Source organism: Gouania willdenowi, chromosome 7, assembly GCF_900634775.1.
Source record: "Gouania willdenowi chromosome 7, fGouWil2.1, whole genome shotgun sequence".
NCBI classification, from domain to species: domain Eukaryota; kingdom Metazoa; phylum Chordata; class Actinopteri; order Blenniiformes; family Gobiesocidae; genus Gouania; species Gouania willdenowi.
In genome coordinates this window covers 27,852,899-28,141,256 of record NC_041050.1, presented here as the reverse complement: position 1 = coordinate 28,141,256, position 288,358 = coordinate 27,852,899, and the positions used below count along the sequence as shown (strand labels likewise).

The window sequence follows — 288,358 nt, the reverse complement described above, 5'->3', positions numbered from 1 at the left end:
TTCGGCTTCCTTCACCAAAATTTGGGCACAACAGCGGTTTTCCCCCACTAACGGAGCTCCATCCTGCGCTGCTGATGTTTTCCAGATTTGCTTAATACACAGTGATGTTACCACTACAGCTAACGTTAGCATGTATATTAGTTGTAGTATCTGGCTGCCAGCTGCAGTTTGAGCACAAACCAGGAAGCAGCGAGAAACGCTTGATGTTGTCCTGCCTTGCCTTGCAGGGGTACTAGGACCCTCGTTTGCTGTGTTGCGCCTCCATCTTGGGCAAAAGTCAAGTACTGCGACTAGTCAACAGCACATGGATAGAGACGCAAGACAACACTAAAGTTGACTAGTCGACTAGTCTGTTCAACCCCTAGTCTACGGCGACAATTTTACATGGAACCATATACCAGGCTGAAAGGGATCCTTTAGTTTGTTTTTACAAATGTGGCCTAAAACCTTTGACATGTCCTTATTAGAATACATATGCCTAACAAAATGCATTATTTTGCACCATATTTGTTTTATTTACTTTTAAAACTGGGAGTACTTTACCCTGTGCGCCGCCATGTTCAAATGACGTCCTTGATGACACCAATCGCCCCTTTCAGCCCATTAAGTTTTATATGAGGTGAAGCATTCATGATCATTTAGCAGCTTTTTCAACCAAAATGACAACTTGTGCTGCTTTGGGTTGCTCTAAAACAGGGGTTCTCAACTTGTCTCACCCACATTTTGCCTCGCTCATCAAATCGCGACCCACTTTTTCTTTTTTAGAATTCAAACAACCAAATTTAGTTTTTTTCAAAGATAGCTGTTGAAAACACGCAAATATAATCTTTTTTAAAACACAAATCTATATATTTTACTGTGCAACATGCTTTTCACAGCATGCCTGTCAAAAGAAAAGTTCCTTTCAAAATAAAAGACAAGTGCAACATGACATACATTAAGTGTTCATTTATTTATTTTTGGCCAGCATTCCGCGACCCACTCAGTACAGGCATGCAACCCACTTTTGGGTCCAGACCCACCAGTTGAGAATCACTGCTCTAAAAATCAGTAAAAGTTAAAAAAGTCGATGTAAACCTCTTTTGTTTACCGAAATTTGATCAACTACTGTAAATCTGTGCTAGAAAAAATCTTTGACCGCAGGGGGCGACAGTTCCAACTCTGCTGTTTCGTAGACCGCATGAAGAAGAGAAGAAGAGCAAAAAATCAATACTTAAACCATTAAAACATACCTTCAACCATTTCTGACAGATTCAACTTAGGTCGGCATTAAGGAGCAGCAGTTCATCCTGGTTGCCTGTATTTACACGCACGGAGCTCTTCTTCTCTGCCTCCTGTTCTAGTTCTAGACACTTTTGGTACCTCCAGTAGAACAGCAAACTGAGAGCGGAGAGTTCTGCCTTGATGATAGGTAACAGTTCTTTAACATATACAGAAGCTTGATCATGTAGAGCTTTGTTTGCTAACAGGAGGAATTTAAACTATATTCTAGATTTTAGACTAAGTCAATAAAGGGAAGTTAATATTGGAGAAATATGCTCCATTTGTACCTGTTAGTATTTGGGCTGCAGCATTCTGAATTAACTGGGGACTTTTTGTGAGTTACTGAGACATCCTGACAGTAGATAGTTACAATAATCTAGTCTAGATGTAACAAATGCATGGATTAGTTTTCCAGCATCACCATCGGCCAAGATATTCCTGATTTTAGAGATATTACGGAAGTGGAAGAAGGCTGTCTTTGTGATTTGCTTAATATGATAGATAACGAATAAGTCAGTATTAAAGATAACGCCAAAGTTTTTTACTGTGGTGCTAAGTGACAGAGTAATGGCATCCAAAGATACTATTCGCCCTGATAATTTCTCTCTGAGGTGTTTTGGACCAAAAAAACTTTATCCTGGCTAAGAAGGAGAAAGTTACAGCTCATCTAGGATGTGATGTCTTTAAGACAAGCCTGGAGTTTTAATAACTGATGAGTTTCATCTGATTTTCATTGACAAATAGAGCTGCTAGCATCAGCATAGCAATCGAAATTTATATCACGTTCTTTTATAATGTTACCGAGTTAACTCTGGCATGTGCCGAGGAGAGATTATTAACCTGAACAAAGTGGGTTTTGTCTGAAAAGTAGGATTTAAATCAATTTAGTGCTGTTTCTTTAATCCCAAAAACACTTTCCAGTCTTTTTTCTTCCAGCAATAAGTGATGATCCACTGTATCGAAGGCTGCACTGAGATCTCAGAGTACCAGAACTGAGACCAACCCTCTGTCTGAGGCTAAGAGCTCTGAAAGCTTTTATATAAATTGTTCCTATGTAGATGATTGCAATTATTTTTTTCAAGAATTTTGGAAACAAAAGGGAGATTGGGTATTGGCCTACAATTGGACAAATCACTTAGATCGAGAGTAAGTTTTTTTAAGGAGAGGTTTGATTACAGCGGTTTTAAAAGCCTGTGGCACATAACCTTGTTACTAGAGATGTAATAATCCAGTTCATCCCATTAGTGCTGCAAAGATCCAAAATACAGGTTGTTGGTTTAGAAGCACTAACTATTGAGGTCAGTTCAAATAGACCAATTGAAGTGAAACTTTGTAAATAAAAGCTACATGTTGGGGTTATTTCAGGAGCTGCTTTGTTTTAAGAAATTATTGAGCACTCCTGCAGGGGGGACATTAGCTTTGTTTGTAATTGTTAGAATTTTATCAGTAAAGAAGTTGATGAAGTCGTCACTGCTCAGGTTGACAGGAATAGAGGGTTCAACAGAGCTGTGGCTTTTGGTGAGACTGGCTACAGTGTTGAATAGAAACTGAGGATTATTTTTGTTCTCCTCTATTAAAATTGAGTAATAGGAAGTTCTAGCTTTGCACAGAGATTTTTTTTTATTCTTTATTTATTAGGTAACATACTCATTCTCCAGGCAATATGAACTTCTACCATGTTTAATGAAGAGAGCCATTTCCTCCCCAATTTTCGCGACGCCTGTTTTAAAAGACACAATTCAGAATTATACCAGGGAGCGACCTTTTTATGACATAACATCTTATTTTTAAGTGGAGCAACAGCATCCAGAGCTGTGTGCAGTGACAGCATTGCACTATTGACAAGATCATCTATTTTCTCTGTCGTAAGACATTGATAGCTACTCTCTGTTGAAATATCATATGGATCAGAGGTAAGCAGTGATGGAACTAAATCTTTAAATCTAGCCCCAGCTTTTTCAGACAGTGATCTACTATAGTGTTCTCTTCTCTCAGAGTTTGAGCAGGCTGATATTCTGAATTCAAAGGATAACAAAAAATGATCAGAAAGAATAAGATTTTGAGGATATATTGTCAGGTGAATAATAACTAGACCATATATTAGAGTTAAGATAATAAGTTGGTTTGTTTACATTTTGTTTAAAGCCAATTGAATCTATTAATGTGGTAAATAATCTATTTAAGCTGTTGTTTTTATCATCAACGTGAACGTTAAAGTCACCCATAGCTTTTCAGTGCTTAGCACCAGATCAGTGAGAAAGTCAGCAAATTCAGAGAGAAATTCTGAATATAGACAAGCTGGACGATAAACTATAACCAGTAGGATGGGTTTTTCTATTTTATTTTTTTTTCGGGCCACCTTATTCTGAGGCAGAGACACTTGTTTATGAACATAGAGTTTAGTTCTTCTCAGTATGTTTTGTCTGCTTCCAAGTCTCTGACCCAAAAACGGAGAACTGATTTTACATTTGTCTGAATTTAGTCTTTATACTAATGTTCTGGTTCTTCCAGATTGGTCTTAGTGTGACAAATAGTAATCAAATGGTAATCATGGTACCATGATCGGGATCACTGATCCAGATAACCAGAGGTGAAAGTAATGGGTTACAAGTACTCACGTTACTTTAATTGAATTGCTTTTATGGGTAGTTGTAATTATTTGAGTATACTTTGAAATCAGTAATTTTACTCTTGACACTGATTGTCGCAAATTTGCAATCGAACCTCTTCCGCTCCAAATGCAGCCATAATAGCGTCTGTATTTCTCCACTGCCAGTTGATGCATTACCAATACATAACTAGGAACCTTTTGCGAGCAATAGTTTCTCATACAGTAGGATCGGTCGGAGGGGACACAACATCCTGTTCCGTTTGGCGATGCTGTACTCGTGCTGCACCCGCATTTTCGGAGCGCAAAGTTGGATAAATTGTCAGATAAAAAAATATGTACTGTCTTATTGTGTACTTGTATTGCAGACATTAGGAGGTAGAGTACCTATAGCAAATGTTTTTGAAGATATTTGACGATTTTGGTTCGTCGCTAATTCGCTACATTCGGCCACAATGGCTTTGTTCCTTCATACTGGCTGCAAATATCTGTATGTATAAATAATATGAAAATAAAAATAATAACATTAAATAATAATACAAAAATAACAAAAATAAAATAAACATTAAAAATAATATAAATAGCTTTCAACACACATGCATTTTCTTTAGAAACTGCCATTCTATCTATAATCATTACAGAAATAACATGGTGAGTTATAAATGTAATTACTGTTCATTATTTTTCTGTAAAACTAAAAATGAACGCAGCATCATTCTATGGAAAGCGAGCAGGAGGACATCGGACCAGGGCTCCACCTCTGGATAGTGAAGACAGCTGTCTCAGTGACAGTGGGGGACAGTGATGAGGAATACTGTACAATTTCTTTTGAAATTGTACAACTCTTTATTTTTTATTTTTTACTTAAAAACTCCATTTTGCTGATATTCAAGAAAACTAGTTCTGGTTTACAGTTCCAGTGACAGGAATACTGTACAATCCTAAACCAGGTGAGTAAATAATTAGTTTGTGCAAAGTTTCAGCTTGTTTGTGCCATTTATGAATGTAACTATGTGTACAAGTGATTTATTTTTTCTATTCCAGGTGATTAGAGCAGTAGTAGCAGCAGTGAGTGTACTAATGACAGAAGCAGCAGTGATGAAGATGCTGATGGACCGCCTTATGCGCCTCTTCAGACACTTCTTTGATGCTGAACTTTTGGACAAGATTGTGGCACAAAGCAATCTGTACTGCACACAACAGAATCCAAATTGTGCCCTCAAATTAGATCGGACTGAATTGGAGCAGTTTCTTGGCACTGTAGTGTATATGAGCATTTTTCATTTACCTCGGTCAAGGATCATTTCAGTGACAACATGGCACCCAACAACAACGACAGGCTTTTCAAAATCAGGTTAGTTATTGACTCACTTCTCCCCAAATTCCAGGCTCTTCCTCAAGACCAAATGTTGTGTGTTGATGAGCCAATGGTTCCATTCAAAGGCAGACCAGCCTTGAAACAGTACATCCCAAAAAACATTTTTGCCCGACTGTGTACAATTATGCAAAGTGCAACATTCATCTGTGCCTCAACAAAAGCAACAACTGCTTTTGGAAATTCCACAAGTGAGTTGAAGTGACTGAAAATAACTTTGTTACATCAATAAAATAATGAGATGGGTACAGGAGCATTTTTACCATTTTTTTTTTTTTTTTTTTACCATAAATGCCTGTTATTTGCTTCATACCTAAATGTATTTCTATTTTATGTGTTATACTCAAATTAATACTCTCAACTTAATTTAGCATCTACTTTAAAGCAAAAAAAATTAATAATTGGAAATAAATTCAGGCGTCAAGGTTTTAAGTATGATTTAATAGAAGTTAAGTAAAATTTTTGGCATTATTTGATTTTTTAAAAAAGAATTGTACAATTTGACAAACCTTTTATTTTATACAGATGCCTTTGTGGAAAATGAATTAAGTTCCAATCATTTAAGATTTGGTGTTTTCTTTTTTAAGTTTATACACGAGATGCGTACTGTATGCAAGGGAACCGTGGCAAGATTTTTTTTTATGCCAAAAATAATCATAGGGGGTGAAAGTAACTAGTAACTTTTATTTTGAGTACTATTTAATGAGCTACTTTTTACTTGCACTTGAGTATTTTATGTATGAATTACTTGTACTTAACTACAATTTCAATCAAGTAACAGTACTTCTACTTGAGTTGGATATATCAGTACTCTTTACACATTTGCAGATAACTGCCAATATCTGGAAAAGAGGATATTTGTTACTTGATTAATTTCTCACACAATACTCTTAGAATAAATGTGGTGCTCAAACAGTTGTCTGGCTTCAATAGTGGCTTCTCATTGTAGATGTGGCGGAGGAGTAGATACTGTTAGAAATGTGCTTAGGTCAGCACATTTAATTAATGTTCACCTCTTTCAGACATTTGTCCGATGCTCTTAATGAGACCCTGTTTTGGCTAAATGGCCAAAGCCTTTATTTCCCGGGTGTGCTGTAGAACAGGTTTGTACACGACTATAGTATTTCACAAATTTATGTGGGTGAAATTACACTGGTGTTTCATTAAGCCTGTCCACCGCCTCCATCAATCATCGCATCATCACGGTCTATCCAGTCATGCGGTTTGAGCTTGTTGTACACACACATACACAATAACATACTCCATAAGTCATCTCTACATGTTTATGGAAGCACTTGGATCAATAGACAGTCGGCCCCTGGCCATCAGGAATCAATATCATTGCACATAGTGAGGACGCGAGGCCAGAACAAAGTTGCACCACAGAGAGTCATACACAGGGCATGCACAGACGGTAGAACACACAACATACACACGTACAGTATGCACACATACTGCTGCCTCAACCAGGGAATTGCTTTTGCAGTGATAAGGAATCCATTTGGAGCAACTTCGATAAAGACATTTATTATAGGAAAACTGCAAAGAACAGCTGCATCACTGCCATGTGTCCATAAAAAAACAATGAAAACATGTTTTTGTGCACAAACAGATTATGGAAAAAGTAACCTACAAAGCCCAGCACAGGGCCTCTAACACCCAATGTAACTTCCTGTTATCCATCTGAACTCAGGTGTTCAAACATCTTCTTAGTGCTGAAGTCCCTCAATGAGATTCCACAATGGCACAGACAGAGCGCTAAAAGCTGCACACCTTTGTAGAGCAGGGTGTGCCTTCAGCTTCCTCTCAGCTCGTAAGACAGATGGTCGGATGGCGCTGGTCTTTTAATAATCCCAAAAGTCAGGACACGCACTCACGGTGAGGCGTCGTTCCAGTTTTACGGCCCCCGTCTGTGGAACAGTTTGCCGGAGAACCTCAGTGCTTCGGAGAACGTTCATATTTTTAAGAACAGGCTCAAGACCCACCTTTACAATCTAGCTTTTCACTAATTATTTATTCATTTTAGAATTGTTATCTTCTATGTTTTTATTGTTTTCTTTTGTGGTTTTTATAGTTTTGGATTGTTGTCTTTTATGTTATTTATATCGTTTAAGGATTGTTATCTTTTATGTTGTTTTTATAGTTTTCTGAATGTTATATTTGATGTTGTTTTTATAGTTTCAGGATTGTGTTCTTTTATGTTGTTCTTATAGTTTTAGGATTGTTCTTTTATGATGTTTTTATAGTCGTGTTGTGTTTTAAAATTACTATCCCAGTGTTTCCTAGGAGGGAGCCCTCTATACTAAGGGCTGTGATGGGCCGTGGCCCTCAGTGTTGATGAATAGTATGTCACGTCCAGAAGGTTATGTTAAGTTATGTTTAGTTTTTTGTGTTTGTTTTGTCATCCACTTCCTGTTTTATTTTGATACTCATCTCTTCCCTCTCATTTCAGATCCTGACTTCCTCCCTTTGTGTGATTTTCCTCCAGTGTGATTGTTAACGCCGCCCCTGATTAGTTCCACCTGTGTTCCCCTACCTCATGTATAAATAGTCTGTGTCTCCCTTTGTCTTGTGCCAGTTCGTCTTGTGTGCAGCCAGAGAACCAGCGTTTGTTCCATGTTTCAGGTTTCATGATCTTCATCAGGTCAGGTTGTGTATTCCTTTGATACTTTGCTTCATTTTGCCATAGTTGTGCCTAATATTATTTGATACTTTGTCCTTGCCTTTGTTACGGCTGTTTTTCCTCTGTGAGAGTGATTTTACGTTGTTACCTTGTTTATTAAAAGATTCTTTATTTGAACTTTGACTCCTGAGTTGTGCATTTGGGTTCTAGTCCATGCTCCAGCGTGACATAGTAGGGGTGAGTATTGGCAAAGATGTTGCAATACAGTACGTATCACTATACTTGGGTCACGATGTGATATTATCACAATATCTTATCTTATATTCTACCCAGTTAATATAAAACTGAAACGTAGAGATGAAAAACCAAGTTGCTGTATATGTTCATCAGAAGATATTGATCATTCAGAGGACAAATTTAATCAAAACGATTTGCTTCAAAACATCCTATTTATTATTAGTGTTTTTGCACATTTTCACTGAAAAAAAGAAAATGCAGTGTTACACACTGCCATCATAAAATAAAGTGCAACAAATTTCTTTTTACTGAAACTACTGTGTAGAAGTCTCAAAGTAACCATGACAACATAATGACGGCATTGTAACAACTGTAAGTGAGAACATTAAAGATAAATTACCCTGAGCTACTGATAATGCACAAAAATAAGAATAAAATAATTTCTCCTATTGTGTCAGTATATTGCAGGCATTACACACTACCATCATAAAATCAAGTGCATCAAGTAACCATTGCAACACATTGAAAGCATTGTAAGCACTGAAATATTGCACAAATACACAAGAATATTGATATTTCTAAATCAGTAATTGTACTTAAGTAAGTTTGAAAAGAAGTAAAGTAATTAGTTACATTTCTACACCCAACCATTACTGAGTAAATTATTATTTTTAGTTTTACGATGATCAACAGACATTGCAAAAATACAAAAAATGAACTGACCAGACAACTTCCAAATGCATCACATCACAACGACCGATTAAACGTAATGTACAGCGCCAAAACAGCATTGAATGCTGGTTATTTTCTCAGTTTTAGAGTTCATAAATGTATCTATCCTGAAAATTTGTTTATTTTATTTAAAAAAAGAATTGTGAATTTTGACATGCATTTGTGGAAAATAAATTAAGTTCCAATTGTGCAAGATTTGGTCTTTTCCTTTTATAGTTTATGCATGAGATGTTTACTTTACGGGAACTTTGGCAAGATTTATGACCAAAAATAAACATGGGGGGTTAAAGTAACTAGTAACTTTTACTTTGAGTGCTATTTAATTGAGCTACTTTTTACTTGTACTTGAGTATTTTATGTATGACTCACTTGTACTTACGCACAATTTCAACCAAGTAACAGTACTTCTACTTGAGTAGTGTAACACATGTGACCTAGAGGCCAACTTCCTGCCATGGTTTTATTGTGACGAGCCCGCGCTACACCTTTAAAGTCCCTGGCTCCTCCCCCTTCACTCTTGTTTGCTCCACTGAATGGTGTGATGGCTGCTCTCACTGTGGCGTCTGCATGGTCGGCTTACTGATTGAAAATCACCACTGAAACAAAACCTTCATAAGAAATACCTGGATGAACATCTTCTCCTATAAACTAGACATCTCTCCACTCACCGGTGAGTCGTTTCACATTGTACTTCAATGTGTTTCATTAAGTATTTGGCGGATTTGTGGTGTACCAGACTCCATTGAAATTCCTGCAAAATTAAGCCACCATTATCTGCGGAACACACATGGTCAGTCTGACCATTTGCACTTTTATTTAAGTAATCTTTTTATTTTTTAATTTATAATCAAAGCCGAATTGTTAAATGAATAGTATTATAGTAAAATAATACTTCGCTTTTTGTAGTTTTGATTGATTTTGACCATTTCTGTTACTTTTTGAAAGAAATGCCCATTCGGCTATGTGGTCTTGAATAGACTTTGACCTACTAAATGAGATGATCTGTTGTGCTACAACAATGATTTATTTGAAGAATCTATTTAAAACATGCATGTTTAATTTATATGATGTGACTTAGCTTTACAGCTAATGATGTTGATTTAAAAGTGCACTTTATTCCCTTTGATCTCTGAATATATAGAATGAAGCTTCAATTTGATTTACCTTGATATGGATTTTTCTGCTATGATTTATAGCATTTATTTATAACTGTTTATTTATTTAACAATGACACATTGTTTAAATGTGTTAAGGTGAATGTATTTTCTGTTTTAAAATATACTTAAGTTAATTCATTTTTGACTGATTGTTGTTGGCCTTGTTTTTATGTTAGTCCTGGATCACCTACCACTCTCGACCACTAGATGGCGAGCCACCACCCAACCACCGCTGCACCGCGGTAGGAATATTTGATCTTTTTGTTTCCTCGGACACTCGGACCTATTACGTGGAATATACCCTGGGGACCTTTTCTGTTTTGTGTTTTTTCCCCCAATGCGAATGAACTTTGCGAAACCCTTCGCTTTCCAACTTGGCGAAATCAAACAAACTGAACTGAACTCACCAAAGGAAATGAACCTTGAACTGAACTTTGACTACAAGTTTTGAAGGAAGAAAATATTGTCTTTGTTTTGTAATTGTATTTTGTTTGTTTGTTTATTGCCTATACCTGATTATTAACAACTAAATAATATATATCAATATAAATTCACTCCATATATCTTTACTATATATAATATCTTTAATATACATATACTAAAACGAAATCCTTGTGTCTGTGTCCAATTATTCACACACCTTGGCTCTACAGCCGAACCTATTTCTGTTGACCTTTTTCGCAGTCAGTTCCTGAGTCCTAGTGTGTTATTTATTTGTTACAGTAGGATATATCAGTACTTACACCTCTGCAGGTACGTCATGTCCTGTGACATGTAATTGCGGAAAAAGTGTTTCCATTGAGCTTTTGCGATACATTTCAATATTAAAGTGTGAAATTCCTCCTCATTAAAAACGTAAAAACTTCAAACTTTTTGGCGAAATTTGAGTGTGTTTTCACAATTCAGGTGTTACCATTGAAAGTTTTTATTGCGTTATTTAGATTTTGTTCATTTCTAAAGGAAATGGAAACGCAGCAATTTGCTTACTACAAAATGTATCTTCTTAAAAGACTTCTGAATATTGTGAAGTACTGTAATCTGTTTTTAACGTACATATGAATTAATATGCTAAGTAATAATAGTTGAAGAACTTTCCGTCAAAAGTTAATGCTTTCCTTTACTGTGTACTGTGCTGCACACTTTTCTGCAACCTTTTAGATAAGTCCTTAAAAAGAACCCAAACAGCTACTGTTGGATGTGTCATACTAGTTTTTTTTTTTTTTTTTTGAAATGCAGAATAAATAGTGATCATGCATCAGAATAAAAATTTTAAAAAAAAAACAAAAAGAAAAAAACATGATGTGTTTTTGTCACACTTAAACATGACATTATGTTTCTCTAATTCATTTCAATAGCAATATAGTACAAGCTTACAAATAGTGTGTACATGTTTGTGTGTGAGGTTTTGTCCAAAAGAGTAAGACAGACATTGTATGGCACAGTATTCATGGAGGTTTGGAGGTCAAGCCATCGGGATGTGCTGTAATTGTGGTTGACATTTTAATTAAAATGTTTGGAGAGGGTTTTTGAGGGGTTACAGCCTACGGGGTCTGGACTGATCCGACTGTCAGTGGAACTCAACTAGACGGATGTGTGTGTCTGAGTAAAGGAATAATTATTTTACATGTCTTTGCTACAACTCCCTAATATTATAGCTACAAGTGACTAGTAACTAAAAGTCCATATTGATGCTAATTGGTTTATAATTGCTGTGGTTGGCACCACTATATATATATATATATATATATATATATATTTTAACTAATTCATTGTGTAATTAATTAGGATTTTGCACAACTAGTCAATTCAATAAAGGCATCTTGGAAAGTCAGTGTGTTTTTAGGTTTAGATATTAATGTAGAAAAACAAAAATAAACAAAGAAAAAGTATTAGAAAAGAGTAAAAAGTCAATAACATTAGAGAAATCAAGGGTTTTTAGCTTACATTTTAAATTGTTCACATTTGGTCCAGACATTTTGTTGGAATTTAATTTTTTTTTTTTGCATTTTGAAGTTATTAATTTAGCTCTTTCCATTTCGGCCCGCAGGAGAAAGTAAAAATGACAGAGAGAACCTGAATCCTTATCTTGGCTCCTCCAAATCTGAAAGTTCAATGAAAATCCACAAAACAGACAGGCGATCACAGTTTTCCTGTGCATTTATCACATGGCTGCAGTCATTTTCAGTTACAAACTGTGGAAGAACCAAAATCCTGCTACTTTTCATGATTAATTCCTCAAGATTCCTCTAATTGCATCAAAATTGGTCACAAAATAAAGGAATTGAAAAGTGAAGATAATGCAGGGAATGCTATCTGACATCTATTGGTTGTATGTTTTAGGTGCTTTGCATACTAAATATATCAAATATACATCAAAGTAAAAACTAGGGTGCAATAATGTCAAATTATTTTTTTCCCACCTAGAAAATACATGGTCTGCATTTGGATCCTGAATGAAAATAAGTTTAACACCCCTGGCTTAAGGAATCAGTTAAAACTGTAATAAAATGTTTATTTCAATGAAATAATAACTAAATAAGGTAGCAACACTTTGAAAACACGCACAAGACTTTTAAAACATCACTAAAGTTAAGTTTTACAAAATTTTGAAGCCAATGAAACATCCCTTGTCTTTAGTTTGATGAGTTCCTTACTCTTATACACTTCAAGGCCCAGTGTAATCTGGGGTTCTTGTTAAAATTGGCTTTTTTTCCCTCCTTGTGTATGCTTCAAAGCACATTATCTGTTCACAGTGCTTCAGGGGACTTGATTTAGATTGCAGCTGCATTATCCAACACGGTGCAAACTTTAGTTGAACAATCTGCGGCTGTGTTTTGCCTGTTCAGCGCTTCTCTGTGTAGCAATAACAGATCAGTAGAAGTGATGCACTGCCATACCAGGGATCTCACACGAGAGAATATCAAGGATAGATGCATGGATACCAACATGTGCACGCACGCACACAGGGGCACACACACACTGGTTATCTGGCAGGTTGCTGCAGGGTTATAGATGGACACAGAGGGCTTTGGCTTATCTGAAATAGGGAGTGATGATGGGGCTGAGACTCATGATTGGTTATCCCATTTAGACCAATGCTTGTGATTGGTTGTCCTCCTGGAAGGGCCCCCATCATGCATCACATCACTTCATCTGTTCCTCCAGGTCTGCTCAAGTAGGACCGATCCATCTCTCTCTCCATCCTGCTCTCCTCTGCCTCTCACTTTACTTATCGTCTGCTTTCCTTCCATCTTTTCTTTCATCTCATTGCCCTGAATGCATCTCGGCCCTTCTCTTGCTTTATATATCTATCTCATCAGCATCCTATAGCTGCATGTACCCATCCCTTTCTCATTTGCACCCTTGTTACTTTTCTCTCCTCCTCACACCCACTTTGTAGCACCGATCATCTTTCACCCATAGCCTCCATTTCCTTCCAGGTTTCCAGTCTTTTTCATCACTGATATTCCTCTTTCTAGCCTTGTGCAGCTCATTTTCAAACTGTATGCTGATATAGTGAGTCGATGAATATGTGGCTACATTAATCAGCCATGATGTTTCCTGCGAAGGCCACAGCAGGGTTAAAAGAGGTGGAAATACTATTTATCCTTAGACACGCTGCAAAGGCTGGGGAAAAAAAGGCCAGAAATGGTTATTCTTACCTCCACCAACAAGGCAATGTTTGCACCAGAATGTATTTGTTTGTATGCTTGTCTGTTTGCAGGACTAAGTCAATAGTACTTAACACAGTGGATGTCAAACTGAGGCGTGCGTCCCCGAGTCATCACATTATGGAAGAGGGGGGTGGGGGATGGCTATAATTAAGCATGAAAAATTGTTAAAAAAAAAAAAGTTTTAATCATTTGCGTTTAAAAAACTTTTTTATCACTGTTTTAAAATACGTGATTGCTTATTTTATGTAATTTTTTGAGTTCTCAAGAAGAAGAATCACAATTTGGACCTTTTTCAATAAAGGTAAAATTTTTTTATCCATTTTGTTGAAATGTTGACGTGATAAGGGGGTGCTTGAAACATTTTTATCCTTGAAATAACAGAAAAAGTGTGGGAACCACTACACATTTTAACCAAAGATAGATTTTATGCAATGAAAGATTTCTTTAAATTCAGCACTGGGATCTGGATTAAGATACTGATTCTGTATCAGTTTCAAAAATGGAAAAATCCCTGTTTCTCGTAATTGACAGATTTTTAAGAGATTTTATTCAGTCATTGGTTCGTCCCTTCACCCTTCTCATCTATATATTTGACATTTGTCTTGTTTTAAAAAAGTTTTATTTGACTATTTTCAACATTCATCCATCTTCTTCTGCTTATCCGTTGTCGGGTCACGGGGGCGGCATCCTTAGCAGGGAGGCCCAGACTTCCCTCTCCCCGGCCACTTCTTCCAGCTCTTCCGGGGGATCCCTAAGCGTTCCTAGGCCAACCGAGAGACATAGTCCCTCCGTGTCCATGGGTTTTCCTTGAGGGGCCCTTCCGGAAGGACGAGCCCCGTATGCCTACTTCTCAATCTGAAATCCCTGAATGCTTAGAATGAATTAAAAACATGAAGTCTTTCTTCATCTCTTTTGTACTTCACAGTGCTTTCATTTCACCTTGAGTCGCTCCCAGCAGGAGACTCAGTGGGGAGTGCACTGGTGTGTGTGTGTACGTGTGGTTTGTTGCTTCACCCTCATGTTTTTTCCACCTGCCTCTGTTCGTGAGTGCCCATCAGTCTTTGAGTCAATCATGTATCAAGGGTCTATTCATCTCCTCCTTCCTCGCTCCTCCTCTGCTTCTCCCTCCAACCCCATCTTCATCTCGTTCCTTTCCTTTGACTTTCTTGTGCTAGTGTTCCTTCACAGATCCGTCTCTCTCTTTCTGTGGTTGTCTGTCCACCTGCTCTATCCGCCACTACACAATCACTCAGTGTCGGAAGAAAAGAGGCATTCCTTCTTTTCCATTAGTGACCTCATTATTTAACAAACTTTACAACCCTCTTTTTTCTGTTACAGTTTCTCCTGGGAGAGTTTTTTTTATCATAAGCAATAGATCACGAGCTCAAAAATAATGAAGGGCATCTTTTGAAGTGTGCCATGATTGGTTATCGCTTCTGTGGTGTTTTATGCAGATTCTGGTAGCATTTGTGATGGGGATAAATAAGAAAAAGATAAAGCTTTTTTAAGGTCAGTTTCATGGTTTGTGCGTGTGTGCGCGTTTGCGTGTGTGCGCGTGTGTGCGTGTGCGCGCTTGCGTGCGGGTGGTAAGTCTTCCCTGAGGACTTCAGCCTTCTGTCACCTTGCCAATCATATTAGGTAAGGGTGTTCTGATAACCTTATCTTAGTCTGAGCTCTGCGTAGCCATAGGACCCCCCTCTAAAACAGACACACACATGCAAGCACACACACAGAGGTAGACACACTTTTTTCACAAAGCAAATGAAAGATGCTCGAGAACAGATACAGATCAATGCTGGTAAATCAAGGACACGCACTATGCTGCTTCTCTCATTCTCTCTGTGGCTCTTATCTATAATGGAAAAGCCATACATTTACAGCTCCTTGCCTGCCATATGGTCACGCTCAATCACAATGTAAAATACTGCTGCAAAGTGTCGGTGCAAGAAAAAGCTTTGATACAAAGGTTTAGGCGTTCAACTTGAAAATAATTGACCCTGCCCACAATAGGTTACATACAAGAGAAGAAGTGGAGGATTGCAGTAATAATGCCACGTCAGAGGACAGTTTTCTTCAAAATACGTCAATATGTCAACCACTTTTGTGTGATTTACAGATTCTGAAAATCCTATGTTTGGATTTAAGTTGGCAGTAGTGTGGTTTCACCGCAAAAGAACTGCAGTGGCCCGTTGTTGTTAAGAATCTCAACTATGGAACAACTGAGTCTCATAAAGATCGTGAAAATGACTCAAAATGAACTTGGATTATTTTTTCTTATGTGGTAACATGATATCCTCATCTTTTGCAGGGCACGATAATAATTAGTGTTGAGCAGCAAGTAATGTTTTTAGAGTTCTGCGCCTCACAAAAGATGCAGCACTTCCGGGTGGGGATTGCAAAGCACTGCATTTTTAGTTATTTATTTGAATTAGGACCTATGTCCTGTGTCAGCTAACAGTGTCAACATAAATATGCCGGATTTAGCACAATAGCTACATTTAATCCATTGTCCTAAGGCAGGTAAATGTGATATTATATACAGTTGAACAATAACATTTAACATACAGTTAAGCAACATGGCACAATGAGACCAATATTAAACTGATTGACGACAGAGAACACAATACCACATATACTATTTACAATAAAAAAAACAACAGTCAGGAGTTAAAGCTGCAGTTCGTAGAATCCTTTCTCCGCTCTGTTTTTAAACTGAAACTGAAACTTACCCTCCCTTACGGGTATCTTTTGTTCATGCTCTTAGTGGCTTTTTTTGTCAATAGAGACTAGTGCCAAATGTATGGATTTTATCTTGTGTTATTGGAGATTTTTGTGGTGTTTTAGAGACTGACATGAATGCATGTATTAATCTATAGTTACTGCCTTGAACAACGGCTGCTGCCATCAGCTCTTACCCGCCAGAAAGCTCACAAAGACAGCTATGATCTCAGCTGCCAGCCACTCAGAGCAGAATGACAACCATCACTCCGCATCCAGACTGTGAAATAAATTCACCTTAAATAAGCTTCTCTTAGGTTTACACGTGATTTATCCCGTCTGTTCTCACTCTCCTTCTGACAACACGTGGGGCAGACCCTGCACAGTCACGGGGATCCGCGAAGACGCATAACGGTGCGTTCCCCCGCAGTATGTTTGTGCCTTTAAACTGTTGATTCTCCTTCACGGTCTGCCTTTTTCCTCTTGCTTTGCCGTGTAACTGTTGTGTCTAGACTTCTGCTGTAACGTCCATCATTACACTATTACTACTGATGATACGTGAACGCGACTGACTTTAGTTGAGCAGCCAATAGTAACGCTCAAAGCAGTTAATGGAGCACATGTGTTTGTAGAAAGGATTTCTAAACTTCATTTACAGGGCCAGGAGAAGGAGAAGAGATTCACTGTCCACTCAGAACACTTTGGATTACAATACGCTGAAAGACGATTCAGGATTTTTGACCAAAATATGACAAAAAAACTTACATACTGCAGCTTTAAAGAAGTCCAAGAAAAAAGTACAATATTATCTATGGGTGCTTGACTGCTTTGTTTTTAACCATTATTTGAAAATTGCATTAAAGGTTGGGTAATTGCCACAGTTTCTGATGTTTTCTGGAAGTGTATTTCATTAGTTTGTGCCTCTAATAGACACCACTGATTGGCTAAAATTAGTCCGGTGCCTTTGTACTACACAGTCTCCTCTAGTTAAGGCTCTGGTCCTTATTCCAGTATTAGTTTTTTCTTTTTTTTTTTCACATATAAAATCTATTAAAGGTGGAGGGGCAAGCTCATTAAAAACTTTAAAAATTAAGCATGCATCCAGGAACATCTGATAACTTTCCAAATCAAATTTGTTGTACTTAGTTTATTGGAATATGATTCGTAGAGGCTTCTTGTTAAGAGTTTACATAGTTACTTACTTGGAGACTTAAGAGGTTTCAAAGTGATCTCAGTTTGTCTGGGACAATGTTACGTGACAATAGGTTATATGACTAAATATCATTGAGTGCATATCTGTCAGATAAAGCTTTATGTCAGTTATCGCCTTAACAATAACCCTAATCCTAACCGTAACGCAAATCCTGAAATAAGTGTTGCGTTAAGACGCAATGGCATAAAACATATCTTCCTACTGAAACACACTGTGTCTGAAAGTCGCGCCGCACAGCACAAAAAGAATGCGGTGTTCGTGGTGCCACGTACAAATAGTGAAACTTTTATTTTCGTGACAGGGTGACGTTTACCTGTGAGATTGTGTTAACAGGAAAATATTGGGTAAACACTGGATGTCAACTTTGGAAGAATTGGATGAAGATGATGTATAATTTAACAGTATACTGGACTCTTAAGAAATAATCGTGCTCTGAAGAAAAAGAAAGGAAACATTAATATACAAAACAAGGGGAAGAATTTTTTTTATTTGCTTGATTAATGCATTAAAGCGTTTTCAACAGGCACAAAAAACTACTTATTCTACTTATTATATGTTGTGGAGTTGCTGGTCAGATGGACGCAAAGTTTCAGTACGAATCTGCTGGTCTGGACAGATTATAGTTGCTTATATAGACGTGGTTGAGACCCCCCTGTTTAAATGAAGATTTTGAGTGTTTAATGTGGAGAGGCGAGTGCACAGAAGCACAAAATGACATGGCATTGTTCCATTGCTGCGTAAATTGCGCAGCTGATCAGCTGATTCTGGCCTGACGCTCCTTGCCATCAACGCAACACAAGAGTTTGACTGTCAAAACATGGAGATGCAGACACAGGAGTGCACTGGAGTGGTGAGTCAGGAGCAACATTCATGGACCTCCGTGCACAGCGACTCTCTGCACCACAGCGGACACACACCTGAGGTGTTCAGCTGTTTTTCTCCCTAACACACACTTTACTCTGCATTTTCTGGATTCAGTGACTGTTAATATTGCCTATTGTTTGATTTGAATTATTTTCTTATACTAGAAAGGTTAATTGGAGCCTTTTTTTATTTTTTTTAATCTCCGCTGTGTGTTGTGTCAGCATTCAGTGCAGCGATGATCTGTGTGTGAGTTTGCACCTGCCTGTGGGTCGTACTATTTTCAGCGCAGAAAACAGTCACCGCAAACAATTCCAGATTTGATGAATTACACTGCGCCCACTGCATTCATTTATTTGCATTTCCTCCTCCCATTTTTTTGCTCCCCTTAATAGATCCGCCTACATTCATCAGAGGGAAATGCACTAAATGGATTGTAGGCGCATTGTGGTCCAGATTCCCTGGGATTTGTACCGCTTATCGCGTGGAGTGACGTTTGCACACTTTTTAATACCCAAAACTTTCAGTGAAACCGCCCCTATATGTGTCTTCTATAAGTTTGGAGTATGAACAGAATGCGACCCTGAAGTGACCGGCATGCGCAAAATAGGTCTACGCAGGCACTCACTGTGTACACAAAAGTAAATATGGAGGCATCTTGTCTCGACATTTCTGTGGCATTGATTATATGTATAATATAATAAATAAATTTCTCCCCCTCCCCGCCACCTCTTCTGGGATGCAGAATTATGACTTTTTATAATTTTGATGACAACAGTCCCACTGCAAAATATCAGATACGTATCAAATTTAGCACCACATATGAAAGTGGCCCTGGTCGGATTTGAAAAAATCTTAATTGTACTGTCCACATAGACATGGAAGAGTCCGATAAAAAATGCAGCCGGTCTGTGATCAGGATTTTAAGGTCACTCTGACCAAAAGAAACGACCAGCACTTTGAGCACAGGTCACTGTTCACATCTAAAAATATGAAAAGAGTGGTTCTGGAAATAATCTTTACTTTAAAGAGGATGAATGAAGATAATTGTACCACTGATGGTAATATGGATATTTTGTAAAGCTTTTAGAAATGACAGTATGGTATTTTCACAAACAGATTTGCACATTGCTTAGTTTAGGGTCATACGAGATGAGTAAATATGAAACTATCTTATTAAATAAGGAGATTGCTATGAAACACTTTGACCCTAATATTAATTTGATTGCTGTTCAACCTGAAAAAACACAATAAATGTTTTATTATCAGAGCATGAGATTCATATTATCATGGTGGGATTTTAGATCTGGTATTTCATAAAAAATTATTCATTCTGACTGACTCAATAAAGACTATACCATCCTAGTTTTATGTGTCTTTTCTGATTTATCAGACATGTATTAAATAAACATGACCTCTCACTTAAAAGCCTCCATGGCAGATCTCGCTTCTTTCATAAAGTTGTCTAATTATTAAACTGATCAAGTTTTCATGTCACCTCAATCTGCAGCAGTGGAGAACAGCCTTTGAACATATCTAACATTTAAAATAATCAGAAATATTTTCATGTATTTGTTGTTTTGTACAGGTTTTGGTGTCCTTTTCCCGTATAGGTGTATGTTTGCATACTAAATGTATAAGATATTATCCTGCATGTAATGTACATTGAAATTTGTAGTTGTGCAATGTTTAAAATATAAATGAATCAACCAATCCAAATATGGCCACGGGATTCCTCCTGTGGTTGTAATCCTTTCTTTGGGTGAGAAAGAATAGTTTATTGCTACATAAATACTCCTGTTGTAGGTTATCGAGGTTTCCGTGAATTTGCATTATGATGAGCCATAAAAGGAGCCCATTTTGAGGCTTTGTGCTTTCATCTTGTGATGCATTTGTTAAATATTCATGGTTTTTCCTTCACAGAGCATGTCTGCATTTTTTGAAATATAAAACAAACTTTCTAAAACAGAAGGTTGACTAAAACTCACTTCACATGGGATTGCAAATTATTTAAAGATCATCCCAAATGTGTTTTGCTCATCTCCCCGCTATATGCTCTAATCATGCAGTTTTTCACCTAATACCACGTTAGAATCTTAAAGCGCTCACTTTAATGTTCACAGGAGAAAAAAAGGGGGATAAGGCAGAGGAGGAGAGTGGGCGGGGCCTGGGCGGAGGTTAATCAAAAAGCATCTGAGAGCTGGCTGGGTTTGACTCATAGGATGGCTGAGATCAGACAGAATGGTAGATTGCAGATTTTTACCCTCAGCTCTTCAGATTGCTTTGCTTTTGCTCATCTTTTTCATTCTTCCAATCATTGGCTTTTTTGTCCTTGCGTGCCACTGTTGCCCGTCTCTTTCTCACTTTTTGATTTCCTCTTTCTCATGCATACACCAGGCTTCACTAACACTTCTCCCTCTCACTGACACTCTGTCTAGTCTCACCCTCTCCCTCTCCGATTCACACTCCCTCTCTTCTTACCCATTACTTTAGCCACAAAAAGTCTTTGCTTCAGCAGTCCGCTCCTTCTGTTCTGTACTGTCTTTATATGGCTGTGTCATATTTGATGAGGCAGGTAGGGGGTGGAGGGATGGGGCTAATATCTGTCCCCAGGTTTCTCTCTTGGCTTATTCTTTCCCTCCTATTTATGGAAGTGTGTGTGTTTGTGTGTGAGCAGTGGAAGATGCATGTGCTGCTGTACCTGAGGCGATGCTGATCCATCAGACACATACACAATCTCAGGGTATTCCCATTTTCTACTATCTCATAGCCTCCAAACTCAAGGAAACATATTTAAAGGTTGTGGCTTGCAGGTGTGCCAGTTCTTACAATTTGCTTTTCGATAAAAACATACAATCAGCTCGAAAGAATGTGGAGCTAACTTACTGACACAAACACAATCTAATTTGCTGCACCGACACAGCCCACACAGCCCAATGCAGTATTAGAATGTGAATATAAGGGATGATTAGATGGAAAAACGTTGGAGTAATTAACACTTAAGCAAGAAATTATTTTTAAAAAAGGCATGACGGTGTTTCATAACCACACGTGCCTTCATGCATAAATAGCATACGTTTAGTTTTCAACCCACACAAAGACTTGCATATGTAAACAAATGCTTAATGACAAAACTCTGACGTACTTATATAAAAAACACGTTTTTGTTTGAAAAACTAAAAATAAATAACACATTTTGATTGGAATTCATTTCTTTTAAGCCTTATGTTTGTGTTGGAGGTTAAGTTCAACTTGTGGTTCTGGTTCTGGTTCCTGAAGGCTCTTTGAAAACTGAGCCATGGGAACATGTTTATTTTTTCTCATTACTCAGAAGATTTTAAAGACCAACTCTTTAACACATTTGAACAAACATTTCTAAATAACTTTAATGATAGTTGTTAAGGAGCATTTTGTGATTTGATTTAATTAGCCGTGAAATAATTTGGGTTATTCATTAAAAACTCTTGCATGAGTACTTTTTTGTTGTCTCTAACTTCGAGCTGGCTCGTGATGTGGGTGCTGATGCCGGGCATATAAATGTAGGGACGTAATAAATATGTGAAATAGGTGTGATGGTTACTATAATAAAGGTGCATTCACACCAGTTTAGTCCCAGACTCGGTCCAAATGAGCGGAGGACAGGTGATAACTTTATCACCATGGCTTGGCTCGGTTTGCGTTCAGAGTGCAACTTGTGATCCGCTGCAAACAGTCTCTGGTGCAGTTACAGTAAGTGAGCTAACCTACTGGAGTAGAGACTTCCCTAGGCAGAAAAACAGAAACCCGAAGAAGGGGCTCTCAACTATGGGTCAAAGCGAGCACTTAAGACTGTGCAGAAACTTCTGCTGGCTTTCCTTACCACCCACAATCCTGTGCGCTTTACATCATCGCCAATACTTCCTGTGCTTGATCATCTGAGAGAGCGGTTGCGTTCAGGGCACTCCTAGCTGCTCTAGTCTTTGATTGGAAACGCTCCGAGACAGACAGAAACAATTCACCTGTTAGATCCGCCCTAGACTTTGTTTACATGTTCTCACCGACCAAACAAGGTGGACTATCAGAGCAAATGGATCCTAGAGCGTTATAAATGCTAAAGGATCAGTTGGTGTGAACGCAACCTAAGACTAACTTGGTTTCATGAGCTGTAGGTGTTCTGAACCAAAGGAGGCCAAAGCTCCTGCTACATGACGTAGATCTATATTACTAAAGGTGTGCAGAGGAGCTCAAAGGCAAGTTAATCCTCATGTTATGAGCACTTGTTTGAATGAGGCATTAATAGGTCTGATAAGTAACTAACAGACAGCAACAAACGCAAAGGACATGAAATGCCAAGAAGAGTGAGTCGGTAATTGGTAAGGGCAATGTTTAAGAAAATGCAAGTCAGCAAATAGAAATCAAGCTCTTACTGAAACTGCTAATGTTACAGTGAAATATGTATAAAAGCAGACATTTGAATTATTGGCCTTGAATGTAATGTAACTTGCTGCTGTTTGAATTATTGGCCTTGAATGTAATGTAACTTGTGATTAATGAAGCTTACTCCAGAAGTGCTACATCAATTTAATGCAGACACTCCATTATACAAAGGGACATGGTTTGACTCTTGCTGCAAACTATGTATTGGAAACTGAAGGGTTGATTGTGATAGCCTAAGTGCTTCTACAGTAACAGTTGAAGATGAAAATTTGTGCATTCACAGATTCCCTCATTTGCTCCTGAGACAGCGGAGCTAATTAGCTGTCAAAGCTGGACAAAGATACAGGGGTACACTGTGGAGTAATTATATGCACTCATGAATGCTCATACAAACACATGCACACCCCTTTACACCCACATTCAATCTCTAAAGCCATGTGTGGATGGTGACACTTAAGAGTCAATAAGCCAATGGCTTAGTTTTATCTCTTATCTTGCATCTCTCCCCAACTCTCCTTTATATCGATTGCTTCCTAATTATACACTTTATCTTAAGCTGGAATTATCCACTATAACGCTGCCAGCAAACCAAAAACCTCCTGACTTAATGCTTTTAAAAGCTTATACTCTTTGAAAACTCACAACTAAATGTTTCATTTATAAAGGCATTTAGCTGACAGTGTGCATTGTGGGAGAAGTGAAGTTATGACACTTAAAAGCCTGGTCATTGGGTTAAAATTATCTTCTCCTTTACAGTCACTAAATGATGGTGGAAAAAAACATTCACATTCAAAACATAAGGTTTGATTTCAAAAAATTAAATAAGAAATTACAGAGCGTGCAAATATTGAGACCCTTTTAAAGGTTATTTACAGTGTGGTCAGACCTTGCCTGGCAATTTCTGCAAATTATTTTTCTTCATCCAATCTTATCACCTCTTTAATACATGTGTTTGGAATGAATTTGAGGCACACTAGGCATGAAACCTAAAAAGAAAAACAACTCTTCTAAGTCTTCAAACAAGCGTGCCCTTGATTCTTCTGTTAAGCTCTGATGTAGTCCTCCTACCTTCATTTATGTTAAACAAGTGACTTACAGGAACTTCTGTGCAGTTTATCTTACAAAAGCGAGCTTCTCTAAAATACATATCTTGGCCACTCTCAGAAGTGTCCCTTAACATGGAAAGTACAACTCTATTGATACATGTACCTGTAGGCATTTATCACCTCACAATGTCATAAATGAAGTTGTAAATTAAATTGTTAATTGTTAAGAGTTAAAAACAGGGCCAAAAGTTAACGGGACAGTTTTTTGTTGTGTTTTTTTTTTTTTTATTATTACTTGAACACTTTTTTGTTACGTGACTTTTAACACAATCTTACACTGTCATATGACTTTAGGCACTAATTATTCACCTTGCAGATTCTAACACAAACACTGTTTTGTACTTATATTTTATTATATTGTAATTGATGATTCTTGGTTTGTGTAAAACCTGCCATATTTATTTGGTAGGTATGTTTCTTATTTGAAAAACAAAAGGCATTAGTTTGTGAATAATGTTTTAGACTTTCAAAACACACTGAGTTTGTTTGTGAATCGCTGGGCATGAGTAAAACATGTTTTGTGTGTTTGTGATATTTTAACTCCATTAACCTGCAGACAATCCTTCCTGTTTTTGACAATACAGAGCACACGTAGAATGTGGCAGACATACAATAGGGAGTAGTTCATGTTATGTTCAGTTAGAGCCAGAGCTTAATTTGGGCCGGATGTGCGCCGTAACGGGCGATTGTCCATGCTTCTTTAACGCTAATTCATAATTCTTCTATTAAACATTTAGGTTAATTAGTTGTTTGTGTTCACGTGATATTATTCGCCCATTTAGTTAGCAAAAGGTGCTTTAAATTCTGTGACATTTTTGTCTCTCTCTTACTGCCAGAACAACACGCAGTTGTGTTCTGGGACCTGATGATTTACAGATTAAGCACTGGTTAGAGCTCCAAACCACACTCAGAATTGAAAACCAGATTTTTTTTCCCCATTGTGCTTCTGATGTCACAGAACGCCTTAACACTGGAGTCAATTATACTTAGAGCACCAGACCGGCTTCACCAATGACAGGTTGCTATACCATAACAAGGCTAAAGCAGAGACACATCAAGGTTACGTACAAGTTAGCACTTCATCATGGGTAAATACCCAGCTCTCCCCTTGTACAAATTAATCTGACCCAGTTAAGATAGCAAAAAAGTGACTGTAAATACTGTACATTCGTTTATGGGAGCCATACATAAAAACACTAAAGGAAATGGAAAATAAACATTAGGCAATACCAAAAAGCTGATCTTAAAATCTACATCAAACCCAATTTCTTTCCTTCCTTTTTCTTCATTTAGGTAGATTTTACAGGCTGCCAAAAGAAACCAGTGTGAAATGGCAAAGGAAGACAGAGAGAAAGGAGCAGTATATAGAGAATAGTCAGATGGAAAATCAGAAGGACAAAAAGAGATATGGATGATTAGAGAAAAAGGGGAACAAGAACAGAGCTGGAGACAGGGAGGTGTGTGGAGTGAAACTGTGACATTTGGTGACCAGGGGCTATTTGTGGTGACATTTTCACACCTCTGCTCATCTCTAATGCCAGGACAATGTGCTTTAGCTCATTTGTCACCCGCCCTCCTAACAAGCTTGTTACCACTTCTGCTGCAGCTTCTGCTGCTTTCTAAAGTGTGTGTTTGTGTGCACAGATTTCACTTAAATACCTTTTTCCCCCATTGGACTAAAAATGCTATTTTACTTTCTGCAAAATTTAGTTTTATTTTATGGTAATTCTCAGCCTCTAAAAAAAAAAGGAAAAAAAAAGCAATTTAGCAACTCTTCCCATATGTTAGAAAACTTACCAACCCATAAACTGAGAATAATGATCACAAAAGGGTTTGTAAATCTTAATGGCATGTCTTTATCACCTACTTACATTTGAAGTGAATCCTTAAAGTATAATTGTTAGACTAATTAAATAACTGTGAAGAATAGAATTTAGCTTCAACTTTCTGGGTAATATTGGATATCCACTGCATACAAGAGATATGCATACACTTATATATTTTGGGAGCTTACTGAAGTCAAATAAATAATTACATGTTCTGTCTATAGCTGGCAAGTCATGGATTTACAAATTGTAAAAAGTTGAAAGTCAGGCACAAGTCAGGGTACACCCTTGACATCCTTCTGGTTTTAAACCACTTGTCATTAGCATGAAAAGAAGTAACTTTGCATGCTCTAGCTAAACCTTTGTCATAATGTCACATGCTGAACTTAAACTAGCCAAGTGTAAACTAAGGGTGCTTAAACATTTAGTCCCGGCTCAGTCCGAATCGGCAGAGGACAGGTGATACTTTTATCATCTTGGTTTGGATCGGTTTGTGTTCAGAGCGCAACTTCTGATTTGCACCAAAATGCCTCTGGTGCAGTTGCATGAGCTAACCACTTGAGGGCGACGTAACTTGAGTAGAGACTTCTCTCGGCAGAAAAAAACAGAAACCCAAAGAACAAGCTCTCAACAATGGGTTAAAGTGAACACCTTAATTTCTTCTTTCAAAACATTCAACAATGGAGCAGCAACATGTTGCTGTGCTTTTGGTGGTTTTAAAGCCTTGTTTTCGAACGTCAATGGCTCTTCTGATCACCCATAATGCCGTGCGCTCTACGTCATCAACGATACTTCCTGTGTTTGATCCGCTCCGAGAGCAGTTATGTTCATGGCGCTCCTAATTGCTCTAGACTTTGATTTGAAACGCTTCCAGACCATCAAACGTTGGCATGGGTTTAGACTGTCGTGAGACAGGTTAGTTTTACCCTACTGATGATGTGTTGTTGCAATAGTAATCCTTCCAGGAAACAGTTTGTTTCCTGGAAACTCCGGCTTGTTTGGTCAGGTATGAGCACTCAGACAAACTCTGGGGCAAAGTAGAGAAGCGGACTCTAGTATGGATGCAAAGCGGGCCTCGACACGATGGAAAACAAACTCTAGAGGGATTTGTTTGCGGTTTGAACACAAACACTCTGGTTTAGAACAAGAAACAAAACTTACAGAGAGCACATTGTGGTTAGAAAAAGGTACTGCTAAAAGCACATAATGAGAAAACAATGAGTAAGACTGTATTGAAACCTGTGGCTTGTTTGCTTTGTTCTGATTCAAACACCAAATGGATACATTTGGTGCATTTAAGTTGTTTATGTTGAACAGGGCAACAGCCTGAGGGGTATTCCAGAAAGCGGGTTATGTTCATGAGTATGTTCGGGCTCAAATGAGGGAAACTGTATCCCATTCCTGAAAGTGAGTTCTAAGTATGTCACCATGGTAACATTCTCTGTGAACTAAACCTGCTCGCTGGTAGGTTTTGTCTAAGAAACCATGGGTTTCTACCTGGTTCAGTCCACCTGAACACTGCTTCTCAAGGAACACTTTAATTTACCTTGACAATTTTCGCTGACCACACATTAGTAACATCACACATGCATGCTCACATCGTTACGACTGTTGTGCTGCTTTACGTTTTATTGCAAACTGTAGTTTTCTTTACAACATTGTGGATGCAGAGCATTTAGGGAAAGGCTTTATATGCTGAGCAATCAGAAAGGTTGCTCTGCATTACAATGCCTGCTGACGTCTTTAGCGAAGTTCCCTGAATACAAACCTGTGGCCAATGTAATGAGGGAAATGTCAATGGAAAGAAATACATATTTAAGGCTCGGGTTAGGAAGCATGCTTGGGAGCTTTTGGTCGAGGGTTCGAATCTCATTTCAGTCATCTATTTTAAGACGTCTTTTTTGGACGTCTAGACGACTCTGGTGACTACATTACATTAACTCATTGGCTGCCAAGCATTTTAGAGCATTTTCACTGATCTTTTAAGACCCACAGAATATTTTGTATGATGACTATGTAAAATCGGATTCTGAAAGAATAGACTTTACTAAAAATGTCTCTAGCTTGTTTCGTTCTTCTGTAATCAGCAGGTGAATATAGGTAGATTTCACACAAAATGCCAGTTTCTGACCAAAAAGCTGAGAAAACAGGCTTTTTGTGAAAAAAAAAAAAAAAAACCTGTCAAGCAGAACAGTGACTTTGAGGCTAATGTTGTTTGGTTTAGTGACATCTCAGACATCTGAACATTGGTTTCCTTCTATAAAACAACAAAAACAACACTGGGACAAGGCTTTTCATGGCAAAATCATTACTATTTTACAAATATATAACAATGTGCAATGACAATTTTTACATTTGACAAAAATATATTAACTTATTTACAGGTATGTACTGTATGTGTATCGTGTGTGTGTGTGTATGTTCGCCCCTGCCCTGGGTGGTTCAGCTTGTGACTGTGGAGCACTCTTCTGGGCACGGCAGGCCCTGCAGTGCAGTCACTGGGGAGATGCGGCGTCATGGGGCGCGCCGGGTCTTGCCGCTTGGTCTTGGTCGCTGATTGTCTTCTCTCACGATTGTGACGCTCTCGGTGGTCGACTTGGGTCAACGCATGCTATGCCCGGGTGTGAGCTGCTCGGGCTTCGCCATCCTCTCTTGCTGCGTCACCCTCTCCCTCCTCAACTCTTCCTCTTCTTCTCGGCTACATATACCCATCGCGGCTAATCTCTCATCCAAAGCTGCAGTGCTGCCACCTAAAGGGCACCAGTTTGTCACTACACCACAATACAAGTCCAATATCCATGGGAGAACTCTGCCACATCCTAGCAACCCCCATTGAAAAACACAATTGACGTACATAGACGTCATTGGCAGTGAATGTTTAGTATTTGAAATGACGTATACGTATGTCAAAGGCAGTCAATGAGTTAAATATCTATATAAATGATGCAACGTCGAGTGGCTGTACACTTCCCCAACTTACTGGGGCCAATTGAAAGTGGAACACTCCTTGAATACACCTTTTAAATTATAATCATATTGTGAGTGAAGTCATCCTTTAGTATCTCCGAAAGTTGACCATTTAAACTGTAAGTACAAGTGGAGCTGTCTATGAAAAGTGCTGTAAACGTATGACCCGAGAAGAAGCAATCAGTCTTCTGAGTGCGGCTGCCCCGGCTCCACAGACATTATTCATATTATTCCCCGATCACTGGAGCGATGAATTAATCAAAAAGCGCAACTTATCACGGGCGATTTAAGCGACTATAGTTGCTGAAGTGGCGTTCTTTGTGTGAACGCACCATTAGAACAGGCTCATATTCCACAAACACCTGCTTATTTAAAGGTTCCAGAGTCCCTATGGTTCCCAACCCAAGTCCATAGGGACTTGGGTTGGGAAGCGGAGGGTTGTTGGCTCAAGTCCCAATGCGAACAAAATACGGAAAATAACCAGCAGCCAAGAAGCACCAACAGTGTGTGCGGCTATAGATGTTTTTGACTATCCCAGTGTTACATAAATAAACTAACAGCATCACAAACAAGCTGCGCATGGAATTGTGGCATCAGATTTTCTTGTAAGTTTGACAAATACAAAATGTATTTGACAAACTTGGAAGAACATTTTAATTAAATGATCCACATTATTCTCGGAAAATGTGTAAAATTATCAAAAAGTAGTGACAGTGACACAGCATTTAACATGTCTAACTCTGTTTCACTGGTTGTTTTTGTCACCATCTCAAACATCCTTCTTTAAAGTTGTGTACTATAGTTTTAATAACTATATGCCTGAATGTGGATACACAGTTTAATATACACGATTTTGTTTGGTGAGAGCAAACTTGAGTCTGAGTCCTGCCTCATCACTCACAGGGATTTTGTTTTTCAACATTTTGATCAGACTGCTCAGTGATGATGATGATGATGATGATGATGATGGACTGTGAAAGGTAGCGAGGCGTAGTGTGTAAACTGATGAAATTTCTCTTCATAACATTTCATGTTAGGGCACGACACCTCTCATTAATTTGACCTACTCCTGTCTAAGCTAGTTCAAGAGTTATAGCAAAAATACACGGCTTGACGTTTACAGACTCTGCATTATCCATGTGTGCCCATGAAGTACTAAAAGCAACAGAAAGTGGATACTTTTTTCCTTGCCAGGCATAAGCATTGAAAATCTCTTGTTATGGTTCTTCTACAAAGCAGTAATTGTTGACATTATTCTTGAGGAAGGACTACAAAAGTAAGAATGTGTAACAATCTGCAGCACTGGACTTTTTAGGGTTTTAGAGCTTAACTTTCAGCAATTCAGAAACAACTTAAGGCTGTAAGTAGTGACCACAAGAGGCTCCTGTGAATTAGAGCACTGGATCAAAACATGATGATACTGACATAAGTGCAACTATGTTTAAATATTTGAGATAATTAACTCACTGATATATTAACGCAGTACACACTTGAAAACATTTATTTTGTTACTTAGGGTTTAGGTTATACAAGTAATTACAATTGCATCAATCTGAAGACTATTGGTATTTCAATCATACAATGTAGAAGGCCACTTGGTTGAATTCGTTACATTTTGTCTGCAACTTTGACAAAACTGAATCTTGGCTACCAAGTCTTTTTTTGTGTCCTGTTGACAAACCCTTTTAACCACAGACACACGTGAATTGCTGCAAAAGTTTGATATTGTGAATGCTGGTTTCCCTGAAAAAGAAGCAAGTGGTCCCAAAATGGATGGATTGACAGATGATTTCAACAACCTTACTATTTAGAAATATTTCTACCCAAATCATTTCAGTAATTTTGTATTTACAACTAAATACATCCCTTTTAAGAGAGGATAATCTGACTAAAACTTATAGGTCAAGTATGGAAGTCAGCTAGCTTGAGTCAGCAGAATTTAGTCTATGTTTTTTCAACACTGACTCAGCAGCAATGAGCCACATTTGGGTTAGTGGAATCATCTTACTTGTAATTCCAATTTCAATATGATGATGAGAATTATTAACTTGGGCGATTTCACTTAATGGTTACCTATTAGCACATACAGTACATGTGGTTGATTGATTTCACCACTTTATGATGGGGTGGATTCCATCATTTGCATTTCAGTCTCTTTAGTATCCCTAATTCAATACTGCAGCCTTAAACAATACACACACCTGCACACGCCAAACGAATGCAACATAATGCAGACTATTGAGTGTCAGGGGATATTTCCTTGTGCTTGATAATATATGAAAGCAGAATATGAAATTGTGTGAGATTTTATTTATCCATTCTGTAAATCAAAACAAAGATTAAAATACAGACAGAATATGTTTGATAATGATACTCTTTGTTACAGCTTGAATTTCTCCTCCAAAGGCTTTTTGTTGCCTCCTTCATCACATTCTTGATATTGTTGGATTACATGTTATCCATCAGAGCCTATTGCATTGCCTCATCCTCATCATTGATCCTCATGCCATTAATTCTCTGGCTTGCTAATAGAGACACAACCTCATTGAAGGAATCAGAGACCAAGCTTTGCAATTACTCAAATAGATTTTAAGCTAAAGGCATTTTATTTGGAACAGAATGTAACCATTACATTCATGTCATATTATAAGTTATAAAATGATATCATTCAGATAATACAGATTTTCTTTTTCAACCATTTGGGTAGTACTGTGTAGTAGCGGTTTGCACATCTGATTCATAGCAAGAAGATATTGGATTCAAGCCCTGCCGAGGGACATTTGCCTTCTTTCTGTGTGGAGTTTGCATGTTCATTTGTGTCCATACAGCTTGATATCAGTGCTGTAATAATATAATAATCCACTGTTGATCAACTGTGCCCCTGTATTAACATTGTTTTGGATAAAAGCCTCTAAAAAATGAAACGTTATTATGTCCAACCCAACAGTTTCTAATCATTTAGATTCACTGTACTAAACTTTACACCAATCTGACTGAAGCACTAAGTATTCTTTCAATACCAGTTTATTTACCTGAGACCAGCAGAAACTGAAAATGTTAGATCAAAAATTAAAGTGGCTTTAGCATCATAAAAAGGTTGTGTTTAGCCTTAGAATGTTCCCTTACAGTTTAAGTACAAAAACTAGCAATAATGTTCAACATAAACACAAAAAAACCTTCCAAAATAAATAATTGAAAGGAATCTGAATAATATTCAGAATAAATTTTGACGAAGTCTGCTTTACAAAAACTGCAATAAAACAACCCTAAATGATGTGCATATAAAGCACAAAACAGCTGCTCCAAAATTAAAACAGTAATTTTTCAGCCTTAGCACAGTAATGTAAAGTAAGCTGTGCGTATTCCAGGTGCACATTCTGCTGTTGAAAAGGCTTATGATAATAAATGTGGTAAAACAAATTCACAACATTTTTCTCAGCTACACAATGCTAAACATATCAGGCTAACGATCTGCTGTTAGCAGTGACTCAGCAGCAGCGACAGGCTGCTTATTTACAACAACATACCATGCAATAGTTTGGCTAATCTGTCCCTGGATAACAGTCACAGTCCGTTAAAATCCATACGTTGTTGTTTTGGTGCAGAGGCTTCCCTCATGTCCACCAACGCAGCGTTAGCTTAGTTTCACCGATGCATCTTTTGGGGACATATGAGGCAAGTAATACGCGTATTTCCACAATGAGAAGCACGTCCTGCTCTCGCATTGACCCACCATGATTGGCGCACGTGATGTAAACAGAAACACACTGACAATGCTTCTTCTTCTGTTTTACTGTGTTTGGCACGGCGTCCCACAAAAAAATGTTGCGCCACTGTAAACAGGAAGTACACTGCAGCTAGCAAAGTAATGAACAAATGCGCCATATTGTAACGGTAACAACGTTATTTCTTCAAAAAAATATTGCGTTACAGTACGAGTTACTGTCAAAAGTAACGATTGGGCGGTAACGCATTACAAGTAACGCGTTCCCGCCCAACACTGGTTGACCCCCTGCTGCAGAGAAAAGGAATTTAAGTTGGGTTTCTAATAACACAAAAACCAGTCATGCAAAGTTTAATTTCATTTTATTTGCTCTTTTATGATGTAATGTAGAATATACATTCACATAAAGTTTTTATAGTCTTGACTTCAAAAATAGTTCTGAGGTGTGTTTTCTTGGCGCAGTCTTGAATATTGTTCGTAGAGCTTCTCATTACAACAGAGGAGACAGGTTAAACCCCTGTTATTGTGAATTTTTATTTTCTCTCTTTTCACGGTCCACAGAAAAAGAAAGGATATTCTTGTACAACTAGTTATTTTTTTGGTAACACTTTACTTGAAGTTTTATACATAAGGCTGACATTATGCTGTCATTATCTGTCATCAGCATGAATAAGGTGTTGTAAAGGCTGTCATTAAGCGTTGTTCGCTAAATAATGACACCTTTGGAGCTATGTTGGCATTTTTTGAGTTAGATGGATGGATCTAGTTGGTAGGGTTAGGGTTAGGGTCAAGGGCAGGGTTGTGGTCAATTATAATTGTAATCGCGTAACTAATAATGAATTAAAATGATGGCGTAATTATAACTGTAATGTAATTTTAAAAATCTGTTGCTGTCGTAATCATAATGAAATTGTAATTGAGGTTTGATAATTGGCTTTGTAATGGTAATTGCCATGAAAATTCTATAAAATTGTCAATTATAATTTAACGCAAAACTGTTGAATCATGTTACAGTTCTTTGTACAGTTCTACACATACTGTATGTTGTTAACAATTATTAAAATATGTTTCATATCAAGCTTTCACACATTTTGCCATTTTTATTTATTTATTTTTTTTTTTTTTTTTTTTTTTTTTTTTTTTTTTTTTTTTTTTTTTTTTACCTTGTCTGCACATGCTGTCGAAGGTTAACACTACAAGAAGTGCAATCTTTTAACAGCAATGCATATTTTATTATTGCAATTAAATAAATTTATTTATTTCATTGCATAATTGTGACCATCACCAGCCCTCCCTAGGGAAGGGTAAGAAATACTTTATTAAAGGGAGGATGTAAAAAAAGAGAGGGCAGTGTTTACACCAAGGTGAGGGGTTGGAGGGGGGTGGGGAAGTTAACAGGGAAGAGGGATACAAGATAGGATATGGAATGAGTGGGGAATAGTTGTTAGGTTCCAAGTGATGCGATGTGAAATTGTGGTTGTGTATATTGTGCAGTTTGGTGACCAGTGTGCAGTTTAGGAATAATAGTGGTGGCTGTGAACAGAGGAAGAGGTGAGTGGAAATTCCATAAAACAGGTATTTGGGAACAAGGTGTCTAAGGTTGAGCCCAGTATGAGTGTTATCCCACAGCCCAAGGCCAGTGCATACATGACAAATGTATTTCCAAGAACCGCCACTGCAAAACCCACGAGCCGTCCCCGGGCCCGAAGAAGCAGTCAGGCCAGCAGCGAGAGCGGGCAGCCTAAGGGCCCCCGGCGACCACCCCACGGCCAAGCAGCCCCCCGCACGCCCCCAAGGTCCCAAGCCGAGAGGCAGCCATCGCCCCCCCCATACACACCCGAGAAAGCCCCAAGGAGCCAAGGACCCAGCGCACCACGCCACCGATCCCACCCCCAACCCCCAGACCCCCCACCCCACCGACCCCCCCCCCACACACACCCCCGCGCCCAACCCCCCGAGGGGAGGGCCCAGAGAACTCCCTGCCCGAGGCCCCAGCGGAGGAACCGAAGCCCACGCCCAGCAGACGACCAGAGCCGCGCCGAACGGGCAGCCGGCGGGCACCCGCCGGCGAGCCCAGAGCCAGCAGGGGCCCGACCCCAGGCCAGAAGGACCCGGAATGGATGCAGCACCAGGAGCAGCCCGCCCAGGGAGGACGACCACACCCCAAGCCGCATAAGGCACCAGGGGGCCGCTGGGAGTCCCCCCGCCGGCCCCCAGGCACCCCAACCTAGCCCCCCATGGCGCCCCAGATCACCCCCCGCTGATGCCGCCCGCGCCACGAGCTTCAGTTTTTTTTAAAGCCAGGGCCCCCCCCCAAGGGCCAAGCCAGACCGCCCCGCCGGGATGTGGCCCCCTGTTCGGGCCCCGACACCCTGCCTCACGGGGCACTGCCCAAGCAGGGGCCGTACCAGTAGGTACGCAAGGGCGCGGCACGCAATTTTTAAAAAAATTGAAATCGAGGGGTATACTGACAGAAAAATGGGTTAGATGTCCACAGCAAAAATATTAAAACCAATAGGAAATAAATTAGATGATATATATTTGATTTTAGTGTATTTTACATCTGATTTAGAAACTATCATAACGCTGCATTCACAGCGGATGCCTCACAAAATGTTCATGCAACCAGATTACATACAATGTCAATGGATAGACGGTCCGATTCGAGCGTTATGAACGTTGGCTGTGCAAATTTTCGTCATATTCGCACATTCGCTCGAGTGGAAAATATTGAACTCCTGCGACTGTTTCGCATGACGAAAGCCAGTCAGAGTCTTTGTTGACGATGACGTAAGGCCGTCAACAAAGACACCGGTCTGTTCACCCATTCAACCATGGAGTAGAAGCTGTGTGTGACCACCTGGAGCTGTATGACACGGTCTTTATAAGACTCACAGAGTTGGATGTGTCGCTGGTGGGCGGTGCTTCGCTTCAAATGCGCATATGAAATGAATGGGGAAATTTTTTGATCTTGCGAAATCCAGCGCCGCAGAAGACGCATTCGGTGTGAACGCAGCATAAGAGATGCTAACAGAAAGCTAACACAAGAAGAAGGTTAACTTTTATTAGGTTATTTAATTCAGGCTCAGTAATTGTGATTAATTTAATTAATTGAGAAAGTAATTGTATTTGATTTTCAGAGGATAAAAATATAATTGTAATTTCATTGTAATTGGAAAAAATGCTGGTCATTGTAATCGTAATGGAAATATGTAATTGACGCTAACCCTGGTTAGGTGTTTGGGGAATGAACGACACTTAATGACAGCCTTCATGACACCTTATTCATGCTAATGACAGGTGTTATGTCAAAAATAATGACACCATAATGTCAGCCTTTATTTATAAAACTTAAAGTGTTACCATTTTGTTAGTCAATTTTCAGTGAAAAAAGCTGAATTGAATCCATGCATTATTTGGATATTTTGAGAAACTGTCATAAACAGACATTACTTTGGAAATGTTCTGCTTCATTAGGCCACGAGATGAAGCATTTCAGCCTCTGCATGTACTTTACATGTGAAGAAAATCATGCTTAATGTGTTATAGCAAATTAGATCAGCTTGAATGACTGTTTGAGGTTATGATTGAAACAAGCTGACAGGCTGTGCTGCCAGTAGAGCTGCAACACACCAGATTGTTGCTGCACTGGTCTCTAAATTTATAATATTGTCCTCAAGGCAGATATATCCCATGGGTCAAACCCTGCTTTTGTTTTGATTCTTTTACCTCTTCTCAGTTTTCTCCCCCACCCAACCGACAGCTGATGCTTTGGTAAACAACCTTAAAAAGTTCACTCTTGCTGTGCGATATCAGTGATTGAATGGAACGGCTTCTCTAGGGCTGCCCTGCTCCTCAGGGCTGATGAAGATAACAAGACAAAAGGCTTGTGTGTGTGTGTGTGTGTGTGTGAGAGAGAGAGAGAGCGTACGTGTGTGCGCTCACACAAATGTGTGTGATTAAGTGAGTGGTTGACTCTGAAAGGGAATGAGATGATGAATGAGTGACCTTGCCTAAAGAGCTACATGTCCCTCTAGTACAGCTTGATGGAGATGCTGCCAACTCCTGCAGTGTTTGTGTGTTTGAAATCCTGCGCATGTGCCTGAGTGTATTGTTCGTGTATCTTTCTTTTTGAACCCTTAACAGATCGTGAGTGTATTTTTTGCATCTATGAGTGCTCGTCATACATACAGTTGAGAGCAGTTTAACCACCAGGGAGAGGAAAACACAAACATGTAGCACAGTGACTTTCTAAAAATACTCAGTTTATTTCCAAAAGCTTTTCCAAACCAGTGGGAGAGGCGAAATGAAAACATTGGCTTATCTCCTGAATAAGTGGGCTATCTGTGTTGCAGAGTGCAATATTGCAACCATGGTGTGTGGTTCATGCACGGCTGTGTGTTGTGCACACAATCAGTGCTAACAACTGATTTGAGACACCTTTCTCCCCGACTGGGTGTGCAGATGCCAGCTAAAGAAACAAAGCTTTATTGCTTCATCGAAATGTCAGTGCACAGCATGCATTGTGTGCATGTGTGTGGGACACTCAGTATGATTTCAGGGAGATTTGATAGCTTTTTAATTCATCATTGTTGGCCTTACTTTTTAGATGCAGCTCATCAGAAACCCCAGTCCTCTCATGTTTTATTTATTATTTACTCACAATGACTTGTTATCAGGGTGACTGTTGGCGCAGTGTGTGCATGTGTCAAAAAGTGGCCTTTTTTTTTTAAATGCCACACAACAGGTAAAATTCATCACCATTTATGCAACAAATCTATTAGCAAGTGCCACATTGGTCATGTTACTACTGTTACGGTACAATAACCCCCTGCAGAGAAATGGGGAGGTACGTTATTTTCTGCTTTGGCACAGGTGAAGTCCCTGATTGGAGCTGAGTGGGCTGATTGGAGGCAGCTGGTGACTGTGGATGAACACTAGAAAGCTGGCATCTTAATTTATGTTGCTGCACACTGAAGGCTGTTGTTTATGCTCTCCATTGTGATATTTAGAAACAATAGCCAATCACGCTTGCTCTGGTTCCTTCACTGTACCAGTGCCAGAAACAAATACATAATAATAATAATAATGATGATAATAATAATAATAATAATAATAATAATAATAATAATAATAATAATAATAATGATAGGAACTATATCTGATGGTTACTCTTAAGCTCTGGGAAAGAGATGATGATGCACATCTTAAAAATAATGACATTCAAATTTCCGTGAGGTGTCACATGGGACACAGAGAGATGGCAGGAAGCAGGAGTAAAAAATGTGATTTTAATGAAAACTCAAAATGAAAAAACATCGACAAACAAAATCCATCAATCCATTTTCTGACCTCCTTGCTCCTTTTTTCGGGGTCGCAGGTTATGCTGGTGCCTATCTCCAGCTCTCATTGGGCATTAGGTGGGGGTACACCCTGTACAGGACACCAGTCCATCGCAGGGCAATCACAATAATCAGTTTTCCATAGACCATACATGGGCAACTGGTGGCCCTCGGTCTAATTTTTTGCGTCCCTAAAGATAAACACACAACAACTGAAAAATATACAAAATTAACATCCAAAACACACAAAATTGTAAAAAATGCAACCAAAGAAAGTTCCCCATCCGTATCGTAGACCGACCAGGAGAGAAGCCATGCCCAGACAGAGAAAATGTGCCACTAAAGACTTTGGGTAGTGCAGGGAAGGTAAACAGTGGATGAGGAACACCCAAGTGGTAACAAGAGGGAGGAGTCACACACTCTCACACATATACTCTCCCAGCAACCTGGACACAAGGGCACCTACGTCAGGATGCTGCTCATAGACTTCAGCTCTGCCTTCAATACCATCATTCTCCAACAGCTGATCAACAAGCTGCAAACGCTGGGCTTTAACACTCCACTCTGCAACTGGATTTTGGATTTCCTCATTGAAAGACCACAGACAGTCAGAATAGGCAATAGGACATCACACTGAGCACCGGCTCCCCCCCATGCTGTGTGCTTTGTCCGCTTCTATTCACCCTGCTGACACATGACTGCACTACTATACCCAACTCCAACCACATCATTAAGTTTGCAGATTATACAATCATGGTGGGACTCATCACCAACAATGATTAGAGGCACTACAGAGAGGAGGTGGGTGAACTGGCCACATGGTGCAAAACCAGTAACCTATCCTTAAATGTGGAGAAAACCAAGGAGGTGATTATTGACTTCAGGAAACACCACAGTGAACACTCCCCACTGACCACCAGTGGTGCTACTGTGGAGAAAGTCAGCAGCATCAAATTTCTGGTAGTGCACCTCACTGATGACCTGACCTGGCCCACCAACACCAAAGCTATCACTGAGAAGGCCCAGCAGCGCCTTCACTTCCTGCGGAGACTGAGGAAAGTGAACACACCTCTTTCCATCATGTCCACATTCTACAGAGGAGCCATAGAAAGTATCCTGACATACTGCATCACAGCCTGGTTTGGAAACTGCACAGTCTCGGACCGGAAGTTCCTGCAAAGATTGTAAGGACTGCTGTAAAGCCTAACCGATCTTCATTTTTTACTTTGAATTATTGAATTGATTAGAATCATTTCTTGTTGATGTTTTTTTGGTTTGATCTGCAGTGTGCCGCGTCATGCTCTGGCTGCTGTCCAGGGTGCTGAATCGGGTGACAGCAGTACTACTCAGAGCGTTGTTGTGGCTTGTTGTCTGCTGCCCATAGACTGACGGGCCGCACATCTGGTGGAGGGCGGTTGGGGGTTGGGTGGCAAGGGGATCTGTGTGTACTATGAAATTGAATCCTGGCGGCGCCACTGATTTGCACTCTATAAATTAGTGATGTCCCAATACAAGTTTTTCACTTCCGATATGATACCGATATTACAGCCATGCGTAATAGCCAATACTAATATTGAGCAGATACGATATCAGCACGAATGATACATACTTATTAATACTTATTTTGTAGTGTGGATTGTTAGAACAGGCTTGATCAAGTGATGTTACTCAAACAGAGCAACGATAGGTTACTATGTTGAGTGTGAACCACAGTCACCTATGGATTGAAGTGCTGGAGTGGAAAATTTTTGTCTCATTGAACAACAACGTAAATCACAAACTCGACTAAAACATGATTAGAACAACTAAATCACAAAGATTTCCTTGCTTGATGTTGATTAATATAAATACAGACTGACTTTTTGAGATTTGAGATGTCATTAAAGTTACAGCATGTATATCTTCTGATCATTGTTAAGGATAATTCACCAAGCATTGATAGTTCACCAATATCATACGTGAGCTGGGATCAGCCTGTTGTGAAACAGGTTATAGCTTTACTCTGCTGATAATGTGTTGATGCGATACTTATCTTTCTATAGTTTCTTTCCAGGCCGAGAGGTTGGAACCCAGACAAGTTCAACTCAGTTGACCCGTAGGTTTAACAGTGGTGTACGTAGTTGCTTCAGTCAAAGCATTAAAGCTACAATATGTAGAATCGTGAGACTTTTATGGAATCAACCATGCTCCCCCCTCCCCTCTGTTTTGAATTCACCGGCATCCTCGTGAACGTGCACAACTGTGGAGCTCTTGACAAATGTAGGGACACTATCTTATGTTATTGGAGAGTTTTCCACCCGAATATGTTTCAGCCTTTAGACTGTTGCTACTCCATGTCGGTCTTCCTTTTTATGCTTGCTTTGCTGTGACTTTTTCTGTCCTCCATTGCACCTTACTATAAGATAGGATGTGAACGTGCATTGACTTTAGTCACAATAGTCAGGCAAACAATAGTAATGTCCCAAAACACCTCATGGACCACTCTGATTGGCTGAAAGGTCGCATCATGCTCCTGGACTACTAATGCTCAAATACAGAGTCAAGAGAAGGTACAGAGATCCAGAGTCCTGTAAAAACACTAGAATTAAAATATGCTCATATATGATTGTGGATTTTTGACAAATGAAACAAAAAAAAAACAGTGGCTTGCATACTGCAGCTTTAAGGAAGCGATTGGAACTTGTATTAACATATCGTTACATACTGTATCCTAAACATATCTTTTGCATGTCCACATGGACATTAATATGATATTTACAGTAGGGAACTTTTGTTGTTTTGTTTTTCACAGTAAAAGGACAATATGTACCTTTTACTGTGATGATGGTTGTCTTGCTTTCTAGTTCTACAATGACACAAAATGTTTTAGCACAGATAGAAAAAAAAAAATATGATGATAAAGGAATGTATGTATGAATGAAAAATATTCTGACGAGTAGGAAAAAGCTGAGTGCTGCTAAGCCCCATGGCCCCAGGAACAGTGAACAAGCACAAGCCATGTGGTGACAGCTCTGAAATATTTTGTCATAAGAGAAGTTTAAAAAGATGCCGAGGTTGAACCCAAGGGGACCACAGTGAGCAGGGCCTTGTGCTGTAGAAAACCACCCACTGTGTGTTAAAGCCTGACAACAGCTGTCTCAACAGGAGGTAAACCATGGGCATGAAAACCTGGAGACATTCTTGTTTGAGGAAAGAAAAGCACACACTGTTGGTTAACAGCCTACAGTTTGGGAAAGATGCGAGAGAGAAATGAAAAGGCTGGGAGTTCATCACAGTAGAGTCCATATGTGACTTCAAGTAGTGCAGTCTTTTTGTAATGAGATGCCCTATAGCCAGACTACAGGAATTCTAGAGTATACTGTTCTTTATGCAAATAATACTGAGTCACTTAAATCAATTCAGAGCTAAAAGCCGAATGTGAACCCACCCGCTTTCACTGTCTTATAATATATGTATACTCTTTGACACTTGTGGATGTATCACACTGACTCTGTCTTCATCACTCATGAAACTAATTGGATGAAGGAATATTAATCGAAAAAGACATTTTTATCTCGTTAATCATTTTGCTCTGTTTTAAAAGGGAATGTGCTTGTCATTCCAGACAAATGAATTTCATATTTTTAGTCACAACACTGATGTGCTCTGGTCTTTGCTAAATGCTAACTTAAAAATAATTGTCACGTAGGGAAAACATTGCCAAAGTTATCTTCATGAATAGGGCTGATAAGTGAAAATACTCCCACATACTGACTGGCAAAGACCAACTTTGGTTGAAGACAGGCCAGGAAATGAAACCACAATGGCCACGTTTACATGGGAGCTTTAGTTCCCCTTTAATTCAGAATACAAGTTAAATCCGAATTCAGTGGCTGATTTATTCCAATTTTAATTCTGAATTAAAAAAATTCTCGATCTCGGAAATGCTTAATTCCACTTTAAATTATTTTTGGTCGTTTTACGCATGCTCATCTTGTCGCATTGACGCACTGGTGACAAGATAATCCAAGATAGCCACCCGGACTATTTGTTTAATAAGAACCCATGAATATATAGGTATGATGAAAAGAGTGGATGGACAGAAGCATAAACATGCAGACATTCACACAGACACAGATTTATTACACACACATGGACATCAGCAAACGAAACAGGTTTTACTAATGACGTGTACGTCTTCCAAGACTGATCTCTCAACTCAACATACTGTAGAGTGGAGGCAGACTGGCCTTTGCATTAACCGCTTTGATTGGCCAAAGTAGGTTTTCTATCTCCCTTCTCCTGTACTCTATCTCGTTCTCTTCGTCAGGTGACGAAAGTGAAACCGTATGTTATTGTCGAGCTTCTGCTTCAAAACTACAATCAAAATAAAAGTGAAAACAGTTCTTGTTATGTGGTCTTCTATGTTTTAACCGGAAAGAAAAGGTTTGTTGTGTGAGTTTTCCCGATAGATTTGATACGTCACTTCCACACCCTGTCCAATCAGAATCCTTACCAACCCCCAGAATTGAATAAAGCCGAAAAAACTGTTTTTTATGAAAACCTCAATTCGGAATTACTTTTTCCATGTTAACATGGAGCAGAACACTTTTATTCCAAATAATTAATTTGTGGCCAATGTGTCTTTGTTTTTCAATGACAAGGTTTATGAGACAATTAATGGAAAATAATACAAAGTTGAAATCTGTGATTGGCACGCTCAGTCGTGTGTGTGCTTGCATGTATGTGACTAGGTGTGACCAGACAGGTTGTAATTATTGTGTCAGAGTAATTGTGAATAAAGTCCTTGAGGCACTTGTGTGTGTGTGGAAACTATAGAGTTGCTAACAAAGTATTAAGGGATGAATATGCAAGTGGAGGTCTGCCCTTATGGCTGCCTCAGTCGGAGATAAGCCATTAATAGACCTGTTACGGGAGGTCAGTGAGGTTTTCCACACACGCAGACCACATTACATGCTAGAGGCTGCACATTACCCACAGCTTACAGAGGTCTATAGGTTAATACCATGAAATAGAGAGTCGAAATTAGAAGCAGCTCACTGGCTACACACTAATGTTGTAACCCCTGTAGCGTGTGGTAATTACTTAATGCACTTTACTAGTTATGGTCATTGTGTCAACTAGAGGAATGGAAGGAACCTAAATAGCTGTAGTGGATGGGAGTTGAGAACAGTATGACTTCAGGTTTAATGGTTAATAATGGTAGTAAATGAGCAGAGTTGGACTGAAATCACATTTCTGGACTTTCACACAAATGGAAGTGTGCAATTATTGAGTAACAGGTCTAATACAGACAAGATAAGAGGAGTGATGGCTTTACTCTCAGTACAAAAAAAAAATCTCTTCAAGGCAAAGTAAATTGCTGCAGCCTTGTTTTGTCATGAGCTCTTGTTAAATGGTATGATACTGACTTATCCAACATATTGTTATTCAAGCCCGAAGTGATGTATAACTTAATTATCGACCTATTAAACTTCTTGTTCTCTGCTGACGTCACAGTTTTCAATCCCAGAGAGATATATCTTCTATAAATGTTATGTTACCTGTATCATAAGCTCTGATTAGTGTTGTTGAAGTGTATTTAAGTCAAAACTATTGGCCTCCAAAGTCATGCATTATTATGGGAATGATTGACAGGTATCTAACATTTTTTATCAAACAGCATTATGCCATTAGAAAGGAACTATCCATGTCGAGTGGAAATATGTAAGAAGAAGAAAACCGAGGAGGTGACACTGTCCGAGACATAAGTTTGCAGGGGCAAAAGTTAACGTAGGATCTTGCTTGAAAATTCTATTATGAAAAATAAAAATAAACAAAGCTGTGTGACGCTGGACATTCTACAAAGTTATTATTATTATTTCTTTTTTTGAAAAATAACATGACCAAAATAAATGTGAGGACAAAAGAAAGATTATCATCAAGATTGTAGTTGTAAAGATGTTAAAAATCTTTTCTTTTTTTTTTTTTTTTTTTTTTTTTAAATAAAAAATGTTTTGTGAGGTATTTTGACTGTTTTTCTCTCTCTTTCTTGTGTTTGATAGCTGATCTCTCTCTCCTTTTTTCTTTTTAACATTGATACCAATAGTCCTTGCTAAAACTATGCTAAAATGAATATTTTGGGTAATACTGCTGAGTCAGTTCACACATGGACTGTGAAGAATGCACCTTATTTTGTGATCACTGGACATACACGTACAGTTTGATAATTTAAAAGCACGGGGGACGGGTGACCCAGTGTGCGCCAGCCGGTGTCCGGCGCCAGGCGGAAGGCGTGTCAGTGGAGGAGTCCGGGTCTTGGCGGCATCTTTATAGCCCCCTCAGAAGCAGTTTAAACTTTTTGCTTGCCTCGGCAAGCCATGACCAGGAGTTGAAAAGGCGAAAAAATATTAGCAAAAACCTTAGCCCAATGAGTATATTCGAGCATTCTCCAGGTCACATGACCTGGCCAAAGGTCTCTCCAAACTTACATGGCCGGGATTTCAAGAGGGAAGCCCCGCTCTGAGAATTGATACTGTCAAGCGCTGTATACTGGCCTGAGGAATCATTTAAAATAACTGATATGGGTCAACTCTAGGTCAAAAAGTCCACGTGTGCCTTAAAGAACATTCATGCAGGAGAGAAAGGCTGACTTCACGTTGTCAAATGTCCCTTATATACTTGGTTGATGGTGCAGTATGTGTCTAAATAGGGCTGTATGAGTGTGCGTGTAATTAACATCAAGGTTGAGCTTGTGAAATTTATTGTAGGAAATTAAAAGATGTTAATTTCCTCCTTTGGAGCCAATATGGGAGCATTGTTAAATTACATTGGGCCTGGTGTTTGAGCTTGAAGTTTTTATGATGAGTTATATTATGACACGCTAAACTCATCAAACACTAAGGGTGGGAGGCAAAACAATAAAATTAAGCTATAAGCAATTATTACTGCTCGTCATCAGTGTTAACAACCCCAGCATTCGTTTTCTATCTTTATAAATTAGCTCTGAAAGGATATTATGAGGAAATTATGATCAAGGAAATCACATCAATTGTAATTATGTGTGCGTATACCAAACAGCTCAAAGCTGTGACAGCTGGGTTTTTTCATATATGTGTTTGATTCATTGCTTTAATATATTTATTTTTTTCTCACACAATATATACAGCTCCTTAGACTTTGTAGTATTTAAGGATTTTGTGCATGTATGCGCATGCAACCAACACATGCATGTACATATACAGTCAATTGTTCTACAAAATGCAATTTCACATTCTAACAGTCTCTAATAAAAGACTAAAACTAGCAGCTGCTCTATTATTGAAGTGTGTTTTGCATGGATTAATGCACCTAATTGGCTATACTTCAAAGATTATACATTAAAACCTCTAACCGTAGAACTATGCTACAGATATATAATTACGTGAGGAATATAAAATTGGTGTAACTGAATATTTCCTTGTTGCACTACAATCAGGAACTAGTTCACGGCTGACTTTAGAGTGGTGTGCTTTAACAAATCGACCACAGCACCGTCTTAATTTCTATAATTGGATCCCCGTAAAGTAACAATCAAGAGAAATGGTCTGTAATATACACTTGCCAAGCTCAGTGTGTCCAATGGCCTGTATTCCTCTGAGACTTTATTAGGTTCCCCATATACGCAGTCAGTGTTGAATGTTCCTCCTGGTAGTAACAAATAGGTTGTAATCAACTCCTGGTCATCTGTAGGGGACTGGTTTGGCACAAGATTACAGAAATTGGTTAGATTGCACCTTCTCTTTATGTCAAGGTTATGAACAGCCTGCAGGAAATGATCCAAACAGTATCATGTGGAGCATCTATCTCTATGTGTGTGCCTGTGTTATGGGTGTTTTACATCGTTTGCCCACTATATATACATGTTTTCTGGGTTTCACTAAAATATATGTTAAGGACCTTGGTACCAGCATTGGTGCGCAGCACACACAGAAAAATATGGCTTTTATTTTTATGTCAGTCACTGCCGTGACAGCTGCACTGCACTCAGTGACACGTTGCTCGTGTTGTCGTCTGTGTTCACATGTGTCAGTGTGTATGTGAACATGGTATGGGATTGATAGCACGAGTAAAACATACAGCATAATGGCACAAACCATAGGTCTTGGTATAAGAAAGGTTTACTGTCATGTGAGATCACTCTATTCATTTCCCATCCGTCTTTTGCTGGATGATGACAGGATGTGGCTGTCTGCACACTGTTGGCTGATGGAGAAAAGAAACAGGAGATTGACACAAGAAGAAAGACTCAGAGACCATTCCTATAAGTGAACTGTGGCGCAGGAAATTTGGCCAATGTATCTTTAACAAAGGCAACTATTTTAATCTGGTTTAATATCCATGTTTTCTCTGTGGCGCAGTTCAGTGTACTGTACACTTGTGTATCAGGTGTGCTGTGTGTGTGCTGGATACACTACAGTACAGTATGTGTCCGGCTTTGGATTTCCCTGGGGAGGTTTGTCCTTGCTGGTTGAGGACTTTCCCAGGGGAGCATGTATTTCACAGCGTGGCTATTCCTGATGGATGGAGCTCTGTGGGAGAGAAGCTGGCTTCACATTTCAGGGGAGTGGAGACACTTATTGAAACTCTCACACACTGTTTGCTTGAGGGGTTTCATTACTTCAGTGCAATCTGCAGTGCAGTTTGTAAATGTTCTACGCACGGTAGCTTAGTGGTTTGCATATCTGCCTCACAGCAAGAAGGTCCTGGGTTCAAGCCCTGCGGTGGATACTTGGGTCCTTTCTGTGTGGAGTTTACATGTTCTCCCAATGCTGCGTGTGTTTCCTCTGGGTACTCTGACTTCCTCCCACATCCAAAAACATGACTGTTAGGTTGATTGAAGTCTTTAAATAGAGTGAATGTGAGTGGATGTCTGTGTGTTGCCCTGTGATGGACTGGTGCCCTGTCCAGGGTGTACCCCTGCCGAACAAGCTGGAGATAGGCACCAGCAGACCCAATGACCCTGAAAGAAGGTGCAAGCAGGTCAGAAAATGGATAGTAAATTCACACCGGACTCGGTCTGAATGGACGGAATGCAGGTGATCATTTTATCACCTTGGTTTGGCTCAGTTTGCATGTTGAGCGCTTCTGGTGCAGTTGCGTGAGATAACCACTTGAGGGTGGCATTACTTGAGTAGAGACTTCTTTAGGCAGAAAAACAGAAACCCTAAGAAGAAGCTTTCAACAATGAGTCAAAGCGAGCGATTTCAGCAAGCAGAAACTTCTGCCTTCTCCAAATGTTTTTCCTCAACATTCAACAATGGAGCAGCAACATGTAGCCGTGCCACTCGCTATGCTAACTGCTGCTACTTGCTACATTAACTGCTGCTACTTGCTACATTCACTGCTGCTACTCGTTACGCTAATTGCTCAGGTTTAGCTTCACTTATTGGCTTGAAAGCTCTTTTAATCCAACTGTTTTTAGCCATTTCTACAGTCTTCCAAGCTGACAAGACACAATTTTTGCTGAAAATCACAGTTAGATGTAGCGTGGGCATGGCCTTACTTCTCCCTCGCTTCCTCACTTGTGCTCATGCTAAATGCTGGCGAGTGCTAATATTAGTTCATGCTAATTCTGGCTAGCGCAGATGCTAATTTGTGTTATGTTAATGCTTGTTAATGCAAAATGCTAGTTAACACTGACGTTTACTTATACTAGAGCTATTGCTGGTTAATGCTGATGATGGCTAATGTTAATGCTGGGTAACGCTAGTGCTAGTTCAGGCTAAATGCTCATGTATGCTTGTGCTAATAGTAGCTAATACTAGTTCTGGCTGGTGCTGATTTTGACCTGTATTAATGCTAGCTAATGCAAAATGCTATTTAATGCTGATGCTAATGTTAATCAATGCTAGCGCTGGTAAATGTTAAAGCTAGATAAAACTAGCTAATGCTGGTTGGCGCTAATGCTGGTTAATGCGGACACTGGCTAATGGTAATGTTATGCTAATGTTAAATGCTGGTTATGGTAATGTTGGTTAATGCTAATTCGTGCTAATGCTAGCACTGGCTGGTGTGGTGCAACGTGGGCCGGCGCCTGCGTCCTTGTTCGCATTTCTTTGGAAATGCAAATATTGTAGTTGTAAATACATGCATGCTTACACCTCTGTGGGGGATGCAAACCCAAGTCTGTGCGTCCAAGTCAAACCCACTTTGACAGACGGAAAAAGAAGAAATAAAACTGTCATCTCTGTCAACATCCCCATGCTGGGGGAAGTTTTACAAAAGTATCCCATTAAATTGCAGGACTGATCCAAGGGTTCTTGCTGGTTTGTCTTTCCGCCAGAAAATACCTTTCGCCGGAAAGAATTTACAATCTGCTAAGAGGGAGTCGGTTGAGGCCCTGGTAAGACAAAGAGGTAAATCGGCTCTCCTTAACCGCAAAACTCAGAGCATTAATAGTTTAATCTTTCTGCACAAGTTTCTTTATCACGCCTCTGTCGATGACACTATCAGGCTTATACCATAAAGCTATGCTACTACATCCAAGACCATGGAGTTCTTAGGGATCAGAAGGCAACTTATGCGGGCCTCCTTAACTCTTTAAAAAAATAAATAAAAAGGAAACCACATTAGAGAAATTATTCGAGTAGTTGAGAAGTAGGTAGAGAGTAGGGAACCGTTCCCTGCTTGGTCATCTCAAATTGCCATGCATGTCAGTCCACAGGGTCGCTCATTCAGAGGCAGCACCAACTGGCCTGGTCTGCCCAGTGCCCCCCATTGGCTCAGACATTCTATTGGTACTCAGCAGCATGCTGTCTGCTAGCTAAATCAACATTAAAACGTACAATCCCGTTGGCCGTTCTTCAATTTTTCTGAGCTACCTTCCTGTTGCTATATTGCCCGTCAACATTCCTGCCATATGCGGCTTCTCCATCAAAGGACTCATAGCTGGTGTCAATTCCATCTGCGCTGCACAGATCCCTCCACCAACAGCTGTTGGAAAAAATGTATGTAATGGAACAAATATTTGTCAATTTTAATTTCTGGAATTCATTCTGTTTTCTGTCTTTCATCCATGACCCGCTTCCGGAAATGCAGATCTCCAACCAGTAACAAGAACCTCTCTTGCACAGAGGAGGGGAGTACAGGTGTCGTGCTCCGTTTGCTTCTCACTTTTGCCTACTCTGCCAAGCATGGGGGCTTCAGTCGGAACACTATATTGCCCACTCCTTCCACTTCAGAGCTGCAGCAACAGCAGCTTCTATAGCCCCGTGGTTACGCCCAAGGCAATGATCATCTTCTGCTTACAAACGTCGCCTACGACCTGAGGCCAAAGTCATCTCAAAAAGCCCCTTGTAGCTATCTGTCTACGTTCTCCAAACTAGGATCCGGTGTCTATTATTAGATCATAGCCAGCTACTCTAGTTAAACTAGATATAAATTATTTATTAATCATTCATTTATCTATTTATATTCTATTCTATTTATAAATGAGTTGGTACTTATTCATTATACATATATTTATTTTCAGTTATGTTTCTACTGGCTCCTATGGCGTATTTGGGGGTCATACTAACCACTCTCCCGTCTCCATTATTGGATCATAGCTAGCTTCTCTAGGTAAAATTGTTATTAGTCATTATCTATATATTTATTGTCAGTTATGTTTCTACTGGCTCTTCCATGCAAGCACACAAAAGACAATCTGTCATTATGGCGTTTTTTGGGGGTCATGCTGACCACTCTCACTTCCATGCAGGCGCGTGAAAGGCAGGCATGGCGTTGACGTTGGGGGTCATGCTGACCACTCTCACTTCCACGCAGGCACGTGAAAGGCATGGCGTTGAGGTTGGGGGTCATGCTGATCGCGCTTTCTGTATATGCCTTTCTATGTAGCTCAGGAAGCCCCCTTCGCTTCTGGATTTCCGCGCAGCTGCTGGAATGGCAGAGAGTACCCATAACAGAGCCTTACTTCCAAATCTAAAATGCATGCTAAATAAAGCTATTTGACTAATGTGATCCTGACTGAAATGACAGCTGTTGAATATATTATGATTTTTAACACCACTTAAGGCAGTCATTGTCAGTTTTGCTTACGTTCCATGTTGCATTGTTAGACAGGGTGTGTCTTATACAATGTGATCACCAATCCCCACAATTATGTCCAATCACGTAAGAAAATATTACACTAAACATCAAGTCAGTCAGATCCCTGATGTGTTCGAAGAAAGAGGCAGTAAATCGTTTTGTTCTGCAATATGTTGGTGGAGCACAAACAAAAGTCATCGCTTTGCAGGCATTAAACGCGTCGGAGAATGGCAGAGAATTTAAAAAAAAAAAGTAAATATCAAACTAATGATTTTTTTCATCTATTTGTGAGAATGCAAGTAGAGTAATTATGTGTGCTTGTCAAGTGTCACTGAGGAATATAGAGAAGAGTTTATAGCTAATCATAAATGTGTAAACTGATCTGTTTTTGGCAGCTAATAATCAGACACAGAACCAAAATAACCATTATTTATTCATCAATAATAATTAAACAACCTCTTATTCTATGTTTAATATTCTCTGCACTGAAAACATTTAAAATGTCATGGAAATTATCCTTATCTTGATAAACTAGTGTGAACGTTTTCTCTATTATTATGAAATAATTCAAAGGCAATTACCTGGAGTTGCCTTTGCAACTACCGGTAGCAACCATAGTTTGATGTGTCCAAGGTTGTTTTTAATAGAAGTTCCCCCCCTCCTCCTTTTCAACAGGTGTGAGGTGCATCTAAACCAAACAGCTTTTTGATAACGGGGTCCTTTGAGAAAGGGGCTCACAGTGGAGGGTGGATAGCCAGGGGAGGTTTGGTAATGGATGAATGAATGGCAGGAGAAGATGTGATTTTTAAAATATGAACCAGCAGGGAAGGTAAGACAATCTAGTAGACGATGGAAAAGAGGACAATGTCAAAGGCAGTATGGTAAATAATAGAGAAAGTTTGTTGAGTCAATATCTGTTCTCCCCCATGGCGAAAGAAGTTCTACCGAGTCCTTGAAACTGTTGGTGTCTCTGTTGCTGCTTTTTCTTAACACTGAAACTCAAAGAAAAAAAGTATGCATGAGAGAAATGGTAACTGAAGCAAATTAGGCGGATGACATTTTATCTTATTTTTAAAAAATGATAGCAAAAAAATAGAACTTAAGATGTCAAAATTTTCCAAAAAGATTTATGAAGTATTTGCAATAAAAAATAGATATCCTGTCAATAAATTAATGACTTTTTCACTTTTATTTATTTATTCCTACCAAAGATGAAGAATAGAATAGTTGTTATCAGTAGTTGATAACCAATTCTAAAGTGGAGTGAAACTACATTTGCGATCACTAATTTCAAAATAAAGGCATTGTATGTTTCCCTTGTGCCAAAATTGGTTTCTTTCACCCAAAAGACATGCATTGTAAAGTCCCATTGCCCAGGTTAGTTTAAAACAATGGGTTTGCTTTGTCCCAATGGCTTATAATCTTCCCTCCTCACCTTTTATTTATTTATATATTATAACTGAAGCTCTGTTGACTTGAAATAAAATTAAAAAGAACATTGTTGTGTCATTCCCACATACATCATGTGAGTTTGGTATTACTTTAGTTCAGTGATTCTCAAACATTTTCTGTTGCGCCCCCTTTGAAAAACACATTTTCAGGGCCTCCCATCACAACAAAAATGTAACAAAATTAGTGAAAATATGTGATTATTTTTCTCATAAAAATAACAAAATGTGCAATCACATTTCAGAACAATTATAATAGTAAAGGGAAAACATTTTTTTTCCACGCTTAGTGCTTAGCAAGGCATTCAATGACAATGACAAATGATCTTTAAAATATACTGTACATAAGCATATATTTACAGTATTTAAGCCTTTGATTATATAAAAACAACAATTGAAGGAATTAATACTCCCTTTCTTTCCAGATTGATATTGGGCTATATTTTGACAGCGATAATGTGCTTTTATCAACAAAACTCCAAATTAATCTAGACTGTACAAAATAAGACTGCGAAAATGCAATGATGGCTTGTTCAAAGCAAGGCAGCAATACTTTTCTGAAATTATTGCCAAAAATGTCAACAACTCTCACACGTTGTTTTCTGTAATTGAAAAGCTCACAACCCCCCCAGACCAGATAGCCCTTGAATTACTGTCAGCTGGAAAATGCAATGAATTTGCTGTATATTTCAATGAAAAAATACAATCAATAAGGTCAAACATCAGAACAAACCAGCAAAATCACAAAAAGCTTGAACAGCTTCAACCACTGGGGGATGAGTCAACTACAATGTTAGAGTTTATTACAGAGAACCCAAAAACAATAGAGGAGACTGTTCAACAGCTGAATCCATCAACGTGTTGCCTTGACACAATACCCTCAAACTTCTTTAAAACTGTCAATTGTCACTAATTTGTGTCTGATAATTAACTGATCATTCCAATCAGGCACCGTACCAAAATCCCTGAAAGTAGCTGCTGTGAAACCTCTGTTAAAAAAAAAAGAGAACACTGGATGCCTCTATACTGGCTAACTACAGACCAATCAGCAACCTTCCATTCATGGCCAAGATCATTGAGAAGGTGGTCTTCAACCAACTGAGTCAATTCTTAACATTCAAGAAAATATTTGATAAATTTCAGTCAGGTTTTTGTTCTCATCACAGCACAGAAACTGCTCTGATCAAAGTGATCAATGACATAAGGTTGAACACTGATTCAGGAAAAGTATCTGTTCTCATTCTATTGGATCTAAGTGCTGCATTTGACCCTGTAGATCATACAATTTTGTTGCACAGATTGCAAATATGGGTTGGACTAAATGGAAAAGTAATGCAATGGTTTAAGTCATACTTGGAGGAGTGAAGTTATTTTGTAAGCATTGGAAACTTTGAATCTGACAGATTACCAACGTCCTGTGCGGTTCCTCAGGGCTCTGTTTTTGGTCCCCTTCTGTTTAGCCTTTATATGCTTCCTTTAGGACAAATTTTACAGAAGTTGATTATCAGAGCTACGCAGATGACACACAACTATATCTATCGCTGAACCCAGATGACTATGGTCCCATTGAGGTGTTGTGTGACTGCTTAGAAAAAGTAAACTGCTGGATGAGTGAAAACTTCCTTCAACTAAACCATGACAAGATGGAGGTGATTGTCTTTGGTAGCAAGGAAAAAAGGGCTGCTGTCAGCAATTATCTTGAGTCTCTTTAAAAGATCTTAAAGATCTTTAAAAGCTAAAGACCAAGTCAAAAACCTTGGTGTTCTGATTGACTCAGATCTTACATTCAGCAGTCAGATCAAATCTATCACAAAAACAGCTTCTACCACCTAAAGAACATCTCCAGAGTGAAAGATTTAATGACTCAGAAAGATCAGGAGAAACTGGTCCATGCTTTTATCTCCAGCAGACTGGACTATTGTAATGTCTTCTGACAGGAATCCCCCAAAAGAGCATCAAACAGCTACAGCTGGTTCAGAACGCTGCAGCTCAGGTCTTAACCATAACAAAGAGGTCAGAGCACATTACTCCAGATTTAAAGTCTTTACACTGGCTCCCAGTCAGCCTCAGAATACACTTTAAAGTTCTGCTGCTGGTGCATAAATCTGTGAATGGGTTTGGTCCAGAATACATCAGTGATATGTTAGTCAGGTATGAACCCAGCAGGTCTCTCAGATCTATGGACACAGGTCAGATAGTGGAGACCAGAGCTCACAGTAAACATGGTGATGCTGCATTTAGTTGTTATGCTGCAAAGAAGTGGAACAAACTGCCAGCAGAGCTGAAGTCAGCATCCAATGTGAACATTTTTAAATCAAAGTTAAAGGCACTATTTTTCTCTACTGCGTATGATTGAGAGAGAGAGATTTGTTGATGTAATGTGTTTGTTGATGATTTTAATTGATTTTACTGATGATTTTAAATGTTCTTATTGATTTTAAGCTGTTGAATGTTTTATCATGTAAAGCACATTGAGTTGCCTTGTGTATGAAATGCACTATACAAATACATTTGTCATGCCTTGCCTAGCCTTTTAAACTTAAACTCAAAACACGTTGTCTGGCGGTGCTGCTTCTGTTGTGGTTCTTTCTGGCCTGGGGTCCGGTCCGTGCTGGCTCTGGGCCTCGCTGGCTGCCATTTGGCACGGCTCTGGCCGTCTACTTGGCATGGTCCATTGCTCCTCCGCTAGCATCCCGGGTGGGGGGCTCTCTGGACCCTCCCCTTGTGGGGTGGGTGAAGGGCTTTGGTGTTGGGGCTCGGGCTCGGTGGATGGGTGAGCTGGGTCCTCGGCTCCCTGGGGCTTTCTTGGGTGTGTATGTGGGAGACAGTAGCTGCCTCTCGGCTGCTCGGTCGTTGGGGGTGGCCTGGGGCTCCACTCTTTCTGGTGGACTGGCTGCGTCTTCGGGCCTGGGGCTGCGCTTGGGTTCGCAGAAGCGGTTCTCGCACAAACACTGGTCATGGATGCACTATAAAATCGTACTGGGCTGAACCTTAGACACGTTGATCCCAAATACCAGTTTTAGGTATAACCACTCGCTCCTTCCCTCTGTTCACGGCCACCACCATTATACTTAAGCTCCACACTTGCCACCAGACTGGCTTAATGGATTACACAACACAATAAGAACAACTATAAAATCACATCTCTCTCCCATTCTCACGTTAAAGCAGTCATCTCTTCTCTACCCTTTCCATTTCCTACCCTGACTCCCTCTTCCTTGTTCCCTTCCCCCTCACATAGGTGTAACACTGCCCTCTCTTTTTATATCCTCCCTATAATAAAGTGTTCATGGTGATGGTCACAATTATGCAATAAAATAAATTCATTTATTTAATTGCAATAACAAAACATGCATTGCTGTTTTTAGAAGATTGCGCTTCTTCTAGTGTTGACCTTTAACAGTATGTGCAGACAAAGTAGAAAAAAAATAATGAAAATAACTCAAAACACATGCAAGACTAGATGAAAATGTGGTGAAAATGTCTTTAACTTTCCATTTTGTTGGCACGTCTGCCTCTGTATCGTATGAGCATGTTCATACTTAATACTTAATAGCTGCTGCAAGAAAAGGAAAAAGGTCAACTTGCATTCCTGTGAGAAAATACAGGCTGGCATGTATCTCCTGCCAACATTTGACAGGAAAAAACTTTTCAAATATCTTCAATTTCATCTATTATTATATGCTATGTCTATTAAGGTGCCTTTTACATTAGATCGGGTAGTGTTAATAGTCTTGACTGACCATAAATAAATAATCTCTCACCTACAAAACACAATTGATTGCTGAGATTTAATCAAAGATTAAACATTCTTGTAAATCACTTATTTTATTAATGTATTCACTGCTAATTATAAAGGTTGAGTTACTCACAATTGGTCCTCTTGTGTGTGTGTGTGTGTGTGTGTGTGTGTGAAAGAAAACAAGAGAACAAACTAAAGCTCTTGTGGCATCTCTTCTGCAGTCCTGTTAGTGCTATTTTGAAAAGGTTGGCTGTTCTCTTTCACTGGGAGCCAGAAGCCTCGCTGCCCTCCAGGGAAAATTATGCAACCTCTTTGTTCTGACTTGATTAAATACATTTTTTTTTTTTCAGCAACACCCTGTTCTTGCTTCTTTGCACTGTTTAATGCTTCGAACAGTCTCTCAAACATGCACGCACACACACACACACACACACACAGGCTTGCATGCACACAAACAGAAGGGAGCTGAAGCGATGAAGTAAAACTTGAGGCTTAACTGCCGATCCAGCTAGCTGAACTTTTTGCTCTATCAACACTTCTGCTGAGATTAAATAAAGAGCTGCTCCTTCGTCGACTTTTCTCATTTCCTTCTCTTCTCTAACATTTTCATTCTCCCATCCCACCCTACGCTCCCATCCTACCTATTCTCTATACTACTGCTTGTGTGTCTCTTCATGTGCATTCAGGATTATCATTTAACTGTGTTTCTGTTTGTGTGTATGTGCATGCATGAGACCGTACATGCCTACTTATTCACCTGCTTATTCACAGAGGTGAAAATAATGGATAACGAGTACTCACGTTACTGTAATTGAGTAGCTTTTATGGGTACTGATTTAGTTTATTTCTAAAGCAGTAATTTTACTTGTACTTTTACATTTCTACACCCAACCGTTACTGAGTAAATTATAATTTTTTTTGTTTTAAAATGATCAACGGACATTTTGAAAAAAATATACTAAATGAGTAAAACAATATTTATACAAAAAACAATATTTATACAAAAAGTACACAAAACAACAACAGAAATGCACAAAAATGTACAAAAAGGCCCCCAAAACACACAAAATGACTCCAAAAAAGACATACATTACAGAAAAACACACAAAACAACAACAAAAATATGAAAATGACTCAAAATACACAAATCTAAATATTTATGCAAAAAATACACAAAATGACAACAGAAATGCGCAAAACTACATAAAAAAGATACAAAAATAGACAAAATAACTCCAGAATCACACTACAATGCCAATAAAAAACAATTCTACAAAAATGCACAAAAAGATAGACAGATTCACAAATACACATAATGACTACAAAAAACATACATACACCAAACAAAAGAAACATAAAAATGAGTAAAAAACAAACACATTTATCATGAGCATGTCCCATATAATTAAACCAGGGAAATCCCAGACTATTTTACATTGCACCCACAAATAGATCCCTTTATAACGCTACAGAGTACAGAGTATGTACACCTCTTTGTACATCCAACCTTCAAACACATACTCATTTGGCCATAATTGACAACTCTGCTTAAGCCCCCACATGAATGCATACTTCCAACGGGCACTGTACTAGTATAATAAAATATTGTATGTTTGCTTTGTGTTATACTTAGACCATTTACCCTGTGTTCTGTCTATAATGAGCAGGAATGAGCTTTACCTTGTAATGAGCGTGACTTGTGTGCAAGTAAAATGGCCATAATTGACAACTCTACTGAAGCCCCCACTATATGAATACATACTTCCGACGGGCACTGTACTGTACTAGTTTTATTTTAAAGAAGAATTGTACATTTTGACAAACCTTTTAACTTATACAGATGCCTTTGTGGAAAATAAATTAAGTTCCACTGTGCAAGATGTCGTCTCTTTCTTTTTGAGTTTATACATGAGATGTTTACCGTAAGGGAACCGTGGCAGGATTTATTACCAAAAATACACGTGAGGGTGAAAAGTACATTTTTTAAATGTTATTTTGATGACATGCTTTGGTTTTAGACTGGCATGGATTGTTTGTGTTTTATTTGCTGAGTTTTGCTCTTTAAATAGAAAAAATTGGTCTTATTTACGTTATTTTATATTTACTTGATTCGAAAAGGCTATACCCAGAGTATATGCAAAGAATACTCAGTTATTCAAATAAAAGCATGGTTATTCTTTAAACTGCATTGCTATTATTTTTTTTAGCATTTTTTTTCCTTTTTCCAAAAATATTGTTTTGTGTTATCATGAACCCAGTATCGTATATCGTCCTGTCTTGTGAACTTGAAATAATCATCCCATCCCTGTTATTTAACTGTTCGGGGTCAAGCTTGCTAAAGGACAACACAAACATACCGTAGCTTTAAAGTTTGAGGTGATAATTTGCAGACACTCTAAATCTAATATTTTATATTTCATTCATGTGTTATTGAAATAAGGGTTCACTTTGAAGTCAATTTGAAGTCATATGGAACTAAAAACAATTCTGAGAAAAAAAAAAAAACTCAACTCTCTCCATTCCTGCTTGTAAAAACTACATAAAAAGGATTTTGGTAAGGAACAAAAATTGAGAGCAATTAATTTACAAGTGAATTTACGAGTTATAAGAGTGCGAACAAAAAAATAAAAGAATTTATAACATAAAAAAAATTAGATGATTAAGATTTTTCTTTCCTTGTAATAATTAGATGTCATTCACAATAAAATGAAAATGATTTTCTTGGGTCTGAGGCTATTTCCTCTCATTACTGTAGTCGGTAAACTGTTTATTGACAGACAAAAGCTAGCAAGAAGAATCAGGTCAGAGTGCTGTCATCTTTGCTTCTCCAATCATTCTCCTTCTTTTGTCTGAGCCCACTCCTCTTTAATAAAGACCTCTGTCTGAGCTGCTTTTGGGGAGGGTGAAAGTCTGTGGGCTCACGGTAAGCACAGGGAGGATTTCCTGTTCTCTTTCAGTCAAGCTGCAGGGTTATGTAGGGTTATAGGGGTATTAGGGAGGGAAGAAAAAGACTTGGCGGCCCCGCAGTTCACATCACAGAATACTGGCAGAAATCAGAGAAGAGAAAAGAAAGACATTAGGTTGCAAATTACCACATCATGTCAGCAGAGAAAAATATGTTATATCCTGGAGTTTTCCATTATTATTAAATAAAAGAAGAAAAAACCCAAAGAACAATACATGAGAACAGTCTTTTAGGATAATGCAAGCTTTTAATAAATTGAAACCGATATTTGGTAGGAATAATGCTTCAAATGGATTAAATACTTATTCAATCAAGATTATCAGCTTATTCTAACAGAAGCTATTGTTTTCCAAAACAGTGACACTGACACGGTGATGTTTGTAAACTGAACATCGGATGGGAATTGTGTGTTTGTCCCTTTGACCTGCACATCACTCTATAACAGAGATGGGCCAGTTTTATCACAGTCGGAGCCACAAAAATGTGATCGTCTGATCCCAGGGCTACATTCATGTCAGCTTTAAAAAATAATGACCAATCTGAGCATCAGTATTGGAAAGAACAAAGAGTTTGTTTTTGGAGTCATTTTGTATATTGTATGTATTCTCATTCAGGGCTTTAAATGAACTTTTTAGATCACCAGCCAGCATGGCTAGTAGATTCTTAAGGTTAACATCCAACCAAATTTTCCAATTTTTTTTCACAGAATAGATTTAAGCGTTCATATTTCTTTAAATAGTTTTTTTTTTTTATTTTAGTTTATTGCAGAAATACATTAAAATCGTAAAAATGTAAACATTTAATTTAAAAACAATGTTGTAACAATGCCTAAAAGGTGCAATATGGAACTTTGGGTGTGCCGGAGAAGTGAACCTTTTATAAAGTATATTCTCATAATTTGAATTAGATTTTTTTTTTCACAAACAAAAGAAAAGTACAGAACAAACACTCAATTGTCCAATTCTTCAGCTGAAAGGGTGTAGGTTGAAGTAGAGTTTATACACTCCTACCCCATCGCAACAAAACAAAACAAGGTTCTTTACATAATATCACACAAAAGTATTTAACTTATATTACTATTTTCACACTATACATTCAATGTATATTCTGCACAAGTTTTATATATACAGTTTATACATTCACATCAAACATATATACATACATGTACATAATAATATTATACTATTTCATATTTACTACACAAATTTCATTAATTCAATTTAGAGTGGCAATATATAAATTAACAATTTTTTTTTACTATGTTTAATTATTAATATATTTTATACCATTATATACATATATATTATTGTTGTCCTAGGTAAAATTGTTGCTCTTCTTTCTTATACTTCCTAACAATATATGATTTAAAAAATGTTTTAAACTGGTTTATGTTGGTGCTTTGTTTTATTTAATCCTTTAGGCAGTTCCATAACTTAAATTATATTTCCCTTCTCTCTCTAAAAATATTTTCTGCAAAACTTTTGCTTTGTAAATCATTTGGATTAAATAAACAAATTAACTCAAATGAAAATTGGATCCCTGGAACACTGTTTGAAGTTAGAAAAAAATAGAAGTACTAAGAATTCCATGTACAGTAGATATTTTTTTTTTTTTTTACTAACATGAATGCTCTTCAAATGTAAACAAATCTCGCTCCCCACAAACTGTTTAGTGCACATTTTAAAGGTGAACAAATGGTTGAATACCAGCCACTCACGACCGACATCCATTTAGTATTAAAACTCTTCAATTTCTTCTTCTTTTCAGATCCTCTTTCATCTTCATTTTCTCCTGTACACAAAAACCCTCAAAGTTTTTGGCGGGAAACAGCCCAATCTGGCAACAATGACTCGTCATATCTTTCTGCAGCCCGTCAATTCAAACAGAAGCAGTGGTATCTGTTTCGTTCTTCACCAGCCAAAATGGCTAAGGCTGCAATGTTACTCACCAAAGTCAATTTTTACCCGCATTTGGCGGGTGCTAATTTAAAGCCCTGTTCTCATTACCTCCGCCAATTAGATAAATTATCTGTCTGTCATTTATCTGTTTAGATAAACGTTTAATTGGTAAATGGACTTGATAACCACGGAGTTCGTTCCAAAGTACTTGACAGTATCAGCTCATTCACCCACCAATGGGACAGAGCTGCCATGCAAGGAACTCGTCAACCATTGGGAGCAACTCAGAGTTCAGTTACAGGTATAGGTAGGGCCCTATAAAATGCACGTTAATGAAATCGCGGACGGAATCATGGAATCGACCAATGAAAACAAATTCTACTGTTGAACGTGGAAATGGACAGAATCGGCATGAAACACCGTCACCGTGAGGAAAAGATTGTTTTTTTATGGGGAAATGTTTCTGGGGACTGCTCAGTAGATGCACCGCCCACCCCCCTCCCCCCTCCCGTCCTGGCTGCTTCAAACACCTCCTAAACCACCCAAAATACCGTCTAAACTACCAAAAAACTACGCAAATCATCAATGACTCCCAAATACAGAACCGACCAGTGCCCGCTTAACTTTGCTGTGCCTGTGACGCTTTGTCCGTTTCTAGTGTAGCGCAGCAGCGCTTCGTGAAAACAGGAGCAGCTTTAATCAGCTTCACCTGCTCAGAGTGTTTGATCAACGTCTCATCAGAGCGACAGAAGATCCGTGAGAAAATTGGCGTGTTGTTGTGGATGAGACTATCAATGCCAGGGATTGTAGAGTCTGAAACATCGTAGGTTAATGATAATTTCTAATGATGTAAAATATTCCTGCCCCTCGCGGTGAAATAACTGATTTTGTTTAATCATTATGGTCTGGAATGATGTCATCAGGATAATTTAAATAACATTAATTTAAATTAAGTTGATCAAAACTTAATAAAAAAACCTGCTCAGATTCAGTAAACCATTGATCCCTGAGGGGAAATTGGGTGACATTAATACGGCTCTCATACATCTTTATATCACAGATAAATAATTAAAAAGGAGCAGTCAAAATAATCCATGTCAGTACAACTACTACTACTTTTTAATTGTGTCTTACTTTATTTTTGACATACATTTTTGTTTAATTTATGTTTTTTTTTTTTAATTAGTATTTATTTTGTTTCCTCATAGGTGTTAAAAACTAATATTTTCTGAAAAAACTGATTAACATTTCTAAAAAAAAAAACTGAATTTTCAAAAATGAATGTGGAAAACACGTAATTTGGAAAAAAAATAAAACTCATTTTATAGGGCCCTATATAGGGATCTAACCCCCAACCTCTCGCTCAGGAGGCGATTCCTCTACCAAAGATAGACCTTAAGCCATGGAAGATTCCATTACATTTTGAAGGGGATCCAGATCAATATACTAATTCAGGTTCATTTTCAAAAATCAAAAAATCCTTATCTCTCATCATTAATGAAATATAGATAACTCATGTCTCAGTTTGTAATTGAGAGATCTTTAAGAGATTTGACTCAGTTATGTTGGTTTGGTTCCACAATTACACCACCAAGTTATATTGAGATCCAGATTTTTGCATTTCATTGGGTAAATTTGGGGTGCCCATACATTTGGACCTACTATATTTTTATTAATGACCATATAAATGTATTTAAAGTGTGAATGATCATGGCACCATGATCAGGATCACCGCTCCAGATTACTGCCAATATCTGGCAAAGAGGATATTTGGTGCTTGGCAGAGGTTTGCTCTCTGACTGCTCTTGTTTTGTGCATTTTGTTTGGAGGCAGCACAAAATTAGACCGAGGCTCTGCACAAAGAAGTCAAGGGAGGATAGTAGTCAAGAGATGACTATTCTTTGGCCCACTAGTCATCTCATGCTGAACCTCCATTTCCTGTGGAATGATTGCTTTGCATCAGGAGCTCACTTTCACCTGTAAATGGTGCAATATTTGCTTTAGAATTACTATTTGTAATAGATTTAAGTGTGAGAAGCAACTCATTCTTTTGTCTCTCATAGTATTTGAACAAGATTATTGTCTTGTGATATAGGAATTTTACATTTGTTGCAGATAAATCAATGATATCAAGTTAACCTATAATTCAAAGCCTGTTTCACATGCATTCTCACTTGTACTATAACTCCTGTGAAAAATAAAAACTGTGAAATTAACCAATTCTGTTATGAAGCAAACCCTCGAGGACTTCTGCATCCGACTTTGGAAGCCTCTGGTTGAGCAAATAGTATTCTTTCACTTCGGCCGGATAAGTTTAGTATCCTCGAGCTGGCAATTTGCCAAACAGAAAAATGCAAAGGAATCCTTTACAGAACTTCCCAATGGGTTGAGCAGCCATGTGTAAAAAGAGCTGTGTTTCCTCCAGACCTCATGCTTCCCAGCAGGACTGCAGAGTAATCTGTGCACTCGGCCCCGCCGTGAACCCAGTTCTATCCATGAAGCCCAAAGAACCACCTTACTTTACAAGCTCCATTGCCCTTAGTGTTTTTTACATCCCTATTTACTTCAAACATGGATACAGAGAAAAAGGTATAAAATAGAATGCATTGGTTGAAGTGCTTTTACTATAGAAGGGAAAACATTTTGGCTGCACCCAAGTAGCAATGTTTGCACCTGTGTTACTACAGAAAGACTTTTATATTGCATTCGCAGACATCCTTTGTCTTTGTAGCCTCAGGGGAGATACAGACCTCTGTCTTGAACTGCAAAATAGACGTTATGTTATAAATATAAAAATAGAACTAAACATTGGCATTTTCTGTCTTTTGAGGTACTTGTGTGCAAGCGTTTCCTTTTTACTTCCACACAAGTCACGCTCATTACAAGGTAAAGCTCATTCCTGCTCATTATGGACAGAACACAGGGTTAATGGCCAAAGTATAACACAAAGCAAATCTGCAATATTTTATTATACTTGTGCCCGTTGGAAGTATGTATTCATATAGTGAGGGCTTAAGTAGAGTTGTCAATTATGGCCAAATGAGTATGTGTTTGAAGGTTAGATGTACAAAGAGGTGTACATACTCTGTACTCTGTAGTGTTATAAAGGGGTATATTTTTGGGTGCAAAATGAAATAGTGTGTGTAATCTCCCTGGTTTAATTCAATGTGACATGCGCATGATAAATGTGTTTGTTTTTTTACTCATTTTTATATATTTTTTGTGTGGTGTATTTTTCTGTAAATTATGTTTTTGGAGTCATTATGTGTATTTTTGTATCTTTCTGTTGTCTTTTTGTGCATTTTTCTATAATTATTGTTTTTGTTGACATTGTAGTGTAATTCTGGAGTCATTGCGTGTATTTTTGTATCTTTTTTGGTGTAGTTTTGTGCATTTCTGTTGTCATTTTGTGTATTTTTTGTATAAATATTTAGTTTTGTGTATTTTGAGTCATTTTCATATTTTTGTTGTTGTTTGGTGTATTTTTTGTAATGTATGTTTTTTGGAGTCATTTTATGTGTTTTTGGAGCCTTTTTGTATATTTTGGTGCATTTCTGTTGTTGTTTTGTGTTCTTTTTGTATAAATATTGTTTTGTTTTATTTTACTCAGTTAGTATATATTTATTATAAATACCTTATGTGTGGTGATGGCGTGTTTTGAGGTGTGTGTGTGTGTGAGAGACTCGTACTGGTTGCCATGTGGGATTCTCTTCATCTCCTCCATGGGTTCTTTCTCACACACACTCACGCACATCAGCCGTGTGCATGCACATATTCCGTCACAGGTTGTTGAGAGAGAAATACCACAAAAGATAAACATTTTGCAACACCAATTAAGTCGTAAATCTCTCTCTAAACAACTCTGTGTGCATTCAGCATGTACATCCAAGGTGCGCATTTGGTTATATAGCACATGGTGAAAATATCAGCGTTTATAATGCCGTATCTGCAGAGAAATTTTAATTTTTGCCGTACGCTTTCAACACAGCTGTGGCCATTTCCCGCCAATAACTTCTGGGTCCCGTCATAACTTCCGGGTCCCGTCCGTAAGGTCTAAACAGCGAACGGTCAAACAAACATGAAAATAAATGTTTTGAAACGTAATCACCAAATAAGGAACAATCAAAAAGTATGTTTCCTTAAAAGAGAAGTCCGTTACTTGGTTAGCTGCAGTGTACTTCCTGTTTACAGTGGCGCTACATATTTTTGCGGAATGCTCTTCCAACTGCCGTAAAACAGAAGAAGACGAAGAATTGTCAGCGGGTCTCTGTTTACTATAACGTGCGCTAATCATGGCGAGCAATGGAAATACTTCCATTATTTTACCACGCTGCCTCCAAAGATACATGCATCAGCAAACCTCTAGTCTAAACTTATCCTGCATTGGTGGACACACTGGACATTAGGCAAGCCCCTCCAACGAAAGCACAGCGGCTACATTTTAACCGGACTGTTAGCCAGGGTCACATCAGCAAAGCTATTGCATGGTATGTTGTTGTAAAATATGCAGCCTGTCGCTACTGTGGAGTCACCGGCTTTCAGGCAGCTCGTTAGCCTGATACCATGTCCTATGCATTGCATTGTGTAGCTCAGAAAAAGGCTGTGAATTTTTTTTCCTCCATATTTAATTTTTATAAGCATGTGCTACAGCAGAATCTGCACTTGGAATACGCACAGCTTACTTTACATATGTAAAGGTGCAACTCTTAAGTTGTGCAAAGGTTGAAAAATTGCTGAGTTTTAATTTTGGAGCAGCTGTTTTGTGCTTTATATGCACATGATTTATGGTTGTTTTATAGCAGTTTTTGCAAAGCATGTTAATGTTAATTCAGATTGCTTTCATTTTTTTATTTTAGAGAGCTTTTTGTGTTTATGTTTTTCCTAGTTTTTGTACTGTAAGTTTCTGATGGTATCAGGTAAATTAACCCGCGTTGAAAAAATATTTTGTGTTTTAGTCAGATTGGTGTTTGGAAAGTCTAATACTGAGTTTAATACTGTGAATGCAAATGATTAGAAACTGTACGGTTGGATACAATACAATTTCATTTAGCTGAGGCTTTTATCTAAAGAAATGTTAATACAGGAGCAGTTGGGGTACATTGGATTCAAACCACTGACCCTCTGATTACAAGCCAGCATCCTTACCACTATTTCTCCACCGCAGAGTTGATCAACAGTGTATTATTTTCTGATACAGCACTGATATCAAGCTGTACGGACACAAATGACCAAAACATATACATTCTTTAATTCTAAGTAACTTAAAAGTTAAAACTCGTTCATTTTTTGGTGTAAGTAATCAAAATAGTAACTGAGTTACTTTGTGAAGGAAGTAACTAGTAACGTGGAGGAAGAAACTGATGAACAATCTAGCAGATCTGACCCGGATGCTTCAAAACTTTCTCCCAGATGGTATCAGACCCTAATTGAAATACAACCACCTAATATAAATTTTGAACATAATGAAGGCAACATAAATACACACCTACGACCAGCTATGACCACACAAAACCACCCTGAAACCTCACCTGCACGGTTTCCCAATCGTTCTTGTTGTGTTTACCTCCCTAAAACCTCTTTTCAAATGATAAGTACCCCCATCACTGAATTCGTACCCCTTGTTTTATTTACAACAGACATGCTGCCATCTTGGATTCACCGATTTAACTAAAAAAAACTTGGTATACCTCTGTTAAGACAGGGCAACTTAAAAAGTCATATTTTCTTTCCCTCCTACTTCAATATTTGGCTAATAAGTTCAGATCAGATGTGTTATTCCTGGAGAGAAGTAGTTGTTTCAGAAGTTTCACTTCACTCTAAACTTTTACTGACTTCAGCTGAAAATTTTATTTTGGTATCAGACATCTTCAAGTCAATTGATCTTTAGCGATTCTAAGGTTAGGATTAAGGTTGTGAAGCAGTTGCCATTTTGGGGAAAAAAAGTATATGTATTTATAGCTGCTGAGATGTAGTTTAAGTGTATAATATAACTGAATGGTTATTCAGTTGTTATTAACATGTTGTGATTATGTACCGTAAGTCATCTCAGCACTTTGTGTTTGCAACTTTTTTCAGTGGGTCCATCACAAATTTTGAATATAATACTAACCTGTTTGTAATACTGTGTAATCCTATATTTCTTTCTAAAAAGTTTGAAGTTTATACAAGTAAAAATAATTTCCATTTACAGTTCCCAATGTTGAAGGGTAGGAAGAAAATATTTCACCAGGTTATTTCACTCTAAATGTCTCCGGCAAAGTAAAACTTTTCCTGCCTGCCATTTAGTAATAAATGACACAATAAGATGATCAATGCTGCTACTTTATCATGCTGTCATTATTTCACACAGTTTGAGATACCTACACTTCAACATCCCTACTGTGAAACTTTGACGTCCTTGCACTGTTTCATTTAGTGCCTAAAGACATGAGGCAACACAAGACAGCAATGGGGTTTGAAAAGAGAAGTGTAAGACCAAGTGGAAAATGGTGTAAGATGAGAGTGTGGGATGGTAGTGGGGGGGGGGGGGGGAGTTGTGCGGTGTAGCGCATTGATTTAAAAGTGGTAACTAATTGACGTACAGGCATGGTTGAGGATAGATGTAAATAGCTTTGTTGTTCAAATGCACACTCGTTTATTTTGCATGAAGGCTTACTGTATATTTCCCTCCAAAGGTTTGGACATACACTCACAGACACACAAACACACAAATGCAAGGACAGCATGAATAATTTAGTGCTAATGGACACATAAATAATCGCCTCATTTGCATCAAGGTAATTGATTCGCAGGAAGAGTTTGCCCCTCCGCCTCATTTCTATGTACTCACACACCTCTCTCCTCCTCCTCCTCTCTTTTCTTCCTTACCGCTTCCTCCTCTTCTCAGCCCTTCTCCTCATCAGTCCCACATTCTGTCCATCCGTAAACTGCTTTCCCCCTAGGGCATTTGTGTGTTCCATTACTGCTCACCCTACCCATGACAGCTACTATTAACCTTGGAGGTGTGCGTGTGCATGTGATTGTCGAAGTATGTGTGTATGAGAGCGAGGCAGAGAGGGCGAGCGATTGAAACAGTGTTCATTTGTTTTTTTGTGCGCAAGGGGATAGGAGTCTACGTGTGCACAAGAGGAAGAAACAGATTACATTAGTTCACGCTCGCTTGTTTGGAGATACCTTTGCATGCAATTGTGCTTTCTTTTGTCCATTGAGCTTGTGTGCCCATGTAAACAGGTGAAATGTAATAAACCAGCCAAAGGCAATGAAACTGATGCTGTGCAAGAAAAAGATGAGGTCATGGACAACAACGCTCCTATCACCAGTCACTGTGTTCAGCATTAACAAATAGCTCTGGAGGTTGGTTTGTTTTCTCCTTTCATGACTACATTAACTCAGTCTTCTTGTTCTCTTTTCTCTCTTTTCTTGCTCCCTTTCATCCCTCCCCTTAAACTAACTCACTATTGTGATGATGATGTCTCCTACTTGTTTCATTTTGGCTTAGAAAGGTGATGCAGCAAAGGCTAATGTACGCAGAGGTGTAAAGAATACTGATATATCCTACTCAAGTAGAAGTACATTTTTGAATGTGGGTGACAACATAATAGGTAGAAACCCAAACCTGAACCAAAGAAAGTCGCTGGGCGTTGATCAGAAATGACCAAGAACATATGAATTACGTTCAATGTGAAAAGACCATGAAACCAAAATAAATTTAAAAAAATCACAAAAAATAATAATTTACTCAGTAATGTAACGGTTGGGTGTGGAAATGTAACAAATTACTTTAATTCTTTTAAAACATACTTAAGGTCAAGTAAAATTACTGATTGAGAAATATATTTTAAAAAGTACAAATATTACAGTAACATATTTCTAATATGTTACTTTCACGTGTGTGCGTGCGTGCGTGCGTGCGTACGTGTGGGTGTGTGTGTGTGTGTGTGGTGGGGGGTTGTGGTGACAGAGACGATCCTTGGGGAAAGCAGATATAATAATGCATGTTTGAATATTATTCTGATGCTGTATCTGGGAGGAGGCGTTTAAGCTCTGATGAGACTCACTAATAGTAACACACATTTTCTCTACTAGGCCAGTGTATAAAGCATTACAGTATGTAGAAACCATACTAAAAGTGTGCTTGCAGCAAAAATCTGAAAATTTCCGATTTATAAAACCGGGCGGAGCACACCTGCATGCACTCTTCCCTTTATGAATCACAGTCCAGCTACAAGTTTGCGCAGGTGAACTCACCTCAAATCCCGCCCTTGAGTCGACACACCCACATTCTACCACAAATGGTCGATGCAAAGGAGCTGAATGGTTTTTGCATCTAAACAAGCTGCTGACCAGTTACCCTGGTTGCTGTCCACTAGGCGTGGTAAAACATTTTTTAAAAAAAATTCGAAAATGATCAGGATTTTATTATTGATGATTATGAATCGATCGTTCCCAAAGATTGATTATTCACATTTTTGTAATTATAATACTAAAAGAGGTGAATCCTCTTAATTTGGATATTTTTATTACACTATACAATATTGAAGGCACTGTGAGCTTGTACTTAGAAGAGAAGTCAAATAATTCAGCAGCTGACTGATGATAAATGGAAGATCAATAATAAGCAACAATCAAAAATCAAATCGATAGTCGTTGATAATGGAAAATCGGTTTGTAATCGAATCAGGACTATAATAGTCTGAATCGGGAAATTAGACTGATTACCCACCCCTACTGTCCACCACTCAAAGAGGATGTGATTTAGCTGCCTGAATTTAATTCCCGCAGAGAAGGGTTTATCTCTTTAGTCTAAGTCTCTAATGTCCTTGGTTATTCAGCTTTTTAATGGGGTTTCTGATTCTAAAGGCTTAAAATGTAAGTGAACAAAATGTGACGAGGGGTTGGTGGAGGCATTTTGAGGTGTTGCCGTTATTCTAATTCTGTTCATTAGCTTGAGTATTCCATCTGGTTAGGATTAATTATGTTGAAAGGAGGAAAGATAGATAGATAAAAAGGCGGAAATTAGGGTATCACAGCAGCTGCTGACAAGTATTAATAAACACAGAAGAATGGCTTACAAGGTTGTTTAACAGATATACTCGTGTTTGTGTTTAATGCTCTATATAACATGGGGTTTTGCGCTATTGTCATTGTGTGACCTAATTATATGCATAATAGTGTAAAAATTAGTTTATGCTTAGACCTCTGATCCTCTAATTCTGTTGGCTGGAACCACACAGGGTTGCTTTCTTCCCTTCAACACGCCACAAAAGCTGTAGTTTCAGAGAAGCTCCTATCAAGTTGTATAATGAGCATAAATTGGGCTCTACCTATCAAATCCATATGCGTAATATAAGGAGAATAACCCAGTAATATTGTATGGATATCAAGTGTTCTCTTGCTCTGCTCGTGCAGGGGTGCTCACAGTCATAACCTGGCTGGGGGGCTAAAAGGGGAGGAAGGAGAAGAAAAGCTGGAGACCTAGCAAGCCTTTTTTCAACATTTAATAGCTACATTTGACTATCTGGAATTACCGTTATATAGATATCAACAACATAAATACAGTTCGATATATCTGCATTCAGTTTGGACTAGTCACAATGACTGTTAGAGATATCTGTAACTTAGTTTCAACTTGTTAAAACTGAGTTACAGGTTTCTGCAATGACCTCACGAAAACCACCCTTTGCCTCGTCAAGCATCTTAAATGCCACTTGCAGATATCTGTAACTGAGTTTTGACTTGTCGAAACTCTGTTTAAATATATCTGTAATTACATTGTAACTAGTCAGAATTGTCTCCATGACTGCTCATGCAAAGCTTCTCATTGGATACCGACCCAAATGACCCGGAGGAGAGAAGAGAAAATGTGATTTTAGCAGTGTTCTCAGCAGAAGAAAATGGCTGCCTTGTCGTTGACAGCAAACTGTCTGAAGTCCTTGATGACAGCTCCTGTCTTGCACAACCTGCTGAGTTAAAAACCCTGTTGAAGAGTATAACTCCGGATTCAGCAGGCTGCTCCGACATGAAGCATAATAGTGTTAAAGTAGCAGCACCGCCAGCCCCTCCTCCTACTTGTCATAACTTCTGTCACAATTACAAAGATCTGCAATATCAATGTTCCTAGTCAAAACTCTTGTTCACGATATCTGTAATTACATTTGGACTAGTCATAATTAAAGTTAAAGAAATTTTGAATTTGAGATATCTCTGACCACAATACATTTAAAGATATCTCTAACTCAATAATTATGGTTGGACATCGTTTGGATTTTAACAATTCTGATTCCGATTCCAATTCTCAATTTTGATTCCTGTTCTAAATGATTCTCGATTCCGATTCTTTGAGTTGTGCAGTTAAACAGGTCACAGATTTCACAGGAGATTTTTTTTTCATTAGAAAAAGCCTTTACACACGCTATTATTATTAATTCACTTAGTTGATACAGTTTAATTTGGTTGCTGTAGTGTAACTAGGGTATTCAATTACAAAGGTCCCCAACTGTAACTGTAAAACTGAGACTTGCTGAAATAACGCTACAAACACTGCAGTCGCTACAGTCGCATTCTCAAAGCACCTTAAACAAACCCCGTGTAAACAAACAGAGCAACTGCGGAAACAAACCAGTATTATTAGGAATTGAAAAAAAGAATCGAATATCAAACATCTTCATAACAGTTCCTATTTGGAACCGGTTCTCAGTGCCCAACCCTATCAATAATCAATATCTGCAACTAAATCATGACTATCTGTAAATCTAGATATCTACAAGTAGTGCTGTTAAGAGATTTAAAAAATTGTGCGATTAATCAATCATGCTCTGTAATTTAATAATCTAATGAATCTCTTTTTTTAATTGCACATAATTGCTGAGAATTGTGACTTCAGGTATTTTCAATTAAATTACATTATTGTGGCGGATCAAAACATTGATAAATAACAAAGTGGCTTTATAAAGTCATTTGTTCTTTGTTTTTAACAGATGCAGGCGTAGCCATTTACATTCCTCTGTATTTGAGACTAGTCCTGAGGGTTAAAATACAAGTGAAATAATGCCATATGCAGTGCTATAAGTTAGCACATGATAAACAGTAAGAACACTTTTCTGACACCGAACTTGTTGCTTTATCTCTCCTTCAGATAAAAATATCTATCAAGTGAGTTTGTTCATTTGTCAGTCACGGCATGCAGCATGTAGCAGTTAGCACTGTCCGAGTGTCCATGCTAGCTGTCCGTGCTAGCCGCTACATTGAGGTGGTAGTGAAGGCTGCAAAGCTCCGGTGATAAATCATACTCTTTCTTGCGCAATTTGCACACAACTAGGCTTGTGTTTTCCATCCGGTGTTTCTAATTGCCAAAATTACTGTGCATCAGTATTATTGGGTATACCGGGAACTCTTCAAATAAGAAAGGTTCCGCGCTGTTTGGAGTGCTAAAAAAATGCGCTTTAATTTTTCCTGTAATTAATTAATCGCAATTAACATGTTAAAGTGACAGCCCTATCTACAAGTTAATTCTGACTAGCCATAATTCCAGTTCAAAATATCTATAACATCATTTTGACTAGTTAAAACATGATTAAATATATCCACAAATGCCATTAAATATATCTGTAATGGAAGGGAGCTGAAAATATCTTGATTTGGAATCCAATTCAGAATTGTAGATATCTCTAAATGGAGTAACGGATAGTCATAATTTAGTTGCAGATATCCAGATCTCACATTGTACCTATCCATAACTGAATTAAAGATATCTGTAATGACAAATTCCATACACATCAATGGGGGAAAGTGACGTAATTTGTTCTAGGAGGAATTACGTTGAGGATATCTGAAATTACAATTGTGGGAAAAATTTCCTTGAAGATATCCAAAATGTTCATTTTTACTAGGAGTAATTAAATTGTGCATATCTGTTTTACATATTCAAACTAACCATTAAATGTTAAAGGTCTTGCCATAGGAGAATAGCAGAACAGAGGGAGTGGCAGGCAGGAACATGCAGTCAGAAGTCAAGTTATATGTTGTCACCACCAGGGCCACAGGTGACCCACATTAGGCTGGAGCTCCAATCAAGCCTCGCAAAGAGATAGGTAGAGGGTTCCATGGGCCGTCACACCTACTTATCGTGATCTCCCATTGCAGATCAGAACATGTAAATAGTGTTGCTTTGCCTACGTTGCAACATAGTATGGGATTCAAATTTCCAGTTTACTGATTAAAATGAGAACAAAAACACAGAAAAACAAGAGCACTCAGAGAGCGCAAAACCTCCACCAAGTTCCAAATATAGATATTGTCAGTTATCTGGATCAGTGATCTTGATTACGGTCACGATCATCACACTTTAAAAGCATGTTAGAAATTGTCAAAATCCATTAAGTACCTTTGAAGTATTTCTGCAAAAACAAAAAACTAAACAAAACAAAAACTAACAAATAAATAAAAGCTACCTCCTTGTCGAAGAAACAATTCCCAGTAATCATCAACTTTAAAAGCAGAACCAAACGCCTCTAACGTTTACTGCAACTTAAAAAAAAAACGTCTCCTCAGCCTGAATGGGATGCTCTCATTCCTTCTTTTATTATTAATCTTGTTTTACTGTGGAACCATCCCATGTGACAATTGGCTTTGTCTAATAAGGTTTTTATTTAGTGCATCCTTGTGTTGACTTTTAGTCATGAGTGCTGGCAGGTGATATTTAAATGGTATTCTTCATTCATCATCGGTATTATTACAGGATTGTTCTTAGTCACCTCTAGCTCAAATGATAATGAAATAAGATCAGATCAAAAAAAAAAAACACTTTTGCTGCCACAACACGCAGGGAAAAAAGGGAGAGCCTCCATTTCTTAGTTTTCTGCTTTTCTTGTGCTGATTGCGTGATTGGCCTGAAGGTCTAGTTAAAGATAGAGATGGAGATGGCAAACACATGAAAATTAGATTATGCTGATTAGATGCTGCACTTAATATTCTCAGCGTTATGAAGAAATCCTCTGACTGACACTTTTACTCACTTCACTTTGGTTAGAGGAAGATGGTAGTAAGTGTTAAAACAGAACAATAAATTCAAAAAGGGACATGCTCTGCCTTTATTTACTCTGTATTTCAGCACAGAGACAGAATACTTACAAATATGGACCATCAGTGCAGTAGTTATCCAAGTTATCCTACTGTCAAAATTCATGGGGGTGGGGGTTTGCCGGGTGTTGATTGTGGCAGAGCAGGAAGAAATTTGATGGGTCTGGGTGTGTTGCTTTCTAAAGCTATTTATGTTATTGTTTAAGTAGTTTGTGTTTTCGAAAATAACACTGATGTAATTTGATTTACATTTTTATATTTTCTAATATTGACTTTCGTTTTAATTTAAAAGGTGGAGTCCACAATCCAGTTCAGAAGCACTTTCAGTTTTATTAGGTGAAATGGCCCTTCTATTGTGAGAATAGTCAATATGTTATGTATTCAGAAAAAAGAATGAAGAAATCAGACCAATGCAGCTGCTGCAATTCTGTCAAAACTCTTATCAATCACTGCCATTCTGTTCCAATCAGATAGATCCCGAGAAGCACAAACCATGCTAGCTTCCCAACATTATGATGGACTACACCATCAAGAACATTTAGAATTTTTGAATATAATAATATTTTCATTTGTAAACAGAGCTCAGTCTGTGGACCTAAGACACAGAATCAGATCTGCATCAGCACATAAATCTCCCGTACATAGCCTTTCGTAAGTTACTGAAAAAGCCGTACAGGCTGTTTGACACACAAAATGGTCTACTATAAAGCTAAAAGCTGTTAATATGGACATAACCACTCAGAATGTGAGAGCCCTGTGTCGTTCTATTTATGGTACTCACTAATATGGATTGTGCGCTGTTGGACAGTAACATCCCAATGAGTGATGACCAGTGAGCTAATCGACTAATGGTGGCACAAGCAAGGCCTAATTACTTTGTTCATTCAAAGTGACACTTCGCTACATTATGTCCTTCCTCACAATAACCTGGCTAAGCAAAAGCAAAAGTGTGAGCTGACGGTGGTTATGCATGTATATAAAAGCAAATAAAGAAATTATTATTATTTTTTTTTTTTTTTGTCAATTACTCCATACATTAGTCTAGTCTTTTTCCCTTCACAAATACATGGAAATAATTGTAATCAATAAGCTACAGCTTGTCATTTCAGTAATAATAGAACAACTCGGGGCACTCCTTATGGATAGTATAGACATGGAACACACTCTCCAGGGGAAATATACTTGCATTAATTCAAAGTAACTGTCAGAAAAGATGATCAATTATAGATATAACTGAAGGGTATACTTATATCTGGTTATGGTACATCATAACCACATTGCTCTAGTGTAGTTTTCCTTTTCTTTCCTAGAACTTTTTATATTACATGGCACTATATTTCATCAACTCTAGTTTATATCCAGCCAATTGTGCTACAGTTATGCCCCTGGACAACGAACGGTTGTCATCATCCAGGGTCGGTGGGTAGTTTTTATGATTATGTTTAATGTTTTTGTTTGTTGGAATTAGTTTTGTATTTTGTTTTAAATGAAATGATCAGTTGGTTCTTGAGTGGTTCTTCATCACGTTCCTTCTGGTCTTGCAGTCTGCGGGCCATAGGTTGAAGCTCTATTCTGGTCTTCTTTCAGTTGGGGTTTTATTCTATTTCTGTTAGTCATAGTAGTTTCTCTAGCTTTCTTTCTAGCTTAGTTCTTTTGTTTATGTGTCAGTATGTTTGTGTGAGATTGTGTCAGAGTTTGGATAGTTCCTCTCATCTCTCCACAGGTGCACCTATTTTCCTGATGACCTTTCTTGCACATTTAGAGTGTGGCGAAGCACTGAGTGGATGCTGCTGCATTGTCTTTATTACCCTCATGTCTGTCATTGTCATTGTTTCCAGTTTAAATGTTGTTGTATGGACTCTTGATTTGCACTATACTCTTTTTTATTTAACCTTTATTTAACCAGGAGAGTCTCATTGAGTTTAACAATCAGTCCTGGAAATAATTGAGTTTAAGGGATTTTCTCAAGGGCCCACGATAATGGCCCGCAGTGGATTCGAACTGGTGACCTCCCCTGTTACAAGCTTGCTTGCTTAAAAGGGCAATCCTTTAAGCTCCACCCCCTTCCCCCATGCTCCCATTGGGGCACTGTCCATAGCTATGCCTCATAACACAAATGCCCGAAGAAAAATAAACAATTACCTGTTCAATAGAAAAACAACAACCTCTGCATCACTTTTCAGGCCCTTCAGATGCCAAATACTGTATATGCTCAAAATTCCTTCCTCTGATTATTTTTTGTTCAATCGAACTGAATGACAAGGATTGGTGAGAGTTATTATAGGATTCCAGCTGCAATAGAGGTTTGATTCATTTCATTCCTTTTTCTGAATATATAATGTTTTGACTACTTACAGGATGAAAGGACCATTTCTAGTAAAAAGTATTTCTGAACAGGATTCCGTACTGCACCTTTAACCATTAGGCTACCACTTCCTAAAGGTGCTTTCACAATGAATGCTACTTCAGCAGCTTTGACGACTAGATTACATTCAAAATCAATGTAAATGACGCAACGTCAAGCGATCTCCCTTCAGGTGTCACTACTCACGCAAACTCAGATCACACGATTGAGTCGCTGGCAGTCGCTAAAATTTTTCAAGCAAATTTGAATGATGCTGTGTTGCGACATTCAATTGGCAATGAATTTCTCCCTACATCACTGCCCTGGTTGTCACATTGATTAAGCGATGAAGCGAGCAAAAAGCGCAACTATGTTAAAGCAACTCATCACGGGCGATTTAACGCAACTATAATCGCTAAAGTACGTTTGATGTGAAGTTTGGTGTGAACGCACCATTAGTTTGTAGTTTGCAGTTATTTTGTACTGTACTATGTTATACATTACAGGTGCCAGCTAAATCTATCTTATTTATAAGCGGTAACCAATTTATTTACCGTAGTATTTTTGTAAACATTCACTAAACCTGTTCAAGCTAATACATGAGCTTGAACAATGTCACAAACTTGCAGTAGAATCTTTTTCATTCATTTTCTACTCTGAGAATTGTAGATTAAAGCTGCATAAACTTGTCTTGTTAATACTGCATATGTTACACATGCATCAACGGTATCAAGTCACAAAAATGTAATTTGATCGGTACACCTAAACCTTGTCTTTTTTTTTTGTCTTATGAACAGCTTTAACTCTTTATAGCAGTGATTCAAAAAGCTACTGGAGATTCACAGACCAAATCTAGTTTAAAAAGCACTGACACAGCAAGCAAAGGGACTGACATTGTTTCCATTCAAGTTTATAAATGGTGGTCTAAATATCTCAAGGTGTCAACATTACTAATCTCATTTGAGGACGGAATAACTGAAGAGGAGATTGCAAATTTTCACATCTATTGTCTAAAATGAAGTATCAAACCTGAGTTCTATACATATTTGTCCTGTTTAAATGACTTCATAAAATACTAACTGTGCATTTCAAGCGGATGTCTGCAGCTCGTTTGTGTGTGCATGTCACCGCAACTGCCAACCATGAATTAATGAATCAAGTTGAAAATGTCAAAGCAGGTCCCAGATCGCTCTGCGGAGGTGAAGCCGTAAAGCTCTGTCAGCACCAGGCAACTAAATGATGGTAAGAGGCCTTGCTCACAAACAATTGCTCACGCACACACACACGCACACGCACACACACACGGCTATTTCTCTTGTTAGAAAAAAGGTCAATCTTGTCGCTTTCCTCGCTTTGGTGGGTGGTCAAATGTCTGCCTGCTCTCCACCAGCCCTCCATGAGAGTATGTGTGCATGAACGTTGGTACATCATTATCACATACACTTTTAACATTGCTTTACAATACTCTCCTTCTCCCACATTGTCAATGTGTTACATTTTCACAAATTCAGCTTCGATCAGTTCTAAAATTCTATTTGATGCAGGAGACCTATTCATTTTTGTGAATCCTAGGGTGGAAGGAAAAAGATTCATCACAATAATGGTGGAAAGACATAGAAGATCTTTGCACATTGCTATTTTTTCTTCTTCTTCTTTTTGTATTATCAGGGCCTTGTCTTCTTTCTTTGCCTTTCATCATCCTCTTCTCTGCGTTTGCTGGCATAAACAGTACAATATCAAGAGCATTCAAGATCCTAAACATCACCAACTACTGCATTTGTTTGGGAGAATTAGAATAAGACACAACACCACGTGGAGGAACCAAGCCAAATAAGTGTTTCATGATGTAACCAATAAAAGATGGATTCAAAACATCTTTTTCTGCTTTGTTGTGTTATTCATCATTTTTATCTTCTATATCACATGATGTAACTGTATATCCATCTAAGTATGAAGTGGAATTACATGATGTAACACAGCATCATACATGTGAAGTGTAGGGTTATCTATATTCACGCGAGTATAAATTCTAGATCCTTGTTACGCAACCTCCAGGATGCAAGTCTTTTTAGAGGAGGATGCTGCAACATATACACTATAAAATGACAACAAAAAAAGTGTAAGACATGTCCTCTCAACACTTTGAATTATACTGAAAGGTTATTATGGATTTTTGACCAAATGACGCAAAAAAAGAAAGAAAAAAAACTTAGATACTGCAGCTTTAAGACTTAATGGAAATCTCACATTTATTCCCACAAGTCAAGCACAAGGCCAACTAAGACCAGTGATTATGTCTGTAAAATAATTTGAACAACCTGATCAAATCTATATTATTAATAAACTGTATTTTTTCATCAGAAGCTTGTAACAATATGTTAACTTCTCATCATGATAATTAATAAATATTGTAGAGTTAGAGCAATGGTCAGTGCTTCACACTGCATTGTACTTTCATTGTTGTAACTTTGACTGCAGAGGTCAAAGTAATGGATTACAAGTTCTCACGTTACTGTAATTGAGTTGCTTTTATGGGTACTTTTTTATTTAGTATATTTCTAAATCAGTGATTTCACTTGTACGTGTTGAAAATAGTTAAATAATTCATTACATTTTTACACCCAACCATTACTGAGTAAATTATTATTTTTTGTTTTAAAATGATCATTGGACATTGTGAAACTATAAAAAATGAAATGACCAGGCAACAATCAAATGTATCACATCATAGCCGACCAACCAGATTAAACGTAATGCACTGCGCCAAAACAGCATTGAGGTTATTTTCTCAGTTTTGGAGCTCATAAATGTATCTATACTGAGCCTGATATTAATATCTACTGTATATTGACATGAATTCATTGGTGTTGTTTTATCGAAAAAAGAATTGTACATTTTGACAAACCTTTTATTTTATACAGATGCCTTTGTGGAAAATAAATTAGGTTCCTATTGGGCCAGATTTGGTCTCTTCCTTTTTAAGTTTATACATGAGATGTTTACTGTATCCAAGGGAACCATGGCAAGATTTATTACCAAAAGGTAATGGTGGGGGGTAAAGGTAACTAGTAACTTTTACTTTGAGTACTATTTATTTGAGATGCTTTTTACTTGGTTTTGGGTATTTTATGTATGACTTACTTGATACATGTCATGATATATAGAAACCTGTAGAAGGTTTTAGCAAGAACCGCATCCAAGTCAAGTGACATAAGAATGATTAAAAGGTAATGACTCCCTTTCTCCGTAATCCTTATTTCAAGGTTCTTAAATCAGAACACTGCCAAACTTGGGTCATAACAGAGAAAATACTACATGTTCAAAGGGTTTATTAACACATATAAAGTTCAAACTGTTATATATCAACACACCGAGAAATATTAAAATGTATGAGAATCTGAAGGACGCGTTCGACACGTTGTTCTTATATATTCATTTATTACTGCTACTTTAACAGCTTCCACTGCTAGGGTTAGCTACATTTTATTTTCTTTCTAAAGCTTGGTTATATTTTTCAACTGCTTATTTTTATTTTTTACTGACCATTCAGGATAGAAAGTTTTACAGTTAGTTTGAACCAATTGTTTTAATGGTAAAAAACAAAAAAACAAAAACAAAAAACAAACAAAAAAAACCCTTTTACAAATCCATTTTGAATCATGGCCAATAACGACAGTGATTAGTGGCTGACCCAATAAAGGATTAGTTATCTAGGGCTGTCGGATGTTGATATACTGCTGATATATGGCGGTGCAATGAAAGTAAAACAACATTGTGTTTTATTGCAAAATAAACTCTTTTACTTTAGCACAAGTGCTAAAATCAAGTGAAAACAATACTTAGTGCAGAGGGTGTGTGTGTGTGTGTGTGTGTGTGTGTGTGTTAATTACAATTCCTTGTTTACAATTTATTGTACTTTGATACTCGCATATATGACCTATTGTGTAGAACTCTGGGGAACCACTTTTAAGACCATAGTAAATGATATTGTTTTATTGCAAAAAAGGCCGTACGATTGATAACCAAAGCAGGATATTATGACCATACACATCCATTATTTGTTAAATTTAAAAGTAAATTTAAGAGTTGGAGGATCAACGTGAGAATTATGGGGGATCGCAATCAACAGAGAGGGAGGGGATGCAATCGCTTTCCGACAAGACATGCTACGGAAATGGATCCCTTCGCTCAGCGACGCCAAGATTCAAATAGAGTGCTCCCATAGGATCCGTGGTAACAAAAACATTGTGCAGGCTACCATGATATTCAAAGTACTCAGGTATCAAGACCGCAACAGACTTTAAAAAATAAAAATAAAAAAAGACCGCAACACCCTCCTACAAGGGGCTCGTGAAGTGAGGAGGAAGGCGCCCATACAGGACGCCGGGAGGACGATACAGTTTTATGCGGATTACAGTGCTTTCACGAACAAGAGGAGAAAGGCGTTTGGAGAGGTGATGAAAGACCTGTACGAGAGAAGCACCGCGGCCTTTCTAATCTACCCGGCAACCCCGAGGATGACAATCAAAGGGGAAAGACTCACCTCAGCGTATGAGGCCGCACAGTTCCTGAGGAAGGAAATCGGGACCACCATCTCGCCGCCAGCTGTTCATAAGGATCAGACTGGCTTCATGAAAGGGCGTTTAGCAGCGGACGCCTAATGCACGTAATTCATGAAACACAACAACTAAAGACTCCATGCGGGATACTATCGCTCGATGTCGAAAAGGCCTTTGACAGGCTTGAGTGGCTTTATCTGTGAGCAGTCCTGGAAATATTCGGCCTGGGGAGAGGGTTAATCAACATGATTTGTGTTTTATATGCTAACCCCACCACCATGGTGTCCACAAGCAGCTTACACTTGAGCCCCTTCCCCATCTTTTGTGGGACTCGACAGGGATGCGGCCTCTCTCCAAGTTTATTTATTCTCTCGTTAGACCCGCTAGCATAACATCTGAGGGAGAACCAGGTCATTGCTCCTATTCGGATTAAAACCTTGTTGCATACCATATCAACTTATGCTGATGATGTACTTATCTACTTATCGGATATCGGAAAGTTGGTACCTTCTCTGTTAGCCACCTTTGAAGAGTTCAGGATGTTATCCGGCTGTAAGATAAACTGGACAACGTCGGCTCTGATGCCCCTGAATGAGCCCGCAAAAGCGGTAGTTTTGCCTTATGATATTCCCATTAAAAAAAATCACGTACTTGGGCAAACAGATTCAGCCTTCACTGCATAAAATAGTCAAAACCAATTATGAAAACATCTTTAAAGAGGTGGAATGTGACATAACAGACATAACTAATTTTCCAGCCTCACTGCAAACAAGAATAGCCTCCATCAAAATGAACGTGTTGCCTCACCTGAACTTTGTCAGCATGATGATTCTGCTCCCTCCTCCGGTGTGATTTTGGAAGAGAGTTGAATTCCTGCTATGAAAATATATCTGGAATAGTGGGCACCCCCACGAAGCATGGGGGTGGCCTGGCCCCCTCCCTGGTACCACCAGGCCTTTCAGCTGTGCCTGCTTCAGACATGGCTTGATTGCTCCTCTCAGGTAGCCTGGAGAGGTATAGAAGATGCGCTGGTGCTTACATTCAAATTCGAAGGGGTCTTATTTTCTGGACTAACTATTAATCAATGCATCTTACACTTTGAACCAGTTATTAAAAATTTGATACGAATTTTCAAGGTGATTGAGAAGAGTCTGGGTGGGAATTGGAAATGGCATCGAGATACTCCACTTTTCAAGGAAAAATAATTTTATCTCAGGGAACAAGCTGTTTGAATCTGCATCATGGTCCTCAAAGGGGGTGTATAATCTCAGAGATGTATTTGACCCAGGGGTATGCTTAGCTTCCAGAAATTGTGTTCTCTTTTTAATCTGTCAACAACCTCTCACTTTCTGTACTTCCGACTTTGATCGGCTCTTCGTGCCTATGGTGTACGGACCGCCTCTAAGCCGCAGACACATCCTGTCGTAGATTGGCTATCCACACCAAACACTAGAAGACTTGTATCAACTGTGTATTCATGAGTTCAAACACACACACAGAAGGAACTACCCCTGGGCAAGGCATGGTCTAGAGACTTGGCCGTTGTGGAGGAGGACATAAACTGGGAAAATGTTTGGGAAAACACATTCCACGCATTCAAGAACCCCAACCACCAGTTGATTCATTATAAGTTGTGTCAGAAGGCCTATCTGACACCACTTTTGAGATTTTGTATGAGGCTGTCGACCAGCTTGAACTGTGATTTGTGCTCCATGAACATTTAGGCATATGGTATGGGATATATATATATATATACAGTATATATATACTAATTTTGCATTATTTGAAAAATAATGCTATTAGATTCACAAGACAAGACAAAACAAGCAGCAGTCAGGGCAGATAAAGGTGGGAGAGGGAGCAAAGAATGCGACAGCCTTTGTACAGTGCAGGAAGAAGAGTTCCAGTCTTGTAATACTGTATATTTTTAAATTGTGATTTATGAATGAATATTTTTTTGTTAGCCTGAAACAAATAAACTGAGTGTGTGTGTGTGTGTGTGTGTGTGTGTGTGTGTGTGTGTGTGTGTGTGTGTGTGTGTGTGTGTGTGTGTGTGTGTGTGTGTGTGTGTGTGTGTGTGTGTGTGAATTAGGGGTCCACTACCATGCAGCAGTCTGCTACTTTTATGCGGCTTTTTGAGTTATGCCCTTTAATAAGAAGGTGTTGGAAGATTTGGTGTGTTGGCAGTACTCCAGAAATACAGGCTCATCCTTCGAGATTGCCCAGTGATAAAGTTGTCAGTTGAATATTACCCACCCAGAGAGAATTTACTTGTCTTCTATAAGTGAGCGTGTGTGTTTGCTCAGCCTTGTGACTTGGTTCATGACATTTAAGTCTGGTATTATTGCCACAGGAAGGCCTTATGACTGACAGACATTAATTGCATTTCCATTCCTTTTTCTAATTTCCTTTGTTGCCCACAACCTTTATTCATAATCTGTAGTGTTTAATTAGAGCTTGTGCTTAGCTAATACTTATGAGTTTATTTCCAAATGCAGGTACATAATAAAAACAGGCAGGCATGCACTAATGCACCCTTCATCACACACATTGATTGCTCACCATGCCACCATTCTTTCTCAGGGATGAGATCTCTCAGTGGGAAACTTTTCAAACCCCCTATACAGCAGTGTGTGAGTGATACTGCATCAAAGCTGAGTGTGTGTTTGTGTGTTTTTGTGTGAACTACTGATAATCAGGGATTTTATGAGGCTGCATGGTAGGGTAGTATATGTATTTTTATAACTGCAGACTGCCTTACTGGATTGCCTGGATCGTGTTTATGGTGATTTTATTTAATACAACCACTGAAATTGAAGCAAGCATCAGATAAACGTGCAATAAAAACAGCACGAATAATGAAATACCTGATTTTATTCATACTTAAAAAAAAAGAAGAAGAAGAATATTTGACTTTATAAAACTCCATAAAATACTGAGGAACTCATTCAGAGCTATCAAATAAATGTCAGAGGGATGTTTACTTGAAACAAGAGAGGGTTTTTCAGCAAGCCATTGGTTAGTGATGGCTGTCAGTGGAGAGATCACATGTCAACGTCCTGCATAGCCCGATGTTAGCACTGTGACACATCTGCATCGTAACAGTGGGTAGCTTACTCACAGTGTTCATAGCAGTAGGTCCCCGCAATCCTGTGCACGTTGTGGTTCAAGAATAGAATAGATTAGAATAGAATATAGAAGCTTTTCTTGTCATTGTAAAACATATGCAATGAAATTAAGGTGCTCTCCAAGAATGAGGAATGAGGAATGACAAATCAAACATTTAAATAAAATATCGATAATATATATATATATATATATAATACTATAATACTTCTCAGCACACTATACACACTATATGGAGAGGATGAAATAGGCCAGATTAATCACAAGTCTTGAAAATGGTTTGTATTTGGTATCAAATGCACATACTTCCAAATGAGGGGTACTTTTGCCCATAAAGGACCAAATTACATGGGGTACATGGAAAAGTGTTGTTGTCCATTGAATATTTATACCAGGCCAATAGTACAGTTTTTGCTGTCGAGCAGTGGTTCCCAACTTTTTGGAATTGTGACCTCATTTTAATATCAAGAATTTCATGCAACCCTAAAGAGTTTTTCTAGAACTAGTTTTTGATCGTGTTTGTTATACTGTATTACAAATACAGAATAGCCAGGATTAGTGACAAGTTGTTGTTTTAACTGAATATTAAATGCAATTAGAAGAATTACATTCATGCATTTGACAAAATCAAAGTATGTAGTACAGATTGTGTGTTGTTTCAGTTTGAAAAAGAATAATAATAAAAAAATCAGCAATTCTTTTTTTATTATGATTATTAAATACTGGACATGTCAAGCAGCCCCATTTAAACTCCAGGTGACCCCACATGGGGTCCCGACCTCAAGGTTGAATGATACTGCTGTAGAGACATTTAAAAAAAGTTAAACAAGATCACTCCAAAGGCACAAACCGCCGCCAAATGCCAAATATCAATTTTGCCAGATATCTGATCATTATTATGATAATTAACACGTTAAAAAGCTTGGAAGACATTTATATCCTGATTAATAAACATACAGCAGGTCCAAATGCATGGGCACTGTGCATTTCGATCCATATGAAACTTGGTGGAGTAATTGAGGTACCAACCCAACATTAACTGAGTCATAACGATTAGTCAATTACACAGAGATATGAAGGTTTGAAGTTCGCCAATGATGGGGGAAAGGGATTTTTTGATTCTTCAAACTGATCTAGAATCAGAATATTGATCCATATCCTCAAATTGGATCTTCCACGGAGCAAGGTTAATAATTGGGTAAAATTTTGCAAAAATCCATCAAGTGGTTTTGACGTAATCCTGCTAACAACCAAATTTAAGTATTCCTGACCAAAATGTCAGGAATACTGAGATTTTTTATTACTTTTGCTGATGAAATATCGTACAAAATATTAAAAGGTACACACGTTACAGGAAAAACACTGGAGGGGTACTCTGTCCATAGAATTGTCAACCATTGTCAACCATGGTACAATTACTAGTTTTTGTGTAGACAGAAATATAATTTGTGTAATAGTTGAGGAAGCACCAGCCTTAAGTACTTGTAAATTAATCCACTGTGCAAGGTTGTTATTAAGGCATTTATTAGGTAGCCTGTCTGGTCCTTCCTGTCTTGACAACACTCGAAAATGTCGACAGCTGGAAGACAAGAGTGAAATCAGATTACTATGACAACACCAGCTGCTAGACGCTCATGTGAAATGAACTATTTAAGAATTAGTCAACAAGTGACGCAAAAATAAACAGATAATATACTGTCACTGCAATCATGCATGGTTTATTAACCATTCATCCGTTTATTTCTATGGCTCCCTAACTCAGGAATAATTTCTATGAGAACCAGGGATCGCTTTGAGGTGACCATGAAAACCCCTAGCTCACTGATAGCAAATAAAAAAGTAGTTTTGGGCAATATTTCTATTTATTGAAAGATGTTATTGTGTTTAAAATTGAACAGCAGGTCAAACAATGCTGTATTAGGGTTTTCTTTTTTTCTTGACTTACAAGTTTGCTCAATTTCCTGTTCAGACTCAAACCACATGCTAATATGCTAAACTCACCTGGATGCATGTGCTACTTTGAGCCAATGGGCTCTGCTACATCAGAAAGGCTGGAGGTAACATTTCTCTCATCAATCACTGTAGCTCAGGGTAAGAAAGGAAAATTAATATCGGAGGAATATGAGAGCAAAGCAAAGTGGAAAAGGCAAGACGATCTAGCTGCATCTAGCTTTAATTTCTGAGTGTACGGGAGAGTGGGGTAAGATGAGCCATTTTTTATATTTAGGATCACTACATCAAGGCAATCAAAGTTTTGTCACTGCCTAATAAATTCTGCATATATTTCAGGATGTTGTGCATCCCTCCAAACAAAGAGAATGAGAGTAAACAAAACTGTTTGGAAAATACAGTATGTCCAAAAAGTGGTCTCATGGCACATCTTACCCCGTGTATGGGGTAAGTTGACCATAAGAGCCGTATCTCTACTCCTCCCCACCCACCCACCCTTCCCTCACCTTTTCCCTACCTAAATAACAGTCACTTCTTCACATCCATGTGTATTTTGATGTATTATACACAATTCAACAGGGATGGCCCTTGGTAAGGATGTGGCATTTGGTGTCCGGTATGATAGATGTTGTTGGTTCTAAATAATATTTGAGGGTCTTTAGCCTATAAAACTGGTATTCTTAATATGTTTTGTAAGTGGGTTTGAAAATGAATGGATAGTCCCTACAGCTAAAATGGTGCACTTTTACCCTATATTGTAGCTCATGTATACCATGATTTACGTATAAAATAAACTTAAAATGATCTATTTTATTTTAAACACATTTCTCATGAAGGTTATGATCGACTAAATTCTCTTATAAGAGTGTCACAGACTCCATGAAATAATGCTTTCCTCCTAAATATCTGGTCACATGATGCATGTTTTTTTACCATTTCCAAGCAACAAGGGGTGGCTCATCTTAGTGTGGTAGGATGACTGGCAGCGGAGGGGACAGACAGACTTGAGAACAGAATTCATTTTAAATTTTTTCTAATTATTTTTTCTTCTTTGGCTGGTGTAACATATTTACAGTGAATCCCCAAAACAGTAAACGAAAAACGGCGAACACAAAAGAAAAGGACATTGGGATGCCAGGTTACATTTTACAAATCCTGAACATATCTACTTTACCCTCTGCTTGTTTTGCTGTCAGCTTAATCAGTTCTGCTCACTCAGGATCCCTCCCTTCAACTGAGGTGGTCTATACCTGTAACTCCTCCCACAGGCAAACCAAACCCATCTAAAATCAATTAACTCAATAACAAAATATATTCTCATAAACAACATACAAGACAACAAAACATGAATTATCTAAGCATCCATAATGAATTAATGTTAATTCATTTACCTCCGATGTTTTAAAAAACCATAACAAACAAAAATTACACAAACACCCCTGTACAAATGGTTTGTCCCAACACCAGCCCACCAAACACCCCTATTTACATGACTTGGTTTCGTTCCTCTGGTTTCCTGCAATGCAACGACCAAGAGAATGTGGAGCATGTTCTCCTAAGATGTAGTAGATATGCAAGACAAAGACAAATTAGGCTTCAGGATTTACACAGTCAGGGGATGGAGATTAATGTGGGTAATGTTTTGAATAAAGTTAAAATGAAAAGGGTAATCAAATTCCTTAAAGATTCAGAAATTTTGGGAAGAACATAGTTTTTTTTTTTTTTTTCAAGATATTGTTATTAAGAATAATGATAATTATTAGTTAGGAAAATGATAAAACTCTGGTTCATACTCCGATACAGTAGGTGGCGGAAAACGCACCTTTCTCTGATGAGTGCCACCCGCCAATAAACCACATAAGAAGATGAATGTTTCCGGCTAACCTGGAAGTGCTGCTGTCACAATGGTGGTGAGTTTGCTGCTAACAAACAAACAAACAAACAAACACACACACCGGTAACATGGTTATTGAAGGGAGTGCACAAGCATAATGAAACCAGTAACCAGAACAATGATAACAGACAGATGAATGGAATGATGATGGCAGTAGCAACAAGTCAACAGATGTTAAACTGCCAGCATTAGCTGACTGTGCTCACTACCTATAGAGTGAGGTCACGGTGGATCCATGACATTACCCTTTGGCTCATCTTAAACCTTAGTGTTTCCACCTTCTTTGCCTATAAAGTTGCTGTGTTGGTCCAGGAAGTTGCTAGATAAAGCTGTTTATCTTTAAGATAAGCCGAGTCTCTAGATTCTAGTTGCTTTATTATTATTATATTATATTATTTATTTATTTTTTTTAAAGAAAGAGTGTTGAAAAGATGAGTGCACTGCTGTAAGTGGCATACTGTAATGAGGCTTGGTCTGACTGGTTTCTCAAAGAAGCAAACTTCTTGTTTTTACCGGCAAAAGCCACACTGAAGACTTTTTACTCTGCGCTCCAGCTGGGGTGCACAATTTCTCTGTGCACTGTGATTTTAAGAAGTGTTGAAATACAATTTTCTGACAACCACACAACAGCTAAGTGAAGCAAAGGTTGCAAGCGTATATAACATTGAACTGAATTCCACTTTCTCATATATAGGAGTCTGTGCTCCTGTGTTCCCCTATTAAAATGAGATATTTACAATTAATAAAGCAAAAGTTATTTAAGAACAGAATTATTGAAACTACCTTGACAAAGATAGACACAGATAAAGGTTCACTGTTACCTGCAGGATGAGCTGCGGAGAGAAGCGTGTCTTTTCTGAGCAAACATGGGGCTGTATTTTCACCAGTACTGTTGCTGGGAAACTGGCAGGTCTTGTTTGGTCGACCAGTTCTGATATCCAGGATAGTGGTTGTTGTGATGTGCTAAAATGTTGCCCAACCACTGGTGACGTTAGGGAAAGCCAAAACTGGGAAAGATGTGGAATATAGCAGCTTTTCTTCACTACACCTTATATTTTGATTTTCTAAATTTTGTAGTCACATTAAAAGGTCATTTCACATTTATCCTGAAAATAAAATAAAAAAATGTCTAATTATTTATCATCTTGTGACTGAGATGCAATGAGTGGCAGTGCATTCCCGACCCTTTAATAAAACAAACCTATTAATTACAAAGTTATAAAAAAAATTTAAAAAAATCTCAAACCATTCATACTGAATATGCTGCATAATGAGAAAAAAGATATACCTGAACATAAAGAGACAGATAATATATCTTTCTTTCTCAAAGAAAGGCTTTTCCTCAATTAAGATCAACTGGTTACACTTACCTAAGAAATAGTTCCTTCAACACCAGACTTCCCTTTCACACTTTTCTGTGAGTGAAAGGCTGGGTGTGAAAAGCCTGGTTAACCTCAGCCACGGCCTTGGGGAAACTTGAGTGCAACACGTCAGAGGCTTAATGATGGCTCAGAGTTGACGTGTACTCCACTTGGCTTCCATGATGTGACCGTGCATGGATGCTGTGTACATGTTGGGGGAGTGTGTGTGCTCATACTTTTGCATGTGTGTCTGTCTCTCTGTGTGTTTCTGAGATCAAGGGTTAACTACACAGGGCATGATGTCAAAGGCAGGTCTTTGCTTTGGTAAAACGACAGAATCCACTCAGTGGTTTCCATGGAGACGGCCCTGCTAATTCTTCACTTTTCCTCTACATCTGCAGCTCCAGTAGGAGAGCTATCTTCATCACTGGATTCATTCAGGAGTGTTATGACTGAGACAGCCTTGTATTAATGAAATAAATTTAAACATGTGTGCTTTTCTAATACGAGACAAATAAAGGGATGGTATCGGCTTCCTCTTTGACACCTGATTGGACGACTAATGAGTACTACACTCTGCACTGAAACCACACATTTAGAGAGAGTGGGGAAACAATGTAAATAGCGTTAAATTATCAAATATTATTATGTTATGATATATATTTTTACTAAAGGTGGGGCAATATATCCTGCAACGATATATTGTAATATTAAAATGCCACAAAATTGATTGTCAATTGTACAAGTAGTAACGGGAGGGGTGAGGGGTGCGTACCTCTCCCAAGTGAGAGTGTCTTTTCAACTGTAGTAGACGGAGTCAATTTTGAATAATCTTTCCAATTAAATGTATCAATGTCATGCCTCCCTGATTTGGCATTTTTGGATTTCTGCTCATTTTAGTTCAAAGCTATTATACGTATCACTACGTAAGAATAAGCCTTTAATGTGATATGGGTCAATGACGTAATCAACTGCATTTCTTTTAGTTAAAAAAAAAGTTTAAATGCATGAAAATATACCAAATATGTAGTTACTTAGTATGTATGTACTTACTTAGATTTATTTTCTTTTTTTTCTTAATGTTACTTACGAAATTGGGATTGTTTGGCCATGACTGCTGTATTCAAATGTATTGTCTGCCCTGTTTTAGTTATATTATAGGCATGTAGAAGATTTTAAAGCATTTTTATATTTATTTCCATTATCATTTTCATGCAAACCTTGCTTGATGATGCCCATTTTATGAAATATGCGGTGAAATAAATTCTTATATGCCATTGTCACATGTACGTACAGGTACACACACAAAATTAGTTCTCTGCTTTTAACCCATCCCTGAGGAGCAATGGGCCACCACTGCCACAAAATGCTCCCTAACCACAAGGCAGAGTACTAACCCCTATAATACAAGCTTTCTAAATCGTTTATTTAGATCTTTATGAATTAACTCAGTTAATCCGTTGTAGTCCACTCTATAACTGGCTGTTTTTGACTACTTTTCATTTGCCTTTTTATCTCACCAAAAAAACTGTTTACCTTACTTTGTTTGGCATCATTTTTTTCAGCACAACTTCAGCTGTATCAGGCTGTATGTGGAAAACATCAAATTCAAGTTAAAAAAAAAAGACTTTTTTAATGAAAACCATAAAATATTGTCAAAAAGTACTTTTGACGTAATCATGCAAACAGAGAAACAAACCAAAATGTAACCTTCTTGGCAGAAGTAACAGATTTTTGGCGTAGGTGTAAACAGTGCCAAGTACTGCACAATGGTAAACACATTTTATACCATGAGTAAATTATACATTGATTCTGCAGTTGTTTTATTTATTTATTTGTTTTTACTCACTAATCATGTACCAGTGTTACAATGATCATGTTCTTTGTGGAAACACAAAAAGTTGACAGTAAACAGTAAATTTTATCTAGTATTTAGTCTTTAACTCATTCAGTGCCAGGCGGTTTGAGAATTTCTTCCCCCCTCAGTGCCAGCCGTTTTTTGAGCATTTTGACTGATTTTTAAAGACCCATAGAATATTTTGTACTATGACAATATGAATTCTGACAGATTAAAGTCTCTATTCATCAGAAAAAAAAATAATTTTGTTTCTAGCTTGTTTCGTTCTTCTGTAATCAGCAGATGAATAGAGGCAAGTTCCACACAAATCGCCAGTTTGTGACAAAAAGCATTTCAGAAAAATGTCTTTTTCTGAAAAATTCCATTAGTGACTTTGAAGCAATTTTTTTTTTTGCTTTAGGGACACCAACATTGATTTCCTTCTATAAAACTACAAAAACAACACTGAGAACGGGTTTTTGATGGAAAAATTATTATTATAACTTCCTCCTCATCCCAACATACCAAGTGTCACCGCTTGCCCCATTTTTTTGATCGTTTTCTCTCACCATCGCCACACTCTCCAATGCTCGACTGAGTTCCACACATGCTCTGGTCGAGGGTGAGCTGCTGGGAACTTCAGCATAAACTCTCATAGCGCCATTTAATGTCTCGTAAACTCATTACCTTTGCCTCTAAACTCTGTCCATCACGGATGATCTCTCATCCAAATGTGTGCTGCTATCTGGATCACAGTTGAATGTCTTGCTTACTGGCTCCCCCCGTCAATCTCAATCTTCCTCTTTCTCCCGACATGCAGAGCTGACCGTTTGGCACGGTTAGTTGATGATTTAATCTCACTATCGCAACATTATCAATAATCTACCACTACTACTATAACGTACAGGGAAAGATTATAAACGTTGATATTTTTACCACGTTTAAAAACTAATGCGCACCCTACGTAAATAAAGAAAAGCAAAACAAAAGCATGTGGGGAAGAGCGTAAGGCTGTTACATTGCGCACTCCATTGGCGCCACAGGCAGAATCTGAGAAGAATCTGCTGAGTGCGCCTTTGATGTAAAACCCACCTGTTTTCTGTGTCTCTTCTCTATGGTAGTATGTTGGATGTACATGACTTGTTTGTGTGTGATTATTTTTCCCACTAGGTTTTTTGAGTTTTTCCTGGCCAAAAGAGGGTCTAAGGACAGGGGATGCTCCGGGACATTTAATATCCATTTGCTTAAGTCCAGCAAACATTGGTGCAAACTTTCTTTACCAATTTATAATGTGCATGTCCCATAGAATTAAACCAGAGAAATCGCACCTTCAAACACATACTCATTTGGCCATTATTGCTAACTCTACTTAAGCCCCCACTATATGAAAACATACCTCCGACGAGCATTGTACTAGTAACTCTAAAAACAAAACATGGCCAAAATACAGCAGTTGCAAAATTTGCTCTAAAATCAATAATCAATCAGTTACTTGAACACATTAACTAACTAGCATTAATACACTGCTGGCTCACTCCTAGATCAATGTTTGCAACTTCTTATAATAATGGAAAAGGAAAATGCAACCAGACAATCCAATGAAGAAATTATACAGATTTTGCAGAGACAAAAGGACCATGACGAAAGCAGTGTCTTGATGGGTGAACATCCAGATTCACAATGTGATACTCAAACATACACAACAGGGGGATAGAGGAAGGCCCCAAGACATCTGGTGCTTCAACACTTGGAGGCTGTGCGAAAAGATAGAAAAAATGTCTTTAGAGTAAAAGAGGACAACAGCATCTCTTTTGCATACCTTTCGGCATGGTGGACAAGGAAAAACTAATTGTTAGTTAGATAGTTAATTCTCTGTTGCAAACAATACGACCAATGTCTTATATAAATATTAAATCAATTTACCAGGGAAGAAAAAGAGGAGTGAAAGCCTGAAATAACCAAACATCCTATTTGCTGAATGTAAGCAAGGAAGATACATATTTTAAGACTGGATTTCTAAGATTCAACAGGGTCAATCTGTTGGAAATCTGCAGGAATGCTGAGGCACAGGAACACAGTGTACAAGATTGAAATCAGCTAAATGTCCTTATAACTACCTCTCGTGGCTCATTTCTAATAACCTTAGGTATATAAACAGCACTTCAAAGCTTTCTGTTCTGGAGCCTGCTGCTCTAAAAAACAAATTTGCCCTAGCTCATAAATCCTAAATGTAATGACCATTTCCTAAGATTATTTCAAAGTTGCTTATCGTTCTCCTTAAAGGTCCATATCATGCTATTTTTCACCCATCTCCATTTGTTCTAAGTACCCCAAAAAAATAGTATTAGAGGTTTGTTTTCCCACACTTGCCTGTTTTCCAGAGTTTTAGCCTCTGAAAAGTCACTTTCTGAGCAACTCTACACAAACAGGCTGATTTGCGGCCGACTTATCCATATTCATGAGTGGGCGTGTCTATAGATGGGACACTAACTTCCTCCTCCCCGCACGGTGACGTAGGGCCAGAGGACGGCCCACCCTCCTCCCACCCACTCCGTATCTGAGCTCATGCTACTTTTTAAACACGAGACAGAGCGTGGGGGCTGAGCGTTTGCCGGTACATACATAGACTATAGAAAATACATACATAGCACTGCGCAAAGGACGCTGAAATGCTCACCTTCGTGGGCGTGTTTGTTTACATGTCAATCACGGCAGAGAGCTTCCTGGAGGCGCGGCTTCTCCAGCTCAGTGCCGCGTCAAATTTGTCATCAAAGTGGGAACGCGTCATCAAATTGGAGCGAGGTGTTTGGGCTCACCCTGCAGTAAGAAAGGAGCAAGTCACCCTCTAACTAACGATTGAGGGAATCAATGAAAAAATCCCTTGAGCATGTGTATGAAGCCCAAATAGCACTTTTATGATGTTTAAAGCACATAAAAGTTGGTTTAGCTTAACATGGACCCTTAAACAATTGTTTTCCACCAATCAGATGCAGAGGTGACAAGTAACAAAGTACAGATACTTAAGTACAGATCCTGTACTTAAGCAGTTTTATTCTGGTGTCTGAACTTTACTGAGTATTTCTTTTTTTAGCAACTTTTTCCTTTTACTCTACATTTGAAAAATGACTTGTTAGTTTTAAAGGGGACATATCATGCTAAATCCACTTTTTTAGCCCTTAAATACATCTTGATGTATATTTAGAGTGTTTAGAAGTACAGAAAAGTTCAAATTAGTCTCTTCAGGTGCTCCGTTGATATCTTTATAGTCTGTTTTGGTCATATTTTTCAATCTGTTTCGATTTTTCGATTCTCTATTAGGTTTTTTGAACAATGACGTCACAGTATTTGCAGCGGAACTGCCAAATTAGGACATCGACTCCAGGCCCAACACTTCGAGCAATCCGCCATTTTTATTTCTCCCTGCGATTTTGTAGTCCAAGCTCAAGGATGCCGAAGTTTCAAGAGGAGAAATCAAAATGTTCGGTTGTTGGATGTAGTAACCCACACGCTTCATTACAACGTCTCCCAGCATCAGAACCTTTTCGAAGTGCCTGGTTGAGTTTTATTTTTTATGGAAATGTACCCACATCTGTGGGTAAGGTCATTTTTGTGTGCGCGAAGCACTTCAAGGATGACCGCTTCTGCAACCTCCGCCAGTATAAAGAAGGATTTGCCGAAAGACTTTGTCTGATTGAGGGTTCAATTCCTTCTATCTTTGGAGACGACGAACAGAGCACTTCGGTAAGCTGTAAATAACGCTAAAAAGTGTGATGATAAGACGTCCCTGTCATTGTTTTGTTAGCATTAGCAGTTGCTTAGCAGTTGCACCATCTTCAGACTTCATATGTTAGTGCTGTGTGCTCGTTTTAGATCCTTGATGATATGGCCTACGTGATTTAATTTAAGTCTAAAGTTTTCATTAGTCATTTCATTTTGCCATTTCTGTCTCCGAAAAGACTGTACTAAAATGCATTTCGTGACGTTAGCTTGGCGCTAGCGTTAGCTCGGTGCTTGTGTTAGCTCACTTGTTCGGGTGCTGCAGGTTCATCATCTTCATTTTCATCTCGCTCCGCCGGGTCCGACTCTGGCTTTAACATGTAAGGCTGGATGGACAAGTCTTCAGTTGCATTTTGTAAATAACCTCTGAATAAAAGCAGGGTGGAGGGTGGAGTTGAACCAAGTGTCACCTCTGCAACCTGGAGAGGGGGTGGGGTATGAAGTGTCTCATTTGCATTTAAAGAGACCGCCCTAAAACGAGTTGCTCTCAGAAGCACATCAGAAAAGGGGTAGAAAAGGGGCCTGTGGAGCTATATTAATGAGGAATTCAGACCCAAGCATTGCAATTCCACTTTATATAGACCACAACTGTATGATTTATGTCTAAAAAGGAAGGATTTAAAACCATGATATGTCACCTTTAAGACCTTCCAAGATGATGTCACGACGTAAAAAGACGCAAACCAACAAAAATGTTAAATGTTTTAATTGAGCGTTTGCACTTTCTCCATTTCTCAAATTCTCCATGTGTTCAAAGCTAACAGATTTAACTTGTTTCCATCTACCCGTTTTCTACAAGTTCTAAAAAAAATATATATATATATATATATGGAATTTGCTGGTTAATAAACCCTGTCTGATTATTGAAGAGGCATTTGCTTTACTTTTTTAATTTTTTACTTAAGTACATTTAGTAGCTTTTACTTTTACTCAGGTAAGGAGCAACTTCAATACTTTTACCAGAGTATTTTTTTTTTTTTTTTCAAGTATCTATACTTTTGGTTGAGTATTGAAAACTAGTACTTTTGCCACCTCTGATCACATCTCAGTATCATCAGTGAATATTTTTCTTCCTGGTAAAGCTGCAAACAATAATGTGTACTTAACACCATATTTCTAGCTCTACATTTGTACATGTAGCCATACAGTCCAGTGTACCTGCATTATATTAGCTGAACATTCTAAATGGGGATCATTACCTGTTCTTTTGCTCGACTGTATTCACACAGCAAAGCACTGACATCTTAAGCATTCTGGTCCTCCATACCCCTGCTACAATTTGTTTTCTTATCTTTTATCTTGAGTAGATGAGGCAGATTCACAAAATCCCTCGGAGGGCAAATGGAACAGGACATTAAAAATGTATCGATTTATGTGCTGGTGTTTTGTTTAGCAGAGCTATGACCAAAAGTTATTGTTCAGGAGAAACTTCAAACCACAGCCAATTAGTTCATAGTTCTATTATTACATCTACCCCATGACTTTGAATGAAGTTATCTGGTGTCTCTCATGGGATGTGCTTCATGTCTGAATCTAGACCTTTTGGTTTTATTCTTTGTACTGTACTCAGATTTTTCTTTAGTTTTTTCCATCTAGTATTCCAGCTGGAAACTAGACCCCAAAACCACTTTTCTGCTAAATACAAATGTATATGGGTATGATGTAGTGCTGTTGATTAATCCTGGTCTAACTCTCAACATTTCAGTCAAAGTATTTCAATTTGGCATATTTCTTTGTTGAAACCTGACTATTACAATTGATTTTTGCTATTGGCTGAGAACAACAATATGTGACCTTTTGGGACCATCTTCCATTACAAACAAGCACTGTTAGCTCCGCCCCTTTTATAAAAACTAGCACTTGTGGGCTCTACAATCTGTGATGAGTAGGTTGGATTGAGAGAAGAGTGAATAGAGAGGTATATTTAGTTCACATAGCATAGATTGTTCATTGGAGATTTTATAGTATAGAGTGGGTGCGTCTTAACTGCTCCAGGAGCCCAGCTTATATTCAAGGCATTTTTTTTATTTTCCCTCCGACTGGCAGGTCAGGAGAAAGCAGGGGTTTAGTTACTTATTAAGTAAAAAGACTGATTGCCTCCATGGTTTTATCAGCGGTACGTGTCACTGCAAAACTACTGAAAGGTTTGCAGGCCAATCATCAGCCAACTTCTGTAGCCCCGACATGTTACAAACAACAGATCTTTTTTGTTTCATGACACATTCATGACACTCGCAACAAAGTGAAACCTGACGAGGTTATTTGTAGCATGGAAGGTTTTTTGACACGTCAAAAACTTCTCCACATGTGACCATATCTGTGGCGTGTGTAGCAGCCTGTGAACATTCCTGTCTCCCTTTGCTAATTGTTTAGGCCCGCAACAGAGCTTGAAAGCATTCGGAGTGTGTCCTCACTTCATTTCTCACTACTTCAAGATGCCACAGCTAAGGAACCAGAAAGCCGACGCCCTCCTAACATGCAGCTCCTGGTGCTCCTCAGAAGAGTCGTGATTCGGATGGACCAAAGGTGCCGCTGTGTGCTCTGCTATATGTGCTTTATTTACCTTTGTGTAACTCAACATAACACTTCATGGTTTCACATTGGGACAGTCCCATAAGTGCAGCTTGATGACCTAATGGAGGAATATGGAGCACTGTGGAGCGACCTGAACTGTCCAAAAAGTGATGATGGAATGAATTTGGGTGTGTGGCCAAGTATATATCCATTCTGCAACATTCAACACACTCGTTGCACCACATATCGTATCGTGACAATCTGCGGTGGTGCCCAGCAGCGCGTACCCACGTCCGTGACCAAGCGGCGCAGAGCCTGACAATTGGCCACTGACAATTTGCCACTAACCCTTTTTTTTTTTTTTTTTTACTGCATTGTGCATTGAATCATGAGGCACTTTCTCACATAATGTATATATATTCCTGGTGTCCTGTATTTTATACAAAGGACTGACATCCGAAGAAAATATTTTTCCTTCATTTAATACCTTAATTTAGTACTTAAGAAGTGGACAGTGAAATGGTTCTGTTTTAAGTAGATCTTATCTAATTTGATGCACTCAAACCTCAGCAAGGCTGAGCTGTGGAACAGTAATAATACTTTCATGAAACAACCTTTATCTGATTTCTCTGATTTCATTTAAAAAAGTGAATAAAGTTGATAACTGTGATGCTGAGAGAAAATATTACATCTCCTCTGCAGAGAAAATAAGTTTTTTTAAGTTGGTTCTGCAGGCTTCGTGCTCTTCCCTGACTTCTAAACATCAACTACTTTATGTTCTACTTCAATTGGAAATTACACAACAAAGTCCTGCAAAGTCAAGTGAAAAACACCCACCAATTTCTTTCTCTCTGATATCATGCTGAACATAATCATTAAAGCATTTACATTTCTGAACAAGTCAAGCTATTAAAGGGTCAGGGAAAAGTGTAATAGTGCAATCATAAATTGGGCAAGGAAACGTCTTCCAAACACACAGTTACGGGATGGATGAGGTGATAAAAAAAGTGAAGCTGAAGAAATGACAAGAATCCTTTCAAACTGAATAAGAAGCTTATATGTGAAACCTTTATTAGTCTGCAAAGGAAAGAGAGAAAATTGTTACCACAAAAAAACAAAAAAAAAAACAATAACTTCAAGATCCTCAACCATAAGGTCCCAGAAAAAGTATGTCTGCTTTGGATTTCAGTGGTTTTTGGAACCAGCAAGTGAAGAACGGGCATCGCTTGTTGTTGATACACACAAACAACCATTGGCTAATCTGAGCAAAGAAGTTCTTACCTGATTTGAACATTCAGTCAAGTTTTTAATATAAAAAACTTTTAGGGGTTTGTATTTGAAAAACCAGTGCACAACAACACACAAACATTCGTCCACAGCCACAAACAAATCTATTTGCTTCCCCCAGACTCGTCTTCTTTCATTGTAGCTTTAAAGAGGAAGAGATTATTCCCAACATTTCCAGGGAAATTAATTTTATATCAGTTGTATGTTTGTGAATCAGACCTCCATTTCCCAGAAAGCAGGAGGTATTACTCTTATCTCCCCGACTGTATTTGGAAAATGACAACAATATAGATTACAACTTCTCAGGTTTCCTACCTGGCCAGCTTGGGAACAGGCTATTCCTGTTAAAGCTTGGATATCTGCAGTGGAATAAATCAATTAAAGAGCAAAGGCAGAACAAAGCCACATATACATGTCTTCTGACACTTTTTAAAATAGATCTTTTTTTGCTTATTCCTAGATCTTTCTTGATCAGCGATCATTCTCTTTGAACTCAATCTTCTAATGCTAAGTTAGGCAATATAGTATATCATTTGCATTTAGACAGATGAGTAACTGGAGGAAATTCAGATGAGCCTATCGACTACGCGTGCAGAATGAAGCAGAATTTGTTGATGTAAGTTTAAAAGCGTTGATCCCAGTTGGTTGAGTGTATGGGCCCTACAAGATAACGGATTGTAGACTGGCTCACACATCACTTATGAATTCTTCCATGCCCCCACACACACAACCAATGCTGCCACCTCTAAAGTTGTCTCAGCTCATCTTTGACTTGTAAGATATCGCCCTGATGTTAGGCGGAAAGGAAATGTGAAGAGAGATGGAGCAATCCCAGATAGAAAACGATGAGGATGACGAAGACGACTGCGCTCTGATTGAAATCTGCTGGCCTTGAGTCATTTATTAGATCTACAGAACCAAATGTGATTACTCCTACCTCCCTGGACTTCTCTGCACTTTCCCCCTCCCCATCGTGTTTCCCCTCTCTTTTCATTCTTCACTGGATCTGTCACTCAGCCCTGAAATATTCATGCCAGCTCTGAAAAATGAATGCTTCAGCCGAAAGAAGCCGAAGTTGAAAAGAGAGAAGTTAGTCGTTTTGATAGATACTCTCTCATGATGAAAGTGACAGAGGGTTTTTAGTCAAACCATGCTTCAGGAAACAAGGATGATGTGACAGCTTGTGTCGGCAGCAGTGTGCGATTGCGTGAGTTCTATGCGTATGTGGAATGGTGAGTTTCGTCGGTCTGCCCCGTTTGCATGTAATCATCAGAGAAATCAAGGGAGCATTATGCCAATTCAAGGGAGGCACACTGAGAAAATTTAAGGTAATGGGGTGTGTCACATCATTTGCCTCAGAGAGTGCATTAGTGAATGAGCGAGTGCTTACAATAACCGAGAGATAAGTATCACAGTGTTTGACCTCAAGATCTTGCAGGGAGATGCTCTGGATGAGCCAAGTACACAAAACACCCAGCCAGTGACAACAGTGGAAAATTGTCTGTGTATGAATCCATTAAATATACATAGTGAAAATAATAGAGATTCATCAAAGAGTCTCAGTTATTATACACTGTCTTTTTCCATCTCGTTCTCTCTTTCTCTGATCTTTTCATTTAATTGGCAGCCGAGTTTCTCTGTACTTCATCTCAACAAAGAACATTTTGTATTGATTCCTATTCCATGGCTGCATGCATCTGCTTCCAATAATTACGCTATCTATAGGTAGTGTCACTATACAACACACACACAAACGGAACCTCACAGCCACTTTGGAAAAGATATAGATAGAAGCAAACTCACAGATTAGTCGTGCACATCTGTTCCTTTATTCAAAATATTTGAGCATGGCCATGGAATTTCAGAAATTTCTAAATAAACAATGGTGTTTTCATTAGCCTTTGTACATACAACTGGTGGGCCAAAACCAAAAATGTGAAAGTGATTCTGTCTAAATTTTTTTACAGGTGAAAAAAGTATATATATATATATCACAAGCTGGCAAAGGGCCTCTTGCTCTCGTAGTGGCCCACTACGAGGAAAGGGGCGGAGCCTATGCGAATGCCAAGTGCCCGTCAGTTTCTTTCTTTCTTTCTTTCTTTCTTTCTTTCTTTCTTTCTTTCTTTCTTTCCCGGTGTCGGAACACACTCACCTATTTTTCACGCACTGAACCATTATGTAGAGTCTCAAAAATTGAAACAAAATTCAATCGCGTGTTTCTCAAATTTTTGGCTATTTCCGATTTTAAAAAATGCATAAATCTGACTCGCCAGCGCCCCCAAGTATGCCAAAAAAGCATTAAGAGACGGGAATTATATACAAAGGCCACGCAGCGAAGGCGAGGGCCGTTTATCTTATTTTTGGTATTACTTCTGGAGCAGTAGGGGAATGCTGACTTGCAATTATTATCACATTCAATTTTCCGCAGTAGTACACTAAACTTTCTTCTGTTTTTCAAACCATTTTTTATTTTATTTTCTAGATAAGACTGTTTAAGACAGATTTTTGTATTGTACTGTTTTGGTTGTCAAAAAGTACACTATATTCAAACTTTACAGCTACAAAATTGTCTCTAATTCAGTTCAAAGCTTGTTCTTGATTGTAAGTCTCAGAGCCAAATTGGTTTTAGAACCACAATTACAGCATTTGTCCTGTCTCTGATTTAAGATTATTGCAGCCTATCCCATCTTACTTACAGCCCAATTTTAAGAAACATCCTGGACAAGTCCCCAGTCTATTACTGGAATTACAGACAGTCATTAACAGGCATATGCTGTTAGGGCTTTACTGAATTTAGAGACTCCAAACCTGCCTACTTACTAGATGCAGCAAAACAAACCGCTTGCAGGTCATGCAGGTCAAACTGCAGACTCGGCACATTTTTATGTGATTGACAATCAGCACCGCTGATGATGGTGAATTTCTTGTTTTTTCCCCACACAAGGAGGACAATAATTCGCCTAGGGTTGGGATCAATTAACTTTTTCTGTTACAATTATGTTTTTAATGAACCATGTTCAATTACAATTAGTTACCAGCATTTTTTCCAAATACAATTAAATTACAATTATTTTCCATCCTCAGAAAAGTAATTACAATTACGTTCTCAATTACTATTGCTCAATTACAATTAATCACTAACAAAAGTTAACATTCCTCTTGAGTTAGCGTTCTGTTAGCATTTCTTATGATAACGGGTCCTAAATCAGCTGTGAAATACACGAAAAAACAAATATCTATCATCACATTTCTTTCGCATCTATTGGTTGTATTGTTAGGCTTCCTAATCAATAAAAATACAGAGAATTGTAACATGGTTCCCCAGTTTTGCATTTAAATAATAATTGACAATTTTTACTCTTACTATTATTTTGTCAATTATCTGAACTCAATTATAATTTAATTACAATTGCAACAGCAACAGCTGTTTTAAAATACTATTACGCCATAATGAATTATCAATTACGCAATTACAATTATAATTGACCCCAACCCTGGATTGCTTGGTGTTGGTATTCTCCAAAACTCCACATCCCACAATGGAATGGGCAAAACATTTAAACAAATGGTGTGTTTATGGTGGAGATAAAAACAAACTATAAAGCAACAATTTTGACCTTTTTCCTTCCTTTTTGGAGTAAATGATGTTTGATTTATTGATTAATGAGGCATACACTATGATTTTATCTAATAAATCATGAGTGGGTAGCATTTTTAAGCATAAGGTGGATTTTAAGCATGAGTTGGATTATGCTTCAGTATCTTAGCTTAACTTCTTTGGCTTTTTTTTTTTTAACAGAACAGAAAGAGGTTTGAGGCTAATATAATAATGCTAAAATATAAACGTAACTTTGATGCATTTAACTCATCACCTCATACCATGATTATTTTCTTTGGCTAGAGCACTTTGTTTGGTAGCAGATACTGCTCAGTGTTGCAACTTTTATTATTCTTTTTACTCCAACTACAAAGGTTGAAGTTTGTTTGTTGCTTTTGATGATCACACTGGAGCAGCACATACTGTATATTACAATATGGATTTTCTCTGGGATTGTTCATACATTCATCCTCTTTTGCAAGCCTCGACATGACGTGCACATTCTTTCCATTGCCCACACTGACTGTATTTGGTCAAGTAAAATCTGTAAATGAGAAAAAACTCAATTGTCTAAATAAAAGTCAAATCTTTAAAAATAAAATAGTCCTATAGTAGTGGGCAATATTGTAAGATTGTGTATTGATCCAATTTTGTTATTATTCTTTTTAAAACCAAGGGCTGCATTGCACTTTCACTAGGTGATGTAAAAAACCAGACAGCTGTGAAGTAATTGGGTTAGGGTTAGTTGAAGTATTAATGAAATAAGTCTTCAATTTGTGTGTAAACAATCAGTATTTATTTCATAGTTAGCACAACAGGGTAATTATACTCATTTACGTCTGAGAAACATTATATTCTGTATATTGGTTGCAATTTAAGAAAAAAATAACCCCTGTTATGTTGCCAGACTCTCCACATTTCATATGTGTATGGTTATGTACATATTTCTTTAAATTGTTCTATACATAATTTTTCTAGTTTCATACAGGAGAAAACAAAAGTATCAGTATTTTGGATGAATCCAATAACCACTGTCCTAACTGTAACTCTCACTGTTATAGCGCATTCACACCAAACGTGTCGAAAGCATCAAAAGCGACAGGTTTTACATTCTCAATACATGGTGGACGCGCTTCTAGGGAGTGTCGGAAGTCCCGCTGTGCGTCCCGTGCCTCCTGTGCGGCCCGTTTTGAAGCTTTTTGCGCGGCGGATGCTTTTGACATGCGTCCGGCACCTCCAATGCGGCCGACGCTGGAGTTGAGATTGTTGAACTTTTGGGGCATATCGCGGCGCGTTGATCAATCAAGAGCGTTCCCCAAATGTGACATATTCAGAATAATGAGAAGAGAAAAAAAAACACTAACCTGAGGTGGAGACAGATGGACAGGCGCTCTTCTGCTGGAATAGAGCGCCTGTAGTTGGTGTCCTCTTAGGAGATGCGAGCGCCGATGCGGGTCAGCTGGTCGTCAAACTGGGCACGAGAAACACGGAAGTAGTGCTGAAAGCGACTCTCGGCCGAGCACAGCTCTGGTGAATCCAGAAACGGCGCAAATAAAAACCAAGCCACTCTTTGGATAATGTAGAGCCGATGAACGGAGGTCGGAGGCGTCCTGTTGAGCAAGGAACTCCAAACTTTATTCTCCATTCAACCACACTTCTCTATAGCCCTCTAACATCACAGTGCACACACTCATGAGTCACACCAAAATACATCCGACCGGAAACACAGCCTTCTCTACACAATGTTCCCCACCACTTCACAGTCACTGGGTGAATTATGAACATAACTGATCGCCCCAATATCATCCATTCTCTGAACACCACCGGCAACAGAGAAGCCCCTCCCCTCGGCGCGCGTCCCGAGCATCATCGACACTGGCGTCTGTATTCAATGAGCACAAACGTCCAACAACGAGCGTGAGGCATGATTTTGACGTCCGAAACACCTTTGGTGTGAACGTACCATTAGAGTTATTACAGTATATTCCTCAATAGACCACATGTAATTAAACAAAGGAACTGTTTTCTCAATCACACGTCATTATGTTCTAATGTTACATTATGAGGTATAGGAAGCCGGACTGACCCCACTTAATGTGTTATGTCATCCTTTAATGTGACAGCTGTAGGTACCGTTTAGATGTAATGACCATATTTGCTTGAGGCTTTCAAATGTTCAACAGATTGAACAAAAGGTCATTGAATGAATTAACTATCTACTATATTACCATATCTACTCGGTTATTTCAATAAAATTGTCTCTTTAGCTTTAAACATGCTGTAGTTTAGAGTAAAGACGACGATTCTCTCTGGGACTGTGCACACTCATCGGTGTTGTAGTCAGGTGGCAGATCGAAACACAAAGATGCTACTCTATTGACCTTAACAGGGGGGGAGAAATCATTTTATAATTCCCCAGTTTAATTATGCAAGCAGTCATTTACTGATGTCAGTGTTGAACCATCCCAAATCACTTAACCCCAAATAAAGAAGGTGATGGGCACACCTGTGCAAAGCTCGAGCACCTGCATGTCTCAAACAAGATGTCTGTTGTTGATATTCATGCTGTTTCACACATTTACACTGAAACATATGCAGCTGTACGATTCCTCCCTCAGGTAGCTAATGCAGAATAACATTGTTTGAGCACGCTGGGCTATTAATCATGGATGAACTCCAACATCACTGAAAGAAAATCAACCCTAATTTCTAATACACAACAGGGTACAGAATTTATGCGTGTAAACACACTGATGAGTGTGTGTGTGTGTGGACGTGCACATGCTTATACGACCATGCATTTCATCAGTGTAATCTCTGAGGAAAGAGCATGCTCTGACTGGCAAACAGAGAATTAATGCAGAGCAGTGGGCTCTCCTTGTGGCTCCCACCTCTCGTCTCACTACTTTCTTATCAGTTGCTCTTATGCCCTTCATCTTCTCATCTTCCACGTGTTCTTTTATGCTTTTGTTTCATTTTGTTGGAAGCAAGAAAACAACTTGAGAATGCATTTCGCTGGCACGCTTGTGGAACAGCGACAAACTGATGCTCGTACTGCAGAAAAACAAACAATCATGTTTTATTTTATTTTTTCAGGGATGTCTGCTGTTTTAATTATGAAGATTAAAAGAGTATGCGTGTGTGTGCGTGCATAAAAACAATTAATGAATGCCCTCAGACAGCTTTTTGTTTGTAGCTTTCCTCCACTAAACCTACAGTGTGTGCGTGTGTGTGAATGTGTGCATGTTCGATACACGTGTGTCTTCAGGGTCAAGAGAAACAGAATAAATGAGATCTGCTCAAAGAGGGCATATTATTTAGATAAACAAATGCAAAGCTCCAGGCTGAAAGCTGCTCCCTATGAACATGTATTGAGTTGTATTAGGAGGCTCTGCTGTAACCATTACTTTCCTATTTTTTTGCTGCGCATACATTGTTGGCATATGAACCGAAAAGTCTGTAAATACGTGCATTCATGAATTTAAAACAGCCCTTTGACTTCTAACGTCTCCCTCGACTGTGATTCCTGCTTGTCTAAAAAGAGCTGCCGAAACACACAAAGACATCCTGTCCCTTTAACGCCTACCTCTGTCCCCTTTCCTTTTCCCTCGGCCTGTGACCGACTGCTTTGTACAGCAATATACAGCTCCTGGCTGCCCTAAAGGGCTCTGGGGAAATGAGATACAAATGCCACAGTATCTATGGTATCAGCACCAAAAATGTGTGCTATAGCCTGTGGCTGTAAAGCAATAATAAGGACATTGACTCCACATTGGTTAGAAAAACACATCATGATTTCCAAGAAAGCAGCTGCACACCCAGCAGAACATTTACGCATAAGCAGCTGACCCTTACACTACAGAAGTCTTTTTTTATTTTTATTTTTTTATTTATTTTATATCTTACACAGTTTCTGTCAAATAATTTGACAGTGGATAAAAACTGATAAGTCCTCAGTTATAGTCACTGACCCAGCAGCAATGAATCGGCTTATGGGGTCAGCCAGTGATTGTCCCCTGTTATTAGAAACATAGAGTTCTATTCTTATTACCTTTGTACTTAATTAAAGTTACCTGGTATTGAAATATCTTAGGGCAGAGTGGGGGTGTTGTGTTCTTCACTTTGGCCTTACAAGAAGGCTTTGGGTGGGTCATATGGGTACCTTCTGTGTGTAATTTGCTTGTTTTCTTCATACTTCTGTGGATTTTCTTATAATCATTTTTTTTTTTTTTTTTGCCTTTTGATGGATTCATTTATGTATTTATTAATCATTGTATTCGTATATCATTTATAATTTTTTGTATATTGACATATGGCCATGCATTGAAGGTTTAGGGGTAATAAAACATGTGCAAACGTCACTCAAAGTGCTAATAAGGGGTACAAACCCCAGGGAATCAGGACTTGTTCAGCGCGTCACAATGTCTCTGATGAATATGTAAAGTAGGCGGATTTCACAAGGGGAGCAAATAAAAGGGAGGAGGAAATGCAAATAAATAATGCAGTGGGCGCAATGCAATTCATCAAACCAGGAACTGTTTGCGCTGACCGTTTTATGCGACAAAATTATTATTTTTTTTTTTATTCATTCAGTTTATTTCCGACATGGTTACATTCACTTTTTTTTTTTAATATATAGATTTTTTTTTTTTGCCGAAAAAAGAGACGAGAGAAACAGTTTGCTTAACTGGGTCCCGTCCCCTGTTTTACCATCGCAAATTTACATGGGTTTACATGTCTCTCTGGTCAAACATTCTTGAGTTGTTCTGAACAGTCCTTTTTTGTGTATTCTCATCTGTAGTCAGTGTTGTCTTGTTTTTATTCCTCCTCCTCTCTATCGTTGTTCGTGTTGGCCTTGTTCCCTGCCAGACATTGTTAGCATTCCTCCAGTTCAAGAATAGTTCCTCTTTCGAAGGTGTTTGGAAGGTTTTTCTCTTTTCATCCATAATGTCACCACTCGGGAATGTCTCTTTTGGACACACAAGTTTGCAGCTTGTTTTGTCTCTACATCAAGGTTAATCCAGCTGTTGGTAGTTCTATTGGCAGTGTTGTATTTTCCACTGTTAGATTTAACTTGTATAAACACATTATTATATCTTAGTTCATAAGCAAGGTAGTAATTTCATTGTATTATATCTTAGTTCATAAGCAAGGTAGTAATTTCATTGTACAGGAAAACGTGTTTCTAACTGCACATATGACAATAAACACTTTGAATTTAAATTTAATGTAATCCTTAATCACCCCACCACCTAGCAATTGAAATGAATAAATGACAGACCGTTTTTACTCTTGGTTTCCACATTTAATTCAGTCTCCGTAAAATAATCACAGTCTGAGTTTTGTTTCCAGTGTTTATATAGATCTGGGTCCATATCCATGATTACCATCAGTAACGTTGTTTAGGTGGATCCTTCGTATTTTCCCAAGTCCTCCATCGTTTTGATGAGGATTGGTTTTCCGTTCTCTTTTCCCAGTGATGTGATCAAAATAGTACGACCCACAGGCAGGTGCAAACACACACAAAGATCATTGCTGCACTGAATGTTGACACTAAACACAGAGGAGAAAAAAAGGCCCCAGTTAACCTTTTGAGTTAAATAAAATAATTTTAATAAAAAATAATCAATATTAAGAGCCACTGAATAAGAAAAGGCAAAATAAAACAGCTGGACACCCGAGGCGGCGCGTGTGGAGTCTGGTGTGAGTGCAGTGCAGAGGGTTACTGTGCGTGACAAGCGCTGCTAGGGAGCTCAGACGGGCTGGATGATGGTCAGTAAATCATCTTCAAATAGTGCTGATCGACTAATTGACATACTCTATTGCTGCATTAACTCAGATCAATGGCATCAACAGATCAATAGGACGGTTTCTGTACAAATATGCCTGTTTTTGATGCACTAATAAAAGCAAAGTTACAGGACCTGACGGAACAGCCACATTAAATTAAGTTTTTAAAGTTGTTTTCTTAAAAAAATAAAAATAAGAAAATACAAATAAAATGTTTATTTTGTTTTCTACATTATTAAATGTTAGCAGACATAGAAGTCCACCTGCCTCCAACTGATCTTCTTCAAATGTAATTTTGTGCTTCAGTGCACTCACCTCTCCATGTTGAACGAGCAAAATGTTCATTTAAATAGGGTGGTCTCAACCACGTCTATACGTGCACTGCTGCAATGTTCGTAAATTCCCCACAGCAGGTGAAGAAACAGCGCCACCAAAGGGTTTAGGGACGCACCTGGTTTATTACCCTTTATTTCAAATCTTAGTGAATCCACCGCTTTTAACAATTCTGGTTTTGTTTGCATTGATTCTTAGTCAAGTTTTAGTCCAATGAAGAAAGTAAAAAACAACTTATATAGGGCAGGATCTTGAAATCAGATTCCGTAGTGACACCACAGTGGTTCATGTAACTCCGGCCATCAGCCAAGCCACCGTGGGAACGCGCATCAAATGTTTATCATAGCTGATCACAGCTGATTAGATACTGTGGATAGAGGAAGGACACCCGACAAAACACTGACGGGACCCAACGGCACCGGATGGGTCGGGTTCGGACAGATATTTAGAACTGGTGGTCGGGTTTGGTTGCATGGTGTTGCTTGCGCGCAGTCTGAAGTGAGTGCAGTAGCAGCCACAGCTGATGAGAGCTGTGATGCGCAGGGCAAGGAGAATGGAGCGGAGGACTATTATGAAGGAATACACCGTTGAAACATTCCTTTTACTGCAAAATAACATGGATTATGTAAATAGATCCAATGGGTCTCTTGCGTGTCTCTTGTTTATGTTTCACTTTCGCTTAATCATGCGCTGATCTGATGTTGACATATAAAATCAGTGCTTACCACTAAAACAAGAATAAAATGAGGTTTCCACTGTCGGGTTGGACTCGAACGAGAAAATGTTATTTATTGATGCGACGGTTTACTGCTAGACCTGTGCACATGCCTTTGCATGCATTTGTATAACCAAACAGTAGTTTAGTCCACTGTGCTTGTTTTCTGTCAGTCTCAAAGCCGTCTTCTTCTCATTCTTTTTTTTATTTTCGGGTTATTGGGACGCCTCTCAAAGCCGTCGAGAAAGTGCACCAGCGTCATTTGATGTCACCATCAGTGGAACTGTACTGCTGTTTGTACCCGTAACAGCAGTACAATATGTATCACAATCTTTTCAAGGCAATAGATAGAAGTGTGTTGACTCATTCTCTTTGGTTTAGAGCGCTTTATCAGCCATTAGCATAAAAAAAACTTAAAATGAAGGTTTATTTTTTCTCAAATCCTGCCCTGCTCTTTTTAAGTGTTAATCACCCATGTTTTTGCTGATCTGCCACTAGGGGGAAATACCCTAAAAAATACCTTGATTATGGTCGTTCCTCCTAGAGTAGTTAAGACACACCCAGTCACAGCAGCCCCACCCCCACAGTGCTGTACAGTTCCGCATGAAGCTGTCAATCAATGCTCACTGAGGGTAGTGAGAGGAGGAAACCTAGTCTTTCTTCGCATCTTTTGTAGAAGGGGCGGGGACAAGAGTGACAGTTAGTGACGTCACTGTCACTGATCCAATCTCAGCCAATAGCAAAATATAATTGTAATAGCCTGCGTTTAACCCATAGAGGGTTTTCACGGTTCGTCATTAACCCGGAAGTCGCCATTTTGGAGGTAAGCAGCCGGTTTACAAACAGCACACAAACGAGCAAATCCCGAATTCTGAGAGGAAATGGTGATCTGATCACACCAATCAGAAGCAGGAGCGAGGATTTGCCGAGCGGGGATTGCAACCAAGCAAAAAGCTAATCCATCCATCCTGCGTTCTAATGTCCGTTTCCTGCAGAACAAACTGGATTACCTGAAGCTGAATTCAAATGCAAGACGGGAGATGAGGGCGGCGGTGTTTGAATATCAATAACAACTGGTGCAACAACAGTGAGCTAGTCTCATGTCACTGCTCTCTTGATGTAGAACTACTGACTATAAAATACAGACATTGTTCTTCCTTGATCTGTTATAACTTTTGGCAGTTCATAAAACTGTCAACATGTTTTTTACGGTCTGACCGATTAGTACAGCCAAAAACACGGCAATAGTTCACCATTTCCTCTCAAAATTCGAGATTTGCTCATTTGTGTGGTGTTTGTAAACCGGCTGCTTATCTCCAAAATGGCGACTTCCGGGTTGATGACGCACCGTGAAAACCCTCTATAGAAGGCATTCGGTCTGACATTTGACAACTAACTATACTATTTTTTTTATATTGAGACTAAAATGTGAAAAGTGGGACTTGGATCAATAAACTACATTACTTCATATCTAATCATATATGTATTCAGCAGAAAAAGTGGTTTTAGGGTGTACTTACACTTTAATGAAAGTTACCTGGTATTGAAATGTCTTAGGATAGAGTGAGGGTGTTGTGCCTTTCTGTGTGCATGTATTCTCCACTTGTGTGAATTTTCAAGTTTATTTTTCTCAGGGAGTTTCTGCCTTTTGATGTGTGTATTTATTTATTTATTTATTTATTTATTTATTTATTTATTTATTTATTTATTTATTTATTTATTTATCAATTGATTTATTTATCTTTTATATATAAATATTTCTAAAAAAAAAAAACTCTTCCTCACCCACCGCGGGTGGTCTCTTTTTCCTTCAAGCTCGCATCCTCTACCAGAGACCTGGGAGCTTGAGGGTTCTGCGCAGTGTCTTTGCTGTTCCTAGCACTGCACTTTTCTGGACCGAGATGTCTGATGTATTTCCTGGGATCTGATGTAGCCACTCTTCCAGTTTGAGGGTCAATGCCCCGAGTGCCCTGACGACCACGGGCACCACTGATGCCTTCACCCTCCAGGCCTTTCTCTGAGCCCCTGGTATTTTTCTAGTTTCTCATGTTCCTGATGTTGCAGTCACGCGGTATTGCTATGTCAACCAAAACGGCTTTCCTCTGCTCTTTGTCCACCAGCACAATGTCCGGTTGGTTTGCCATTACCATTCTGTCCGTCTGTATCTGTAAGTCCCACAGGATCTTAGCTTGGTCATTTTCTACCACCTTTGGAGGTGTTTCCCACTTTGACCTTGGGGTTTCCAGCCCATACTCTGCACAGATGTTTCTGTACACTATGCCAGCCACTCGGTTATGGCGCTCCATGTAAGCTTTCTCTGCCAGCATCTTACTCTCTGCCATTATGTGCTGGATTGTCTCAGGGGCCTCTTTGCACAGTCTACACCTGGGATCTTGCCTGGTGTGGTAGATCTGGGCCGCTATTGCTCTGGTGCTCAAGGCCTGCTCCTGTGCAGCCATGATGAGTGCCTCTGTGCTGTCCTTCAGTCCAGCTCTGTCTAGCCATTGGTATGATTTCCTGATATCCGCCACTTCAGTTCTGTTTCGGTGGTACAACCCATGTAGGGGCTTGTCCTCCCATGACGGAACCTCAGGCACCTCATCTTCTGTTCCCCATTGTCTGAAACATTCACTGAGCATGTCATCTGTTGGAGCCTTGTCCTTGATGTACTTGTGAATCTTGGATGTGTCATCCTGGATAGTGGCTCTCACGCTCACTAGACCTCGGCCTTCTTCCTTACGGCTAGCGTACAGTCTCAGGGTGCTGGATTTGGGGTGGAACCCTCTGTGCATGGTTAGGAACTTTCGTTTCTTAACATTTGTGGTCTGTATCTCATCTTTTGGCCAGCTTATTATTCCTGCAGTGTATCTGATTACTGGCAGGGCGTAGCTGTTTATTGTCCGGGACTTGTTCTTCCCATTGAGCTGGCTTCTTAGGACATGCCTTACTTGTTGGAGGTATTTGGCCGTAGCCACTTTCCTAGTCACCTCTTCGAGGTTGCCATTTGCTTGTGGGATTCCGAGGTACTTGTAACTGTCCTCAATGTCTGTTATTGTTCCTTCTAGGAGTGAGACCACTTCTGTGTGGACTACCTTCCCTCTCTTTGTTACCATTCGACCACACTTCTCTAGTCCGAATGACATCCCAATGTCTGCGCTGTAGATCCGGGTGGTATGGATCAGTGAGTCTATGTCTCGCTCATTCTTGGCGTACAGCTTGATGTCATACATGTAGAGGCGGTGACTGATGGTGACCCCGTTCCTGAGTCGGTAACCATAGCCAGTCTTGTTGATTATTTGGCTGAGGGGGTTCAGGCCTATGCAGAACAGCAGTGGGGACAGGGCGTTTCCTTGGTATATGCCACATTTGATGGAAACTTGTGCAAGTGGCTTGCCATATATATAGACAAAGGGCCATGCATTGAAGTCAAAGTCTTAAATTTTAGTCCACTGAACAAAATAAAATAAAAAACAACAACTTTGCTTCAAGTAGTTTTTGTAACAACTCAGTAAACGGTCCATAATCTCCACACCAAATATGATGTAATTGTGTAAATGAACAATAAATCATATTTGACTCCCTTGATTTCTCTAATATATCCCAGTACAACATGCACTAATTCCTTGGTCTTTCAGAAAAATCAAGGAGTTTGTTTTGGTTTAATCGTGGGTTTACGCTTCAAAGCCATATATGAACCATTATAAATGTAGGACATCTCTTCTTTTCACTGCTAGTCATGCAAACGAAACAGGCTTAAAAATCTCCGATCCAAACAAGGATGACAAGTGAATGCTCTAACATCAGTGTATATCTCACACACTGTATCTATGTGTCCTTTAATTTGCCTGGCGAATGCAGCACTCTAGCATAGTGATAAGAGTGTAATCTTCTTAGGTGTGGCAAAAGCTTAATCAATATTAACATATTCCTCAGCTCCCTCTCTATTGAATAATTGATATCCCCACACAGTCTTGCTGAGAATGAAATAAGATGTAGGAGTATTAAAATAACTTCCCCGAGATAAAAGAAAATTGATTAAAAAAAGATGGCTGAAAATTAAAGAGAAGGAAAGGGAGCCTGAGGGATTGGACTTTGCATACAAATGAAGAAAAGAGGTTGGGGGCGGTGGAGGAGGGAGGTAAAAAAGCAACTTTAGGGAAGTTATGAGCACATTTATCCAACTCTAGTCATTGTACACTCGGCTGACTGGGTTTTTACTCAACCAATCAATTTGAGTAATCTGAGGCATCCACTGTTGCCTCACCAATCCCCGACCTCCTTGTAAAACACGTAGTTACTCATCAGTGATTGCCTGTCTGTGATTTCTGCATGGTTACCTTTTCATTAAAACTTGCTGCTCAGACATCTCAAAGTATACCTGACGAGGTCCACCTCTGTTTCTAACTCTAACATCCGAGACCTTCCTCACACTTATCAGAGCAAGCTTACCTACTCCGACTCCTCGGGGGGGGGGGGGGGATCATTTTTAGGCTGGGAGTGATAATTAAAAATAATCCAAGTTTTTGAATCTTTTTTTTTTTTCAATGAGGTCCTGAAGTTCAACTGCTTTCACTTAAAGTTTGAACTTAAAAAGTCTGCTTCTTAGAAATTGCAGACACCGAAAAGTTTTATTTTTTTTTAATGCATTTAGCCGATGCTTCCTTCCACAGCTGCTGATAGCACATTGAAGGTAGATTGGTGTTAAAAGTTAAAAAAAATAAAATATTTGAACAACCTATGTTATGAGATCACTGCTGTCACCCTAGGGCTTTAGCACCCATCACCATGCTTGTGACATCTGCATGTGTGTGTGCAGGGTTGGTGTTCGTGTGTGCATGAAGGAGGGGGCATCGCAGAACTCAAGGGGGCGATGCATGAAGGACAAATGTTTGTGTCTGACAGCTGTGTTCAATCAATGAGAGACAAACTGATGGCAGAAAATGAGATGTCAACAAGATGCGGATGAGGCCAGTATGCGTCAGAAACCTAGACAGCAGACATGCACGCACACTCACTGTGTAACGTAAACAAATACCATTTAAACCCTACAATTTGGTGTTCACACGATGCACACAAACGTTCACAAGCACTCATCTTGTGTGTGCATGTGTTTACGACTCAGTGAGCGTCTTGTGTGTCTTGCAGATGAGCACGCAGTGTGTTAAACTGGTCCTTCATTTATTCGGCACTGCATTGGCTTCCTTCCATTTCTATCTGACAGGCAGCTGAAGCTCAGCAAGGTGAGATTGCAGCTCCGATCAATGTCTTTGATCCACACACTGACAGTTGCTAACACACTCACAGACATAACCTCCATGATTAACTGCATTTTCTTTGTACATGAAAAAACTCACCATCACTGTCTTCAACTGATTCAATCATCTGCAATATGAATTGTTTAGAAGTTCACAAAGTAAAAAGAGGTGAAGCTTATGACGATGCAGTTATAAAGCTTAAAAAAGAGTAATAATTTTTTTGTTTCCTGTTTAGGTGAATTTAATTCAGTGGAACTCAATTCAACTTTATATTAATTAAGTCATCTTATGGCAGTCATCACAATTAGGTTATGTTTTAATAAAAGGAACATCTCCACATGAGCAAGCATCGACGATGGAGAGGGAAAACTTTTTCTAACAGGAAGAAACTTCCAGCAAAACTAGATTCAGAGGTGGCAGCCATCTGCTGGGTAAAACACGCTCAAAGCGCAAATAAACTTTGTTGACATTTAGAAAACTTGCTTTCATATTGCGAAAAATCTGTAATGGAAACCCAGTTAAGCATGGTATGCATGGATATTGTTTTATATTTTGTACAGAATTGTTGCAAATAGATTTTTGTATCATCTACGCCTTGAAGCTAGCAGAGGGCCTATAAATCCTCCTGGCTACAATTAGGGGCAGATTCACTAAAGGTTTATGGGTTTTAAAACGTGTGCAAACGTCACCCCACGCATTAATAATACATACAAACCCTAGGGAGTCAGGAGTGTACGGCTGCTGCACGTCGCAAAGCACCCTCGATCCATTTAGCGCATTTCCCTCTAATGAATATATATAGTAGGCGGAGCTCACAAGGCGAGCAAAAAAATGGGAGAAAATAAATTAATGCAGTGGGCGCAATGCAATTAATCAAATCTGGAACTGTTTGTGGTGATTGTTTTAGCACAGAGAAATAGTACGACTGATAAGCAGGTGCAAACACACACGCAGAGATCAGCTGCCGTAAATGTTTACACAAAACACACCGGAGATGTAAAAAAGGCTCCCGTTAACCTTTCTAGTATAAGAAAATAATTTAAATGAAACAGTAGTCAATATTAACATCCACTGAATGAGAAAATAAAGTGTGGGTAACGTGTGTGTGAGGGAGAGAACAGCTGGATGCCTGAAGCCCGTGTGGAGTCGGGTACGTGTGTGTCCTCTGCGGTCCAGAGCCAGAGGATGCTGTGCACGGACCTATATGGATGTTGCTTCGGACTTTCTCATGCATGTTTTCACCTTCAATAAACTTGTGTAGCTTTGATGTCAGGCCAGAATCAGCTGATCAGATGCGTAATTTACGCAGTGATGGCGCAATGGTCACATATGAGTGTGCGTCACACAGCGCTGCTCAGACCTGCTGGATAATGCTCAGCAGATCATCTTCAAATGGTGCTGATCGACTGACTCTGCTGCTGCATTAACTCAGATCAATGGCGTCAACAGAGCAATAGGTCATCCAAATATGCCAGTTTTTCATGGACTGATCAGAGCAAAGTTACAGGACCTAATGGAGCAGTCACATTAAATTAGAGGGGAAAAATATATTTTAGGTTTTAAAGTTGTTGTTTAACAATAAAATAAATAAATACATAAAATATTTGTTTATTTAGTTTTCTACATTATTAAAGCTAGGGTGGAATGGTTTTTGGTTGAAATTGTCATGCTAACTTTGGAAAACTACCTACCTTACTTTTAAGTGTTTGTGCAGCAGACAGAGAAGGCCTTCTGCCTCCAATTTAACTTCCTCAAAAGTCATTGTGCTTATGTGCGCCTCACCTCTCCACATTAAAAGAGCAAAACGCTCATTTAAATAGGGCGGTCTGCACAAGCACTAGTCATTGCTGCAATCTTAGTGAATTCCTCACAGCAGGTGAGGAAACTGCGTCACCAAAGGATTTAGGGACACACCTGGTTTACCACCCTTCATTTCAGATCTTGGTGAATATAAAGATTTAAGAACGGATTCACTAACAATTGCTTTGAGGCATTTCTTATGTATCTCATGAAAACACTTGATGCAGTCTCACTAAAAACTAGCAAATGACACCTGTGTGGAGGTCAGCGTTGAACCTTTCATTGCACTGTGTAAACAGGGTCCACCATAGTGAGACTCTCATTAGGGCCTTCGTAACAGCATTTAATGGTACAGCAAAGCACACGCACACACACAAACACATTTACACAAACACATATATAAAGTGAAGGAAGGAGTCAACCTCTGAGTAGGACTGAGGATTGTCATATGCCTCTGCCTATGTTTATTCTCCAATTATTATTTCAAACATCAACTTTTTATTTGTGTATATTTTATCAAACCTAATTAAAACAACAACAACAAAAAACAGTATCACTTTCATTTATTGTATTTTATCGTCTGCTACTAAAAATGTATTTGTTGTAAACATTGGCTTAGGTAATTATTTCAACATTTATGACAAATGCAGTTGCATTTTTTTAAATTAAAAAACACTGTTCATAATTATTGAAGAATTGTGTAAACGCTTTGTAGCTGCTCATTAGTACAATCTCTTGCACTGGATTTCATCAGCCATCATAAATAAGCACTAATTTGATAACAAGCAATAACGGGTTTGTTATTGCTTGTTGAAAAAGAAACTCCACGTCTCTCTTGGACCATTTAAGATGTTGATAGGGTGAAGCATGTGTCTGCAACACAATGAGGGTGCTTACGGGAACATCTGAAAAACTGATTCTGCTCTTTTCAAAACAGTGCTTTTCAGTGTTTGGTGGTAGAAGGAAGAGCTACACAAATGCAAGCATTACTTTCTATTACTATTAATATTAATTAGGGATGTCCCGATTTGATTGGCAGCATTCAATTTGGGATTATTTTAATTAACGGTCAAGGACGGGTGATCAGGAAAATGGAGCAGATCTTCTTAATGTTAGGTAGAAGAATGAGAAGACGGGAGTGAAACACGTCTATAGATGACCATGGTGGGGAGTATCTTAAAGTTGTTCAAAGTTAACAGCACGACACCTGACAAACTGCTGGTAGGAAGCAGATGTGGGGCCAGCCAACATTAGACTTTCAATATGCAAAGAATCCACCATCATTTGTACACTGGTTCTCTTTCATAACATTCGTTTCAATGTCTCACTATGGGATTTACGCCTCCACGACATATCTCAAAGGTCCAATCTCATTACGCCAACCCTGATTGGTTGGTGAAATGTATTCATCCGCCACAGGTAGTCCTGCCTACTAAAACTAGAGTGGGCGGTATTCAAAAACAGAACTATCTTGCGTTGCAGCAGCTTAACTGTCCACAGGTGGACCCTTCCTGGATTCCGTCAACGGAGGCTGATGTCGATATCCTTTTCTCTGTTTTCAACCACACCAGGTCGACCAACCCTGCACGGCCGTCGAGGGCCGACCGCCGACACTCTTGTTTTCGGCTCGGCTCACTGCTTCACTCGGCACTACACCACGGGGCTCTGTTAGCTCAGCAGCTAGCAGCCACGTGCTAGCGCTAGTTAACCACTTCTTCCACACCAGCACAGAGGAGAAGATGGAGGGCAAGGCCCCACACACCAGGGGGGTCTGGAGGCTCGCCTCTGCAGGTGCAGGAACTAAATCTCAGGCCGAGGCACACACCAGGTCTGCACAGGGTGGAACACGCCCAGCAGGGCCTGAATGCCCGGTTCCTGCCACCACTGTGCCGTTTTTATGGTGAAGAGCCTCGGTAAGCAGCTGGCACGCCAAGTCAGCCTGTCGGAGTAGGGACGTTCCCTCCCCCTCTCGGCACCAAGGCCTTCATGACGGGTTTTGCCATATCCTGGATTTGCGTGCTCTCAACAGATATCTCAGGAAACACATGTTCAGGATGCTTACGCATGCCTCCCTGCGTCAGAATGATTGGTTCCCGTCTGTCAATCTGATGCATATTTCCACATCCTGAATAGCCTCCCCACATTAAGTACCTACGGTTCACTTTCTGGGAGATTTGTTACGAGTATCGGGTCCTCCCCTTTGACCTCTCACTGAGCTTATGGGTGTTGTATGGTGCACGAAAGCAGTGATGGCCCCGCGAAGACGGCAGGGCATCCGCCTGGCCACATGAGTGGTTGCTTTTGGCACAGTCAGGGATGGAGGCCAGAACGCACACGCATATTCTGTTGTGTCCCCTTGGTGACATAGGTTGTGTGACAAACATGGAAAATTGCACGTTGGTATCGGTCTGTTTTTGCATTCAGTGCCGTTCATGGCGCGTCTTTTGGAAACTTTTGCTGTGTGTCTCATGCTTTTCCAACCGGGAAGGTCCGTCCAGTTAAGGACGTGTGTTTGGCAACTTTACAGTTGTTAAAACCACTACACAAAAATCTGCTTTTGCCTCCATTTTTTTTGCCTTTAATTAGAGGAATAATAATGCAAGAAATAAAACGCTACCTTTTTATTTTTTGCATTTCAGTGTACAGTTAACTACAATAAACGTAAACTATGCTGTAAACAGCTTGAGCAGCTCTGGGTTTAAGTAAACATTTTCCTTTTTGAATGTAGTATGCTTGTGTTAAAGCCTGAAGGTTGTGAATGTGCAGGGTTGGCCATAAACATGCTCTGTTTAACACACTGACCAGAACATCAACTGCAACCATTTGTGTCTCATCAGCTGTGATTTTAGAAGGAAGAGCAACTTCTCACCCACTGATTATCAACCCTTCTGCAGCACATCTTTGTCTGCATGTTTGCTCAATCTTGTATACACTGTTGGTTTGCTTGGTTTCATTGACAAAATAGATTTCAGAATGCAAAGAGATGAAAAGAACATGTGTCCAGTCAAATGCCTAAAGACACAGAGGGAACAAAACATATGATCAACAGTCAGAAGTCATGTGTATTTTAACCATTTGTCAGTACCAATACTATGTTCCTACAGGAGCGTCAACATTTTTGCAAACATATAGCTCAACCCTGATGCAAAGAAGTAAGATGATCTGTTTGAAGTTTACGATTTGAATGATAGAGCAGGAGCAGTGCAGGCATCTTAGCTTTTCTGTTTCCTAACTGAAATTTCAGGATCCCAACAGATTCCAGAGAAAATGTCTATTGATGCAGCATAATCACAACAGTTAGTTAACAGGCTGATTTTTGATTCATAAGGAGCAGGAGGTGGAGGCTGAAATGACAGAAACGTGCCTTCTTTGCCCCTGAGCAACACTATACAGAGGCCTAAGAATAATTTACCCAGATGATACACAGCTCTATTTGTCTATAGATCAAACTCATCAGTTATTAAAACTCCAAGCCAGTCTTAAAGACCTGTAACATCCTCCTTCTTAAGGGAGCATATGGCAGGATCTAGAAATTAGACTCCATAGTGACACCACGGTGTTTAGTGTAACTGCAGCCATCAGCGGGGCCGCACGTCAACTGTTTATTTATGACTGGAGCACAGCTGATATTGTGGATAGAGGATGGATATCCGACCGAACCCTGATGGGACCCGAAAGCATCGGACGGCACCGGATGGGTCGGGTTTGGACAGATATTTAGAACCAAACAGTGTTCGGGTTTGGTCACATGGTGTCGTTTGCGTGCAGCATTCTTCCTTTCCTGCTGCAGCAACAGCAGCTGTGATCTGCTGGGCAGGGAGAATACAGCAATTATAAAGGAATACCTTTAATACATGGCTTATATAAATAGATCCAATGGGTCTCTTACGTGCACTGCAACCCTGTTTGTGTTTCTGTTTCTTTTGTTACTCGTGTGCTGATCTGATGTTGACATTAACAGTTGCTTGTTAATAAAATCAATGCTTACTGCTAAAATAAATGTAAATATGTAATTTCTTTGAGAGAAAAAAGGAGGTTTTTACTTTTTGGTAGGACGAGAAAATGCTGCCTGATCCGCCCTCCAACTGTGACATGGTTATTTATTTACTTGCCGTTCATGTGACTGTTTACTGCAAGACCTGTGTACATATCTCTACATTTATCTGTGGAACCAAACAGTAGTTTAGTCTACTGTGCTTTTCTTCTTTTCATTCCTATTTATTTCCGGTATCTGCCACCTCTCTAAGCCGTCGAGAACACGCACCAGCGTCATTTGACCTCACGTCCGCAGGGAACTGTACTGCTGTTCGTACCTGTAACAGCAGTACAAAATGTATCCCACAATCTTTTTAAGGCAATAGCTAGAAATACGTGTGGACTTATTCTCTTTGGTTAGAGCGCTTCATCACCCAGTAGCATTAAAAAAAACTTGAAATGAATGTTTAATTTTTTTTCTTAAATTCCGCCCTATGCTCCTTTAAGTGGGGTGATAAAGAAGTGGTTTTATTTGGTCCAAATCACCTCAGAGCAAATACTACTGTAACTTTGAATGGCTTTACTGTGGGACCCACAGTGAAAAACCTAGGTGTTATCTTTGATACCGACTTATCCTTTAGCTCTCATTTTAAGAAAGTCTTAAGGACGGTGTTCTTCTACGATCTATACATCTCCAAATCCGGGAACATTTTTGGCTCAGAGTGATGCTTAAAAAAACTAATATGTTACATCTGAATGCTGCGGCGAGAGTGCTAACAGGTACAACAGGACAAAGTATATTTCTGCAGTGCTGGCTTCCCTTCATCAGCTTTGTGTTAAATCTGGAAACCAATTTAAATTGTTTTCCTATTAACATACAAAGCTTTTAATTATGAAGCAATGAGAAAGTGTATAGGCTGGTTCAGGTAATCCTATACTTTTTAAGTTATGCTGCTCTAGGTTTAGCTCTTGTGTAAGGTGTACTAGCCTCCTCTCTCCTTCTCTTCCTTTATACTTTTCTCTCTACGTGTCCTGGTGTTGGAGCTGAAGGTTCTATATCTCTAGTTTGTGGTTCATTCAGCTTGTCAATAATCGTTTTTCTCCATCCTGTGTTGGTCTCCTTTTGAACGTTGTTTTGGGCAGGAGCCTCGTAACGCCCGTGAAATATCATCCCGCGTGACTTTGCTGCAGAAAGATGGACGCTCAGAACCTCCTTATAACACTCCGTATTCCTTAGTTGTTTCACATCTAATGTGACTAATAATTTTTAAGTATAATGCTAAGAAATGTCCCAATCTCCTCCTCTGTTTACACAAACCGTGCCATGTTTTCTCGGAGAGACGTGGTGAGGTGACCAGTTACCTCACGTCATGTGACCATGTACGTCACGCTCTGTGACAAGCATTTGAGGAAAAGCTTTTTCCACTGCACTTTTGCAAGACATTTCAATATCGAAGCGTTTCCATCACCAGTTTTTATTGCACTATTTAGATTTTGAACATTTCCAAGGGTAATGGAAACGCAGTTACTTTATGATTTACCAGTGATTAAAACTCTTTTTTTCAAATGACTCCCAATCACCAAAGATTCACTTTGCGGTTCTTGATTGAGTCCTTGATAGAAAATGCTTGTTTTTTACCATAACAATCTAAAATAGCCTATTTGACTTGATTTGCATTTATGTTGTTGTATTCTGACTATTGAATCTGAAAAATGTTAGCTTATTTTATATATTTTATTTTTTTCTAAAAGTGACTAAAAATATTTAATTAGATTTATTTAGACAGTGTGATATTTTACTCTAATGCTATTATCTCTGCTGGAAAGAATCATTGCATCTTTCTGTAAACTGACAGTACATTCACAGTCACCCCAGACTCAGTCTGCCCTTCTACCAGAGTGGTAGATATTTGGCTGTAGAAAAGGAAGAAGTGAGAAGTGCAACATTCTATTTTACTGATTTCTGACTAGGATGGGCTTGAGGATAGATGGATGGGAAGTGGATTGAAGACCACTCAAGATTTTTCTTCCTTCAAATATAGTCGCAAAAGCAGTTTTTGCAATTGGGTTGCCATTTACGAGCACACTGCAGAACATTCATGATCAATAATAACTCCCTTTGTCTTTAAACACTTTTACTTTTTCTTTATGTCAGAGAGAAGTTACAATGTCTCTGATTTGGGATTTTTCACTTATTTCTGTTCTATGCAAATGTGTGAAGTGACCTTTAGTGTGTGTTGCAACTGGAACAGAACCACTGTTCTATAGCTAGAGTATTCTGATGTAGTTTCTTTTCTCATCTGGATGAGATGCCTTTAGGGGCAACAGAACTGCAGATAGAGAAACATCTGGACACCCCTACCTGGCTGACATCCCAAAACACACTGTCAAAGATGTGTAATATACAATATCATTCAAACTGTCCTAAAACAGACCACACAGTAAAATTGGCCATTAACTATAACAACACAAAAAAAAGAAAACGTTATTAAAGTTCATGCCAGTATAGCAAGGGATAGGCATTTGTGTTCCTTTCAGAAAGTAATTTTCAATTAAATTACTTATTTGTCCAGCCTGTGTTACTGTTTATCGAACAACATTCAGGGTGTTTTTCTCTCTCCACCAATTAGAGGTTGACTCACATACAGCCAAAGTGGAGTAAATTAAGAGAAAGACAGATAAAAAAAGGAAATCTTGCAGGTAGCTCAAAATAGTCATGTAGATGTCCAACCCACGCTGCAGTCTTCATACAGTTGATATTCATTGAAGTTGACTTTTTCTATTTACATTTACGAAAATGTGGAAACAAACATCATCTCCATCATCTATCCCATCAGAAGGAGACAGGGAAAGACAGACGGGAAGATGGACGAAGCAGGAAAAGGGAAATATTTGAAAGCACAGGAAACAGCGCTGAAACTATTTCCATCAATATACCCCTCACCACTATCTCCAACATCACTCACTGCCCTCCCCACGCACACACTAAAACATTTATGTGGCCATGCCTCTCTGCTGATGGTTCGGCCTGTGAATTATTTACCAATGGAAATGCAGGAACAATCTAATTGAAGAGTGGGAAACTCCATTGGAGATGAAACTCCATTTTTCCTCGTAGGATGAATGTTTTCCGGTTGGCGTGGTCAGATTTTCCTGCTGTTGTCTGGGACGTTTTGTATTCTCCAAGCTTGCTGTCTGCAGCTGTTTCCAATTACCATAACAGTAATGACTTTTCTTTTGTCAATTACGCATTACACAGTGTACTAACTTTAAAGGAGTATTTTCAGTAAGCGTAAACATGCTTCACAGACTGTAACACTAAAGTGCCCGGAGCAAATCTTAGCAAAGTATTACTGGAACATATTTCTTAGACAAAAATCTGCCAACACAGTCACTGGTGGTGTTGCTTAATGTCATCTGAATCGCCAATTATTTGGATCCCTGCAGAACCTACAGACAAAGTTAACATTAAAAACAGTGAGTGGAAATACAGTGGATATAAAAAGTCTACTCAAATGCCAGGTTTTTGTGATGTAAAAAGAAGGGCACCAAGATGAATAATTTCACAACTTTTTCCACCTTTAATGTGACCTATAAACTGTACAATGCAATTGAAAAACAAACTGAAACCTTTCAGGGAGGTGAAGTAAAAAAAAAAACTAAAAAAAAAAACTGAGAGAATGAGGTTGCAAAAGTGAACACACCCTCTTATGACTGTGTTGGGATTTAACCAATCACATTCAAACTCATGTTAAATTGGAGTCAGCACACACCCGTCACCATTTAAAGTGCCTCTGATTAACCCCAAATAAAGTTCAGCTGTTCTAGTCGGCTTTTCCTGACATTTTTGTAGCCACATCTTCCAGCACAAGCCATGGTCCTCAGAGAGCTTCCAAAGCATCAGAGGGATCTAAGTGTTAAAAGATATCAATTAGGGGGTACAAAAGAAGTTCCAAGGAATTAAATATAACATGGAACACAGTGAAGACAGTCATCATCAAGTGGAGAAAATATGGCACAACAGTGACTTTACCAAGAACAGGACGTCCGTCCAAAATTGATGACAAGACTAGAAGAAAACTGGTGAGGTAGGCTGCCAAAAGGCCGACCGCAACATTGAAGGAGCTGAAGGAATTTCTGGCAAGCACTGGCTGTGTAGTAATCTGTCAGATTTGGAGCAGTTTTGTAAAGAAGAGTGGGCAAATATTGCCTCATCAAGATGTGCTACACTGATAGACTCTTACCCAAAAAGACTGTGTGCTGTAATAAAAGCCAAAGGTGCTGCAACAAAGTATTAGTTTCAGGGTGTGCATATTTATGCAACCATTTTATCTTAAGTTTTTTTTTTTTTTTTTTTTTTTTTTTTTACTTTTTATGTTTCCAGTTTAAATGTTTCAGTTGGTTTTTCAATTGCAGTGTACAGGTTATAGGTCACATTAAAGGTGAAAAAAGTTGTGAAATGATTTATCTTGGTGTCGTTTATTTACATCACAAAAACCTGGCATTGGAACAGGGGTGTGTAGACATTTTATATCCACTGTAGTTTTGTATGGTTATGGAATAATTATATTATAATATAATTCTGTCTTAGGTTTATCTCTATTCTATTTCTGTTCATCAAGCTTTAGCAAGCCATGCCATCTTTAGTAAAAGCTCATGACACAACATGAAGCAATTTACCTCACATAACAGTTGAACCATATTACCTATAGCAACATAATTTAGCATTACTGAGAGGTGATTTAGAAGCTGCAAATGCAATAAAAAGCACTTTAAACACGCACTTGTGGAGGTTGATATGTTTGCTTTATGATAACTAATAAAATCTACTTTTAAAAGCCATGATAAAGTTGAACAGTTAAAGATAATTTTCTCTTGAATTTTATTTCTTTTTTTTTCTTTTTTAAAAAAATTTGAAGGACAAAAACAAGGTGTCTGCTACTCTTTTAAAGAACTACATGCAAAAATGTCAAATCTTGACAAATTTCTTCAACTCAATTTTTGCCAAAAAAGAATTCCTTGTATCTCTTTTAAAGCCACTGAGTTCAGAATTATGAGTTTGAAAATAGATACAGACAGCGTAATGTTTTAAGTGAAATTACAACATAAATTAATCAGGAACAGTTCCAAGTGATGCTCCTTACTATCACGATCACATTAGTGAAGTTGAAGATCAGTAATAAGTAGATCAGTGCTGGTCTTCACTGAAATTCCAGAGTCTTGCCAGTTTGAGTCTGAGACAAGGCGGAGTGAATATGACCACGCCCTTAAAAATGTGGTCTGAAGATCAAGACGGGTCTCAAGTACAAGTTACAACACTCACATAAACTTTCAATGAGACCAGAAATACAAAGAGTTAAGCCTGATTTAAGGTTCTGTGTAAAATCCCCTGCCGTAGACGCATGTAGGTGCACAAAGCCTCCCTCGTAACCTTACGTGTGCCTCCTAAAAATCCTGACTACCCATTAAGGCGGTTGTCAACTAGGGCTGTGATTGGTCAGCTCCAAACCTCAGCCCCGGTCACTGCCTTTTCCAGTTAACACCGCCATGTTTCAACTTTTTGTGGAGCGATATGAGAGTTGTTTCTACAGTGGAAGGAGTCACAGAGAGAACCAACACAGACTAAAAGTGCCAGAGTTTTATTATTTCCTTTCATGGCTGCAGCACGTGAAACACCACCAAACGAGTCAATCGCAGACAAAAGGTGTGTGTTTACTGTTATTAATGCTACTAATGCCTCGTCCCTACCTACAGTGTGTGCGTGTTTCATTAACAGTAAACAATGACCAAAATGCTGTGGAAGCTAATAGAGGAGCAGACATGACGTTATGTTGAAAGCGATCTTTACAGCGCTGTCCCGCTCCAACTATCCGCTTCTCGGGGCGGTGGACCAGGTTACCTCGCTGCTCCCTCTCCACTGTACGGCAGGGTCGCGGACTGTTGACCGGAGCAGTCGACAGTCCGCTGGATACACTTTTAGACTTTGTTTACTAGTTGTTTTAATGTTTGTGTCAAACAAAACACACATGGTTTGGTACAGTAGGTAAGTAATAATCTAGAAATAAAATTACATTTTCAGATGCTTAAAAAACACGAAATATATTTTTCTGTGACCAGAAGATAAACAAGGACTTTCGAATGCTTATTTGTAACAACAACAACAGCCACACAACACAAAGGCGTTCCCTCCACGCAGAAGTGAAAGGGCCAACCTCCGCGTCACTTTGACGGCATGCCCCTAGCGTAGGTCTTGACACTGAAGCTTAAACCAGGCTTTAGTCTAATGGGACGACAACATGATGTGCAAACGCTGATTGGCTGAAATTTTGGAAATAGCAATGCCTAAAATTAAAGGGATATTAGGTGTATTTGAAGGCTTTAAGTTAAGTATGAATGACTCCAAAGATATTTCTTACACCAATTTCTATGTTTAAATATTAAACATATAAGTTGAATAATACAATTACTTTAAATCTTTGCACCAACCATGTGCAAGTGGACAATTTTGTAGCTTAAAACCACAAAAACAAACAAATCCTGCAATATACAAATACAAAATATTGTGCTGATATGAGTTTGTCTCTTGGTTTGAATGAACAATATGAAGAACAAATGTTATTTTCACATTATAACAGCATCAACGTTAAGAAAAAGATGAACTAAATAATTGTATTTTTACTACTTTACCTACATACTGAAATAAAATGTATGTTGCAGAAGGAGATGTGATGCTTTCGTTTTGTTTTTGTTTTCTTAGCTATAGATGTTTTTGCTGCGTATGCATGTACTGTATGTCACCATGTATATCTGTAAGTATGTACAGTATGCACACATGCATGTATGAACGTATATGTGAAACAAAATGTATAGTTTGCAATCATTGCATGATAAATATTGGCTGGGGACATCTATGTTGTGTGTCCGTTGATGAGGTTTGCTGTTCATGATGGAAACATATCTCACCCATACGGTAGTGCAGATGCACACATTTCCACATGTGCAGCTCTTGCGTCTTTGAAGTGCTGCATCACTAGGCTGTAATGGATTTCTATACCTGACTGCTGACTGGAGGCTTTGGAGGGGGATGGATGGAGAAATAGGTGGATGGAGGGAGAAATGAGAGAGTTGTTGGTGCAGAGGTGGGTGAAAAAAAATTGATCGAGGGAAATTGGTAGACTGTGTTTTTGTGTTTATTCTTTTGAAGGATGGTGCCCCCTTTTGTTCCACGGGGAGCGATTTGTGTGCCTGCATCAAGGCACGAGTGTGTATGAATGCTCCTTTGGAGATGACATTAATATTATGTGTGGCATGCAGACATGCAGGGCATCTTTCTTTACTAATGCCTGTTTTAAAAACACAACCTTGCTCGCAACCTCAAGAAAGCCCTTTGTCTGGGGATGTAAGTGCCTGCAGCACCTCGGACCCTCCTTCCCTTTGTCCTTTTCAGTCTGTTATTTAAGCAAAGGACAAGAGGGTACTGTAAATTACCCTTTGATTTATTCCCTTTAATTATGCAAATAGACTTCATTATCTACACGACTGTAAAGTGTTGGGAATGTATTCATTAGTCTACATGTGAGGCTACAAGAGTGTTCACTGAGGGCTATTTAAGCCTACACTCACATGCATTCCTTAACATTTTGCATGTTCCAAATGAGCCTCTTCAGAAAGATATTTACTTTATGTGTGAGAGCACTGAATCTGACTGACATCTCCATGTTGGCGGCATTCGCGGGCAGTGCCCCCCCCCAGCTGACCTACTTGTGCCCCCCCCCCCCACACACACTCTTCCCACTACAGGGGGAGCTTTTTATTAATCAAAGATATCTGATTGGCTATCGCAACTGACTGTGTCCATTCACTGACAGCGGATGGGAGTCTGCTCCATAGATATAATATACTGTGGTGTAATTGTTTTACATTAGTGCTGTTGAACGTACCCTAGAGCTGTTGTTAGGTTCAGCCAATAAAATGTGTATATGTCTATGGCCTGCTCTGTTGATTCACGTGACGTCACTCACATTGCCGCATCACGACAAACGAGAGCGCAAAATTCAGATGGAGGGCAGGAAGTGAAGCTTGAGAATCTGCCCTCTGAAATAATCAAAATGCCCACGTTTTGTGGAGTTTACGGCTTCTCCAATCATTAGCGGGGGGTTGTTGTTGTGCCCCCACTGTTTTCTTAATGCCCCCCCCCCCAGTTCATCCCGCCTGGTGCCGACTCTGGCACAGAGTCCCTAATGTAGATGTTAGGTTTAGGTTTCTTTATCTGTACCAGGAGGTTAAATTGTTTTACAGACAGGGATACGGCAGACCAACATATAACATACAAAAGCGACCTTACAGGACCAACATGGGGCATACATGATTAACACAGTTAAAAACTCTGCAGGACAATTTCTCATAGATCAGTCTTTGCAGCTGTCACAAGTGCTGGTGCATAATGTTAAAAGAAAGAGAATACAGAGAAAGCCTGCTTTGTATACCAAGATGACACTAACCCACAATTAGCGGAGGGTTGGTTGTGGACAGGCATATATGAGGGGGCAGTCAGAAATGTTAACCGGGTATCATATGTACACGTCATGCTCCAGCACCTTGTTTCCCCTGTGCTTATAGTAACAGTGTTTTCTTCATTGAATTGGGTAGTTAGCTATGTGTCCAACCCCAACCTAGAGAAGTGGATTACACTTGGTCAGGCCTCTACCTTCAGACCTGTCCAACTTGGGTGTCCCACCTGAAGACTAAGCTCCTGCTGTTATAGCTTTAGGTCGCAAACCCCCTGACCATAATAAGGTGGCAATCCTTCAAGGAATAAATAAAATATCCTTCATTCCGGTTTATATATATATATATATATATATTATACATATTTTTATTTATTTATTTATTTATTTATTTATTTATTGCAACTGTGTTAGATTCTGTTTAGTTGTGTTTAGCCATTGTGGTCTTTTTGTTTTTCTGTGAGTCTTTGGTTATTCTATAACTCTTGTCTCTGCTTGTGGCTCCACCCCTCAGTGATGTCTGTGCATGGCATTAACAGCTGGAGTGAAAAATAAATAAGATGGCTTTGTAAAAACCGCTGTGATTAAATGAAACAAAGTAGTGCAAAGCAGTTGTGACTGAGAAAACACAGCTGGTTCTTCAAAGTTTTACCGTTCCATGGTCGTGCTGACACCTGACGCCACACTGTCCGGCTACGTCTTGGCTCATTTGCATACTAACAGTGATTGGATGTTTACTGAGGGCTGAGGGGAGGTGCGTGTCACAGAGGAGGGACAGTTCCACCGCATGCGTATGTGGTCCGTCACAGCAGCATAACATCAACATGCCAGATCAGATACGCAGACCTTCTATTCAAAGCTGCATCAATTAAGCAAGGATAAGCTTGTGTGGAACAGGAAGTAGTCCACAGGCACAGAATAAAACATCCAGTTTATTTTCAAAATAAAATACTGTGTTTCAGGCGGATTGTATTTCCATCCATTTTACGACCCGCTTGCTCCTTTTCAGGGTCGTAGGGGTCTGCTGGTGCCTATCTCCAGCTTTCTTCATGCGCTAGGCGGGCGTACACCATGAACTGGGTGGCAGTGGATCATCCATGGTTGAATCACACTAATTTCCACAAAAGTGCAAGATCTACAGGGCAGGACCGAGTGAATTTTCTTCTACTCCTCTCAAAGGATCAACTAACTGTTTGTATGGCTTTGCACTTCTCTTTGTATCGACTACAACTTGCTATATTGTGTGATGATTACACATGAATTAGCGAGGTATCCTGAGTCATTGCCACAACATTTAAGTATCACAGATGGAGGCAGTGGGGATTGATGGACAGCGGATTACGCAGCAGAGACGTTACGGAGTAGTTACGCATTCAGTGGAAATCTGGTGTAACAGGCCACTGGCTGCATGTAGACTAAGTAATCAAATTGAAGTTTTCATACCCCAGGAAGGATTTAGCCTTTGCACATCACAAGCGCAGCAATGGAACCCCTTTTATTCAATTCATGCCTTTCATTTGAGGGATTAGATAATCCTGGAATCATGAACAAAAATGATCAGAGGATGTATTTTGTCTGGATTTGTTTGATTCAATCAGATAGTGGTGGAAACATGTCACAATTTTAATCATGTCATATTTAATGTGATTTTCCTTTCATTAATCATCCACTGGTTATCATGTTTCAAATAAACCCCTGAAGTAAAAGGAAATGAATGAAGAGGAGTAGTTCTGATTATGGCTGGTCGACCTCCCTTGGTGGAATTAGCATGCTCTCACAGGACGTTTTTTTTTCCATGTGATCCAGCCAAAAAGCAATTAGCTGTAATGTCTTGGATATTACAGTTACATTTATGTTGTAAAAAAAAAAACTTATAAAACTAAGAGCCAGTGTGATGTGGGGACATTATCTTCAGTGTTTTCTATGGAGTCATTTGAACAACTCCTGAAGGATATAGAAGTTTCAACAGATTCTGTTGTTTTGGCATTAAGAGAGAGAATAAGAGAGGATAATACTAAAGAAGTCTTTAAACTCATAGGCAATATTTACCAAGTGAAATAAATATGGATACTTTAGATGAAATATTTAGGCGACACTGTTGTGACCTCAGTATTTATTCACAGACACAAATGCCTATTGGACTTCAGTTAAGAGTTTAGAGAGAGGTGATTATCCTAATGTACAAAATCAGTAAACATCTACACAGATACTCTTTATATCCTATTTTTACTCTGCTGCCTCAGTCTATTTTTATCTGCTACTTCTCTCGCCTTTTCTCTCCAAATGTAAACCTGTAGTCTGGGTAAATAGCAATCCCCAAGTCATGTAGAGAAAACATCCCCACCAATAACTCAATAACTAAACACAACTGATGGCTCACTGAGGCCTTTCAACAGGTTTAATGAGTAAACTATGGCAGCATGACCCAGATCCAGCTTCCAGACTGTCACTAAGCTGTTCACAAAAACCAAACTGACAATAACAATCAACAGCAACAAGTCTCATTAATTACACTGGAGACACTCCAGATCTCCGTCTCACAACACTCCCTGTGTGTGCTAGTTGTATGCCAGAGATATCTCTCTCAATCGTCTTTCACTAATCCCCCCTCTCTCCTCTGACTCATCCCCCTTCGCCTCCTCGTCCTGTAATGCTCTCACTCCAGCTTGGCACCATCCCACCCTAACATCCTCAGAGCACTGCACTAAATGTCATCTACTGAATATTCATCACAACACTGACATGCCTCCTTCCGTCTGTCTCTGGAAACGCAATCCCAGACAGAAATTTTGTGCATGTTTTATGTGTCTTTCCCTTCACAGACTGATTAACAGTGGTTTTGATTATTGCCAATTACCAACAGTGTTTCATCATCATCACTTGTACCCTCCCAGAACGCCAACAAAGTGTGCAATTGACTTACAGTAATGTTGCTTGTCTGTTTTTAATCTTCTTATATGATCAGGTGTGTCCATATCTTGGGCCTTGTTGGAAATGTCTTACTAACGTACTACTCGTACTAAGTTTGACATCAAAATTAGAATTTAGTACATTCATATTAGGTACGAGGACTATCCGGATGTATACTATATTTTTAAGTATATACGGTGGGTGGGCACACTAGTCATACTCATGATGCATTGCGAGCGGACATTCAGGGAATGTAAAATCGTCCTGAGACAGGTTTCAAGCTAAAAGTCAAACATTGCGTTTTCAAAACAAAAGCATCTGTTCTTGTCTTACATTCATTTTTTTAATGCTTTTGTAAATAAATAGGGCTCATGTTTTGAAGTTAACCAGATGTTTTGTCAATAGCACAATAGCGTGTCTTCAAAAATCTTCGAAATGTCAGAATGAAATGTGTATATGTGAGTTATTTGGATCAGATGACCACATGTTGATAATGTACTTGGTCACTTTCTCACTTAAAATGCTTTCAGAACTTTCATAGGTGGTGAATCAACAGATATATTTAGCTAAAGTATGCTTCAGGTTTTTGTCGTCGTAGGTTTGAAATGCATCTTGGGAAACTTGGAAGTATACTTCAGTGGGAAAGGTCATCGTCCTAATCATACTTAAAGAAGATGGTAAACGGTATATACTCAATAGGTTCGCAGTGCAGTCTTTCGAGCACAGCCATGGTCTCTACTTGGTCAAATCTTTTTAGTGTACAGCAGCAATTACATGCATGTAGATATATTTGCTTTTTAGTTTTGAATAATTGGCTCCTTGATTAATCGAACTAAAGATTATTGTAGCAAAAACATGTGATTGTACTGTTTGCTTTCTTTGGTTTCAAACTCCGTGATGAGACATCTTGTAATATTTTAATATATTTCAGATCTCATTGTGCAGGACATCGCCTCACCCCAAGTTCATACATATTGCTATACAACACCCACCAACCGCCAATTGCGAGTAAAAATTAACTTTGGCGAGTAACATTGCAGCATTACTAGCCATTTTGTCTGGTGAAGAACATAGCAAATACCACTGCGTCTGTTTGAATCGACAGGCTGCAGAATTGATGCAACAAGTCAATGTTGCCAGATTGCGCTGTTTTCCGCCACGAAATTTGAGGGTTTTTGTGTGTTTAGATTTTAAAATGTAATGTATATCTGGCTACACTGCTGGTTGTACCAATCCTACATTTCCCATGAACACTATGTTGTAAGCTGTCATACAATTGACTATGTGCTTATGTTAGCGTGATTGTGGTTTGGTATCGGAGAAGACGAACGGAACGGCGCAAAACAAACAATAGGAGCTGAAATGAAGTTATAAAATTAGTTAGGAAAAACAAATAAACAAGTACATATATATTTATCGGGTGTTGAAAAACCTGAACTGCAAAAGAGGAAGGCTGCTGTCGACGGGAAAATGAAGATGAAAGAGGATCTGAAAAGAAGAAGAAATTGAGGAGTTTTAATACTAAATGGATGTTGGGTCGTAAGTGGCTGGTATTTGACCATTTGTTCACCTTTAAAATGTGCACTGTACGTACAGTTTGTGAAGAGCAGGCATGTTAGTAAAACATTTTTTTCTCTACAGTACATGTAATTATTAGTATTGATTGCTTCTATTATTACTCACTTCAAACAGTGTTCCAGATATCCAATTTTCAAATTAAACTAGTGCAGTGCCCATAGGAAGTGTGTCTTGCTATAGAAAAAGTGGGAGGTTAAGTAGCTTTTTCATGGATGGTTTACATGGGAGCTTTAATTCAGAATAAAAGTTAAATCCTCTTTAAATGCAAATTCAATTCTGAGTTACACACACATACGCACACAAAGGCCAGACACCGCCTGCCCTCTGCTCCACTGCCCACAGAGCGGTTGGCTCTGGTGCGCCCACAGGCTGCCTCTAACCGGTCCAACTGTGCTGCATGATCAAAGCCAGCAAAGGCTCAATCCACAGTGATGATGTTATCAGTTCTAAAGATTCATAAAGTTGTCCACCGGGAGGAACAGACAGACAGACACAGACAGACATCCCTTGATTTATAGATGGATGTTTATTTTTATTTTTTTTTTACCATTTTAATGTATTTCTGCAATCAACTAAAATTTAAAAAAAAACTATTTAAAGAAACATGAATGCTTAAATCTATTCTGTGGCACTCATAATGTAGTTCAATTTGGCTGGTAACTTTAAGAATCTACTAGTAGCCAGGCTGGCTGGTGATCTAAAAAGTCAATTTAAAGCCCTGTTTGTATATGTAGGAGAACATCAGGGATAGCATTGTGTGTCGAGGTATAGTATCAGGTATTTCTCATTATTCTACACAATGTGTTTCAAGTGTAAATGGAATTGTTGCTGACACCCACACTTGAGTAATAAATTTGATGGATGGACTACAATAAGCTTGTATCAAGCATGCAATGTATTAACATCATCTGAACACGTACAGTGATGCGTCTCCATAAGCAGCACTGGGACTGTGTAATATTTTAATGTTGAAACACAAGCCACTCCAATAGCAGCCTCTCAGATGTTCACAACACTGGTGGATGAAAAATGAATCCTTAGAAAACATTAAGAAGGTTCCATATACAAAGATAGATATACCAGAATATACCGAATTGTGCCACAATGTCCAAAAAGTCGGAAATAACATTTCTTTCCATGGACACTGGAATGGACTATTGACATAAAGACTAAAGGTCAAACTCATCATCGTAAATTCATGAACCCGGGGACTCTAAATCATTTGTGCCATGTAGTAAATCTTGTGAACAAATGGCCGATTCACCAGCTGCATGGACCACTTCCTCCACTTGTCATCTAAAAATTAACGCGCAAAATGACTTTGGGTGGATCATTGGAGAATTGTTGCAGGCACATTAACTATGATGGCTTATGGTATTCAGGAGGAGTTGTCTCTCCTGCAGGTGTGGAAAGGCTAAAGTCACACTGAACCTCAAAAAAAGAAAAGAAAAGAAAATGTGTGGGTTGGTTTGTGCAGGGCTAGTTTGTTGTGTCTCTATGGAGTGCACCAACAGAATGCTCATTAGTCTATATGTCATAGGAGTGAAACCACAGGACCACACACACACACACACACACAGAGAGAGAGAGAGAATTTCACATTATTTTATGCAGCACAGTAAAGATAAGAGGTCACCATATCAGTGTGAGTCATCAGTGCAACCTTAATCACAGTGACTCATAGCTAGTACTCATTCAGGAGCCACTGAATGAAAATATGAGAACGACGCATCCATCTTTTCTTGTCGTTCATGGTATGAATGACAACGTAAGAGGCGAGGTTTTCTTCCTTCATGAGGGAAATTCAGTAGCTGTGATTGAGGGAAGTGACAAATTTAGAGCACCAAGTTAAAAAAAAATAAAAACGCTGTCAGCCTTGTGCTTTTAATGAGTTCCAGAGTCTTTATTCTGCATTGCAAAAACACACACTATATGCATGCACCAGGGTTGGGGTCAATTCAAATTTTAATCACGTAACTGATAATTAATTACAATTATGACACAATTGTAATTGTGATCATAATTGCAAAATTCTTTTGCCGTTGTGTCTTTAGTTGCTACACCACAGGGGTCGCTGTGGTTGAATGATAGCAGAGAAGAAGAAGAAAGTAAAAAGTTCACGTTTGATACACGTCTGCTGATTTAAATAATCCTAACCACGCACATAACACGTTGTAATCTTAATTCAATTGTAATTGAGATAATTGGCATGAAACTGGGGAACCATGCCACAGTTCTATGGCTTAGTAGTTAACAATTTTTAAAATATGTTTCCTAGCCTTCCTAGGCTTAGTGGGTTACAGTTAGGATATAAAATCAGATAATACAATTTATTTTAATAAGGACGATACGAAGAGTAACAATACAGTACTGATGTTTTGTACAAAGAGTTTATTGCTATTGCTAAATTCCATCTCTTGTCATTATTTGGGCTTTTTCATAAGACATTATAATCAATGCACTAAAATTTGAATGTAAAGATACTAAAACTATAAGATACAAACACAAATACACATACAATCATGACAACAGGCCTATAAATGATGAGCATACACGATACACCAAAATACAAAGTACATGAGATCATTAGTGAAGCACTTTGGTCCCATGTGTGCTAAAAGTTAAAAGTTAGTAAAATTGTAATTGACTTTCATTTCAATTCAATTCAACTTTATTTATATAGTGCAAAATACAACAAAGTCATCTCAAAGTGCTTAACAATATAAAAATCATAGTATGGAAAAAATAACCCAACAACATCCACTTGAACAAGCATTTAGCCACAGTGGGAAGAAAAAAACTCCCTTATTTTTTTTATAACAGGAAGAAACCTCAGGCAGAACCACCTTGACTGGTTGGGGTTAAGTGGACAGAAAGATGATCAGAGCAGGATAGAGTGATAGAACATGTCCTAAACTAGTTGAGCTATGAACCATCACCAGGACCCACCAGCTCCAACATCAAGACACCTGAAACAGAAAAGAGAGCGGCGAGTGAGGAGAAGGCACAGACTGCAGAAAAAACATAATACACTCTGATACACTCATTCCTAGTGGTTAGGTTAATATTAGTATTAAACGTCTTGCGGCCTCCACCATGCTCTGAAATGCTACTACAGACGAGGTTTCGTCTTGTACTGGGCGCACGTAGTGATCTCAGCGATCACTACAGAGGGAACTTTGTCCGCTTTGAATTATCGCAATTATATGTTGTACACTTTAGTGAATATGTAGGTTTTGAATGTAACAATAATGGTCTCTCGCATTGGTCTGAGGTGTTGACCATTTGCGTGTAATGGTCTGTGATTGTGACCAAAACAATGAGACCATGTCCGTTTTTGGTTATTTCTATTATACGATATACGCTTTAGCAAATAAGTAGGTTTTGAATTTATTTTTAAAGGTGGAGAGAGTAGCAGCCTCCCGTACTAAAACTGGGAGCTGGTTCCAAAGGAGAGGAGCCTGGTACCTGAACACTCTGCCTCCTGTTCTACTTCTGGACACTTTAGGAACTTCAAGAAGACCAGCAGACTGAGAGCGGAGTGATCTGCCTGGACAATCGGGCACAAACAGGTCTCTATGATATACAGGAGCGTGGTCATGTAGAACTTTATAGGTTAAGAGGAGGATTTTAAACTCTATTCGACATTTTGCAGGAAGCCCATACTGTAGAAATATGGTTTCTCCTGTTAGTACCTGTTAGTATTCTGGCTGCAGCATTCTGAATTAATTGGAGACTTTTTAGTGAGGTACTAGGACATCCTGACAGTAGGGAGTTACAATAATCCAATCTAGATGTAATGGAGGTGGAAGAAGGCTGTCCTTGTGATTTGTTTAACACGAGAGTTAAAAGTTGAGACAGTATCAAAGATAACGCCTACGTTTTTTACTGTGTGGGTGACAGAGTAATACCGTCAGAGGGAAAATAATAATTGTAATCGGAAAAAATGATGGTCACCAAAATTATAATTACATTGTAATTGAATATGGATAATTGAAAACTTAATTGTAACTGAAAAATGTAATTGACCCCAACACATACACTCTTGTTTAGGCCATCACTTTCAATTTCATCTGCATTCTCACTTCATTTTCAGGTTGCGCAGAATCCGACCATGTGCACATACTGCACCTAGCCCTCACACTAGGGCCAGCCATGATTAGTTGGGAATCTTACAATCTTACAATAACATTCTCAATTACTAAGTTAAATTACAATTATTCCCAATTACTGAGCCTGAAATAAATAACCTAATAAAAGTTAAACTTCCTCTTGTATTAGCTTTCTATTAGCAACTCTTGATAACAGGTCCTAAATCAGCTGTAAAAAACAAAACAAATATCTATTATCTTATTTGTTTCCTATCTACTGTAAATAGGCTACCTAATCAATGCAAATATAGGTTTTGATATTTTTCTAAATGGTAAACTGTGGGAAAGCTTGATATAAAACATTTTAATAGTTGTTAACTACAGTATGTGCAGAACTGTCAAACTGTAACATGGTTCCCCTGTTTTGAGTTAAATCAGAATTGACAATTAAAGTATCTAAACTCATTTAGAACAAATATGATTTGTAAAATTTCAATTACAGTTATAATTACGCCATAATTGTAATTTATTATCAATAACATCATTACAATTATAATTGGCCCCAACCCTGATATATATTATGTAAGGTACTTTTTCAATACTTTGCCATAAATCCACAATCCATCATTTTTTTTTTGAGTCTTTCTTGTATTTTATAAGAATTTTTCAGAGCACAAACCACATCCTTCTACATTGGTTCCATTGTTACTACTACACAAGCAGATTTAAAAAGGGCACCTCAACATTTGGTAGACCTCTTAATTAATAAATGAAAGTAAGTACGGGAAACTTGTAAGAAAAATGATCCTTTATTTAACTTTTTTATTTTTTATTTTGGAGATGTAGCTTTACAGAGAGTGTGACAAAGTCTTTGATTTCAGTTTTCTTTTAGCTTTTTTTCTGCAACATGAAGTGGTTAAAGATGCACAAGTTGTTTGGGTGAAATCTCAGTTATCTACGCATAAAAGTCGTTGTTTCATTTACATTGAACAAATGAAAGATAATAATGATTGATCATGATTTCAGTTTCCAACTCTTGGAAAGTTTTTACAAACAGAACTTTAACTTGATGCCCTTGTTATTTTCGTTGAACTCAAGACTTTAGAGGAAATCTTTGTGCTCAGCTTTTTTGTAAATCACTGTTTTATGTGAGTATGTTTTAAAGTTGATTTATTTATATGAAAATATATTATTCAATGATTTTTGTTTTTTTGTCTGTTTATTTTCTACAGTGTAAAGAGAAGACCCTTTGATGTCCCTGGTAAAAGACATCTTTGATCTAATTCTTTCTGCTGACTTTTTCATAAATTAAACAAAAGACTTTATAACTTGCATTAAAGTTAGCAAACACTCAACCAATTTTCAAGTTTTGACCCATTACGTGTTCTATTTTAAATCTTTAAAATATACCATTTTTCATAATATAAATGGTATATTTATGGGGCTTTGATACTAATTGTTGATTTAGACTTTAAAGCAGTGACTGAGCAAAAGCCCTTTATTGCAAAATGCTTTAATACTGTTAATTGTTGGCTTGATTATCGCCAGTTTCAATTTCAAACCAGTGATGGCATACAGAAAATAGGAAAGGAAACATTCCAACATAATGAAAATCTACTTTTAATCCCCTTTTTGAAACACTTTCAGTGGTAGACATTAATATATGCTCAATGTTTAAGTGAGAATTGTTTTTTTTTTTTTTTTTTTTTAATGTCCATGACGAACATAGTTTGTTAAGTATTAGACACTGAAAGTAAGGAGGGGGCAGAACTTGATAAGCTTTGGCTTCTCAAAATGTGCATTAGGAGGATACATTTGTACATTTTGTGTTACATTTATTTTTATTTTGAGATTTGTTCTGTGATTAAAGCTGCACTGCCTGATCCTTGAACCATGACAGAGGGGCATGGCTGAATTTGAACTGTAAATCCCGTCCCCCACTTTGATAAACCCTCCCAGTCTCCTCCTCTCACAGAAGTGCACGAAATCGCGCACGAGAGCTGAACGTGCACTACCGGTAAAACACGTCGCCATGCAAAAGGATGCACGCAAAATTTAGGAAAATGGAACATTAGATTACCTGTCTAGAAGGAAAACAGCCATTTGCACGTCCAAAGTTTGTCCAAGACTGAAAACAAGTTTGCACCTTGCTCGAGCTTCACTATACTGTATATCATGGCAGCCAATGAGGAGGCTCCTTCTTCGGCTCTGCTCACCCCTCCTTTCTGTAAACCCTGTGATTGGAGCTGGAGGGGGTGACCACCAAGACTTTGTCTTCCTGGGTTTTATTAACTAAAATAATTAATTATAAGGCACAGACAGCACTCGATTTTTTTCAGAAATTATTACTTTTACAATATACTATATGATGCTAATAATAATTTTCTTTTAAAGAAAATGAATCGAGCTTTAATTGTGGTTAATAGGTGCATATGTTATTCGCTTGCTTTTTATGTGCAAAGAAAGAAAGAAAAGTTGCATTAAAACACCTTATACCAGGGGTGTCAAACTCATTTTATGCAGGGGACAAATACATACCTTTTTGATCACAAATTGGCCGCAGATTTTAGATATGGAACCTTGTGGAATTGTTTGTGATTTTGGAAAAAATTGAGAGCTCATCCACAATTTGCGATTCAAATTGACTGCAGTCGGGATAGAAGCACGGAAAAATAGCATTCCCTTACAAATATTGTGGTGTTTAATTGTAGGGGCTGTGATATCTACAACTGATTTTGGTAGTTGGTAATTTACACATTGATTTGTGTTTTCCCTGTAATCTTGTCTTGGCCTCCAGGCCAAATCGGATGCTCTGAAGGGCTGAATTTGGCCTCTGGGCCTTGAAGGTAGGGTAGGCGATTTTCGAAAGCAAGCATGATTTTGAATGTAGCTTCCCCGACGGCTCCGCTTTTACCCCCCTCGCCCCTCCCCTCTGTGCTCCGTCTCACTCACATGCATGCACACAGTTGCTGTAGAAGAGGAGCTCAGCTCTTCACTTGTAATGTGTAGAAACTTTGTTGTCTCATGTCTCATTCAGCAGTAAGAAAACAATAAACTTAACTATTATATATGTTAAAAAAACGTGACCAAAAACTCTGTCAGCAGTGACACACTCTCAGTGTGAGCTCGTGCATGTGAGGGGTTGAGAATGAGCAGGGAGGCAGGGAGACGTGATTGGTTCAAAAAAACAGTTCGTTTTTTTCTATTGGTCAAAGTTATTACAGGTTTACAGCTGCTTCAGATGACAGATTGTCTTTGTTTCTTATTCAGAGCACATAAGATCTTAGTTTCTGTCAGGACATAAAGACAATTTCAACAAAAAACTTAAAGTGTATCTGGAGAAAATCGCCTACCTTAGCTCTAAGTTTCACACGCAGCTTATAGTTTATCAAAAAGTGATTTGAATGCAGTTTTAAAAGTAAAGTGTTTAAACTAAGCACACAATTCGTTATAATGAAAAATAGAGTGTTTTCACCGATGATTTTGCATGTATTTATTTACAGGTTAAATCACACAAAAGTGTTTGTTCAAGAAATGAAACACCAGAAAGTGTATTTTATAAAAGATATATCACCTGCTTAGCTTTCTTTGGTGATGTTTTAAGAGGTAATGAAAGTCCAGAGGAGCATTCTTTCTGATTTATGATTCACTGGGGAACAATCAAGACATACAGATGTTAATTTCCTCTCCTGTGTACACTGACATTGAGCTTAATACTTCCAATAGCAACACTGCCTGTACATGATGTATTAGGCTGTGTATTTATATCTAACAAACACGTCACATACAGATATTATCATCGTCTAAATGGTTTCAGCTTGGGGTATTTGTGTCTCTATAACACAATCCCTTAAATTGTCATTTGTACTCAAACAGCCCAAAAACAGCACCCAATAATTAGTGGGATTTCAACAAAACCTGAAAAAGGTAACAAATGTAGATGGGGAAACAAAATTTGCAAAGAAACTACAGAGAATATCATTAGATCTGTTTTTATTGCAGTTTTTCACAAATTAAAAGTGTTAATTCTAAAATTTTGACAGAGTATAAATGCGCTTTGAACGTGTTTTCATTAAAAGTTTTTTTGAGCAGGAGCCTCATAACTCCCATGAATTCTCATCCAGTAAAACTTCACTGCAGGAAGATGGATACTCAAAACCTCCTTATAACACTTCACATTCTTTTGTTGTTTGCTGTTTAATATGGCAGTAATAATTAGCATTAGAATATTAGAATAATGCTTAGAAATGTATCGGTTTCCTCTTCTGTACCGTGCCATTTTTTTACGGAAAGAAGCGATCATACAACCAAGTACTTCACGTCCACTGTGCTTTTGCGATACATTTTCATATCGAAATGTGTGGAAAAAACCTCCTCACGAAAGCGTGAAAACTTTTATGCAATATTTGAGTGTTTTTTTAGAAATTCAGGTGTTATCAGTTTTTATTGCGCTATTCAGATTTTGCGCATTTTCAAGGTTAATGGAAACGCAGCTATTGTGTAGATCAGTTTTTAAATGGTGCAAAGTGTTTTCTTCACATTTGATTGACTTTAGGACTAATCGTTGTAACAAAGGCATTAGCTGTAAGAAAGTGAGTACTTCTTTAAATCACTCACTGCAAAACAAAAAAAAAAAAGCAGGCTTTCCATTGGTGCTCTTTCCCGCCTAGAGGCCTTCTTTGTTTGAAGATCTTCCAGCCAAACAGCAGTCGATGGGAACTTGCTTTTTTATTTTCTTAACACGAGAGGTGTTCTTAAAACATTTTTTTTTTTTAAATATTCATGCAGTATTGTTTCTTTATATACTTGCGTCTACTGTTGTAGTACTTGAGACCGGTCTTGATCTTGTCGTGGACTCAAGAACATTTAGACTTGGCTTTGTCTTGGTCTAGCCATACTCTAGTTTTTCTGTCAAGGCCAGCATTGATCTATATACTTCATCTTCACTATTGTGATAACGAGGAGCAGAACTTAGAACTGATCGTGATGAATAAATGGTGTATTCTGACTTAAACTTTGTGCAACTGTTGAGCCAGTTTTCACTGTGTTGCTATTATTGTCACATATTGAACACATATTGAATGTGTTTAGTTCAACAACAGTGTTCTAATCATTCAGTTCAAACCCAATGCACTATTTTGGTTTAATTGTGTGGTTTCAGTGTAACTTATATCAGTTAAACAGTTTTCACACTTTGGGGACTTCAGGAAATATAGAAATACAGTCAATTGTACCTGTTAGGTGGACTTATTTGTTGCTGTAATCAGCTACGTTTTCACAAGAGAGCATCCCAACCATGAGTTGAAAAAGGTCTCCATAGTTTTCTGAAAGAAGCCACATGCTTCTAAACAAATCCAGCATTGAAATAAAAACATTAGGACAGTTAAAAAGCATACAACCACAGTTTCTAATTTTCTAAATGTCATTAAATCCCGATGTGTCACCTTCCTGTAATGATCGTCCTTGCCGTGATGCATCAGCTTAGGGTAGCTTAAATCATGGTTTGGATGCCTGTAGCATCTGCTCTGGCATCTGTTATCCACAGCCACCAATTTTTTTTTTTTTTTAACCACCACTTACCAGAAGGCTTCCTGACTAATCTCTGTGTTGTCAGGATATTTTGACGCAGCAGTACTATTGATGACAAATTAGGGATGGGAAATTACTATGAGATAGCAGCTCGAGTTGCACCTGATACCTTGGATCTGCTGCCATTACAAAGTGATGGGGCTGGTATGAGGACGATAGCTATGGAGGAAATTCAACGAGTCTTGTATGATATATTGTAGGACAGAATTCACAAGCGTTTCTTTCACAGTTTACGGAAACCTTTAAAAACCACATTGGTCATTCTCTGATTTCCAATTCTGGAAAACCATTTATTTTCTGTTATGCTCCACTGTGTGTGTGTGTGTGTGTGTGTGTGTGTGTGTGTGTGTGTGTGTGTGTGTGTGTGTGTGTGTGTGTGTGTGTGTGTGTGTGTGTGTGTGTGTGTGTGAGAGAGAGAGAGAATTGTTTCATGGGTTTATTCTCTTTAATCTCTAAATTACATGCAGTAGCAACGTGTTTAGGCTCGGAGAGAGTCCCAGCCATCAAACACACGCTCAGACTCATTGTGACAAAGGCTCAGTAGGTGGTTGCAGCCCCTGGAGAGGATCCACATGGAGATTTTTTTCTCCTCTTATGTTTTGTAAAAGGCTCTTTAATGCAATAGAACCTATGTTGCATGCATGGAGAAAATGCTTATCCTCTGACCCTACTTATTTTATCTCTACCATTTGCAGGATTCACTACTTGCAGCACAGCACACATCCTTGTTGGCAAAGTCATGTCTTTTCTCTAAAAATACTATTTTTGACATGTTCTATATTTAAAGCCACATCAGCATCATACTGTACTGCCTAACATGACAGTACCAGACTCTTCTGAGTAGTGAGTGAGTGGACTTCATCATTTACTTGTCAAATCTGATGGTATACAAAGTTAGAGACCATGGAAAAGGATGAGTAAAAGAGACAGGAACTACAGGCACACATTATCTGAATAGGAGGGCAGATGCTGTGTAGATATAAATAAGGATTCAAGCTCCGGTTTGTGGTTGTGATCATATGATCGCGATGCATTGTACTGTGAATGATTGCTGTGTTGCTGTCAATGTATTTGCATTAGGGTTCTGTGCACTGAATATGAGGAAACCTGTTCTGACAAGGAGCCATATTTATTTCATGCCGTTTCACCAAATTGAAGAACTCACAGCGATGTCCCAGCCTTAAAGGGATCCTCCACTGTTTTTACAAATATGTCCTAAATTTGTACTTATTAGAAGATCAATGCCGAATAAAAGGCATTATTTTGCACCATATTTGTTTTATTGCCTTTTAAAAATGGGACCACTTTACCATTTTAGAGCCTGTATTCCACCATCTTGACGTGATCTTGACCATCACATGACTGATGACATCATGAGCCCCACTGCCTGTAAGCATCCCATTGTTTCCTATTGGAGTGAAACATTCGTTCAAAATTCCAATTTGTGCTGCTTTTGGTTGCTGTAAATAATCAAGAGTTGAAGATGCCGATGAAAGCCTCTTTTGTTTACTGAACGAGAACAAAAACAGTTGTGACCCGAAAAAAATCTGTGACCGCAGGGGGCGACCGTTTCAACACTGCGGTTTCGTAGTAGACAATGAAGCAGAGATGAAGAGCTCTAAGGGACCTTTACTCCCCCTTAAACTCTTGCTAAACAAAAGAGGGCTTGTGACATCATCAATCACGTGATTTCAAGATGGCGGAACACAAGCTCTAAAACGGTATAGTAGTCCCATTTTTGAAAGTTAATTAAATGAATATGGTGCACATTAATGTGTTTTGTTAGGAATAGATCTTCTAAAACGTACATTTCAAAGGTTTAGGTCCACCTTTGTAATAACAGTGGAGGATCCCATTAAAGCAGCAAGCAGCCTTTTTATGCCTCCTGTTTTAAAAGAAGTAAAATAATTTGTAACATTTCTACACCCAACCATTACCAATTAAATTATTTGTTGTTTTAAAATGATCAATGGACATTGTGAAACTACAAAAAATTAAATGACCAGACAACAATCAAATGCATCACATCATAGCCGACCAATCAGATTAAACGCAATGCACCGTGCCAAAACAGCATTGAATGTAGGTTATTTTCTCAGTTTGAGAGTTAATAAATGTACCTATACTTTTTATTTTTATTTTTTTATTGAATTCATTGGAGCTATTTTTTTTATTTAAAAGAATTGTATGTTTTGACAAGCATTTATGCTTTATCTTTTAGGGTGAAAGTAACTTAACTTTTACTTTGAGTACTAATTTAATTGAGCTACTTTTTACTTTTACTTGAGTATTTTATGTATGACTTACTTGTACTTGAGTATAATTTCAATCATGTAACAATACTTCTACTTGGGGTATATCAGTACTCTTTATGAATGGGGCTCACATTACATACTGTACAGATAAGCAGGTATGGATGGTGATTCATGATAACCTTTGTCGTTTGGTTGTGTAAGTCATTTGAGATAATTCTAATACTAAATATTAAATTTGCCTCTAATTTCCTATACAGGGTCTTAAAGCATAAATGGTCAGGTATTATTTAACATATGAATATATTTAGTCAGGTATGACTATTATAATAAAATGCTGAAAATCCAATAAATTACTATGAAACCTCCAGAGAAAAATGAAATAAAGGCGAACAGATCGTGCATCTGCTTCCACACTAAGTCAAGCTATCATAAATGCAAAGCAGGATAGTCGTAGAGGTTGCGTTGGTATATTGTTTGTCTATTTTCATGGTGGCAATGCCCAATTATTAGTTGAGACTCACAAAATGCCAAAAAGGAAAGCAGCCACATCCTGTGCTCAATCTTGTTTACCTCCTCGGTGTGTTTTTAAGTCCAGATTGCATGCGTTGCATACCAAAAGCCTTTTACTACTAAAATGTAAAATACAGCCGATTGCACAGATTTTGGGAACAGATTTATTTTGTTCAACATTAATTCAGGCCACTTAATGTATTCTCTCACCTAGTGTTTCCTGGCTGATTGAGGAGCTGCCAGTTCCACATCACAGATGACGCCATGGAGAGAGATGGACTTATATTTAACAGCTTTTCAGTCTCACAAAACATCGTTGGCAGCAATTTGTTTGCAGCGGAGGGAAAACAGATTGAATTATGGTAAAAAGGTAAGAGCAAAGTAATTGCAAGTTATTGATGTTGCCTCTCAGAGCCAACACAATTAACACCAATAGTAACAAATTCATGACTTTGAGTTTCCTGTTATTCCTGCAGGCTTTCTGAGGAAAAATGAAGTCCCGCTAATGCTCTTACTTGGCTAACAGCATTATGTGTCCATTAGGATATTATGTATTGCCACCTTATGCACAGACAAAAGCTCACGTTTTATCTGTTAATATTTAATGCATTTAATTCCCTAAAAAAGTTGGTATTTTACTGTACAATGTTTTCTTTTTTCTTTAGATCCTAAACATGAATCATTATAATTTCCTCTTTGACCTGTGAGGTAGATCCCAGATTCACTGATCAGAGAAATGAGGACGCACACATCACACGTTTTACTAAATCAATAGAAGCGAATGCTGAGAGGACATTATGTCATTTGTTACTTACAGTAGCAGTGAGTGTGAAGAGGAAAAAAAGGACAAAAATTAAAGTTGAAGACAATAATGTTTGAGAAGATTCTTGTCGTTTCAACATTTTAAAAGTTTAGAATAGAAAAAAAATTAAGCATTTGTGATTAGAAACAGATTATCCATGTGTGTTTGCTGAATAGCTATTACTGTACTGTGTTTTTCTGTACATCTGTCAGCATTCAAAGAAAAAAAACAATTAAATAACATATAATCTATTTTGCTTTAAAGTGTTTTGATGAAGTGTTTCCAGAAACTCAGCAGTAATGTCACAATACCCTTGGTTATTAATAATTAAATACATAATTTCAATAATACACACATTGTGAACAAACGATACTGGAGAATATATTTGGTCACACTTCTATGTGCATTTACTGACCATTTAATCTGTCAATATTTATCAATGTTATTGGTAGAAATGCAGTATATATAAATAATAATAATAATAATAATAATAATAATAATAATAATAATAATAATTATTATTATTATTATTATTATTATTATTATTATTATTATTATTAATAAAAACAAATATTATTTATTTTGTTCAAGCCAGTGTAAAAATAAAAATCAAGCCTAAATCTATGTACAGTAATGCGGTTCAATAAAATTAGACATGAACATAAAACAGTAATGCCTCCTTTTTTTTCTTTTTTTTTTTAAATTAAAAAATAAAAATAAAAATACCCATAATTTTTAAGTAATACCTCCCTGATTGAGCAGCAGGTTAAGCTAACCCTGCCCTTTAGCCTGGTCAGGATCCGGCTAGCTGTACAGAATTCATCTCCACAGCAACTGGTTTGTTTCAGCTTTGATGAAAACCCTCTTCCTGTTTCATCTCAGATGAACTTATCATGGGTATGAGGATTAGCCTGGCTAAATCCCTTATGTAGGTTTCGTAACAAATTCCACTGGTCTCAGTTTTAGCCTAATTTTGTGAATGAGACGGGTGGAACCTCTATAGACGTGTATTTCAGGTTTTCATTCAGTGACGTGTCGTGACCACTAGGGTTGGGTAGGCAGGGCGTTGAAAATCAGACCACCAATGTCAACACCAACGACAATTTCATATGTTTCTGCTGGCAAGTGTTAATTCAATTCAAATCAATTAAATTCAACTTTATTTGTATGGCGCAATTTACAACAAAATCATCCCAATGCGCTTATCAAAATGTAAAATTCATATTAAGAAAGAAAAAACCCAACAAGATCCACATGAACAAGCATTTAGCTATCTAACAAAATCAAGCTTGTAAAACACCATTAAAGAAACATAAAGAATTATTTAATATAGCCTCCATACTCTCCTAACAAAATATATCTCATGACACGGCAGCACAGCCGTTGTTTGTGTTGGAAACACAGAAACACGGAGAAAATGACAACAATTACAACTTGGAACAGCCTCAGTGAGGCGCATCCACAAAACCAAAGTATGTTTTTATGTACAAACACATAAAAACATACTATGGAAACAGAGGCAGAGCAGCAATGTGCTATTGAGAGAGGGTGTGGCCTCCTCCTGCCTTACAGCAGAGTGACACTGTGCAGCCGTACCAGGAAATAGCGATGTTTAGTCATTTGGGCTATGAAAAGCACAAAATGCTGACACTTTCAAACTTTTAGATACTGTAGGCTATTGGAAATGGAAAAATAAATAATTTATCATTATATTATAATTAAAACAAATAATCAAAATATCACCCTTGGGTAGGCACTGCCTACCTTGCCAACCCTGATTGCACGTCACTGTTTTCTTTCAATGAGAATTTGGAATGTAAATGCTAGTTTTTAGTCACCACATTTATGAAGATGTTGACATATCATTGTAAGCATGAAAATGTAAGCATTATGTCTGTGATTACCTTGAGTTGATATACAGTAGATCTCATGGTAAGCCTCCTTGGTTCCTGGACTGAAGGACACAGTGAGCTTTGTTATTTACTTTTGAAAGGTTTTATTTCATTTCATGTAATACTGACACATGTACTCAATAGTGGTTAACAGGCGTTTAAAAACACAGATAATAAAACCCTAAGAGCATTAGTTCATTTTTAGCCTCATTGATTTCAAGGACAATTTTTACACATTTATGTTTTTCAGTATATCGTAACATCTAGTCTGCATCTGTTGTATCTTCCCCGCCCCCCTCACCCTGATAGGGTTTAGTCCTGTCATAATATCAAAAAAGAAGTCAGACAAACTTTCCAAAATGGCAAGTGGCCGGCCATAAACTATACTAGATATAATCATTTCATGGAGGTGAAGTTTGGAGAAAAAAATAAAAAATATTTTGAAAGCATGAGTTTTGCGAAACATTTTGACAACAGGAAGTTCATCATATGTGGCACAGGTTAATTAAAGTGTGTCCTCCAGACTTCAAGATGCTGCTCGTCTTTTGGATTTGTGTTGTGACTTTTGTTATACAGGACAGCTCTATAAACCACCTATGCCTTATTCCCATATGGATCACAACTCAGCAATAAAGATATGAAGAATTAAGATCAATCAAGTTCTGTTGAGTTCATGTTTCCTGTTATCTAGGTCTTTGATCTTCATACCAGGTAAGGATCGTGGACAATGTTCTCTCCTGATGTAAAGAATCAAGCAGACTCATTCAAGGTCCTGTCTTTTCAGCCTCCATTTCTTTGATACCCTAAGGGAAAAAAAGTCCATCTGAGTGTGCTAAAGTCCATCTGAAGAAGTCCTCTCAAGTTAATAGGTCCATTGTGCTGTGTAAGTACTCCCTCCACCATCACTTGCTGCTCTTGAGAGGAGAAGCGGCACTATCGGGTCACCTAAAAGACGAAGACAAAAAGTGGGTCAAAACTCTCTGAATAACAACTTGCCTAAAAGTTAGAGAATAGCCTGGAACAGTAAAGGTCAAAGCAAAGAGTTGGAGTCAGAGCTGGTACTACATGCCAATGAAAAAGTCCTAAATAATGCAAGACAGTGCAGAGTTGACTGCTTTCTGGAAATTATGGAGAGAGATTTGGAAGCACTCAAAATCGAGCTTGCAACAGGCCGTTTTTAAAGCTCACTCTTTATTCATCATATACAGCTAACCCCCATTACACACCTTATTCCAGTCCCTCATTATATGTGTTCCTCCTGAAACCGGCTTTACCAGGCGTATTCATTCCTGCTGTACATTTGCTCCTGGTAGAGCATGGTCAAATCTCTTAGGGTGAGAAACGGCACAATATAAACCTTGAATTGTGGCAAACGTGGTACAGTTGCTCACACTGGACTAGGGTTGTGGTCAATTATAATTATAATTGCAGAATTGAGAATTAATTACAGTTATGGCATAATTACAATTGCAATTTAAAAAAAACTGTTGCTGTTGTAATCGGAATTAAATTGTAATTGACTTTAGATAATTGACATTGTAATTGTAATTGCCATGAAAATTCTATAAAATTTGTCAATCATACTTTAACGCAAAACTGGGGAACCATGTCACAGTTCTATGTACAGTTTTGAACATACTGTATGTAGTTAACAATTAAAATGTTTCATATCAAGCTTTGCCACATTTTACCATTGAAAGAATAATAATACTAAGCTCAGATGTCCACACCAAAAATATTAAAACCTAGATTTCCACTGATTAGATGATAGATATTTGTTTTTAGTGTATTTTATAGCTGATTTATGACCTGTTAAAAAGCTAACACAAGAGGTAGGTCAACTTTTATTAGGTTTTTTTTTTTTTCAGGCTCAGTAATTGTGATTAATTGTTATTGAACTTTTGTAATTGACTTTCAGGGGGAAATGAATAATTGTAATTGTAATTGGAAAAATGCTGGTCACTGTAACTGAATTGTAATTGAACATGGGTAATTGAAAATGTAATTGTAACTGAAAAATATAATTGACCCTTACTTGTGTAGCAATTTGTCAATGGTCTAGAAAGCTACACTTACAGTTTCTTTTTTCATCCATTCCTTGTGAAATTGATTTTGCGTCATTTCAAGCTATTTGAAGATATTTTCCACCAACATAGAACCAAACAGGCACATATTGATGTTTAAATGCAGGGGATAAGGTTTATATAAAATCAAACTCGCTTTATTCTCTTCACAAGGCATTCTATAGTTTTTCAGAGGTTTTCCAACCAAACACTCCTTCCCTCTTGTGTTTCCACACCTGGGAGTCATGTTGGCTATTGAATCCTTTCTACTGTATCTGCTCTCGATGGCTCCAGGCCACCTTTCCTGAGCTCATTCCCAATGCCTTCAGGCATCTTCTCCTGTGCCTGATCAAAGGAACTGCGGGCGCTTGTTCTCACGCCAGTTTACTGTGCTCACACACCACTTCGTCCTAACGCCAAGTCCTTTTCGGTGTTCATCCCCTTGCCTTGTTTAAAAGTGCCTGTGTGTGGCCGTTTCTGTGCTCATTAAAGTTTGCATTAGATACTTAGATCTAAATTGACAAAGTACTCAAGAAGTGCTCATTTGCACATTTCTTCTTTTTGTATTTTACACTTAAGGCTGCTATATGGCTGAAAAGCAGATGTCCATTCCATTTAAGTCCCTTTACCTGCTCATTATGACTCAGTCACACAAGACATGTTTTTTTTCTTCTTAATAATCTTCAAGCTGCATCAATTGCAGCTCCGCAGATGGTGTGTCTTGATTTATTGTTCTGCTCGAACAAAGAAATGTTTGCATAATATTTTGCCTAAAGCGGTTCGCAGAGCTTACAGACTGCCACATCTGTTAAGGGTGATTTACACGAACTGTATACCCCGTGAAGCATACAGTACATGTCCTGCTTGTCGTTTGTTTATTATTGTGTACAAGCCTCGAAACAAATAAGCAGAAACTTGCTTTGCAGTGTATGACAGCTTGGTGGCTTGGCAGACTGGCCCTGTCTGTCTATTCATCCATATAATATAATTTTTGGCATTGATCGAGCTGTCTCACATCCCCTCCGTTTCGTCTCCCTTTGCAATTCTCCTCTCCTCTGCTCACGGCCAAATGTGGAGAAAGAAGAATGGAGGCTGTCTCAATGGAACCAAATTCTTTGTTTTTCAGTTAATCCTTGTCATCCTCCTCCTCTGTGTCAGCTGACCACTGAGGGCCTGCTATGTTCAGGGCTACACAGCATCTAGCAAACGGCATCGGCCAGTACAGCTGTTTTTAAAGTGACAACAGTACATTAGCAAAGTATACTCGTGTGAGGACGAGTCTCAGTATGTTATGCTAAAATTTGAAATATTTAATTATGTTAAATGAAGAGACTTTCCTATTAAACAATGCTTTGGCAGATTTGTTGGCATCCAAAACTGGGTTTCCATTACAGATCTTCACAAAATAAAAGCAATGTTTCTAAATGTATAATTTCGCTTTGAACGTGTTTCCGTTGAAGGTTGTTTTGGGAAAGGGCCTTGTAACTCCTGTGAAATCCCATCCCGCTGCAGGAAGACGGATGCTCAGAACCTCCTTATAACACTATTATTTTGTTGTTTCACGTCTAACGTGGCAGTAATACTTTTTAAGTATGATGCTGAGAAATGTCCCGTTCTCCTCTTCTGTTTACACGTACCGCACCATGCTTTCTCGGAGAGAAAAGGTCCTTCAATTCAATTTTATTTGTATAGCGCAACTTACAACAAAGTCATCTCAATGGTACGTCACGCTCTGTGACGTGTATTTGCGAAAAAAGGGTTTCCATAGCGCTTTTGCAACACATTTCAATATTGAAACGTCTGAAATTCCCCCTCATGAAAGCGTAAAAACTTTTTTGCAATATTTGAGTGTTTTTTCAAATATCAGGCGTTTCCATGACCAGTTTTTATTGCGCAATCTGAGTCCAAGTTTCATCGGACTCAGATTGCGCATTGTGATTTATTAAGAAAAAAAGATGGGGTGCCCAATGGGGTGCCAAACACCTCATGGGGATCAAAATATTTTACAAGCCTTGGTCAGGATCATTGATACAGAATTCAGATAACTGCCAATATCTGGCAAAGTTTGGCACTTGAAAGAGGTTTGTGCTCTCTGAGTGCTCTTATGAGGAATTCATTCATAGATCTCTGTTCTGACTTTTAAGACACACTTTTGCCAGGCCTAGGTATGCTTGACTCCATGTAGCCAGGCTGAAATCACCTCAGTTAACTTAGCAAGTTGATATCGAGATTCATAGTCCAGCTTCTTTCTGTTAGGTGAAACCCCCTAACTGAGATAAATCCAGGAATTATCTAGCTTTATAGTACAGACCCCAAAAGTCCAGATTATTCAGCTTGTGTGAGTGCAACATGCCCTACCTGACCAGGGCTGGCTTTGCCTGCATGGAGGAAGTCTGCCAGACCACGGCCACGTGCCCGCAGGAAAGAACGTTAACGTATGGAAAATGCAAAATGTGGTAATGACATGTGCAAGGTGAGAGAATCCCAACACAATAAATCAGCTTTTTTTGCGGGTACTGATTATTTTTAAAAATGGATCTCTGAAATATGCGCCATGTTTTAGGACACATTCTCCAACCACAGAAGTCGTATATAAGTGTGATGACGTATGCGTTGGAAGGAAGCGTGCTGGGCTGATGGTAGTGTGAGTGCACCCTGGGGAGGCCATTCCTGCCTTGGCACAGCATGACACGGACTGCCATTGTGAGTGCACCCTTAGACTCTTGTCACAACAAGGCTCCTGGTGTTGTTGTTGTTTTTTAAGCTTTTTTTGACTATCTCTCACTGCTACATTCAACCTTAGATTTGTTATGTTTTCTCCCTCATTTATTTCTACCCAACCTGTTATTCTCCTGCTTCTCTGCTCTCTCTCTCTCTCTCTCTCTCACTCTCTCTCTCTCCTTTTCATACTTTTTTTTTCTCTCTCTCCCTCTATCGTCAATTTCAATTTACGAGCCGTTCTTAATGGGACTATAAGAGAACGTTCGATGCTATTGATTTTGATGCCTGTGTATCTTGACCTCAGCGTACAACACCAGAAGAGAACAAAAAAAAATCACTCTTTTATCATGAGGCAAACATCAGCTAACACTTGCAAATAAGGTAGACACACAAAACAGAGACACGGGCACTCGAACACACACAGATCATTGATCAAAGCCCCGAATGCAGGAGACAGCAAATATTTGTGCTCTTTTAGACTCCGGCAGACTCAATGATAAAGCAATCCTCAGTCGAAAACTATGGCTTTTGATCCAGTTCAGGAAATTATAAAACATACGTTGGTGCTGATAAAACTAAATGCATATGATGAGATAAATGAAGCGACTTCAGAACAACATTAGCATATTCAGATACTACATCATCTTTGTATCTGATCAGTGCTTGTCAGCCTTTCTCTTTTCTCATGCTTATTACACACTCCAAGATCAATCCATTCCTACCCGTATCTGTTTGGTTTCTTTGTTTTAGGATGTGATCTGAAACCTAAGTTTCCTGACATTTACAAGCAGACTGCCATAAAAGACGTCCCCACAGCAGCATCGCCGAAATCTATTTCAGGTGCAGGGGTAAGAGGAGGAACTGTTAAAACAGAAGAAGCACTTGAGGGGATAAAGTCCACTTTGCTAGGTGAGAGGTGAGCAGTGGAAAAAGTAAGAGAGGAATTCTTAATCATGTCAGTGTGCAGGAGCCAGGCTGGGAGAGTTTTGCTTAAATAAAATGTCTGAAAGCATTTTTATTTTACCACCATTTTTAAATCCAGAAGATACACTTCCAGACTCCCATTCTCTCAAAGTTTCCCTTTCCTCTGACCACGCCTTCAATCAATTATTCAGGGGATAAAAAACAAAGGTCTGCACCCAGCAATGAATAATAGAGAATAAGACAGCAGAGAGGACAGAAGTTGGTAACAGAAACTTGCAGTGACAAGGAGTGAGCTTCACAAAAAATGTCTTTTCCATGACAGACAGCTCAGACCTGCTTTAGATCCCAGAGGAAGATTCTACAGGTGCAGTTGGAAGCTGAATGGAACACGTAAAGTAAATCTGTATTTCACTATATATACAACATTCACAGAAGCAGAAATCCTAAGTATTTTAGAACATTTCCCTACAGTTTTCTTAACTATGCTCAAAAATTTGGGAAATAAGTGTCTTGTAGATAAGTCAGTCTGTTGTAACAATGTTTCCCAGTCACCAACCCAAGAATCATCATAACATCATTGAAAAAATATGCTTTCAGCACTTATTATGTTCCTCTAAATGTTTCATCCCATTTGTACACCAGCAGGGGTGGACTGGCCATCTGACATACTGGGCATCGTCCCGGTGGGCCGTGCGGTCCACTACATTTTTTTTTTTTTTTTTTACAAGCGAGTGGAGGCAGACATGGTAACAGGTGGCCACAAAGTCGAAAAGTGACTAAAATGGACCAAAGACAGTCAAAAGCGGCCAAAAAATGGGCAAATACAGAGTAACCAGGTGGTATCTAATGGCAAAGGGCAGCTGAAATGGGCAAAATGTGGCAAACAGTAGTGAAAACGGGCAAATATGTGGAACAAAAAGAGGCAAAATGTAAGGGGAAAAAAGAAAGTGTTATGTATTGGGCAAAAAGGACAAAAATTTGATAAAAGTTCTCAAAAAGAACTTGCATAAATTGACAAACAATAGAAAAAAGGGAAATTTATTTGCAAAAGGAGCTAAAGTCAAGATTCCCCCTTTTAAAGTTTTCTGGGGCATTAATAATTAAAATTAAGACAAAAACAACCACATGTTGAGCATCACTGCTAACGTACTGTACATGGTGTGCTCTGATAATGTAGTGGGCTGGTCTGGACAGAATATGCCAGGTCGGAATTTTTGTCCCAGTTTACCCCTGTACACCAGCACAAATGGGGCAAAAGTCAACACAAAAAAAAATGATGTTTTTCATTAGTAGAAAATATTTGGAAGCAGTAGTTCATAGTTGCAAACCACATACTTCCTATTTCAGCACTGTTTATATATAGCAACTTTCTTCATTTAAGTATCACTTACAATAAAGCAATAATGATAATAATAAAAAAGCAATAAGAGCATTCTGAATTGGATCATATATATTTATATGGAAATTTGTTTTAAGATAATTACTGCGACCATCATTTTCAATTGGAAGGCAATTAACTGCTTAATATAGTATTTTCATAGGGAATACACTCACCTTTGTGGTCTTGACTTTGTTGCCCGTGCTGCAGCTCCATCCTGTGAGGTCTGGGAGGACTTTGCACTCCTCACCGTCCATGCACGGCTGCATCTGACACCACCACTTCTGAGCTACAATGGAGGCTGAAGGAGGAATCATGAAGAGAAGGAATGAATGACTTAGTTTGGTTGATAGCTATCTATATTTTAGACATCAACTTGTGTTTTTCTATAAACTTCACAAAGACTGTCCGTCTGAAGCATCTATGTCACACTCAAGGTCAAGGGGTCCAAATCGGGCTCACCAGAGCATCTAATTCAGCCCGTGGGATATTTTCCCTTAAAGTAAAAAAACCCAAAACAAATGACATTCGAAACATTAATTACTATGCGGTGTCGGAGTGGAGTGAGTCGCTGCACAGGTCATACAGTCAGGCTTAAAAAAGGCAGGATTGTGGCAGCAGCCCACGACCCTGCACCTAAATTAAATTCAAACTGATGCTTAAATGGCTAGAAAATTGACGTCAGGCCTTAATTTTAAAACGTGCATTAATCACATATATCATTAGTAAGTATTAGAACGAAGAGCAACAATTTTACCTCGGACAGTAATAAAATGTATATAATGGTATAAAATATATTAAAATACATAATATAAAAGGTTTTGATTAATTTGTACATTGCCACACTAAATGTATTTGAAATAGTATATTAATAATATTATGTACAAGTCATGTACATTCATGTGTATGTATGCATATTAGCGTTGAGCGATATGGACGAAAACTCATATCACAATATTTTTCCTCAAAGTGGCAATATACAACATTAATCTTTATATTTTTAACTCAAAGTGTGACCAGAAAGACAATTCTAGGTTAAATTTGCTGATGAAAAAATGCCACACAGGCATATTTATTAGCAAACAGCTGTACAATATGTGCCACTCTTGTCTTTTTCTGAGTTCTGTAGTGTGGCTTGTTCATTCAGCAATCCATCTAACTGCTTTTCATGTTGTTCTGAGAAGTAACGAAAGCAGTGAGTCCTAAAACAAGTATTTTAATACAAAATAAGCGATAAAATAAATATCTCAGAAATATGGAAAAAAGGACACTGACTGTACTCTGTGAATAATATTAAATATTTGGATGATGTGATTTGTACTGGGTTATTCTATAAATCAAAACAAGTATAAAAAATAGCTATATCTCGATATTGTCATTTCAGTCAGGATCACTTTAATCAAATAGCTTTATTTAGCACACATTTTAGATTTGGTGGTAAGGCTCTGTTCTGGGACCTCTCTGCCCTTTCCAGCAGCTGCGTGGAAAGGCTGAAGCAAAAGGAGCTCTCATTCACTTTTCCATGAGCTACATGGAGAAGCATAAGCAGAGAGAGCGGTCAGCAGGACCCCATGGAACAGAAGCACAGGCGTTAGTATCTTTAATTCAATTCAACTTTATATAGCGCAAATTACAACAGTCACCTTGACGCGCTGCCAAGATATAACATTTTTGTAAGATAAAGGAAAAACCCAACTAATCCACATGAACAAGCAATAACAACAGTGGGAAGAAACTACTCCCTTTTAACAGGAAGAAATCTCCAGCAGAACCAGGTTCAGAGGTGGCAGCCATCTGCTTCCACTGGTTGGGGTTAGTGGACAAAAGGAAGAGAACAGAACAGGATAGAGAAATAGAACATTGGAGTGTTCCGGACAGAAGAGGAAGAAGCGTGCGGAAGTAGGCCTGTTTACGTTGGTTTAAATACAACGCCGTGACTCACTGTCACCAATGGGAAGCACGGAACATGATCAGTTGGATGATTAACTGATTTGCTACTTTCAGCTGGTGGGGCTGGTTAGCTTGACTTCTGTGCCTGCCTGAACGCGATGCTCAATTTTCTATATTGCCAAAATAGAAAACTTGATTTAGCTTGAATTTCGATATATTGCCCAGCACTAATATATGTTTGATGTGCATGTATAAACTGTATATATATATATATATATATATATATATATATATATATATATATATACAGTACCGGTGAAAAGTTTTAGAACACCCTCATTTTTCCAGTTACTTATTGCAATTCAAGTCGTGCAAGTCCAATTAATAGCTTGAAATGGTACAAAGGTAAAGACTGAACAGCCAGAGGTAAAAAAAAGGTTTGGTTTCCCAAAACTGAAAAATATTATACAAATAGGCCTTTTTAAGGGAACATGAAGTGGGTTAACAATTTAAAGCTGTTCTGCAACAATGAAGGCTGAATCAGCCCTGAAAGCTGGTGCTACTAATTACTCCATGTGTTCCAACTTTTCTTGGTTACTTCCAACCCCCTCTGTCTGCATAAAAGCAGTGTTGGAACACAATGTGGTACCAGACCCTCATGAACATCAGGTGAACAGTGTTGTTCATGGATTCCATGATTCCTTTTTAAACTCAAATTGCTTATTTGTACTATGCTTTCATTTCAGAGTGCAATGATACAATAAACTGAATCATTTTCAGCAAAAAAATGGAAAAAAGTGTGGTGTTCTAAAACTTTTGACCGGTGGTGTATAAAACCTGTGCAGAATATATATTTAATGCACAGTATATTGTAAAAAATAGTAATATAAGTTAAAATATTTTTGTGTGTGATATTATCTAGAGAATGTTTTTTGGTTTTGTTGTGATGAGTAGGTATGTATAAGCTTTGCTTCAACCTACACCCTTTCAACTGAAGAATTATACAACTGAATGTTGTTTGTTCTGTTTTGTTTTTCTGAAGACTACTGAAATAAAATTCAAATGTAATTTATTTGGTGAATTAATACAGCCCAGTTCCAAATCTCTATTTAAATGTCTGCATGTAATACATCCTAAATGTAAACAGCATTGTGTACAAATAGGCTACACATTACAATATAATAGTGTTTTTCTGGTTTGGCCCACTTGAAACTGAACAAGGTCTAATGCGGGCCCTGAACTTAATAGAGTTTGACATCCCTGATCTAAAGCGTTATCAAAGAGGCGAGCCTTGGTTAATTTATAGGATATGAAATCAAGGAATGGCACCAATCTGCAAACAAGCAGAAACTTTGTGAAAAAAGATGCACCAAAAAAATGAAGTGTAAACGTCCTTTTGTAACTCCAACAGCTGAGTGGAAGCTTGAGTAGCAGTCACAGACACATGCTTCATGTACTTCATAGTTAATTCATTAGTCATGTCTATTTCAAATGCAGTTGGCTGCGAGTTGCTTTTCGGGACAATTTTACTTTACAAACCTGAAAAAATGTGTACAAGCATACAAGGTAGAAGCCTATTACAAAAGGGAACTGACTATGTATCCAAATTAAAATAATCTGAGCCATTAATAGATCAAATCTTGACATGTGTTGACAATTTGTCAGAATTAAAAAAACAGATTTATTTTATTTTTTAGCAATTTTCACATTTCCATCATTTAATAAATATCCACTGTGTACTGAGTGCTTTGTTCCTGATGATAAGTACTGATGCTGCCAAGACATAGAATAACTGAAAACATGTTTTTTAACCTAACGCCTGGGTAACTATTGGACCAACCCAGCAGTGGTTAATTTGACACAACAAAATGGGTTGTGCATTTTAACCCAACAAGATGGGTTACACAATTAATTCAAATGCTGGGTCAAATTAATTTCAACCCTGGGTAAATTCTACCATATGAATTTGTTAAATATTATGCAAATTATATTTCATATAATATTCCACCCAAATGCTGATTCATACAGTATAAACGGCAATGGAATAATTCTACCTCAAAAATGGTGATTATCGTGATGTTGTGTTTTACTCTAACAGAACACCCATGTCTTGTAAACAGTTACATTACAAACAATCTGATGCGACTATATTATGCAATACGTACTTTTAAACAATGTTAGAATTTAATTATTTATTCTATTTTTGGCAGATCAGAGGATTAACGTGCAAAACAATCTTCAACATTTGACAGCAGCGCAAAACTACATGAATAAATGTACAACATCTTGTGATTGATGGTCCCCTCGTCTAAAAGAAGAAAACTCTCCTCATCAATTCTCTCGTCTGAAAGACAAAAACAAAACACAAAGACATCTTTTTTACGGAGAACAGCTAAAAATATGGGGCTAATTACATAAAGCTATTGAAACAAAAATGCATTTTCAGTAACTATTTATAAACTTAAAATACACGAAACGCTGAATGAGCACTAAAATACAATGCAGTCATTTACATAACTTTTCAAATAATCTCTTTACCGAGCAATGCAGGATACAGATACAAAATACAGTAAGCAAAACATTCAACTGTGAGCCAGATAGCAAAATAATAGGTGACCTGGAGGTGGTAGCAGCGCACCTTTGGATCAGTGATCACTTGTGATGGTCAGAGCTCAGAGGGAGAGGAAAGGAGTTTACGAGACAGAAAATGGCGCTACGAGAGTTGATGCTAAAGTTGCCACCAGCTCACAGCAGCACTCGACCAGAGCATGTGTGGACTATTGAGAGTGTGGCGACGGTGAGATAAAACAATCAAAAAACGGGGCAAGCGGTGACACTCGGCATGTCCGGGAGGAGGAGGAAGTTGAGCGTAGAGAATGACGGAGGGAGGGGCTTGGAGGAATACCAAAATACAGTAAGCAAACCATTCAGCTCTGACCTCGATAGCAAAATAATAATAATGATGCCATCAAAACCCTGTCTCAGTGTTGTTTTTGTAGTTTTATAGAAGTAAACTAATGTTGGTGTCCCTAAAGCAAAAAAAAAAAATGTTTCAAAGTCACTAATAGATTTTCAGTTTTCAGAAAAAGCCGTTTTTCTCAACTTTTTGTCACAAAATGGCGATTTGTGTGAAACTTGCCTCTATTCAACTGCTGATTACAGAAGAACGAAACAAGCTTGAAACAAAATTCTTTAATCTTTCAGAATCTGGTGTCATAGTACAAAACATTCTGTATGTTTTTAAAAATCAGTCAAAATGCTCAAAAACAACTGGCACTGAGTGGGTAGAAATTCTGTAAATGGCTGGCACTGAATGAGTTGACAGGCAACGCAAGATGGACAATGTGAATTAGATATGTAGTGTGCACAAACCTTATAGGATTTGGCTCGCCACGACGAGGATGATCGGTCCGGTTGCCGCTCGGTGCTTCGTGGTAGATGACGTGTGACGTGTTGACGTTCAAAGCATAAACAACCCAGGTGCTGGGTGTTTGTTTGTAACCATAGACTGTATATGACCCAACTCTACTTAACCCAATGCATGGGTTGCAGCTGGGTTGATGAAATAACCCAGTATTTTTTTGGTGTGCAGGCAATGTTTGACAGTCTTTCTACACATGTCAAAAAAACACATTTTGATCCATTTTGTATTTATTTATTTAGTCATTTATTTATATATTATTATGGCAGAGCTGGTCCTCCATAGACACTGGTTGTTTGTCATGATTCAGTGGTTTCTTGCATCATGAACCACCACTGTTAGCCCCGCCCCTTCTATAAAAACTACCACCTGTCGACTCTGTAATCTGTGGTGAGTAGGTTTGATTGAGAGAATTATGGATTGAGAGCTACAATGAGTAGATTGAGTAGGTAGTTAGCATAGCATATATTCTTGGTATAGACTGGGCGTGTCTTAACTGCTCAATACATAATCACTAAATGTCTATGGTTCGTTATTTGTATTTCCATGTTTGTATAAATGTTGGATTATCAAGATTAGAAAAATGTATTTCCTGCTCCTTGTGACAGCCGCACAAAACAAAAGTACAGTAACCTTTATCCTGGGAGCATCCATGCATGCACTTTCACTGACTTAATTAAAATAGAGAAATCCAATCACAGAGAATGTAAATTATCATCATATCATGGACGAAGTTGGGCTTAAATGTTAAAGTTCTCATTCTCACATTGATGATCTAAGTGAATATAGAACTAAATGGTGGAGCCTAAATTTTCAGATTTACAAACCAGAAAATGTCGCACAGAGCTTTTCAATTTAAAATGATTTTATCAAGGAAGCTAAAGAATTACAAAATGTGATTTACTGCCAACAAAGTGGCTTCAGAGAGATTAGGATTGATGCAGTTGTATTACTATAATATGTAAAACTTCTTCTCCTGCGACAGGAAAATCTGAATGTGGTGCATTGATGTTATTATTGGGCTTATTCAGGATCCCATTGGAAATCTTGTTTACTATATCTGTGTGAAAGATAATGAGTAGCCGGATAGTGTGCATGAACTAGGTCAAACTCAGCAGGAAAAAGGCCAGAAAATCTTTTTTGAAACAGAAACAACAAAGGATAAAGTAAGAGATTATACAGATTTGCACCATAATAAAGTCTGTGTGTCTACAAAAACATCTTCATGAAGATGGAATATACTTAGAATCTTGTTGAATTTTATCGTGAATTGTTTGTGAGTTTTTATCATAATGTTTACTGAGTGAGATGAATGTGAGATGGAGACCCAAAATGCTGAATCTATCCTCTGTATTTATGACAAGCACTTTGTTTTGACTGAGCGTCTTTGACTCATGCCTTTTAAAAAGCACATTGTCACCATGGTGTCACTTTCATGTTTTCTAACATTATTAGCTGATTACAATTGTGTAGTGGGCCGACATCAGTATTTCAGTTCAGAATTAATTTTAAGTGCATGTCCCACATGAGTTAAAAATTATTGAACATTTTGAGTTTATTTCTGACATTATATGAGTTGAAAAATATTGAAAAGTTTGAGTTTTTTTCTTACATTATATGAGTTGAAAAATTTTAAAACATTTTTGAGTGATTTACTTTAAGTTGAGGAATATCAATATTTGTAAGGCAACTGTAAATGCAATTTTATTTTATGTCAACTTAAAACATTCACTCAAATATTTTTTGTGTAATCTGTTACACAATCATTTTTGAGTTCTGTGAACTTATTAGGGTTTACAGTGCACCAATTTAATCCAATTAATACAATGCTAAATAAAGAAATCTGTTCATTTATTACAAAAAAAAAATAATAATAATTGTTAATAACTGAGTTTAGATAGTGACAACATGCTTATGTAGATTTTTCATACACAAAAAATTTAGTATTTGGCTGTCGAAATCACTTATATACTGTATAGCCAGATGTAGTACAAAACATTAGTTCAATGTATTACATTTTTAAAAACAACTGCTTATTTGTGTGTGTGTGTGTGTGTGTGTGTGTGTGTGTGTGTGTGTGTGTGTGTGTGTGTGGACTGGTTACAGGGCTTCTGTGTGTGTGTGGCATTGGTCGGTTTCTTCTTCTTCTTCTTCTTCACGCAGAAATTGATGTTGATTGCATTAGGAAAAACCTTTTATTGCAGCCATATTGAGGTTGAGGTTTGAATACGTTTAAAAAAAAAAAAAAAAAAGACCTCCACAATATAGTGGAATGGTTGATGGAGTGTAAAGGTCAGGAAGCAAAGTAAATAGTGGTGCAGCATTTCCTTCAGATTAAGCTCACAGTGGAAAAAAGGAAGTTGGTTATTACACCACAGGATGAGTAGAAAAAGACACACACACACACACACACATACCATCGACGCATGAGGGCATAGCTCGAGTGGTTCCAGCCACCTGTCCTGGGAAGCAGGAACACTTTACAGTCTGAGATCTTTCCTCGATCTTGTTCTTATTACAGCAGCGATGGGCGGCGATCACCTCACACGTCCCTGCCTTCACATGCACTGTGGAAAAGAGAGAAGAACACAGTGTCCAACTTAAAGTCATACAGTATAGCGATACAAGGGTTAGCGCATGTCAAGAATACACTGAAATTAAATCAGTTTATGGAACAAAATAAAATAAAGTTTCGATTATGGTGCAACAAGATATTGTGATACTAAATGTCACAACATGTTGTCAATGGTACGAATCATATTAGCTTATAGCGATGTTAGCTGATGTTAAAAAAAAAAAGAGGGCTGTAATGTGACTGCTGCAATGACCTACTAGTGAAGCGTCAAAACAATAGATTTGTTTCTGTTATTTCAGTTTGAAGTTATTTTTATTTAATATTTATCTATTTATCTTTTAACATTTTTTTTTCATAGAGCTAAACTACTGTATCTGTACTTACAGTACATTATTTAATAATAATAATAAGAGTTGCCAAGTTAAATGTATGTTGTTATACGATCATTCTGTACAGATGGTTCATTAGGGATGAAGTGAGTTCGGGCCCCAGGGATTCAAATCGCTTGGGGCCCCAATGTGGTCAGGGACGGCCCTGTTTAAGCTCAATGCACAGGTTGGATTATTTTTTAAAGAAGAATGTCATGATGTTTACATTTGGTTTCAATTGTAGATGAGCATGAATTGTCTGATTCTGTTTTTGCATTGTATTTGAAAAGTGGCACTTTTTGTACTTTAAATGGGAACAATGGCTCTTGTTTGTCTTATTGTTTATTTTGTATTTGTTTTAACTTGTGTTGAAAAGGTTATACCCAGAGTATATGTAAAAGAACGCCCATAGATAGTCAACTAAAAGCATTTTTACTTTTTTTAAACTTTTTTATTTTTCTGCCTTATTTCAAAAATATTGCCTCATATCACAATCGTGAGCCTACTATCGTATATCGTCCCATCTCTAGAAGACGCATTACAAATAATCCTCTATGAGACAATTTTATAGCCTTCATTTTGAAAATAAATCAAAGTCGCAGCTGCCACAGTTTTAGCTGATTCTGAATGAAAATGCACAACCAGAGCAAATAAACGAAAAATGTGCAGAAATGTAGAGCCAGTGTATAAAAGCCGTGAGATGTAAACAGATGCGGTCTATGGGTTTTTGAAGTTATTCAATGAGCACAAACAGTAAATATAAAATCTATCTTTTTCTTAGAGACACTCACACAGTCCAGTTTTTACTGAAGGTGTTTGAGTAGCAGCTTCTTTTTTTATTGAAGGACAAGTTCAGAAAATATAAGCTACACACAGAATAAATCATATGTTCCAAAAGGAGAAACAACAATTATTATCAGTATAATGCACTGTGATCTACTGCAATCAACTAGAGTACTAACAAAGAGGGAGACTTTGGAAGGATCCTCCACTTTCTCTATAGGCTCCACTTAATGTGCAAATTCATACCCACACATTTCAGTTTGCTGTGAATTAAACAAGTCCACACCGCACACAGAAGTCTCCCAAGTCAGCACAGAGGAGGAACAAAGAAATCCCCCAACATTTGAAGATTTGTGATGTCAACACGTGGCCTCTTCATAGCAACCTTTCATCAAATACATGAAAATGTCAAGGACAAGCAACGAGCTTTGTCAGGAGGTCTGTGTACCATCGTACGTGGGTCTTTGAGAAACCAGTGCGTGTGTACAGTATATGTGTGTGTGTGAGTAAAGTTTCTTGTGCCTGTAAAGAGGTCACGTACACATGTTGAAGGTTCAAAGACTTGACTCATGGCAATAAAAACCAAGACATAAAAGCCTTTAAAGCCTGTCTAAAAAGTATCTACAAGCTAAAATGAAATACAGAGTTTGAATGTATTAGGAAGAAAAACTAAGATTTGTGAATGTCTTAATTAGTGCAGTAAAGAAGAAAAAGGGCAAACGGAAATCCAGACAGTCCCATCCATGTATAATCTCAGAGAAAAATACACTCAGATGTCATGGTGTGTCTGTCTGTCAACGTTTCGTCTGATTTCTCTCTTTGGTCGGTTGGCAGCGAGGCCAAAGGGACGTGCTAATGGCTGATTGATCTGTCCATCTGGCTGTCTGTCAAACCCTTAGCTGCACAAAACACGCCATTAGAACCATTGTTTATTAGTATTCTACTTACATCCTTAAGCCTTTATTTTAACCTCTAAACCTCTAATTATTATATAAATAATATTAGTCACATGTGCTGAGTGAAGGGGAGATTCTGCAACTGTCAGTCTATAACCAGAACATTTAGTCAGCTAGTTTAGTGTGTATATGTATATATTCTGTTTTATATATTCTGTGTATATATATATATTGTTTTTTTTGCCACATTTCTTCCCTCTTTCTCTCTGTACTGTGTACAGGCCCATGTGTGTATACAGTATATCTTTTATTTTTTTTATTATGCTGTTGTATTTTACCTTTATTTGATTTATCTGCTGCTGAAACTGTGCAAATTTTCCCTTTGTGAGACTAATAAAGGTTATCTTTATCTTTATCATTTATTATTATTATTATATGAAACTTGACTGTATAAAGTGGTGACTTTATAAAAAAAAAAACCCAGGTTGGGTTAGGACCCATAGGTTGGGGAATATGCTGTACATTAGGCAGGTATAAAACAGACATTTGCACTTTTATTTCATGACATAGCTACATATTTTCGTTTATGTAGCTATGTAGTTTTTTCAGGCAGCTACAGACAGAAAAATGTCTTTATTGCTTCCTAATTTGTTGCATTTTTAGTTGTTTTTCTTTTTGGAATTGAAAATATTTATGTATGAAATAAACATAAGAATGTGTTAACACTCAGTCCTGAATGTTTAACACCGGATTTCCACTGGATCTGTAACTGCTCCGAAACTGCTCCGCAATTTGCTGTCCTTCAATGCCCACTGCCTCCGGTTTTGCTACCTATCTGTTGCGGCAAAGCCTCAGGAGATCCCGCTAATTCACGAGTAATCGTGCAAAATATATATATATATATATATGTGTGATTTAACCATGGATAAGTGCAATTTTTATATGTGAAATACAATTCTAAAAGTGCTCGGAAACGTACTATCAGCGGAAAGTTCAGGTCCCCCTGAGTCGAGTATGTGCTTGGTTTCCAGGTAGAGTCCGAATTGCACCCACTAAAGCAGAAATGTACAATTTTCGGGCTGAAAGAAAAGTGCTCATTATGTGAAAAATGTGAAATCAGCTGACATGTTTTTTTTCCCCTGAGTCTGAATATGGGCCCGCCGGAGGCCCCAGAAGGTTGGTGTTTCCCTCTACCAGGGGTAACCTTGGTCAATGGATGGAATTACAATCCACCTTTATCTGGATATTTTGTCGTTCCGTGTCTATGCACTACTTCCCGTTTCGTACGGGCTTATCTTTTTATCTATTTGCTGCAGAGGGCTGTGGCTGCTGCAGCAGTTACGGAGCTGTGCTGAAGCAGATTCACATTGACTTTAATGGAAACCTATATGCTGCGTTGCAGTTCTGTAGCAGTTTGGGAGCAGTTTCGGATGTGGTGGAAATTGGGGGGTGAGAATGATCTCCTCGCTCCAACACACCTGAACCTAATCAAATGTCATCATACAGCTGCGCAAAAAGCCTGATAACGAGGTGCTCTTTACTACCAGGTGTGAAGGACCAGGCTAGCATAAAACATACAGGACAGGTGTCCTCCAGGACCCGACTTGGGCACGCCTGATGTAGAGGATAGACTAGTCAACGTCTTTCATTTACAACACAATGTAAACAATGCACACACATGCACACAGGCCCTACACCTGCAATAGTAATTGACTCAGCATTACTCAGACAGTTGCACGCTGAGCTCAGTAATGAGGAGGTGGAGGAGAATATTTTCATTGAGGTATGTAAATGTTAACTGAGCTTTGATTACACTTACTGATGTTAATAGATGGTAGTATTTTTGTTCCTTAGATTTTATGGGACTAAATCATGGTGTATTATCTTATTTGTTTTTAATGCCTTGTTAAACATGCAGTTAATTTTTGGATTATTTGTTTCAGCCCAGTGTTATGTGAAAAAGCAACTTTGGCAACGTTTGGAGCGATACAGCTGCCAGGTGGCAGTAACCGCTTTACAATCACTGCCCAGACAACAAACATAACTTTGGTCTCAAGATGCTCTTCAGACACAAATCGGTTGATTATTGTCATTGTTTTGATTGCAGCTCTGACTTCCCTTGTGTCATGTCATTCGTCTGAATGTGAAATGAAAAGCTTTGGCACATGCTGTACCATACATTATATTGATCAGTCCCGGGATTTTGCGACGTTGCGATCGCAACTATTAAAGCAAACTCCGCGAAATCAGTGCGGCAATGCAATTTTTCCAAAAGCCTGCAACTTTCCCACAACTTCACTGAAAAAAGAACAAATATGCGGCCGCTTATCATTATTTTTGGCATTTTAGCACTTGTAGCTACTACGGAAGTAGCAGAGGATGTACTATGGGCTTTGCGCCATAGAGATGTATACGTAAACGCCGCATCGACTGCTACCACCCACTAGAGCGGTGCGTCTATGTATATTATGTCTATGCATGGCGCTGCTTACAAGGAACCTACAAAGAAGAAAATGCCTATGTGTGACAAAGTGGATGAAGGGATTCACACCATTGTCAGTTATTGTCATACAGTATATTATTTTGTATTTTTATTAATTTAGCTGTAACTTACTTTTGCTTTTATAACATTTGCAAACACTTACTATCCCGGGTTTGTTTGTGTCAGCATTTAGTTATAGTTTACATCAAAGCATAGTAATTCAAAGCAACACACAGTTTATTTAAACATCTTTATTTAGTCTTTGTTTATTAACTATTCGTTTGTTTCTTCATGTATAACCAAATGTGTTTGTTTGTGTTTCGTGAGCAGGATCATCATTCCCTGCATGGTCAGAGTTGGTGATGTCACCAGAGACATCTCTGGCCTGCCAAGTAAAGATGATTGTGCTTTGAACATGTCATTTTGGAGAACACGCATTGCTTTTAAAGAAACACTGTAAATAAAAGCACTAAAAAGGCAAAGAGGACTTCTGATGTTTCCCTATCACCGTCCTTGACACTTTGGCCGGACTATTCTACACTATGTCACATCCTGTTTTCAACCAGTGCTGGGAGAAAGCATTCAATTGAGTCATGTGCAATAGAAACACCTCGCATTTGCTTACAAAAATATCGGCTCAGGACCGTGCAAAACAGTACCCAACATTGCTTCATAAGAATGGAGGTAAATTTGTTTTGTTCAAAATGCAATGTTATCATTGAGCTAAAGCGGAAGTTGTCTATGGACAAGCATTTTGCTTCTGCAAAGCACGTCAAGAGAACGCAAGCTAGTGCACAACCCCATGTGGGAGAACAAACAGGAAGCACACAATATCATTACATACAGTATGTTCGTTAATGCTTTGTATTTTTATTTATTTTTTGTTATGCTTAAAGAAATATGTCTTCATGACAGGTTCATGTTATGCACTTTAAGATTCCTTAAGTTCAATATTGTTTACTGACTTGCACTTCTGATGATCATTTTGATTAAAAACTGTTGCACCTTTTGAATTCAGGGTATGCTCAGTGTATAAGCTTTAAAAAAAAAAGTGTTTGCATGTATAATTGGTAGAAAACGTTAACTTAATTGTGAGTAAAGTATGTTTTAGGGCTGAAAAAAAATCAAAACTTTTTACCGCAACTTTTGGAAAAATGGCCTGCGAAATCAGGCATTTATGCCCACGAAATCCTGGAGGGGCTGATTGATATATCATCAGTGAACACGTTTCAGCTTGATTATGATGACACAAGGGAAGCTTTCTAGAGACATCATCCTACTCTGATAGTTTTCAGTAGCTGTGTTTCCATTGCGGATTTTTGCAAAATAAAAGCGATATTTCTAAATGTCGACACAGTATAATTGCCCTTTGAACGTGTTTCCATTGAAGGTTGTTTTGAGCAGGAGCCTTGTAAATCCGTGATATCTCATCCTGCAAGACTTCGCTGCAGGAAGATGGACCCTCCAAACCTCCTCATAAAACTCAGTATTCCTTTGTGGTTTCACGTCTAATGTGGCAGTAATATTTTCTAAGTATAATGCTAAGAAATGTCCCGTTCTCTTCTTCTGTTTACACTTACTGCGCCATGTTTTTTTTTGAGAGAAGTGGTCATGTGATCTGGTACGTCATGTCCTGTGAAGTGTATTTGCGTAAAAAGTGTTTCCATTGAGCTTTTGCTACACATTTCAATATCGACACGTCTGAAATACCTCCTCGTGAAAGCGTAAAAATATTTTTGTGATATTTGAGTGTTTTTTCGAAATTCAGCGGTTTCCATTACCAGGTTTTATTGCGCTATTTAGATTTTACGCTTTTCCAAGGGTAATGGAAACACAGCTAATGGTTTCCTGCAGTCCCTCTAAGATGTAGGAAAAGTTGTAGTCAGGTGAAATTTAGTTTGGAAGTAAAATGCAGAATACGATCCTTGGTGTTTGCATTTTGCTCTGCATCGTGCCCTCTCACTATAAGTGGAATTGGAGAAAAATCAGGTACAACAAACTGAAAGTGGCTGAACTCTGCTCAGTGCATGGAGCTGCAGTAAGATGCACACCTTTTCAAACTGCTGCAGGTTAGTGTGTAGCTAGGGATCTTAAATTTCCTTGATTTTGTGACCAACTTTGATTTAATTTGGGGAAAATTTGAGGAACAATTTGAGAAATTGCAGAATTTTGGAAAGTGCAGTTTCATGTAATTTGTGTAATTGGAGGTACTGAAATATCTACAACTGAATTAGTTGAATTAGTGATTTACACAATGAGCCATGTTTTTGCTGTCATTCTTACTTTCTCCTGCGGGCCAAATTGGGAGCTTTAAAGGGCCGGATTTGGCTACCGAGCCTTGAGTTTGACACATGCTCTAAAGGTGCGTTCAAACCAAATGCGACTTCAGCGACTATAGTTGCTTAAATCGCCCATGATGAGTCACTTGAACATAGTCACGCTTTTTGCTCACTTCATCACATCATGGCTTCATCCCACCAATTTCTAAGCTTGTTTCCGGCTCAATTTTCATTTTCACATAAAACATGGCTGATCCTACCGCAATTGCTGCATTGTACTTGTACAAAATCCAGAAACGCTTGAAGGCTAGATGCCGTTGTCTCTGGGTTCATGAGATCCCATGAGATGATACGAGTTCATGAGATCATCTTTGCTCATTTCCACCCATGCTTGCTCCCTTTTATTGCAGTCCAGGTAAAAAGAAGCACTTGAAAAGTTTTTTTTAGTTTAAGCGACTTCCAGTGACTCAAATTGCGCGATTGAGTCGATGGAATTGCGTGAGTCGCGTCGCTTGAAGGGAGGTCTCTTGATGTTGTGATATTTACATTGATTTTGAATGAAAGCATTCATAAACCTTGAACCTTTCCACATTTTGTCATATTACATCCACAATGTAGATAGATAGACCACCTGAAGTTCAATGGGTGTAACTACTTTTGTAAGCCACTGTAAAATTATTTTAAATGTCTGTCTTACAAGTGTTATTTTCTGTTTGTTAAACGTACAGTGATTGCAAAGAAACTAAATTCCATGCTTGCTAAATGTAACGTTACAATACTTGGAGTGGATTCTCTCTGGGACTCAATTACGAGGCACTCTTAATTCTCCAGGTTGCTTATTATTATTATCATGCATATTGTTGACTTGTCTTTTCCACATTCACTTGGTTTTTCAAATTACTGAGACATTCCACCTATTGACACGTAATTGGAGTCAAATTCAATTCATCTTTATTTATATAGCGCAAATTACAACAAAGTCATCTCAAAGTGCTGTAACAAGATTTCCTCTTCATCACTGAACCAGAACAATAAGATGCGAACAATGGGGCTGTTAAATGTTTGATGCGTGGGATCCAGAAATGTTGAGTCTGATAAATTTATACTGGTATATATTCAAAAAAATAAAAAATGAAAACAAAAATCTGAATCTAAATGAGACCTTGAACCTTGAAATATGGTAGTTTCCAGCCCACACATTGAAACTGGATAATAATAATGTAACTACAATATGAGAGAAATGCTGCTGTTGCCTAACACTATGGGGAGTGTCTGTGTTTAGTCATACTAAGAGTAAAAGCTTTATTTCATAAATTGCGCCTTCCATCCTCATCATCTCTCTTTCACATTTCATCCATCCCTTTCTGCCTTCACCCTTCCCCTCCTCTTCTTCAAACATCTCACCTCATTCTGCTGCTATTTCATAAATGACCCCTTCTTTTCTCGGGCTCCCTTAGCCTCTTCTGAAACCTATTTTACTTTTTCCTCTTAGCTCAGCACACCAAACCCAGCAGGGGAGCAAACTATCATCCTCAATCACGGGCCCTAAATCAGAGCGTCCTTACACTTTGTTAAATGTGTTCTCAATTTCTCACTTGTCCCCCCGCCCGTTTATGTCTCTCCGCCGCTTCAAGCCCCCTGCTATCACTTTCCCTGGCACGAGGACTCGTTATCCCTGCCTCTCTTCACACAGCATGGCTGTTAACCCCGTTTACTGTGGGTGGCAGGAAGCTGACAGACAAACAGATGGACAGATTGCTCTGATTTTAAACAACCAGCAGCTATATATGTGTTTGTGTGAGTGTGTATGTGTGGGGGGGTTGGAATATTACAGATGCACATAAAGCACTAATATAGATGTTATGCTCCCAGTTGGGGAGCTTCTTTTCAAATGTCAAGCCTCTCTCACACACACTGTGCTATAAGTCAGTGTTTCTCAAATGGGGGTACCCGGAGGGGTACGCGATGGCACTACAGTGGGAGAAGGAGAGAGAGAGGAACATTAACAAATAAAATGTTAGTCTTGTTCTCACTCCAAGCTTGATATGACCTGAAATGTTAAAAACTATAGAAAAAAAATATATTCTGGAGCCACTAAATAAGTTTTTCAACCTTGGGGCTGAGATCCCATGTGGGGTCACCTGGAGTTTAAATGGGGTCGCCTGAAATTTCTGAAAAATTTAAATAGACGTGATTTTTTTTTTAATAAATATCTTTTTATTATTATTAAAACAACACACAGTCTTAAACAAGTTTATTTCTGTACTTTTACTTTGTGAAATAAGAATAATACTGCTAAAATGCAGTGAAAAAAATATCCTAGCTCAAACATGATCAAAAACTAATTCTTTTGGATTGCCAGAAATTCTTGACATCAAAATGGGATCACGCGATCCAAAAACTGCACTAAATGCTGTTTATTTCCACTTATCTACAAAATGAGGTTTTTTAAATTGTGTTATCACTCGTTCATTCCATCTTTATGCTCTTTACTTGTTTTTAAATAGTTTTCTAAGCAAAATATTGTAGTCGGACAAAGGGGGTAGTTGGATTTAGAAATAAGAGAATGGGGGAACTTGAGCCAAAAAAGTTTGAGAAAACTGTCCAGGTGCTAACGTGCATTTTATTACCATATAATAAACCTTGTTATAAAATGTCACTAGTGCCTTTTATTTTTGTAGAAAGGGCAATTATATACTCCTTCCTTTTAATCGAGTGTAAGTTTGTCTCCCTGGCCCAGGCTGTGTGTAAATCCAGGTTAAACTGGAGGAAATACCATTCATTTTACAAACTACTTCAGCTGTTTTCAGCCATGCCAAAGTTAACGCGAGTTGCCACAGTAAACTGTGGTTGTTACCAAGTGTTAGATACTGCTGTGCCTTGAAGAGACAACAGAATTACTCTGAGGTAATAATGCCAAATATATGCTTTGGATTATTGAGCGCAGAATCAGCCTGCTCAGGGAGATTTTATACCATTTTGTTCAAACACATTGAATAACATAATAGTGATGCATTGCAATTAGGAATACAATATTTACTTTAGAATCTATGTTAAAAAAAGAAGTGACAATGCACACCTCAAGTCAATAAAAAGTGCTTTTTCAGTGAGGTGTCCAATTCAAAGCAGAAGTTTGAGAAATACCATGAGGTAAAAGTGACACACGTCGTAACAAGTTTATTAGCGCCTATGTAGAGGAGGGGTGCTGAATTTGAAGTCTCTAATAGTCAAACAAGATGAATCAAACAAAAAAACAGAAGAAAGTGTGAACTTACCTGACAAAAAAAATAAAACAATGGCACAGAAATAGATACGCAACTGTATTCAGTACATTCATTTTCGATCACCAGTTTAATCTGCATCTACGAGGAGTTGCTACTGGCAACTACTTGGATCTTCTTGTACTTTCTGCCTATTTTAAGTCTGATTTTAGAGCATTATAGCACTGAGTAAACTTCTAAAAGTTTCTAATGAACTTGTTTTAATGACTGACTCTGCTTTCAGACCTCACTGATACTGATGATCACAATATTATCGACTATCATTTGGAGCACTGCGTGTGTAGCGGGGGTGTTTTCATCGGAATAGTTTATCTCATTCATGTGTGAAAGATCTTTTTCTATTAAACTTGGAGATTTTACCTCATCATCTGTCCCCTTATCATCTGATGTACCCCAAGGCTAAGTTCTGGGGCCTATTTGCTTTTCTTCATACACGCTCCCTCAGGGTTTAATTTTTAGAAAGCAAAGACTTACAATGTTTATGCAGACAACTCCCAACTTTCCCTACCTCGTCTTAAAATAAATGATCCCAACTCTTAGTTGCCCCTACCACAGTACCCAAAGGATTCCAAAACATGACAGGCTTTCACCTTTTTAAATTTGAATGAGGAAAAAACTGAGGTTTTGGACCAAGTCGGTCACACCTGGGCTCCCTGCAGTCTTACATAAAGCCTATATGGTTATAAACCAGGCAAGAGTAGACTTCAGGTTTAGTTACTCTTTAAAAGAAAACGTGTCAAGTAAATGTGAAGAATGGGTTGAAATGTATTATTTGTATCTTTTATTTATTTAATTTTTTTTTTTTTTTATTTCACTTTGAGAATAAAAATGTTGTGCCCCTCCAGCAGATGGTGCCCCAGGGGATGGCCTGGCTTGCCTATGCCCAGAGCCGGCCCTGAAACATGGACAGTGATTTTAAACTTAAAGCTAGTTTTAATCACTTGAGTCTTTTAAAATTCAATCATAAGTGTATTTCAATTATTTTGAGAAGCTGGTTCAAGCTTTTATCTCATCTTCATACTGGCATTACCAAGCAGCCTCCCTGCACGATTACAACTTGTCCAGAATGCAGCAGCTCACCTTTTAACAGGAACTTGCAAGCATGACCACGTCACCCCTGTCCTTGCCTTGCTTCACTTGCTCCCTGTCCATTTTAGAGTTATGATTTTACTCTTTGTTTTTAAGGATTTTAATGGGTTAGCACCCCAATATATCACAGACCTCTTACATATTTGTACCCCCAAGAGCATTGAGCTCTGTTGATCGGTTTCTGCCTTATCAACCCCCAAACCAAGTTAAAAACTTGGGGTGACCATTGCTTTTTCAGTGGTAGTTTCTGAGGGATATTTTTGTGCACATACACTTAGAAGTGGATATGGCTTTAACACACCTTGTCACACACCGTTGCAAGTCGCATGAGTCAATGATACATGATAGGGTGAAGAGCAGGGATTCCACCATCAAGGCGGGACTATGAAGGAAAATCCGGAAACATCCCGGAGGTCGGCCTCATTCGGCTTCCGAAACTGATCGAGTAGGAACGCTATTGAGCCAGCGCTGTATAGTCTTGTACTCACTTGTAAAACGTGTTCGTAATAAATAGTGAAAAGCTATTCCTCATCTTCAGTTTTATTATAAGTAGGGATGGGAATTGATAAGAATTTAGCGATTCCGATTCCATTATCGACTTGATTCCTTACCGATTCTCTTATCGATTCTCATTGGGTAAGGGAATGAAATAATACAAATGGATTTGTTTGCTTTAACTCTTTATTATCTTATCTTTGTCTCTTTAATTTCCTGCAGGAATATCAGCTCTCTTTTAATCCACCAGGTAAGGAAGGTATAGATTGTTTTCACTGGATAATAATATATACAGTACAATATATGACACTTTGGCTACAAACATTTGAGAATATTTACAGTGCTCCTTTTGAACTTGAACAACTTGATCCAAAATTAATTCAGACATAAAATAAATAATTATTCTGTAAAAAAAAGAAGATATTAACCAAAAGTACAGCTTTACTTATCAACTGTGGTAGAATAACATTTTTTGGATAGAAAAATTAGCATGTTTGCCTTGTCAGGAAGGATACGAGACTGTTCTGGACTTAAGGTGTCTCCAGCTGTGGTGAACACCCTTTCAGATGGTGTTGAGAATTCTTGGACACAGAGATATTTCTTGTACTTCTTCATCCACTCTTTGGACTATGTAGGGCTCTATAAAATCCATGTTAACAAAATCGCGGACAGAATCACGGAATCGACCAATGAAAACAGAGATCAGATCGGAAATGGACAGAATCGGCATGAAGCGCTGTCATCGGAATGTTTTCTTTTAATGGGGAAATGTTTTTGGGGACTGCTCATTAGGTGCACCGCCTGCACCCCTCCCATCCTCGCCGCTTCAAACAGGCTTGAAACACAGCCTAAACCACCCAAAACACCGTCTAAACTGCCAAAAATTACGCAAATCATCACTGCCTCCTAAATACAGAGCCACCAGTGCCCGTTTAACTTTATGTGAATCTCCCTGCGTTTCTCGTCAAGTGCAGCAGCGCCCGTGAAAACATGAGCAGCTACACCTGCTGTTTAAATAATACGCTGCTTTTGTGTGACATCATCACGTATTTGCGATGTAAGAGGAACCGATAAGCGGTTCCTGCGCAGCACTTTGGTTAACTCTTGTTGCTAAAATGTGCTATATATTTAAAAACGACTGGATTAGATCAGATATTAAACATACATATACAGACTTTAACCTGTGATTGGGCATTTAGCTTTCCTTTTGTTTAGAGCTATGACAGCCTTTTCTTTAAATTGCGCAACAAGAAAACAAAGAGTTGTTTGACAGGTGTGTCAGACTCAAACATGACAAAAAGAAACATTTCAAAGACAATTCCCTTCATTTTCAGCCTTTGTTGAGAAACAAAAGAGATGGAAAACAGCCACAGAAGAACTTGAATATATCATCAGCTTAAAGTACATGTTTACACATCATAAATATAACAGTGAAACAAGCATATTCTTCATTACTACATGTGTTCTTTTCAATGTTGACAAGTGAGCCGCCATTTTAAGCTTCAAAATGTAAAGCTTAAGATCCCATACGCAGTGTGCAGTGCTGAGGACTTTATCACGAGGGATACATTTGAAAGATTTACAAACAAGCGAGTCACCCTGCAAACAAATTCAATAACGACAAACTTCACTGTTTGACTGCTGATGGAGCTGAGAACCCCCCCTCGGGTCTAATTGAGATATTATCATTTACCAACAAGAAAAACTTCCATTGTGTGTGTGTGTGTGTGTGTGTGTGTGTGTGTGTGTGTGTGTGTGTGTACGTGCGCGCCCTTTGGTTCGTGCACAGTACATCCACACATTTATGGTAATAATTATATTACAATGGCCTCGAAAAAGACACAATTTGTTCTGAATCATAAACAGCAATCAAATTAAAATCCCGTTTAAGAGCCTGCCAAGAAAATTAGCATGGAGAGAAAGGAGGCATGCACTGCGCTGCCGGTCGAACACTGACATGCCTCCTCATCCTCGGCCGTGCATTATTTCTATTCTCCGCCATGACTGAGGTGCCGCATGCATGCCTATGACTCCACCCCACCTCTTCCCTCATTTACTGCCGCGCTATCTCAAGATTACGCTGCTTTTAAATACGGATAAGTGAGCGCCAGACAACTATCTGGAAAGACAAATAAAGCAATGCAAATTTTAAATTCCTCTTTTTTAGCTCTAACCGAGTCACCAACAACACATCCTGGTATGCACACATTAAAATTACCTTAACTCTGTTAAATCTCCCTGTTTCTAACATGTTGCGCTTTACCATCAACCTACAAACATTACGGAAATCACGTTCCCTCCTTCATAAAAAGCCCGCAAAGAAATTGCTTTGGCTTGCAAGTGTAAGAGTTGCCATATTATTGTATAATATTGTAAATAGTTTTATTCATTGTAAATTTTATATATTTGTTGAAAAATATCTGTTATTCATGTGAGCTTTAATTGTTTTCTTCCTACTAAATATAAAAAAAATTTGTCTAGTTTTTGTGTTTTTCTTCATTTTACACTGATAAAAAGCACTTCCTCATAGGACATTTACTGACCATTTTGTAGACAACATAAGCCAAAAAAAAAAACAGGCAGAGATGTTAATATTACAGTTGTTAAAGGGTAAAAGTACTGTATATTACTTTCTGTGCTGTTGTCCGTGCTCATATTCTGTGTGTTGGTGACAAATATCCTGATCAATGGTAGGTGCCACAGGACGGTGACCCCTCCAACACACAAACATCCCTCTCGGGTATGATAACCCCTGACAGCTGCTCTATGAATCAGATATGAGTGAAAAAGAGAGGCAGGCTGTCAGCTCTCTCACAAATCATGCATTAGTTGAATCCTTGGACTCACAGCATTCGCCTCATTAACCTGCATTCAGCTGACTCTATTTGAGGTCCAATGCCCAACTCTTAATTATGCAAACAGCTATTCAGCCAATCACAAAGTAGTATTTTAATGGAATTAGGCACGTAAATAACAAGGTCACGCATCTTTTTTACTGATGATTTTTATTTGTTCTACAATAGTATTAAACATCCAATATTATGCTATTTTTCACACATCTTGTTCTAAGTACCCCAACAACATAGTATTTGAGGTTCATTTTCCCAAATTCACCTATTTTCTGGAATTTTAGCCTTCTGAAAAGTCACTTCCAGAGCGCTCCTAAAAACAGGCTGTTTTTTGGGCCTTTGTGCATATGCATGATTGGGCGTGTGCACACATGAACATACACGCTGCTCCAGCATGTGTGTTCATCACAGCAGCAACAGCAGCAGTAAATCATTAACAGTTTTCCTTCTCGTCACCTCTACTGACCACAGAACTAGTCAATTTAAGTTTAAATGTTTTGGTTATTTTGTCCAACTGCTGCATCGCATTAGGTCATACACACGTCAGATCATCCCATAAATGTGATACGAGGCGGTATACAAAAAATAGAACTGATTTTGACTGCTCACGTTGCGCTGCAGGGAAGTAAACTCTCAATTATTAGCTGAGTCAGCTGTACACTCACATGAGCTGCTTTTTTTCATCTGCAATTCTTCTGGTCACAGATATAGTCCATTTAAGATGACAGTCCATTGTTTTGTCGTACCACTGTGTTGCATTGGGTCACAAACACATCAGATCATCTCATAAAGGCGATGCAAGGTGGTATAATGGCTACTGAAAGTGAAACTGATAGTGAGTGCACTTTGGTTTATCTATATACTGGATTATCTATATACTGAACGTAAAGGTATTTACTGTAATATCGACCTGCCGTTGCCGTTTCTTTTACCTGTGAGGAAGTTTGAGAGGGAGGAGCTCACATTCTTATAGTGTAGGAGGAGCCAGGATTATCAGGAGGAGGAGTTTCCGCATTGTGACGTCACAATGAGAGAAAAATCCAACTTGCCCGTTTGGAGCTGACTTTTTACAAAATATGGAATAACAAGGGAGAGAGGAAACAGAACTTTTTCAACTTTGGCCCTCTGAATGAGGCAAAATGAATGTACAGTTTATCACTGTAGCAAAACCATTATAAAGTGAATTTTTCATAATACTGCCCTTTTGAAGCACTGCCATTTTATTGTATTGAATTTAAAGTTATGGATTATGAGTTCTGAGTCTGTCAAAGCTTTCTGTGAAAAAGAAAATCAGTTTGCTCGTCCCAGCCCTTAAAGAAGTATCACCTGAGTTATCATTCCACTGTAATATTTTCTTATTTATTTATTGTTTTTAAATCAGGTCACTTTCAATTGCTTGAACTCGTTAGGTCAATTAATTTTCTCTTTAGAAAACATCAAGAAAGCTGTTTTTTTCTTTTTTGTTTCTGCCCATTTTCAGAGAATCCTGGAGATGAGTGAACAGCTGTAAACAACAACCATGGAGTGTTCAGATGCTATTCTTTAATTGGGTAAAAAATCGGAGTACACCCTGGACGGGGCGCCAGTCCATCATAGGTTAACACAAACAGACAGACAAACATAAAAAAAAAATTGTAATTTAATTGTAATTGAACATGGGTAATTGAAAACGTAATTGTAACTGAAAAATATAATTGAACCCAATACTTCCTTCCAATTTACTTTGTGGCCATACCGGCCTGTCATTGCCCGATCTCATTAGATCTCAGAAGCTAAGCAGGTCTGGGCCTGGTTAGTATTTCAATCTGAGACCACTAAGAATTCCAGGTGCCACAGCCACAGTGAGGGACAGTTGTTCTAGTTGTATCTGTCACACTTCACCCACATTGCCTAGTATGAATGTAGTGTGTGAGTGAGTGTTGGTGGTGGTCGGAGGGGCCGGTGGCGCACTATGCAGCCTTGCTTCTGTCAGTCTTCTCCAGGCTACAATAGTAGCTTACCACCACTAAGTGTGGAGTGAAAGAATAATGCCTTAATTCTGTAAAGTGCTTTGAGTGTCCAAGAGAAAGTGCTGTATAAAATCCACTGCAATATTATTATTATTAAAAGTTATTAATAAACCACATTTATCCCTAATGCTAATGCTCAATTTAACTTCGGTGAACAAGCTTGTCTTTGTCTAATTACATTTACCGGTAAGTGGCTGCCATTTGATTGGCCGATTAGTGATTTAGCTAAACAAGCAGTGAAACAGGTGTAACCAATTTCACTGAGTGTAAATCTCCTCCTTTTCCCTCTACTTTTACCAGATTCGCCACTGAGCAGACATTTATAAATGTTCTTCATTTGGGCTGAGAATTAAACTGCAAATTACAAACAAAGTAACTTTTAGTGGTCTATTCACCGTTTGGTTTGCCTGAAGAGGACCTTCTTAGTTCTTACTAAATGCTACACGGCTCTTTAAACAACAGTTACAAATGACCAAAAGCTAAAACAAATGTGGAATGGATTTGTTTATAACATATGGACCAGCCGTTTTAATTCTGTTCGTTAGTTGTTTGGAGTAGCCCCAAACTTTTTTGATTCTCAAAACCAATGTCAGCTCATGATGTACTACACAACCTGAACCTAGCAGCTTTTTGCCTAAGAGAAATCATCTCTCTTTGCCCAGCTAGAGGGCTTTACCATTTAAACATGCCGTTATCAGCTATAGCTAAAAGAACCTCCTGTTGTTCTTTCTTCAGGGCTCGACAAAATTTAAATAAATGACCATAGAATAGATCAAACTAAGGTAGATAATCTAAATTAAAACACTTTCCATAAACCATCCCTACTCTTCCTAAAAGAAAAAAAAACAATATCAGGGTCAACTGGGGACTGCAGGCTAGGGTTTCTGAACACGTTGTACTGACTCACAGCATCTTTGGATGAGCCACTGAGTGAGTGACCACAATAGGAAAGTGTTTGTTCACAGTGGCAGCTCCCTCTTACATTGTGACTAAACTAAAAAGTAGAAGAAAGCAGATGAAACACTGGGCTTTAAAAAACAGGGACAAAAATACAGACGTTATCCACACAGATGGGATCATGTTTGTTTGGAAATACCCCAGAAATCCTCCAACCAGTTTGAAAACACGTGAACTGCACAGACAGGTACACAGAAGCTACATTTGTTCTTCTGTGCATCTTCCTCTGGTTGTATATACATCTCTGAGCATGTCTGTGCTGCAGCCATGTCTCTGTCACCTGAATAAAGAGGCTATTAAATCATTGAGGAGGTGATGAACCACCTTTTGAACCAATCCATCTGCTTCACCGCCTATTTTACTATTCCCTCCTCAGGCTGCTTTGCAGTTTCCACTCTAATCCTACTCACCACCTGACACCAGCCTGTCAGAATCTTTTTCCACCACTAAATTCAATGCACTTTTAATTAAAATCAGACATAAACATTATTATATACACACACTGGCATTATCACAATCATGAATGATAAATCATTTTCTCAGTCACTTTGGTGCTTTTCTCACATCACTATTAACATTTGCAAAGCAGTTAGTGCATTTCTTAAAACAATTTCTGCAAAAACATGTCACTTGCTCAAAATGGCTAGTCCATTACTCAAAAGCAAGTATTCATGTCAAGGAAACTGCCAGTGTCATCAAAATGAGAAGTCTTGACACCATAGTTTATGAACAAGGTAGTCAAATGGCTTTGTCATGTTTTCATTCTGACAGTTTATTCTCTCAGTGTTTTCCAATGCAAAAAAAGGTCAGATCTCGGTGACACTACCTGAAAATGCTCAAGACAGCACTATACACTGCTTGTACAGCCATTTGAAAACGACAGTAAAGTTACACATTGCTATAGTTAGGGGAGTAAGTACAAGACACTGAATACGTACGTTTCACATTTTTACTGTATATGCTCTTTGCAATTCTGCAGCACTGTGCAAAAGAAAAATACACTACAGTCAGTTATTTAGAACAAACATAAGAAACACCATTTTGGTAGAGCTGTGCACAAATGTGAACAATATACTCTAACAGTACATATTGTAACTGAACATAGGTAAATCATTCTGGCACATCCAACGGATATCATCCCTTGTTCAATTTAGAGACATTTCCAGGAAAAAATGATAAAGAAAGGTATAAAATTTGCTTGGCAGAATTTGATAGCTAGTGCAACAATTTTGTATGTAATAACTCAAGGAATGAAATGAAGACTATCACTATTCAGCATCCATAAGTATAGTTCATTTTGATTGACATGACATAAGCAAATGATGTTTTAAAACAGCAGAGAATTGTATGAAAGCAACAGATACATGTCCAAAAGCATTTGCAATTTGTTCGAGAAATTGCTACTATGATGTGCACAAATGACTAAATATTGTGAAGGTTGAACTAATAGTTGTGAGAATTTTCATTCTTATCTGAGAAAAGCATCAAAACTGTGAAAAGTAACTAAACCCTGAGGTTTTAGTTGACATACAGTAAGTCTAGCCTGGAAATTCAAATCATGCCTTGATCATGGGCGGAGCTCCTGGAGCATTTAGGACACGCCCCGTCTATACAAAATATAAATACAAAATATAAATCTCCAAAGAACAATCTATGCTATGCAAACTATCTACTCAATGCTCACCATAACTCTCTATTCACAATTATCTCAATCCAACCTACTCCCACAGATTGTAGAGCCCACAGGTGCTGGTTTTTGTAGGAAGGGCGGGGCCAAAAGTGGTGTTTTGTGACTTAAGAAGCCACCAGAATGTCACAAACCACCCTTCTCAGCTAAAAGCAAAATTCAAAAATATAATAAACAGGTTTTCAATCAATAGAGGGCATGACTAAAATGTCAAAAGTTGCGCTGGGATCAATCAACAACACTACTTCATACCCAAATACATTTGTTTTTTTAGCCAACGAGTAACTCTTTCATAATGGCCCTCATTTATCAACCTTGCATAAAAACAGATGGAAATTTGATTACACAATTGCTCGTACGACAAGATCAACTTGTGATTCATGAAACATTTGTATTTGACCAATCTCAGTGCACAAATAATTGGGTGTTGATAAATCCGGTGGCTGAATTTGATCGTCATTAACTTGTTACGTCCTCCTGTTTCGGAGGCCCCACCCACTGAGGTCAAACAAGAAAAGCTTTTCAAAGATGAAAATCGGCATCCTCGCATCTGAGGTAGAGCAAAACAAAGATGTGCTTTTTGAATGTGTGAAAACTGGAATTAAAGGAGCGCATTTTAACGCTCTGTGGAAGAGAATCTGAGCAGGTGACGTCTGCCCCCCTGTGCGCGCAACGAGCAACTTCACAACAGAGATCCTGGAGACACATGGATGCAACGTTTATATTGATCTCAGGTTGCAAGCTTTAATTAAGCAATACATTTCACATTAATGATCGAAATACTTTAAAAAAGCCTTAAAAATGACTAAATGTTGTCCCTTGTCTGTGTTTATTATGCCTTCAGCCAATTTCACCTATAATTCATCACATTACTCATTACTGCAGCGCATTTGTAAAAGTTTAAGGAACTATTTACATTTAAAAACATGAATGAAGTCATAATTCCTCCATACAGCCCCCAGTGATGTGTTGTGCGGAGGAAATAATAATCATCTCCAAGTAAGAGCATAGCAGCGCGTTCCGTCTGTGTGTGCGCGCACTGGGTGAACCTATGCGCTCCTATTTATTTCATTATTTATTTATTATTAGCGGGGTTGTAAGGTATTCTGAGAAAGGACAACCAAAAAAGTGGTATCAATAATTTTAGGTTGATTGTAGTCTGAGCCGGAGATCGATACCGGCAGACCCTGAAAAACAGGAACAAGCCACACACTAGGATTTTCGTACACAACGTCAGACCTGATGTGAGATCTGATCGTAGCGTACGCTCAGATATGGTCAGAATTGATAAATACAGAAGCTTGCGTGAATATTGTCGAATGCACGTCATATGCTCAGACCTGAACGGTTCAAAAATGAGGACCAATGATTTTACAAAGCTTGAGGTTTCATTATTTATCTGACTTTCACCTTCTCGCCTTCTTCCCGCTGCATCCACTTTCAAAGTGCATTGCTGAAAACCTCAGAGCTGTGCAAGCCTACTTTTCATTTTCCACCTTTTGGTTTTTTTGACATTTTTGCAGAGCAGTATAAAGACACAAACACAACGATTGTGTTCAGCCCAAAATAACACTCTACAACCACACACTGCACTCGATTTTTGTTTAGTATTAGTGAATGGAAAAGAGTGTTAAATGGCACAGCCACTATGCTGATGATCTCCTTCTCTCTTGGAAAGTCAGAAGTATGAGGACCTACTTTTTTACTTGTAGGGATTGTCACCTTTGTTAGTGTGGATGGTTGAGGACATTATTGTTTAGATCACTGTAACACACGTCATTTTACTGATCAATAAATGCGGGTCATTGCCTGCATGACTGTCATACATGTTATACCTCAAATCACAAGTGCCACATCCAGGGTCGCCATTACTGTAACACCAAAAAGAAACTTGACAAAACACGGATAAAGACTGAAAAACAAAAGCAAACACAAAATATAATATATGAATATGAAAGATAAGAGAGTCGAGAGTGACATTATATGTAAAGGATAAAATAAAGACAGTCTCTGAATAAATTAGCTGTATTGTAGGGTCATCGTTTCAGGTCATTTTAGAAGATGATATCATCTATTTTGCTAAAAAACTTTGATCCCAGCCAGCTGTTTTATGCATTTTAAATCCAAAGATTTTTAAAGGATGTCAAGAAATGTAGATATCAACCTGGATGAAAAATTAAACCAACAGTTTTCATTATAATCTTTTTAAATCTAATGTAATAAAAAACAAAAAAAAACGAATTCATTTCAAGTGTTTAAAAACTGTTTGATCACCCAAGAATGATCTAAACATATTTACTGCCAAATTGAATTGCCTATATTTCTTATACTGACAGAGCCTTTAGGTTTCAGATGTTGAGCTAGTAACAAATGAAAAATGTTTAAAATGAACCTTTTTCCAAATGTTTTGACAGGTTCTACTTTACGAAGTCTATCTTACACGCTCTTTACATTGTTTTATTAAAATGTTCACAAAGATAGTTTAAAGTTTGCCTGCACCAACCACACTTGACCAACAGACATTAACTCCCTGTTCACCCAAAACAATGTAAGAACACAATTATTTAATGAAATTACCTTGTAAATTGGTTGGTTGGTTTCCTGTATAATAGTCTTTAATTGTTCATTGAAATTGACAGGTAGCTAGATGATCAATGTGATTGGTGCATTGAGCGCATCTTGAGGTTAAGCCCCTTTTTCAAATGCATCAGCACTTTCTCTCTAACTACATCAGGACAGATCATTACATCCTTGCACTCCTCCCCTTTCTTGCCTCTCTCAGTCTCTCATCCTATTCCTCACAACAAAATGAAAGGGAAAACCTGGTGTGTCCGAGCTTGGCTGGCAGCAGAGCCAGAGGTGGAAAGATGAGACGAGGGTGGTGTGGGAGATGAAAGCAAAAAGATGGTGAGAGCAAGAGAAGAAGAAGAAGAAGAAGAAGAAGAAGAAGAAGAAGAAAAAAAAAAAAGGCTTTGACTGCAAAATAGCAGGAGGAGAGTTTGTGTTCGAGAGATGATTAATTGAGCTCAATGAGAAAGAAACCAAAGAACCACCAAAGTCAAGCAATTACTGCAATAAAACCGAAACATCAACTTGAGCTGCGGATACTTACAATATCCTCCTAATCACAAAGAGTCTAGACAGGCAGGTAACCCTTTTGTCCACCTCTGTATTCTGAATACTGCATCTTTGGCCACTACTACTGGTTAGTCACGATATTAGCCCCCCGAAAAAAAAGTAGCTTTCTATAACCCGACCTCATCAAAGCCAAATTAAAGGCAATTTGGAGGCATTGCAATATCTAATTAATGTTGTCCTCTTCATTTATTCTTGTTCTGCATCTTCTAAACTTTTTCCAATTTAAACAAATAACCTCAATTTGTCAGTTGCTCAAGCAGCCTACTGCCAAAAATAACAAATTCTAAGCATGACTGCGCAAACACGGTCCTTGGGGGTGTAGGGGGATAAGTATGGAATCAGAACAGTATCATAATGAATGAACTCTTGCAGAGTTTTTCACGAATGCACATGCTTTGTTTCATAGTTGGATTTCAGATTCACAAATGCACACGATCTGCTTTGCAAATACACACACTCTGGTTCACAAATATATATTTGTTTCACAGCTGTATTTCAAATTCACAAATGCACACGATCTGTTTCACGAATATTATTTTGAGGCACACCACTTATCCACAGATAATGCAAATTGCTGAATGTGCATTTACAAACTATTTTTGTGCTGTGAAACCTCTGCACATTTGTGAGAGAAATGTGTGCGGTGAATTTTGAGACTGCCCTGACGTCTTCAATTAACACTTGCCAGCAGAAACATATGAAATTGTCATTGGGTGGTCTCGATTTGCAACGTGGCTACCCAACCCTAGTGGTCACAGCACGTCACTGCCTGTACCTACACATCTGTATTAGAGGTCGGGAGGAACACACACTAAAAGCAGAATGTAAACTGTTGAATTGAGTTGAACTACAATGGTTGCTTTTACACTACTAAGATATACTTCAAAATATGATAAAAACCTTAAAAGCTAAGGTTTTTAAGTTGTTTCGCAACTGCAGCTCTAACCCGTGGTTTTCTACTTCATGAGGTCAGATTGGTTGATGCACTCAGGCCTGGGCCTTTGTTAGAGACATCTTCCTGGCTTTCCACCTGCACCATCCATCCATCCATCCATTTTCCAACCCATGTGCTCTTTTCCAGGGTTGCGAGGGTCTGCTGGCAAGTATATCAGCTGGGGGTACACCCTGGACTGGGCATCAGTCCATCACAGGGCAATCCACACACACAGACAACCACTAACACTCCCATTCATTCCTGTGGCCAATTAAAAGACTCCCATCAACCAAAAGTCATGTTTTGGAATTGTGGGAGGAACCCGGAGTACCCGGAGAAAACCCACACAAGCACTCATCCTGCACCAAGAGATGGAATGGCTGTTTAATACCAGTTCAGCTCTGCCCACTCTCAGTTTGAACTGTAGTCTGATGAGCTAATATCAGCAACCCTCCATGTGGGTGTGTGAAGATGCTCCCTGAATGACATTTTCCTTGAACTCTTTGTTGCAACTTATCACAAGTTTTTGCAGCACAGCAATTGTATCATTATCATATTACATTTCACTTGCTGAAGAAAGCAATTTACCTTTGGATTTTACTTTGCATTGTAAGACATAAGTAAATAATATTGTTTGTTATAGATACAACACACATTAATTTCATTTCAAGCTTTACAACAAAATTCATTAAAAGCCATAATAATATGACTGTTTTGTTCAGTAGCGCTGCGTCCCAAAACCCACACTTGCGCCCCTTGGTTGCGCGCTCCAGTTGAAGGGTGCGTCTGCATAGTGTCCCAATTGTACGGAGTGTGCTTTAGATAAGCCCACGATGCACCCTTCGTGCACACCTGTGTGAAGCGTACATGGAAGCAGACTTTGATTAAGGGAATTACTAGGGATGTAACGATTAATTGTAAGGCAGTTAAAAATCGATTCATAGGTATCACGGTTCACATCGATGCTGTGAAAATGTAATCGCGCTATCCAGAAGTGGAGGCGACGGGCGGAATCTGCTATTACTTTCTTTCTGTCCGCTTATACTCTTAAACATGTTCATAAATGATTAGAACTGGAAGTTATATTACGTGAATATCTGTAAAAGTCACGTTTTTCTTTTAGCTCTGTCTGCCAGCATAGCATCTCTTCTTCACTGCAAGATATTTGCATGCCAACCGACCACTGGGTTACCAGCGCCCTCTGCTGGTCCAAACAACTATCTGACGTAAATACAGTGCAATGAATGGGTTTTCAGTTGCACTTTTAAAAAGAAAAAGAACTATTATGCAGTTTTGTATTGTTTACTATAGAATCAGAATTTAAATAATAAGCTTCTTCATTTGTATTATTCCTTTATTTATTTCATTCAAGATTAATTTTTAGTTAAATTGCATTGTTTTGAATAGTTTATCATGGAATCATTTTGACAATGAAAAATAAAAAGAAAATAGTACAGTATTTTCCCAAAAAAAAATAAAGGAATATTTTTCAGTCATTTATGTACAGTCCCATTTTGTAAAATAAATCATGAGCGAATCGTATCGTGAACCCAGTATCGTGAATCAAATCGTATTGGGAGTTTTAGTGAATCGTTACATCCCTAAAATTACCCATAAGTCCTTTTGTCATGGGACGTTACAATTAAAAAAGTTTATAAAAAAATCGACAAAATCTCACAATCAACCCCGTTGGTAGCAAAAATGCCAAGTGTAAGTAAGGTATCAATTATGTCATTTCTGTAATATTCATTATATTAAAATACATTGCCAGCACAGCTGCTATCAATGCCCTTTTGCCATCACCATTGATGACGTCCTGACTCAGGTGGGTGACGTAACCGCAAACTGTTCCAATTCTACCCTTTCAGCACACTTGTTCCCTTACACACTTTACGTCCGAAGTGCACTTAAACCAAGTGCGCCCTTTGTGGAAGTCAGTAGGGCGTAGTGTGGGTATCAGGACGCTGCTTCAGTGTGCGTCTTGCCCAGGGTCTTTTCCTTGATTTGTGTGCGCTCTTATTTCAGGTGTGTTAATGAGTGCAGGTGGTACCAATCAGAGGCTCCTATAAAAGAGCAGCTCAAACACTGTGGCGTGCCAGTGGGTCAAGCTTGTTTCCCCAGTGTGTCTTTCAGTGCCAGTGACTCCTGCCTGTGTGCTGCAACCTGTGGTGAGCCTGTATGAACGTGTGTTTACTGTGTCAATCTGTGGAGATGCCTTTTTTTTTGGTTGGTTTGGTCTGTCATTCCTTTTGGCCATTGATCTTTGATGCCTTTTCACGTTTGTTGGTTAACAAACACTTGGTTTAGTTTAAAACCAGCCAGGGTTGTTGTCAATTACATTTTTCAATTACAATTGTCTTCAATTATCCATGTTCAATTACAAAGCAATTATAATTACAATACCTGGCCTTTTATCTAATTAAAAAAAATTGAAAGTATTTTTTTTCTCTGAAAGTAAATTACAATTACATTCCCAATCACTAAAGTTCAATTACAATTTTACTAACTTTTTTTAGCGTTGTGATGATTGTTTGCGGTTTTCGATGTGTGCAATGTTATTTCAGCATCTTTACATTTATATTTTAGTGCATTTATTAATAATATGTAAAAACTCAGCTCAAGAGTTGGAATTTAGCAATAGCTATAAACTCATTGCCCAAAACATTTTTTACATTCACTGAATTGTTACTCTTTGTATCGTCCCTATTTAAATAAATTCAATTATGTCCAAACTCTTACCCACTAACTTCAAACGCTTCCATCCCTTATCACCTGTGAGTGTGAAAATGTAGTGAAAACTTAATATGAAACATATTTTAATATTTAACTACATAGCCATAGTCCTGTTTTGATTAAATTGTAATTGACAGTTTTTAGTGAAGTCAATTATCTGAACTCGATTACAATTCAATTACGAATACAATGGCAACAGATTTTTGAAATTACTATTAGAATAATTCCATAATTGTAATTATCAATTACGCAATTACAATTATAATTGATCCCAACCCTGAAAGCAGCCAACTTCTCTTGTACAATTATTCCTGGGTTAATTTTTTTGTCTTTGTTATTCTTAAAGGTGGAGTTCGCAGACCTCTGTGAAAACAAATCCCTACAAATTGGCCCAGATTAAAAACACCAATCAAATGTCTTCATGTCCCTCCCTTGTCCTGCGTGTATATTCATCATGTGACATAGTTCAGAGCCGAGCACAAATCTGAAGGGCCTGGAAGTTGTTTTGCTTTGGGGGGGATTTGTTATTATATCAGATGTGTACTGAAGCTTGTGCTCAAGGAGTGGTAATAGGAGCATACAGGAGGGGGGTGGAGCTTGGAGTGGGTTCTGCCCATAGCCCTAAATAGCCATTGCTGTGGGATGTTGAGCAAGTCCCTTAACCCTTAACAGCTCCCCAGGCGCCGCAATATGCCTGCCAACTGCTCCTCAGGGATGGGTTAAATGCAGAGGACAAATTTCATATATGTAATAACAATTATGCTCAATAAAGGCAAAAGACCTAATTTAATCTTAATCTTTAATTTTTTTAATAATAAGGCTAGAAGTCTCGTCTGTGCAGCCAGCCAATGGAGTAGCACGTCCGCACTGGCGGCCATCTTGTTTCTGTCAGCTCGCCTACCCATATCATTGTGTAGTAATGGTGCATGTACTTTTTATATAACCATAACTTGCTCAATTTTCAAACGGTTTGATTTGTTATAATAGTCAGAGGTGTCGTTATAACACTGCACTTATGGATAATTATGTTACACTTCCGGTTAAAAGTTTGGGATCACCTACTTATTTCCCCAATGGACTTCAGATTGGTACAATGAATATATACACACACACACACACACACAAGGTATTTATATCAAATCAATATCTGAGCTACTAAAACATGAGTTTGTATAATTTTATAAAAGGAATATTACTATTGTAATAAAATGATTTTAATTATTACATGTTTAGTTTAAACAAGTAATAATTCTAAATATTGTATCATGTTAGTAATATTTTATAAATGTGACATTTATTTGCAATAAAAAAAAACGTACACGATTTCCCTTTACAAATATGAATACAGCACCACCAGAAAATATTTACAACCCTTCATTTTTTATCAAAAATAATTTTTACATTTATATCCTGTAATCAGATTCACAATAAATAAAATAGAGTGAAAAAGGTGTGAACATTTTCTTGGGGCTCTGTAGCTGTTTATAGGGGAATCAGTTTTGACAGAAGCTGTATTTCAATTACCATTGGAATCGAGCAAAATCTAAATAGCGCAATAATGATTGGTAATTAGAAACACCTGAATTTCGAAAAAAAAAAAACTAAAATATCCCTAAAAAGTGTTTAGGCTTTCACGAGGAGAAAACACTTTTTTTGCAAATACATGTCACAGAACGTGACGTACATGGTCACATGATGTGACGTACCTGGACATATGACCACATCTCTCCGAGAAATCATGACACGGTACGTATAAACAGAAGAGGAGACTGCGACATTTCTTAGCATTATACTTAAAAATTATTACTGCCACATTAGACGTGAAACAACAAAGGAATGCAGAGCGTTATATGGCGGTTTTGAGCGTCCATCTTATGAGCCTGCTGCCCAAAACAACCTTCAATGGAAACACGTTCAAAGCGCAATTATACTTTGTCGACATTTAGAAACATCGCTATTATTTTGAGAAAATCTGTAATGGCAACGCAGCTAGCGATGGGTACAGTCTTTAGTGATTACGTTTGTCAGTAGATATCATTAGATTAGAATCAGGTGACTTTATTTGTTTAACAGTAATGGGCAATTCACTTTACAGTTTACAATCCCGAGGTTTTCCAAAAAGAGAGTTCACAGCATTCTCACAACGTACAAGAAAAGAAAACACATTAGAGGCTGTCATTGTTAAATGGCTCCACATTTCATAGTATTTTGCTGTTCAGCAGTCTGATAGCTGAGGGAACAGGAGTACTTATTTGTTTTACTGATGGGGGCGTAGTAGCACTGCCCTGAAGGGACCATTGCAAATTGGCCTGAGTGGATGTGGTCAGGGTGTCCGTATGCTTTAGAATAGATGGTGGCAACCTGAAAGGTCTCTCGTCTGACTGTTACGTTACAGTTGTTTGCAGTTTTTGTTTGCACAATTTTTGATCCGTTTCTTTTTTTGGTAGGAAGCATTATCCTACAGACAGAGGTCAATGTCAACAGGGATAACACCTCCCTCTGGCTGGTCTTCATTGTCATTCTGGTGTTTTGAGTTTCTCGACCCTGTTACTAGTGCCATTTTCTTTGGCTTCCTCTGATAGATACAGACCAACGCAGATCAGAAAAATTCAGAAGACCTGGAGCACAGAGACACTGACTGCATCACAATTGACCCCTCCTTTGACCTTCTCTTTCAAATTCTTCCCCACATCTATTTTCTCTCATGAACTTTAAGTTAATCCACCTACAAACAGATACCAGATACTGTCTATCTTTCTCATAATTCTGACTTTCTATTTCACAACTGTGACTTTCTTTCTCATATTTCTGACTTTCCAAATTACAAATTATGACTCTCATAATTATGACTTTATTTTTCATAACTATGACTTTACTAACTCATAATTATGATTTGTCATGGTGATTTAATTTTGGCGGAAAACGAACTTCCATACAATCCACTTCTATGTGACACAACTACTGTATTATTATGATTGTTGTATAAAATATTATTATTTATTGATGCATTGATCAACTCATACAGGATGTAACAAGTCTGAAGGGTTGTTTTTATTTTTTCATTCTCTTTCCTTTTTCTTAATTTCTTATGTGTTTATGTTATGGTGAAGTAGCATACCTGAGTTTTTCACAGCTGTCACGTGTCAACCTCTGCTGTCCACGTGTCTGTGGGTTTGGCTGAAGGTTAAGGTTAATGACTGATGTTATTGTGGCATAAAGAGAAGGGTTTTATCAACACTTGGCTAATCTCACTGGTGTTTGCTGTTCTTAATGTTTCCTACGTGTTCGTCCTTTTGTAGCATTCACTATACGGTAGGGATGGGGCGATAACTAAAGTTCACGGGACGGGAACGATATACGATACTGGGCTCACGATTTAAGATATGGACATATTCATTTTCAACATCATTAGCATGTCGACATTTGGGCATGGACGATGTTTCCTGCAGTTGAAAAGACACGCTCGCTTGGGACAGATGTAGCAGAGATGTGAGGCTTGTGTGAGCACCGAATCGCCCCACAACCCATCACAATGTCGCAAGACTATCGACGATATATCTTGTGACGTTTTAATATGATGATCTCCTGCCCCACGGTATATCGTCCTCTACCTACTATCTGCTATGTCATCCATTTATGGATCTCTCTTCTTTTCAGGTTGCGGGTGACTTAACCGTCCTATTATCCTCAAATATTACTAACACGTTTGACCCCTTGGGTCAATCTGACCCCAGGGATATTTGCCTTCAGAAAATGATTTTCAGAAAAGTGATAACCAAGTTTTTGTGTCAGGGGCTTTGTTGAATACGTAAATATCCACTTTTTAGAACCTTGACATTTACTCTCGCACCACCATCAGGCCAAACTTTTAAATTAGAATGAACTCATCTTGAATAGTTGTCATCCAAATCTTCTCAAATGTATTCACAACATTAATGACCACAAGGGTATTTACCCTATTGGTTGTGGTGAAGAGATGACCTTCCCTGCAGCGCCACCATCAGGTCAAACTTTCAGTTTTAGAGTTAGTGTAAAATCTTTCATTCAAATTAGGGCTGGGCGGTATACCCGGTTTGTACCGAAGACTGGTAAATATATTCTTTATGATATTCATTTTCAATATACCGCTGTATCGGTGTATTTGATTACACAACTTTCAGAAAGCTGCGCCGCATTTCTGACCGGACTCTTTTCAACGTTGCACTTCTAAATAGGAAGGTAAACAGTAGCGCTCTGGTGTTAGTCATGATGTAAATCATATGTGTAAATGGATAAGAAATACACAATTGAAAGCTCTGAAGATGCATGTGCCTGCGTGCGCATGCCTCTACTACAGGAGAACAACACTCACGGACATGGAGGCACGGTTAGCTTAGCATGTCGGCAGTTTGGAAGTAATACACAAAAAAAGGGAGCAAAGTGTCGCAATTTGTAATTCCAATCATGCGGAAATAAGTCCTGCTGGAGCTGCAAACAAAACGCTACCTTATTCACTATAAGAAACCACCACACCACTGAGTATGCAGCATTTAAAGCTAGAAATCAAGCTAATGCTAAAGCTAAGTTAGTGCGACAAAAAACCATTGGGCTGCTGTTGCAAACTTTTATTACTGCTAGTATGGAATTATTCTACAATATTCACTCATCATGACAGTAAAATAGACCAATAGTCAATCTACTGCAGTAATTCATCTCTCTTATCTTTATTTTTCTTTATCCTCTATAATTATATTTATTATTATTATCATTGCTGCTAACTTATGTTTTTCTTTTTTTGTTCTGCGAAGTCAAATCGTTAGAATTTAGAAAAATACCGTGATATATTTTTGGTCATAGCGCCCAGCTCTAAATCAAATCTTCTCAAATCAACTCAAAAGTATCAATTCTGCACCTGCAAATGTGGGGATGTAAGACACATATATGGTAGGTTACACACACAGACAGACAAGTTTTACACAGCTAAAACAACTCGGGGTCAAATTGACTCCAGAAGAACACAGATGTGTGCAATATGTGTTCAGCAAAAAAAAAAATTATTGTCATGCTAATTTTATGCTTAATCAATTGTACCCATTAATTTAGGAATAGTCATAAAATATGAAGCAAAAGAAAATAAAGTCAAGTATAATATTTTAATGGTACACATTGAATGAGTTAAATTGACCCTAAGGATAATAGGAGGGTTAAAGAGGTTTTGATCAGGGTTCCTATCTGTTTGTTTACACAACCTCTGCTCTTTACTTCCTACTTTTGAGAACCAAACTTATTAAACAGTGAATGTTACTGTGGCAACTTTATATCTCCCACTCTTCTTCCTATTAATACCTCAACACTGCTTTTCACAAATATGGCCCCAATTTCCTGGATGAACGTGAACTTTGTGACCTGTTAATATTCAAATATTCTTCTGTTTTCATATCCATTTTTGGGTTCTTTTATATAACAATCTAACTCTAAAACAGCAGTTGGAACTATTGCACGATAAATGGTGACACATGATGATCCTGGATTACAAAAAGTGCAGTTTGCCACAACAATCCAAGTGTAAAATCCAATGTTGGACACATAGACACACACAGTATCATGACCTGGAAAAGGTCATCTATAGATAATCTGACAATTATTTCTTTAACAGCGGTACAACTTTTAAAATGCAGGAATTTGTATGACAAAACAAGTCCATTTAATGTAATTTCAGGCAGACGCATGTCAAGAATATGAATTTAGTTTCCACACAGAAATGAGAAAAAAAGACTCTGCTATTTCGAGAACATTTGCTCATAGATGGAACAAAAAGAGTTTCTATTAATCTAAATCAAAAAAAAGCATAAAACACTGAATGGGGGATTGAGTGATTTGGTTTTAATGCAGCCCACAGAGTGTTTACAGCGGAGCTCTGCTGGGATTACTTGTGTGAGAGGATTAGTGAAGCTGCATTACTGCTGTTTTATTTAACACACAACAGCAAAAGACTAAATATAAAAAACCTCTTAAACACATTTAGGCTACATGAGAGGCCAGCCTGGGCATTTAAGCAAACATGGCATTTATGTCCTCTTTAAAGACCTTAGATACACACACACAGTGTTTCTGACATACTTAGCTTCTAGTACAAAATCTATAATCTAGTAATCTGCTAAAAGTTGCCCCGTGCAGCATATGCTATGCATGACAACCCTGAGTCATATGGGTTAAAGCGATGATGTTGGTGAGATTGCAACATATGCGTATACTGACAGGATCAACAGAGTGGGAGACTCACCAAGAGAGGGTAGATTTAATACAGGAGATAAAGGGAGAGAGTGATGGAGAGCAGGAGCTCGTGAATAGCAAAGTGGGAAAAGAGGCAAACACAGAAGTCGCACGTGGCTGCTCTCTTTCTTTTCTCAACCCTCTCGCTTTTCTTCACATCAGCATTGATCACAAGACATTAGTGAAGTAAAGAGCAACCTATCCATCAGTGCACGCCTCTGTGAATGCTGTTAGGAATACTGAAGCTGCTTTCTACACGGTGCACAGGCTCAAACACACAATCATGATGTTAACTATGTCTAATCTATCTATGGTTATACAGTATATATTTATTTTCACATGTATTTGACCTGGTAAATGTTTGAGAAAAACAAGGTTGGCAAAAGAGGTTCTTTCTTCCAAGTGAACTTGTTCTTAACAAGCTTGGACATTAAATATAATTGGTTGACTTTTATGAAAATACTTAGTACTCTTATGTTATATATTCACTGTTTTTGCCCTTTGGTTAATGTAGTCTATCATCGTATGCCGGACCAGCGTTTGTTTGTCTGTTAGCAGGATTATATCAAAAGTACTTGATAAATGTTATCCAAAGACAGAGCTTATTCCATGGAAGATTCCATAATATTATTTTGGAGGGGATCGGGATCAATAAACTGATTCTGGATCAATTTGGAAAAATAAATTCAAAAATTGATATCTCGGTTCACAATTGACCAATATTTTTTTAAATTTGACTCAGTTATGTTGAATTTGTTGCTCAGCTACCCCACTGAGTTTCATCTGGTTCAGATCCAAGTTGTGCATCATCATGATTTTTTGGAAAAAAATGCACTTCCACCTCCTGTATCTATATTACTGGAAATTCAAATTTCTTCCAAGCCTTTAACGTGATCCAGGTACCAGATATTTGGCGTTTGGCGGAGGTTTGCGCTCCCTGAATGCTCTTATTGTTGCATATCTTCTGCCAATAGGCCAGGTCATCACTGCAAATGAGAATTGGTTCTCAATCATTTACCTGATTTATTAAAAGGTACAATAAAAATACAATGCTTTACATTTGTTTGTCACATATTTAGTCCAAAAGGCTTTTGTCTTAATTATTTGCTTTCTGCATATTAACAAAGTGTCTATGTTGAACCTGGATGAACTCTTTCAGCTCTGATCGCATCCAATATGTGCTTGTCCTACTAAGAGCTCTGTGGGACAATGAAAATATGTGTGAACTCAAGCCCTTACATTCTGAGACACTATTATGGGACCTCTTTGAAATAGAGGATATATATGTTACATTCATAATTCACATAGCTTCAAGAATGTCAGCTCCTCTGGGGTGGGGTGGTGGGGGCTGCATCTTCTACTCCAGATGCAGATCCAATAAAAGGCAGGAAACACTTGGAAAATGTATACATGAGCTGTATCTAAAGAGGGTTTTAGATAAAAGCGTCTGTTTCTGGCATGGGATGTACACATAACAGCATTAATCCATCCACATCATTCCAAAACTGAGCAAACAAACCTTTGAATTGAATTCTGCCATTTTCTCAAACATCTAAATACTGTAGAAATGAGGTCAAGTCCATGCAATTGTTTCCCTTTCCAAACACGTGAGAGTGAAAAGCAGATTTCTACACATATAAAAGAGGGAGAAATGCAGATAAATGGACCAAGAGACTGAGCATAAAGCTTTGATGCGCTTAAAGAGGGTGATGGATGTTGTACACTTAGTGGGTTTACAACATATTACTCTACCTCTCACTGATCCAAATTATTCTTATAGTTACTTAAAGACAGTAGAGGTGGAAACATTCTGAGATAAAGCCTGAATCACTGACTGAAAAATGTAGATGCTTGCAAACAGGTGTGGAGCCAGTTAAGCAATAATTATGAATTCAGACTCAGAGGAATATAAGAAAAATGCTGGCTCAGTCTATTCCCATTTTATATAAGGAGATGGTGTGAGGAAAATATCTAAGTGCCTCCTAAAGAGGGTTCATTGTTGGGGCATGAATGACATTTAGGAACAAAGACTGAAGGTTCAGTTGCAGGTTTTGTGAGTACGGAACTGTGTCAAAAGAGCCGCAGGAATAATGGTGGAAACTCTTACCATTAGACCAACATTTGAGCAACCTTGTATTTTAGAGCAGTGGTTCTCAAACTTTGTTAGCTCAAGTACCCCCTTTCTCTTGTTTCTGAATGCAAGTACCCCCTTTGTCACAACATTTTTGCTCAGAATTCTATAAAAAAAAAAAAAAACTACAGAGCATATTGATGGAATATGATAGAAATAATTCTAGGGAAGCACCGAAATAAAAAATTATTGGCCGAAAATCGAAACATGGAAATGGAGTTATTACATAGTGACTCAATAAAATCAAAGCAAAGAATATATGAATCATCCAGACTGGCGCGCTGACCACGGTGTTGAAAAACATCCTGTTCCATTTGGTTGTTTTAGTGAATTCAAAGGTCCTACATCATGCAAATCAACTTTTTTGAGCTTTTAACCTTGTTACAATGTTAATTCCTTTTCAAAAACACTCCCATTTCTGAGAAATCCTCAATAATCCTGCTTCTCTGCCCACTTCTGAAAAACTTAAATGTCTAGTGACGTCACTAGAATTATGAACCGCCCCCTCCAGGAAGTGCCTGCTGCCAGTGCCCTCTGGTGAGGGTTTGAAGGAGGTGACTGCTGCTGCTGGATGAAAACACAGCACGGAGACGGACTCACACAATAGCTGCTTAAATATCCATGTGTTTTAATGTAATGTGCCATTTTTTTTGGCTGAAAACAATAACAACAGTGTGTGGATAGCAAGAGAAAATTGCTTAGGTGATCACTAATCTGCTGCAAGTTAGTGTACAGACGTGCCCACTCATGAATATGCATAAGCAGGCAGCAAACAGCCCGTTGCTAGAGAAAGTGACTTTTCAGAGGCTAAAACTCTGGAAAACAGGCGAGTTTGCGAAAATAAACCTCAAATACTATGTTTTTGGGGTTCTTAGAACAAATGGAGATGAGTGACAAATGCATGATATGTGACCTTAAATGACGCGTTCACACCCAACGCGTCAGGTGTACATTCACAATACATGGTGGACGCTCTTCTAGGGAGCATCGGAGGTTCCGCTGCGTGTCCCCGCCTCCTGTGCAGCGCGTTTTGAAGCTTTTTGCATGGCGGACGCTGTGCGTTTTGAGAGTTCAAGCTTTTGACGTGCATCCGGCACCTCCAACGCGGCCGACGCTGGAGTTGGGATTGTTGAACTTTTGGGGCATATCGTGGCGTGTCGACCACTCAGGAGATTTCCCCAACCGAGACGAATTCAGAAGGGAAAAAAAACACTAACTGGAGACAGATGGACAGGCGCTCTTCTGCTGGAATAGAGCAACTGTAGTTGGTGTCCTGGTAGGAGATGTTGGTCAGCAGGTCATCAAGCTAGGCACGGGAGAGGCGCCCTTCGACGACGTTGTCTGGCTTTGTTTATCAAATAAAACCAAGCCAATCACTCGATAATGCAGAGCCGATGAACGGGGGTTGGAGGCGACGTGTTCAGCAAGAAACTCCAAACTTTATTGTCCATCCAACCACACTTCTCTATAGCCCTCTAACATCACAGTGCACACACTGAGTCACACCAAAATACATCCGACCGAAACACAGCCTTCTCAACACAAAAGTTCCCCACCACTTCACAGTCACTGGGTGAATAATGAACGTAACTGATCACCACAATATCATCCATTCTATGAACACCAACAGAGAAGTCCCTCCCCTAAACAAGCTCAATGCGCTCTCGTCCCAACTTGTTTGGACGTGCGTACAGTGTCTTCGATGCTGGTGACAAGCGTACTGATAAAATGAACCAACTACGGGCGAGAGGCACGGTTTTGACGCCCATTACGCCTTTGGTGTGAACGCAGCATAAGTGTTTCGGCCAAGACCCGAAAATGCACTTTTGGGCGATTTTCAGCCAAAATGTTTTGGTGCATCACAAATTATTATTTCTATAGTTTTTATCATTTCTGGTAAACCTGCCACATCCCTTGTATTTTCAGTTCATATTCTAATCAAGATCATTTCAATCATCATTATAATAATATTTTTTTTTCAACTTAAAAATAAGTGAGTTAGTTTTACCAAAATAATAGCAAGCAGAGAACATTTAAATCCAAAATTCAAATATATCGTATTGAATATTAAAATAAATTCTGAACAAAAGGTGAGTGCAAAATGTGGCCTGAAGCAAACTTAACGTTTTTAAAGCAAACATTATAAAAATCTGTCAGTAACACATATTGTTACCAAATCTATCCAATACATAAAAGGGCACAATGAAAAATCATTACTCAGTTGGGTGTAGTCAGCTGAAGTACTTCAGAGTTAGAATTAACAACTCTATACAGTGGACTTACTATAAACTGTAATATTTCTTATTGGCTTTTCATTTAATGTTGGGTTTTGTCTTTTAGTGAAAAATCAAAGGTTTGAGCAGGAACTTCTTTAAATTCGCATGAATTACTCGCATGTTTCCATGAAACATGACAAAGTAAACCACACCCAGGGGAATTCCATCCAGTTTCAGTGTTTTAAAGTGGCATTTATACTGTTTAATGGGAATAACATCTCTACAAATCTGTAATCAACCATTGAGACTTGATGCAACTAAAAAAAAACATAAAAATATGAGGCAAATAGGAGCAGGAAATAATGACAACATCCTTTTTTAAAATAAATTGATAAACTCCACAATTACTCACTGACTTATATTATTCCATCTGCAAAGACGGATTAACTAAGCTTCAAATCGTGAAATAAGCTCCCCTAGTCCATCCTTGGCTCTATTATAGGAAATGCTTTTATTAGTTTTATGTATTTCAGTGCCTGTCATCTTTGGCCAAAAGCAAATCTAAAAACAAAAGCAAAACTCATCTCAATGTCAGTTTTGTGTCAAAAAGCCAAAAATAATTGTATGCATTAAACACCGAGTTCTGCTTTTTTCTTTAATCCCATTAATACCAAAGGCATTCATTGGACAAATGAAAAAAATAAAAGTGCAACACCACCAACCAGACAAATACATCTGGAGGACAAAGTGGAAATTGAATCATAAACTATAAAGAGCCAAGGTTGAGTTCAGCAGCAGAATAAGAGGGTGACGAGATGGAGGTGGAGAGTAGAAAAGAAAGAGTGGCTGCATTAAATAAAAGTTCACTCTTTCTCCGCTGCCCCTGCAGAAATTCACGCTGTGCAACCTGATTGAAATTTCCTGCTTTAATAACTGTGAAATAAAGCAAAAGTTGGAGGAAAAAGGGAGAATATGAATCAGAGGAAAGGAGAAGCAGCAGAACCGCAGAGCAGAGGAGAGAGAAGGAGGCTTGGAAACCCAATGACTGGCAGGCACATGGACATAATGGGGAGTCAATTACTTTATGACTTGTAAAAACTCAAATCAAGGTCACTTCTTACTGTTTAGATATCATCTAATTGCCACTCCTCCAATCTGATGTTTTTAATTTGTCCTTAGTATTTGGGGGGAGATGGTTTAGATTTCATTGAGAGTTTTCACAGAAGGATTAACAAGACTATCCGGTTTTCCCAATGTGGCACAGAGACAGAAATGTTTCACCAGCTTGTGCAAAAACCCTGACTTTATATAGGTTGGCCGTTGAACTAACAAGTAACAATTAGCACTAATAAATTGAATGAGAGGACCTTGATGAGGTAATCGTACTGCTCAGCCAGAGGAAACTCTCCATCTACAACAATTAGCGCAATAGATTAGACAGCAACAACAAATGCAGAAAACATCCAGGTTTTCTTCTTCTTCTTTTACTTCTTTTTTGGAAGTTTGCTTATTGGGGAACTAGTTTCTGTCCCTTTTAACCAACAGTTTTGTTCAAAGATGTTTATTCCAGGTTAAACCTCAAGCCAGTACTGACTTTAGCATGTACTGTGTCAAATGCAATGTTTTAACACATACAACTGGCCCAGGCATGGGTAGATACTGAAAGCTAAAAAACTTAAAGTGGTGAATAATGTATTTTCAGTATTAACACTTATTAGTGACTCTGCGCTTTAAAGGGATCCTCCACTGTTTTTACAAGTTTGGCCTAAAATCTTTTAAATGTACTTAGAAGATCTATGCCTAACAAAATGCATTATTATGCACGATATTAATTTAACTGCCTTTTAAAAATGGGACTACTTTGTAGTTTCGTCCTTGATTTACTCACTAACTTTAGCCAGTGGAGCATCAGCCGCTCACTGTTAAAGGGGAAGTAAAGGCCCCTTAGGAGAGCTCTTCTTCTCTGCTTCTCTGACTGTTTTTATCCTTTTTTGGTAAACAAAACACGGTTACATTGGCATTTTTAAAAGGCAATTAAATCAATATGGTGCATAATAATGCATTTTGTTAGGCATAGATTTTCTAATAAGTACATTTCAAAGATTTTAGGCCAAACTTGTAAAAACAGTGGAGATCCCTTTAAATGACAGTTATTTGTGCCATACAAAACACTAACGTTTTTTTATTTTTTCTCTACTTTATATCACACGTATCTTGTTTTTTTGAAAACTTCTAAAGTAGACAAAGATTGAAGCTAAAACTGTTCTGAGTGGATAAATGAACAAATGAGGATTTTATTTGATCTCAGAAAACGTGATTTAAAAATCAATCTGACGTGGAATAAACAACCTGGCACGGTTTCTTTTCTCTTTATTTAAAATCAGACATGTCACGGAAATGCCTCACATGCGTGTTTTGAAATAATGTCACACATTTACATGCTGATTGAAAAAGGGTGACTGAATGATGTCTATAGCCACAAAGTGAGACAAATGGACAAATATGTCCAATTACACCCATAAGCCTGTTAATAATTTTCCACTATGTGTCACAGTGAAACCATGTTATCCTGTGATTGAAATTCATGCAAAGCCTTATCTGAAGTGTGTTTTGTGATGAACGAGCACTTCAGGTTATTATTATGACAAAGACAGGTTTAGCTGATGGTTGGGCTGGGCAAAAAATCGATTTAATCAATTCATCGTATTTGTAAATAACAATGATTTTTATTTTGTAAATTTGAGTAAAAAAACTATATATATATATATATATATATATATATATATATATATATATTGTTATCATTTATATTTTATTTATTTTTTCCCACCACAGTTTTTTCTGACTTTTTAGCGTTCCATCTTTGTGGGTTACCGTAGCGGGATGTGAGCCAGCCCCCTCTTTGTTTGTCTGTAGATCATTCAAGGTTTTTTCTCTGCGTGAATTAAAATATTTTTTAAATTGTAACGGTTTAAAATAAAAAAAAAACTGACTTTTTAATGCAAGCCACAAAACATGCAGCTTCTTGCGCGCCACTGAATCCATATAATATATTTTCGACACCAAAAGTGCGAAAGCAAATATTCCAGCGGGCATGTATTCTGTCTTAATGTCAGAAATGTATTTCTGGAAATACATGGGTGATTAATGTGTGTACGAAGGCCTGAGATAACATGTCATAGACTACAAAAGGCCAGAGAGCCTGCAGTCGGTTATCAGATTTCCCTGGTAGATTAATAACATCCTGGTTAGAACAACGCTCTCCCTACCAAGGGCAAAATGTTGGTTGAAAGTGTGTGATGGGTGCAAACTCAGCTCTGTTAAATTTGTCAATAACACACAATGTGAAAAGAGTAAAGAAACAGGAGAAAACCAGGGGCTATGTAACACCTACAATGATAATCAAATGGATGGAAGATAAATATCACATTTCTCTGCTGCAGTGGGAAAATGTGATAGAACCACTGTGACAAAATGCACAACAGTTATTATATTTAACCTTGCAAAATGTGGCTCAGGCTCATAAATACTTCTCTTAAGGTCATTTATTACAGAACAGGAGCTTAAAAAAGCAAAACACGAAACTGAGTAACGACAGATGAACCAAAATCCAGGTTAATATCAGCAGCTGTTCTCTGAGATATCATTGATTTATAAATTGAGTAATGACACAGTGATTAGTGGTCTGAGAATAACTGCAGCAGCCTGTAAATCTGAAGTAATGGGAAAAAAAGTAATGATCCAATGACAAAAATGCATGCATAGCCATAAAATGGTGTTTATTTGCTTTATGTGCAAATGGCTTTAACTTCCCTTATGGATTGCATAAAGCACAGCGGTATAATACGATAATATAATAACAGCGAGCAGACACTTAAGATTAGCATTTACAGCTGTGAATCAGGTTGCTTCATGCTCAGATCAGCTCTCTGCTGGCGTTATCGCATGACGATTGAGGTCCACCAGGGACTCGGTCCTGTCAAAACACACACCTACTTTTTAAATGATCAAACCGAGTCTCTGCGATTTGATCACACGAGTTGCTTTTCAAACTGTACCCCAGGTTATTTCATTTTCCTGAGAAAATGTGTCGCACAAATCTCCCGAGTGCTGTTTAGCAGGAACTTTAGGACTAAATTTCATTAAAGCCCAAGTAAACTGTTAGAAAAACCACTGCTACTTTGCAAATCTCCTTTTAAAGTTAAATAGGCAATACAAAACACGAGATGTTGTTCACGCGTATGCAAACTTGTATTTATGTCAGAGCTACAACTTTGACAAAAAGGCGGGTTGAAAGCACATGAATGATAAATGGAGGAAAAGCATCTCCTCTGCACAGAAATAAAGAGTTCTCTGCAAAAGTAACAAGAAACTAATGCGTTTCCTCCATTAGTCTCAGAAGCAACACATTTTTTTTTCTTCTTCTTTTGGTTGGTAATAGTGTTACACACAGCAACGGTAACACCACTTTTGTATCTGTCTTCTTGACCAGCAAATTAAAGCGGAGGGGAATGTTTGGGATGTTTGTCAGCATGAAAAATTTCACATTCCTAATTTTCAGCTTGAATTTTTCACAAGCCATATGGAGTCATGTTGTACACCAAGCATGGAGTGCAACTTTACTGCCGAGCAGCCGCTAAGGAGGGCAGACAGCTTGTCTCCACACATCACATTAGAGAGCTTCTTTGACCGTATACGCATGTAGATGTGTTCCCCTGTGTTTGTTTGACTCTCTTCTTGTGCATTTACTCTGGGTGCGTCTGCGTGCCTGACTAAATGCACATGCCCTGTGCTTTTGGAAGAGTCACATGAGTGTTTGGCCCACTTGTCTCCATCCTAACATTTCGTTTTTTTCCCCCGTCTTGGCAGTCGAGACGGCTTTCACAGTAACTTAAGTTCTTAGCAGCCACTAATCAGTGGCGATGTATGGAGATTGTAGCCTATAGACTGAGAATCAATGACTCGACAGTGTGTGGTAAAGTGATCAGCATAATCTCTGTTCCGCTTTACTTCAAATTCAGAGCCAAGCTGTTTCTCCAAGACTATTGGCAAAGTCACTGAGACGTTTTGCCGAGGTCCGTACTTTTTCATTGCAGTCGATCTGTGTTCAACTCAGTGAGAGACAGCTCGGCTAAGATGGTTTCAAGGCTGTGATTCTCTTTTTTGGGGGGCATTTGAATGATAAAGCATTTAATTACAAATGAATTTAGAGGGAAGTAAGTTTAGCAGATGGAGAGGCACCAAGAGCAAAGGAAAAACATATTAAAAAATATGATCCAGAAACTATGAACACACAAATACACATATCCAATTAAAGGCCTGGAAATGTTTTAGCGAAGCAGAGATGGTCAAATTTTGCACTGTGTTTGGGTGTTCTAAGATGGCTGGGACTGGAGTACACAAGGCTTTTTTCAGGAAATTAAATTCAACTAAACTATATGAACTAAATTGTTTTATTTGCATTGATCCAAGAGCGCAGATCTATTTTTCACACAAATGTATGTCATCAATAAAATAGCTCAGATTCTGAAAAACCAGCATTGCACACTCATATTAAAGATTAATTAGCCTTCTTCCCCTGGATTTAACCATTATGAATAAAAGCAGCTACTTCACAAATCCAGCCACAAACAAACTGGTTGTAAGCTTCCAATCCCTTGAAACTTTTCATGTGGTCCACTCTGTATGAGCTAGATGTAAAGACAAGGTAGTTCACGATGTCAGGATAAGTCACTCCCGGGAAATAAGAGACAACTTCATTCCATTTGTCAACAGGAACGTTGTAGCGGTCATTCCCGCCGATCAGACCCAGTTTCTAGGTTGTACCGACTTCTCTCAGCTTCTGGTAGAGTGTCAACATAATCCGTGGCCTCTGACATATTGAGGCCAAACAGAGACGACCTTCGACAATCTTTTAGCACATGTGCTGCTTTCAATAAGTAAAAAATAACACTATTATTCAAGTAAACACACCCACGCAGGTGCATCCGTATAGGGCCGTCATCTTCCAAGATGGAACTGGGTCCATGTGCCGTCACGTCAGTAGCAAAGGTCTATAGAAACGATGCAATGGGAGTTGAATAAATCAAGCTTACCACAAATTTTGAGTGTTTCTTTAATTTTTTAATTAATGGAAAAGGTGACTTTGCATCGTACGAAAAGTGCTCAACAAATAATGACTCATCGATTAAATTAAAAACTCATAGGATTCCAACATTCTGTTTCTGTTACAGATATGGCTATCAATTAAGTATGCCCTAAAAATTGAAATAAAACACTATTTGTTTACTTTTATTTTATTTTCACTACTTTAATTCTTTTGAAACATGTAATGGTGATCATTAATTCCAAAAGAAAAGGAAACTGCAGTCCTTAGAGATCATGCGACCAAGTAAAATAAAGGAAGAATCTTTCAAAATAAATGCCTCGAGTTTGAATAGGCGTAGGACATTTTTGGGTAAAATGCTGTGATAGTGATATCTGACCTAAGTTGGTTAACTGGAAGCATTGGGGTTCCCATGGTGGCCTCTGTACATCCTCATTCCCCACACATTCCCCTCATTGAAGCTGTCGCCGCCTTCATAATCGATCTGATGTTATGTCAAAATGGATAAGCTGTGTTTTTTTTTTTTTTTTCAATTGTCATGTTAAAACCAGATTTCAAGCTTAAGCATGTAATAGCATTGGTACCAGTAGCTGTTATGATACCTAAAAATAACTCATTTTGTATTAAAAAGCTCTGCGACATTTTTGACTAAAACCAAAATAATCCATAATGCTGGGATTCCCACACCAATAGCACTCTACCATTTTAACCTGAGTGTGCGTGCGTACGTGCGCGTGTGTGTTACATGCAGGAGAACATCAACCTTGAAATGACCTATGGGATTGCACTCAGTAATTATCTGATTACTCGAGCATTTTTCCAGACTCAGGCAAAGTGCAAGTGGATAATGCTGTAACTCCTCCTGATTACAACTTACTCTACAATCAATCACCCATTAACAGACAATCCACATCCAAATAATTAGAAGAAAAATTGGATTGAGTGAATCTTTTAGCAACACACCAGGTTTTTAATTCTTCAAAACCTTCTTCTTTGATCTCTTTGCGATTTATAGCTCTGACTCCCTTTTCCCCGTGCTTTTATAGATTTTGCGGACCTCAGCGTTTTATTGGAAGCTTCTGAAGAACCACGGTGCATGTCTCCTACATCGCTTTATGTTTCTTTTTCCAACAGCCTTTCTTTTATGAAAATGTTTGCCCTTGCCTTGTCGAAAATCTTTGAGAGGAGGAGATAATGCCTGACAGGCAGAAAACAGCAGAGTCAATCTCACACAAAACCAACACCCACACACAAGTATGGTCCAGACTTACTCCTTGAATGTTAAAAACACAACTGTGTCCAAAAATCAATCCCACAGTGAGAAATTTTACATTTCTGTACAGTAACCCTGGGGGTGAGCACATATCTGTCAAGATTATTTTTTGAATAATTGAAGGAAAATCTGGAAGTCTTCAATCATTTTTTTCCCCCTCTCAGTCATCCACTGATGGAACATCTGTGCTAGGCAGATGCTGAAACATACAACACACTGACTGCTGTACAAATATCGTTAGCATCAGCGATGTTACTCAAGCAACTAGACAACCAGTTCTAAAGAAGGGCAGCTGGTGCACGCCACTTATCCCCACAACGCTAAAGGCAGAGCTTTGCATTTTCAAGCCATCACTGCATACCATGTGGAGTCAAACCAAACGCAAAGTCCACTAACATTACTGCTTTATTTTATCTGCAGGCTATTCTGTCATTGTCAATTACTTTTTTTCAGAATGTTACTTACATTCCCGCTTTTCTCCACCAGTTGGAAGAAAGGGTTGGTGAATAGAGTGGGGCTTGAAATTTGGGTCCGTGTTCAAAATCATTCTGTTCCAAATGTTCCAAACCGAAGACGACTAAAAGTATTCATTTTAATCTGAATTATTTCACGCTGGGGGATTTTGTACATTAGCCACGCAAACAAAGCAGACACTTTAAAGCACATTATGCAACAGAAATCTAATAACCACACACTATATGCAAGATAAAAGGCATCTACTTCACGTGAAACCTGAGAGCATTTTCTTTTTTATGATATTTCAACAGAAGCTGACGGAGATGATAATAGTTATTATTTTCAGATAAAGACATGTAGGCCTCATAAAATGAGCATAATTTACACCCAAACAAATGTCGCGTTTGTTGACAGATGGTCATGTGACTTCAACTTCAAAAAGTTTCACCCATTGCATCGTGGAATATGGAGTCTAACAGATGGATGCAAATAAGTGTTTTTCCTAATTAAGTAACACTTAACTTGAAGTTTTATACATAAATCAAACATTACGCTGTCATTATGAACAAGGTGTCATGAAGCCTGTCATTAAGGGTTGTTCGCTAAATTATGACACCTTTGGTGCTATGTCGGCATTTTTTGGGTTAGGTGAGGGATCTATTGGTGTTACGTAGAGTTAGGGTTAGGGTAACAAACGACAGCCTTCATGATGCCTTATTCATGCTAATGACAGGCGTCATTATCATAATAATGACAGACAGCATAGTATCAGCCTTTATGTATGAAACCTCAAGTATAATGTTACCCTTTAAGCTGATATCTGGAGTTTCTGAGAAATGTCTCGATGTCCCGCCCTAAACAGCTTCATTTCCTCCCCCTGCCTCTGCCAATCTACCAGAAGCCACGCCTCTACTTTTCTGCACGCGCATCGCGGAACATAACAAGGTTGCATCGGGTCGCATTGATATAGGTCTATGGGTCAGGTAACATCCAAAATCATATTTACCTGTTTGCTGTTGTGACGCGCGGCCTTGTTTCCGTGCACAGTTCCACATTCACTTTGATTGACAGTCTCAAAAACAGGAAGTGGAAGCCTATATTTATTTCTTAACGTTATTTATTTAATCTGGTTTGGTTAGCATTCCCCTTGATTTGCCGTCACTTCGCGAGACATTCAACTTTGAGCGCATTCAGGTTTTTCCATGAAGCCACAACATAAACTTCAGCTGGTTTTGTCACCGACTTTCAATCTGAGAAAACATCAACAGTGGACGAGAACAACTTGTTCACTGATATTAACTGTTATAATTATCGTCTCCAACAGCTTTAAACAGGAAGAAATTATTGTTGTCCATAAATGTATTTATTTGTCCATAGATGGTGGCAGTTTCCTTTAACTAATCCTAAATAAAAATAATAATAATAATACGTTTTATTTGTAATGCACTTCACATTTGACACCAAATCTCAAAGTGCTACATTGGACAACATAATTAAAACAATAATACACAACATATATTATGTAGTATTACTGACAAAATAGTATAATAGTAATAGTATAAGTAATAGTATTATCAACAAAAATCCCAGCTTTATCACATTTCCCTTTTTTTATTTATTTATCTATTTATTTATTTGTTTGTTTGTGTATTTGAGTGGGACAGTGTGTATTAATGTACAGCCAAAGTTGTAAATACACCAAATTTAGCTAAAAGCTCATTTCCATCCATAGTCCCATGGTTTAGCGTTCTATTATTATATTCTTCGGGGGTGCTACCTCTTGGTTATGGGTGCAACTTCCTGTGAAAAATCTATCAAATAAAAAAGTTCAACTGTCTTTGTCATCGATGCAGAGAAACCAGCTTCCAGTTCTACCCTTTCAAAATAAGAGCCTTGGATATAGGCTTTACACTACACTTAAAGCACAAATATCTTCAACATCTGTTTATTATATTAAACAGATATCAATATTTTACAACCATACATTTGTTTTAATGACTATAACAATACAACTAAACTTATTCCGAAAAAAACCGCCATTGATTTTGACTTAGTTGTGAAAGTTGTATTGCTTCACAAAAAAAAAAACTTAATGCCATTCAGAAATATGTACTTACAGCCCATAAAGCAATGTGTGTCTGAATAATGTGATGCTCAACCTAAACCTTTCTATGAGCAGACACAAGTGTCTATACGTATCTTTTATTTCTGAGAACAAGAAGAGGATAACAGACACACAAATGCCTCCCATTCAAAGACTGCACATGCAGCGCGCTCTCTATTAACGGCTTTTCCCCAAAGGCAGGAGTCTCAGCATCACATACAGGTGATCATTGAGAAATGCAGAGACAAAGATTACAAATGATAAATGAAGTGAAAAGTGTTAAGAGGCCTCCGGGCTTCTTCATAGCTGTGACTCAGCCACTTGGCGCCACATGGGATGCAGAATCCCACCAACAGGGATATCTAATCTTACAAAGTCACTGCTCACTGTCTAAAGTGTAACCCCGAGGCAACTCTGAGTTTCCTCATCCTGATGGGTCAGCAAAATTAAGTGAAGTCTTGAAAAGTCCTGATTCAGAAAGCCTTGGTGGAGGGGAAATCATGTGAGTGGATTGGACTGGATAATGGTTAAAACCAGAAACCCATTGAATGTTGGTTTTTTTTTTCTTTTTTTTTTGTTTGTTTTAATCTTAATTTAAAAAATGAATTTGAGTCGACTAAATGTGTATGTTTGAATTCCTCTCAGCTAAAGTTTCACATTCTTCTCATATGTCTATTTACATTTGTGACCCTCATGCCACCCTGTGGACACCCACAAAGCTCCTTGTTTGACTTCTTTAACACAGATTAGTTCTGCTTAGCCCATTTATCATCAAGTCCCAACTTTTCACACGTTCACGTTTATGAAAATGATCTCAAATTTATCAGTTATTTGTTGAATTCATGTCTATTAGTTTTTCTTTCCTCTTGTGCATATTTCTATTTATTGCTCAACAAACATTATTACTTCACGAAATTAACACTGCCAGATAGAAATGGAAGATTGCGTGAGTATAAATTAGTTTAGTAGAACATTAGAGGAAACATCACAAAGTATACTAAAGCTTGTGTGTGCGTGTGTGCGCGTGTGTGTGTTGTTGTGGTTTTTTGCTTTTATATGTATGTATTTGTGTATTTTCTTAGCCTTATTTTACACATTTATTACATTTGTGTCTGTCTGCTCATAATTACAGCCTAATAGAATTAAGGAGCCAGGTAATAAATGTAAATAGAAGGAAATTTCTAAAAAGCAAAGCTTTCTATATATCATATTTAAGTCAATTGTTAATTTCAGGTGACCATGGTTAGCATATTTTTACACTTTGGAGCTGCAGACTTTTGTCTTTTCCTTCCACAGTCTGAAACATGTCCGTTAAAGGTTCACCAGAATCTCTAAATTGCCATAGGAGTGAATTTGTAAGTGACTGAGTTGTTCTTCCTCTGTGAGGCTGTAAAAACATGTGCAAACGTCACTGTGAGCGCTAATAGACATTGTGGGGTTATCTTCAAACCTTACACAATCTGAATTGCACCTGCCAAGCATGCAACCTAACATGGACAATCAATTTGGCGTGTTTGCCTCTAATTAACAAGCAATGGGAGGAGAAAATGTTATTAATATTATACATTAATGTAGCATGCACAATCAGATTTATCAAAGCTGGAACTATTTTTGCGTGTGTATTCAGCGTGTGTGAGAGGCAGACGGTAATTGTTATAATTTAGGCACAGTGAAGGCTGCAGTGAATATTGCAAAGAGAAAACGCCACAAAAAGAAGTAATGTTTAAAGCTGGAGTTTACATTTTCTGGTATCACAAATAATAACAAATAAAATTGAATTCTATATTGCATTACCCACATTTTTTTTTCCTCATTTATCAATAATTACCATTTGTATGATTTTACAATACAATAATATTGAAACAGTAACACTTAAAAACTGAGTTAGATTTATTTTTTTTAATAAACTATATAAAACCAATAAAAATTGGTAATGGAAATCTGTATTTCGAAAAAACACTCAAATATTGATAAAAAGTTTTTATGCTTTCATGAGGAGGAATTTTAGACGCTTCGATATTTAAATGTGTCGCAAAAGCACTATGGAAACACTTTTTCCACAAATACACGTCACGGAACGTGACGTACCTGGTCACATGACCACTTCTCTCTAAAAAAACAGCGTGATACGTGTAAACAGAAGAAGAGACCGGGACTTTTCTTTGCATTATACTTAAAAATGATTACTGCCACATTAGACAGTAAACAACAATGGAATACAGAGTTTCATAAGGAGGTCTCGAGCATCCATCTTCCTGCAGCGAACTCTCGCGAGATGAGATTTCACGAGAGTTACGAGGCTGCTGCCCAAAACAACCTTCAATGGAAACACATTCAGAGTGCAATTATACTTTGTTGACATTTAGAAATATCTCTTTCATTTTGCAAAAATCCGTAATGGAAACCCAGCTATTGAGAGGGAAAATGGAGCTTTTCCATTTCAGCATGGCAGAACCAAACCTCTAGTGTTATGGACTGCGTTTGTTTACAGCAGCATCTCAGATCATGTCACAGTTCAAACCCACAGCAGCACCAAACACAGCTAAAGAGGTGAGTCTTTGCACAGAATCGGGATTCACAAATGCTTTGTCTGCAAATCATATGAATCCTCTGAGAGGCTGCTGTTAGTGCACCAGAAAAATAAAGTCAGGAAACTGTTTTATTTTTTTGTTTGTTTTATTTTGTTACTGCAGTACTCAAGACTGTCGTCATCAATAGGACAGTTTCTGGTCTTTGTCAAGGTTCTTGTTTTAGGCGTGCAATGGGAACCAATGTACATTAAAATCCTTACAGGCAGTAAAATGCATAGAGGCAATAATACATTTGGAAAAAATATTAAGTTTTTGAATGATTTCAAGTAACTGCAATTTAATTTATATTCAAATTGTACCCTACGTAATTAAAGAAAATTCAGAGTATTCACTAAAATTAATGAGTTTGGGAACTGCACCTGCTGCACTTCCAATTCGACAGCTTCAATATTCATTTTGCACTTTGGCGTACTCATTCCTCCTACATTCTCCGTTGAACAATTTACACTCAACCACGTATGCTCGTGCACAAATTTACGCTGCGGTCTTAGTAATACCCCTCAGCACGTAAGGAAATTGTGCATTTAAGCAGCCGCCTGCCCTGGGTGTCTGCTGCCTTGTGCCCAGTGTGAACTGAGATAGGCACCAGCGCATACCCTGGGGTAAGGAGGAACAGAAGAAGAATGAATGAATGCAGCATGGTCATTAAAACTGTGTTAAAAATGAGCCAGCTGACAGGAATACCCACTGTATACTCTGGCAGGGGACATTTATTGCTAAATCAATGTGTCTTGATGCAGCCTCAGGCAATTTTGCATCAACAGCCTATAGATGATCACAGCCTCTTCTCATTACAGCACGTGGAATGCTTGCTTTTCAACCAGCTACACAGATTTACAGTTGGGCTGAGGAAAACATTTCCCATCACCAGTAACTACAATGCATCCATGTTAAATCAGTCAGGTCCAGGATTGATCCCAATCACATCAAGTTGAGAGACTTGACACACACCCTGCCCGCGTACCAACATATTGGCAACACACGTGCATGCCTACATGTGTTCACCCACCTGTGTGACTCCGATAAGCGTGTGTGAGGGAAGCCAGACAAAGGGATAGCAGAAGACTCCACACACCGACGCCGCAAATGCAAAGACCTCGTTCCCGCATTCTGCAAAACAAAAAACAGACATTTACTTTACAAATCACTTATAGGTGAAAACTCCCATTTTTTTTTTGCTGCCCCCCCCTGGCAAGAATCTCAAACTCTATGTGGTTGCAGCCATACATCCAGCTTGCATAAGGTAAAGAAAAGTCAGCCAACTGTGCTGCAGGTGCAGAGGATAGAGAAGTAAGCCACAAATTACAAAAACACACATTTTTGAGGTAAATACTTCTCTAAACTGTGGCGCATTGACTTTTTACCACACCAGCCTCATAAAAAGCCAGTACTTTGAGTTCTTGGGATGTACTGTATGTACTGAGCTATATTCAGAACACATGTTAATATCTATTCTACGAGCATAACTTTCATTTTCCCCGTAATGATCTTGCACACAGGCATCTGCTGCTTATTCATGTGGCTCTTTTGAATAAGCTTCAAAGCATAGAAAAGTTTCTGTTGAAGCTTATTTGTATGAGAAGATATTGAGACGAAGAATGAAAAGGAATAGAAAAAGATTAGTATTTCACTGCCACATATATTAAGTAAGCAAGTAATTTGTAACTGTTGATCTTGTGGTATTAAACATCTATAGAAACCTGTGCGGTGGAAAAACAGTGCTAAAAAAGATGTAGTGAGATGCTTTTTATTTTGGCTTTTATATTTGTCTGACTCGCCAATTAAAACTAGGAGCGTAAAATAATGATGCATTTTTATTATATAATACGTATGGGGCTTGCTTTACAACTTGTGTTTAAAAAGAAAGTTAGGACTGAGAAAGGTTTAGTGCTAATGAGTTTGCTATTCATTCATTCATTCACACTTTATTCTTTATAGGTTCCTTTGGTTTTTTACAAGTGCCTATCCAAGATCACCCACGATCAGATCCTCACACCCATTCACTTTACTTTTAATCTGATACACATCTTTGGACGGTGGGGAGGAAGCCAAAGAATCCATCCCATCAAACCCAGCACCAAGGGTCTGTTTGCTACCATCACCATCACCCCCTCAATGTGCTGCCATATTTTTACCTCAGCCAAAGAAGTCATATTTTAACCGGCGTTTATTTTTTGGTTTGTCTGTTAGCAGTATTACATAAAACTTTAATTAAAGATGGACCTTACAACATGGAAGATTCCATTACATTTTGGAAAGGCTCCAGATAAATAGAGCAATTCTGGATCAGTTTAACAAAAAAAATGTCTCCATCTCTCATCACTGGCAAAATTCCTATCTTTGTTCGTAATTCTCCAATTTCATTTAGCAGACGCTTTTATCCAAAGAGATTTAATTGACCGATCTATGAAATTTGACTTATGCACTTAAGTCAGGTTGGTTCCTCAATTACCCCATTGATTTTCCTCCGGATCAGATCTAAATTGCACATTTCGGTGCAATTATTTTCTTAAATGGGGGTGCCCATATACATTTGATTGTGTGTATGCTCATTTGTGAAAGAAAAAGTAAATAAAATGATCTTCACATTACAGTTTTTCTCAGTCACTTTGGGACATTTCTCGAATCATCCTCGACGTTTGCAGAACAATAAGGGCATTTCTCAAAACAATTTGTACAAATAGCAAAACACCATGGATTACTCGCAAACGTCATTCTCTTCATTCATCTCTCAAAAGTAAATATCCGTGTCAGTGAACATGTCAGTGCCATCAGAATGACGAGTCATTGTGTATGAATAAGAGTCAAATTGCTTAGTCATGTTGTCAGTATAACACTGTACTATAGAGGGATGTTCTGATGTAAACTGTGGCTAAAGTTTTGATGACAAATATTGTAAATTGGGGGTTACACCGTAGTGTATGTGGGAGTTTGATTGCAAGAGACTGGACAAAATTCACATTAATACTGTAATTTGTCGACAGACCGCACGTCATTGTGATACGGAAATGAAAAGACAGCGCTGCATAGTACAAAAGACACAAAAGTTGAAATGTAAACGTAGGACAATCTCCCTCAGTGTCTTCCTCTGTTTTGCTTCCCATCTCCTCCACATCCTCACTGCTCTTCCTCTTCTCTCTGGCTGTTGACTGCGTCCATTTCTTTCTCCTTCCATTGTCAGAAAGTATAACATTATGTTGTGCTCCGCCTATATATATATATATAACAGAGACCCATTACAATACATTATGATCAACATGACGTAAGCAATTGATAATGTAGGAAACAACAGAGAATTGTACATAATCATTTGCATGGATGTACCAAAACATTTGCAATTTGTTCAAATAAAATGAGAAACTGCTTTTTTGATGTGCACAAGTGACACAATGATGTGAAGATGGAACAGATAATTTTGACAATTTCAATTCTGATCTGAAAAAATGCACCAAAGCCACTGAGAAAAACTGTAAAAGGATCAAATGTGTCTGTGTATTTAAAAAGAAAAACTTAATGCCATCCCATATCTGGTTGATAGATGTTAAAAGTGTACTTTAGAAATGCATAAACTCCTATTGAAATTGTTTGTATGAACTCTTATTCAAATTCTTTGAAAAAAATCTGTAAAAATTTTAGTCGACTAAAATGTTTTATGTAATTTAGTTGACTGAAAAAAGACTCCACATTTTGACTAAAACTAAAATGTAATTCGGTCTAAAGCCTAGGTATGAAATTGCCATGGGGGTATCTGAATAGAAATTAAAAACAGCCTGACAACTTTGGAAACTAGAAAAAAAATGGACCAGCAGACAGAAGCCTCCATGCATTGCCACAAATCACACATCAAAAAAAGTACAAATATTAATTAACTAATATTATCGTTGTATTTCACAGTTTCAGGCTGATGAATATGTTCTTATACTGCTATACGTTCAATCAACAAATGTGTGGTAGATTCATTTTCCAAAAAAAGAGATCATTAAAAATAAATAAAAAATAAAACAAACAAGTAATAATTCTGAATAAGTTGTTTTCTTGTGCATACAGAGTATTACAGAGAATTTTACCTATATTATTGCTCAACAGAATAGGTAAAATTCAGGGACAAATTTCACTGTATGACATTACATTACATAAGGAGTAAGGGGTAGGTAGCTTCAGGGGTACATGTACCCCTGGGGGTACTTGAACACATTGCAGGGGGTACTTGGAAACATTGATGAATCAATTTCCAACATACTGTCATTTTTAAGCCTATTTCAGACACTGTACATACTCATCCAACATCTTTTCCACCAGTTGACAATAAACAATATTGGAATAAATAATATTGTGGCCTTAACATTCTACTAAATTGTTACTAACATGTTATGCACATTACTAAAAAGTGAGGTATATATATTCTCTGATATACAATAATTGTGATGCACAAAATGTATATTTAGTGTGCGTTAAATGTACAGGTTGACATTTTCAAGCTGTAGGATATATCAGAGGCCAACATGTAAATAAAACAAGAAAGGTTACTAAATTAGAGGGACAAAGGGGTTCTCGGGGTACATGAGATAGAAAAGGTTGGGGTACGGGACTGTGAAAAGTTTGGGAACCACTGTTCCAAAGAAAGACTAAAACTGCAACAAAATCATCATTTGGTGTCAACATTAGCACGGCTGAAAATATGTTTGTAAAATTACGGCCTGTTGTTTGCTACGTTCAGATCTTTCTCCCTGCGTGTGTCTTCTTGTGCACTTTTGCTGTGAGGAAGTCAGTGTTAAGCTCTAGCTTGGCTCCTGAGCTTGCTGTGCCGGTGGGTGAGTCATCTGAAAATGAAGCCTAAAATTTCTGGAGCTGGGAAAAGCTGCAAAGCTACACAGGCTGTGCCAAGACTTTCTATGGTTAGATGGTACTGACACACACACACACACACATACAAAGACAAACTTCTTTCTTTGATTATGGCTTCTTTCCCTCCTCTGCATCTTTCTCCTTCCCTCATCTTTGCTCTCCTCGTTGCAAATAATTAGAAAATAAAACGAAGATGCCTCCTGCTTCCTCTCCAGCTCATTTAGTGTTGGAGATGATGCAGTGCCACTTCATTATGGCTCTTGGTCGGTATGTCTGCGGAGGAATGAGTGGTGTGTTGTTGAGAAATGTTATAAAGAAACGGAATCATAGGGAAACAAGAACAGAGAGTGTGTGTGCGTGTGTGCGTGCGAGCACGGGTTACTGATCAATAGCTCCTGATTATTTCACTCTCCCTTGGTGTCACATTCAGCAACCAACGATGGAGGTTTGCTCAAATGCACACATGCAGTGTGCTAGAACTATTAGATGATTGTGAATTTCAAAGCACAGTTGTAGATGAAACTAGTTAATTTGTTGGGTTTTTTATTTTTTGCTGTGCTGCTCTTGTGTGAGCCCGTGGTTTTAACATCTCCCATCAACGCCACGATTCCTAGACTTCTCTGATCATCTAATCTATTCTATGACAACAACCTGTACAAAAGCAGCATTGAATCCTACATCCCAAGATGATGTAGTTTTCATTAATGGAACACAGAGGAGCAGAAGAGAAAGGGAGACTAAGATGAGGAAGAAATGGAGTCAGAGAGATAGTGGTGGTCTCCAATGAGTACTGCAGTCTGTTCCATCCCTTTAATTAGTCCCATTGGAATGCCTTCCAAGCTCCACGTGACGGATCAGTTTTTCCATTTTTCCAGTCTGTATTCTGTGTGTGCGCATGTGTGTGTGTTAGCTTAAGGCAGACAGACATCTCACGGGCATACGAGCTCTGGTTGAGCTCCCCATAGGGGAGAGGAAAATATGGTGGAGGTGCATTAATATTCAGGGGGTTTCCATTCTCTGAGCTTTCCAACATTTGGAGGAATGGATGCCTGTACACTGTGCATCAGCATTTAACTGAAACAAAATTTGCAAGTCCAAAACAGTGACTGTTTATGTCTGAAACTTTTTATTGTCTAATGACCAACCAGTTTATGTTAAAATCCAATTCTCAATGTATTGCCCATCCTATTATTTCATGGTTCCATATAAGCCAGTTATGATCCACCACTGCAAAATTTAAATACTTAGTAATAAAGCACTGATTTTCTACTGGTAACATCCTCCACTGTTTTTACAAATTTGGCCTAAAATCTTCGCAATGTACTTATTAGAAGATCAACGCCAAACAAAACAAATTATTATGCACCATATTAGTTTTATAGCCTTTTAAAATGAGACTACTTTACAGTTTTAGAGTTTGTGTTCCGCCATCTTCAAATCACGTGTTTGATGATGTCACACTGTAAACCTGTAAACATCAGGCCCGGAGTGGCTAATCGGGAGGACCGGGACAATTCATGATGGGCCAATCTGATGATTGGGCTGTGAGGGCCGGTGTCACGGACTGAGTTTACCTCGTACTGAGATCGATTATGAGCCTATATGCGCATGCAACCCTAACTCTAACCCTAACCTAATCCAATATACAAATAAAACACGTGTCCATTCACTTTGAAAAACAAAAATAAACAAAACTGAATTATTATTTTTTAGCAAAAATTCATTTTCCGGTAGTGCGCATATATGCTCATAATTAATCTCAGTACGAGGTAAACTCAGTCCATGACACCAGTGTTTTTACACTGGTAGCAAGCTGATTAATGGATTTCTAAATTGAGTCCATCTTTGAAATGAAACAGCTGCCGATCTAAACCTTTGCTACAGTATGTCACCTCAGAATATGTTGCTATTACCACTGCCAAGCTTGGTTTTAATAAAATAATCATTTTGCATCCGTTGACATTTGCATCGTCCTCTTTTAAAAAGGGCTTGTGGTGTGAGAAAGGTTCTGTACCAATTAATGTTGCCATCTGTGATCTGACAACCTGTTACCTTGAAATTCCTTTGCTGTTTTTGAACAGTTGTACAACTCGACTCCATCCCATCTGTCTATGCCTGGGACTGACAAACAAAAGGAATGAAGCTCATTTATTCTGTGAATCTAACAGCAGGATGACTACCTCTGTTCTTGTAAGGAGCAACAATGCATCTGAGGTCGGAAAAGATCTATTAAAAGTGGTACAATCAAAGGAAACCGTGGGATATTGTCTGATACCGTCAATAGGCAGTGAAGAAGAGAAGAAAATGATACCGAGCCGATTGAGTGATGAGATGAAAGCTAAGACAACTTGTATAGATAGGATGTCGAGTTCAGTATTAATAAGGAAGCAAGGACAAAACCGGCAAAAGAAAAGAAAAATAATACTGTCGGATTTATTGCTCAATCAAATAATCTTAGAATGTGTGGCTTCAAGTATCACTTGGGTAATCAACCTTTGTTCTACATCTAGCAATTAGCTATATCATATTTTCTTTGGTCTGGCCAGAAATTTGTGTTTATACTCTACTTTTATACTTGCAAAATGTTCTTTGCTGTCTTTTTTTTTCATTTTTTAATAACGTAGGTTGCTTTGTTGACCTTATTGCCAGGTTGATATCAATTGGGTTGTTCAATACTAGGTGGTTCACGGAAGCCCACGCAAGCCCATGGCTGTTTCCTAAAGATTCTAATAAAGCAGGAGCAAATTTCATTTTGCGCCAACAGCCTCTCTGACCACCACTATGTTATATTCATCTATATGTAAAATGTATGCAGAGCAATGCAGGTAAAATGCATACGCAAATACAAAAAAAAAACATTTCTTGATCAAAACGTGGAGCTCATTCACATATACTTACTGCGTTTTACAAGCGGCTTTAGTTTGTTGAAAAGATTAATAAATACTATATTAAAGTTATAGAGGAAGATTTTCCCGAAGTTTAGAAAAAAAACGCCCTCTCCACTTTTTAAAAAAATGCGCATGTGCAACACTCTACCTGCTCCCAAGCGCCTATTAAACGTGTGCTAGAGAGCGTGCACGAGCCCCGTTTTCCTCGTGCACAGCTCTGTTTAGAAGTTCTGAGGCCTTTCTCTTCTTTTCATTCTCTTGCGATTCAGCCATTTTCAAAGGACCTGCTAAGAACAGCGAGCTACAATGAGTGGCTGAAACCGTAGCTCACGAGACACATACAGTAAACACTTGAAAGTGCACAGTGCATGCGCAGCGAGCAAAAACTAGCTCTGGACGAGCACGTACGACGGCCTTACGTAAACATATCACCAGAATGATTGACAATTAGGAGGACCAATAGTCTTGATGATCCACCCGGAATTTGAAGCCAAAATAACATCCTCCTCAATACCTTTAATTAAGCTTTTTATTTACATTGTCTTATTAATTAATGTTTAAAAGAATGTATTAATAGATTAATTTCTGCTTATTAAGGCTTATCATTAAAACCATTTTGATATAATGTGTTATCAAAACAGTGTCAGGAAAAATAGAAGCTCTGTTGTTTACCATCAACCTGCTAAGTGGAATAATTGGAATTACATAATGATGTAATTATTATTATTATTATTATTATTATTATTATTATTATTATTATTATTATTATTATTATTCAGTAAAGCTACACAGTAAAACAAATTTTCCTTTGCAATTACTGTGCACGAGGAAGCATAATGACTTGATGAACAAAACATGGGACCTAACATTTTATGATATGCAAATGTTGTTTTGTAAGAAAATAAAATGTAAATAATGTTTGGCATTTTCATTGCATTTATTCATGGTCCCTGAGACTTTCTTCCAGTTCAAACTGTGAGACAAACAAACTCAACTAGTTTTGCCAAATAGAAAAATGCTCTCAAGGTCAAACCAGAGCAATTGAATTACTCAAAAAGAAAGAAAGAAAAGCCAACAAAGCTAGCGGTGCGCATCTGTCACCTGCAGTTTATTCCTCTCCTCTAACGATAAATGAGGCTGTGTTTGCAAACTGAACAGTTGTGTGAAGGGTTAGGAAAATTATTAGGTGGAAAAATTGTCCATATTATTATAAGTTATTGGAGGGGCTTGTTCTGTATCCACATTAAGAACTGTAAGGACTCTCCAAACCTAATTGCAACCTCAGGAGATTTTGGCTTGATTAGGTCTCGCTCATCCAGCCAAGAATACGCGTGCGTGTGCGTGTGTGCGTGAGTGCGTGCGTGTCTTATGACTCTCATTAATCAAATCCACAATTTTGGCTTTGTGGATAAATTCACTCCATGTGACCTGCAGAAAAAGCCAGTGGCTTCAAATTAAGCATCCAATTTAACTGGCATTGCAGACTTTAGTTAACATGTACATGCATGCGAGGGTCAGTGTGTGTGTATGTGCATGCATAAAGTAGCTTTTGGCTTCTTCTTTTTTTTTGCCCCTCCATTGCTCAGCCTCTTATCATTGTAGTTTGCAGTGCTCTGTGACCGCAGCACATCTCACATTTGACATTCTCATCTTTCAAATCAGCTTTTGCCTGCCGCCGCTACATGTGTGTCCCAAACACCCCTAAAGCTCGATCCGACCCAAGGGTGTCACACTTCATCTATATCTGCTTCCCTTTGCTCTGTCCCTGTCTGCCGCTCGCTGCACTAACCTGGAGAGCTCAATGCACCGCAAGGTACTATCCTGATGTCACTCCCTATCCGTCCTCTGCATACGACCCAGCCACCCCCCCCGAACATCCTGAGGTCAGGCACACACTCACACACGTACACATTTTAAAAACTAAAAAAAAAATGTTAAGCTATGCTATGTGCAGCAATGGTCACAACCAGACAAAATAAGACAGCAGCTGTCAGCGTTCAAAGCCAGATTTCAAACAGTGCTCAAAAAAGGCACATATTGCATCTAGACACCTTAGAGATTTTGGTAATTTGTTTTTAACAATGTTTTTTTTTCATTACAATACTAGTATTGTAATTATTAGTTAATATCTCACACACACACAGGCACCCACACACACACACTTACTGTATTATAATGTATACAATTTGTAAATTTAAAAAACAAACAAAAAAAAAAACAAAGATGTTTTTGCTCCATATGAGAAAAACTGGCATTAAAAAATTGCATTCACTCCAATTGTTCACATGGAAGTGAAATCCAAAGACAAAATGTTGATATTTTCCAAAACATCATCTACCATGACTCCAAAATGTTCTATTTTTTAATGAACACTGAAAATGTATACAGCAATAATTGTTAATATATGTTTATGATACCATCGAGAATCTGTGTGAATCATTTGTGTCGGACAGATTGAGTGATGGACTTCATAAAATGCAATAGGTTTAAATGTACAAAAGTTTCTTTACAATTGGGTGAACGTTCCAAATCTGTAGCACATTTGGTTGATTTTGGACCTTTGTGGAAAATTTGGAGATTGTTTGCACATGGGAACCAGTGTTAATATCAAGAGACATTTTTAATTTTATTCTAGTTGTTGTCTTTTGACTAAAATGCAACTCAGTTTTAGTAAAATTGTAGACATTCGGTTTTATGTCCTAGTTTAACTCAACTACATTACATTAAGAATTGAGTCAACCAATACTAATAAAAATAGGCGACTAAAATAGTTTATGCATGTTTTAATAATTTTCCTCCCATTCATCAACCTGATATTGGATGGTAATAATGTTTGTAAATACACACACTAACAGATTTGATGTGATCATTACAAAAAACCACATGATCACATTGGTTCTGATTAAATTTTGTCCCATGTGACAACAAAGTTGATGCAAATATAAATAGATTTTGATATTGTTTTTGTCAACACATGACTTTTTAAATTAGTCACAGTCTAGTTATTTTCAGGTAAAAGAAGTGTGGAAAACAATGACTAAAACTTTGAGTCGTCAAAATTAAAGGTAAGGTTGGCGATTTTCAAAATCTAGCATGATTGTGAATACAGCTTCCCCGATGGCTCCGCCTTTTCCCCCCTGTGCTCCGTCTCACTCACATGCATGAGCACAGCTGGTGCAGAAGAGGAGCTCAGCTCATCGCTTCTATTGCGTAGAAACTTTGTTGTCTCATGTCTCATTCAGTAGTGAGTAAACAATAAACTTTATCATTATATATGTTAAAAAATGTGACTAAAAACTCTGTTTTAACTCTGTCAGCGGTGACACGCTTTCAATGCGAGCTCGTGCATGCGAGGAATCGAGAACGAGCAGGGAGACAGGGAGACGTGATTGGTTAAAAAAAACGATTAGTTTTTTTCCGTTGGTTGAAGTTATTACAGATTTACAGCTGCTACAGGTGACAGATTTTCTTCATTCCTTTTCAGAGCACATAAGATCTTAGTTTCTGTCAGGACATAGAGAAAATTTCAACCAAAAACTTAAAAAGTGTATCTGGAGAAAATCGCCTACCCTAGCTTTAACACTGATGGGAAGTATGATTTTAGAAGAAGAAGAAGTACTTAGCAGCTGCTGACACTGCAGATCCAGGTGGTTAACACAGTTATTTCATTTGAGACTTTCTCTCAGCTCTAAGTCCAACAGCATCAAACAGCTAAAGAGAAAGGGAATTGGCAGCCCTCATCACCTACAGTCATGAGCCCCACCATGGCTGTAAGCTGGCTTAACACCGCCGAAATAACATCAAAGTCACTCCCTCTGTAGGATGCGAGGCACACCACTTTCAAATTTTATCTATCACAATTTGACTACACTTCAGTTTTATGCAAGGTTCTTGAGCAACAACAGAGGGAAAAAAAAATACTTTGAACTAAATAAACAAATGCAAAGTAGGGATCTATTGAAGCTTTGGAAGAATATATTAAAGCGAAAATGCTAATGGTCTCCACTGTGCGCACTCCATCGCTGGGAGAGGGGAAGCGTTGATCCTGAGGGGACACAAATGAGGAAATGTCTTTTTTTAAATTCAATTTTATGTTTGTTTTATTATTTGTGGCTTTGTAATTGGGGTTATTATGACGCTAGGTGAGAAAAATGAAAATCCATCCAATATGGCGTACCACTGTTGAGTATTTTTGGAAATTCCTTGGACTTCCACTCCAGACGACTGGCAAATTTAAAAATAAAAAGTAAAGAAAGGAAGGGAGTGCCTGAAGCGTTGCAGTAAGTGTTGCTATCAAAGAGTAAACACAATCAGATCCCGCTGAGACTCAGTCGCTTTAGGATAACTATACCTGCAGGAGTGTAAAAGCACAGCGGGCGGAGGGAGGATGCAGCCATTTGCGTGTTAGTGGACTCACTGACAGCGGAAGAATGCAGCCTCTACTTTTCCACATCACCTTAATGGGAGTGTGATTTCATCTGTCTATCTCCCAGATAGGCAGGTGAAAGCAACCAGCAGTAAGAGCACTTGCTCTATCCACCTTCCTCTCGTCTCTCTCTTTCTCTCTCTGTGTGCCGCCCAACTTCATTTTTCATTACACTGTGCTTTTTCAGAATGCTGGTGCTTTTTTTCTTTTCTTCACCGCCCACAGCGGTTATATTTAGACTCTGACTCCCGTTCTCAAAATCCTCCGACCCTTTCTACACCCCTCGTTACTTTCTTTGAAGTGCCTTATTTGTTCATGAACCAATCAATTCGTCAGTTAAATATATAACATTCATTGTGGGTGTTTTGTGCAAATTCAGTTTATATTTCAGTCATTATTTGGGGAATCAGTGACATTGTCTCGAGAATAAGAGATAAGACATTGGTTGGCTTTTTGTTAGCAGATAAACCTCAGCAGGCTGAATCATAAGCAACAATTTTACCCCTAATGATTTGAAACAACAAAAGCAAAACAACAAAAGCAGGGAAAAAAATGCATTTTATTTTATTTTATTTTATTTTGACACGTAAGTGACGAATTACGTCACATTAGGGTTAGACGTTAAAAACATATGTAAACAATTACGGTACGTGGAGAAGACAAGCCCTGATAAGGAGTTAAGAACATCATTTCTTTTCTTTTACATTTTTTCAAACCAAAATATTAATTCTGTATAATTTAACTACAAAAATGAAGGGGCTATATACATGTACTAATGACATTATCTGAAAAAGCTTGACGTATGTCTTCGGGATTTAGCTATTAAATATTTATGTAATATTTAATATCTTCTCTCTTCGCTGCTCCATCTTTTAAATAAAATAGTTTTACCAGAACAAAAATACTAGGCTAATTAAAGGCAGCCGTGTGTCGTCAGATGCACAAACAAGACACGGAAGAAGCCGCTTCTTGCCTTTACGGTCAATATTTGGTCATTTCACATCATTTTTCATTAAATCTGCTGAGAGAAAGAGTTATATTTCACATTATTCGGTGCAACGTGATTAATGTATGTTTTCAAGAAATTAACAGTTCATGAACAAAATTTTAAATGTCTAACTTCAACTAAAATATTGAGAGAATTAAGTGACTTCTGACTACTGATAAGAAGTTGTATCGGGACATTTCTACCTCCAACACACATGCCTCATACTTAGAAATATGGGTGAAGTGTCTTCCCTAAGGAGACAATTAATGACAGATACCACTAGAGCAACTGCCACACAACTGTGTCACATGGTATTCTCAGTGGTCTCCCATCCAAGTATCAACCAGGCCCAGCCTTACTTAGCCAAGATCGCGTCTGAGATGTGAGGAGATCGACCAATGACGGGCGGGTCGGAGCCTCTAAAAACACTGGAGCCACAAAATAATCATTCTAACCATTTTGATCCAACAAAGCCTTTGCTCACTTCCATTAAATCAGCTTCACTCGCAGAATAAAAACAAAAAAAAACTGAAATGCACACAAACATTTAAAACTGATAGAAAACTCACAAGCGCTGAAACCAAATGAAATACACCATCAGTGCTTTCAGAAACATGACTAAACAAGTCCAAGAGTTAAACTACAGTAACAGTTACACACGGTCAAAGGTGTGACTGATTTAGTGATGTTTAAAATGTTTGTATTTTATAAAAACTTAGTGACACTGGTCACAGCAAAACACTTCATTTCCAGCGTGAGATCTGCGGTAATACTGTATATATATTTTTCCACGGTGGTGATAGCAATACAACTCTGCTCTTGAGTGAGTCTTCATGTGCTTCGTTAAATTTGATCTTTCTGTAAAAGCCTTTCCACACAGCTCACATCGTACGGTTTCTATTTTCTGTGGATACGTTGATGCCATAATGAGTTGCTCCTCTCAGTTAAGGCCTTCCCACATTCATCACACGTGTGCGGTTTCTCTCCAGTGTGAACAAGCTGATGGATTTTCAGGTATGCTTCTGTTTAAAAGCCTTTTGACACTCGTCACATTGAAACTTTTTAACTCCAGTATGAACAAATTTACGTTTTATTAAGCTAGAATTGTGGGTAAAAGATGATATAAGTTGCAATAAAAGAGCCAAAACATTCACGTCTCAACAATCCTTAAACACGAACCCTTATTATTTTAACCTAGTTATCTCAATTTAAAAGCAGATATTTGGTTCAAATATTAACGATATTAGAGTAAATGTGAGTATGTGTCATATTTCTGTGAGATGAATTGGAAACCCTCTGAAGGTGTAATGGGCTTTATGCCCTTTTTAAGGGAATTAACTGCAACCCTAAACTAGATGAAGGGAATAAAGATGGCTGATAGTTCAAACTGATGACTAAAGGTTTCACACCGAAAGCGACTTCAGCAACTCTAACGACTAGATAACATTTAAAATCAATGTAAATGACGCATCGTCAAGTGACTTCCCTTCAACTCGCACAATTCCAGCAACTCAATCGCACGATCTGAGTCACTGGAAGTTGAAAATTTTAAACATTTCAAGCAATTTTGAGTGACGCTGTGTCGCGACATCCAACCCGCAATGATTTTCTCCATATACGTCACTTCCCAGGTTGTCACGTCATTGGAGAAAGAGTAATCCTGGCTGTATGCGGCTACCCCGACTTGTACAACACCTGTGGTCCTTATTACTGGTACTGCAATAATATAAAATTATATTCTGTGTCTATAGCCTTGTGGCATGTCTGGATTTTGTACAACAAGCACAGTGCCGCAATCATAGGAGGATCAGCCATGTTTTACTGTATGTGAAAATGAAAATTGAGAATAGAAACAGGCTTTGAAATTGGCAGGGTAGATGAAGGGATGAAGTGAGCAAAAAGTGTGACTATGTTCAAGCGACTCGTCACGGGCGATTTAAGGAACTATAGTTGCTGAAGTCGCCTTTGGTGCAAACACACTTCTATACATTAAATCTTAGGAAAAACACACTAGCATTTCCATCCCTAAAACATAGGTGGCCATTAAAAAATGACGAAAATTGGTTACATCTCACTGATTCTACTAAGTTACTGAAATGCATTGCTAAAAAAACCATGCCATACCTGCAAATAAATTGCCTTCCGTCAGGGGCTTCTGCATGAATACATTCTGAATGATGGAAGTTTGTTTGCAGGGATTTAAACTTCTTCTGTTTCTGATGAAAAGTGATGTCAGAAAAATGAGAAGCGCGAGGGTGTCTCACTGATGACTTCAGTCCTCTGGTCTCATTCCGTAACACTCCTAAACTCCCTCATTTCAGACCCATTTCTCTGCCCTAAATGCATAATTCTGTAAATGAAGCATCTGCTTGGGTGGTCCCTGTAGGCCCATGTGCATCCGTCTGAGGCTGACGCACACATGAATACACACCATCACTCAAAAATAGCTTTGCAAGCAGTCCCCAAAAATATGTGGCGTACAGCATCATAGTGAATGTTAAATTAGGGATAAACTGTTTGGTTGCGGGCTGGCAAACAACACTGAGTGATAAACCAAATGTTTAGACACTGAGTGTGGAAGAGGTGGCTTGGTGTGTAACTAAATTAGCTCTGAAATTAGGTTTAGCGAAATTAGGACAGGTTTGACGTTGAGGACACATTTCTCCAGTCAATGTCTGCTCCTGCTGCAGCAAACAGTATACAGTAGACAAACACAAGAACAAAATGATTAAAGCCTTCGTCAATATTTGTCTCTAGAAAATCACCACCATCAAGTCATGGTTTCTATGGCAACCCAACTCCCACTGTTTTGGAATAAAATTTTGAAATATCAATGCAAAACTTAAGGACAGATCTTATCTGCTAAATTTCACTTACTACTGCAAAATGAATAGAAATAGGACAAGAGTAACAAAAAGGTTTGTAACTATGAAAAGAAAGTTGTTAAACACTTACATTTTGTAATTGGAAACCATTTGTGTGACCATGTAGTTTTAGATCAGTCATACTGAATACAACTTCTTTCTTTCAGAATCATTTTTTTTGCTTAAGATGGTAACTTAGCAACTGAGGGATGTTATTTGTGCACTCAAAAACACATGCTTACACTTAGCATCACATATGGTTTTGAAACACCGCGTCTCATACACCACTGCATGTCACATGGGTTACTGAGTGACGTGCAGTCAGGGTAGGCAAGGTAGGCAGTGCCTTATTTATTTTTCAATTTCCTATAGCCTACAGTACCTATAAGTTTGAAAGTGTCAGCATTTTGCGCTTTTCATAGCCTTAATGACTAAACTATTTCCTGTTGCGGCAGAGACGCTGCACAGTCTCACTCCGCTGTAAAGCAGGAGGAGGCCACACCCTCTTCCAAAAGCACATTGCTGCTCTGCCTCTGTTCCCATAGCGTGTTTTTATGTGTTTGTGTCAGTTCCCCAAGATGAAAACCATTTACGTCCAAAGGCAGCTCTCTACACTGCCTTTGGATGTAACCGTGCTATGCTCAATGCTATACGTAAGTTCACAGTGCATTAGTGAATTGATACAGCGTGGCCGCTGCTGCTACGTTCTCTAGCTAGAAGCGGGATAACACTACAGGAAGGATGACAGTGCAAGAGACGATAGAAAAACTTTATTCTGAGGAAAAACAACAGCTTTTAAAAGATGGGAGACCAACACTTGAGCTACCAGACCTTCAGCAAAGGTAAGGTCAGAACATTGTTTGTATTTTCTACAGTGAGAGGAAGGATTGGTTTTGTGGATGCGCCTCACTGAGGCTGTTCCAAGTTGTTGTTGTTGTCATTTTCTCCTTGTTTCTGTGTTTCCAACACAAACAACGGATGCTCTGCCGTGTCATGAGATATATCTTGTTGGGAGAATATGGAGGCTATATAAAATAATTGTTTATGCTTCTTTAATGGTGTTTTACGATGTTGATTTTGTTAGATAGCTAAATGCTTGTTCATGTGGATCTTGTTGGGTTTTTTCTTTCTTATTATGATTTTTTTATTTTGATAAATGCATTGAGTTGACTTTGTTGGAAATTGCACAATACAAATAAAGTTGAATTGAATTGAATTAACCACTTGCCAGCAGAAACATATGAAATTGTCATTGGTGTTGACATTGATGGTCTTGATTTGCAACGCCCTGCCTACCCAATCCTAGTGCTCACGGCACGTCACTGGTTGGGTTAGGGTAGGGGGCGGGGGGCCCAACGAACAAGGAGGGATAAAGAAAACTGAGCCAGCGCTGTATAGTCTCACTTGTAAAACATGTTTGCAATAAATAGCTTCAACTATATTCCTCCACTTCAGTTTCATTATACTGTAAGTGTAAGTCCTCCTCTAGCATTCATTTAAGAACCGGGCGGGTTTTCAGCTCCAGTCGCCAGTGCAGACCTTTGGGACCGGACCGGAGCCACATGTAAGGGAAAACCCTACACAACCCTCATCTTTCATTTGTCTCCTCCCCTCAATGTCTTTACAGCACACTCCTATATTTCCCAACAGTCTGGTGCACATAATGGCCCTCATTTAGCAACCGTTTGTACATTCAGATCTGAGTGTAAAATGTGCATTCGACCAAATTCACACAAGCTTTGGTATTCATCAATTCTGATGTGATCGTACGCAACCATCAGATCTCGCGTCAGGTCTGACCTTGTGTACGCAAATCTTAGTGTGTGGATTTGTGCTGCAACACAGCAAAATCTGACTGAAACTGAAAATAAAGTATTAAACAACCCTCAGCTGTCATTTTAGCGTAATCAGACACATTCAGGACAGATCAAAACGGATTATTACAACAAAATAAAATGATTTTAAAAAAGCCCACTTAATTACTAACACCAACACAAACCGGTTCCATAACAGATTTTCGCAAAATAAAAGCGATATTTCTAAATGTCGACAAAGTATAATTGCGCTTTGAACGTGTTTCCATTGAAGGTTGTTTTGGGCAGGAGCCTCGTAATGCCTGTGAAATCTCATCCCGTGAGATTTTTCTGCTGGAAGACGGATGCTCAAAACCTCCCAATAACACTCCGCATTCTTTTGTTGTTTACTGTCTAATGTGGCAGTAATGAGTAAGTATAATGCGAAGAAATGTTCCGTTCTCCTCTTTTGTTTACACATACCGCGCCATGTTTCCTCGGAGAGAAGTGGTCATGTGACCATGTACACCACGCTCTGTGACGCATATTTGCGGAAAAAATGTTTCCATTGCGCTTTTGCGACACATTTCAATATCGAAACGTCTGAAATATATTCCTCCTCATTAAAGCGTAAAAACTTTTTCGCGATATTTGAGTGGAAATTCTGGTGTTTCCATTACCAGTTTTTTCTTGAGCTATTTAGATATCGCGCATTTCCTGCAGCTAGTGAAGCTGCAGGTGAGGTCAGTGGAAAAGCAACACAGAAACACTAACGTACAACCACACATGATAAAACCAGCTCAAGTCTTGAAACGTGAGTTTCACCTAACCCCTTTCAACATTTGCCAACTGCCTTTTTCATCACATGACTGTTTTATTATCTATTTCTCACTTTATGCTCGTCTGTATCCTTCCCCTATTCTCTCCTGACTCCGTCTTTAGCTGATAGTGTTGGAGGTCAGTCGACATCCTGAGGGAGAGGCCTGATGAATAACTCCACAATCACGAGCTGTAATTACAGTATCGAATGATCTTTGTGTGTGTGTGTGTGTTCTTCAATGTGCTCGTCAGCTCCCCACTGATGCAGTTCCCATAATCAGCACTCTCACCAACAGATGGTCTCACACATGCAGCCATAACTTCATGCATACTTCTTATTTACTATCACTGTTAAATTAAAATATATGTTGTTTCACAATTCACACATCACTTTTATATATTTTGAAGACGTAACTGTGTATTTCATTCCATGTCATGCTCAGAAGAGAAGAAGTAAATGTGTTAACCCACTGATTTCAGCAGGAAAACCTACTAAGGTGGTCAGGCGTTTTGGCCCGTGCACACGCGTGCACCGCAGGCGCGCACACACGGCGCAGTTTATTGCCAGCAGGTCAGCGTGAGCTATTAACTACTGCAGACATCTCTCCATCAGACATGATAATGGAGAGCCAGCAGCCCAACAGCTGGGCTGGCAGGGCGAGCAGAGGGTTTGTTCATAGTATATGATGGTTTCTCTGGTTTTGTTTAAGCGTTCACTCTTAAACTTTAGCCATCGCAACATTGGCATATATGCATTAATGAATTAATTACCTTTGCTGTTGTGTTTTTCAAGTGTTTTAGTTATATTACCTTCTTTTGTCCCATTTCTATAAAGTAGCAAGTAGAGCTGAATGATATATTGATATTCAAGATAGAGTTCTCTATTTTGCCGATATTTGCCGATTACAATATCACCTATATCAATATATATATATATATATATATATATATATATATATATATATATATATATATATATATATATATAATGTATTCTAGCTTATTTTGCATCAAAATACTTGTTTCATGAGTTGCTATTTTTGCTACTTTCCAGAACAGCATGAAAAGTACTGTTAGATGGATTTCTGAGTGCGTCCTAACCCAAGCTACACTACACGTGCTGTCCCTTATCGGAGAAAAAGTCAAAAGTGGTACGACTTCATTTGAAATGAAATGATTTATATCGTATATCGCCATTTTGAGAAAAAAATATCAAGATGTTTATCAAATTAGACAATGGAACATGCCAGAGGCCCTTAAAGCAGAACTAAGTAACTTTTTCACCCTAATAAATCCTTCTCATTGTCCCTGTGCGGGTAATACAAGTGTTTATGGGGTGATTGGGGGGTTTTTCATCTCTCCCTGCTGTCTCTGGCCAGAAAACAGCACTTGCAACTTTCCCTGCCTCCGACCCGATGGCAAGACGGCAGCCCAATACAAACTAATGCTAGATTATGACCAGCCCCCTGGCTGCACACGATTGTCTATAAATTCACTTTTCTCAAACTTATATCATGGCGGAGCCAGCAAAAAAAAGGCAGAGAAGCCCATTGTCTGAGGAACAGAGCAAATCCATGCAGTGACAGCTCAGCAGCAGCCCACAGCAATCACACACACTGTCGTCGTGGCAACAGGCACGCACACACACTCGCGACCCAGTGCTCCATCAGGCAGCACACACACAAATATCCATCCATCCATTTTCAGAGCCGCTTTGTCAGCACAAACAAACACATCACACACATTTCCACACTCCCTTCCTTATTACTCCCACATCATTCATTTATTTTACTTGTCTCTCTTCATCATACTGTTCACATGGTCACATGGGACTATATGTGTGAAAGCACCCTTAGTGTCACTGTTGTATTAGGATTTTTCAGTGATCTGTTGCTACTGTCTTGGGAGAGCACAGGTGCACATGTAGCTGTGGGGTGGGGCAGGTGGCAGGGGTGCGGAGTGTTTACAACAGTGACATAACCAAAAGGGACCTTTAGGGGGAGCGCTAAGCGCAAGTTACTTTGTTCTGCTTTAAATCTGCAGTAATAAAAGAAATGAGACATGCTATATTTTTTAAGGTAAAAGATAAAAGTCTGTTAAAATGAATTCACTGTAATGAATAATAAGTTGACTTATAATAATAATAATAAAAATTGCTTACTCATTGCCTAAAAAAAACATTTTATGTTGACTTAGATCAATTACATTAGACTAGTCAAATCTAATTGGTCAAAGTAAACATAAATTAGTTTTTTAAGGCAACAAGTTTAAATGTGTGTGTGCGCGTGTGTGTGTGTGCGTGCATCTAGTTGATATTCCACTGTGGTTTTTAGCGAGTGTGGTTTCCCACAATTCTTATCAAAGTAGTGATCTCAGAACAGTGGTCTCTTCAAATGGCCCCGTCCCTGACAAATGGATCCTTCACTGGAAAACACACTCAATCACACACACACACACACGCACACACACACGGCCATCACTTATATTTCTCAGTTGGTGATTTCCTTTCTTCAATCTAGTTTAATCTTCACCTTAAAGCACAGTACAAAACACCTGCAGAAAGAACATAAATGCAATTCGAAGCAATCGGAGGTGAATAGGTCTGACGTATGAATACATAAGAGGTTTCCCCTGAGTCCTACCTAGAACTAGCAGTAAAAACACATGCCTGGGGATGAATCAAACAATTGTAGCACATAAAAAGAAACAAGTAAAACAAAATGCAAGGAGAAGGGTCTAAACTTGCCAGGTTGTACATCAGCTTGCATCTTAAAGGCAAACCCTCTGATGAACAACTTCTGTCATTACTTCTATCAAAAGGTAGTGTGATTGACATCCCACTAATTGGTGGCAGATAAACCTGCAGCAGGTGGGATACATGTGAACGTTGATATGCAGTGAACTGCATCACAGAAGAGATTGGGTTTAAAAAGTGACAAAAGGATCCTTCGAAAGAGAAAACCTTGTTGAAAACCCGGCTATGCTTCATTCTGGGACGGGTTGTCCTAGTTAGGAGGACAATGCAGCTCAGTGTATGTATACAAAGACACACATAGACATTCCTCTGCTGCTAATGAACACGCTGCTTTCTCACTCGGGATTTCACCCTCGATATTTGACTTTTTCCCCCATACCTTCACCACATCCCTCTATCCTTCCTCCTGCGATCCCCTGACAGCTTCCCCTCTCCAGGGTTTCAGGCGTTGACGTGTGTCACTCTTGCGCACAGTCCGGAAAGTTGTCAAACTCAAACACACACATGCCTACACACATGATCGGTTTACATAATCTGCACCGCCATCAGAAACAAGGTCAAGTAAGTGGTCTTCGTCAGGCGTCATCAGATGAAAATATTAGCACATATTTGACTCGTGAGTGACGGTATTGTCACCTTTGCATCTGCAAATGAGATGAACAAATAAATCCCTAATTCTCAAACCTCACAGGCATTTCAAAATGTGTCAGTTCCCTGATCCATAATGTATTCATGTTATTCATCTTCACGCCTACCATACACATCCCCGCTTATTCAAATACTAGCTTTCACATCCTTTTAATCAAATTTGCATGGATTAATTTTCCGAATGTTTAAAGCACTGAGCCTCTCTCGCCTATAGATAGCTCAGCAGCTCGTTTGAAGCCAGTGTGATACAGTTGCATCATAGTTTCACATTGTATGGTGTTATGAGTGTGCTAATTGAAGCAACTAGTTATTTCTCATCTTTTGTTGTAGATCACAGTAATGTTTCATCCTAATCTTAAAAGCTATCAGCCTCGCCGTCAAACAGCTCGACATTTCACAGGAACACTTCAAACGATTCAATTTTAGTTTGTCACTCAAGAGATTTTACTCAGAGCACAAGATTTTAGTTGGCCAAGGCCAAGTCGTCAAAGACAAAATGATTAGATGTGTGAAAGTCAACAGAATATTAAAAACCTAATATGTTATGGGACACATTATATCTATTACATACAAACAACATGTTGAACTACTCAGGGGGGATCACACTTAGATACCAACTTCAACTTCAGTTAGGTTGCATTCACACCGACGGATCCTAGAGAGCTTAAAACACACTAGGATTTTTTTGCTCGAAATGTTTGTTCGGTGTGAATGCACAAACAAAGTCTATTGTGGATCAAACAGGCCAATTCCAGAGTGATTGTTTCAGTGTGTCTCGGAGCATTTCCAATCAAAGCCTAGAGCGATTAGGAGCGCCGTGAACACAATCACTCTTGGAGCGGATCAAACACAAGAAGTATTGACAATGATATAGAGCACCTGGAATTGTGCGTGGTCAGCGTAAAACAGGGCTTTAAAACCACCAAAAGCACAGAAAATTGTTGCTTCTTTGTTGTTGTTGAATGTTGTGAAAGAACATACAGAGGTTCTGCGCAGTCTTTATCACTCGCTTTGTTAACCCATTGTTGAGAGCCTCTTCCTTGGTTTCTGTTTATCTGCCTAGAGAAGTCTCTACTCCAGTAATGACCCCCTCAAATGGTTATCTCATGCAACTACACCAGAGGCTGGTTGGAGCGGATCAGAAGTTGCGCTCTGAAAGCAAACCAAGCCAAACCTAGATGATATATTATCACCTATCCTCCGCTCATCTGGACCAAGTCCGGGACTAAACCGGTATGAATGCACTCTGAAAATACTAAAATGCTAATCAGAATGTTGGGGGGGCTATACTTGTGTCTAAGCATCATTACCACAGAAACAGTGATTAATAATACATTATACATCTCAAGTCAGTTCTGCCTCTTCTTTCTACACCATTCTAAATGTGATGAGATATTAAAAATAGTCTCATCATCTTAAACCACAAATATCCCTGTCAGAAGCTTTGAGGTGTTGGAAAACATTGGAATGCTTTCTTATTATGATGTGAAGGTATTAAGGCACTTCTTAGTTGGTCAGTTCGTTTCTCATGCACATCAGTTTGTGGTTGATCATGCAGCTGCTTTCTTTCACTTGATTGTTCTGAATATTTAAGACATTTCATCAACATAATCATATACTGACTTAGCACCACATAAGACAGTACTGTCCCGGTATAAAGAGGGAAGTTAAAAAACGTAATACATTTTTACTTTAAAATGAAAAACGTATTGTTAAGGGATTCTCAACCCAAATGACAAAAACAACTCAACTGTGAAAGAATATTAGATGTAAATTTTACAAGTAAGAATGAGAGGCGATTTAGAAGCTGCACCTGCAATAAGAAGAATAAAGAATGAAATAAGTTGTAAGATGGATAATAGTCACATCCAAATACTGACATAGATTTTTCTTTTTCTGGTAATTGCAATGTTAAAACTTGTCCACCATATTGTTCATGGTCTTTAGGTGCCAAAAAATGAAGGAGATGCTTTTGTCCCCTCAATGGTTCTGATCTATCTATCTATTAGCTGTAATTTTAAAACAGAATTCATTCAAATTGGAAATTAAGTGATCTCAGCTGAATGTCTAATGCAGGGGTCACCAACCTTTCTGAAACTGTGAGCGACTTCATAGGTATTGAATAGTCCGAAGGGCTACCAGTTAGAAAAGCGCTTCTTAAATGCTAAATGTTCACAATTTCACTTTAATTAGAAGGTAAGATAAAAAGGAAGGCTAACAGTAATGTAAAAAGGTAGGATAGTTTCTATCTGCAACACTTTATTTCTCCTAATTTGTGGAATTCTTTCATTTTCATTCAATTTAATAGAAAATGATCGTCTTCCTATTTTACTAGCTTCTAACAATGTTTAACTGATCGTATGAGATGTAACATTTGTAAAATGTAACAAATACGTAATATTTTACGAAAAATCCACCTTGCGTTTTTATTTTATATATGATATTATGTATAACATACCGCAACCCATACATCAAATCTGCAGCACTTTAAAACATTGGTCACAATGTTTTAGTGATATTTAACATTTAATTATGGTAATTTAATCCTAAAACTTCATCATTATTGAACTCTATTAAGTATTATTCTAAATCTGGAATCCTGGAAAGTAAATCAGATTATAGATGGAGCTCCTGTGGGCACCTCACATGGTCCATGGGGGCTACCTGTGTTGGTGACGCTTGGTCTAATGAATGCCCAATATCAAATTCAATTCACGATGGTTGGGTTTCCTTTTAGTTAAATACTTTCATTGTTATATAGTAACACAGGGGCCACAAGCGTGCTCCTTCACTTCCTCCACCAATCCTACAAGAGGATCCCAAAGGGGATTGGGCAGTTTCAGACTGTTTAAAACCAGCAAGTTGTTACTGTATTCATGTTTAGCAGCTGACATTCACTCTTGCTTTGAAGGAATGATCAGGCAGTGCTACAAGTGCATCCTTTCACTTTCAAGATATTGTAAACCCTTGTTGTTGACATGTTTTTTAGGAGCTACACCTAAATCACCGATTTCTCTTGTGTCTGCCATTAACGTTGCATTTATTTATGTTGCTGTGGCCTTTGATCTCTGTAACATACACATACACATGTATGCACACACCTAATAACAGTGTCCCATTGCGTCCAACAGTGTCTTGCCAAAGCAAACAGCATCAACCTTGTCAAAACTGAAACCTCTTGCTGCTCAGACACAAACCTGGTCGTTACACCGACACAAACATAAACCCACACACTTACACTTTCTCTACAAACATGTCAGGGAGGAGATCTGTGGGGACTCACAGCATGAGAAAAGATTCACTGTGGTATTGATATCATATACAAACATGCACACCTACACTCTCCCTCTTTGACACACACGCACACACACGCGGCAGAAATACAGACTGCTCCTGGCAGCCTGGAGGACGACTGATTTCCTTCCAGCTTTTGTCTCCTTGTCTCGTAATCACAGCAGGAGGAGCCTCAACATCTGAAACCATTGTGCAAGCTCCTCTAATATCTGACCTTTACCACAGCCAGACCAGAGCAGGTAAAGGTCTATAGCTCCCTAGTGACTTGCATTGATTTGAGACATCTCACACAAGGGAGCCCACTAAGGGGAGCTCTGTCACAAATGCAAACGAGTCTTTGATAAAAACCTACAACCTACAAAGAAAAGAAAGCTTCTTCCTCCTTCTTTTCAAGATCATTCGTTTAGCCCATTTCAAAGGAGCTTTGTACCACATGAAGCTGCTTGAAATGGAACAACAGTGATGAGTGTGAAATCATACAGCACTCAGAGAGCGTCAGCCTATTCACTGGATTATTCTGTGTATCACTTTTTACATTTTATACTGAGAAACACACAATAGGGTCCTAAATGGCCTAAATAGTTTGGTTGACTTGAGAGCCTATTAACTACACTCCAACAATGCGTTATATGATTGTACCATTTGTAAAGCATCAATGCAAAAATAAGCACTGCAATGTCCCCATTACTGCCTTTGATACTGGGCCAGCTCCACCATAAAGTATGTGTGATTTGTGTTCACCGATGGAGAACTTTAACTGTAGCTACTGAAGCCAAGAGTTACAGCTGCAGGAGAGAAAAAGAAAGATGGGCGATAAATTTTATTCCATATCAAAGATAGGTCCTATTTTTCTTCTTGCTGATATTTGATAAGCTCACACTTTCAACTCCATAGGTTAATAAAAAAAGTGCTGCTACAACCAAATACTTAAAAAGCAAGTGCTGTGGTATTATGAGGCTTTATTCTAGTGGTGTGAGTCTTTTTTATGTGTGATGGGTTTTCGCTGACCCATAAAGCAAAATGATTCCATCTTGAAAACCACGAAGTCAATTTTGGCCTTAAAGCAATATACAACCCATCACATGGTAAATTATAAAAATGTTAATCATTTGTGTTAGGAATGTCTTTGCAGTAATTGTCATCAACTTTTAGCCATCAAGAACTCATAATATCCCTTTACATGAAGGTGAAACCATTCAAACCATTTTGGATATTTCAGCCAATCAGCATTTCAATATCATGTTGACGTCATATGGCTACTACTCCGCCCTGCTCCACTATCATAAAAACTCAACAGTGGAAAAAAGCATTTTAGTCCAATGTGTTAACCCTGTACTATTCTACATCATGCACTTCCTTGGACATTATGACATTATTCCCAAGAAGACCAGGAACAATACAGTGGATGGATTGTGATGTTACATTTACCAGGAAAAGAGAAATTGGACTTTGAAAACGCTCATCCCTTCAGTGCAGCATTTGTACTCCAATTCTTTGGAACGCTCAGATGCCTTTAATGTCGTAAAAAAAAAAAACTGTTGCAGTAACACAAAAAGCGTACTTCCTTAAGTAACCACTGCGTCACGTTTTACAAACATTTCAAACTCCACCAGGGGGCATTTAAAGTGCTTTTACATATACACTGAACAAAAATATGAACGCAACACTTTTGTTTTTGCTCCCATATTTCATCTAAATCATTTAAATCTAAAAACATTTTCTATGTACACAAAAGACCTATTTCTCACAAATATTGTTCACAAATCTGTCTAAATCTGTGTTAGTGAACACTTCTTCTTTGCAGAGATAATCCATCTCACGTCACATGTGTGGCATATCAAGATGCTGATTAGACAGCATGATTTTTGCACAGGTGTGTCTTAAGCTGGCCACAATAAAAGGCCAAAACAAAAATGCGTTTATATTTTTGTTCAGTGTACGACATATACAGTTTCTGAATCGCCTGTCATTCCTATTAGTAAAGTTTATATTAGTGGTGGGAATCGATGAAAATAATTTATCTAATCAATTACAGACTAATTTATTAATTAATCTTGGTTAATCTAAATGAATTGCACAACAATATTTGACACAAGAAGCAACATTTTTCCAATTTAAATACATTTTGGTATATGATCACTGAGTGCTAACAGAATGCTTGATATATCAATAAATAATATTATGATTGCATTGTTCACAAAGCACAAACTTAAATTGAAGTAAGTTATATTCATAGTTTTTTTTTCTAAAACAAATTATGATATAATATAATTGTACCAGGAGCTCGTGAAATGACAAAGGTTTGGAGTGCAAAATAAAAAAAAAAAAACAAACAAAAAATTACAATCAACTGTGTCATTTTATTTTTAGTGTGTTATTTTTCTGTTATTAATTAGTCGCAATTAACGTGTTAAAGTCCCAGCCCTAGTTTATATATAATAGTCTTTCAGTTGAACGATTCTTTATTGTCAATCATGTCTCATGCATGCACATGGACGGAGGGAAATTCCATACCCAAGACCCCGTTCAGCTCATAGAGATATCACATATGTGCAATTTCTCAGCAGCAGCAGCCGCAATAGTGAAAAGAAAGTGGGGAAAAGCAGCAAACTTACTTCTGAAATGCTTGTTAGGGCTCAAGCCCACCATGTCCTGTTATGAGGCAGACGTTTGAAAACTTCTGCTCTGTCTATATCTACGTCACTTAAATTTGATATCAAGAAACATCTGTTGTTAGCTGACACAATACGCATCTATGCGAAGGAAGTAAATAGTTGTCTATTCAGTCACTTAGGGACAAAGCAGGAAACAAATAAAAGTCCACAATTGCTATTTCTGTCCAAAAACAAAGACAACAGGAATGATATTCTCTGGCAGCAGTTAGTGTTTTTCAGCCCGTCCTTTGTCTTTCTTTGCTCAATATTGTATGTGACAGCGATGTTGCTATCATGCCTGAGCGTGTCGATTTGCCCCCCAACGAAGACAACAGGATACAATCCTTTTACAAACCTCTGTATGTAAACGACTGAAGATATATCCAAATGTTCTTATTTCGCAAACAGAATACAAACAAATGAAATACTGCTTAACAGTGCATTTGTCAAGTATATAATCATTACATACACAATTATATTCAAGTTTATAGAAAAATACATTTTCAACTATGTTTTTTTTTTTTTTTACAATACAAAATAGCACTTAAAATCATAATATCAACAATGTTGAAAATGTAACTCTAAACATGATGATGTGAACACATCTACATAGACAGCAGTTGTACAGAGCTTAAGTCAGAATGTGAACATTTTTAAATCCAAACTGAAGGCACTCTTTTGGTCTACTGAGTATGACTGAGAGAGATATTTTTCATCATACTGTTGTTGATTTAATGTTTTTACTGCTGCTTTCAGAGCTTCATTTGGAGATTTGCAGATTTTGACCGGCACTTGTTTCATTGGATCCAGCGCCTCATTTTACATTTTCTTTTTCAGCGCCTCATTTGCTATTAGGTGTTTTGATATTTTTTTAAAGTATTATAATTGGACAGCTGTGTCTCCTGAGCTGAAATCACTGGAACACAAATTGAATGTAAAAACTGAGTGCGAGTGAGGATGAGAGGAGAAAGTCAGGCCACGCCCACGCGCTACGTCTAAAGTGTAATTTTGCACAAAAACAGTTTCTCTGTCAGCTTGGAAGATGGTAGAATATGGCAAAGAAAAAGAAAAAAAAAAGAAAGAAAGGCAGTTGGATTTAAAAAGCTTTTTTAAGCCGATAAGCGAAGCTAAGCCTGAGGCACCCACGGCACCACGGGTGGGCCCAGGTGGGGGCCCACTTATTTTAATCAAGGCCCACCCAGGTGCTGTTCATCCAGTAACAAGCCAGAGGAAAGCTTTAAGTGAAAGGCTTTCAGCCAATCAGTGGCATGCATCCCACATGGACTCTTAAGCCCACCTACAGGATGCATCGTCACCCGAAAGTCACTGTTCTCATGCTGCGTTCAATGACACTCAGAACTCTGGGTTTATCGACTGGGGGTCGCCGAGTCAGAGCTCCTACACAGTAAAATCAAACTTCCTCTAAAAATAATTTGTTTGACGTCTCATAACAATGATGGCACCTATGCAGAGCCACATGTTGGTGGTAAAACAATGATTAAAAGCATTATAATGGTAAAAACTTTAGGAATATTCACTATGTTCACAAATTACTTACTGCTGCTGTGGAACACAGTAATGCAGGCTTTTTTTGGTGACGTTTTTATGATTTTAAAATGCATCAAAAATTATTTCATTTTATTTTTACTTACATGAATCACTTTCAATGCCGTGTTACTAAAATATACTTCATAATGTGGCCATGCTTTGTTGGGCCAATATTAAAAATGCTATTCAAAATAATCATTTGATTTAAATCAATCCCATATGAACTAGTGTCTCTTTAGGTACATGGGTTAATCTGCTATGGGCAGGATTGATATGGGTGGAGGGTCAGTGGTCACCAAGTAGTTTTATCTCAAACAGATTTCCACCACCTGGCTCCGCTGGCATCATACACGTAAACACTGCAAGTAGGGCTGGGATGAACGATTATTTTATAAATGATTAATCTAGTGATTAATTTTTCCAGTTTGGTTCGATTCGATTATTGATTATCTCCCCATTTATTGGCTAAAAGTAATTTATACATATTGATTTACATATCTAAAATGAAAGAAGGCAACATGAATTCCTTAACATTGCAATATATGTTTATTGCTCTTCAACTCAAAATTCCTTAATAAATTTCGAGTAAGAACATAAAAGTAGAAAATAATGCATTCAGAGTCAGAGGTAGCGTTCAATAAAAAATAAAAAGGCAGTGGGAGCCGGCAGCCTGTCATGGTGTCCTCCCTGAACCAACAGAATAAGATTTATGTTGAAAACACAGGCCAAGATTACTGAAAAAAGAGCATCTAATCTAATTCTTCATTCACGTGAAAATAACGACAACTTAAAGTAATACACTCTGCCACTCATATTTTTTTTAAACTCAAAATTCCAAATGCTAATACAGAAAGTGCTTTTCCAACAAATAATAAACTCTCCTTTTACCTTAAGGTGCGTGTGTGCGTGTGCGTGTGTGTGTGTACGCTGCTGCTTACGCTGATGTCATGGCGGGTGTTACTTCCTTGACACACAGCCGCCCAGTCACACCCGGGATAAGGAAGCGTGGAGGAGGAGAAACTCGCATTAGTTATTCTCCGGTGCCACCATCTTTGTTTTGGTCGGACGATGCATCGACGCGCAAATTTTGCGTCTATGTATTTTTTGCGTAGACGTCATAGATTACGTAGACTCGTCGTCCCGGGCCTAGCTGCAAGCTACCAATGCCTAACAACCCACTGCACAGGTTGAGACTAGAACTTGGGATGCATGGATGGAGCATGAAAACATCTAAAACATGCAGGGCTGCAGTCCTCTTGGACTAGATGAACATCCCTGCCAAAAGCTCTTTACCAAAATTCTTGTGTAGACCCCCCAGCCCCGCCCCACCCCTCCAATCACCTGATTATTGTTCACAACACACAGTGTTCAATGGAGCGATGGCTGACCCGCAGGCTACGCTGCTGAATAAAAATGTGTAAGAACATGAAGTTTTGCCTCGGGAGAGGATTTGCTCCAGGGTCTTTGATTACAAGTTTGCAGTCTGGCTTTTCAAAAACAATTACACAATCACTACATAACCCTTCAGCAAATAAAGCAAATCCCCATCTGTTGGGTTAGGGCTTGGCACTTTGTGGTATATATTTGGTACAGAGTCGTTTTAATGTCTCTGGAGGAGATGGATGGTTGGGTGTTTATGGCTTTACTGAGAATGATAACCTTACATTCATTTTAAGGAAAATGTAGCCTTTTGTAACGTAACACACACACACACACACCCAGTAAACGCCCAACAACCAATCAGTTTGTGAAAAGTTACAGCAGCCGAGGATTTACTGTCCTATCCTCCAAATGTTTTTTTCAACACGTTATTGGCCTTTGGTTGTCTCTGTTTTTTTTTTCATTTGATTTACTAAACATCAGACACCGTTTTTAAAAGACGGTAGCACTTTAGACACCGTCATTGGAAGAATGATGGATTCTGGATGAATAAAAGCAGACTTTTTGGATTTTAGAAAACAATGCGGCAAATATCCTGATAGGAATGTTAAAGCTATTGACCAGTAACTCTGATGGATAGATTTTTAAAATAAATACAGTTTGGTTTTGATCACAGAATGTTTTACTTTGTGTCTTTCCAAATGCAAAGATTAAGAATTTTGGTGCGTATGCAAACCCTAAATCAGGTTTCTTCAACCACTGTGATCTCTAACGGCATTTTTTTTAAACTAATTAATTACTGTCAGCAAACATGCCATTGTGCTATACCTTGAGCCCCTCCCCGTCTCAAAAGCGCACAGTCAGCTTCACGTTCGGCTTCACAGCAGCTCCCGATGGCAGCTGCAGGTCAGAGCAGAGAACAGACCTCCATCGCCGTAGATGTATGCAAATAAAGCTAGACCTTAACTTATGATATTCAAAAAAATCTTGTAATGGCCAAAAATTTAAATGAACGGCACACAACTGCCTCTCAGTTCTCATCGTTCATGTTAATAAATTAGATTTGGTTCATTCTTGAACATCACATTCCTCCATAACAGCCTTTGGATCAAATTTAACACTCAGCATTTAATAATAAAGTTTAAAATAGAACTATAAAATGTATTATATATTTATTTATGAATAATTCATAGAAATAATAATAATATTTACACAGTTATATAAATATAACATTATGTAATGTGAAAAATATATTGTTTAAAAAAAAACAATATTTAACAGAATAAAGTTTAATTGTAGTTTCCTTTTTATCCCTCCCATGACATGTTTCAAGTATGCAAAGTATAAATATGATTTTTGTTTTTGAATTCAAGACACTTACTGCACATTATTAACTGCGCTTTTTATCTGAAAAAAAAGAACTGTAAAAAAAGTCATAATAGATTTTGTTGTGGTTCATTTGATGCCTAGAAAAACACTGCAGATTGTTGATTGCACTTTTTATTAGAAAGAAGAAATATGAAGGATCATAAAAACATTTTTCTTTGTATTTATTTGATTCCTATTCAAGACACTTTGATAAGAATGACTGTATATTGTTATAATAGACAACAAAGTGGGTTTTTTTTCTCCAAAGAAAAAATGTACCTTTTCCTCAAAAAAGGTTGAAAAACACTGCCCTAAATCACCCATCTGAGGAGTGTGGAGAGGAGGGGCTACAGCACGGTCGAGTTTGCCAACTTAGTAACTTTTCAACTCCCCACCCCCCTAATCACAGGCTGAGCCTTTTCAATTCCTTGAATGGTGTTTGGTATTAATGTTTTTTATAAAAAGTGAGCAACAAAAAAGAAAATGTGTCATTTGTTATAGATCCAGTTGATATCTTTTATTGATTCTTTTTTTCTCTATTTTTTTTTTTTTTTAAAGCTGGGCTTTATTTATTAAACAAAGGAGGGTATGAGACGAGAGCACATGACGACAGTGCTTATTCCTATCACAACAAACGGGCATCTTGATGACTCAGTATCACTTTGTTCAGGGTGCACTCGTCTAACTGCTGAAAACAGAACAGCAGAGTCAGAGAAATGGAGAAGCCAGGTTAAAATAGATGAGTGTAAAGCAAGAAAAGAAACCAAGAGTCGCAGAGAGTCACAGGAGAACGAGGACAGACGGAGAGACAGGCACAGGGTTACTATATGCAGACCTCTAATATCTTTCCGAGCTTAACATTGATTTATATTTAATGTAGAGGTTTGGCTGGTGGTTGTGTGAATTAGTCTTGCGCTTTACTAACATATTGCCAAACACACACTTCCACAAACATGCAGGTGTGAACAGACACACACACACACACACACACAAACACACATAGATACAGTATGTATAACATCACAAAACTCAAGCCAGAATTAAAGCAAAAATAGTGAATAAAGAAAGTGAATACATGTGAGAGAGAATACAAGCGTGTGTGTGTGTGTGTGCGCACGTGCATATGTGTGTGTATGTGCGTGTGCATGTTTGGCCAATGCTGTGTTTCTTTAATGAGCTCAGTTTACACACTTGGTTAATTGGCTGGCACAGCAAACGGCTGTCCACGATCTACAGAGCAGTAGACACACACACACACACACACACACGTATATATCCATTTCATTGTGTTTATTTATTCATGTATTAGTTAGTTTGTTCCACCAGGTTCACTTGCAGCTTGCTGTAGTAATTGCCACTATATTCGCCGCATTGATTTGTACCTCAACTGCAGCGCTGTGTGTGTATGCATGCACCATCGCAGGCACCGATTCTCCCTGAAACGACCTCTTCTTGGCTACTTTATAAAAGATGGAGAAAAACAAAAACAGAGAGAAGCTTATTGAACCAATGTAGCTTTTTATTGCCTCACATGTAATAATTTCTCCAACAAAGACACAGGTGAGTGAACAAAATGTGCAGCAGCGGGAGGAAGAGGAAGATTTCTTTCATCCCCTCACAATATTGGCTGTAAAAATAGTATCAACTACAATCGCAGACAGTGTTCTGTCTGCTGCAGTAAAAGTCCTGTTTTAGAGTGCAAGAAGAGGTAAAGTGTGAAGATTATCTGGAGTGAGGAGGCAAGTATTTGGCTGCTGATGCACACACAGAGAGACTGCATAGGCTTTTCATTGTGGTCAGATGTGATGGACCATTCAGACTGAACTGTGTACATGTGTGTAAGAGCCTTTGCTTGAAATGATTGCACATGGGTATGGTGAATGTGTGTGTGTGTGTGTGTAATTGTGGATACGTGGGAGGGCAGGACAGGAGGTCTGCAGGGAGAGATAACTGCTCAAATCTGTCTTCTCCTTCTCACTCACACCCTTCTGCTCAGACCTCTAAAAGCTTACCCCTAAGCTTTCCCTGCATACATGCATAGGCACACACCCACACACACACATGCAGGATGCTCACATCTTCCTCATCCCCAACTCCCATTTCAGCTGCAGTTAATTTGAGAAAAACAAGACTGAGGAGAGATGGAAAACTGAGTGCATCACGCAGCAGCTCTGTCCCGTTTGGCTTGACATCTATTAATGAGCTGCAGGACACAAGTTTGCACATACAAGCAGATGCAGCACATCCACAGATACCCTCGCTTGTGCTCTCATGCAAGCACAGATTCAGAGAGAGAAGTTGGAGGAGAGCTATTTAATATTTAAACAAGATGCTTTAAAGTTGAAATTGAATTAGGGCAGCAATAGGAAAAAAGACAGTTGCTATAAAAAGGAAAAACACCATTTAGAAAAACAATTCCATTCTCATACAATCTGCAAGTAACAAGACCACACAAGGTGACTTTCAGAGGTGAGAGTAATGGATTACATTGCTTTTATGGGTGCTTGTATTTTTTTCAGTACATTTCTAAATTAGTATTTTTCTTGTACTTATTATAAAAGAAGTAAAGTAAAATTAGATACATTTGTACACCCAACAGTTACTCACTTTCTTGGGTTGAGGTTGTGGTTTCTACCTATTATGTTATATATCATATTACCCATCCATCCATTTTCTGACCCACTTGTTCCTGTTTTTAGGGTTGCGGGGGTCTGTTGGTCTTATGTTATGTTATGTTATGTTATCCACATGGCACATATGGCATGACACAGTTTTAGATCAATGTAGCTATACTTAGGGCCTGAGAATTTGTTTTATTTTGAATTTAATTCATTGGTGTTATTTTATTTAAAAAAGAATTGTACATTTTGTAAAACCTTTTATTTTATTCAGATGCCGTTGTGGAAAATAAATTAGGTACCAATTGTGCAACATGGGGGGTGAAAGTAACTAATAACTTTTACTTTGAGTACCACTTAATTGAGCTATTTTACTTGTACTTCAGTATTTTATGTATGACTTACTTAAAGTAACAGTACTTGAGTAGAATACATTAGTACTCTTTACACCTCTGATGACTTTTCTAATCTTTATTCGGTCTTCATGCTCTTGCTTTTAGAAAATCTTCAGTAGTTGTTGACCCATTGCCTCCCGCCCCTTTTTTCTCTCTCCATGAACAAACAAGTCCTTCTCACGCCAGTTTTCTGTGCACAGTGACTTACTGCGTCACGTGTGGAAGTCCAGTGGAAACCACATGCAGCCCAGCTGAATGTCCGCCTCCTTGGGTGGTTATAGGTCATCAGAGCAGCACCTCGTGGCGGGCCATGAGCAGCAATGGATTTAGTGGAAAGATTTACGATCATGATCTAATAATCAGGTTATTGTGACCAATGAAAACACCTTTGTCTCTTGCTATTGACTGCTGTGGTATGTATCATCCCTTGTGTGAAAGCTGCAGCACTCTTCAGCGAATATCAAGTCTTATGAGACAGCGCAAGATGAAATGTTGTATTATTGTATAGGTTTTTCCACTAGTTTTAAATTTCTTAAAGTTTTTAAAAAGACTGTAACCCGGGGATTCCACTGGATACGTCTCCGCTGCACCACGTTACCGATCCGGTATTTCACCGCTGTCCGCCGTCCGGTAATTCACACCGGTTGCGTTTTGAGTGCGCCGCGGTGCGCTCTGGTTGAACGACTGTGACGTCACGAGACAGAGAAGTTCTCACAATATTTATATAATCGCACGAGAACACGGTTAAATGTATGTGTTCTAAACACAACAATAAACAGATAAACAGGTCAGTGTTCCTAATGAAGGAGAACAAGAAGTTTGGACTCTGGATTTGTCATAGCCACATTTTTTAGCAACAGCCAAGACAGAAGAGACAAACTGCACCAGTAAAACATGAACTAAATCAAAGTTGCTGCAGTTTACAGTGAGTTACAGTATGAGAGGAAACAATATAGTGGATGTGAATTTGTTTTTACACATTATGGCGTTTTGGTGATGTATTTACTTGAAATATAATCTGAAGGGGTTTTATTTTGAAAAGTAACCCAATATTTTATTGCGGAGTACGTGCTTAATTTCCTGTTTAGCTTGATTTGCTCTGTGCTGATTGATGCGTTGTGCTCCGGTGTTTGCCAGAAATAGAAGCCCTGCATAAATCTGGCGGAGGGCACCGGACTACCGCATCTGAGAAGGAGCTGACACGCACCGCAGCGGACCCGGTGGAAATTAACACATAGAATAAAGTGGAAACCTATCATCTCTGGTGACGTAACGCAGCGGAGCCGCATCCAGTGGAAATTGGGGGTGAAATGATTGGCACCTTCTTTTTAAACTGTACAATTAGTTAAATCCTATGGGGTAATCAAGCTGTAAGACTGAAATGACTTGAATAGAGTTATCCAAAACTGGCCGTTTTCAATTGCTGCAAGCTTTCACTGAGTGTGCAAGGACACAAACACTCTGGACAGGATGTAGTCTTATCACACAGAGACAGACAAGCAGGAAGACACCAATAGGACACAAACCCACAATTACAATGTAAGCTAGCAACGCAAGGTAAACAAAATATCGCTATTATGCAGCCTCTTCGCAATCTCAAAGGAAAATGGTACATTTACTAAAGATTCAGAGAGCAAAGAAACATCATTGAGGTTATCTGTCACCTAAAAGGCCACCATGAAATTAAGGATAACAACTGTTCATTGACTGTTTCTCATCTTCACCGTTAAACAGCTGCATGTCAAATGTACCTCATTAGAGTTTTTGATTGTATTTTGTACATGTGGTCTATTCATAGCAACATCTCTATATGATAGCCTATGATATGTGATGTATTGACCATTTAGAAAGAAAAACCAAGCAAAAACAATACAAAATCAGCCTTGTGTGTTTGTAGATTAGGGATTAGGATTCTTTTTTTGCGTGTATGTAAAAAGGTTTTGTTAAAAAAAATGTCCAAAATTTGTTTTCAAAGTAGGGCCGCGTCGACATAATCGATGACCGTTAAAATGTGAAGAAAAAAAGCTTTGCTCTTTTCCTGAGTCAGGGTGAGAAGTTGCAATACACCAGTGGTTCCCAAACTTTAATACTGTATGGAGCATAATGATGGAATGAATGAGTGATAACACACATTTTAAAGAATCAGATTTTGTAAATAAGTGGAATAAAACAGTATTTAGTGGCTCCTGAATAGATTAATTTCTATAGTTTTTATCATTTCGTATCATCTCCCCCCTAGTGTGGGAACAAGACTGACCCTTACGTCATCATTATTATATTTTTTAACTAGAAATTAACATTATAAAACCCCATATTTATTTGTGAATTTTCCAATTTCTCTCTCTTATTTTTTTTTTGTAAAAACACTTTCTGTATTAGCATTTGGAATTTTGAGTTTAAGAAAAATGTGTGTGTATTACTTTAATTTGTTATTTTCATATGAATGAAGAATTAAAAGATGCACTTTTTTCAGTACGTTTTCGACACAAATCCAAAATTCTGTTTATTTTCTATTTTAATGCATTATTTTATACTATTATATTCTTACTGAACTTTATTTTGGAATTTTGAGTTGAAGAGCAATACACATATATATTGCAATGTTAAGGAATTCATGTGTTTTTTTATTTTCATTTTAGTCTCGTGGGATGGAATTTCACGGAGTTACGAGGCGCCTGCTCTAAAAACCTTTAATGGAAACACGTTCAAAGCGCAATTGTACTTTGTCGAAACTTGGAAAGAAAGAAATATTGCTTGTTTTTTTAAAATTAAACTTTTGCTTTAAGGTGACCAAATAATTGAACCTGACAGATATTTAGTCTCATTTACCAGTACCAAGACAAATGAGAACCACTGATCAACATGTACTTGTTAGTATATAAGTAATATTGGTATTATATTATAATAATGCTAATATTACTGTAATATGCATGCAAATAACACTATACTGTAATCACTAGCCAATATATTTATGGTCCTATATATTCATACTGTTAGTCATGTTGATTTGAACTGCAGGGTCACTGTCTTATTACTCCATCTGTTTTTGCTCAGCAGGTTATGAAGGCAGCTGCAGAACATGGATGCAAAGTTTTTGGACTTTTACATTATTAAAAACTAAGCACGAACCGTAAAAATACTCAGTATACCAAATATTCTTAATTGATCTAATCCAGAATATTTCTATTTCGTGAAAGAAAGGCACATAAAGCATATTGACAAAAATAATTAACAACATTATTCCTTGTGACCAGAAGCCCCAAAGCCAACGGTTTTGCCAATGAGGCTGTTCTTTGTGTCCTTCACTGCCACAGCTGCAGCCCTGGAGAGGACACAAGGCTGGCCTGGCCTCATCACATAACGGCAAGCTGAATGCTAATAAAGTTGGATTCAACCAAATTGAAAGCAGCCTTTTTGCATTTCATGGCTTTAAGGTTTGAATCCATGTTACGTGTCTCCCACACAGTACGCGTATTATTCCAGTTCAACCTCAAAGAATTATGTTTTATGTGCCGACTCCTTTTGTGTGGCATCGTTTGACCAAATTTAGCCTGAAAAAGTAGGAAAAACAAAGCCAAGCCAAGACCTCCATGTTATTTTTCTATTCTGTAAATGCAACATTGATTTAATCTCTCTGTTGCTTTCCTTCCTGTCTTATTTTTTGCTGGCACACATATCTTTGTCTCCTCGGCCTTGGGGGAATCACTAAGATATACTAAGCTACAACCGAGGCTGCTGGCAGCAATACATAGTGCATCTATTTTATCTGTCGGTCAAATGCCTTATTTTTCCCAGCAGGAGATGTTTATGGTGACAAACAGCAAATTGGAGAAGATTAATCGCATTAGGTTTTTTTTATATATATATACTGATATCAGCTTTATTTACATAAAAATGATGCATTCTAACATTTTAAATTGTGCTTTTCCTCCGATATGTGCCCTCAGTGTGATGTGGCTAATGGCTTCGTCATAATGAGTCACATGAGGAATGGGATTAGCCCGGAAAAACAGTCTTAGGAATGTGATCCTTGGTAGGGGGTGCTCGACACGACTGGTATTACTGCAAACTATGTCTCATGCACACACTGGGGGCCCAGTGGCCTCGCCTGCATTTCTCTGTAGGATCTGCAAAGACACATATAGGGCCATAAAGCAACACCACCTACTGCAGCCCATTCCCCCTTCAACAGAGGATTTCTGTTTCTTTGGTTTTTTTTTTTTTATTTTTATCTCATCGTTTGAAGTGATGGCGTGAAACATGTAGAAGAAGAAAAAAAAAACACAGTAATGCTGGGGCTGTACTGGAAGGATGAAGCACACAGATAAGAAAAAGCAATCCTACGCTTTCGAGTTTCATATAGTGTTCCCTCTTACCGAGAACACAGTGTCATATGTGGTTGAGGTCAAGATGACAAACTTCTCTGCGACCTCACCAAGTCGCATTCACAGCACTGTGGCTCTAAAAATACACTGTTGATATTAGTGATATCCAAGTAGAATTTTGTGAAACTATAAAAACAAACAGCTTCAGTCAATTTTTTTTTTTTTTTGTGGAGGCTTGTGCAATAATGTTATAGGAAGTCAAGAAGGTGGCAGCAGGAAAAGCCAGTGCTATACCAATCAGCAGATTAAGCACAGACGACTTACATGATGTTTTTTAGACCAACTGCATTGGTACTTAATTAACAATCACTGTTATGGAGAGTGTCTTTTGATTGTGACTGTTAGCCAAAAACTTTAATTAAATGTATCTGTCTCCATTAAATCAGAACAGGATTTTAGCACAAATGACTCACTCATGATTTCTTTCAGTCATTAAAAAATAAATAAATTCCAAAAACCATTTTCCGGATGCCAGATAGTCTGAGTATGTATTTTGTTTTTTTTTGTTTTTGGATTTTCTGTTTAGAAAAGAATATTTCTTTTTGAAATGCGAATATTAAGATTCAAGGCATTTTTTTTACATAAACCGTGATTTTTTTTTTTTTTTTTTTTTTTTATTGTTTGAAGACAGAAACAAAATAAACGCCTGGTTTTTTTTCATATTGTGCGACGTTTGTGTGAAGTTACAATTGCGTAGGAGACATAAAGAATGGTGGTACCGCTGTGTCACAGAAGTTAATGGACATGAATCAGTACATTGTTCTTTTAAACAATAAATGGCTCAGAAGGGGACATTGTGTGTAGAGAGATTTATGCAGATGACAAGCCTTGTTTTGCCATGTCAAAAATATAATCAGAGTACGGTTCCAAAAACATTTTAGCCTGGGCTCAAAAAACCACAGGTAGAAGTCATTTTGGCATGCTTTACAGAAACACAGCACAGCCCTGATACGCGCTCTCACTTTGAAAACGGTAAATTCCAGTCACACCATATGGAAGAATTGGCTTTTTTCTGTCTTTTAACATTATTTTTTTGGCTTTCAGAAACAGAAACAGAAAATTAACCGGTGATAAAGAAAAACGGCTTGATTTTTTTAACATTTAAAATAAAAAACAAAAAACACTCCTTTTTTAATCTCCTATTCTGAATAGAAAATCAAATGACCTAAACATACACTCACCCCAAAACTAAATGTGTAACTTTACACATTTTATAACTAACAAAGATATCAGACACCTTTAACTGCACACTGAGTGCCACAGTCTGATGGTTGGCAGTGTTGATGTACAACGCCTGATCTACAAATTGATCCTTATACCAAAAATTGTATGCAATGTTACCTGTTGGTGCATAATTGCATTATTGTTTTCATTCATAAATTGATATTAAGTCTGTCCATAAAGGTCCCATGTCATGCTATATTTTTCACCCATCTCCATTTGTTCTAAGAACCCCAGAAAAACAGTATTTGAGGTTTATTTTTACAAACTCGCCTGTTTTCCAGAGTTTTAGCCTCTGAAAAGTCACTTTCTGAGCAACTCTACACAAACAGGCTGATTTGCAGCTTACTTATGCATATTCATTAGTGGGCGTGTCTATGGACGTGACACTGACTTCCTCCTCCCCGCACGGTGACGTAGGGACAGAGGACGGCCCGCCCTCCGCCCAAGCTCATGCTACCTTATAAACACGAGACAGAGCGTGGGGGCGGGGCGTTCACCGGTACGTACATAGACTGTAGCAAATACATACCATGTCAATCACGACAGAGAGCTTCCTGGAGGCGCGGCTTCTCCAGCTCAGTGCCGCGTCAAATTCATCATCAAAGTGGGAACGCGTCATCAAATTGTAGCGAGGTGTTTGGGCTCACCCTGCAGTAAGAAAGGAACAAATCACCCTCTAACTAATGATTGAGGGAATCAATGAAAAAAAACACTTTGGGCATGTGTGTGAAGCCCAAATAGCACTTTTATGATGTTTAAAGCACAGAAAAGTCTATTTAGCTTAACATAGACCCTTTAACTATAGTCCATAAGATGGCACGACGTGTACATTGGTTTCTTTTGGATGTTTGTATTGCACCAGATATTCCACTCTGACCCACAGAAAAAACATAGTAATAGGGAATAAAATATGACAGCAAACTTACATCCATCTTCTTCAACCACTTAATTGGGAGCAACATTGCAGGGAACAAGTGTCTACTTTACAGCTGACATGAGACAACAGGAAGACTAGTCTTTGGACAGGTTGCCAGTCTGATACAGTATGAGGAGCAGCTATAGTATATATATATATAAAAAAAAAGCTTTATTGATATTTGATAGAAATAGAAACAAACCTATAGCCACAAACTGAGGCTCTTTTCGTTTACAACTCTACACAGTAGTTTCCAAGTTGCGGATACTTCAGTTTTGGCAATCTTGTGAATGAGCCACATGGACCACAATCACCCCAACATACAGTGTTAATTACCCTCTATGCATGTGCTCCAACTCAAACATACCAGTCCACACTATGTACAGCTGCATACTGCATTCATAAGTGCATAATTAGATGTGATCGCATGTGCTGTAGTAGGCTTGCCTGACAAACTAATGAGGCAGCCTTGAAACAGCTGGTGGTTCCACTTACAAAAACATAATCCGAGAGTACAAGAAAAAAAAAAGGGCAAACACAGACAAACGCAGTAAGACAGGCACACAGCTGCAAACATGCAAAACAATAAAGCTGAAAATATTCATGAACGATGAGAAGTGTGAATGAATTTCCTTCACTTATTAAATGTCATCAACAGTGTAACCCCCAATTTCCACAGAATCTGAAACAGCTACGTAACTGCTCTGAAACCGCAGCGCAGCTGATAAGTTTCCATTTAAGTCAATGTGCCAATTTCTATACCGCATCCGAATCTGCTGCATCATGCTGGAGCCCTTCTTTTTTTGTCGGATGCCGGAGCTGTGCTGCAGCAGTTTACCTAAAACAAGTTCGGATGGACTACGGTCGGGCCAGCGGAACGTCTCCGCACTGAATAGCACGTACCACGCTCCCAAGAAATCAGTCAAATGACTCGGTTCTGCCGAGTAATAAAAGGTCTCCGAGAGGCTCTTGACATCTACTCATAGAATATCCATATCAAAGTACAGCCCGATTCAACGAGCATTAATGGAGGAGTAGTCATTTGAAAAATGGAGCCTCTGGGGAAATCCCTGTTGCCCCCGTGGCACATACGGAGTAATGGGCCCCAGTCATATATTGGTATGTTTCAAGGATTCAGTACCACCGACTTTAATGGAAATTGCCGAAAAAAGGGGGGTGGCCCCCCAGGCCCCTAATTGACTTGTGTGAGAAATAATCATAATCTTAGTTGAATTACCTTTGAAACAATATATCACAATTTGGAAATTACCAGAAATGGGGGATGGGCCCCTGGACACCATTTAAAAAAAAAAGGGCCCCGAGCATCTCATCATATCATTCAGTATTCATACCAAACCGCAATCCGATCTAACGAGAGTTAACGGAGGAGTAGTCATTTGAAAAATGGGGCGCCCGGGGGCCCAATGGCGCCCCCGTGACAAGTACAGGATAATGGGCCCCATTTATATATTGGTATATGCCAATGATTTGGTACTACCAACCATCATAATATTTGACTAGCAAATAAATGAGAAACCAACTTTTGTTTTTTTTTTTCTTTTGGGGCCAGTTTGGGGCCACAAATTTCAGCCTGATCCGTTCACAACTAACAGAGGAGTGATTTTAACTAGTGTACACAAGAAGAAGAAGAAGAAGAAGAAGAAGAAGAAATCGACTCGGGGGGGGAATAAAACATGTCTGCTGATAACACATTTTCAGCAAAATAAACACTTTTCTTTAGGCCCGAAATGTGTGTTTCGGCTCCAGCGGGCGTAGTTTGGACTTTACCTGAAAACCAAGAGCATATTCGGACTGAGGGAGACCAGACATTTTTGCGATGCCACGTTTGGCCTGATGGGGATTGCCGGACAGCAGATTGCAGTTTTGGAGCAGTTGTGGATCTTGTGGAAATCCAGGGTTACACTTCTTGAGTCTATCAGTACTTCTCATGTCACATCCTCAGGGATTTTCTCCATACCATTCCTTCTCTACATTATTGCTATTAGATTGACCCAGGCAGGATTCTCAAAAACACATCCCAGGAGATCACAGACAGTACACACGAGCACACAAGGCCTAACGACCACAGTAACTGTTGTATCGCTCTTGATGAAGAAAGCTGCCAGAGGGTTTTGTGTGTGTGTGTGTGTGTGTGTGTGTGTGTGTCTGTGGTGAAGTGTTAACTTTTGGCTAACAGCTCCTCTTAGCCATCAGCAGTAATGAGTCAGCTCTGACTCCGCCAATCTTGTGCTGTCTGTGTTGGTGAGTGTGTAATGGCTGCTGAAAGTGATACCGCCTCCCAACGCACGCACACACACACACACACACACACACAAAGTAAAAAGGCCCATCACTGCAAACTCATTAGCAGCAGCTGCGGTCGAAGCTAGTACGCTACTGTTAGCAACCATAGTTTACCAACACACTGCCCAACAATGTGTTTATTATCCATTATTAGTGAAATATGTGGGAAGATATTTTAGAATGAGTGTTTAAATGTTTAAGTGGTTTAAACTCTAATTCATCACTTGATTACTTCTTATGAATAATTGACTAATCACAAGCATTTTACCGTAGTGTAGTAATGGGAATTTATCTTCTAACTTTAACTGCAATTAATGTAAAAGTTACACAGAATACAGAATTACAGTGTAATGTGTTGTGCTTATTAGCTTTTTAAGGACCCTTGGTGTAACTTTACAGTCAACTTCCCCCAACAAGCTGGGGGAAAATCAATAAATACAACAGAAAACACATTTATTTCAGGGTATTTGACATTTTCTTAATACTCCAAGCTGCACTTGGAATCTTGTTATTTTAACATCAACTCACTCACTGCCATTGACGTAAATATACATCATTTCACATCCAAACGCTTGCTGCCAATGACTCTCACATGAATATCAGCCTTGCACTATGATGTAGTGACCAACTGATGCCGTGTAGGTGGCAGCAGTGCACCTTTGGATGAGGCATTTGCCATGATGGGCACCATCACCGGGGAGGAAGAAGCCAGGGACGAGGCAGAAAATGGTGCTACGAGGCAAGATTGTGAAGTATCCAGCAGCTCTCAGCAGCGCACACTCCAGCAGAGCATGTGTGGACCAAGTGGACTATTGAGAGTGTCGCAATCGTGAGAGTAAACGATCAACAACCCAGGGCAAAAGGTGAGAGTCGGCATGTCGGGAAGGAGGAGGAAGTTGCGTGTGTGGAGACGGGGGGGAGACTTGGAAGAAGGCCAACATACTGTAAGGGCACCATACGACTCAGATAGCAAAATAATAATAATTTTGCCATCAAAAGCCCAGTCTCAGTGTTGTTTTTGTTGTTTTATAGACAGAAACCAATGTTGAGGTGTCACTAAAGCAAAAAGAAAAAAAAATTGCTTCAAAGCCACTGACAGGGTTTTTTCACAAAAAGCCTTTTTTTCTCCGCTTTTTTGTCAGTAACTGTCGTTTTGTGTGAAACTTACCTATAATCAACTGCTGATTACAGAAGAATGAAACAAGCTAGAAATATTTTTTTTCTGATGACAGTAGAGACTATTCTTTCAGATTTTAGATTGTCATAGTACAGAATATTCTGTGGGTCTTTAAATGTCAAATCTAAAATGCTGGCAGTGAGGGGGGGAATCTGTTCTGAAAATGGCTGGCAGCCAATGAGTTAATTGCACTAAATTGTATTAATGGTTAATTTAATGACACGTTTCCTATTTTGATATTTGGCCGATAGATGTTGCTATATCAATTTGTATCAAACATTTATTAAACACAAACCTTTTCAACACAATTGCTTCAAAGTGTTTCTGTGGTTTGCAAAGTCTTGGGTTTCTAATCAATAGTGAACATGTGCACTTTGTTAAGGCTGGTGCAGATTCAGATCAGAAATCAGGTGGAGAGTGAGGATATACTGTAAAGGCTCGGGAACAGAGAAGGAGAAAAGACATGCCAATCGGCTGCCAGAGGCAGCTGGAGTTAACATATTAACAGTAGATTTGCATACCCAACACCAATTTTAAAAAAACAAAAAAGACCCCAACAAGCGGTTTTTCTTTTAAGAACTTGCAGGGTGAGATTGAGAGCAGCCTGTCTCTGGTAAAGAAGGCAAACAGTTGCCCTGGGGGCCACATGCGGTCCTCACTCAGCACCTGAAGTAAACACGTAAAATGAGAAATACAAAACAAGAGCACTCAGAGAGCACAAACCACCACCAAGCGCCAAATATCCTCTTTGCCAGTTATTGAGAGTTATCTATATAGGTGGGACCCCCACTGTACCTGAAGGTGGTTGAGCACAGACATGAACATTCAAGAACAGTTATGTGGAGACAGGGGCCAAGCATAAGGGTGAAAAAAGGGGAGAGCTTTTTGGGGTACATCCCATTTATTTATTTATCTGAATAATGTCCACTGTTATCCAAAAAGTGTATTATTATTTGCACCATAGTATATAGTCATCTTGAAGATGTACAGTACATCCTTGTTTTAATCAGAAATAAAATGGGTTAAAAGTGACCAAAAATATTGAAAATGTGGGGTAAAATTGATTTGGCCAAAAACAGACAGAAAAAGCAGTAAAAAGGGTTCAAAACGTCAATATTGGCTTAAAAGTGGCAGAAAAGGGGGAGGGTGGGTTGGGGTAATGTAATTTAAAATTTAGAAACAATTAGTTTAAACTGGCAAATAATGGGCAAGACAAATCGTGAGTGTGGTTAACTTGGCAAAAAAGAGCTTAAAAGTGACAATAATGGTTAACATATGCGACAATGTGGTGGAAAAGATTTATAGGTGCCAAAAATGTCTTGAAAGTGGAAGAAATGTGCAGAAAAGGCACTGAAATTTGATGGACAATTGGAAAAAATTGGAGTAATGTAGCAAAAATGCATTAAAAGGAGCACAAAATTATGGCAAAAAAAATATTTAAAAAAACAGTTTAAATAATGCCAAGTTTACTTCCTCAGCTGAGGTAATTATTCAAAGCACTATACAAATACAAATACACAAAATCACACAGAAATATGCATAACAACAACATAAATACTCCAGAAAACACTTTGAACAGAACAGTTCTGCTCAAAGCAACAAAAATCCACAGCTGAAGACTGAAAATAATTCTCAAATGTGAGAAGTTTGTCACAGGCTGTAAGCATTCAGTTTCTCACCGACGGTATCTTATTGCCACACTTCAGAATAGCTGGTGTAACATGCCGTTTAACACATTGCTTGTTAACATTCTGGTTAACTTTATGTCGTGAAAAACTTTAGATTTTAAATGTGGTTGCTTTGCTCAGAATGGGAAAAAAAGAACAATGACACAGCACAATTTAGGTCAATTGGTGATGGCTTGTAAATGGGTAAATAAAGGGAAAAGTGTAATGACAGCGCTGAAGAATAACTGATAAGGATGATGAATGGCTTTGGACTGAAATACACCGCAGTTCATTACTCACATCAAAAGGTAAAAAGACAGATACCCACAATGCTTCTCTTCAATATTAGTTGTTTAGTGGAAAACAGAGAAATATGGAGGAAAATGCCTCTTCACCACACTGAAGGGGAGAAGAAGATATTTTGATGGCTTGTATATTTGTTATTGATTATTTTTTAAATGATAAACAGGGAATTTGGTCATTTCTCTTGAGTAGAAAACTTGTAAATACCACAAAACTAATAGTCAAAAACACCCAAACACAAAGAGCTTCAGGGAGATGGATAATGTCCCAGTTGACTCGGGGAACACCTTAGACAGGTTGCCAGTCCACCTCTAACTACAAAGGTTGAAATTGGTCATTTTACTATTGTTTATTTCATACACTTTTAGAGTCACTGTAGCTTAAACTTAATTTGCTAAAATAACTAATAACAATTTAGATTTTTTTTTTTTTTTTTTGCTGAAAAAATGCACCACCATCAGGTCAACTCTGCTACATTATAGTACAGAAAGCATCAGTTTAAGTCCCGGGACCTTTTTAACCTTATCTGATAATAAACTAGCACATTCTCCAGCATGTACCCTGCATGTTTTGGGCTGCTTGCTAGTTAAAGAAAATATTCATCACCACTGGTAATTAGGGGTTGCTAAGGGGCGGAAAGTTTCTGGTAAATTCCCATGAGAACTTGAGCTCAAGAACTTTAGGAATATTCAAAGATGGAATATCAAACTTTTCTTGGGAATTGTTTATTGGCAGTACCCTGGCATCAGGAGTACATTTAAGTAACTATTTTACCAAAGGATACATTTTAGCATTAGGGCTGGGCAAAAAATAGATTTTAATCGATTTATCAAATTTGTAGATTAAAATTATTTTTATTTTGGAAATTCAAGTTTTTTTGGTTTCTTTCCACCACAGTTTTTTTGAACTTTTCGTGTTCTGTCCTTGTGGGTTACCATAGCGCAATGTGAGCCAGCCCCCTCTTTGTTTAATTTACCCTTTGAGTAGACTATATGTGTGCCACAGGCATGTTATATTTTTTATTTTCACTATGCTGAGATTATTAATTGTAATAATTTATGTTATAAAATATCAGAAAAATTAAGCTACTGTGAAGTTGCTGTTGCACTTTTGCTTAAACCTGGGTTAAAGCTGGAAATTTTTGAATGACAGAGCCTCATTTATCACAGCATTTTTAAGTGCATTGAAAAAAAAAACTCAATTTTTTTTTTTTAAAGATCGGATGTTTTTTTTTTTATTTTTTTTTTTTAGGTAAAATCGCCCAGCCCTAATTAGCATCCATACAAAAAAATACAATTAAAAAAAACACTTCAACAGATTTATTTTTAAGTACAATTGTGCAGTTATTTGTGTTGTGGAAGAAGCACAGTAGCAAAAACTGTCACTAATACCAATACCTGCTGCAAATAGTACAGGTTTTTTTTTTTTTTTTAATTATCAAAATAACAGTTTTTTAAAGCATTTGATTAAACAATCAATTGTTACATGTCTGCCTGATCCCAGTATTTGAAAATGGAGTTAGGGTTAGGTTGACAGGTAGCGTGGTAGCCAAACTTTACACCATAAATATCAGGTAATTCCCATGAAAACTTTACAACCATACTCGTAATATTGTACTAAAATTCATCTATCACATTCATTTAAAAAAATAAATAAATAAAAATCATATCTTTAAAAGTCCAATAATGGTGATATTTCATGCAAATTAATAGCCAACCCTTAATTTGAAGCTCCCTGATTACCGGTCCAACTGGCTGCCTTCTAATTACTGGCTAACTAACTTATTAATAATTCATTTTCTTGCATTTGACCACCAATTAATCCATCTAATTGTTTCTGCACTGCACACCGGCCTAGATGAGAGCAAGATAGCCAGGGAAAGATGTGGCTTGGTGTATTCCTCCCCTGAGAGTCTCCCCCTCATCCTCTGGCCTCAGCCTGGCTTTGCTCAACAGTCCACAGAGCCAGTGAGAGGCCGAGAGGTGCTGGGTAAACAGTTGCTCTGCAAAGTGCTTTTTCCCTGGCTGTGGATACCTGGGTAATAGTGGCAGTAATGGAGTTTGTTCAGGCAAAGGTAAATCCTGCCTATTTCCTCTCTGCTGCTGTTTTATTCCTCAGCAGGTTCTGTTGTTGTAGCCGTCAGCGGTACTATCTCAACGCACGCCGTTTGGGACTAAGGCAGTGTGTTGGTATCTGTTTGAAAGTGGGTGTTTTCTAACAGTTAAGAAGTGTGTGTGCGCGTGTGTGTGTGTATGTGTGCGCGCGTCCGTGCGCGTGAGAATGTTCTAAGCACAGTTGCAAATGGATAAAATGAAAGATGTTTTGTTCTGTGGAGGGAGGAAGTATGTGTAAATACTTGGCAAGGCTGCGTGCGTGCATATGTGTGGGGGGAGTACAGAGAGGGAGGGAGGGAGGGAGGGAGAGGATTTAGAATATATATATGTCTGGATGTTGTAGCTCACCTTTGGGAGCTAGGATAAGAAGAGGGCTGGCGGCTAGGAATGAATTTACAGGGCCCGATCTCCCAGAAACAATTTCTTTATGTGGGTTACACACATTTAGAGTGGCCACTCATCCCCTCTGGGCTCCCAGCACACCACACATAGCTAGATGGCCAATGAAACACAAGAATATCCTTTTATAGGACACATGCTTTTTATTTATTTTTACTTTTCCCCTGTTACTTACTCTTTTCTCTGCTCTTTCTGTCTGCTTCATTCCAATTTCTAAAAACTATTCTTTTTTTTTCTTCTGTTTTTTTTTCCTCTCACCTGTTTTCAGATTTTGTTGCAGGAAATGGAAAGTGAATAAGACAACTCCTGCCTAAGGCACACTGTGAGTTTTTGCTTCTTCTGGTTGCTCATACACATTTTCTTCTTCTCTATGGATGAATCTCTGACTTTACTTTAGGGTCCTGGGGGCTAATTTGAAGCACACATAAAACAAGTCCATAGTCCTTCTTCTAGCCTTTTCAGATCAGCTTCACAAGATGCTGGAGCCAAAAAGCACAAGCCGGCCCTCATTGGTCCAAACACGCGCACGTACCGGCACACACACTTATGACCTATTCACACTGCATGCATCCTGCTATATCCTGACCCCGCTACAGCTCCAGGGTTTATCAACCCTACGTACACTATACCACCACTGAAAGGATGCAAGGACAACCTTTGTCTTCCCTCTCACAAATCCCTGAATTACACTGACCTCTACCACCATAGAACAGGTACACTGATGATGTTAGACAAAGATATCTGAAGCAGGGCACTCAATCTGTCCATCACAGAGACAGCAGATGACATCCGCACTATAAAAATTGTATTTCAGCCATTGTTGAAGTAAATCAGAGGTCTGAGTGAATTTCATTCAGATTTCTACTTTAGTGAAGGCAGTCTACACAGCCTGCTTTTCTCATTTAAGCAAACCTGCATCAATGAAGTTTCTCATGATGCTGTCTGACGTTGTGGCATCTCCGTCTTATCTAGAATTTCTCTTGAAAATCTGATTTTATGTTTCATTATATATTCAATGCCAACCTAAAATTGTAAATGTAGTTATTAAGCAAACCGAAAACTTCTTTTTAATAAGGTCATTTTCATCAAACGATAGTAGTGGAGTGGTGCATGGCCCAAAACCGGATTTCTACTGGTAACTCGTAACGTATCCGCTGCGAAACTGCTGCATAATCTGCTGTCTGATCATTTTCATAACCTCCAACTGTGATGCATATCTGCTGCAGCAAGGACTCAGGAGATCTCGCTAATTCATGCGTAATCACGTAATATAGAGTTGTAGTCAATACAAAAAAAAACCACAAAGCCATACAAACAGCTCATTGGTCCTTCGAGAGGAGCAGAAGGAAATTGACTCAGTTTTGTCCTGTAGATCTTCCACTTTTGTGGAGTTTATTGTGATTCAACTATGGATCAGTGAAATATTTACATGTAAAATACCCTCCACTGCCGCCCTGTCCAGGGTGTAGCCCCGCCTAGTGCCAGAGGAATGCTGGATATAGGCACCCTGGTCTCCGTTTTCCCTGTTATGCCGATGACATCCAATTATACATCTCCACGAAGTCTATCACCCCTGAGAACCTCCACACTCCTAAATAAACTCCAATACATCCAAAACGCAGCTGCCTGCCTCCTCACCCACACCCGCTCACGTGACCACATCACCCCTGTCCTCCAAAACCTCCACTGGCTCCCCGTTCCTCAGTGCATCGAATTCGAACTCCTACTTCTAACCCATAAAGCCCTTAATAATCAGGCCCCCTCCTACCTCATACACCTGCTCCACCCCTCCACTCCCTACCACAGCCTCTGTTCCTCAGATGAAAACCTCCTCACTGTCTCCAGGACCAAGCACAGAATCTGGAGGGATAGACCTTTCTCTGTCGCTGCTCCCACCCTCTGGAACTCCCTCTCAAGCCACATCCGCAACTGCACCGACCTCCCATCTTTCAAATCACTTCTCAAAGCTCACCTGTTTCACTCAGCTTTTAACGTTTAACCACCCACTCACTTGTTTCTTTTTTCTGAGTCATAGTTTCTTTAATCAATGTACTTGCTGTTGTTTTTATGTTGTAAAGTGTCTTTGAGTGTCTCGAAAAGTGCTTTGAAGTAAAAAGTATTATTATTATTATTATTATTATTATTATTAAAAGGAGCAAGCGAAACGGAAAATGGATGGAAATACGATCTGCCTTGATCACGGAGTATTTAATTTAATATACCAGATGTTTTATTCTCTGTCTGTTTTTATGCGTAGTTGCTCCGGCGTCCAACAAAAATACAAGGTCTGCGTATCTGTTGCGGAGGGCTCCGGACTGACGGATCACATACACATGCCGTGGAAATTGACACACTGAGATTAATTTAAACATGAGCTCAGTTTCTGTTGCGCAGCAGATACACATCCAGTGGAAATCAGGGATAACAGTTAGAAAAGTAGAGTTATACAGTAACTGGTAGGTTACTGGTTTGAAATAAGGTTGTGAACGATGAACCGATGCGACCGGATATCCGGTTCAACAAGTGACAGATACGGCTGCATCGGTAGCAGCCTCCTCAATCGATAGGAATTAGCCATGAATTCCAAGATGAATCAGTTGTAGAGCCATGCATCGAGTATCGTGGGCGTGCACTGCAGCTGTCCCACTCAATGTTCTTGAAGCCAAAATACGGCGCTTAGGGACGCTTACATCTTGCAAATTTTACATAATTTGGAGCCAGAGTCTGCACAGTAGGATCCGGCATAAGGAGCTCTGGTAACACGGCCCGCCCATTTAACGTACATATAAACAACGTATATATCTTTCCCACTGGAAATTCTACCAACGTCTTGTTCAGATGATCAGATCATAGAGGTTAGTACTAGTCCTAGTAGCTCAAAAAAAGATGAAAAAACTGAATGGAAAAGTTTAATGACGTCTCGGCTTTCCTTTACGACATAACTGCTTATGCTGTTCACACAGAGAGCTACGCAAGATCCAAGGCTGTCAATCATCATATATGACGTCAAATCACGTTATTCAACCTCAAATAACTTATTTAAAAACAAACTTCTCAGAAAAATGAACACTTGAACATAACTAATGAATAACTAATGACCACAGCAGAGTTTAGGTTTGGAAACTTGTTTACACTGAAATGTTGCATCTTTGTTACCTACCTCTCGTGCTCAAAACACAATGCTCAGGCTGAAATGTTGCCTTTTGTTCTTAGTATTCTGTGCTACTTTTACCTCTGGAGTTCCCATCTAATGAGTCAGCCAGACTTTTTTTTTTTTTGTCCACGTCTAAAAATAAATACATTGACATGTGATTTTGTTGTTGTGTTTTTGTTTTGCCAGTGCCATGAAGCCACAATGCTTGGGGATATGTGGTCTTTTACATATTTGAAAAGAAATTATTGTACTGTCACTTTAGAATTGGCTTCTTTATTTTATAAAATATCTACAACAAATATTTACCTCAGAAAGAAATTGCATAGTTCCTACACTGTATCGAATCAATTCATATGGAATCGGTCAATAATACAAGGATATCCTTTTTGAATCAAATCGTAACCTGTGTATCGAGATGCATATCGAGTCGTTTATCAAAGGGAAATGTGCAACCCAAGTTCGAACCCCACCATGGGTCATTTCTATGGGCCCTTGAGCAAGGCCCTTTACCTTAACTGCTCCTCGGTATTGACCCCTCAAGGGTTCCAAAGGAAAGAAGAAGATATTAGGTTAGAACAGAGCAGTAATCCTCTTGGAAAAATGGGAAACTTTAAGTTTACTGGCCTTATTTTTTAGTTGTACTATTAATGCAAAATATTGATTTGATTAATTAAGTCCAGTTAAATAAACTGTGTTAATCTAACTTAACTTAATTTCAAAGGGGGTAACTCCTTTTGGTTTCACCAATTTAAACGATTTAGTTAAGTTAGTCCAACTATTTTCTTTTTTCAGTGCAGTTTACATACCGGGGGATGGGTTGAGTCAAAGCAAACTTAATACTTTAATAATGTTGGTTCACACCAACCAATGATAGAAACTTTTTGTCCGTGAAAAGAAATTGTCTATAACCAACCAAGGACCAAAACCTATCAGAAAACGTCCCTGATGGAAGAGCCTCATCCCACACGCTTTTCAGCACTGTCCAATCTCGTCTCTTATGAGCTCTTCATATGATTTGCTTTTGGAGCACATACAGCGGAATCAGTTCAGCCAGGACATCTATTCAGGTTGAAGTCATTAAAATGGGCTTAAAAGTGATTGAAGACGGCGGACGATTAATAAACGTTTCATCCAAACCAGAAGAATTGTCCGTTCCTTAAATTCTTGCACTATAATTCATTCTTTTGTGATCGTTTCCTATCAACTTTCTCCATTTCTCCTTCTGTTTCTCACATCCACCCACATCTAATTTGTAATATCGCCACTAAAATATGTGCTTTTGTGATGAGACTGTGTTAACAATGATTTATATCACTCTGTGGGAACATTAAAAATGCATTTGAGAGCAATTCTTGGAGAGACCAATCAGTGACCACAAATTTGTTACCTTTAATATAATCTCAGCCTCCAACACAAACCCCAGAAGTCCAATTGTTCCTCTCTCTCAGCTCTGTTCACATCCTCCCAGCATCCTCCTGGTCCTGTCAGTCATGCCTCACTGTCAGCCTTCGTTCCCCCTATTTCCAGCTCCCTCACTCCACTGCTCTGCCTCTCGCCCTCCGTGTTCTTCACAAAACATTGTGAAGGCAGACAGGAAGTCAGAGGCAGATGCCAGAGAAGGTATTTGGGATGGGAACGGTTGAGATGAACATTTTTTTCTAGCCTCAAAACAACAAGTTCAAAAACAAGTCCTTAAAGTTGGTAGGATGAGGTAGAGGTGCATTTTTAAATCTAGGTTATGAAAAGAAATATGAATATACAAACAACTCAAATCTGTTTAGAAATATTTTCTATAGGCTACAATTGTCTTAATGGTGATTTGATTTATTATAAACTAAGTGGCCGCCCGGGGGCCACATGCGGCTGTCCGTCACATTTTTTGCAGCCCCCTAGGCCAACATGAATACACAAACTGAAAACTAAAATGCACAAAATGTCTCCAATAAACCACAGCACAACTCAAAAATAAACAAAACGACAACAAAGTTGACTCCAAGAAAAGACAACAAAAATGACTCCAAAGCACATATTGACAACCAAACCACCTATAATATATAAATGTAAGCAAAACGAAAACTAAAAAACAAAAATGCAAAAACAGAAATGCACAAAACAGCTAACTAAATTTCACGAAATGACAACAAAAACACACAAACCCTTTGTTCTTCAGTGTATTAATGCTCAGATTGGTCATTATTCTAAAAGCTGACATGAAAGATGATAATGTTGCCCTCGGATCAGACAATTTTCTGGCTCCTGCTGTGATGAGTTGCCTATCTCTGCTATAGAGTCAACGGTGCTGCACTGAACATATGCATTTTCTTTCAAATCTAGAATCCTATCAGAATTTATAATCTAACCAATTTGAACATCATTATTGTCCAATTTAGATATTTTGTGTTGTTGTTTGAAATAATTTTGTTGTCATTTTGTGTGTTTACACTGTCATAATGTGTCATTATTTCTCATTTTATGTGTTTTTGTTTAATTCAATTCAATTTGATTCAATTCAACTTTATTTGCATAGCACAAATTACAACAAAGTCATCTCAATGGGCTTATCAAAATCTAAAATTCATAATAAGAAAGAAAAAACCCAACAGGATCCACATGAACAAGCATTTAGCGACAGTGGGAAGAAAAAACTCCCTTTTAACAGGAAGACATCTCTCCAGCAGTAGTGTGTTTTTGATCCTGTTTGTGTGTATTCTCTCATTTTGTGTGCTTTTGTTGTTTTGTGTGTGTGTTTTTATAACAATTTTGTATGAATTTCTCATCGTTTGTATTTGTGTTGTCATCTTACGTAGTTTTCTGTCATAATAAGGGTTTTTGGAGTTATTTTGTGTATTTAGCTCTCAATTTTTGTATTTTTGTTGTCATTTTGTGTATTTTTGTTAGTTTTTTGTGTGCTTTTCTGTCATTTTTGAGTGTTTTTTCTAGTCATTCTGGTCTGCTTGTGGCCCACGGACCGCCAGTTGTGAAACATAAACTAAACCCGATGAGTCAGACTGCACACGGGCCAAATATGGCACACGTGCCTTTTGTTGGAAACCCTTAAAGTAAAATCAGCCTCGATGGAGTTCTGATAAGTTTATCATAGGGAAAAGATCTGTGCGTCACGCAGGAGGGAAGCCTAGAGACTCCTAATCAGGTTATTTCTGAGTGGGGGGATGGGGTGGGGGGGTGACAAAGCTCGTCTTTTAGCGCCACTGCAACATTGCAGGTAATATAAAGAATCCATCATCATACGCCTGTAAACAGTAAGACAGAGTCTAAACACAGCACCATATGCCTGGAAATGCGTACACAGAGAAGGGCAGGGATACTGTGCAACACCTGAAACAACCGCAATCATTAGTCTTAGTGCAACCATCATAACAACAAATGAATAAAAAGCAGTTGTTGTTTTTTTTTTTGGTTTTTTTTCTCGTTTTTTTTCTGGACTTTCATGAATCTATTAAAATGTGGTGAATTGAAGGACTGAAATGTTAAATGACATGAGAACCGTTCACTTTAAAACGCTCTCACCACTAACAGAATATTAATTACACTTATTATAATATTATCATATAATATACCAGGTATATATATATATATATATATATATATATATATATATATATATATATATATATATATATATATATATATATATCTGGCCATAGCAGGGATCCGTACCTGTTGGTGCGGTGTGGTCTTGTTCCGTTAGCCCAGCAGGTGCACCTCAGTCCTCATATCCGACCCGAAGGAGAGGCTCGCATCCCCCCACCACTAAAGCATCTCCTCGGGATGAGCTGCGGTGGGGAAAGTTACACAATAACATCCACCAACGAGGCAGGACAGCAGGAGCAGGGTTAGAGGATGTTCAGCCCCTGGAAACACACCAGAGAACCGCTCCTGCAAATACAGGGTCCCCCTCAAAGTTGCGCTCCTGTTTGGCTCACAAACTTCCTCCCATAAATAAAACACCGCGACAGAAGAAAAGACACTTGTCACACACACGCTCACCAAAAAAAAGAGAGAGACAGCTCAATGAAGCTATGGATGGTCACTATGAGGCTGTTTTTGTATCCACATTAAAGGAAAGTAGCGGGACAGAGGCGCGGTGCCGATGCGGGTGGAGAGTCACGCAGACTGTGGCTGCGCTCCTGGTCGCCTGCATGGAAGGAAGAGGAGAGAAGATGCTGGAGAAAGTGTTAGGAGTCAGGTCTGCAGTGGAGCAGCGCCCCCTAGCGCACACACTGGGACATGACTGTAAAACATGCACACGCCATAAACGTAAATGATAGCCTACAGAGAGAGGAAGGCCATGAGGGCTGCGCCATTTTTAGGATAGATAATATGTCATGACTTGTCTGTGATGCACGGTCAAAGGGAGAATATAATGTGTTTTTTAATATCACTATCATCACTATTTCTAGTGTGTGTGTGTGTGTGTGCGTGTGCGTGTGCGTGTCCTTCCTGTGTGTGGTTCAAATTAAATTGAACTCACTTTTGCAGAGCTATGGGCATTTCCCAGTAGACTATACCAGCAGGAGCAGAGGGGTGATCGACACCCAGTCAGCCACTGTGTGTGTGCGCGTGTGTGTGGTTTCTCTGTGCACTGCCTGAAATGACCCAAGCTGTCCAAAGAAGTTTACTCACAATAAATGACTTTGTCCAGACTCAGTCACTCTGGCCAGGGCAGTTCATTTGAGGAAGTAGCCCCATCGGCATTTAGCTGTGTGTGTGTGTGTGTGTGTGTGTGTGTGTTCTACAAGGTGTGCAATAGCCTTTCTGGTGGAAAGAGAAGCAGGTGGACAGTAATGGTATTAAAGTCACAGGTTTAAAACCTACTATAGGGGTCACCAACCTTTCGGAAACTTTGAGCTGCTTCATAGGCACGGACTAGTCTGAAGGGCTACCAGTTAGAAAAGCACTTCCTAATTACTAAATGTTCATGATTTCACTTTAATTAGATGATAAAGCCCTGTTTGCACAGGATTAGTTTTACGTAGGGACCACATGCGATTTATAATAATTGCGGAAAACGTTTGTGGTGTTAATCCCGTGCGAATCGGCCTTGTCAGTAATTTGTAAAAATAAAAATTCCACCGCAAATTGCCTACTAACCCTAACCCTAACCCTAACCCTTCGGTGGTACATCCCGTGTAGGGACTTGTCCTCCCATGATGGAACCTCCATCACCTCATCTTCTGTTCCCCATTGTCTGAGACATTCACTGAGCACGTCATCTGTTGGAGCCTTGTCCTTGATGTACTTATGGATCTTGGATGTTTCATCCTGGATAGTGGCTCTCACACTCACTAGTCCTCGTCCTCCTTCCTTCCGGCTAGCGTACAGTCTCAGAGTGCTGGATTTGGGGTGGAACCCTCCGTGCATGGTTAGGAGCTTACGCGTCTTAACATCTGTGGTCTGTATCTCATCCTCTCATCACAGGGCGACCGTGGCTCAGGTGGTAGTGGGTCGTCTTCTGATCGAGAGATTGGGGGTTCGATCCCAGTACCTGACTATGTGTCGAAGTGTCCTTGGGCAAGACACTGAACCCTAAGTTGCTCCCAGTGGTCGTCTAGCACCTTGCATGGCAGTCCTGTCCCACTGGTGTGTGAAAGTGAGAGTGATTGGGTGAATGAGCTGATGTGTAAAGCGCTTTGAGACTGCTTCAGTGTGGTGATAAAGCGCTATATAAAATCAAGTCCATTTACCATTTACTATATTTTGATGAACTCCGAGGTCCTGTGATAATACTAATCCAATGCAAATAGGCCTCTCTGTGATTTGGACAGAAATGGGCGTGATCTGATGCGTGATTACGCATATATGCTCATAATCGATCTCAGTACAAGGTAAACTCAGACCGGGACACCGGGGCGCATGTTTATTTACCTTTGGCAAAAAATGGAGGCTCCATTGTGAGTGTTTAAAAAATCTTTTGGGTCCCGGGCCAGCAAAACCTTATCAGCCCGTAACGTACGGCAACAAAAAGAGAAGGAGCAATATCAGAAGCAAATTGTGGAAGTCGTTTTAACATCAACTCACACACTGTTTCACGTTTTCAGATGTGCGTAAATTTCAGCAAAATCTCAGGCTTCGGTTATCCCGTGCGAATGCGCCTCATAAAAAGCAGACGTTGGGTGGCCCCTATAGGTAAAACTAATCCTCTGCGAATAGGGCTTAAGATAATAAAGAAGACTAGCAGTAACTTAATAAGGTAGAAAGTGTTTGTTTTAACATGCAACTCTTTATTTCTCCTAATGTATGCAAATGTTTCATTTTCATTACTTTTCATAGATAATTATCTTTCTATTTTACGAGCTACTAATAAACAACTTGTAACTATAGATCATGTTACATTTGTAAAATGTCATATTTTACAAAAAACCACCTTGCCTTTTTAAAAATATATCTTACCTAACATATTATTTATATCGTACCATAACCCATACACCAAATCTGCAACTCTTAAAAACATTTGTCACGATGTTTCAGTGAAAATAAACACATAAAGTTAATTTAATACTAAAACTACATCACGTTTGTCATATGTATTTATCTTTGTCAGTTTGAACTCCGGAACGTAAATCAGATTTTAGATGGAGCTCATTGGTGACTAGACTTCCTGGTCACATGGTCCATGAGAGGCTATGGTGCCCGTTAGCCCTGCTCTACTGGCTAATTTCTGTGTGTGTGCACAGTTACACACACACACACACACACACACACTGATAAAAAGTAACGCTTCTGGTGCTGCGTCTGAGTACGTGTATATACAGAGAAGTCAGCAGACAGTAGTGTGTGAGTGAGATGTCATGGAGGTGATGATGTATGGCTGAATACATGGATGACAGGGTAATTGATCTATGGTGAGGGTTTGATTGTGCACGTGTGCATGGGAAAGGGACCCACTGCCAGCCATATATCATTTCACCCAGTGAGCTAATCTGTTCCTTTGACAGAGTTCACTTTACTGATCTCTCCGCTCCTTTTTCTTCCCTTTCCTGAACCTTCATCACCCTCCTCCTCCTCTTCCTCCTCCTCTTCCATGTTTTTAATCCTCTCTCTTTGATTCCTTCACATTATCTTCGTATTACAGCTAAACACTCGCGTTCTTCTTTTATCTTTTTACAAACCCATCTCTCCCTGTTTTGCAAAATAAACCGAAACATGGATAACTTGGATAACCCAACCATGGGATTTGTCATGTGCTCTGCTCTCTGGCTACACAGTTCAAGTGAAAATATGGACTGCAAGATAACAAATGGGGACACGTGTGCATACGAGATCACAGGGCTTGTTGGAACCCCTCAATGATCAGCCTAATTCCTTTGGAATCGGTGGCATTTGCACACGTGTACGCACACACACGTTCCCTCATTGTATCAGACACACACTCTATACTTGGTGGCCACCCAATTACACAGAGAGGGATTTTTCCACTGGCAAATCAGACGCCTTGGTGTATTTCTGCGACTGATTAGATAGTGCATCACCTTAGAGAGAAGCTTTGCCGAACACATGAAGGACTGTTTGTACATAACACAAAACAGATGAAACTGAGGAAAATGCAGCAGGATTCAGAGAGAATCCTCATCATGTACACGTCCCTCCAGACATTTCTGACCCGCTTGTTTGCGGGTGTACACGGCCCTCTCAGAAAAAATATTAAAAGTGGCTTTGCTTCTTAAAAGAACAACTGTGACCAAGTATTTTATTCTTCTTTTTTTTTTTAGCTTAAATTCCACGTAAATATTATCTGATTTAGAGTTTTTTTCCCTTTGGATGAATGAAGAATCAGCTGCGGGTGTTTATTTGGGCAACTGTTCTGGATTCTCCAGCTTTGCTTCTCTACTAAGCGCAATATCAAATGTAGCTGTGTAGGCTCTAGGTCAGAGATAGGCAACTGGCGGCCCGGGGGCCACATGCGGCCCACTGTCTAATTTGGTGCAGCCTCCAAACTTTGTATTTCAAGAAGTTGGAATGAATATTTAAACAAACTCCCACAAAATAACTGCAAGAAACACAAAAACACAAGATTAATTAAAATAAAACATAAAGTGACAACAAAGCAGACACAACAACCACTGAAACAAAATGACTACAAAAAAAACACACACATTACAGAACCGCTCCAAAGACACACAAACTGCCAACAAATTTGCACAAAATGACAGAAAAATAGAACACAATAAAAAGCAAAAAAAACACATATGGCTCCAAAAACACACAAAATGGCTAAAAACTAACAAAAATAACAACACCACAAAAACAAAACCATTAATCACCCCTCAATTCAATAGGAATATAAAAATAAAAACAAACCATAATAATGTGGTGTGTGTTAGATTGTGTCCCTCGTCTTTTGACGTTTTAATACCGTGCACAATCTTGTTGCACGATATATCATCCCACCTAATGTCCTGTAACTTGAATGACATCGTGGTAGTATTACAAACAGCAACCACATTATAATGACTATGGTTTCATGTATACTTTTATACATTTGCATTCCTGTAAGCAGCAAAGACAAGGCTAGAAAATCTTTCTTGCAATGTGATGCAAATAAATAAATGGTTATCAGGCTCTGCCAGTGGACTATTATTACCAACAGCATGTGCAGCACGGAGCAGAATACATGTTTAAATTAGGAATCAAATCACACACACATTGTCTTCTTCTGTACAACATTTGCAGACAGACAGTCATGGCAGCATTAGCATATGAAATACAGCAGCTGGAGGGCTAGCTGTCACTGTTACATGTTGTGTTATCTGTTTTGAGGGTGATTTTATCTTTGTGCTTGCAAGCCAGTGACTCACAGTTTTAGGCTGAATCCCTCCAATCCAACTGTCCCTTTCTGTTTGTTATTCTTTCCTCCACTTCAGACTGGCATCTCTCAGCTCAGGGAATGTCGTTTCAAAGCACACTTGTAAGCAGGTGCTCGTTGTCAGTGTGTTGCTAATATTTTAAAGGGCCCATGTAACGCTAAATCAACTTTTCTGTGCTTTAAACATGATAAAAACGCTATTTGGGCTTCATACACATGCCCAAAGTGTTTTTTCATTGATTCCCTCAATCGTTAGTGAGAGGGTGATTTGCTCCTTTCTTACTGCAGGGCGAGCCCAAACACCTCGCTCCAATTTGATGACACGATCCCAATTTGATGACAAATTTGATGCCACACTGAGCTGGAGAAGCCGCGCCTCCAGGAATCTCAGCCCCCACGCTCTGCCTTGTGTTCATAAAGCAGCATGAGCTCGGCTACTGAGTGGGTGGGAGGAGGGCGTGCCGTCCTCTGGCCCTACTACACCGTGCGGGGAGGAGGAAGTCAGTGTCCCGTCTATAGACACGCCCACTCATGAATATGCATAAGTAGGCTGCAAATCAGCCTGTTTGTGTAGAGTTGCTCAGAAAGTGACTTTTCAGAGGCTAAAACTCTGGAAAACAAGCAAGTTTGTAAAAATAAACCTCAAATACTATGTTTTTGGGGTTCTTAGAACAAATGAGATGATGGGTGAAAAATAGAATGACATGGGACCTTTAATGTTTGACTAATTTCTGAAAAGTTTCCTGAAAAAAAGAATTCCTTGAAACTGAAACTGCTGAAGAAGCAATTGCTTTACTTCAGACAAAAAAAAGTGGTTGTAGAGTTTAGAGAGCATAAAAAAAAAAGTCACAGTGCATCACTTATCAGAGGCAGAAAGTTGAGTTGAAAGACTGAGCTGCCCTCAGCAGAGAGCTCTTCATCTCAGATAGCAGCAGGGTGCAACCCACAAGTCTAAGTTCTCTCTCCTCTCGTCTGTTCCTCTCTTTCAGTCAAGATGTAAATGTTCAAACAGACTAATTCCCTCAAAGCTGCGATGAGCCTGAAAGACCAGACTCCTCCCTCATTCCTAATTGATGGCCTCGCATTGCAGCCTCAAAGCTAGATGAGTCCTCCCTGAGATTCTCATTAGCTGTAACTCCTCGACAGTTAGCAGCATTAAAATTACATTACACACATTTTAGACACACCTTTTACTGAGCCCCCTTTAGTCCAATTTGTTCACTTTAAACCTCATTTACAGTACATTTGAAAGAGCTGAATTAGTTTGTTTCATTAGAAGTGGAAGGTTACCCGTATCTAAGTAGTCCTACTTTTTATTCTTGTATTATTTTATTCCTCTTGTAGATTGTACAATGAATTTCCGAATGGACCCGAGTACCATTTTGAAGCGAGCGCCATTATCTGTGACATGATTATATTACTTATGAAGGTTGACTCTTGGGAAACTTCCTGAGGAAACTTGGTCAAGATTGTCAGTCAGATAGATGAAAACATGGCTTCTTCTGATAGTGTGGATTTCAGCCCTGAGTCAAATTATTCAGGTTCTGAAGGTGAATGTGAGGAAAGCAGTGAAACGTGCAATGATAGTCTGGGAAGGAATCAGGGAGGAGACCAGCACCCTGGATGCCAAAACATCCTCCAGGAGCGCGCCACTCGGAGCATGCCGTGAGATGCGTTGCTTGCCATGGGAGGGTGCAAGATCACCCTGGAGATGGAGTGGGAGACCATCCAAGGGCAGAGTCCCGGCAGAGTCTGAGACCTTGCTGCCTGTGAGGCAGAAGCCTTGTTACGACTCATACTTCTTGTAGATAGTTAAGTTTGATGGTCTTTTTGGTCCTCCGCCAGATCCAAAGAACAACACTTTGGCATTTGCCAACCATATGCTGGTAGGAGAATGCCAAAATGGAGAATGATGTAAAGATCAGATAACTGCGACCTGGACGTACAGACAGCAGTCGCAATGCAAAAGATCAGATACATATCTGATTAGGACCACATATGAAAGTGGCTTATTGGGTCAATTTAAAATAAAAACAATTGTGCTGTTCAAACTGTCTTTAAAGCTGATATCATGAGCTTCTGAGAAATCTATGTTAATGTATGATTCTTTTGAAATGCGAGAAAATACCTAACTAATCTTTTACTATGGTCTACTGCCAGTGGTCATTCATGTACATTAATGTATATAAGTCCCTCCTTTGTCCTATAGACCCCTATACAAATGCAAACAATTGCTGAGTGCGCCCAACCAATAGGCTTTGACTTCCTATTTTTGATACTGTTAATCAAAGTGAATACGGAACTGTGCACGGAAACAAGGCCGAGCGTCACAACAGCAAACAAGTAAATATGATTTTGGCTCTTACCTGAACCATAGACCTATATCAATGAGACCCAATGCGACCTTGTTATGTTCCGCAATGCCCGTGCAGAAAAGTAGAGGCGTGGCTTCTGGTAGATTGCAGAGGCAGGGGGAGGGAGTGAGGCTGTTGAGGGCGGGACATCGAGACATCCTCTCAGAAACTCCGGATATTAGCTTTAACAGATTGATACGGGGAACAATGGTTGTTATTATATGTGTTACGGTGAAATTTACGGTTACCTCATCTTTGACTTGGAAACACACTCTGTGGTGATAAATGATGAAGACCAGACAGGAGAGATGATGAAGTAATAAAAAATGATTTAATCTAAACTAAATGAAAAGGTACAAAGCGGGTTGGACGAAGCATTGGTCTCCCCTGGCCAGGGGAAAGGGCGCGAAGAGCAGGAGAAGAAGAAGAGGCCAAAAGTTCCTTTTTCCACACATTTATACCCCACCGTCCCACCCACCTTCCTCCTTCCACAGACAACAAAAGAAGAGACCAGGGGGGGGGGGGGTCAGTGAAAGTTAGATGTGTGTGCGTGTGTGTGTGTGGGGATGAGTGTGTGTGTGTGTGGATGTGTGTGTGTGTGTGTGTGTGTGTATGTGTGTGTGTGTGTGTGTGTGTGTGTGTGTGTGGATGAGTGTGTGTATATGATGTGTGTGTGTATGTGTATATGACGTGTGTGTGTATGTGTATATGATGTATGTGTGTGTGTATGTGTATATGATGTGTGTGTATGTGATGTCTGGGGAGGGTTTGGACGTGCTCTGGCCTTCGAGATTAAACTGGGGCCAACTGACATTCATTTAGAGAAGCTGTATCATGGGAGTATACATAATTAATCAATTTTGCCACCACAATCCACCCTTTTTGGACAAAGTCCAACACAAAAAAAGAAGCAAAATTAATTAGTAAAATGTTTAACCTTAGCAAAGCACAGTCCAAACTCATAAAACTTAATTAAACAAAGTTAGTGTAACTTTGGCTCAACCCCTCGTAGTCCATTGGACAAACAATGGTGACCGGGAAAGGCTTGCGATCGGTATTTCTCCCACGACGTCCTCAAAGCAGGATTTCTGATATTTCAACAGGCCATATGCCTCGTATCCAGAGTCAGCTCTGTGACTCCCCGAGGTCTTTTCCTTTCGTTTGCAACCTTCAAGGCAAACAAAAGGCTCGTCAAGGCACTGCTCCTGGATGTGTGCCTCTTTACAGCGGTTCCTCGATCGGTTGTGATGTCGGCTGTGCCTCCGCTAGGCCAGTCGTCTCGAGGGCAGGTTCGGCTGGTGTTGGCACCTTCCTGCAGTGTGATGCGTGAATCCATGTGGCTCGCTCTGCGACCTTCACAGCCGTCTCGCGTTGTGCATGATCACAAAGTCACCTGGAAGAATGTCATGGAGGTTCTCGGTGGTAGTCAGTGGGAGGGCCGCTCGTACTCTGGACCTGTTGAGAGTAAGAATCGTGGACAGTTGTGCACAGTATTTTATCAAACTGTCGTCTGGAGAGCTGTCTCAGCCCAGGACGAAACAGAGGGGGATAGACCCACATTGGGTGGCCGCCCAAAAAGGATTTCAAAGGGTGAATGTTTAGATTTCGGATGGACCTGTTGTCTCATCTGAAGGAGGACAAGCGGTGAAGCTTTGATCCAGTTCAGTCCTCCATGCACTTGTTTAACCTGTTTTTCAGAGTACCGTTAGCTCTTTCTACGGCCCCAGCGGACTCAGGGTGATAGCTGCAGTGTTTTCTAAGATCCATGTCTAATCTCAGCCCTAACTCTGTTATCACCTGGCTGACAAAATGTGTGCCGTTATCAGAAGAAATTTTGTATGGAATGCCCCACCTAGGAATGATGTCTGTTAGCAGTGCTTTGGCTACTGCCGTGGCTGTCTGATGTTTGGTTGGAAAGGCCTCAATCCATTTGGAAAACATGTCTATGATGATCAAACAGTGCTTAGGCATGGATGGCGGTGGGTGAGCTGTCTAGCTAGTTAATGGCTTCTTTCTACCTGGATTGTTTTTAGCACAGATCATACATTTCTGACAAAACTCGGCTGCAAAAGAGGAAAATCCCTTTGTGTACCACACTGTCTGAATTGCAGATGTCATACCACCCTTTGACACATGGGCCTGACCGTGTGTCAATTTTGCATAAGCAGGAAAAAGAGCAGTTGGTAAACAAGGTTTTGAATCGGGACCATACCAAATCCCACCTACCTGGTGGCAGTCTGAGGCCTGCCATCTGCGGCGATCGGCTGGAGTGACAAAGGCGGAGAGTTCGGACAGAGAAGGACATGCAAGTCAGACGGAAAGTGTGGAGCGTGGCTACATGTCTTCTCAAGATGAATGCATACAATTGGGAGACATGGAGATGTGAGAAAGCCAAATAAGTTTAACCAAATAAATAAATGTTATTTATTTAAATTGTTTGTATCGGGTTTTATTTTTCTTTGCTATCTCTTATTTATGAAGGAGAAATCTTATTCTATCCTTTATTTATTCTAAATAATGTTAACACTCCACACCTAATAACATAACCTAGTTTTTTCATAGAGCTGAATTTGTCAGTTCATTCGTTTCTAAATTGGTGGCAAAAGTGTCTCCTATTCTGTGTCTGAACCAGAGTTAAGCAAGATTATTGGCCCTTTTAAGGTTAGACAGAATTAAAGTTAAGTTGAGTCGAACAATCATATTGTCTTTTGCTCTCTGCATTTATCCCATTCGTAGGAGTGACAAGCCATAGCACGGTTTGGAGAGCTTCCTTTAATGCTCGGAAGTTACTTAACTTTAAACTATCTCATTTATATCTATCAATTATTAAGAATTTCAGGAGGACCCTCTTTAAATCTCAGGCGACCCAGATTGGGCCACCAACCCAATGTTGAGAACTGTATTTTACTCTTAAAAAATGTCTAAACCCAGTGAAAGTGTTTTATGGTCTTGCACGCTATGTGCTGGTGGGGGAAGAAAATGGTTGGAGGGTTTTTGTATATCATTTTCCTATGATAAAATATAAATCAAAAATCAGAGGGACGTAGAAGAATGCATTTGGATTCTTAAAACCATATGATAAATATCATTGGAAAATCACTTATCTGATCATTTTGGATGTCTCCGTTTTCCTCTCTCTTGTGTCCGCCTGCCTTTGTGTCCTCCAGCCTCCTCGACCTCCTCCTCCTCAGCCTTAAAAGGTCAAAGCCAGGGTCAACTGTACGCTCCTTTTGGAAATTTGAAGATCTGTCCCCACTTTTGCAGTTAGATTGGAAGTCTCTGTAGTCTCTGGAATAGATATTATGTTAGAACATCCACAATATGTCATATTGTCACGTGTCTATTTCAATCTATTTCCCCTTTGCTTCCCAGTTATAGTTATGGACAATACTTCCCTTTAATTCTCATCCTTCATCAAAGAAGCAGTGACCAGGCATGACGGCTGAAGGAGGCAGGATCGGAGTCGAAAAGGCGGTGGCATTGTCTGTTCGGAAACACTCAGAAACAGAAAGAGAGGAAAACATTAAGACTTAAATGAATCATTTAAAATATCCCTTTCCTTTAGTTGGATTTGATTCGTCTCCTTTGAGTAAAAAACAACACAATAACAACAACTACGACGAAGACATAGACAAGTGTACACAACAACGAGTATACACATACAACAACAACAAAAAACATGGACATTGAACATGAACAGTAAGGTCAGTCAAGGTCAAAGCCAGTCATTCCACTGAAAGTGGTATTATATATTAAAAATGTCGTTTGGTGTTTTTAAACACCCAGAAAAATAACCTTTAAAACCTGGTAAACTAAATGGCCCAGTTGTCGCTCACTTAATGATTCTCGAGACGGGAAGCCAAAAGACCCGACCTAAACCTCAAGTTTATCGCATGATTTTGGTCCATATTTAGTTTTCATTTGTTGTATTAACGGGGCGTCCCAGTCCACAGCATCTCTAGCCGGTACCACGCTATGTACTTTACCCATCTTACGCGCTCCGACAATATCTCAATAACTGCTGATCAGACAGACCGCCGAGCGGTAAACCACAAACCTCTCCACCCGAGTCACCGAGAAGGAAGAAATAAAATAAAACAATAATCCCTTCTATTAAATACTCCTTCCCGATACGCGGGGAGACCTCTCAATAGCCGTAGGCTAGAGACAAGCACACCCACACACACCATACAGCCGCTACCTTTTAAGGAAACAACGCCTGCGCTCTCTCAACAGCTAAAATCAGTAGATGCTCTTAAAAGAACAAATACGCCGACACGCCGGAGACAAACACACCTCTCAATAGCCGTAGGCTAGAGACAAGCACACCCACACACACCATACAGCCGCTACCTTTTAAGGAAACAACGCCTGCGCTCTCTCAACAGCTAAAATCAGTAGATGCTCTTAAAAGAACAAATACGCCGACACGCCGGAGACAAACACACCCCTCAACAGCTAATATCAGTAATGCTCTTCAAAAGAACAAATACGCCGACACGCCGGAGATAAACACCTCTCAATAGCTAATATTCCCAAAACGTCAACAAAACAACATCAGAAACGAAGCCAGAGAATCATACACACTTCAGATATCTGCCAGAGCACGTAACCGATAAAGAACAGACCCGCGGACTGGAACACCCAAATTTCAACCGCACAGTACTGCAGAGACAATAGTACTCATAGCAACTAATGGGACAGTTTTCTCGGGAAAAATTTGGTAGAAAAATTTGGTACCTCCCCTGCTGTCGAGTGGCTTCGGGCCGGCAAGACAGTCCGACGCGGTATGGAGGAGGCGCGCAAAATGACAACGATGAATGTTGAACTAGGCTGTCTGTCGCATGCAGCTTCAAAAGGGTAAGGTACAGATTGTTTACGAGGGTATCGGTCAAAAATGTCAAAATGTAAACTTGGTTGAGGCTGCAGTCCTCAATGTCTGTCTCAATTTTCCTGAAATTGAGTAAAAACAAAGGAGTAAAAGAAGAATCGTTCAGAAATAACAACGAAGAAAAAAAAAAAAAAAACGTGTGAGCTCAAAAAATCATGGCCAATAAAAGAATAAAAAATAAAAAACTTCAGCTCCAAAAGCTGAGGCAACAGAGGGCTCTTTCTTCAACGGATGTAACCATATCTTGCATTGTGGGGGTCTCCCCTCAACAAGAAAATAAAAAGAAAGATAAGCAAACAAAAACAAAACCATTAGTAACTATTTTCCTCCCTTTTGTTTGTCTTTCTCATAAAGGCAAAAGCAGTGCAAATAAATGTGTTTTCCGTGTGAAGTTATGGTGGTCCTGTGTTTCAGCTCATAGTTATGAACGTGAGTGTGTGACTATATGTCTGGTCTGTCTGCGTGTGAGAGAATAATTGAAAACAAAATAATCTAGTGCACAGTCAGAAGATAGAGGGGTTAGTATTGTCTTATCGAAGGAGAAGCTTGTTGGCTATTTGCTAGTTGTCCCCTCCCTATGCCAAAGTTCAAGGCTAAAGTGATATAGCACTACCACCAAAGGCTGTGGTGGACTTCTTCTGGCTTGGTATCCTCGTGGCTTTTGAAACAGTGTCTTTTTGGTGAAGATGTTCCAGCAGACGTGTGACCAGTCTGCAGTAGTTGCCCATCATTCAGGCAGCAATCGTGGTGTTCAACCCTCAACTCATTGGTGGGGGAGTGTTCAACCAACTCCGATGCCCACAGGTTCTCAGTCTTTGATGATGGGCAGGATGTGTTAATCCCAGCACTGGCATGCGGCCCATTCCATAGACGATGAAGAGTTGACTTGGGACTGAGCGAGTCATTTTGTTGCAGCATTGCTTTGCTGAATGGGAGAGTTGAGTTCTTGGTAGAAGCTTGGTCCTTTGTATGATGTTGACATTTCATTAGCATAAGAGTTGGAGGTGATTTCATTCATTAAGAGCTTTCATTGAAGGTATCATTTCTTCAGGGACAACCGCAAAGCCAACAGAAACAATAAAATAATAAAAAAAAAATGATAATGATGATAACAGTAATATTAAAATAAAATAAAATGAAATAATGTATTCATCTGTGTGTTTGTTTGAGTGTTGCAATGGCTTTGCACTATTCTGCAGGCAGAGGGAAAGGTGAGAAGCCACAACATTGTTAGTTTTGGCAATCTATGTATTAATAACAGACCGTATTACAAGTATGTGGTGTCTAATCATGTGACCTTTCACTAAACTGGCCAATGAGGGGCACTACGCCTGGATAGAGTCAATGTGTGTCTGTGTAAATCATTTCTCTGTGTGTAATGATATTCCTGCAGTCTCCCCCTCCCCTTTCCCCCTACACCAAAAGGAACTGTTTGCATTAAAACAAAAGGGGCAAAAGGAGATACAGGCCATCCCCCCCCACGGAAGAGACATCTGTTCACACTATGGCTACGGAGGCTCTGTCTTTTGTGTGTGTGTGTGTGTGTGTGTGTGTGTGTGTGTGTGTGTGTGTGTGTGTGTGTGTGTGTGTGTGTAAACGTCCGAAATGAAAGCATTAAAGTCAAACAACAAGGGAGAAATCTGATTAAAAATAAAAAATAAAAATTAAAAAAATTAAAACAAAAGGTAAAACTCACCGAAAGCTTGCCGGTTTCTTGATCCGAGTTCACATCATACCGAGAATGTATATGCGCATTGCATATACTATTTGTTTATTGGATTTTTCATCATATTTAGGAACTCATTTTCTATAAATAGTACTAACTTATCCAATAATATCTCACTGATATCTTCATCAGTCTGTTTGATCCCCATTATTAGTGTTTTACTCCCTGTAGTCTTCACTACCGTTTATTGGATTAGGTTAGGTTTGGGGTTTTAATCCATTTTGGTCTCAGTGCAGAGGTGAACTCGGTATATGGCACCGGGGTGTTTCGGAAACTTTGGTTGCCTGTCTATTCTATGGTCAGGACCTCACAGGCTGTCCGTGGAGGTGCCTGAACAAAATCAAAGTAAATAATGACTAGCCGTCCTAGATGCCTGAACAAAAATAACCGGAGCCCGAAGAAAAATATAGAGCACTTATAGTATTAAAAAGCAAAGAACTTCAACCATTTGAGCCTTTCTCATTACAGTCTTTACAATACTCGACTGGTTATCGGTCTATCAACACAGAGTTAATATATATATATATTTAAAGGCAGCTTTACCTTCGTAGTCCGAATTGGTGTTTGAGGATCAGCCGATGGTTCGTGATCCAGTCTCTGTCCGAGAGGCAGACCACCGCGGGGCAGACCCGGAGTCCCATACCATTAAAAGCTGGCTTTGGGGTTTTAAGCGCGTCCGCTCTCCGGGTACCGGTCCGCGGCCGAAGCCCCCCAGAGCAGAAGATGAATCCTGTTATAGTGACGCCAATTGTTACGGTGAAATTTACGGTTACCTCATCTTTGACTTGGAAACACACTCTGTGGTGATAAATGATGAAGACCAGACAGGAGAGATGATGAAGTAATAAAAAATGATTTAATCTAAACTAAATGAAAAGGTACAAAGCGGGTTGGACGAAGCATTGGTCTCCCCTGGCCAGGGGAAAGGGCGCGAAGAGCAGGAGAAGAAGAAGAGGCCAAAAGTTCCTTTTTCCACACATTTATACCCCACCGTCCCACCCACCTTCCTCCTTCCACAGACAACAAAAGAAGAGACCAGGGGGGGGGGGGGTCAGTGAAAGTTAGATGTGTGTGCGTGTGTGTGTGTGGGGATGAGTGTGTGTGTGTGTGGATGTGTGTGTGTGTGTGTGTGTGTGTATGTGTGTGTGTGTGTGTGTGTGTGTGTGTGTGTGGATGAGTGTGTGTATATGATGTGTGTGTGTATGTGTATATGACGTGTGTGTGTATGTGTATATGATGTATGTGTGTGTGTATGTGTATATGATGTGTGTGTGTGTGATGTCTGGGGAGGGTTTGGACGTGCTCTGGCCTTCGAGATTAAACTGGGGCCAACTGACATTCATTTAGAGAAGCTGTATCATGGGAGTATACATAATTAATCAATTTTGCCACCACAATATGGTTGTTATATTCCTCAAGATCACGGACAGCGCTGGTCAGTACAAAAGATTCAGAACGACGGACAGCTCCACACCAACTTATTTTATTAGTTATAACATATTGGTAGCCTAATAGTCACTTTTCCTGTCATATAAGCCTTGGCTCTGTGGCAGGTAGTGGATATGTAACAGGCAAAACAAAGATGTTGTACTTTGTGGTAGTTTGACTTTGGAAAAAATGTGACCAAAATAACAGAAAAAAGGTGTTAAATGTTAGTGGTGATATTGAAAAAAAAGCTTCTGGTGTGAAATCGCTGGGTGACGTTCACACTTTATTATCACCTTCCGCCCCCATCTCATTTTATTAAATTTTCCCAAAAGTTTGCTTTCCTCTTTCTGTCTGGTCTCAATTAATTATTCTCAGTCTTTGGACTGTGGCTTTTGGGAAAGCCACAAGATATATGTTTGAAACCAGAGCCAGTTGTTAGACTTGAGGAACAGTGTGATGTTATGAGTGATAAGTTTTGGCGAATGTTATGGCAGCACCCAGAGCTGCTGCTGGCAGCAGCTCTGGGTGCTGCTTTTGAAAAGAGGAAACCAGCTCACCCTGTTGCAGCTGTACTGTTATTGTCGAAGGACTGTGGCAAGGTGTGTCGAGGATTAACGTTTAAGCCATACAATTAATTTTATCCAGCCTGAGCGCAATCACAGCAGCTTCATTAAAATATGTTCTATGCCTTTAGAAACCTGTGGTCAATGACTTTTTGTATAAAAACAAGTTTATAAACAACAAAGTTTATAATCACAATAAAGAAAATAGTGTTCCTTCTTGAAATTACGTTTGAGATTGACAGATTTTAACTGATAGTCAAAACTTATTGAAGTAAATCTGTGCCATCGGATTTTGAATTTGAATTTTTAACCATCAAAATTCTAGCACTGAATGTATTTTGCCAATGATGTTTTTTTTCAATGTTTAAAAAAATTCAATGTCTCAAAAAACTCAGTGTAAAATTATTCAGAGTCAACATCCTGGTAACCAAGGAGAAGCAATCGATCCCTTGGGGGGGCAATGCTCCCCCTGCCCCTGCAAACGCCTTATGAGGACTATATCACAGTATTGATTATGCCATGTGGACTGATAAACTCAGGAATATCTAGAAGAGTTTACAAGTGTACATATTTCTTACCAGTGGTAAATTTCAAGTGAAAATGGTTCTTGCGAATTTAATATTTGTTCGATCTTAGAATGAAATACCTAGCATGAAAGGTGACTACATCATATATTAGCTGTCTCTGTTTGGTAGATTTTGATTTGAACTTGAAGTGGATTTTATTGTTGCAGGAAAATGTTCATTGTCCAAAGCAGAACAATTGCTCATGATCCTGCAGTGATGTGAATGGATATAGTCCATCTGATTTTGACCTCATGCCTGAGGAACAACAGCCTGGTGATTCTGAAGATGATTATTCACCACCAGATTCACCAGAAGATGATTGCGATGAAGATTATTCACCCCCCGTTGCAGCAGAAACTGATCACCACATTAAAGGTTAAAGTGAAGGGAAGAATTTAAATGTAGGTTTCTAACTCTAATGTGGCAAACCAAGTACTTGTTTGTTATTATTATTATTATTATTATTATTATTATTATTATTATTATTATTAGTAGTAGTAGTAGTAGTAGTAGTAGTAGTAGTAGTAGTAGTAGTAGTAGTAGTAGTAGTAGTATGTATGTATTGGTAACTACAATATGGTACTAAGCAGGGATTGGGTCGATTATAATTGTAACCGTAATTAAAAAAATATGTTTCTGTTGTATTCATAACTGAACTTTAATTGAGTTCAAATAATTGACTTTGTAATTATAATTGGCTCCAATGACAAAATATATGACTGGACCAACAGACTTTTATTTAACCGAGTTGCACATGCATTTTGAAATGTTTTATTATAACTCTTTACATGCATGATGTAAGCATGAGCTTTTAATAAACTTCTTCTTCCACAAAATTAAACAAAATCTAAAATTTATAAAAGTGAAAATAAAATAAATAAAATAATATATTTGTTTTTTTCAAGTGCAAACACTATAATGTACAAAACCGAATCAAAGTGCAAATAGTGCAAACAGAGCCTGACCAAGTATGTCATTGACAACATGCAGCAACTACACAGCCATGTTCTTTTAAAGCTGGGGTACTCAATTCTTTTTCTTTAATTATAAAAAAAAAATTCTTATTAGCATCATATAGTATATCGTAAAGTAATCATCGTACATCTGTGTGCTGTCTGTGCCTTATAATTAAGTATTTTAGTTAATAAAACCCTGAAAGACATAGTCTTGGCAGTCACCCCTTCCAGCTCCAATCACAGTATTTAGAGAAAGGAGAGGTGAGCAGGGCCTATGAAGGAGCCTCCTCATTGGCTGCCATGATATATAGTGAAGCGTGTGCACGGTGCAAACTTGTTTTCAGTCTTGGACTAACTTTGGATGCGCATGTGGCTGTTTTCCTTCTAGACAGGTAATCTAATGTTAAATTTTCCTATATTTTGTGTGCATCCTTTTGCGTGGCGACGTGTTTTACTGGTAGTGTATGTTCACCTCGTGCGCGATTTTGTGCACTTCCACGAAAGGAGGAGACTGGGAGGGATTATCAGAGTGGGGGGGGGGGCGGGATTTAGGATTCAAATTCAGCCATGCCCCTCTGTCATGGTTCAAGAATCAGGTAGTGCAGCTTTAATTGTTAATAAACTTCTTCCACAAATTGAAACTAGAACTAAAATTTACTCCGCCTCCTCTTCTTCTTCTTTTCCTTCTCCTGCTTTAGATTCTGGCAGGCTAAACGTAGAAAAGACCCATGACTGCCCCCCACAGGTCACAAATAGAAGTTTGGATACTGCACAAACAATAAATAAATAAATAAATAAATAAATAAATAAATAAATAAATAAATAAATAAAAATCTCTCGAGACAGATTTTGAATGTAGCAAGATATCTCGTTGAGTTTAATCTCACGGCACGGATCTTGTCACACCCCAAAGAGATGAGAAACATTATCTATCATCCAATTTGTTGTTACAACTGTACATGGTATGTTGTAAAGTGCATTATACCGATGCAGATCCCCTTAATACAGGGATGCCACAGTCATTAAATTGCGACTCACTCCATTTTTTTAGAATTCAACCAACTAAATTTAGTTTAGTTTTAGCATATACAGTATAATCTTTTTTTAAAAAACATAAATCTATATATTTTCCTGTACAACATGCATTTCACAGCATGCCTGGCAAAAGACACGTTTCTTTCAAAATAAAAGACAAGTACAACATGAGACATTAAGTATTTATGTATATTTGACCAGCTCGGCCTACTTTTTCGGTCCCGACCCACCAGTTAAGAATCACTGCCTTACTAAATACCCCCTGTGTATGCGTGACACATCCACAGTATGTGGCACCACAAACCTCTGCCTCAATAAGTTACAATTACCAATAATAGTTTAGTTAGACTTGATAGAAAGATGAAAAATCTTTCAACTCTTTGACTATATGCAGCCAGTATGTTATTGTTTTTAGTGCATTAAGTTAGTCATCATATCTCTAAGAATGAGTTGAATGTGTCATCAGATGATGCAGTTTTCTCTTAGATTTGTTCTCAAAATGACCCTATCCTCTTCCACCTTGTCGGAATGTTTTCAATCAGCCACAGTACAACAGGGACACCTCTGCAAGAACAGACTGTTCTCCACAGAATGACGCAACACTACTATTTGTGTCCTCAAACAGAAAGCTGATGGACAGGCATTTTACACTGAGGGGCTCAATGTGGAACTGATGAGATGCTGTCACAGGCAGCGTCTGACAGGATATGAGGCACAAGGTCGCAGCAACACTGAAACTTTATACACGTCTTGTTTCTCCAATCTGTTGTATATAAAACTTTCAACTTTTCTGTGTGACTGCCAACACTACATTGACGTTCGCTGTAAAGAATATTGAACTGTTATGAAACTGTAAAGCCTGCCTCTTCTTGGTTCCTTCTGTGGCCGAAACAGAGCAGATTCCTGAACAAATTCAAGCTTTTCTTTTTCAGATATGTGAATTTTTGTCTGGATTGTCTTTGGTATCTGGAAAAAAAAAACCACAAATAAAACAAGCAGGACAGTGACACTCTAGGACATGGTTTTTCAACCTTGGGGTCGTGACCCCATGTTGGATCACTAGCAAACAAAATGGTTTTGCCCAATAGTTCTAGTAATAATAAAATAAAATAAAATACTGTTTAGAATTGTATTTTTGCAGGTAATTTATTTATCAAATTTGGACGCTTAAATAAAACCAATACATAATATCACATAATAGCTATAATTTTTTTCTGTTTTTAGGTGGTATTTTTTAATCTATGTAAAGCACTTTAAATTATATTTTAAGGTCACAATGGTAAGAAAGAACAAAAGAAATAGGAAAGAAAGAAAGAAAGAAAGAAAGAAAGAAAGAAAGAAAGAAAGAACAGACGTACAGGCTTGTGGTTTTTAAAGTGACTGATATGTATTTATTTATTAATTATTACATTATTTAAATGCTTTATGTTTAAAATTCTCAGTTTTGAGAACAAACTTGTGTTTATTTTAATTTCATTTTATTTATAGTTTTCCTTTTTTGCATGTTAATCACAAATATGAGAACTAGGGCCGCAGGGTCATGTTAATAAGCACAATGGGACACGAGCGACACAATGCAGCATTCACAAATAATCCCCAAAATCTTTTCAGGAAAAAAATAAATAAAAGTCCATAAAAATCTGGGATTATGTTGTTCTACGCCAACAGTTCAGGGATCTGAGTGTCTTTTCCTCCGTCGCCCAATCTCTTTTAATCCTCATGTCATTCTCAGCTTGTGC

The 288,358-nt window shown here is 38.5% G+C and overlaps 1 protein-coding gene across 1 annotated transcript; it reads right to left on the bottom strand.

The window, feature by feature from the left end:
- Positions 1 to 147,356: 147,356 nt before the first annotated feature.
- Positions 147,357 to 268,425, bottom strand: LOC114467032 (protein FAM19A2-like). Its single transcript, XM_028453000.1, has 5 exons — positions 267,955 to 268,425; positions 212,360 to 212,460; positions 162,084 to 162,233; positions 154,532 to 154,656; positions 147,357 to 148,214 (listed from the first exon to the last, which is right to left on the bottom strand). The coding sequence occupies exons 2-5, from the start codon at positions 212,457 to 212,459 to the stop codon at positions 148,203 to 148,205; spliced, it is 387 nt and encodes a 128-aa protein (XP_028308801.1). The 5' UTR covers position 212,460; positions 267,955 to 268,425; the 3' UTR covers positions 147,357 to 148,202.
- Between the last annotated feature and the right edge of the window lie 19,933 nt (positions 268,426 to 288,358).

Bases quoted from the DNA above. Each gene is read 5' to 3' on its own strand.
- LOC114467032 (XM_028453000.1), bottom strand. From the start codon at position 212,459: ATGCGGGAACGAGGTCTTTGCATTTGCGGCGTCGGTGTGTGGAGTCTT. The intron at 162,234-212,359 runs GTGGGTGAACAC...TCTTTTCCACAG, and splicing joins CGCTTATCGGAGTCACACAG to TGCATGTGAAGGCAGGGACG. The intron at 154,657-162,083 runs GTATGTGTGTGT...TTCCTCCTTCAG, and splicing joins TATGCCCTCATGCGTCGATG to CCTCCATTGTAGCTCAGAAG.